This window comes from Schistocerca piceifrons, chromosome 3 (assembly GCF_021461385.2).
Source record: "Schistocerca piceifrons isolate TAMUIC-IGC-003096 chromosome 3, iqSchPice1.1, whole genome shotgun sequence".
Taxonomy (NCBI): Eukaryota; Metazoa; Arthropoda; class Insecta; order Orthoptera; family Acrididae; genus Schistocerca; species Schistocerca piceifrons.
This window is the reverse complement of record NC_060140.1, coordinates 239,194,620-239,482,977: the sequence shown is the minus strand read 5'-3', so window position 1 is coordinate 239,482,977 and position 288,358 is coordinate 239,194,620. Positions and strand designations below refer to the sequence as shown.

The window sequence follows — 288,358 nt, the reverse complement described above, 5'->3', positions numbered from 1 at the left end:
GTAAAAAATTCTGCAGAACTTATTTCAGGCTTTAGCCAGCTTTCTGTACTTATAACGATTTCAGCTTCTGTGCTTTCTATTAGCGCTTGAAGCTCAGGGACTTTCCCAGCACAACTACAACAATTTACAACTACAATTCCGACTGTTCCTTGATCCAAGCACGTCCTGTATTTGCCATGCACCCTTTGAGATTGCAGCCCACCCCGTACTTTCCCGAAGCCTTCTAACCTAAAAAAACCGCCCAGTCCACGCCACACAGCCTCCGCTACCCGTGTATCCGCCAACTGAGGGTGACGGCACAATTGTCGCACACTCTTCTTCGAATACAGGTTTCTTAAATTTATACGACATGTTTCGGGGTGAAATACGTAGTCTTTCTTTCAAGAAGTCAGATTTAAGCCCTTAAGTATTTCTATTACACTACACATATACATCGCAGGCCACTCTACATAGCTTCACAGAGGGCACATCGCACCGATATTATCGATTTTCTTTCGTGTTCAAGCCGTATTGAGCGAAGGAAAAATGACTGTCTATATATCTCTGTACGTGTCCTAATCTTTCTTGTCTTATGCTTAGCCTAAAGGATTTATTGGCGGCCAACTCCTTCAACTCCACTGATGATCTTCTAAATAGAACCAACTGATGTTTATGTGATACTAATAATATCAAATACTGTGAGTATTAGTATAATCTGACTTCTGTACAATTTCATTGCAGTGATGCAATCATTGTAAATAAGTGCTGTAAAATGATTTTTCTTTTTGATGATGCATGGCTATATATAAGCGAAGAATTGTCATTTTCGCCTCCTTCTATCATACATTTACATGTTTTGTGACAACTGACTTATTACCGTTTAAATGCAAATACGTTCAAGTTTTTTGACATATTCCTCATTTCTTGAGGAGCATGTCATTTGGGATCTGTGGAAAGTATATCAGAATATTTGTTTTTCTTTCTTAGTATTTATTCTTGTTTTTCTGACATGATCTGCGTCCTGGAGGATCTCCTCAATGTGGGGCTATTGGAACGCAAAGTACGTCTAAACTTCTAATCTAACCTCATGATCCCTATGCGAGATAATACAAGGGTGACGGCACAATTGTCGCACACTCTTCTCCGAATGCAGGTTTCTTAAACTTATACAACAGGGTTCGGCGTGAAATACGTAGTCTTTCTTTCAAGAAATCCCATTTAAGCCCTTAAGTATTTCTATTACACTTCCGTTTAGGCTAAACCGACCTGTCTCTTGTACGATGTGTGTTGTCATAGCTGCTTTGTAAGGACTTCAAAGATTGGAAAAATAGAGCTGGTTCGTACTAACATCTTCTACACTACTTTCTTTACAGATTCACTGCACTTTCGCAGAACCCTTCTAAAACATCTAAATTTTCTGTTCACATTCACTAATACTGATGTTATGTGATCATATCATTGCATATCGCTTCTTAGCGTTGCCACTGAATACGTACACGACTTGACGTGCACAAAATGCTCACTACCAATCATGTAATCAGATACTGTCCTGTCGTGTCCTGTCTTTTTGTTACAGTCATTATTTTACATTTGTTTACTTTGTAGAGAGCTTCCATTCATTGCGCCAAGTGTCAATTTCGTTCGAGTTCTACTGCTGTTCCTTACGATCGCTGAATGGCCACAGCTTTCCTGTACGCAACAGGTCAGCGAACTATCTCATAGTCCTGTCGACCCCATCAAACCAGTGCCACCTGTCTCTTATGGTTTTTTCATGTTCCTGTTATAGCTGTACTCTTTTAATTTCCATCTCGAGCATGGTCTTTCTTATAAACCATGAAAAAGGTGATAGCAGCACCATGACTGTATGTCTTTTAACTACAGTTCAGAATCGCCCGCCTGTAAAACTTCTTCAGAATGTAAAAAGTTTTCATGTCAGAAGTATCGGTCCGTTTGTTCCATTTTTATAATTTTAAATCTTTATTCATCTATGACAAAGACCAGATTCTGCCCCAATGCCATCAAACATCGGCTGTAATGTGCTACCTTAAGAGTTATGAGCAGTTGCTCATCTTCGCTACTGTGGAAACATATGCTCTACGGCACAAGTATACATTTTAGAGGTCATTTTTACGAGACAATCTTTTCATGTTTTGGTTCATACAACCACTTCCCGACACATGGACAGCAGAGGCCTCGCAGTAGGAGAGATATGTTTCGCAGTGTCGAAGATGATAGCAAGGAATGACAAGGGGTAGAATTATCGCACAATCAGCTTAACAGCCCATCCAATCAAGTTGCTGACAAGAATATATATAAAAGAATGGAAAAAAATTGACTATCTGTTGGATGACGATTAGTGTGGCTTTAAGAAATGTAAACGTACCAGAGGGGCAGTTCTAACGTTGCGATTGATAACTGAAGCAATACGGATGAAATATCAAGACATGTTCATGAGATTTGTCAATAGGGAAAAAGCGTTCGACCCTGTGAAATGGTGCCAGATATTCGAAATCCTGAGAAAAATGGGGGTAAGCTGTAGGGTAAGACGGGTAATATACAATATATATACCAGAACGAAGAGGGAACAATAAGACTGCAAGGCCAAGAACGAAGTGTTCGGATTAAAAAGGGTGTAAGACAGAGACATAGTCTTCCGCCCTGATTGTTCAATCTGTACGTCGAAGATGCAATGACGAAAGTAAAAGAAAGGTACAAAAGTGGAATTAAAATTCAAAGCGAAAGGACATCAATAATAATATTCGCCAATGACATCGCTATCAGTGAAAGTGAAGAAGAATTATACGATGTGTTGAATAGAATGACCATTGTATGAGTATAAAATACTGACAGAGTAATCTGAAGAAAGATGAAAGTAATGAGAAGCGTAGAAATGAAATCAGCGAGAAACTTAACATCGGAATTGGGGATCACAAAGCAGACAAAGTCAAGGAATTCTACTATCTGGGCAGCACAATAAGCCATGATGGACGCAGCAAGAAGGAAATAAAAAGCAGACTAGCACTGGCAAAAAGGGTATTCCTGCCCAACAGAAGTCTGCTAGTATCAAACATAGGCCGCAGTTTAAGGAAGAAATTTCTGAGCACAGCATTGTATAGTAGTGAGAAAATCGGTACAGAAAAGGATCGAAGCATTTGAGATGTGGGACTACAGACAAATGTTGAAAATTAGGTGGACTGGTAAAGTAAGGAATGGGGAGGTTCTCCGCAGAATCGTCGAGGAAGGGAATATATGGAAAACACTGACAAGAAGAAAGGACACGATAGTAAGACATCTGTTAAAATATCAGGGAATTACTTTTATGATACTACAGGGAACTGCAGAGTAGGTTACATGTTCCAGTTATAACACAGTACTTTTACAAATCTAAATCTGTGTGAAAATACATTTTTTTTTAATTTCAGGTATTACGCTACAGGAGCATCATTTCGCCAGCTCTCATTTTCATTTGGAGTTGGTAAAGTCAAGTCCCGTCTGAACTATAACCGTTGCATAGCTTAAGATCTTAGAGACGCGATCGTCGCTAAGATCTTCCGTAAGTGCCTGATAAATGTAGAAGAGTTAGATGAGAGCAGCGAAATGCGCACTACAGTCAACACTGCATTTCTTCCAGCAGCTTACTAACTAGCACCAACCTTGCAGATACACAAGGCTTACAAGATGCCGGTAAGCGAGCAAGAACGTCGCAAGCAGATTACGGTTCTCAGACACCGATTTTTAATTTTAAGTCTGTTTTTACACAACAGACACGACGGATAATAAAATGCAGTATGATTTCTCTCCTCCCTCACTCGCAAAAGTGGACATTTCCTGCCTTCATTATGCCCGACACATCCATGCGCCGCTGCGTCCGAGCACATCGTCAGTAAAAACAGACCAGCTTCCTTTTCTCTTTATGCCGAGGAACATGTAAAGCTGCTCACTCCGCTTCTAGAACGACCGCCTAATGATGCTCGTCCGTCTTGGAGAATCGAGTTTCTTCCCACAGCAAGAACTGAGGTCGTTCGAGTTACTCGGAAATATGTCCAACCCACCAAAAAACAAAGCTGCCTAGTCCGTCGAAGCGAAAGTGCTCTGTGTTTTTGTCACCGGCCTTATCGCTGTTTCTCGCGACGCGCTTAATTTTCATAAGCAATATGTATATTCATATTCGCAGTCTCTCACCCATTATCGTGACAGTCACAATTACTTCACGTCTACTGCTTCATAAAACAAGATACATCTGAAATTTTCGCTTGTACCTATAAGTCACATCCATGTTGCTGAAAAACATTTTATAAAAAGTTTCATTTCAGTTTTACATCGTTCGGCAGAAATTACCGATGTGTAGAATGGCTCTCGAGCGAGAGTGTATATTGAGGAGTAGACAATACGCACAATTTCAAGTTGAAAGAGACCGAGCCTTAAACACGCTTCTAATTTTCGACGTGAATGGAATCACAAATACTGACTATTGTTCATAAAAGAGAATTAAAGAACGATGACCAAAGATAGATACATACGGTAGCTGACACATGCACCTAGGTCTTCAGAAACGACCGAATGATGACTCAGAACCATCCAGTACGACAAGCACGCTTATTATCGAAACTGCGGTCTTATGAGATATCAAGAGAAATTTGTGGCTGGACTGAGGATTTCTTGATAGAGAGGACACAGCATGATATCATGCTTAGAGGGTCGTCGACAGATGTAGAGGTAACTTCCGGCGTGCGTCAGGGAAGTATGCTAGGACCTTTGCCGTTCATCTTGTACGAGGGTAAGTCAATTATTATCGGCAATTTAGTTATATTTTTGTTTATTTTGGTAGTACTGTCGTTTTACGTTGATGACGCTTGCTTTGTTTATTTGTCGTTATGTATTTGCAATTTTCAAGCTGCTAAGTCAGTTTCGTTATCGCTGCCGTGCTGTTAATCATGGCTGCTCTGCTGTCTATTTGCAACAACAAAGAGACACGTTCAGTGATCCGTTTTTTGTGGTCAGAAGGCGTATCAGGGGCCGAAATTCGTCGAAGACTTTCGGTACAGTACGGGAACAGAACGGAGTGTCTACGAATGGGTTGAAAAATTCGAAATGGTTGGACAAGTGCTACGCACGATGAAGGAGCCGGATGACCGTTCACAGCCACATATGAAGAAACCATTGAGCGTTCACGTGAAATGTTTTTCTTAGACAGACGATTAACTATTGACGACGTGGCACATCGTCTGCAAATTAGTCACGGTTCTGCCTACAAAATCATCCACAACAGACTTGGGTTTCATAAAGTTTGTGCAAGATGCGTCCCAAAGTAATTCACACAGTTACATGAACAAACGCGCTTGGATATCTGCAAAAAAAACATTTGGATCGCTGTGGTAACGAAGGGGATAACTTCTTAGACAGGATCATTACTGGTGACGAAACATGAATCCATCATTACGGGCTGGAGAATAAATGGCAGAGTATGCAATGGAAACATCCAAATTCGCCGTGCAAGAAAAAGTTCAAGACCCAGCCGTCCACAGGAAAACTGATGCTTACGTTTCTTTGGGACCCACAAGGTCCAGTACTGGAACATTATGGGGAAAGAGGCACAACAATAAACAGTGTACGTTACAGTGAGATGCTTACTGCCAGGTTAAAGCCTGCAATTCGAAGCAAACGCCGAGGATTGCTATCAAAAGGTGTTATGTTGTTGCACGACAATGCCCGTCCGCATACTGCTGCCCACACTGCTGAAACGCTCCATAAACTCAAATTTGAAGAACTAGATTATCCTCCGTATAGTTCCGATCTTGCCCCTTCAGACTATCACTTGTCTGGTCCACTCAAACAGGCATTAAGGGGCCTTCGATTTGCCTCGGACCAAGCAGTGAAAGAAGCAGTGCATTCCTGGCTCGCTGCGAATGTGATGCAGTTATACATAATTTTTTTCCTGTCTGTCTGCGTGCGCTTATAATCGGTACGATAACGTACTATTTGGCGTAATACATTGTACTGATTCTTTTAGTTGCTGATCTGGTAATTAGAAAAACGGAAGTGCGATTTAGGCAGAAAAACATTTGTGTATAAGTACAAATCTGACCACCCATAGACCATATGTTAACTTTTTCTTTCTCTACAAAGCGAGCCTCTTGATATATGCAGGGCATCCGTAAAGTCCCATTATCGTGTCAAAAAATCATAACTTGGAAACTGTTATGAACATAGCTTCGTGGTTTCTTGTAAAGCGTTTACCAGCTCTCTAAGTTTTTTTTTTCTTCGTTTAATACTGGAGATTTGACTGAGTGCATCCAACTGGCGGCAGAGGAGGAGAAGATACAATGTGTCATCTGGTATGCAGAATACAAATCAGTGACAGTACCGTAGAAATATCGACACAATTACAGGAAGAAACCGCCGGCAAAAACAAGAATAATAGGCGGTTGAAATGGAGACAGGCACTATCAAAAAACTTCCTCAAAGAAAGAACTTCTTTGAAGTGGACGTCCCTCTGTGACTCAAGCACGTATTGATAGAGTGGAAGCTGTACGTCAACGCAATCCCCAGACGTCATTTCGTCGTGCATCACGCGAATTGCAGGAAGCAACATTAACTGTTCACAAAGTGTTACATAGGCAGTTACACCTTTTTGCGTTCAAAGTGCAAATGGTCCCAGCATTGCAGCCAGACGATCGTCCTCTGCGCTATCCATTCACTTGTTCCATGCAAGCCTCCACAGATGGTGGCCACATTAGTACCGATCTTATTATTAATTGAAGTCTGGAAGTGAAAAACGTTCTAAGTGCCAAATCTCACAGTTTTCAGGAGGATGAAAAAACAATTTATCTCTTCTTGCACATAACCAATTTGTGCCCAAAACATTGAGAAAGTATTCTGATACCACGGCATTACGCTACCAACCTCATGACGGCAAATTGGAAAAATTAAAAAATATATAATTTATTAACAACGTTCAAAGTGCCATACCAGGAAATTAATTGGATCTAAGTGCCAATAATAAAGTGTTTGTTTCAAAGGCCATAAATACAGAGGCACTACGTTTTATTTATGATAATACAAGGACAAAAATGCGGCAGTAACATTTTAACTTATGCGAATATGGTCAAGAAACCCGTTGCACATACCTTTTAAGTTTTTTACGAAAGACTAACATAATTAAATGTTAAAAGAATCTCTCAGTATCGGCTTCTGTTTCTTACACAGCTTCATTCTTGCGGTCTGATGTTGCAACGTCTGTAATACTAAAAATAATGGTTCAAATGGCTCTGAGCACTTTGGGTACTAAACATCGGAGGTCACCGGTCCCCTAGAACTTAGAACTACCTAAACTTAACTAACCTAAGGACATCACACACATCCATGCCCGAGGCAGGATTCGAACCTGCGACCATAGCGGTGGCGCGGTTCCAAACTGAAGCGCCTAGAACCGCTCGGCCACTCCGGCCGGCTGTAATACTCCTTGTGCAGTAGCGGAAGTTATGGCAACACTGTCAACAGATCTTTCTGTTTTGGAACTGATACATATGTCTGCTCTCTCGAATGAAGTACGCCATGATATACGTTTTCTATAGTCTTCTCTCTTTTGAACGCTTTAAAATTATTTCATACTTCCGTTTCAGAGTAAGAATTTTTATACACCTGTTTGAGATGGATGGTTAGGAGACACTATGCTCATGCTACATTTGGATTTTAGGCATCTGCATTCACATTGTTTCAGCAGCAACTTCAAAATCAAAGAAGTCAATTTTATGTACTGGAATTACACTGTATGGGTTCATATATTTAGCTGATCCAACAGTCTTGTGTAAATATTGCGGGACTAAAGCCTTGTTTATCTTTATTCGTTTCTCTATAACCTCAAAATCTCTGCCATAACCCAAAGAACTGTGTGCAGTCATCAAGATACTATGTTTTATCTCTTCAGACCATCCCAGGCGAAGTGGAGTAGAACTTGACGATTTATAACTTGAACTGTACTTATATTTAAACGCATAATTCAATATGAGACACGATAATAAATGTTTACTAAATGTTTTGAATGTCATATCTTTGCAACAAATACGAACCGCATTTGAAGATGAGCATCTATGTAATGTACATTCACAAATCCACGTTACTTCGTTGTCAAAACTAGCACTATAGGAGCTGATCGGTACTAGGTACTTAACGCCTATGAGATGTCAGTACGAGTAAATAATCAATAAAATATTGGCCCACTTACATTCTCTGATACCGCAGTGATCTCGCTGCTCACCGCTCTGTCCCTGACGTGAGCGGACAACTTTACTTAGCTCATCAACTCCAGTTAAAATTAAGCACATCTTTAAAGATTACTTTCTCTGTAAGTATTTTGGTTTTTAAACAGATAGGAAAACTACACTCTTAAGTAACTCTTAAAGTCAGTTGACGATTTTGAATTACTAGATGTATATTACGAGTGTCATCCACAAAGTAAGTTCCGTTTGGTTATATAAAACAAACGTGTACAGATACAGAAAAAATACTTATTGCACAAAAATTTACAACTGTTAAACTACTTTTCTACATAGCTTCCGAAATTTTGTAGGCACTTGTCATAGCGTGGCCCAAATTTTTGTATGCCTTCTTCAGAAGGTTGCTGCCTGTGTATTAAACCATGTGGTAACATGTTCTTTCAGCTCATCATCGTTGAATTGTTGACCACCAAGCACAGATTTTAGGTGTAACAAAATATGAAAGTCGCTAGGAGCGGGATCCGGGCTGTACGGTGGACGATCAAGCGCGTCCCAGTGAAATTCCCGTAAGCGTTGTTTGGTCACATTCACCGTGCGAGGTCGGGCATTATCGTGGGAAAAAAAACTTTTGACAGTAATCCTCGGCGCTTGGCAGGCCACTGTGGCCGAGCGGTTCTAGGTGTTTCAGTCCGGAACCGCGCTGCTGCTACGGTTGCAGGTTCGAATCCGGCCTCGGGCATGGATGTGTGTGACCTCCTTAGGTTAGTTAGGTTTAAGTAGTTCTAAGTCTAGTGAACTGATGACTTCAGATGTTAAGTCCCGTAGAGCGTAGAGTCATTTGAACCATTTTCTCCTCGGTGCTTGTTCTGTATTGCCCGGCGTAACTTCTTAATGGTCTCGCAGTAACCGTGTGCATTGATTGTTTGGCCACGTGGTAAGAAATCAATCAGCAAAATGCCTTTTCTGTCCCAAAACACTGTGCACATAACTTTTAGAGGTGTCAAGATTTGCCTAGACTTAACCTTCATTGGGGATGAAGTGTGTCACCATTCCATTGATTGCCGTTTTGTTTCAGGGGTGTCGTACGATGCCCGAGTTTCATCCCCCGTGACTATCCGAGAAAGAAGCGTGTCAGAAACTGAAATGCACTGCCCATCCGTTGTTTTTTGTGTTGTTCAGTAAGAATTTTGGATACCCAACGTGAGCAAAGTTTTCGAAATTTCGATTTTTCAGTAACAATTGCATGAATTAGTGATGGTGAGATTTGCGGAACTTCCATAGCAAGGGCACTAAGTGTAAACTTACGGTTGTGCTTAATCTTCTCTTCAATTGTGTGAACCAGTTCATCAGTAACCAAGACGAGCGTCCATTTCGTTCTTCATCGTGCACTTTATCACGTCCTTCATTGAACAGTCCGACCCATCTTCTAACCATTAAATCACTCACAGCATTTTGTCCGTAAACCTCGCAGATTTTCCGATGAATTTCCTTTGGTTTAACTTGCTTTGTATTTAGAAAACGAATCAAAGATCTGATTTCAAACGCGGCGGCATTTTCAATTAGGGCTGACATTATAAAGAAGCACTACAAAGCACACGTCGGCAGCAGCGATCTGAAAATGGCGTGCATGTCTTCTCCTTGAGTCAGAGTAATTGCAGCGCATGCTCGGAACTGCGATCGTAGCGCTGCAGCGGATAGAAACAGAAACGGAACTTACTTTGTCGACGACCCTTGTATTATAAAATACGGCTGAGAACCGAGGGGCCGTACGAATGTTTGAATCGGGCCATAGGCGGCCCGTGGGCCCGCAGTTTGATGATCACTGCTCTAGCAAAAAAATGGCTCTGAGCGCTATGGGACTCAACTGCTGAGGTCATTAGTCCCCTAGAACTTAGAACTAGTTAAACCTAACTAAAATAAGGACATCACAAACATCCATACCCGAGGCAGGATTCGAACCTGCGACTGTAGCGCCTTTAACCGCACGGCCACTTCGGAGGGCCTGCTCTAGCATCTGGCAATCAACGAAGACTAGCACTATTTCCGTCGATCCTATGAGGATTAGTCCTTGGGATCGTTGCTGCCTAGGACGTACGACCGCATTAAAATGGAGCCTCGCACTGTATACCACAGCATTAACTGTAAGCCTAGGGAAGTGCAGTAATCCCACTTGGCCCACATGCCGGATAAAGCTGGAGTTACTGGACAGGCAGGAGCAGTGGTAACTAGGGTTTGTAAACTCTGAGCTCTCAGGCACGACGATTAGCGTGACAGCACACTGTGTATATCTTATATCTATCTCCAACGCCAATGAGTGTTTCTTTACTTTTTTCCTTAACAATCGTCTTATTTATTTTATAATTTCTCAACTTGAAGCATATAAAATTAAATGGTTATCTTCACTGCAGCGGAACGTTACTTTTCTTGTCATTCTGTATGGCATCGCACGAAATTTCAATATTTACGTGACTGGAATCTACATGCTCCTAAAGGTATGGAAGTAGTATATCAGGGCAGTTTCTTGCAGAGATAATGGTCTTTTCTCAAGATCTCTGATAGGATAATGAGGAACGAGGATTTCAAAAAAATGGTTCAAATGGCTCTGAGGACTATGGGACTTAACATCTGAGGTTATCAGCCCTCTAGAGTCCGGCTCCGGTAGCTGACTGGTCAGCGTGACAGACTGTCAATCGTAAGGTCCCGGGTTCGATTCCCGGCTGGGTCGGAGATTTTCTCTGCTCAGGAACTGGGTGTTGAGTTGTCCAAATCATCGTCATTTATATCCCCATCGACGCGCAGGTCGCCGAAGTGGCGTCAACTCGAAAGACCTGCACCAGGCGAACGGTCTACCAGACGGGAGGCCATAGCCACACGACATTTCGTTTTTCAGTCCCCTAGAACTTGTTGTTGTTGTTGTTGTGGTCTTCAGTCATGAGACTGGTTTGCTGCAGCTCTCCATGCTACTCTATCCTGTGCAAGCTTCTTCATCTCCCAGTACCTACTGCAACCTACATCCTTCTGTATCTGTTTAGTGTATTCATCTCTTGGTCTCCCTCTACGATTTTTACCCTCCACGCTGCCCTCCAATACTAAATTGATGATCCCTTGATGCCTCAGAACATGTCCTACCAACCGATCCCTTCTTCTGGTCAAGTTGTGCCACAACCTTCTCTTCTCCCCAATCCTATTCAATACCTCCTCATTAGTTATGTGATCTACCCATCTAATCTTCAGCATTCTTCTATAGCAGCACATTTCGAAAGCTTCTATTCTCTTCTTGTCCAAACTGTTTATCGTCCATGTTTCACTTCCATACATGGCTACACTCCATACAAATACTCTCAGAAACGACTTCCTGACACTTAAATCTATACTCGATGTTAACAAATTTCTCTTCTTCAGAAACGCTTTCCTTGCCATTGCCAGTCTACATTTTATATCCTCTCTACTTCGACCATCATCAGTTATTTTGCTCCCCAAGTAGCAAAACTCCTTGACTACTTTAAGCGTCTCATTTCCTAATCTAATACCCTCAGCATCACCCGACTTAATTCTACTACATTCCATTATCCTTGTTTTGCTTTTGTTGACGTTCATCTTATATCCTCCTTTCAAGACACTATCCATTCCATTCAACTGCTCTTCCAAGTCCTTTGCTGTCTCTGAGAGAATTACAGTGTCATCGGCGAACCTCAAAATTTTTATTTCTTCCCCATGGATTTTAATGCCTACTCCGAATTTTTCTTTTATTTCCTTTACTGCTTGCTCAATATACAGATTGAACAACATCGGGGAGAGGCTACACCCCTGTCTCACTCCCTTCCCAGCCACTGCTTCCCTTTCATGTCCCTCGACTCTTATAACTGCCATCTGGTTTCTGTACAAATTGTAAATAGCTTTTCGCTCCCTGTATTTTACCCCTGCCACCTTCAGAATTTGAAAGAGAGTATTCCAGTCAACATTGTCAAAAGCTTTCTCTAAGTCTACAAATGCTAAGAACGTAGGTTTGTCTTTCCTTAATCTAGCTTCTAAGGTAAGTCGTAGGGTCAGTATTGCCTCACGTGTTCCAATATTTCTACGGAATCCAAACTGATCTTCCCCAAGGTCGGCTTCTACTAGTTTTTCCATTCGTCTGTAAAGAATTCGTGTTAGTATTTTGCAGTTGTGACTTATTAAACTGATAGTTCTGTAATTTTCACATCTGTCAACACCTGCTTTCTTTGGAATTGGGATTATTATATTCTTCTTGAAGCCTGAGGGTATTTCGCCTGTCTCATACATCTTGCTCACCAGATGGTAGAGTTTTGTCAGGACTGGCTCTCCCAAGGCTGTCAGTAGTTCTAATGGAATGTTGTCTACTCCCGGAGATTTTTTGCGACTCAGGTCTTTCAGTGCTCTGTCAAACTCTTCACGCAGTATCATATCTCCCATTTCATCTTCATCTACATCCTCTTCCATTTCCATAATATTGTCCTCAAGAACATCGCCCTTGTATAGACCCTCTATATACTCCTTCCACCTTTCTGCTTTCCCTTCTTTGCTTCTTTGCTTTCCCTTCTTTGCTTCTTTGCGGTGAACTACTTAAACCTAACTAACCTAAGGACATCACACACATCCATGCCCGAGGCAGGATTCGAACTTGCGACCGTAGTGGTCGCGAGGTGCCGGACTGTAGCGCCTAGAACCGCTCGGCCACTCCGGCCGGCAATAAGGATTTCAGGTTAAGTGTCAGGTTACACACTTGAACGACATACGAGGGTTGGAACTTTAATAGTGGCAATTATTTATTTACAGCTCGTACAAAATATATACGTGTTTCAGTTTTACTGACCTTCAAAGTGGTCACCAATATTATGTACAACCTGTTGCCAGCAATGTCGAAGTCGAAGGATACTCTTAGCAGTGCCAGTTGTGTTGGCAGCTCGAGCGGCGCGGTCTACTGTCCGGAGAATTTGTAGCAGTTCTAAAGCGAATGCCGTGAAGCGTTTCCTTCAGGTTAGAAATCGAGCTGAACTCACGAGGCCTTAAGTTAGGGAGTGCAGTAGGTGGTAAAGCACTTAGCAGCCCCATCAGTCAAATCAGTAACAGCTTGCACTGTACGTGCTTGAGCTTTGTCCTGCAAAATGATGGTCAGGTCCTGCAGAAAGTGTCATCACTTCTGTATCTATGCTATTCATTTTCGGAAGAAAATCTACGACCATCTTAGAGACAGAAGTGATGACACTTTCTGCAGGACCTGACCATCATTTTACAGGACAATGCTCAAGCACGTATAGTGCAAGCTATTAATGATTTGTTTGACTGATGGGGCTGCTAAGTCTATACCACCTACTACACTCCCTGACTTAAGCCATCCTGAGTTCAACTCGATTTCTAAATTGGAGGAAACACTTCACGGCATTCGCTTCAGAACTACTACAAATTCGTCGGGCAATGGACCGCGCCGCTCGAACTGTCAACACAACTGGCACTGCTAAGAGTATCTACATCTACATCCATACTCCGCAAGCCACCTGACGGTGTGTGGCGGAGGGTACCCTGAGTACCTTAATCGGTTCTCCCTTCTATTCCAGGATTGTCGTTATGCCTCAGTGAGGGCTCTAATCTATTTTATCCTCATGGTCTTTTCGCGAGATATACGTAGGAGGGAGCAATATACTGTTTGACTCCTCGGTGAAGGTATGTTCTCGAAACTTTAACAAAAGCCCGTACCGAGCTACTGAGCGTCTCTCCTGCAGAGTCTTCCACTGGAGTTTATCTATCATCTCCGTAACGCTTTCGCGATTACTAAATGATCCTGTAACGAAGAGCGCTGCTCTCCGTTGGATCTTCTCTATCTCTTCTATCAACCCTATCTCGTACGGATCCCACAATGGTGAGCAGTATTCAAGCGGTATGCGAACAAGCGTATTGTAACCTACTTCCTTTGTTTTCGGATTGCATTTCCTTGGGATTCTTCCAATGAATCTCAGTCTGGCATCTGCTTTACCGACGATTTACTTTATATGATCATTCCATTTTAAATCACTCCTAATGCGTACCCCAGATAATTTATGGAATTAACTGCTTCCAGTTGCTGACCTGCTATATTCTAGCTAAATGATAAGGGATCTTTCTTTCTATGTATTCGCAGCACATTACACTTGTCTACATTGAGATTCAATCGCCATTCCCTGCACTATGCGTCAATTCGCTGCAGATCCTCCCTGCATTTCAGTACAATTTTCCATTGTTACAACCTCTCGATATACCACAGCATCATCCGCAAAAAGCCTCAGTGAACTTCCCATTTCATCCACAAGGTCATTTATGTATATTGTGAATAGCAACGGTCCTACGACACTCCCCTGCCGCACACCTGAAATCATTCTTACTTCGGAAGACTTCTCTCCATTGAGAATGACATGCTGCGTTCTGTTATCTAGGAACTCTTCAATCCAATCACACAATTGGTCTGATAGTCCATATGCTCTTACTTTGTTCATTAAACGACTGTGGGGAACTGTATCGAACGCCTTGCGGAAGTCAAGAAACACGGCATCTACCTGGGAACCCGTGGCTATGGCCCTTTGAGACTCATGGACGAATAGCGCGAGCTGGGTTTCACACGATCGTCTTTTTCGAAACCTATGCTGATTCCTACAGAGTAGATTGCTAGTCTCCAGAAAAGTCATTATACTCTAACATAATACGTGTTCCAAAATTCTGCAACTGATCGACGTTAGAGATATAGGTCTATAGTTCTGCACATCTGTTCGACGTCCCTTCTTGAAAACGGGGATGACCTGTGCCCCTTTTCCAATCCTTTGGAACGCTACGCTCTTCTAGAGACCTACGGTACACCGCTGCAAGAAGGGGTGCAAGTTCCTTCGCGTACTCTGTGTAAAATCGAACTGGTATCCCATCAGGTCCAGCGGCCTTTCCTCTTTCGAGCGCTTTTAATTGTTTCTCTATCCCTCTGTAGTCTATTTCGATATCTACCATTTTGTCATCTGTGCGACAATCTAGAGAAGGAACTACAGTGCAGTCTACGACTTCCACACTGCTGGCAACGAGTTATACACAATGCTGGTGACCACTTTGAAGATCAGTAAGACTTTGAGACACGTATCTATTTTGTACGAGCTGTACACAAATAGTTGCCCCTATTAAAGTCCCAACCCTCGTATATTTAAGACCACCACCTACTTCCCTCCCCCCTGGGGAAGCCCCAGGAATTGATCAACTATTTACAAATAAATACACAGCCACACATTCAGCCGCGCGGGATTAGCCGAGCGGTCTGAGGCGCTGCAGTCAGAGACTGTGTGGCTGATCCCGGCGGAGATTCGAGTCCTCCCACGGGCATGGGTGTGTGTGTTTGTCCTTAGGATAATTTAGGTTAAGTATTGTGTAAGCTTAGGGACTGATGATCTTAGCAGTTAAGTCCCATAAGATTTCACACACTTCCACACATTCAATCACAGTGTGAGTATGGTTCGGTACCAATCCCTTCCCCACAGATGAACCATTCGTCCTCGTGATAGGATTGCCCTGCCTTCAGCTGCAGCGCTGTATGTACTTCACCGCGCCTTGATCGAAAGATACCTGGCGCATCATGTGTGGAGGTGTGCCAGTGTCCTCGGGAAGGCATCTCCTGTAATCTTCAATTGTGAGAGCCTTTGAGGACTCACAATGCGCACCATTAGTCTGCCTCTGGCCGGCACCTGCATCTATACAGTGTGCGTACATTTGTAATATGAGATCTGTTTTGAGGAGTAACGCCAAAAGAATTATTGGCCACATTTCCAGACGTGTCGAATGTTTCGGGATTGTACCTAATTACTTCATATTGATTGCAGGCTTTCACCCAGTAGATGAAATTGTATGTACACATGTAAAGTAACTTTGGGTCGGCAATGTTTCGCTTTGCAAATTCATAGTGAAAGCCGTACATGTGGAGTTTGGAGAGATCTGAAACATACCTATCGATTTAGACAGGCTTTGTGAATTGCACTGAAACCTTGGCCATCTCCACAGCGATTAGTCCTCCATTGGAGACTGTGGCCCGTTTGAAATTTTGCCTGACGATATAATCTGCTGCGCCATAACCCATGTCCCATCAGTAAACTAAACAAATTTTGCGGTATTCTCTAACATTCTCCATAATTTTTCCAAAAACTGAATTGCTCATTAACTAGCAAAAATCTTTTTCAAAATCACACATTGCAAGTGCACTCTGTTAGATGTTAACAACAATGTACTACTTGAACCAGCAAACCTGATACTAACAAGTTCCACGCCCAAGCTGAGACATTGCTGAAGGTTTCTGTTGTGGACATTATAATGTTGTTTGTTCCCCAGCTTTGTGAAGAGCTTTGGGATGAACCAACTCATGGGGCTAGACGCTTTGGACATAGCCGCCCCGCCCCCCCCCTCCCCCTCCCCCAAGGCATATCCCTCACCTGCATCCTCAGCACTATGTTTGATATTTTCCTTCAACTTGACGACTTCCTTCTCAGGCAGCCGTCGGAACACTCCAAATGGTAGACTTTGTTGCATGGTACGCCTTTAAAGGTTGTTTCCACCCAGGTAAAGAGAGTAATTTAAATCGCCAGGTGGCCCATACTTCTCCTCACTCATTCATGGATTATTTGCCTTGGCGGACCTGTGTATACACTGGTAAAGTCTGTCACGAATCCCACTTTCCAAGAGCATTGGTCAACAGTTCAATACTGACACATTTTCCTTAACACTGCGTTCTACGAAAGCCCCATGATGAAGCAGAAGGCAGGATACAGACAGTATGTACCCAGGCATAAACTCTGGAACTTTTCGAATATGTCCGCGAACAAGTGTAGCCCTGTGTTCATGTACAACCCAGTATTTTCTCCTAAATTAGGCATGTTGAACTCCTGCCAACCATCACTGCGGTCTCATACTGCGAATCCGTTATTCCAGTACCCGCCAATTTACTGATTTTGTGGAGTCTGTCCACTGGGTCCAGGTATTCATACAGAAAGACCCCTTCTTTATCACAAGTTAGAACTTTGTATCATCGAGATATGCGACTCTGGTGGTATGCATATCTTCCTGATTCGCCATCTCAGCAATGTTCCAAAAAGGTGAATCCATATAACAAAGCAAATCCAGGAAGCGGAGCTTTATTGTTGACATGATTCTCTGTGGAAACGAAATGCACTTCATCCTGAAATCACCTAAATGTTGAACGACAAAATGGGCATAATACATGCTCAAATTGTGGAAAAACAGGTGTAAGCGCCGTAGCAGTTGGTATTTCACGTTGCATGCATTGTGAGCTGCTGCGTGGAACTTCCTCGTGAGATGACATCCCCGCTTTCTGTCCAAGAGCAGCCCACAACATCCTACTCATACAATGCATCATTCTCCTCTGAGTTGGTCATGGGGACATTGTTGTCATAAATGCGATCAACTTCCGACGTAAGTTTTTCGATCTCAATGAGCAACCATCTTGCAGGATTATCCCCACCATATGACTCAAAGTCTTAGGAACTGAAGCCATACAAGCATACAACTTAATACGATTCCACATCGGTATTGCCGCTCTATGAAGGTAGCATGGGAGGCGTGGGTCACTTCACAATGCACCATAGAAATTAGGCGCCACTTGAAGTCCGCGTAAGCAATGAAGGGACACCGTTACTGGTGGTGGGCGTTCTTAAACTCTAAGAACTTATTATCCTCAGTAGGCATATCCTCATGCACTGGTTCCTGGCTTCAGCAGTCAGTGAGTTGGCCTTCAACATCCTCGTACTTGGAAACTAATTAAGGCATCTACAGCGAGAATACGTTGCATTTTTTTTTTTTTTTTTTTTTTTTTTTTTTTTTTTTTTTTTTTTTTTTTACTTAGCTAGGAGGAAAGTAAGTGGGACATGCTTTTGATCCACGCATAGTGTTGTTTCTCACCCTCATGGAACAGCAGAAATCTGTGTGTTTGAGACACTGACCATTTAATTTGGAGATATAGAAGGGCCCAAGTTCTTTATGCTTGACTTCCTGTTCTGCGCCGGCCGCGGTGGTCTCGCGGTTCTAGGCGCTCAGTCCGGAACCGCGCGACTGCTGCGGTCGCACGTTCGAATCCTGCCTCGGGCATGGATGTGTGTGATGTCCTTAGGTTAGTTAGGTTTAAGTAGTTCTAAGATCTAGGGGACTGATGACCACAGATGTTAAGTCCCATAGTGCTCAGAGCCATTTGAACCATTTTTCCTGTTCTGCACAGAGTGCCCATGGTCATCTTCATCTACTAGCTTATCAACATCCATGGTGTAGATGTAAATTTTATCAGGGTTCTGCCTCTCGAATTTAATGCCCGCGGACATCAGATGTTTGACGTGTTCCCGAATCACATGCATTTTTAGGGTAATTTTTATCGCTACCATCCTGGTTGGAACAGCCGCCCGCAATTATACTCATATTTCTACAGTAACAGCATAATTACATTTAGTAAGATTTTTTAGTCCTACAACAGGACCGAACACACCATTAAAAACAGGCACACCGCTTCCAATAAATTGGTTCCTCGTCATCTTTTTACAAATCGCCAAAAAAACCAAAGTGTAAGAGTTGATGGTTATGTATGTAAAGAGTCACATAAAAATTAAAACACTTTAAGGATCTGCAGAAAGAAATGCAGGTTATTCACGTTGCATACATTTCGCCAGGTCCATCTCCTCTGCCAACATTTCCTCCATCCGAACCAAAAAGGCCTTGGTGTACTGATATTGTCAAAAGCTGATCAGTCACTCGGGTATCCACTAAGTTGCAGAGACAAGCGTGAACTTGCGAATTCTTGTACACTTAGCAGACTGGAAAAATAACTTTGTTGATCACTATAGTACTTCCCGCGTTCAGAAAAATGTAACATTTGCAAAACTTACCTCCTCCACAAAGGGCACACGATTCAGCTACTACACACAAGAGGGCTATGCGAGCGACTCAGATTTCGCGAGCTCCAAGTTTTAGGGACAATCATAAAGTTTTAATTATCAAGTCGAAAAAACAAGGCCATATAAGTAATTTTTTGAGTATCTGTAGAAACATGTTCGTTGTAATGGCACATATTCGAATCCTCTCTCCACAATATCATAGAGAGGAGTCAAAACAATATGCTATAGCCCACTGATAAAATGATTTATCATGCGGTAATTCGTTTCCTACAACGGGGAACAACACTTACACAATCGTTGCTGAGTTGGTGAAAGTGTACAATGACAATGTACCACCATGTGGTACTGGTTAGGTGATACCGGCGCTTGCAGAGTTACCAAATCAGGCATGCACCGCTGAAGACTGAAAATTCATTCTGGAAACCATTTCCTAAAATGTGGCTAAGGTTTTTCAACGCAATGTCTTTTCTTCCAGGAGTGCTAGTACTGCAAGGGACGTCTGAGAAATTCTGTGACGTCAGAATGCAGGAGAGAGGTACTGGTGGAAGTAAAGCTGTAAGAAGAGGGGGGCGTGCGTTGATTTGTGCTTGAATAGCTCAACCAGTGGTGCATTTTTCTTCGAAAGGCAAAAATCCCAGGATTGCATCCCGGTCCAACACATCATTTTAATCTGCCAGGTAGTTTCATTTGAATGACGCCACCTGATGACTTATGCAACTGCTCATACTCACTTAAAAAGCCCGTCTAACCAAGGCAGCAGCTGAAATGTTGAAGCTATATCAGACCAGTCCAGTAAAATTCCTTATCCGCCTGGTGACCATGATGAGTGATGAGTGTTTTCCATTATTAAAAAAAGGAGACATTGGGCACGGTGATTGTGAGCATTTTGTGGGACTGCCATTGTATGATACTAACAGTTACTAGTAAGGACCAAACCTTCATAGGTGCATGCTACCGAAATCTCGCGACAAGCTCTCAAGAAGCTCTGAAAACTAAACATCGCTGGAAGCTATCCACGAATGTTTTTGCTCCACAACAGTGTCCCTAAACATTCTCTACAGGGTATAGTTTCTTCGGACTGTTGAGTCGTGTCTCACCCTGTACATTCTTCTGACATGGCACCCTGTGACTTTTCCCTTTTTCCTCGGATGAAGAAACCATTGCGGAGCGGAAATTTCCAGAAAGACTAGGTGGTGATTCTCGAAATGTAACGTTTTCTGAACGGCCAAAATGCAGACTTTCTTGATCAAGTCTCCACCAAGTCGCTGGAGTTAGGAAAAAAATTATCGTGCTAAAGAGTGAATATATAGAGAAGGACTCACACTCAATTTTTTCGAGCTGATGACAATCTTCTGAACACGTGAAATAGTTTAAACATTGAATCTTTCCAGACAGACAGCATAAGGAGCAGAATGATTGGCTTTGTACGCAAATGCAGACATTGTCATTGGCCATTCCCTTTCCACAGAGGAAATTGCTGCCCCTGCAAGGACGCATTGCAATTACTCCTCAGATATATTTGTAAGGAGAAATACTGACGTAACTGGGAAGTCTATAAAATTTAGGAGAGGTAACAGACTCAGCAGGCATTGCGCATCTGCTTGACAACCCACTTTACGCGGATCAGGGAAGACTAGCTCATCTGCTCTGGGTTGTGTGGTGTCACCGCCAGACACCACACTTGCTAGGTGGTAGCCTTTTAAATCGGCCGCGGTTCCGCTAGTATACGACGGACCCGCGTGTCGCCACTATCAGTGATTGCAGACCGAGCGCCGCCACAGGGCAGGTCTAGAGAGACTTACTAGCACTCGCCCCAGTTGTACGGACGACTTAGCTAGCGATGCAACACTGACGAAGGCTCGTTTGTTTGCAGAGAAGATAGTTAGAATAGCCTTCAGCTAAGTCAATGGCTACGACCTAGCAAGGCGCCATAGCACTTGATAGTTATCGTATGAAGCATGTCTCATCAAGAACGATGTATACAAATGATGGATTAAAGTTAAGTATTCCAGCAGCTACGTACTTTTCTTTATAGCATTCATTCCGTATCCTGTTTCAGACGTTACGCCAGCCTGCTTGAGTTTAACGCGTGCATTTCGGCCTTCTCTAGCTATACAACAGGTTGCAAACAAATACAAGCATCCCCGAACCACTTAAAGTGGAAAAGTGGCGGATATTACACCGGCGGACGTTTGTTGCTTCGCTGAAAGTTAAGACCATGTCCCAAATGAACTTAAAATGACTGTTGCTATTAAAATCAAAATCATGTAATAATTACTCTTCTGAATACTCGTCCTTATAGACCCAGGAATGAAATGTTAATTCAGTATAAGTTTCTGCATTACTATGTAAACCTTCACTCTGTATGTTTGTCACAAAATACGGCAGAATTTTATTTCTGAGATGTGCCGAGATCTTCTTCCTAAATAAATACACAAAAATATTGCAGTTAGGCTATGTGAGATTACGATTGGCATGGATGTGTGTGATGTCCAGAGGTTAGTTAGGTTTAAGTAGTTCTAAGTCTAGGAGACTGATGACCTCAGATGTTAAGTCCCATAGTGCTTAGAGCCATTTGAACCATTTGAAGAGGCGATGGAAGCAGTGAAAGTGAATTCCAACTTTCTCCTGATTCGAAGTTTAAGTCGAAAGTGTCATCATGGCGTTTGATGACAACACGCAACAGAACATATACGATGATTATCACGTGAGAGGTTTCAATACATGTGACAAGCTCCCCAAATGATATCCTAAACTGGAGATTAGAAGCAATATTAAAAGTTTACTGGCCTATTTGGCAAAGAAAAGAGAAGGCGATACATTTTTCGAAGGACATCGTACGCTGCAGTTCAGTATCACAAGTAGCGTGTAATGCTGAAGTTTGATGAAGTGTGAGAATACGGTTATTCCATCATTGTTGGTATTTACAACATTGGGCATTGGACATAGACAGAAATCTTGGGTGTGCAAACTTTACAGTGTCACTGCCATTTATCACTAATTTGAAAAATCAGTTTAGGATTAAAATCGCGCCGCCTAACTATGCTCCAAGCACGAAAAGATAAGGACGACGAAGAAGAGATAATTCCAAGATCTCAAACATTTTCTGGTGAAGTAAACGCGCATATCACAGTAGAAAATATCTAAATAGGTTCTGTGTGGAACTGTGATCAGAGTTGAGTTCAACTATGAGCTTTCTTCCGAAAGAACGCTATCCATGAAAGTGGAGACGTTGTAATCAGTTAACAGTGCGAGACACAGCTAGACGATAGATGTTGCTTATCAATGGACGGATGATTGGCCGACAAACTCTATATGTACCTCCAAGAACCAAATGGAAAGTTTGTACCCCGTGTCAAGCGAAATAGGGAAACGGTGCCCTTAAATGCATTCGTTGGTGTAAGTGTGTGCTGTAAGATGTTGAAAGTACATTTGTAGACGTTTTTTCTGTTAATTTTGCATCCACATTTGCCGACAAAGTGACTAGTACTGTGTGGCTCTTGGTCTGGACATAAGGATGAACAAGTACTCCTGAAAGCCTCTGGAGGAGAATACATAGTTTTAAAAATCATTCCACTTAAAACTACAAAATATACGCAACCTCTGGAAGTGTATTTCTTCAGGCATTAAAAAAAATGTCAAGGGAACAACAGAACTTCTTAAACTACATTCCACGAATATACAGTGAAAATACCACGACAGATTCTTCAATATAAAATACATTCTGTCATTTACAATCAATTATCTGCGGAAGTGTATAGAACAATGCTTCGTTACGCGTGAATATTGCTTTGAGCATTTTATTGAAAGTCATCATTTGCATTTACAGATAAGATACCTGCATTGCGTTTGCCTTCTACAACGACATCTGCATTGATATGTAGAGCACGTCTGCAAAATCTTTCAGAAAAACGACACCTACCAGCACATTTAGAGGCATGTAATGGTCCTTTAAACAAAATTTCATACAGATATGTTCATTCGAACGCAAATACTTTCCTTGTAATCGTAAGCTTGAGGGTGAAAAATAAAGTGGACAACAGAGAATATCTTGAGCGAATAGAACGTGATATACAGCGTATACCGTCGACAGTTGAACTATTGTGCAAATATTTTCTGTACAATACAGATATAAAGACAGATGAGGGTAAGAAATCAAACTACATGCAATTAATCTGTAACGGGTCACTGAAATTTTCTGGGTGGAGTTCGGGTTTATCCTGCAAATTATCAACCCCAAAGTCACCTCAAGTAACGTACGTAAAGTATGAAAAATTGAATAAGATTGGATGATCTGGAATTAAAACTCCTTAACTGTCGAATATATATTCAGCATTGGAACTTTTCAGTGATTAAATGGCCTAAAAGACCTAACACCTGCCGGCCGGAGTGGCCGAGCGGTTCTAGGCGCTACAGTCTGGAACCGCGCGACTGCTACTGTCGCAGGTTCGAATCCTGCCTCAGGCATGGATGTGTGTGATGTCCTTAGGTTAGTTAGGTTTAAGTAGTTCTAAGTTCTAGGAGGCTCATGACCTCAAAAGTTAAGTCCCATAGTCCTCAGAGCCATTGGAACCATTTGAACCTAACACCTACTATCTAATTGTAATTCATCTTTACACGCCCTAAAAAGAAAAACGGATTGAGTAATCTAAAAGAAAATCGAGTTATTATATTGATTATGGAGTGATGAGGCAAGAAGATGTCAATGAGTCGGGTACAGTTAGTTGGAAATGCATAACTTCGGTATTTACAAAACACAAAAGTCGCACGCTGATTGATGTGCACCACAGTAAACAATTCGTGCCCAACGGAAGAATCTACGAAGGCAGAGCGTTGCCTGGACTGATAGAACACCGGTGTGCTAAACTTACGGATGAAAGTAACTTTTGCGTGATGTGTCCTTGCCACATAACGTACTCGTAGATCGATGAAACTTGGACTACACATAGAAAGAACTGCTATAGTATGGTACAGAAGATAACAGAAAAAATTCACAATGATACGAACAGAAATGACATTTTTAATTACGCTGAAGTCGCCGCGATTCTTGGCGGCGCCCTGGGCATTACAAAAGGCGGGAAATGTTACTTAATATGGTGGGTGATCACCACGGACGGCAACGCATGCTCTACAACGTACTCTCATGCTAGCCACAAGATAGGGCGACCCACTCTTCCACTAGCCTCGCATTCGGGAGGACGACGGTTCAATCCCGCGTCCGGCCATCCTGATTTAGGTTTTCCGTGATTTCCCTAAATCACTCCAGGCAAATGCCGGGGTGATTCCTCTGAAAGGGCACGGCCGACTTCCTTCCCCATCCTTCCCTAATCCGATGAGACCGATGACCTCGCTGTCTGGTCTATCTCCCCAAACAACCCAACCCAACCCCTCCACTAGCGCGCTTGATAGCTGCTGGATGGTCTTTGGGGCATGTGGACGTGCTCCAACACCTCTCTCCAACGCATCCCTCACGTGCTCGGTGGGATTTAAGTCGGGGAAAAGGGCAGGCCAGTTCATCCGCCGAACATGCTCTCGTTCCTAGAGCTCCTCCACCAGCGCCGTTCGATGAGGTCGTGCGTTGTCATGTACAAAAATGAAGTCACCGCTGAGAAGACGCACATGGGGAAAGAGTAAAGCGACACAATAACGTTGAGCGGTTAGTGCACCGCGTTCAAAGATTTGGAGGCCAGTACGGTCGTTATGCCTCCTCACCCCACAACACCTGGACCAACAAAACGATAATGTTCGACAGGTTCATTCCGTGTTCCTACCTCCCACCGTATGAGGGTACGTCCATAATCACTACGGTACTCAGACTGAATCTGGTCTCATCCAACAAGAGCACGCGATCTCCCTTCTCGTAAATGTCATCGAGCACGTGTGGGGCACGTTGAGGAGACGGATTGCAGCGACGTCCGTCCAGCAGTTATCAACCTTCCGATGGAGGAATAGAACTCCCTGCCACAAGAACTTCTTGCCAATCTTGTGCGAGTGCGTTACAGAGCGTGCGCTGCTCAAAAATGGTTCAAATGGCTCTGAGCACTATGGGACTTAACATCTGAGGTCATCAGTCCCCTAGACTTAGAACTACTTAAACCTAACTAACCTAAGGACATCACACACATCCTTGCCCGAGATAGGATTCGAACCTGCGACCGTAGCAGGTGGGCGGTTCCGAACCGATGCGCCTACAACCGCTCGGCCACAGTGACCGGCCATGCATTGCTGTCCGCAGTGATCATGCACCATGTTAAGGTCCATGACCCCCTTTTTTGTCACGTCCAGGAGACCATCATGAATCGTGGTCAAGTCAGTGTAATTATTGTCTTTGAATAAAAGTGTAATTTAGTTCGTCTCATTCTGTATTTCTTTCGCTTATCTTCTATATTACACTTTAGCACTTCTTTCCATTTGTTGTCCTTGTTCAACCGATTATGTTACTTGAGAGTGACACTTCATGCGAAAGTCACTTTCGTCCTTTAAGTTTAGCACACCAGTGTAGTTTCATAGGCTCTGGTGGGTTGTTTCAGTTTCCATTGTTCAACTAGAACCGTGCAGTGAAGAAGCCAATGAAAAGCAAACAGTAACCTGGTTCAGAACCGAGTTACCTCACAGCTGCAAATCTTCTACATCTACCTCTGTATTCCACAAACCACCTTACAGTATGTGGCAGAGGATATTGTGGGTACATCTGTCACTTCCCTCCTTTGCTGATCCAGCCGCGAATGAACTGCGGCAACAGCGGTCTTGGGACACCTCCGAATGAGATTTCATTTAACCTTCATTTAACCTGCTTGGGCAGCTCAGTCGGTAGAGCACTTGCCCGCGAAAGTTCGAGTCTCGGTCCGGCACGCAGTTTTAATCTGCCAGGAAGTTTCATATCAGCGCACACTCCGCTGCAGAGTGAAAATCTCATTCTTACTCGCCTTTGTTTTTGATTCGCAGCTCAATGACATGCCACGCTTCTTCCGTACAGAACATGAAGTTTACACCTACATCAACACTCCGCAAGACATCAGACGGTGTGCGGTGAAGAGTACTTGTGGTCCTTTGGTACCACTAACTGATCCCTCCTTCCTCCTTTCTCATCTTGGTCATTTCGCGAGTTGTATGTGGGAGGAAGTAATATGTTGTCCGACTCTTCCCGGAAAGTACTCTCTCGGAATATCAGTAGTCAACCTCTCAGTGACGCACAACGCCACTATCGTAGCGAGTTTGTTGAGCATCTCGGCATCGTTATCGCGCCGACTAAACGATCCCGTGACAAAGCGCTCCGTTCTTCGTTGGATCTTCTCTATCTCTTCTATCTTTCCTACCTGGCAAGTGCCCCAGACTGATGAACAATACTCAAGACCCTGTCGAACAAGAGCCTTGTAACCCACTTCTTTTGAGGATGAGCTACATTTGCTTAAGATGCTTCCTACAAATCTCAGTCTGGTATCTGCTTTTCCGCCGGCCGGAGTGGCCGTGCGGTTCTAGGCGCTACATTCTGGAGCCGAGCGACCGCTACGGTCGCAGGTTCGAATCCTGCCCCGGGCATGGATGTGTGTGATGTCCCTAGGTTAGTTAGGTTTAATTAGTTCTAAGTTCTAGGCGACTGATGACCCCAGAAGTTAAGCCGCATAGTGCTCAGAGCCATTTGAACCATCTGCTTTTCCTACTATTTATTTTACACGAGCTTTCCACCTGAGGTCGCTCTGGATAGTTATTCCTAGATATTTAACTGTAGATACTGTTTCCCGAAATTTTCATCAATACTGTAGTTGTACAGTTGTGGACTTGTTTTCCCATGTATGACCACTACACTGTAGAGTTGGAATTCATAGTTATGTTCAACAAGCTGTGAACTCTCCTGTGCGTAATCTGAAAGTGCATCATCCAAACTGCTGAGTTACACTCTACGCATATCTTTATACACCGACGTACTTCGTGGTCAAGGCATACTGTCAAAACATTATTGGAATTATAAGTCCCGTAAATTCCACAGTAATTACGCAAGGTTTCATTTAAGATTATCAAAAACATACTGTCTTCAATTGGATCGCAATGCGCCTGAATGTACATTTTTGATTGTGTGATCACATTACAAAAATACGAGGGTCGTTCAGCAAATAATGCCCCACATTTTTTTTATAATACATAGACAAATGTCCTTGTTGGTGCTTCACATTTGATTTTTGCTCTGTGCGCCAGTGAAATTTCGAACCGTTCTGGCAGATGGCAGAGCCGTAGTACCGCGTCAAAATGGCGTCTACATACGACTCACGTTACAAGCAGCGTGCTGTTACTGAATTCTTACTTGCAGAAAAAGAAACCGTGGTGAACAACCATAAAGGTTTGTGTACAATGTATGGGGATGCTGCAGTTGATAGGAGTACAGTTGGGCGATGGGCAAAGAAAGTTACAGCCTCAGGAAATGCAGAAACAGAGCTCCATGATCAACCACGCTCGGGACTTCCTGTCACAGCCTCTGGTTCAGACATGCTGAATCGTGCGGATGTCAACCGGTGCATCAAAACTCGACAATTAGCATTGGAAGTGCGTCTGCAATGATCGAGACTCTCGTATATTCAAAGATGTGCTCACGATGGGTTCCACGAATGCTCACAACGGACCTCAAAATTCAAAGAAAGGCCATTCCATCTGAATTTCTGGAGCGTTTTGACACCCACAGACAGGCCTTTCTGTCACGGTTCGTTACGGGGAACGAAATCTGGGTGCACCACTTTGCGCCGGAAACAAAACGGTACTCCATGGAGTGGCATCATCCTCATTCACCGCAATAGAAGAAATTCAAGACGACCCCCTCTGCCGAAAAAGTCATAGAGGCAGTCTTCTGGGATTATGATGGCGTCATTCTCGTGGATCTGATGCAAAGAGGGAGATAGACATTTTTCGAGAGACAGACATTTTTCGAGAGATATTTTTCGAGAAATAGGTATTTTAGGAGTGATCTATATTTACGTGCGGTCGATTTTTATCAGGGGAACAACATTTTTCGAGCGGTAGATACATTTCAAGGGATCAATATTTTTCGAGAGGACGATATTTTTCGTGAGGTTGATATTTTTCGAGACAGCGATATTAGTTCCAGCCGATAAATGTTTGCTTACTCGAGAGAAAGGCTAGCAATGTGATGTTCTGGCATTACGTTAGTAACAAAACAATTGAAAAAGACGGGAGGTTTTCTTACGTTTTTAGTACAAATTATTACTTCTCGCCGTATCTTGTGTAATGTGATTGCTACACCTAGTCTCGTGCAAAATCTTAATGTCCTAGGTCAACTGCAAGGCACTTCAAGCAGTCAGCTAAAACATGACCCGTAATATGGATTACTTGTCGATTGCATTTGTTGGTTGGTTGATTGGTTTAAAGATTAAAGGGACCAAACTGCAAAGGTCATCGGTCCCTTGTTTCATAAAAACATAGAGCACAGTGAAACTATCCACCAGTCAGGCGAAGCACTAAAATAAAAATTCCGGGGGAAGAAAAGCCCCAAGATCAATGGTAAGAGCCGGCCGAAGTGGCCGCGCGGTTCTGGCGCTGCAGTCTGGAACCGCGAGACCGCTACGGTCGCAGGTTCGAATCCTGCCTCGGGCATGGATGTGTGTGATGTCCTTAGGTTAGTTAGGTTTAACTAGTTCTAAGTTCTAGGGGACTAATGACCTCAGCAGTTGAGTCCCATAGTGCTCAGAGCCATCAATGGTAAGACAGCATGGAAAACGGAGCACAGCAACAAAAACAACGTAGAGAAGAAAGGCAGAAGGAATTGAAACTGTACAGCAGAGGACAGTGGCTGGCTGATCACGAAAATAATAGGATGAGCCAGCCACTCTGCAACACATTAAAACCTCCAGCCTAAAAGATTAGGGTGGAGTCGAATGATAACACAAAATTAAGTAAAATATACAGCACAAAAGAGGGTGACGCAATAAAATTTGAGGGACCTATAAAAGCCACTTGCTCGAATAAAACTTAAAACACAATCTGCCATAGAGACATCGTCACCACAGCGACAATGAGAGGGGTCTTCTCGACGCAGCAGATGACCATGCGTCAGCCAAGAGTGACCAATGCGGAGCCTACAGAGAATAACAGAATCCCTGCGAGAGGCCCGCATGGAGGAACCCCACACGGTCGTGGTCTCCTTTACTTGTCACAGTTTGTTGGGTACAGACAGAGTGCGCCATTCGTCTGCCCACATCCCAAAGACCCGACGGCGTAACACCGACCGGAGATCAGTTGCCGGGAGGCCGATCTCCAACGGCAGTTTGCGGGTGGCTTCTTTAGCTAACTTGTCGGCGAGTTCGTTTCCCGCTATCCCAACGTGTCCCGAGGTCCATATGAACACCACTGAACGTCCACGCTGTTCAAGAGCATGAACGGACTCCTGGATGGCAACAACAATGGGATGGCGTGGGTAGCACTGGTCAAGAGCCTGTAGACTACTGAGAGAGTCACTGCAAACGACAAAAGACTCTCCAGTGCTGGTACGAATACGCTCAAGGGCACGAAAAATGGCTGTTAGCTCTGCGGTGTAAACACTGCAGCCTTCCGGCAAGGAGCGCTGGAGGATTGTACAAAGCGTGTCCTATAAGGGCATGAAGGCACTGAAAAAGCAAATTACTTTACACAGTGACATGCTGCCACCGACTGAGTTACTGACGTCGCAACCGCCATCATTTCTGAGACGGCGAGATCGAGGTCATCAGGGGACGCAAAGAGCTCGACCTCATCCTCCGAGGCTGAGCTGACAGGAAGCGGTGGCGCAGGAACCACTGGGTCCTTAGGCTTCTTAGAGAGCTTCCTCTTCTCTCTCTTGTCTTTGGGAGGAGGGTTCGCATGCTGGGAGGGCTTTCCTGACGCATTGTCAGGAACAGAGGAAGAGTGTGAAGCCCTTCGACCAGCAGCTGGTGACTTCCTCAGCCACTGGCTAGCGTCTTGCGAGACACTGGTAAAATCCTTGGAAGGGACTCCCCCAAGGGACCCCTTCCGAACGAGTGAGGCCTGAGGAGGCTGTTGCCTCTCCGGCTGAGCAGCTGGAGGAGGCTGTTGCTTCTCCGGCTGAGGAGCCGGAAGAGGCTTTTGCCTCTCCGGCTGAGTAGCCTGAGGAGGCTGGTGCCTCTCCGGCTGAGAGGTGGGGATGGATGTCCCCAGTTGTTCGGGGTCCACTGCTCCCAAACCAGGTGTTTTGGGAGCAGTGGAAGAGAGTGTGGCCCCTACCAGCAGTGGGGCAGGCGTAACTTTACTGTTCTGTGGGCCAACTGAGAAGGGAGTCGTTACAGGAACTGGTGGCGGCAGAGTTGCAGCAGCATAACTCCTCAACATAGATGTGGGGTTGAGCCGTTCTAGCTTCTTCCTTGCCTCTTGGTAAGTTAAACGGTCCAGGGTCTTAATTTCTTGTATCTTCCGCTCTCTTTGGTAGACTGCACAGTCTGGCGAGCAGGGAGAATGATGCTCCCCACAGTTAACGCAGGTGGGAGGCGGAGCACATGGAGCATTAGGACGTGAAGGTCGTCCACAATCACGACACGTGGGGCTGGCAGTGCATCTGGAGGACATATGTCCGAACTTCCAGCACTGGAAGCATCACATAGAGGGCGGGACATAGGGCTTGACATCGCACCGGTAGATCATGATCTTGACCTTCTCAGGCAAGCAGTCACCCTCAAAGGCCAGGATGAAGGCACCGGTAGCGACCCTATTATCCTTGGGCCCCCTAAAGACACGACAGACAAAGTGCACACCTTGTCGTGCCAGGTTCTCCCATAGCTCATCATCAGACTGCAGCAGAAGATCTTTACGACAGATAATCCCCTGGACCAAATTTAAGGACTTATGGAGAGTGGCATTAACGGGGATGTCACCGAGCTTCTCCCAGGTGAGTAACGCCCGTGACTGTGCAGATGAAACTGCTTGTATCAAAATAGCCCTGCTCCTCATATTGGAAACAGATGCCACTTCCTCAAACATATCTTCAATATGGTGAACAAAGAAGAGAGGCTTAGTCCCCAAAAACGAATCCCCATCAGTTCTGCTGCACACAAGGTATCGCAGTGAATATGGCTCCTGTCTGTCCGCAGCCCTACATTCCTCCCATGGCGTGACTAGGGAAGGGAACGATTTGGGGTTATATGTTGCTTAGAGACGTTGGCGGTCGTGCGACCACTGGATTGAGACTTCACCAGCTTCATTGCGGGGCATCCGTCCCGATACCACCCACTCCGACTAGGGGCTCTCCCCACGGGCGCCACCCAGCCACAGCAAAGGCCACCTGGCAGGATGGCCGTTGCCGGTAGTCCTGATGCCCCAGAAAGACGAGCATCTACTCCTTGGCTTACGTGGGGAGGTGTCAGCTCAGGCATCGGCAGTACGATCCCTGTGTTGTCAGGGGGCTACAACCTAGAGGGTACATGATGACCCCACCACAACGGGCTGGCTACCGTGCTGGATTTTGGGTGCCATGGGTAGTCCATAGTGATCGTGGGTGCAGATGGTGACGCACTAAGGGCGTAACTTACACAAACCATCAGGTGTGTATACCCAAAATGAGGGATGGAGGGTGCAGTGACGACGCCAAGACGATAAAGAGTGCCAAGGTCCTAGGGCACAGAGGACTCATGGTGCACCACGTAAGGTGTCCTTCCCCAAAAGGCTCATACGTCTACTGATTTTGGAAAAATGGAGGTCAAACCCCAATGGGGACCATCACATTAAAGGCCGAAACAGTTGAGACTCCTTTTAGTCGCCTCTTACGACAGGCAAGAATACCGCAGGCCTATTCTAACCCCCGAACCCGCAGGGGGTGTCGATTGCGTTACCTTAGAACCTTGTATTTTCTACAGAATGAAGAAACTGGAAACCTCAGTACGTTACACAAATCTCCGGCCAATAAATGTAAACTTTAATTTTATTATCTTTAATTATTTTAATTGGTAGCTTTAACATGTTTGAGTTTATAAATTATCAGCTTTATTGTTGATTTATTATTATTTCTTTTCCTTTAGCTTTAGCTTGTTTTGCTTCTTGTTTAGCTGAAACTAACCGTACTCCTTTTGACTTTGCCAAGGGTGAATCTGAGTTAGTTTCAGGTTTTAATATTGAATATGGTGCGGGAGGATTTACTTTAATTTTTTTAGCTGAGTATATTAGAATTGTTTTTATAAGAATATTATTAGCTTTAATTTTTTTAGGTGGTGATTTTTATTCTTTTATATTTTTTATTAAGCTTGCTGTTATATCCTTTGGCTTTATTTGAGTTCAGGGTACATTACCACATTTTCGTTATGATAAATTAATATACTTAGCTTGAAAAAGTTTTTTACCATTATCTTTGAATTTTTTTATTTTCTTTGTTGGTTTAAAGATTTTATTTATCTCATTTATTTAGTGAAATTTTTTAAGAAAAGTTAATAGAAGAGTTAAACTTCTAGTTTTATGTTTTCAAAACATATGCTTTTCCTAAGCTAATTAACTTATTATTCCTTAATTAGTTTATCTCATGCATTTGCAACATAGACATTAATTAAGAAGTATGTAAAGTAGATAATTGTTAAGATTTGTCCTGTTATAATATAAGGTTCTTCAACAGGTCGTTTACCAATTCATGTTAATAAGCATACAACAACTACTATAATTCAGAATAAAATCTGATTAATAGGACAAAATTGAATACCTCAGAATGGTGTTTTATTATAAAATGGTAAAATTATTAAGATTGTAATTGATAAGAATAATGCAATAACACCTCCTAGCTTATTAGGAATTGATCGTAGAACTGCATATGCAAATAAGAAATATCATTCTGGTTAAATATGAACTGGGGTTACTAATGGGTTAGCAGGTACAAAATTATCTGGATCTCCTAGGAGGTAAGGATTAATCAAGCACGGTATAATTAATAATGATGGTATTAATACAAATGTAATAGAATTCTTGAAAGTAAAGTATGGGTGAAATGGAATTTTTTCAATATCTCCATTTAGACCTAAGGGGTTATTAAACCCTGTTTGGTGAAGAAAGAATAAATGAATTGCCGCTATAGCAGCAATAATAAATGGTAATACAAAATGGAATGTGAAAAATCGATTTAATGTTGCATTATCAACAGCAAATCCTCCTCACACTCATTGAACTAAATCCGTCCTCAATACGGAATTGCTGATAATAAATTAGTAATTACTGTTGCACCTCAAAATGATATTTGACCTCAAGGTAAAACGTATCCTATAAATGCAGTTGCTATAACTAAGAATAGAATTACTGTACCAATTATTCAGGTGTGTATGTATATGTAAGCTCCATAGAAAATTCCTTGTCCTACATGCAAATAAATACAAATGAAAAATATAGAAGCTCCATTTGCATGTAAGGTTCGAATAATTCAACCATTATTAACGTCTTGGCAGATGTGTACTACACTACTAAATGCTATTTCAATATTTGATGTATAATGTATAGCTAAAAATAGTCCAGTTACGATTTGAATTACTAAACATAACCCTAGTAGGGACCCAAAATTTCATCAAAATGAAATATTTGTCGGTGCAGGTAAATCAACTAAAGAGTTATTAATAATTTTAATTAAAGGATGTCTTAATCATAAGGGTTTATTCATTAGTCAATTATTTTATTTTACAAATAGGCCCCTGGTTAATATGAGTAATTTTAACAACTGTTAATGGTGCTAAAAATAGATAAATTATTATTATTATTGTAATAATGAATGTTGGTGTGTTATATAATTTTTCTAAACATATTGTTATTTCTTGATAATTGACTGAATTATCAATATTTATAGTTTCAGTATTCTTGAAAAAGTCTATAAATATTGTTAAGGTAATGATTATGGTAATTGATTTAGGTTGAAATATTTCGTTTGATGCAATTCTTGTAAAATAAATAAATAGGACTAATATACAACCAAGAAACGTTAAAAATAAAATATATGATAATCAATATCTTTCCATTATTGTTCCTGTTATTAGCCCAACTCAAAGAGTTTGTAGGATAGTGAAAAGCATTATTGATATTGGGTTTCTTAATTTAATAAAATTAATATTCATTACGTTTGATAGTGATATAATTGTTATTTTAATCATTTCAGGGGTTAGTTTATTTAAAATATCGGTTTTGGGGACTGATGATGGAAGCTTTTTCACTTCTGAAGTTTTAAAAGTGGGGGCTAGACTTATTTCCGGTTTAAAAGACCGGCGTTTTTTTTAACTATTAAAACTAATGTTTATATTCTCTGTCTTTACTTCTTTATTGGTTTATTTTGCTGGTGTTTATGTTTTTTCTTCAAAACGTAAGCATTTATTAATGGTTCTTTTGAGATTAGAATATATTGTTTTTCTTATTGAATTTGATTATGATTATTTTTTTCCTGTTTTTTTTTTGTTTTTTCTGTTTGTGAAGGTGCTATAGGTCTTTCTATTTTAGTTTCAATAATTCGTTCTCATGGTAATGACTTTTTTAATTCTTTTGGTTTATCCTTATGTTAAAATATTTATTTATAACTATTTTTTGAACCCTCTTTGTTTGGTTAATAATTGTTGATGGTTGGTTCATTCTTTGATGTTTCTATCGAGTTTTGTTTTTATAATTTGTGTTTATTCATATGCAGATTTGAATATAATTAGATATTATTTTCGTATTGATTATTTTTCTTTTAGTTTGATTTTCCTTAGTTTTTGAATTTGTTCTTTAATAATTACTGCTAGAGGTTCAGTTTATTTAAGTTCTTGTCATTCTAACTTTTTATCATTATGGTTTTAATTTTAATGTTTATGCTTTATTGTTCATTTCCTGGATTGAGTCTTCTTTCTTTTTATATTTTTTTTTTGAGGCTAGATTAGTTCCTACTTTACTTTTGATTTTGGGTTGAGGTTATCAGCCTGAACGTTTACAGACTGGTATTTATTTAATTTTTTATACTTTGGTTGCTAGATTACCTTTATTATTGGTTTTATTTAAGGTTTATGATTTTTCTAATACTTTATATTTTCCCCTTTTGGTTGATTTTGGTTCTTATTATTTTATATTTTATGTATTTATAATTCTTGCTTTTTTAGTTAAGATGGCAACATTTTTGGTTCATTTATGGCTTCCTAAGGCTCATGTTCAGGCCCCTATTTCAGGTAGAATGATTCTTGCTGGTGTTTTATTAAAGTTAGGTGGTTATGGTATTTCTCGTGGGTTTAAAGTTTAATAATTTTTGATTATCTTTAGGTTTATCTGGTGGGTTTATTGTTAGATTTATTTGTTTTCGTCAGGTTGATTTAGAGCCTTTAATTGCATATTCTTCTGTTGCTCATATAAGAATGGTTATTGGAGGATTAATAACTATGAATTGGTGGGGTTGTATAGGTTCTCTTTCTTTAATGGTTGGTCATGGTTTATGTTCTTCTGGTTTATTTTGTTTGTCTAATATTATTTATGAACGTTTAGGTAGATGAAGATTATTAATTAACAAGGGTATAATTAACTTGATACCAAGAATGGCTTTATGGTGATTTTTTTTAAGGTCATCAAATATAGCTGCTCCTCCTTCACTAAATTTGGTAGGTGAAGTTAGATTATTAAATAGAATTTTGTCTTGATCTTCTTTTAGATTTTTTGCTTTAATTTTTTTGTCTTTTTTTGGGCTGTTTATACGTTATATATGTATTCTTATTCTCAGCATGGTAATTATTATTCTGGTGTTTATACTTGTTCTCTTGGTTATTTTCGTGAATATCATCTTTTACTTTTACACTGATTACCTTTAAATTTTTTTCTTTAGGTTGCTTAAGTATTTTAATTAAAAATGTTGGTTTGTGGAATCAATGACATTAATTTTTTCACCATAGGTCGTGAATTTATTTTCTATTTGTTCTTTGAGTTTTTTTCTTTATTTTTTTCTACAACTATAATTTTTTGGGGTATTTATTATTTAATAATTGATTATAGAGTTTTTGTTGAATGAGAACTTCTTAATTTAAATGGTTCTATGGTTGTTATGACTTTAATTTTGGATTGAATGTCTCTTATTTTGATGTCTTTTGTTATATATATTTCTTCTTTGGTTATTTATTATAGAGAGGAATATATATCAGGAGAAAAGAATATAAATCGTTTTATTATTATTGTTTTAATATTTATTCTTTCTATAGGTTTTTTAATTATTAGTCCTAATTTGATTAGAATTTTATTAGGATGAGATGGTTTAGGTTTAGTTTCTTATTATTTAGTTATTTACTACCAAAATGTAAAATCTTATAGTGCGGGTATATTAACTGCACTTTCTAATCGTATTGGTGATGTTGCTATTTTAATTTCTATTGCTTGAATATTGAATTTTGGTGGTTGAAATCGTATTTATTATTATGATTTTATTTCTAATTCTTTTGAAATAAAGCTTATTACTATATTAATTGTGTTAGCAGCTATAACTAAAAGAGCTCAAATTCCCTTTTCTTCTTGACTTCCTGCTGCTATGGCTGCTCCTACTCCTGTTTCTGCTTCAGTTCATTCTTCTACTCTTGTTACTGCTGGAGTTTATTTATTAATTCATTTCAGACCAATATTAGATACTTATAATTGTGGTTGATTTTTACTTTTAATTGGTTGTATAACTATATTTATGGCTGGATTGGGGGCTAATTTTGAATTTGATTTGAAGAAGATTATTGCTCTTTCTACTTTAAGACTACTTGGTTTAATAATAAGAATTTTGGCTATAGGTTATCCAAAACTAGCATTTTTTCATTTATTAGTTCATGCTTTATTTAAGGCATTATTGTTTATGTGTGCAGGTTCAATAATTCATAATTTAAAGGATTCTCAGGATATTCGTTTTATAGGTTCAATTGTTAATTTTATACCTTTAACTTCAGTTTGCTTTAATGTTTCTAGTTTGTCTCTGTGTGGTATGCCTTTTTTAGCAGGGTTTTATTCAAGGGATTTAATTCTTGAAATGGTTTGTTTAAGATGGATTAATTGTTTAATTTTTTTCTTTATTTCTTTTCTACTGGTTTAACTGCTTCTTATTCTTTTCGTTTGTTTTATTATTCAATATCTGGTGATAATAATTTTTATTCTAGATTTTCTTTTGATGATAAATGTTATTATATTTCGTTTGGTATAATTTGTTTATTATTTGTTGCTGTTTTTGGTGGTAGCCTTTTGTCTTGGTTAATTTTTCCTATTCCTCATATGATTGCTTTACCTTATTATTTAAAGTTTTTAACTATTACTGTAGTTGTTGTAGGTGCTTATTTGGGTTATCTTATTCCTAATTTTGATTTTTCTCAAAATTTATTTTCTTTAAGTATCCTTTCAACTAAGTTTATTAGATATATTCCTTTAAAATTAGGTTATTATTCATCTAAATCATTTGATCATGGTTGAGGTGAATTGTTTGGTGGTCAAGGTTTATATAGACTATTTATTTATTTAATTGGTTATATCCAGGGTTGATATGATTCTAATTTTAAGATTTATCTTTTAACTTTTATTTTTTGAATATTTATTTTGGTGATATTATTTTTCGTTTACTTAAATAGCTTATAATTAGAGCGTGACACTGAAGATGTTAAGGAAGTATTTTTACTTTTAGGTATTTATAAATATAGATATATTATTTTTACAGTGAAAATGTAATGTTTTATTTAAACTATATAAATTTTAGAAATGTTAACGGAGTTTAACCGCTAATATAAAAAGTTAGCAGCTTTCATATTGGCTTTACATTTCCTTAATTGGAACTTTATAGTTCAATTATATTATTAACAGTAATATGCCTCTTCTTGGCTTCAATTAATAAGAATAAGGGTATTTTATTTACCAATCTTCCAGGTCGAAACTGACTGCAATATTTCTCTTCTTATTCTATTTAAGGTTGATTGATTATATCAATACTTTTTGAATGCAACCCAAATGTTATAGTTAACTACAACCCTTTATTATGCTCATTGTAAGGCTCCTTGATTTCATTCATGGTATAGTCGACCTAATAATACTAGGATAAAGAATATTGTTGATACTGTTCAGATTATAATGTCTGAGGTTTTGAAAATAATTACAATTGGAAGGATTAGTACAATTTCTACATCAAAAATTAAAAAAGTTACTGCGATTAAGAAGAATCACAGTGAGTATGGTATTCGTGCTGATCTTTTTGGGTCACACCCACACTCAAATGGGGATCTTTTTTCTCGATCATTATCGATCATTATCAAAATGTTGTTGCAAGGATTATAACAATTATTGGGATAATAAATCTAATAAAAATTCTTGTAGATAGAATTAGGATTGTTTTTCTTGATTTATATCAAGCTTTCTGATTGGAAATCAAATGTACTATTTATACTAGAAAAACAATTATCTACCTCAACAATAAATAGAGATGTATAGGAATAATCATACTACATCTACAAAGTGTCAGTATCATGCTGCTGCTTCGAATCCAAAGTGGTGTCTTGGTGAGAATTGGTTTATTGAGTGTTGAAGTAGGCATGTTGATAAGAAAATTGTTCCAATAATTACGTGTAGACCATGGAATCCTGTTTCAACAAAGAATGTTGATCCATAAACTGCATCTGCAATAGTGAATGGTGCTTCTCAATATTCGTATGCTTGAAGTATAGTGAAATATAGTCCTAGTAATACTGTGAATAATAATCCTTGTAATGCTTGAGTATGATTAGATTCTATTAAACTATGATGTGCTCATGTTACTGTTACCCTGAGGCCAAAAGAATAGCTGTATTAAGTAATGGAACTTGTACAGGATTAAAAGGTTGAATTCCTATTGGAGGTCATAGTATTCCTAGTTCAATAGTTGGTGCTAGTCTTCTTCTAAAAAATGCTCAGAAAAATGAAACAAAGAATAGTACTTCTGATGCAATAAATAAAATTATTCCTCATCGTAACCCAATTGATACAAATCCTGTATGTAGTCCTGGATATGTCCCTTCTCGTACTAGATCTCGTCATCATTGGATTATAGTTAGTAGGGTAATTCCGAATCCAGTTACAAATAAGTTAATGTTAAATAGGTGAAATCATTTTGCTAATCCTGATACTAGAACTATTGCTCCAATTGCTCCTCTTAATGGTCAAGATCTATAATCTACTAAGTGGAATGGGTGATTTGAGTGAGTTGCTAACATAGGTTTAGTATACTTCTCTAGAATATAAAGTTCTTAAAATTGAGAAAATATAAGCTTGAATTATTGCCACTGCTGATTCTAGACTTAATAGAAGTATTTGTCCAATAATTAATAGTGAAATTAAGTTTATTGCTATAGATGGTCCTGTATTTCCTAGTAATGTTAATAGTAAGTGTCCTGCAATTATATTTGCTGCTAGTCGTACTGGTAGTGTACCTGGTCGAATGGCATTTCTAATTGTTTCAATTAATACTATAAATGATATTAATGCAGGAGGTGTTCCTTGTGGAACAAGGTGTGTAAATATGTGATTGGTATGGTTAATTCATCCAAATAACATGAATCTTAACCATATAGGTAGAGCGATTGCAAATGTTAATGCTAAATGTCTTGTTCTAGTAAAGATGTAAGGGAATAATCCTATAAAATTATTAAATAGTATTATAATAAAAATTGAGATAAAGATGAATGTTATTCCATTAAATGATTTTGGTCCTAGTAGTGTTTTAAATTCATTGTGTAAAGTTAGGTCTAGTTTATTTCAAATAATATTAATTCGTGATGGTGTAAGTCAAAACATTGATGGGATTAATAATAGTCCTAAGAATGTTCTAGTTCAATTTAATGATAAATTGAAGATGTTTGTTGATGGGTCAAATGTTGAGAATAAGTTTGTTATCATTTTCAATTTAAGTTTTTTATCTCAATTGTTCTTTTTTCTGCTCATTTAATAAGATTTGGCTTAAATGAGAAAAAGTTTATTTGACTAAACAGAATTAATGTAGCCGAAAATATAATGAATAGGGAGAATCATATGAGAGGAGATATTTGAGGGATTTGGATTAAATTTCCCCATCAGAAGTAGTCATTAATTTGCTATTGTTTGGTTTAAGAGACCATTACTTACTTTCAGCCATCTGATATATTCAAGGTGTACTAATTGTTTAGTTATTTTAGATTGACACTCTAATGTTATATATTTTAACTAACTCCTTAGATTATTTTAGATAATCACTTGATAAATAAGTTAACTGAAGTTCTTTCAATTACAATTGGTATGAATCTGTGGTTTGCTCCACAGATTTCTGAGCATTGTCCAAAGAATAATCCAGGTCGGTTTATTGTAAATGTTCCTTGGTTTAGTCGACCTGGCGTTGCATCAATTTTAACTCCTAATGCAGGAACTGCTCATGAGTGTAGAACGTCTGATGCTCTTGTTAACACTTGTACTTCTGTATTTATTGGTAGAATTGTTCTGTTATCTACATCGAGAAGTCGAAATCCGTCGTTTTCTAGGACTTGTTCTGGTGTTATATAAGTGTCAAATTCTACGTCTATAAAGTCTAAATATTCATATCTTCAGTATCATTTTCGTCCAATGGTTTTGATTGTGATTATTGCATGTACTGAATCATTAAGTAAATATAATAGTTGTAATGATGGAAGTGCAATAAAAATTAGGGTAATTGCTGGTAATGCTGTTCAGATTGTTTCAATTAAGTGTCCATGAAGTATGTTTCGGTTTGTATAGGCAATAAATAATATATAACTTAGGGCATAACCTACAATTACTGTAATTAATAATAATATGACCATAGTATGATCATGGAAGAATGATAGTTGCTCCATTAATGGTGAAGCTCCATCTTGAAGGGATAAATTTGATCATGTTGCCATTAATAAATTTTTCTAATAAAAGGTCAAACCTTTATTTGTAGAGCTTAAATCTACTGCACTAATCTGCCATATTAAGATCTAGAAATTAATGGTAATTCTGAGTAACTGTGTTCTGCAGGTGGATTATTTTGTAGCCATTCTGTTGATCTTCTTATATTAGCTCTAAATATAATTGCTCGGTTTGTAACCATTCTTTCTCATATAATTACAATGAATGTAATGATTCCTACCATAGAAATTGTAGATCCAATTCTTGATACTACATTTCACGATGTATATGCATCTGGATAGGCTGAATATCGTCGTGGTATTCCTGCTAACCCTAAGAAGTGTTGAGGGAAGAATGTTAAGTTTACTCCGATGAATATAATTGTAAATTGGATTTTTAATCATGTATTATTTATAGTTAATTCTGTAAATAGTGGGTATCATTGAATAACACCTCCTATAATTGCGAATACTACCCCTATAGATAATACATAATGGAAGTGGGCTACTACATAATATGTATCATGTAATACAATATCAAGTGATGAATTTGCTAATACTAATCCTGTTAATCCACTAATTGTGAATAGAAAAATAAATCCTAAAGCTCATAATAATGGTGGGTTGAACTTGAATTTAGTTCCATATAGTGTAGCTAATCATCTGAATACCTTAATTCCTGTAGGTATGGCAATAATTATTGTTGCTGATGTAAAGTATGCTCATGTGTCAACATCCATTCCGACTGTGAATATGTGATGTGCTCATACAATAAATCGTATTAGTCCAATTGATAACACAACATAGATTATACCTAATGTTCCGAATGATTCAATTTTTCCTCTTTTTTGACATACAATGTGAGAGATAATCCCAAATCCGGGTAGAATTAAAATGTAAACTTCTGGGTGTCCAAAGAATCAAAATAGGTGTTGATATAAAATTGGGTCACCCCCTCCTGCAGGGTCAAAGAATGATGTATTTAAATTTCGATCTGTTAATAGTATAGTAATAGCTCCTGCTAAGATTGGAAGTGAAAGAAGGAGGAGAAGGGCTGTAATAGCTACAGATCATACAAATAAAGGTGTTTGATCTAAAGTTATACTTTCTGATCGTATATTAATTGCTGTTGTAATGAAGTTTATTGCACCAAGAATAGATGATACACCTGCTAAGTGGAGTGAGAAAATAGCTAAATCTACAGATGCACCCCCGTGTGCAATAGCTCCTGCTGGAGGGGGGTAAACTGTTCATCCTGTACCAGCACCATTATCTACTACAGAAGATGTAAGAAGAAGGGTTAATGAAGGTGGTAGTAATCAAAAACTTATATTATTTATTCGTGGGAATGTTATATCTGGTGCACCAATTATTAATGGTACAAGTCAATTACCAAATCCACCAATTATAATAGGTATTACTATAAAGAAAATTATTACAAATGCGTGGGCTGTAATAATAACATAAATTTGGTCATCTCCAATTTGAGATCCTGGTTGACCAAGTTCAGCACGAATAAGTATTCTTATTGATGTTCCTACTATTCCTGCTCATGCTCCAAATAGGAAGTATAAAGTACCAATGTCCTTATGGTTTGTTGAGAATAATCATTTTTGCAGTACGATGGCTGAATTTTAGGTGGTAGACTGTAAATCTACTTATGAGATGTTTTCTCTCTTACCATGTTTTAGGTCTTAATATTCAATTATGATTCTAGACTGCAATTCTAGAGGTGTAAAATTTTACTAAGGCCTAAAAGATTATTCTTTTAATTATAACTCTGAAGGTTATTAGTTTAATTAACTTAAGTCCTTAGTATAATGAAATTAAGGTTGATATTCAGACCAATCCAATTGTTGAAATTATTACTGTTATAGGAAGGATAATTCTTGATTTTGAGACTTTATCTTTATAGATCATGAATTTTCTGTGTATGACATAATTAGGGCTGAGAATCTAATACGTATGTAATAATAAAGTGTAATTGTAGTTAATACAACTATAATGGTTATAATAGTTGTTATGTTGTTTTCTATTAATGATTGTATTACAATTCATTTTGGTAGAAATCCAAGAAATGGTGGTAAACCACCTAGAGTTAGGAGAGATAGGAATATTATGAATTTAATTTCAGTTTTTATATTTCTGGCTGAATAAATTTGGTTTATAAAAAATAGGTTTATTTGCTTAAATAATAAAACCATGATTAATCTTAATAGTGAGTAAATAATAAAATATAGTTCTCAGATTTTTTCTCTGACTGTTAGGGATCTAATTATTCACCCTAAATGTCTATTTGAAGAGTATGCTAGAAGTTGGCATAGAGATGTTTGATTATAACCCCCTATTGCCCCAATAATAATTCTTAAAATGATAATTGTTCAAATGAAATTTCTTAGCTGAATACAATAAAATAATACCATTATTGGGGCAATTTTTTGTCATGTTATTAGTGTTAAACAATTATTTCATCTCGAAGCTCCTATTACTTCTGGAAATCAGAAATCAAAAGGTGCAGCCCCAATCTTTAATAATAATCTAGATCTGATTATTATTGATGGAATAAATTCTGTTTCCCACCCTATTGGATACTTTATTTGAATCAACAAAATTGAAAATAATAGTATTGTTGATGCTATTGCTTGGACAATAAAATATTTAATTGATGACTCATTTATTATTATATTTATATTTCTTGTTAGGAGCGGAATAAATGAAAGTAAGTAGATCTCAAGTCCTATTCAAACTCCAAATAAGGAATTTGATGAAATGGACAGGATTTTTCCTATCATCAGTGTTGATAGGAAGAGAAGTTTTGTAGAGTTGTTGGTCATTAAAAAGGAGAGGATTGAAACCTCTATAAATGGGGTATGAACCCATTAGCTTGTTTAGCTTACCTTTTTAGATTAAGGTGTATGATGCACGTTAGTTTTTGATACTAAAGGAGGTAATTTAATTCTGTCTTATGTAATTTTTATTTACTTGATTTACCCTATCAAGGTAACCCTTTAATCAGGCACTTCATTTATTTAATTTATGAATAAAAATTTTTTTTGAAATTTGTTTATGTATTATTTTGGTTATTCCTAATTAATTTATCTCGATTCGGTTAATTTGTGTGTATATATATATATATATAATAATTTATATTAATATATTACATTTAATTAAATTTAAATACTTATAGTATTATTTTATTATTATTAAGTGATTATTTTAATACATTTATTTACCTAGGATTATAGATAATTATGTTTTAGCTTAAAATAGGTTATTATATTATAATATATATAATAATATGTAATTTAATATTAAATATTATTATAATTGGATATAATAAATAAAATTAATGTTCAAATTTATTTGTAGCTCTTTTTATGAATCTGTGAAATTTAAATAATAAACTAGGATTAGATACCCTATTATTTTAAATGTTAATTATATTTACCAGGGTACTATTACTTAAGGTCTTTAAACCCAAAGAATTTGGTGGTATCTCATTCCATTCAGAGGAACCTACCCCGTGATTAATAATACACGATTTACTGTACTTAATTTATTTGTTTGTATATTTCCGTTATCAGAGAATCTTTTTAGAGTTATAATTCTCAAGATTTATAATTATAAAATATTTCAGGTCAAGGTGCAGCTTATAGTTAAGAGGAGGTTGGCTACAATAGATTCTTGTTTATAACGGATTTGATGGTGAAATACTGTTAATGAAGGTGGATTTGATAGTAATTTAATTTATTTATATTGGCTCTGAGGTGTGTACACATCGCCCATCGCTCTCATTATTGATTATTCTATTTTATTATTTTAAATTAGCTTCAACTTAGATGAGATAAGTCGTAACATAGTAGATGTACTGGAAAGTGTATCTAGGAAGAGGTTCAAGATATAACTTATTAGTAAAGTGTTTCACTTACACTGAAAATTTTTCTGTGCAAATCAGGATATCTTGATTATTTATTTTATTATATTTATTTTTTGTTTATTTAATTATTTAATATAAATAATTTTGTTGAATTTTGTCTTAGTATATTTTGTAGAATTGATTTTTTAAATTATAGTTTATTGGTAATGTAAGTGTTTTATGAAATATTATTTTAAATTTTTAAAGGTAGATTTTATTTATTGTACCTTTTGTATCAGGGTTTATCAAAATTTTGGTATTTATTTTACTTGTCTCGATTTGGGTTGATTTATAAATAATGTATAGTTAATGTATCATAATTATTATTAAATTATTTATAGAAATGAGATGTTAATCATTTCCCAAGATATCTAGTTTCTTAAGAAAAAATTTAATTTTTTGAAGTTAATTGTTTTTATTTAATTTTTTAAGTATAAATATTAACTTAAGGGATAAGCTTTGAAGTTAATAGCCTATAATTTGTTTTATAAAAATATAATGTATTTATTTATTTAATTATTTAATTATTTATTTAATTATTTAATTATTTATTTAATTATTTATTTAATTGTTTATTTAATTATTTATTTAATTATTTATTTATTTATTTAATTATTTATTTATTTATTTATTTATTTAATTATTTATTTACTTTTCGGGAGGTCGATATTTTTCGAGAGATCGATAAATTTCGTGTGATCGATATCTTTCGAGAGATCGATATTTTTCGAGAGATCTGTATCTTTCGAGATATCGATGTTTTTCGAGAGATCGACAGTTTTCGAGAGATAGATATTCTTCGGGAGATATATATTCCTCGAGAGATCGATATTTTTCGAGAGATCGATATTTTTCGAGAGATCGATATTTTTCGAGAGATCGATACTTTTCGGGAGATCGATACTTTTCGAGAGATCGTCTACCATGAATTCAGAGGCATATATTAAGACTAGGTAAACTCAAGAACCATTTCCGACGTGTTCGATCAAAATCCCACAGAATCTACCTGCAACCCGATAATGCACTTTCACACCTGGGAACACATCGTCAAATTGGGTGGGACATCATTGCACTCGGACTTTCCTTCAATTTGGGCCACCTGGGAGCGCACTTTGCTTATGACAAGAGTCAGTCATTCAGTGCAAACATGGCTGCACCTACAGGACAACAGCTTGTACTAACAGGGAATGCATGCTCCTCCACAACATTTACGGCGGTCATAGAACGTGATGGAGCCTATGTAGAAATTGAGGACATGCACAAGACATGTTGATATATACTGTCATCAAATTCTGTCACTTAACAATAACTATGTTCTGAGAAAAAAATGTGGAGCATGACTTATTGAACTACACTCGTATTTTACAGTTATTGCTGCTGATAATATCTCATGAGTGTGTATATATTTCTGCTTTAAGCAGTCACTTGCTCTTCACCAAATCTTATTCGAATACAATACTCTAAAATAAGTTACCTTAATTTTATACGTGGAATTAATTCTTACCAGTAAATGACAACGCCAGGGTATATGTACACAGAGTCATCCATCCATACGACATAACATACACCAACTGGATCTGGTGCATAGTCGGCCCCAAATCTAAAAGCAACCGGAGGATTCAACAGTGGGGCGCCTAACTTCAATATTCGAAGGTAAAGCTGCATCAGAATGACAGTATACTAACAAGCTGGTGCAAGTAGGTTTCCTTGGGTAGTTCTGTGCCAGTGACAAATGGCCTTCCTTGTTGGTGGCTCTTGAACAGCTGTAGCACACTTGGTTTTGGCGAACTCCAACACACAGAAAGCTCGACCCGCACCTGAACTCGCCATGTTTGCGACTAGCGCTGACTATCGGCAAATTACCAAACTACGCTGTGATGGTATACATGAAAAAAAAACTTTCAAGTTTTCTCTTCAAAATGACTATGTACGATATCTGTACGATGTTTGGATCTTGTGCAATAACTAATTGATAGTGTTCCTGGACTATGTACACCCTGTATGTTCATCCTTCAATGCGTCATCCTTTTCCCGATGTCAGAATACCTGCGTCCACCCCGATAGCTGAGTGGTCAGTGCGGTGGTGTGTCATGCCAAGGGGCCTGGGTTCGATTCCCGGCTGGGTCGGAGATTTTCTCCGCGTAAGCACTGGTTGTTGTGTTGTCCTCATTATCATTTCATCCATCATCAGTGGAAGGCAACAGGAAACCACCACTGGAATCACTTCCCTAGACGCTCATGCAGTGGACCTCTCTGACGAGGCTTCCCCCATGACAGGACCTGCCGTAAGGCAGAAAAAAGTTTTTTAAAAATACTTGGTGGCGACATTAGCCGTAAAAGTCAGCATTTTGACTACTCAGGGAACGTTCCGCTCCAAAATCACCAATTCCTCATTCTGCGAAGATGTCATTGGGTATCATGTCATTGAATGGTTCCATTTCGCAGGAAGCTATGTGTTTGGGGCAAAATTTGACAGACCAGAGAACCAGGTGACAAAAGACATGGATACTGATCTGCACATAGCATGGAGATAGTATCGCATACATAAGATATAAAAGGGCAGTGTATTGACATGGAATGGCAGTCATAGCTAGACACATGGAAAATTCCATTTCGCAAATCGTTACGAAATTCAATATTCCGAGACCCATAGTGTCAAGAGTGTGCCGAGAATAACAAATTTCAGGCATTACCTTGCACCAAGGACAACATATTTGCCAACGGCCTACACTTAACGACAGAGAACAGCGGCGTTCGCGTAGAATTGTCAGTGGTAACAGACAAGCAACACCTCGTGAAGTAACCGCAGAAATTAAAGCAGAATGTATGACGATCGTATCCGTTAGGGCAGTGCGGCGAAATTTGACGATAATGGGTTACGGCAGAAGACAATCTATTCGAGTGCCATAGTTAACAAGCACTACATCGCTTGCAGCTCCTCTCCTGGGGTCGTGACTATATTGGTTGGACCATGGACGACTGGAAAACCGGGGCCTGGTCAGATGAGTCCTGCTTTCAGTTGGTAAGAGCTAATGGTAGGTTTCGAGTGTGGTGCTGACCTCACGAAGCCATGGAATCAAGTAGTCGACAAGTCACTGTGTGTGATGGTGATGGCTTCATAATGGTGTGAGCTGTGTTTACATGGAATGGATTGTTTCCCCTGCATCAACTGAATCGACTGTTGAGTGGAAATGGATATGTTCGGCTACTTGCAAAGCATTTCTAGTGCAACAACGTTGGAATTTTTGTGGATGACAATGCGCCACGTCACTGGACTACAGCTGTTCACCATTGATTTGAAGAACATTCTGGACAATTCGAGCGAATTATTTGGCCACCAGATCACTGGTCATGAATTCCATTGTGCAACTTGACAAAATAAAACCCATACGCTCACCGGAAATGGCGACCCTGCCAGGATAGGTAAAACCAGAAGTAGGTACAGCAGGTCGCTATCATAGTTGGCAATTTTTTTCATATCGCAAAGAGATATTTGCAAAGATTTAGGGTTATAATAGATACCAGCAGCGAGGAAGGCAGAATTTTAGGGACAAGGTCTTGTGTTATTGTGTTATTGTGTTTGAAAATTTTGGATTTTTGCGATTTTTGAGTAGCTGTTAGGGCATATGAGTTTCAGGTGATAGGCAAAGACGCTGAGTGACACAGAGATGCAGAGTGACGCAGTATCAAATGAGTTAGAATTAAGAAATAACATTTTTTTGCCATTTGCAAGCGCACAGGTGGAGATTGGAGACTGTAACAGAGCAGACAGAACAGCCGAGAAGTCACGACGTCGTTGTTGTTGGTTCAACCAAATGATAAGTGGTCGTACAGTTTTGTATATAGGGTTGTGGTGTGCTGAAAGAACTTCCATGTTACAAAAGCACAAGCCAAAAGGTTACAGGATAGACAGCAGGTAGACAAGATGGGGAAAAATCAGATAAACAGCAAATAAACGAGCTTGTTGAGAATAGCGCAGACAGTGAACCTGAGAATCTGACAGACGGTGAATCACAGAATAGGACAGCTCAGTTAGATTGGGATAGAATTGAGACAGATCAGACAGGTGGGAATCGAAGGGACGAGAAGATCGAATTTCCAGAATACGAAATTCCGTGTAGAGCACATTCTGAGCCAGAAATAGACGGCCCACGCAGGAAATGGCAAAGATTAGCAACGAAACGAGCTAAAGAAACGCGTTTGTTTGGCGCATATCCGGAGACAGAATCGGTAGTTAGCTGACGTCCAAAGAGAAGCAGACAGTGAGGAAGAGGGGGAACATTTAGAATACGTCGAACCTCTCATACACATTCTCAATATGCCTCAGCAACAGGCACAGAATTTTGTGGAGTAACGAGCTCCACGAAAAGGTTCCGTAACAGACGCAACTATAGCTGCAAACACAAGACATACACAACAGAGAGGGCAATGGGCGGAGTTGTTTGCGCCAAGTAATGGTTCAATGACATACACAACTAGTCCTCAACACAAAGCACAACACAGGGAGAAGGGAAGACACCACTGATTGTTGCAGTTATCAAACTTAGAAACGCCACAGCATAGCCCAGTAAACGACGTAACTGATCGAGTATAAAACAGTAGAACGAGAGCACACAGTTCAGCAGAAGGCAGTGTTACAGGACAGGACGCGATCATTGACATGTTACAAAAAATGAACTATAGTATAATGAAACAATACACAGATGACGGATATTAATACACAGATGACGAAACAGAATACACAGATGGCGACACAGCATCAGCAATTGAAGCAGGATAATCAGAACTTGAGACAAGAGATAAAGACACAGATTCAACAGGTTAAAATCCAGATGGAAGAAGGGATCGCTAGAATTGATAGTCAGATCACACAGATAAACAAAGACGTAAAAGAATCTAGAGAAAGAATTCAGGTACTAGCACAAAATCAGCAGCAATTACGCACTGACGTGGACAAGGTCCAATTGGACATCGTAAACGTTGACAAAAAGGTGGAACGTTTTACGAAAAAAGTCACTCGAACAGCAATACAAATTTCGGAAGAGCAAGGTCGCAAAAGTTGCACTGAAATATATGATCAGCGGATCAATAAGACAGAACTTAAAAACAAAGATCAGTTTGAAAAGCTTCGAACAGAGTTGATACAAACCATCGAAGAAAAGACTGAGAACGATTACACCTGTAGCGAAACAACTGATACAGCAAGCATTAATTCAGTACACAAAGTCGCGCCGTCTAAGAAAGTTCAATTAGAACCAAGGCCAGACGTAACACTCGCGTAGAAATCGAAACAGAAAACCCCGATTAAAGTAATACATGACATACCACAGAACCAGGACAACATCGATTCTATAGAAGGCCCTGGCGCTACGTCATCAGTCGTTAGTGACGTCACAACATCTAGGCATACCGCATGGCATTTGATCGGGAGTGTCGGTTGTGCAGTGCCGTTCCTTTTGTGTTACGTATTGTGTTTTTTTCGACTACAGCAGTTAGAGTTTTCACCATGGTGTACAAGTGTTGTGTTCCTCGCTGTAACGGGAATTGTGTAAATGGACCTAAGGTCCATGTGTTTTCGTTTCCTAACGACGAAAACCTTCGTCGCAAGTGGATTGCCGCCATTCACAGGGATGCATTTTCACCAACCAAATATTCCAAAGTACGTAAATCCGGTAGTGTTCCATGTTTTCAGTTTTTATGGTTCTTTATTCTTTATTTATACCTTTTGAAGACCTGTACGATATTGTACCCAGGCACCACTACTGATTTTGTGTCGTCAGTCTTACGTAGTAAACGAAGTTCAGCAACTAGCATTCACACTTGAATAGACGAAATCGCGTTCTCTACATTATTTTGTATTTACTCGAAGGCACGATTTATTTGACCTGCATGTACGCAAAGACTGCTTTTCAGAGTAAAGATTATACAGTTAGCTGCGTTGTGACAAGTCGGGTTTTAGCAAAGGTTTCCATTGAAAATTATAGTACGATGTGTAGATTCTAAGTTATGATCTCTAATAAAATCGAATTAGTGTTCAACTTCAGTCATTATTTTGGAAATTATTTTCAGGTATGTAAACTACATTTTCCAAAAGAGGATGTAAGAAAATCTTTCATCTAAATAAAACTGCAGAATCCAAAACAATACCAAACATTTGGTCCAAAAATAAGAGATTTATAGTGATAAGCACGCCCAGGCGTTTCTGGCTGCAACAGACCTGGAGTTCGGCGTGCCTAGCTGACGTGGCGTCACGAACAAGCGCCGAGGCCTTCCTTTGAGTCGATGTCGACCAGGCACAGTATATAGAAAAACAGGACACATACAGTCAGCCGATACCAATAGAAAGACAGGCGACTGAACCAGTAAATCCAATGACACAATATAACAGTAGCGCAGGTACAGTGCCGCGAATTACGAGAGTAGAGACAAACGAACAACACTTTTGTTCACCAGTGTTACGATATGATGCAACTATGGGGCAGGAAACTGAGCATATGCAGACAGGCATAGATTACCAGAGAATAGGCAAGATGACACAAGCAGTGGCAGATTATTTGAGTCCATGCATCAGCCACAAACCGGATTTATGAGTAGATATGATACAGACCACTTCCTAACAGTTAGAAAATTTCAACATTTCGAGGAAGGAGAAGGTAGCTTGCATGCACGCACATTCTTAGATCAGTTCCAAGTAGGCTTACCAAATCATTGGAGCGTGGCTCACAAACTTGCCTTCATTTGTGCATTGCCTTCATTTGTGCACACGTGTCAGGAAAAATAGCGGAGGCGATGCAAAAGCTCGCTGCTACCTGTAAGTCTTACCTACAGTTCAGAACAGTATTTCTCGAAAGATATTGGCCTAAGGAGGAGCAAAACAAAATTAAATACGAGTTACATCAGATGACACCATATGAAAACTCAGGGGAGAAAAGCGTGATAAAAGTCTTTGACACAGTGGACAAAAAGAATAAATGCCTAGACAAACAATACAGTAATGGAGAGCTGATACGTCTATGTAGAATGACGTTACCGGTAAAATATCAACAGGCAACAGTAGGAAAAAATGAAAATACCGAAGAATTCAGAGAGGTCTTGAGGGAAATTGAATTCATGTTTAAAGAAGACGAGGTGAAAGAAAAAAGAAAGGAGAGGGAACAGCAAAAGGAGAGGACTAGGAACGAATATTCCGATAATAATAATCGTAAGCCTAATACCAATAATTTCAGGCAATTTAACACACCAGGACAGTGGCATAATGAAGGTAACTGGCATAGAAACGAGAACCAGAATAATTGGTACCGAAATAGGAACGGCAATGGACACTCATACAGTGGTGGATATGGGTTTAGGAATAAAAATGCCAGCGGTCAAGGGTACTTTGAAAGAGGTCACGATGTCAGAAACAGCAAATGGCGAGACCAAGGCGCGAATAACTACAGAGGAAATTATAGTCCACAGAGACAAGAACAACACAGCAAAGAGAAACCAGAAGTAGAAGTTAGGCCACCGAATACTGCAAAACGTAAAGATTAACGTGAAAAATGAGGAAGAGGTTAGGCAAACTAACATCCACGCTACCTTATACTAACCACTAAATCAAAATTAAATTAATAGATCAACTGAACAACATAATTAAAAGAAAAAAAGGGACACAAAACAGACTAACAATTTCTTGTAGCATTGAGTATCCTGCAACAAGCACACAAACAAGATATGACACACAACCCATAAAAGGATGAAGAAGTGGTAGGACATAATTAGAATAAAGAAATATATCAATCTAATAATTTTTGCATTGCATAAAATCAGAGATTTTTTGTAAATAACAATAACAAATGTATGTAAAACTAAAATTGTAAATATTTCTACGCATCAGAGGGACGTTACCACCAACATGAATCGCCAGCTCCCTCAACACCAAATGCTTCGAGATAGCGATGGAGAGGGTACAGACATGTTGAAAAAGCACTTAGGACTATGACAACAACATGAAGACCAAAGCCACACTGGAAATGCAGGTTGCAACCAGGTTGGACTTCAGAAGAACAACACGCAGCGTGGACATGTCATACGCCACGATACTGCTACTTCATGGACAAGTGTGGGGAGAATCATGATACGAGACTACAAAGAAGGTACAAGAAATAAACTCATCAACTTATATTTGGAAAGGCAGTCAGATCCTACAAATCCCATATCTCTCCTACATTAAAATTCACATATTCCTAACCCAAGAAGAACAGAAGAATGCAAGAAAGAAGAGAAGGAAAGAAGATGCAAGAAAAAGAAAGGCAGAAGACAGCAAGATACCATTCTCTCCTATCCTACAAAGAAAATTGTTACAAACGTCTTTTAATGAACTTAAAGGCATGCTAACTACACTAACCACCTCTCCAAAAATAAACCTTGAATAGTCAAACAAATACAAACGAATGGCAAACAGAATATTAAGCGGTACCAACAAACATTATCCAGAAATGGATTCAGCAAAATGAACATCATTCTCCCTACCACATCACCAAATTGCCATACCGAACCAGGTGTGGAGTACCAAGACGTCACGGCACATATATTAGGCGACGATCGTCGGTAATCACCAACTTACTACAATCATCGAACTGCCATACCACCCCAGGTGTGACAGCAAAGGAGTACCGAGACATCACTGCATACTCAATAAACACCAGTCATCATCATCGGTTAAAATTACCACTTCATGATAACATCAACAAATAAGACCCAGCGTCACATGCTAGAGTGCTTCTCACATGATTTGTGACATCCATATAAATCAGTCAAGACCTTCCAGCACTGCCATGGGGATCGTCGAACAAAGAAATGGACAGAGTAAACACAACCAGCATAGACTATAAAAATTAGATATATGCGAATAATACTTACCTTCTTATTTGTGAAAGTAATTATTTTATTAAATAGCTAAAGCCCCTAATTTATACATACCTCAAAATTTTTGAGAAAGAAACGAAATTAGGATAGTCATACAATTTCTTATTTCCTTTATATGTAGAATTAGAAAAATAATTATGTAGTATTTTCCTTCAGTAAAGAATATTCATAATACATTTTTATTGTAATCATAACATTAGTATTGAGGATAGAATTAAGAGAAAAGCTTCTTCATTCTTTAAATGGAAAAACAGTGACACATAAAAGAAATAAATAAATTAAACAAATTGACACAACAGAACTTTTGCGAACATTCACACAAAGCTTAATTAAAAAAGAGATATAACCACACTAAGACATGATACACTGTACACTAATGAGTTTAGAAAAATTAATATTGTAAACACAGCTTTTGGAAACGACAAAGAAAAACAGAGACACGTAATGGCAACGACAAAGAAAATAAACCTTTGTAAAGTCTATGTTTGCCAAACAACAAAACACAAATAGTATAATTAAAAACTAGAAACAATAGCTATTTAGAAGTAATTACAAAATACTGAAGAATAGCTGAGAAAGTTTATTGGAAAATCTAAAAGAACAATTTTTGCCTCAGCATTGACAAACCCCAGACAAAAATTTGGTCACAAGGGGGAGGGCGGAGGGGGGAAGGGGGGGCGGGGGTATGTCAGGTGGCGTGGTCGCCTTACCTTCATTTCTTACATATTCCGTCCTCACAATCGTATTCTGCACATTTAGACACTTCATTCAAACCCAAACTCGATAAGGTTGCGTCAATTTCGTATGAATTCATGTAAGCAATATACAAATCTAATAAGTAAATCGCAAGAGCGCACCGAGGTTTAAAAATTCGAGGCTGGCTTACATACCATGATGGCCACAGGAATTTTCGCTCTAAAGAGGAAACCAGCCCGCTGGGAGGTCCGTCTCTTCAGAGGGGTGGGTCAACAACACACCTACTTCCGCCGAAGCGACCGCCCAGAGAGATGACAGCTTTTGCCAGAGCAAAAGGATAATGACACTCGTCTTAAAAGCAGAATTCCTTTACATTGTGTGGGAGCACCCAGAAGACGCATTTTTTGACGGACCAAATGCGTAGTTACAAAGTTCTCATATGAGGAAAGTATACGCCTAACAAAGATGTTACGTAACTCCGCATTGGTCGACTTAAACGAAACGTCATTCTCCCCTTTAAAAGAGCAACGCTGATTGTCGGAATATTTCTGACACAAAGAGCCAGTAGAGTGGGGGAAGACCATGAATGATATAACCTTACAACTTTTCCAGAAAAAGGAGCCATTCCAACCTTAACTTTTCCCAGCGAATTGAATGTTCAAATAACTTACGGGTTTGCTGCCGGGTGACGTCGTCGACCACCGCAGATATTTTGACAGGAGCACACCCTGTCATTCTCAAGGCACAAATGCAAGGAGGACAATGTGCAAGGAAATTGAATACATCGGTTCACAGAGGAGAAACAAGGAAGATACCAGACACAGAACAAATGTCAACATCAAAAATATTGGTAGTGACTATTAATCATCAGGTGAGGTAGCACTAATTATGTCCCTCTGTTTTTTGATGAGAAACAGAGCCGGATTCCAAGCAGTGTTTAAACAAAATCCATCATTTCTGTTTATAAGGTTGCTTGATAGTTTGATTTCAACAGCTTCCTGAATAACACTATCCCAATAGCTGGACGTGCAAGCCAGAATCTCCATGTTGTTGTATTCCATAGGATGACCGGTGTCAAGGAAATGTTCTGCAATAGCGGATTTGCTCGGCTGTTCTAAGCGTGTGTGACATGTTCAATACACCGGTCTTCCACAGTCCTGATTGTCTGACCAATATATTGCATGGGGGCTTAATTAAATTGTTTGAAAATAATATTTTTTTTTTCGTAGCTGTCTGTCCGATTACGCAAGTCTCGTAAACGGTTGGCCCTGACTAGTATTATTACGCTATCTGACTGCAAAGAACAACAACAAAGAATGAAATGAAAATTTTCGTAAACACAATTAATTAATTAAGTCCCCAGCAACTATGAAACCTACGAAACCAAGCACAAGTATAACTGTTCTGTATGTGGAAGTATGACTCAACGCACATCTGGCACGGTTCTTCTTCAACAAGACAAGAATTTTTAAATACCAATTATACTGACGTGATAAAAGAAAATTAGAAATACTATAATTGCTCAAGGAAAGCAGAATTACACTCTAATACAAGAACACACGCCAGATGCTTTGTTGACTGAACCTGTAATAACGCATTATTTAGGACACTGAAATAAAAAGAAACGGAGTTTGTTACCTCATTTATATTGATGAAAATCACTCTAATCCTTACAATATATCTCCACACCGATTCTCTACTACCACATCTCAACAAGACTCTCCAATATCACATCTCAGCAAGCACTGCCTACTAGCTCATCTCAACAAACACTCTTCACTACAACATCTCAGCACAGACTACCCCGAGTCCTCAACAGGCACTGACTACTACGAGCTCTCGACAAGCACTGACTACTACGAGTTCTTCCCAAGCACTGTGGAGGCGGCTTAATAATACTCTTTGGCGCAATCTCTGGCGCTGTGGCTCAGTGTAGCCACCTTTCATATGCCCCTCCTCCACGGGCCAGAATTTGATGGTATTTTTGCCAGCATTGGTGGTGAAAATACCACCAAATTCGTCCATAAAATACAGACAAAAATAAAAAATAATATTAATACCTAAATATCACATAATTAGTTAAAATTTTGGCTTTGCACTGACCTTTCAATAACCTAATAAATAAAATACAGTAATCAATACAAATTCTTTTCATACATGTGACTTTACATAATAGTTCACACAATACACAAAAAATCAGTTTATACAAATGTTCACATAAAATGCTTTCAATGATTAGTTCCAGTAGTAGCACCCAGCGATGGTCAACAGGTGCAAACACCAACAAGTGACATCATTATAGTAAAAGCAGTTTCATCAGTGGCATCCAGTAAAGTTGAGCAGGTACACACAGCAACAAGTGACATTATTTCAGTAGAAGCAGTTCATCAGTGGCACCCAGTAAAGTTGAGCAGGTACACACAGCAACAAGTCACATTTCTCAGCAGAAGCAGTTCCATTAGTGGCACCCAGCAATGTTGAATAGGTGCAGACACCAACAAGTGACATTATCTCAGTAGAAACAGTTCCATCTGTGGCACCCAGCAATGTTGAGGAGGTGCAGACACCAACAAGTGACATCATTTCAGCAGAAGCAGTCCATCAGTTGCACTTAGCAATGATGAGCAGGTGCAGACACCAACAAATGACATTATTTCAGTAGAAGCAATCCATCAGTGGCACCCAGCAATGTTGAGTAGGTGCAGACAGCAAGAAGTAACATCATTTCAGTAGAAACAGTTCTAACAGTGGCACCCAGCAATGTTGAGTAGGTGCAGACACCAACAAGTGACATTATCTCAGTAGAAACAGTTCTATCTGTTGCACCTAGTAGTGTTGAGCAGGTACACACAGCAACAAGTCACATTATTTCAGTAGAAGCAGTTCATCAGTGGCACCCAGTAAAGTTGGGCAGGTGCAGACACCAACAAGTGACATCATTTCAGTAGAAGCAGTCCATCTGTGGCACCTAGTAAAGTTGAGCAGGTACACACAGCAACAAGTCACATTTCTCAGCAGAAGCAGTTCCATTAGTGGCACCCAGCAATGTTGAGTAGGTGCAGACACCAACAAGTGACATCATTTCAGTAGAATCAGTCCATTAGTGGCACCTAGCAATGATGAGCAGGTCCAGAGAGCAGTCTATAATATTCACTATCACTAATCACACTGTTCATCAGCAGAAACTAAACATGTCCTAGTGGCACCAATCATGCAGAAAAAGTACAAGTAACAGTCCATAATATTTACTATCACTGATCACACAGTTCATCAGCAGAAATTAAACATTTGTAAGTGTCACACATCATGTTGAAAAGTGCAGGTAACAGTCCATAATATTCACCATCACTAATCAGAGAGTTCAGGCATGAACAATAGTTTGAATACACATACAAATGCTTTTACACACTAAACATATAAATTCTAATAAACACAAAAATGATATCAGATAATTGTCGTATTAACTATTACAAATACTCAAATATCAGTAAACCTATAATATTTATGGGTGTCAGTGCAAGCCACAACAAACAAATAAAATAATATTTAGGAGATAGGTGGGTAGGATTAGGAAAGGAAAACACACAAAACACACTCACTCATCTTTCATCCACATTAAGTACTACTGTGTAATTGAATAGTGTTAACTGTGTAAATGCAATTCTGTCAAAATTTGATGTTCATCATGTGTATCAAGTAGTAGTGGCAGCAATGTATAACAGTCAATAATAGTTAAGTCAACGTCATAGTCATCATGTCAAGACCAATGTATGCCAAGCCAGATCAAATGTACTGTTGTTGAACAACTGTCAGTGAGCCAAGATATGCAATTACTTCTTCTCTCCAAAAAAAGTATATACCGCTTAGCGATTTAACAAAGTGTGTGTAGACAATCTTCCCTCCACTTTAGTATTCTAGTCTGCTATCTTCATCTTCCTTGTTCCATATAGACCAACAAAAAACAAATATGCACCTCACTTACTTTACCTCTTATACACCAAAACTCCAATAATCATCAGCATCACATAATCTCAATACTTCAATAATACCTCTTACGTCGATACATATAAATCTTATCATCAATATCATTTACCTTACCTCTTGTCCACAAAAACTCCAATAATCATCAACTTCATATAATCTCAATAATACCTCTTCAATACGTCGACACATATAAACCTTATTACCAATATCATTTCACTTCCATAACAATTCTCTCCTCTAGTCAGTCTCCTCGAACAAGTACAGATAAAATCCTAATGCAAACCTCATCATCCCATACAATCCGAAGACACATTGTCAACACACAACCTCTGTGTAATCCATCTGACCCAAATCTTCTACTCATTATGAATTATAAACAAAGAAATGCATACATGACCTCTAACAGACTTAGTTCGGATAACTCTCAGTAATTAAGTACGATAACGGAGTGTGAATGATCATAATATTTCACAGTGTGTACATCACTTCAAGAATTATGGCAGAAGCAAACATGTGGAGTATTTTTTGTGTCAAGTGTCACTTACTATTTCAATTGCTCACGAAAAATGCAGTGTAATGACTGTCAATGGTCTAAACCTAGTGATGGTATGTCATGTCGTTAGCTTCCTTCCTATTAGCATAAATTTATACAGCTTCCATAAAACCTCCAGCTCATGTGACTTCTATGAAGTTTCTTGTACTAATGTTGTTCGTCGAATTATAGCAGATCATTTTCTTATCTTAAAAATATAAGGCACTGAGCGTAAGCAAAACAAGCAATAGCGAGGAAATATACCAGTAGAGAACAGAATGTCAACAAGTGGATGCAGCACAATTCTTACAACGAGCCTCTGCCAAGCGAACAATCTATAATTAATACCATAGTGTGACCTAAACTCTATGTTTGTACACCTTATATCAGCATTTCTATATACCAAATTAAAGAGTAGTTATGACAACAAACAGAAATGTATAAATATGCAATCCATACACATAGCAGCAAACAGGTCATTAGCATCATATCAGCATAAGCAAATAAATGTTCATATGTAATCTTAATAAGTAAACATGAAGGCGCAAGCAGATAAATCACAAAGTATAACTTACATACATAATCACAGTCAGCACAATTAATCAGGTTACAATTATAATTTAAATGAATAAGCACAGCAGGCACATAATTAAAAAATATGACATCAGTGAAAAACCAGTGCAGCCAAGCGATGCATAATATACACAAGTTACAACCCACTTCATTAATAATCATTGTCAAAATCAGTTAACGTACGCAAGCACGTCGCTTCACAAGTAAATTCATAGAACATGAAATTAGCACAAAGTATGAATCACGTAATCGCGAGCAGCAAACTACGTCCAAAGTACGTACCTAAGTGGAAATATGTTACCTGAAAAATAAACTCAATTAATAGTTACCTTTTTAGTTTATTCGTTTCTTCTTGGAAATTACATTCTTCCTGAAAATTTCTCGATAGCAAGTCGTCTTAACGTCGGACACGCACAGAATTTACCTGAAGTTCTTAAATATTTTATAGAACCGTATCCTGAAAAATACTGAATGTTAATAACAGAATTCATCGAGTCATTACAGCTTTATACTGAATTTAATCGGAGAAATTAAACTGTGTATTTGTTTACGGTTGTCAGTGCATTCGCACTGAGCGCTCGATCAGCTGTAGGCGCGTGACGTAGAAAGCAATTGTTCGCGGTCAACGACTGCCTTGTGCGGCGAGCAGACTTAACTGTTGCTTTGAGTATGTGCCGCCGCCAAAATACAGCGCGGTATCCTTGTACTCTCCGCATGTGTACATGTAGCTGTTAGTTTCTCTAAAGTATGTCATTCCACAAAAATTTTTCAAAAGTATATCATTCCACAAAAATTTTGGAAACTACGAACCTCTCGTTTTGTGGTAGGAACAGCATAATTACGAATAGCGTCTAATTTCTCTGGATCAGGAAGAATACCTTCTGTAGAAATAATGTGACCGAGAAATTTCACCTGTGAACGACCAAATTCAGATTTTTCCAAGTTCACAGTAATGCCAACTCTTGCAAAGATACGTAATAATGAATCCAAAATTTTGTTGTGTTCACTCCAAGAATGTTTAGCAATAAGAATGTCGTCAACATATGAAGTAATATTGTCACGAAGATAAACAAGTAAAATTTCATTTAAGCTACGAAAGAATGCTGCTGAAGGCACAATAAGTCCAAATGGTAATTTACGAAATCACTTTTAGGTACAATTAGTCATATCAGGTTATTGTTTACTTACTCACTAGATAGATTGATAGTCGAAGAGTTGGTTTGACAGATGCAAAGAATAGTAAAAGAGTAGGCAGCGGTACAGAAAACTAAAAGAGAAATAGCACCACTACAGCTCGGGGCCCTATGCTCGCTACGGCACATATTTACTTAGAGTAGTGAATCCCCTGAGGACTTTAATAGCCGCACATAATTTCAAGTTTGTGACTTAGTGGCAAATTTGGCGGAAGTGCGTACATAAATTGATCTAACCATGAACATGGATGTATGTCATTCTTAGAGTTGCGGAAGATCTTAAATTTCCGAACAGTCAAAAAGTGTTTATAGTCAAAGTTTTCGCCTCGTGGCGACAAAGACCTACCGCGTCTGTCCCAGTCCGAATGTCGATTATTGTAAAGTTCGCGCGCCTGGCGCTCTCTTGTTGCATCCCGTAAATGAAACAAATTATTTTCTTCAAACCCTTCTAGTATCTGTGATTCTAAATTTCCTTTGCCGTCTTTTCCTACGATTTCGCCTTCAATTTGTTTGACTTGCTTTTTTAATGCCTCAAATTCCCTTTTCACGCGTTCATTAAATTTTCCCTGATTTTCAACATGCTTATTTATGTTCTGATACGCTTCGGTTTCTGCAAATGGTAATGGAGCTGTATCATCCGAATCTCTGTCCCCATGTAAACTAAGATTTGTCAATTTATCCGAAATCTCTTCAACTCTTTCCGATAAATCACCTATTTGTTCTTTCTGTTTATTTACGTCTTCCGTAAGTTTCGCGACTCGGGTTTCAGTATTGACACATTTAGTAGTTAACTGTTCATACTGTTGTGTTAGGTTATTTAATCTGTCATTTGGTACGGATTCCTCGATTCTCTCAAGTATTTCTTCCTTATCTTTTGCACGTTGGAAATTTAACTCTGAAAATTTCTGTATTATCACGCGATCTCTTTCTTCCTGTTCTCTATCCTGTTCCCTTTGTCTAATCTCTACTGCAATTAATCTATTATTGTGAGAATTCAAAATCGGTTGTACTTCTCTGATTTCTTTCTTTAATTCATCCTTCATATTTTTGAAACATGTCCCTATTCGTGAGTCTAACCGTGTTTCCAAAGTTCCAATCTCTGTTTTAAATTCAGATCCTAACCGTGTTTCCATTGTCCCCATCTCAGTTCTAATGGTTCCTATTTGTGATCCCAAATTTAAAATAGCACTCATCAACTCCTCCATATTAAATGGTTCAGAATTCTTTTCGCCCCTAACATTTCGCGCAAAACTAACTTCCTTCTGCATAGCCATAAGGCTATCTGTGTTCGATACTATTCCTGAATCTTCTGTCGTTAATCTCGGATTCTGTGAATTTTCTGATTGAGAAAAATTTTGAAATGGTTCCGGACTATTTTCCCGACTTATTACATTGTTTTCCACTTCATTATCCATCATACTGTTTTCCTCTGTTGGCGAGTTCGCCATAACAATTTCGTCATTCTCACTATCCATCATTTTTGCCTTTTTCATCGATCGCGTAATCATTTACAAAATATACAAAACTCGTCACTGTACGAAAATTATACACAATGACTCCTTATCTCCAACAATACCATTCACATGAAATGTTTCCCTCAAGCACGATTAATCGAACAATTGAAATAATTGCACTAAATTGTCAAACGCGTATACAAGACAACAAATCAAATTCTGAGAAAAAATACCATTAGAAGAATGACAATTATCAAATCTACACATGCAAAATAGACTACAATTACTAAACTCAAATTACTACAACAATACTACCGTCTACTATTTTTACAATCAGAAGAATTCCAAGGGACGATCCTGGCAGGGTTGCCACGTGCATGGGGGCTTAATTAAATTGTTTGAAAATAATATTTTTTTTTCGTAGCTGTCTGTCCGATTACGCAAGTCTCGTAAACGGTTGGCCCTGACTAGTATTATTACGCTATCTGACTGCAAAGAACAACAACAAAGAATGAAATGAAAATTTTCGTTAACACAATTAATTAATTAAGTCCCCAGCAACTATGAAACCTACGAAACCAAGCACAAGTATAACTGTTCTGTATGTGGAAGTATGACTCAACGCACATCTGGCACGGTTCTTCTTCAACAAGACAAGAATTTTTAAATACCAATTATACTGACGTGATAAAAGAAAATTAGAAATACTATAATTGCTCAAGGAAAGCAGAATTACACTCTAATACAAGAACACACGCCAGATGCTTTGTTGACTGAACCTGTAATAACGCATTATTTAGGACACTGAAATAAAAAGAAACGGAGTTTGTTACCTCATTTATATTGATGAAAATCACTCTAATCCTTACAATATATCTCCACACCGATTCTCTACTACCACATCTCAACAAGACTCTCCAATATCACATCTCAGCAAGCACTGCCTACTAGCTCATCTCAACAAACACTCTTCACTACAACATCTCAGCACAGACTACCCCGAGTCCTCGACAGGCACTGATTACTACGAGCTCTCGACAAGCACTGACTACTACTAGTTCTTCCCAAGCACTGTGGAGGCAGCTTAATAATACTCTTTGGCGCAATCTCTGGCGCTGTGGCTCAGTGTAGCCACCTTTCAATATGACATGCCACAACTGCAAGGAATACGATAGACACCAGCCTTACGCAAACCAAGATCATGTTTACGGACGCCAACAGGGCCTTAATCTTAGAACGTGGTCGAAAAACACATTTCACATCATACTTCCGCAAAATATGGCCAATCCTGTTGGAAATGCTTCCTGCGTAAAAAAAGGCCGTAGACTTAGGTGTCACTTGGTTGTTATCATCACTCACCCGTTACACAGAAGGCTGATAGCGCAACGCACGTTTGACCTGCCTCTCACTATAACCATTCTGATGAAAGGTGACTTCGAGATGTGATAGCTCAGCTGCCAAACCTTCAGGGTCTGAGATAACGTGGACCCTGTGAACCAAGGTACGAAGTACTCCTTCGCACTGAGCTGGATGGTGGCAAATATCAGCTCGCAGATACAAGTCAGTGTGAGTAGGCTTCCTATAAACAGAATGTCCCAACGTACCATCAGTCTTCTTTCCAACCAACACATCAAGGATGGGAAGGCATCAATTCTTTTCCACCTCCATAGAGAACTGAATATTCGGGTGGATTGAATTCAGGTGTTCTAAAAACCAGTTTAAATTCTCACTACCATGAGGCAATACAACAAAAGTATCGTCTACATATCTGATAAAACACGCTTGTTTCAAGGTCGCTGACTCCAATGCACGATCCTCAAAGTCCTCCATAAACAAATTGGCCACAATAGGTGACAACGGACTTTCCATTGCAGCTCCATCAGTCTGTTCGTAGTACTGACCATTGAATAAAAAGTAAGTGGAAGTCAGCACATGTCGAAATAAATTTGTTAACTCCACACCTAAATTAGCTGCCACGAATCAGAGAGAGGAACGCGAGTGAAAAGAGAAACCACATCAAAATGACTAAAATATCAGAGTCATTCAAACGCAGTTGCTGCAATCGACGTAAGAAATCTGCAGAGTTCTAAATGTGGTGTACACACCTACCTACTAGTGGGCTCACCAAACTAGCAAACTTTAGCTACACGATATGTCGGAGCACCAATATTAGAAACAATAGGCCTCAACGGGACAGCCTATTTATGGACCTTAGGTGGTACAGCTCAGTAAGAATTAAGACTCTTGATAGTCTCCTCTGACAAAGAACTTTTCTTCAGAAGGTTATTAGTCTCTCTCTCAATACTCTTAGTAGGGTCAGCACCGATTCTGCGATACGCTGAATCAGAAATTAGACACTACATCTTTTGAATGTAATCGTGCTTGTTCAACAAAACTGTGGCATTCCTCTTGTCCACAGGTAAAATAATATCAGGATCCATGCTGAGTGAACGTAAAGAAGCCGCCTCAGCTGCTGTAATGTTACACTTGGGTGGATGGGCCCCAGTCAACACACGACAAGCTTTCCTCCTAACCTCTCCCGCAGCCTCGGAAGGTAGTTTTTAAACAGCCTGTTCAATGGAACTAATAAAATCAGCGAATGGCAAACTCTTAGGCGTCAGTGCGAAATTCAAACCTTTCCCCAGCACAGACAAAGCTGCGACGTCAAACGTTTTCTCCCTGAGATTGATCACAGAACGTCGAGAATTAAAATTATAATTGGACACTGAGCCAAGGAAACGTTCAAACTTCGCCGAATGACGAGCAGTTACAGATTGAAATTCCCAGTCACAAAGCTGACAAAGAGGCACCGTTCACCCAATCCCAAAAAAATTCAGAAATATTAGACTCCATCATTAAATGAAGCTTAAATAATTCCTCAGGAATTAAATCCAATCGACGGCGAGTATAGTGGATCCTTTCACGAACAAGACCTAAACCAGCACGTTGCTTGTTGCTACTGGCGGCAGGAGAATACGATGCACAACTTTAGCAGACGTTGGAACCACACTATGATTTCGACACTTCAATAAAAACGATAATGCACATTCCAACCTTACTCTACTGCTGCGTAATTTATCCAACCTCCGCAAGCAACGATACATTTCCTCCCCGTACAGGTAAACAATGTGAGATCTTAACTTTTCCCGGCGAATTGAATGTTCAAATAACTTACGGGTTTGCTGCCGGGTGACGTCGTTGGCCACCGCCGGTATTTCAACAGGAGCACACCCTGCCATTCTCAAGGCACAAATGCAAGGGGGAAGCAATATGCAAGGAAATTTAATACCTCGGCTCACAGAGGAGAAACAAGGAAGATACCACACACAGAACAAGTGCCAACACAAACAAAGATAAGCAACATCAGAAATATCGATAGTGACTATTAATCAACAGGTGAGGTAGCACTAATTCTGTCCCCCTGTTTTTTGATGAGAGCCATAGCCAGATTCGAGGCAGCATTTAAACAAAATCCACCATCTCTGTTAATAAGGTTGCTTGATAGTTTGACTTCAACAGCTTCCTTAAAAACACTATCCCAATAGCTGGACGTGCAAGCCAGAATCTCTGTGGTGTTGTATTCCATAGGATGACCGGTGTCAAGGCAATGTTCGGCACTAGCGATTTTGCTCGGCTGTTGTAAGCGTGTATGACGTTTATGTTCAATACAGCGGTCTTCCACAGTCCTGATTGTCTGACCAATATATGACATACCACAACTGCAAAGAATACGATAGACACCAGCCTTACGCAAACCAAGATCATCTTTATGGACGCCAACTGGGCCTTAATCTTAGAACGTGGTCGGAAAACACATTTCGCATCATATTTCTGCAAAATACCGCTAATCCTGTTGGAAATGCATCCTGCGTAAGGCAAAAAGGCCGTAGAATTAGGTGCCACATCGTTGCTATCGTCACTCACCCGTTACATAACAAGCTGATAGCGCAACGCACGTTTGATCTGCCTCTCACAATAACCATTCTGACCAAAGGTGACTTCAAGATGTGATAGCTTAGTTGCCAAACTTACAGGGTCTGAGATAACGTGGACCCTGTGAACCAAGGTACGAAGTACCCCTTCGCACGAACTGGATGTGACAAGTATCAGCTCGCAGATACAAGTCAGTGTGAGAAGGCTTCCTATAAACAGAATGTCCCAACGTACCATCAGTCTTCTTTCCGACCAACACATCAAGGAAGGGAACACATCAAGGAAGGGAAGGCATCCATTCTTTTCCACCTCTATAGTGGACTGAAAATTCGGGTGGATTGAATTCAGGTGTTCCAAAAACCGGTTTAAATTCTGCGCAACCTTAGCAGACGTTGGAACCACACTATGAATTTCACACCGACGCCTAAGAGTTTGCCAGTCGCTGATTTTATTAGTTCTATTGAACAGGCTGTTTGTAAACTCCCTTCCGAGGCTGCGGAAGAGGTTAGGAGGGAAGCCTGTCGTGTGTTGACTGGGGCCCGTCCACCCAAGTGTAACATTACAGCAGCTCAGACGGTCGCTTTACGTTCACTCAGCATGGATCCTGATATTGTTATTTTACCTGTGGACAAGAGGAATGCCACGGTTTTGTTGAACAAGCACGATTACATTCAAAAAATGCAGTGTCTACTTTCTGATTCGGCGTATCGCAGAATCGGTGCTGATCCTACTAAGAGTGTTAGGAGAAAGACTAATAACCTCCTGAAGAAAAGTTCTTTGTCACAGGAGACTATCAAGAGTCTTAATTCTTACTGTGCTGTACCACCTAGATTATATGGCCTCCCTAAGGCCCATAAAGAGGCTGTCCCGCTGAGCTGTGCTCCGACATATCGTGTAGCTAAACATTTTGCAAGTTTGTAGAGCCCACTAGTAGGTAGGTGTGTACACCGCATTAAGAACTCTGCAGATTTCTTACGTCGATTGTAGAAATTGCTTTTGAATGACTCTGGTATTTTACTCAGTTTTGATGTGGTTTCTCTTTTCACTCGCTTTCCACTCTCTGATTCGTTGCAGCTAATTGAAGTTAAGTTTGGTGTCGAATTAAAAAATTTGTTTCGACATGTGCTGACTTCCACTTACTTTTTATTCAATGCTCAGTACTACGAACAGACTGATGGAGTTGCAATGGGAAGTCCGTTGTCACCTATTGTGGCCAATTTGTTATGGAGGACTTTGAGGATCGTGCATTGGAGTCAGCGACCTTGAAACCTGCGTGTTTTATCAGATATGTAGATGATACTTTGATGTATTGCCTCATGGTAGTGAGAATTTAAACCGGTTTTTGGAACACCTGAATTCAATCCACCCGAATATTCAGTTCACTATGGAGGTGAAAAAGGATGGATGCCTTCCCTTCCTTGATGTGTTGGTCGGAAAGAAGAATGATGGTACGTTGTTTATAGGAAGCCTACCCACACTGACTTGTATCTGCGAGCTGATACTTGTCACCGTCCAGCACAGCACGAAGGAGTGTTTCGTACCTTGGTTCACAGGGTCCACGTTATCTCAGACCCTGAAAGTTTGGCAACTGAGCTATCACATCTCGAAGTCACCTTTGGTCAGAATGGTTATTGTGAGAGGCAGATCAAACGTGCGTTGCACTATCAGCATTTTGTGCAACGGGTGAGTGACGATAGCAACGAAGTGGCACCTAATTCTACGGCCTTTTTGCCTTACGCAGGATGCATTTCCAACAGGATTGGCGGTATTTTGCAGAAATATGATGCGAAATGTGTTTTCCGACCACGTTCTAAGATTAAGGCCCTGTTGGCGTCCACAAATATGATCTTGGTTCGCGTAAGGCTGGTGTCTATCGTATTCCTTGCAGTTGTGGCATGTCATATATTGGTCAGACAATCAGGACTGTGAAAGACCGCTGTATTGAACATAAACGTCATACACGCTTACAATGGCCGAGCAAATTCGCTAGTGCCGAACATTGCCTTGACACCGGTCATCCTATGGAATACAACACCACAGAGATTCTGGCTTGCACGTCCAGCTATTGGGATAGTGTTTTTAAGGAAGCAACCTTATTAACAGAGATGGTGGATTTTGTTTAAATGCTGCCCCGAATCTGGCTATGGCTCTCATCAAAAAACAGGGGGACAGAATTAGTGCTACCTCACCTGTTGATTAATAGACACTATCGATATTTCTGATGTTGGTTATCTTTGCTTGTGTTGACACTTGTTCTGTGTGTGATATCTTCCTTGTTTCTCCTCTGTGAACCGAGGTATTAAATTTCCTTGTACATTGCTTCCTCCTTGCATTTGTGCCTTGAGAATGGCAGGGCGTTCTCCTGTCGAAATACCGGCGGTGGTCGACGACGTCACACGGCAGCAAACCTGTAAGTTATTTGTGGAGCCTTTCCATTGTCGCTCTTGGAGTGGGAACACGTAACGAGAACAAGTGCGTTTGTACGTCTACGCAAAGAACGAGGAACCAAGTCTCTCCTCAGTACTTCACTGGGAGAGCACCTCTGTCGTTAGCGAATCGGAGTGATACTCTATATTGAGTCGCTCACGCTTTAGTGTTGTTCACTGTGTTGGCCGCCACACTTATTGTGCGCCGGCCTGTGTGGCCGAGTGATTCTAGGCACTACAGTCTGGAACCGCGCGACCGCTACGGTCGCAGGTTCGTATCCTGCCTCGGGCATGGATGTGTGTGATGTCCTTAGGTTAGTTAGATTTAAGTAGTTCTAAGTTCTAGGCCCCCCATGAACCATGGACCTTGCCGTTGGTGGGGAGGCTTGCGTGCCTCAGCGATACAGATAGCCGTACCATAGGTACAACCACAACGGAGGGGTATCTGTTGAGAGGCCAGATAAACGTGTGGTTCCTGAAGAGGGGCAGCAGCCTTTTCAGTAGTTGCAAGGGCAACAGTCTGGATGATTGACTGATCTGGCCTTGTAACAATAACCAAAACGGCCTTGCTGTGCCGGTACTGCGAAAGGCGGAAAGCAAGGGGAGACTACGGCTGTAATTTTTCCCGAGGGCATGCAGCTTTACCGTATGGTTAAATGATGATGGCATCCTCTTGGGTAAAATATTCCGAGGGTGAAATAGTCCCCCATTCGGATCTCCGGGCGGGGACTACTCAAGAGGATGTCGTTATCAGGAGAAAGAAAACTGGCGTTCTACGGATCGGAGCGTGGAATGTCAGATCCCTTAATCGGGCAGGTAGGAAATTTGAAAAGGGAAATGGATAGGTTGAAGTTAGATATAGTGGGAATTAGTGAAGTTCGGTGGCAGGAGGAACAAGACTTCTGGTCAGGTGACTACACTGTTATAAACACAAAGTCAAATAGGGGTAATGCAGGAGTAGGTTTAATAATGAATAGGAAAATAGGAATGCGGGTAAGCTACTACAAACAGCATAGTGAACGCATTATTGTGGCCAAGATAGATACGAAGCCCACACCTACTACAGTAGTACAAGTTTATATGCCAACTAGCTCTGCAGATGACGAAGAAATTGAAGAAATGTATGATGAAATAAAAGAAATTATTCAGATAGTGAAGGGAGACGAAAATTTAATAGTCATGGGTGACTGGAATTCGAGTGTAGGAAAAGGGAGAGAAGGAAACGTAGTAGGTGAATATGGATTAGGGCTAAGAAATGAAAGAGGAAGCCGCCTGGTAGAATTTTGCACAGAGCACAACTTAATCATAGCTAACACTTGGTTTAAGAATCATGATAGAAGGTTGTATACATGGAAGAACCCTGGAGATACTAAAAGGTATCAGATAGATTATATAATGGTAAGACAGAGATTTAGGAACCAGGTTTTAAATTGTAAAACATTTCCAGGGGCAGATGTGGACTCTGACCACAATCTATTGGTTATGAACTGTAGATTAAAACTGAAGAAACTGCAAAAAGGTGGGAATTTAAGGAGATGGGACCTGGATAAACTGAAAGAACCAGAGATTGTACAGAGTTTCAGGGAGAGCATAAGGGAACAATTGACAGGAATGGGGGAAAGAAATACAGTAGAAGAAGAATGGGTAGCTTTGAGGGATGAAGTAGTGAAGGCAGCAGAGGATCAAGTAGGTAAAAAGAAAAGGGCTGGTAGAAATCCTTGGGTAACAGAAGAAATATTGAATTTAATTGATGAAAGGAGAAAATATAAAAATGCAGTAAATGAAGCAGGCAAAAAGGAATACAAACGTCTCAAAAATGAGATCGACAGGAAGTGCAAAATGGCTAAGCAGGGATGGCTAGAGGAAAAATGTAAGGATGTAGAGGCTTATCTCACTAGCAAAGAAGGGAAAGCAGAAAGGTGGAAGGAGTATATAGAGGGTCTATACAAGGGCGATGTACTTGAGGACAATATTATGGAAATGGAAGAGGATGTAGATGAAGATGAAATGGGAGATATGATACTGCGTGAAGAGTTTGACAGAGCACTGAAAGACCTGAGTCGAAACAAGACCCCCGGAGTAGACAATATTCCATTGGAACTACTGACGGCCGTGGGAGAGCCAGTCCTGACAAAACTCTACCATCTGGTGAGCAAGATGTATGAAACAGGCGAAATACCCTCAGACTTCAAGAAGAATATAATAATTCCAATCCCAAAGAAAGCAGGTGTTGACAGATGTGAAAATTACCGAACTATCAGCTTAATAAGTCACAGCTGCAAAATACTAACACGAATTCTTTACAGACGAATGGAAAAACTAGTAGAAACCAACCTCGGGGAAGATCAGTTTGGATTCCGTAGAAACACTGGAACACGTGAGGCAATACTGACCTTACGACTTATCTTAGAAGAAAGATTAAGGAAAGGCAAACCTACGTTTCTAGCATTTGTAGACTTAGAGAAAGCTTTTGACAATGTTGACTGGAATACTCTCTTTCAAATTCTAAAGGTGGCAGGGGTAAAATACAGGGAGCGAAAGGCTATTTACAATTTGTACAGAAACCAGATGGCAGTTATAAGAGTCGAGGGACATGAAAGGGAAGCAGTGGTTGGGAAGGGAGTAAGACAGGGTTGTAGCCTCTCCCCGATGTTGTTCAATCTGTATATTGAGCAAGCAGTAAAGGAAACAAAAGAAAAATTAGGAGTAGGTATTAAAATTCATGGAGAAGAAATAAAAACTTTGAGGTTCGCCGATGACATTGTAATTCTGTCAGAGACAGCAAAGGACTTGGAAGAGCAGTTGAATGGAATGGACAGTGTCTTGAAAGGAGGATATAAGATGAACATCAACAAAAGCAAAACAAGGATAATGGAATGTAGTCTAATTAAGTCGGGTGATGCTGAGGGAATTAGATTAGGAAATGAGGCACTTAAAGTAGTAAAGGAGTTTTGCTATTTGGGGAGCAAAATAACTGATGATGGTCGAAGTAGAGAGGATATAAAATGTAGGCTGGCAATGGCAAGGAAAGCGTTTCTGAAGAAGAGAAATTTGTTAACATCCAGTATTGATTTAAGTGTCAGGAAGTCATTTCTGAAAGTATTCGTATGGAGTGTAGCCATGTATGGAAGTGAAACATGGACGATAAATAGTTTGGACAAGAAGAGAATAGAAGCTTTCGAAATGTGGTGCTACAGAAGAATGCTGAATGGTTAGATGGGTAGATCACATAACTAATGAGGAAGTATTGAATAGGATTGGGGAGAAGAGAAGTTTGTGGCACAACTTGACCAGAAGAAGGGATCGGTTGGTAGGACATGTTCTGAGGCATCAAGGGATCACCAATTTAGTATTGGAGGGCAGCGTGGAGGGTAAAAATCGTAGAGGGAGACCAAGAGATGAATACACTAAGCAGATTCAGAAGGATGTAGGTTGCAGTAGGTACTGGGAGATGAAAAAGCTTGCACAGGATAGAGTAGCACGGAGAGCTGCATCAAACCAGTCTCAGGACTGAAGACCACAACAACAACAACATCTCACTAGCGGTAAGATAGATACTGGCTACAGGAAAATTAAAGAGACCTTTGGAGATAAGAGAACCACTTGTATGAACATCAAGAGCACAGATGGAAACCCAGTTCTAAGCAAAGAAGGGAAAGCAGAAAGGTGGAAGGAGTATATAGAGGGTCTATACAAGGGCGATGTACTTGAGGACAACATTATGGAAATGGAAGAGGATGTAGATGAAGATGAAATGGGAGATACGATACTGCGTGAAGAGTTTGACAGAGCACTGAAAGACCTGAGTCCAAACAAGGCCCCCGGAGTAGACAACATTCCATTGGAACTACTGACGGCCTTGGGAGAGCCAGTCCTGACAAAACTCTACCATCTGGTGAGCAAGATGTATGAAACAGGCGAAATACCCTCAGACTTCAAGAAGAATATAATAATTCCAATCCCAAAGAAAGCAGGTGTTGACAGATGTGAGAATTACCGAACTATCAGTTTAATAAGCCACAGCTGCAAAATACTAACACGAATTCTTTACAGACGAATGGAAAAACTAGTAGAAGCCGACCTCGGGGAAGATCAGTTTGGATTCCGTAGAAATACTGGAACACGTGAGGCAATACTGACCTTACGACTTATCTTAGAAGAAAGATTAAGGAAAGGCAAACCTACGTTTCTAGCATTTGTAGACTTAGAGAAAGCTTTTGACAATGTTGACTGGAATACCCTCTTTCAAATTCTAAAGGTGGCAGGGGTAAAATACAGGGAGCGAAAGGCTGTTTACAATTTGTACAGAAACCAGATGGCAGTTATAAGAGTCGAGGGACATGAAAGGGAAGCAGTGGTTGGGAAGGGAGTAAGACAGGGTTGTAGCCTCTCCCCGATGTTATTCAATCTGTATATTGAGCAAGCAGTAAAGGAAACAAAAGAAATATTCGGAGTAGGTATTAAAATCCATGGAGAAGAAATAAAAACTTTGAGGTTCGCCGATGACATTGTAATTCTGTCAGAGACAGCAAAGGACTTGGAAGAGCAGTTGAACGGAATGGATGGTGTCTTGAAGGGAGGATATAAGATGAACATCAACAAAAGCAAAACGAGGATAATGGAATGTAGTCGAATTAAGTCGGGTGATGTTGAGGGTATTAGATTAGGAAATGAGACACTTAAAGTAGTAAAGGAGTTTTGCTATTTGGGGAGCAAAATAACTGATGATGGTCGAAGTAGAGAGGATATAAAATGTAGACTGGCAATGGCAAGGAAAGCGTTGTCAGGAAGTCATTTCTGAAAGTATTTGTATGGAGTGTAGCCATGTATGGAAGTGAAACATGGACGGTAAATAGTTTGGACAAGAAGAGAATAGAAGCTTTCGAAATGTGGTGCTACAGAAGAATGCTGAAGATTAGATGGGTAGATCACATAACTAATGAGGAAGTACTGAATAGGATTGGGGAGAAGAGAAGTTTGTGGCACAACTTGACCAGAAGAAGGGATCGGTTGGTAGGACATGTTCTGAGGCATCAAGGGATCACCAATTTAGTATTGGAGGGCAGCGTGGAGGGTAAAAATCGTAGGGGGAGACCAAGAGATGAATACACTAAGCAGATTCAGAAGGATGTAGGTTCCAGTAGGTACTGGGAGATGAAGAAGCTTGCACAGGATAGAGTAGCATGGAGAGCTGCATCAAACCAGTCTCAGGACTGAAGACCACAACAACAACAACAACAACAAGTTCTAGGGGACTGATGGCCTCAGAAGTTATGTCCCATAACGCTCAGAGCCATTTGAACCATTTTTGAACTTATTGTGCGGTGTGAACACGGACAGAGTACTAGCTAAACGCCTGCGAGCGAATATTGAGTGGCATCACGGTGGACTGGTCATCTGACCGGTGTACCATGCTAATATTTAGACTAGGGACGGATAGGAGTCCTTGACTTGATCAAGGCATAGGAAGAGTTTGATTGGCGAAGGTCAATCCAGATAGAAGGAGATAGTTGTGTTATTTGTCAGCAACGAGCGACGCAGGCAGCAGTCGTCGCAGCTCACGGTATTGTGCGCTACAGCGTATGCGAGCCCCATCTGTCCTCCATAGCAGTACACTCCATAACACTTCTCACGCTACAGCCTTGACCGTAGGCGCAGCTCTCAGCCATTCTGCCGAGTAAATAAGAAAAGGGAGAAAAGAACCTTTCCATACTTTGTAAAATAAATGCATTCCTATCCATAAGAGGCAATCTACTGTTCCGAAAAGGGTTGGCTCTGAGCACTATGGGACTTAACATCTGAGGTCATGTCTGTTCCGAAAAGAACCCGGAAATTTATTATTTTATAAGAAAAAGTTTTACTTGATTTCTCAGAATTTTTTTGCAACAAATAATATTTTTCGTTCTTTAATGTTTTTCTTACAGTAACTAGCAATACTCCCGTAACCAAGTATTCCACTAGTTATGTAAGAGTATAGAATATTTTTGTGTCTTTTCCTTACAGCGGACGACTCCAGAAGATATTTTTTGCTGAATGTTTTTCAAGCAGTTCTTGTTTTTACATTAGGAGCGTCCGTCTGACGTCTGTAGAAGTGTAAGGTGGAAATTGTTTCTTGCAGGAGCCAAAGGGTACTTGTTGAATCAATCCATTGCGCAACTTCACAAAATAAAACCCACACACTCACAGTTGTATAAATCATCATGGCTGTAGAACCGGTGGGCAGTCAGAGAATGTTGCTACTGACAGAGGTACAGAATTGGGCAGTTGGTAAAAAAGGTTGACTACTCCTGATTTAAAGAAGATAACAATGAAATTCGACAACACTGATGAGGTGCGTGTAGCACCGGGAAGAAGAAAGCATCCTACCCTGGGGGAAGTTATTGACGAGGTTGCTGTTGCTGTAACTGACCATGCAACACGTGCCCCTGATAGTGTTAGTGCTCGTGCAGCGTCACAGGAATTGTCCATCCCACGGTCAACAGTACGGGAAGTTTTGCGCTCTCCTTTACATTGGTATGCGTATGAGATCCGGACAGCGCAGAAACTGAATCTCATGGTCCGTAGTAACGTTCAGTTTCTGGCACAGATCGAAGTTGATGACATGTGACCGGGCAATATTCTGTGGAATGACGAAACACTGCAGGGTGCAGTGAATACACAGGACTGCCGGATTTGGGGTACTGTTGTACAGCGTGTTGTACACGAAGAGCCATTGCACTCGCCGCATGTGACTGTGTGGTGTGGATTCACAAGCAACTTAATTTTCAGTCCGTTCTTCTTTGAAGAGAATACATCCAGAAGGCATTGTACGGTGTACCGTGACGTCTCCAGATTATCGAGATCTCCTCTTACAGGCCGACCGCGGTGGCCGAGCGGTTCTAGGCGCTGCAGTCCGGAACCGCGCGACTGCTACGGTCGCAGGGTCGAATCCCGCCTCGGGCATGGACGTGTGTGATGTTCTTAGGTTAGTTAGGTTTAAGAAGTTCTAAGTTCTAGGGGACTGATGACCCCAGATGTTAAGTCCCATAGTACTCAGAGCCATTTGAACCATTTTTCAATCCTCTTACAGCATGTGATGCCTGCTTTGGAAGAGCGCAGCTGTGTGGAAACCACCGTTTTCACGCAAGATAGGGCAACACCTAATGTCATTTGCTCAGTGCAAGATCTGCTCAATACGACCTTCCACGAACGTGTTATCTCCAGAGGTTTTCCAAATGCATGGTCTGCAAGATTACTTGATTTGAATCCATGTGACTTTTGGCTCTGAGGGATCTGAAAGAACACATTTACCAGCGACATGTTCGGTTTCTACCCGATCTGAAGGCCTACTCGAAGATAATTCTCAGATTACACCTGAACTGCTGCAAGCAACTGCTGACTAAGTCGTTTTACAGATGCAGCATCTCGTCGACGTATCTGGTGCTCCTATTGAACAAATTGTGTAAGCAACTGTTGATAATGAAATCAACATTATGCCTTTCTCACTTGTCTGATCTTTTCTCCCCATTTCCCGTTCCTAATCCACTGCATATGGAAATATTTCTACATGTCTTTCTTGCGTTCACAGAGCCCGATTTGCAGCTGGTGACCAGCATTGGAATTAATTTTCTCCAGCGTGCATTGGTTCCGCATTAACCCTTTTGCTGCTGTGGGCTATGCCAGTACCCCAGGTGCTGTGGACGTCTTTAGTGCGCCGCTTGGGTTTTCCGATCGTGTTGTGGATGTCTGTATGTGTCCTGAGTTGCCGACATCTGACTGCTGCGGACGAGTTGCTTCCATGTCCCAGCGAATTATAAAATGTCGAGTATTTTACAACATATGTTCTTCGATGTGTGCCATCACTCGAAAAAAAAACTCGTTTCGATATCTTGAATCGTTTGTGAGAATGACGACTGTTATGACCACATGATTCGCGATGCGCAAGGACGTGAAGGGGCTTGTCGCGCGCGACCGTCCATCGGTTTTGAAACCTAATAACTTGAGAACGAAACGAGACATCATTCTGCTCTCAGTTTTAAATAAAATTTCGATATCTTATTTACGTTTCATTCACTGCGATGTATCAGTTGAAATCAACCATATGCAAAGTTTACCGAATTCCTTCTTACTTCTGTAAAATATTTAAAATTTCGCGCAATGTTTTACGCACTTTGATGCAGCACAGTAACTACGACATACAATGGAAAGAAATCCAGCCCCTTATCGAGTGGATATATCAGACTATAATATGTACAAGAATCAAATTCTTTCACCCAACAGTTTTCTTAAAATGGGATCGTAAGTGTTTCACAGCAGTCGGCAAATCCGCAAGGGCAGAACTGGGCACGTCGCGCATAACCTTCGATCGGATACAAAACCCGGAAACTCGAGAAGGAAATGGCATATCATTCTGCTCTCAATTTTAAATGAAATTTCGGTATGTTATCTACATTTCATTCCTTCCAGTATATGAGCTAAAACTAACTGTACGAAAAGTTTACGCAATGCGTTTCTACTTCAGCAAAGTATTTAAAATTGGGTGCAATGTTTTAGTTAATTTTATACAGCGCAGTGGGTATGATGGATAATGAAATGATGTTAAGTTCTTTATCGAATGAAGATATCAGACTGTAAGATGTGCAAAAGTCAAAAATTTTTCAGCTAATAGTTTTCGAAAAATCGGGTTGTAGATATTTCCTATCGGCCAGAATACCGTCCTCAGCATAGGAACCAAGATTTGGCGAGCAGTACAGCCATAACAAAAGCCCCCATCCCCCTGTATAGAATGCAGAGAGCACGTCCATAGCAGCGAAAATGTTAACACATTAGAATATCTACCACGTTTCGCTGCATTACGATAATCACATCCCACACTAGACCTCTGTATGTACCAGTATTAGAATCGGAATTTAAAAGAGCTTTGGAGGACTTACGGTCAAATAAGGCAGAAGTGATAGATAACATTCCATCAGAATTTCTAAAATCACTGGGGGAAGTGGCAACAAAACGACTATTCACGTTGGTGTGTAGAATACATGAGTCCGGCGATATACCATCTGACTTTCGGAAAAGCATCATCCACACAATTGCGAAGACGGCAAGAGCTGACAAGTGCGACAATTATCGCACAATCAGCTTAACAGCTCATGCATCGAAGCTGCTTACAAGAATAATATACAGAAGAATGAAATAGAAAATTGAAAATGCGCTAGGTGACGATCAGTTTGGCTTTAGGAAAAGTAATGGGACGAGAAAGGCAATTCTGACGTTACGGCTAATAATGGAAGCAAGGCTAAAGAAAAATCAAGACACTTTCATAGGATTTGTCGACCTGGAAAAAGCGTTCGACAATATAAAATGGTGCAAGCTGTTCGAGATTCTGAAAAAAGTAGGGGTAAGCTATAGAGAGAGACGGGTCATATACAACATGTACAACAACCAAGAGGGAATAATAGGAGTGGACGATCAAGAACGAATTGCTCCTATTAAGAAGGGTGTAAGACAAGGCTGTAGCCTTTCGCCCCTACTCTTCAATCTGTACATCGAGGAAGCAATGATGGAAATAAAAGAAAGGTTCAGGAGTGGAATTAAAATACAAGGTGAAAGGATATCAATGATACGATTCGCTGATGACATTGCTATCCTGAGTGAAAGTGAAGAAGAATTAAATGATCTGCTGAACGGAATGAACAGTCTAATGAGTACACAGTATGATTTGAGAATAAATCGGAGAAAGACGACGGTAATGAGAAGTAGTAGAAATGAGAACAGCGAGAAACTTAACATCAGGATTGATGGTCACGAAGTCAATGAAGTTAAGGAATTCTGCTACCTAGGCAGTAAAATAACCAATGACGGACGGAGCAAGGAGGACATCAAAAGCAGACTCGCTACGGCAAAAAAGGCATTTCTGGCCAAGAGAAGTCTACTAATATCAAATACCGGCCTTAATTTGAGGAAGAAATTTCTGATGATGTACGTCTGGAGTACAGTGAAACATGGACTGTGGGAAAACCGGAACAGAAGAGACTCGAAGCATTTGAGATGTGGTGCTATAGACGAATGTTGAAAATTAGGTAGACTGATAAGGTAAGGAATGAGGAGGTTCTACGCAGAATCGGAAAGGAAAGGAATATGTGGAAAACACTGATAAGGAGAATGGACAGGATGATAGGACATCTGCTAAGACATGAGGGAATGACTTCCATGGTACTAGATGGAGCTGTAGAGGGCAAAAACTGTAGAGGAAGACAGAGATTGGAATACGTCAAGCAAATAATTGAGGACGTAGGTTGCAAGTGCTACTCTGAGATGAAGAGGTTAGCACAGGAAAGGAATTCGTGGCGGGCCGCATCAAAACTGTCAGTAGACTGACGACAAAAAAAAAAAAAAAAAAGTACCAAATGGCTCTGAGCACTATGGGACTTAACATCTGAGGTCATCAGTCCCCTAGACTTAGAACTACTTAAACCTGATTAACCTAAGGACATCAAACACATCCATGCCCGAGGCAGGGTTCGAACCTGCGACCGTAGCAGTCGCGCGGTTCTGGACTGAAGCGCCTAGAACCGCTCGGCCACCGCGGCTGGCCTTGTGTGTACCTGTGCTTTAATTATAACCACCTGGTATGTCCACAAACCGGTGCAAGTATGCAGCCTCGGATAGTTCTGCTATATTTTTTCCTTTCATCGGTGAACTGTATCAGCCGCGCGGGATTAGCCAGCGGTTTTGGGCGCTGCAGTCATGGACTGTGCGGCTGGTCCCGGCGGAGGTTCTAGTCCTCCCTCGGGCATGGGTGTGTGTGTTTGTCCTTAGGATAATTTACGTTAGTTAGTGAGTAAGCTTAGGGACTGATGACCTGAGCAGTTAAGTTCCATAAGATTTCACACACATTTGAACATTTTTTTAACTGTATCAATGAACCGGCAGTTGCTCAGCAGCAGTGCTTTCGTGATCTTGATGAAAACAAAATCCTTAATTATGTGAATGCGTGGGGTCTGTTGTGACTTGTCCGAAAGAACAGACCCCGTACGCACTCTGCAGCTGTAATATTATGTAAACTGAAGGTGTAGGGTTGGGTGGGGGAAGAAAGGAAAGGGAAGGGACTATTGATGTCAGCTGCTTTAGGACTTTATGCGGAACCATGTCCTTACAAGGGAACCTCCCCATCGCACCCCCCTCAGATTTAGTTACACGTTGGCACAGTGGACAGGCTTTGAAAAACTGAACAGAGATCAATCGAGAAAACAGGAAGAAGTTGCGTGGAACTATGAAAAAATAAGCAAACTATACAAACTGAGTAGTCCATGCGTAAGATAGGCAACATCAAGGAGTGTGTGAGCTCGAGAGCGCCATGGTCCCGTGGTTAGCGTGAGTAGCTGCGGAACGAGAGGTCCCTGGTTCAAGTCTCCCCTCAAGTGACTTTCTTGATTTTCGCAAAGTTATGATATGTCCGTTTGTTCATTGACGTCTCTGTTCACTGTAATAAGTTTAGTGTCTGTTTTGCGACCGCACCGCAAAACCGAGCGATTAGTAGACGAAAGGACGTGCCTCTCCAATGGGAACCGAAAACATTTGATTGCAAGGTCATAGGTCAATCGATTCCTCCACAGGAAAACACGTCTGATATATTCCATACGCCGGCCGCCGTGGCCGTGCGGTTCTAGGCGCTACGTCCGGAACCGCGGGACTGCTACGGTCGCAGGTTCAAATGCTGCCTCGGGCATGGATGTGTGTGGTGTCCTTAGGTTTAAGTAGTTCAGTGTTCTAGGGGACTGATGACCTAAGATGTTAAGTCCCATAGTGCTCAGAGCCATTTGAACCATTTTTTATTCTATACGACACTGGTGACGGCACTCTCGTCCAAAGTAGCGAACAGTCAAATGCCAGCCAGGGAGGCTCGTTAGCAGGAATACTCTTTCTTCCGTGCGCTGTAGTCCACTGACGTCGTGTGTTACGATGTTTGTTTCGGTGTAGCTTCCCCATACTACGGCGCAGTTACCTCGCATCGGACGGACAGATAATACTTGTCTGAAAGTAAAAAATTAAACTTTTCACTTTTTTTGTTCATGTTGATCGTTGTGTTCGGTCGTTGCGGACGTCGCAAGACATCCTGTTCAAGTTCGGTGGTTGATCATTCCACTCAGTTTTTTATTACAGTGGTTCACTCGAGGGAAGACTTGAACCAAGGACCTCTCGTTCCGCAGCCGCTCACGCTAACCACGGGACCACGGCGCTCCTGATGTCACACTATCCTTGATGTTGCCTGTGTTGCGCATGGACTACTATATTTTGCTTACTTTTTTGATAGTTCCACACAACTTCTTCCTGTTTCCTCAATCGATCTGTGTTCAGGTTTTCAAGGCCTATTCACTGTGCCAACTTACAACTAAATCTGAGGGGGGTGCGATGGGGATGTTCCCTTGTCAGCAGCAGTGCTTTCGTGATCTTCATGAAACCAAAATCATTAATTATGTGAATGCGTGGGGTCTGTTGTGACTTATCAGAAATAACAGACCCCATACGCAATCTGCAGCTGTAATATTATGTAAACTGAAGGTGTAGGGTGGGGTGGGGGAAGAAAGGAAAGACAAGGGACTAATGATGTCAGCTGCTTCGGGACTGTATGCGGAACCATGTCCTTAGAACAGACACCGCGCATTCATATAACTTATTCGCCTCAATGGGCAATGAATCCACCACCTTCAGTACGAATGCACAGTTACGCTCGCCCTCCTGCGGGAATCTCGAAGTAGCGAGCATGGAGGACACGGATAGGGACTGTGGACAGTTGGCGCTAGGTCGGCTGAGAGGCGTGCCGAGACAGTCTGCGCAGTTGCGATAAACACTGTGTCCGGGTAGCGAAGTGATTAACGGAACAGCCTAGTAAGGAGGAGATCCCGGGTTCGAATCCCGGTCCGGCACAAATTTTCACTTGTCGCCGCTGATTCCGCGTAAAGTCACGATGGAGCTGACATCAACAGTCTCTTCCCTTTCCTTTCCTGTCCCCCCTCCCCTCCGCCCCCACCCGTCCGGTCCACCTTCAATTTACATAAAATCGTTAGTGGCTCAGTACCTAGTGGTACGTCGCTGCATATCTGCACGTGCGCCTGGTGGCGCCCAGTCGCCGCTCGAAGTGACATTTCGCTCGGCGTGACAGGCAGCGGCTGGGCGCACAGGAAACGAGCGGCGACCTCGGCGCGCACAAGAAAGGCGGATTGTTTGCCGCGCCAGAACAAACACTCGGCGCAGGCGGCCGCCTGGCGCTGCAGCGCTGCACGCTAGTGTCCGCCACGACGCGCCTCCTCCCCGGCTCCGCTGTTATTTCGCGCGCTGAGCAAACACTCCGGCCCAGGCAGTCCACGCTACGACGCCGCCTTGTTTGCCGCACGTTACCGCCGGACAAAACTGTGTCACAAACGGAGCAGTTTTCGCTCTACTGCGCAGTACGTCGGACACAACAATGTCGAGAGCAATACCTAGAAAACTGTCATCGTTCTTTTACTGTGAGACATCTGTTATTCGCGGAGTTGACGAAAATACTGTGAAATCTGTTGGAAAATTCCGACAACCGAATACACTACTGGCCATTAATATTGCTACACCACGAAGATGACGTGCTACAGATGCGAAATTTAACCGATAGGTAGAAGATGCTGTGATATGCAAATGATTAGCTTTTCAGAGCATTCACACAAGGTTGGCGTCGTTGGCGTCACCTACAACGTGCTGACATGAGGAAGGTTTCCAACCGGTTTCTCATACACAAACAGCACTTGACCGCCGTTGCCTGGTGAAACGTTGTTGTGATGCCTCGTGTAAGAAGGAGATATGCGTACCATCTCGTTTCCGACTTTGATAAAGGTCTGATTGTAGTCTATCGCAATTGCGGTTTATCGTATCGCGACATTGCTGCTCGCGTTGCGCGAGATACAGTGACTGTTAGCAGAATATGGAATCGGTGGGTTCAGGAGGGTAATACGGAATGCCGTGCTGGATCCCAACGGCCTCGTATCACTAGCAGTCGAGATAACAGGCATCTTATCCGCATAACTGTAACGGATCGTGCAGCCACGTCTCGATCCCTGAGTCAAAGGACGGGGACGTTTGCAAGACAATAACCATCTGCACGAACAGTTCGACGACGTTTGCAGCAGCATGAACTATCAGCTCGGAGACCATGGCTGCGGTTACCCTTGACGCTGCATCACAGGCTGGAGCGCCTGCGATGGTGTACTCAACGACGAACCTGGGTGCACGAATCGGGGGGGGGGGGGGGGGGGGCTTGTTTGGGCAAGGAGGCCAGACAGAGAAGACATCGGTCACATCGGATTAGGGAAGGAAGTCGGCCGTGCCCTTTGAAAGGAACATCCCGGCATGTACCTGGAGCGGTTTAGGGAAATCACGAAAAACCTAAATCAGGATGGCTGGGTCCACGAATGGCAAAACGTCATTTTTTTCGGATGAATCCAGGTTCTGTTTACAGCATCATGATGGTCGCATCCGTGTTTGGCGACATCGCGGTGAACGCACATTGGAAGCGTGTATTCGTCATCGCCATACTGGCGTATCACCCGATGTGATGGTATGGGGTGCCATTGGTTACGCGTCTCGGTCACCTCTTGTTCGCATTGACGGCACTTTGAACAGTGGACGTTACATTTCAGATGTGTTACGACCCGTGGCTCTACCCTTCATTCGATCCCTCCGAAACCCTACATTTCAGCAGGATAATGCACGACCGCATGTTGCAGGTCCTCTACGGGCGCTGCTGGATACAGAAAATGTTCGACTGCCGCCCTGGCCAGCACATTCTCCAGATTTCTCACCAATTGAAAACGTCTGGTCAATGGTGGCCGAACAACTGGCTCGTCACAATACACCAGTCACTACTCCTGATGAACAGTGGTATCATGTTAAAGCTACATGGGCAGCTGTACCTGTACACGCCATCCAAGCTCTGTTTGACTCAATGCCCAGGCGTATCAAGGCCGTTATTCCGGCCAGAAGTGGTTGTTCTGGGTACTGCTTTCTCAGGATCTATGCATCCAAATTACGTGAAAATGTAATCACATGTCAGTTCTAGTATAATATATTTGTCCGATGAATACTCATTTATCATCTGCATTTCTTCTTGGTGTAGCAATTTTAATGGCCAGTAGTGTAGATATCTACCGAGGAGCGTTCGATAAGTAGTGCAACACAGTTTCTTTTCTCTGCCATTTTCGGTTGAAAAACTTTGGAATTTGCCGTAGGACATAATGCAACATTTCCGCTTCAGCGCCTATAGTTTCATGAAGTTCCGATAGGTATATACGTAGCCTTAAAAATGGCGCCTGTAACGGAGGTGCGTTTAAAGCAGGCAGCTGTCATTGAGTTTCTTTTGGCGGAAAACCAGAGTATAGCAGATATTCATAGGCGCTTGTAGAATGTCTATGGAGACCCGGCAGTGAACAAAAGGACGGTGAGTCGTTGGGCGAGGTGTCTGTCATCATCGCAACAAGGTCGTGCAAACCTGCCCGATCTCCCAGATGCCGGCCGTCCACACACATCTGTGACTCTTGAATGTTGGAACGTGCGGACACCCTCATTCGACGCGATCGACGGATTACAATGAAACACATCGCTCCACAACAGGACGTCTCCACTGATAGTGCTGACACACTCTTCAACCAACGGGGATACTCAAACGTATGTGTCCGCTGCTTTCCTCACCGCCTAAGAGAATGCCATAAAGGGTAACGAAAGACCATATCTGTGTATAGCTGGTTCCCGCGTTAAGAAGCTCATAGTAACAATTTTTTGTCGAACATCGTCACAGGTCATGAAACACGGGTTCATCACTTCGAGCCGAGTCCGCGGCTGGTGGTCTTGCGGTAGCGTTCTCGCTTACCGCGCACGGGGTCCCGGGTTCGATTCACGGCGGGGGTCAGGGATTTTCTCTGCCTCGAGATGACTGGGTGTTCTGTGTCTTTCATCATCCTTTCATCCTCATTCACTCGCCCCGCGAGGGGTCTCCCGGCCACCAATGCCATACGCTCATTAACTTCGAACCGAAAGCAAAACTATAATCCATCGAGTGGCGCTTCGCCACCTCTCCTCCGAAGAAAAAGTTCAAAGCCACAGCCCCAGCCACTACTTCGTGACGACGATCTTCTGGGACTCTGAAGGCGTTATTGTGTTTGATGTCCTTGCCTCATGGTGAAACATTCAACTCTTAAGTGCTATCCTCAGGATACTGAAGCAACGGTTATGGCGTATTCGTCGCCACAAAAATGCAAACTAACTTCTCCTTCTCCATGGCAACGCAAGGCACCACCCAACTCTGCGCTCCAGAGACAAACTCAGAAAACTTCATTAGACAGTTCTTCCTCACTCACCGGTCAGCCCAGATCTCAGACCTTCCGACATACATCCGTTTGGTCCAGTGAAGGATGCACTCCGCGGGAAGCAGTACGTAGATGACGGCGATGTTATTAATGCAGCAAGACGTTGGCTCCGACGTCGACCAGTAAAGCGGCACCTTGCGCGCGTACAGGCCCTCCTAGTAAATTGGCGTAAAGCAGTCGCATTGCAAGGATATTATGTTGAAAAATAGCCTTTTGTAGTCAAAAGAGAGAGGAATAGTTTGCTTTATTGGAACCCTGAATAAAATCAACCTGCATTTTAGAAAAAAGATATGTTATATTACTTGTCGATCGCCCCTCGCAACTAGTTACATGATCATTTGAGACAGAACCCAAGCTCGAGCTGTAGAACAGGCCCCATTATTTTAAAACGAACCATCCTCTCATTTGTCTGAAGCGATATGGAGAAACCAAGGAACCCATAAATACGGATGGCCAGATGAGTGATCGACCCAGGTTCCTCCCGAACGCGCATTTATTTCCGTCACCGACCCACCTCGTTCAGTACATGATCCTCATCTACATCTACATCTGTACCACGCAAGCCACCTTACGGTACGTAGCGGAGGGTACTTTATGCACCTCTGTCATTTCCCTCTTCTGCTGTTCCAGTCGCGAATGTTGCGCGCGAAGAACGATTACACAAGACCACGAAAAAATTTTTAAAAAACTTTTTTTACGTTGATAGCTGATCTTTGTAGATTTTTATGAGCTGAATCCAAATGCAGCCTTAGTTTTTTTGTATTACCGATAGTTTTCAGCGATATGCTTTTTATTATATAGTATAAAAATACTATGCTATACTGAAACATCCCCTTCGAAAAATTAATGAATTACTGTGCTGATAAACCTCTTACGTTATTTGATTTTCCAATAGCTGATCAGAACTGAACTTACTCAGACATTTCTCTCTTTACTTATTCTGATCAACACTAAACTGACACACAATATTTTTAGCGCAACGCAATCAGACTTTCAATAATCCCTACAAAAGAATGGCCCTGACTAACAATGACCTATACCTTTCATGAATCACTTACCTCACAAAAATCTTCGTTACTCGAACTACTGCAATACAGAGAGCGCCACTAATGCCAGCTAAATAAAAGATTCTAACTACTGAAGGCACTAACTACTGACAGGTACAATTAGCAAATGAAAGATTTTGATAGAGAACAGCAATGTATTTACCTTAATAGTGTTCAAAAGTCATTATATATCAGTTTATGATATCCAGTATTACAAATTTACTCTTTCTGATGCATAAACGTCCGGAACGTCTGCTCTCAAAATTCTGCCATTTCTCTCCCCACATTCACCACTGCTGGCGGCTCACCTCCAACTGCGCAACGCTACACGCTGTTCACATCCAACTGACCAACACTACAATAGCGAATATTCCAACAATGCCAACCAGCCACAGACTGCACACAGCACAGCCAGTGATTTTCATACAGACCGCTACGCGACGTTACCAACATAAAAACCTAAACAGCCTACTAACAATACAGTGAACGGGGAAATTAATGAAACGCTTTGTTACAACATAAGCATGGTTTGTGTTTACAGTAAGCTACTTAAAACAATAAAGGTTTCACTTGTCAGCTGGAATTGGTTTGTATTTTCTTTCGCTTCTTTCTTTGAAGCTTCTTATGTAGCTTTATCTACGATGAGTCGCTTGCTGAACTTCTCGGTGAAGTGGCCAACAGTGTTGGTGTTCCAGCGGCCTTGGTAGCGTTATTCCATCACTTGAATATCCTGGTGAAATCGCTCTCCTTGCTCCTCACTAACGTCTCCCATATTGTCGGAGAAGCAATCAAGGTGACTGTTTGGAAAGTGAAGTTTCAGGCTCATTAAACATCCTAAAGTTTTAAACTTTAACATTGTAGCTACAATAGAAACATATTCTGGGTCTTTTTCGTATCCTAAGAACTCTGTCACGACTTGCTTGAATGATACCCATGCTTCTTTCTCACTTAAGGTCACTGTGGATTCGAAGTTAACATCAAACATCAATTTTCTAATGTCAGGTCCGACAAAGACGCCTTCTTTTAATTCAGCATCTGAAAGGTGTGGAAACGTTTGGCAGAGATACGTAAATATGGTCCACCCTTAGGCAAAGCCTTTATAAACGGTTTCATTAGGCCTAACTTTATATGTAGAGGTGGTAGGAGTACGTTTTTTGGATCTACAAGCTTTTTGCGTAGACTGTTCTTCTCACCAGGTTTTAAAGACTCCCTCACAGGACAGTTCTTTCTGAACCAGTGTTGAGCCCTAGCCCTACTGTCCCATTCACACAAGAAACATGGAAATTTGGTAAAGCCACCTCGCTGACCAAGGAGCTTGCATGTTACTTTTAGATCGCAACATATCATCCAATCATGAGCAGAATAGCCTATTGTATTTAGCATTATTTCTAGGTTTTCATAGCTTTCTTTCGTGTGTACAGAATGTCCAACAGGTATAGATGCATACATCTTACCATTGTGTAATAAAACAGTCTTTAAACCAGTTTTATATGAATCAATAAACAGCCTGCAGTCTTCCTTTTTGTATTCAATACCAAATTCATTCACCAGAATGGGAATGTCTGAGCAGTAAATTAAATCACCTTCTCGTTGAAAAAACTTGGAAAATTCCTGCTCTCTCTTTCTGTACATGTATATGCTGGTTCCAACTGCCAATAAGTTCTTTTCTTTTACTCTAGAGACAAGCAATTCAGATTTTCTTTTGTTAAGCCCAGATCCCTAAGCAACTCGTTAAGCTCGGTCTGAGTAAACAATTTGGGCTCTAGACTTACAATGGAATTCATCATCATCTAGTTCATCTAAATCAGATTGTACATCAGAAAATACTTCTGTTGGAATAGAATTTAAATTATCTGGTGGTTCAGGAACCGGCAAATCTACACCATACCATACTGGTCGGATGGCGGACAGAAGGTTAGAGTAGCTTATTACCTTCTTGTTTTTCGAATTATGACCAGTAATATCAACACTGAAAAAGTAGCAATCAACCTAATGATTTCTTGGCTCCCTCCATATCATAAGAACAGCAAATCTAAAGGCTTTTTTCTCCTTTTTGGGCCATTTTCTTAGATCTTCAACACAGATAACATACCTCATGCGGCGCTCAAGGTTGATCTTGATCACCAAGTATTCACAAAGTCTGTAATGTTTCGTTGGTGTTTTTAAATCACAAATTCACCTCAAATATAACAAAAACTGTCAGCAGAGTTTTTACAGCCACAATTAGACACTGTACTGAGCACATGTACAGGAAATGGGAAAGTGAGGTTAGGTTGGCAGTAAACAAAACACCATCTGTTAACACAAAAACAGAATCGACCTTTTTTGCCAGGAAATGTTTTTCAGCAGTGCTACCAACGTCATCTACATTTATTACACCTTTTTAAATTATTTTAACTATATAAAAGCTGTTAAATTCTTTCAAAAAATCGCTTAACTTAATAAATTTAACTGTAAAATGTGAAGAAATGGTGGGTGATACAGTTTTTTAAGTATCATATTTGGATTTCCCATCCTAAAAAACATAAGAATAAGGTATTTTCAGCAAAAACGTTTTTCCATCGTTGGCCTGTGTTATTTGTAGGTCTCCGTGTGAGCTCCAGTCTCTCTAACTTTCGTGGGCTTTTCGCGAGTTAGAACTAAGAGAAAGCAATATAATGTTTGACTTTTCCAGGAACGTACGCTCAGCAGTGAACCGCAACATCATGCGCGACGCCTCTACCACTGGAGTTGGATATCGTTGGATATCTCCGTCACGCTTTCGCGCTCACTAAACGAATCCGTGACCGAGCGAGGTGGCGCAGAGGTTGGCACACTGGACTCGCATTCGGATGCTAATGCAGGGACGGTTCCTTTGAAAGCGGTACGGCCGACTTCGTTCCCCATCCCTTCGTAATTCGAGCATGTGCTCCGTCTCTAATAACTGCGCTGTCGACGGGAAGTTAAACTCTGGTCCTGCTTCCTTCCCTCTTTTTTAAACGAACCTGCGACGAAACGCGCTCCTCTTCTTTGGATCTTCTTTATGTTCTGGACGAATTCTGTTTGGTACGGATCCCAGACTGACGAGCAATATTCAGGTATTAGCTGGATGAGGTTTTAGTAAGCTACCCCTTGTTTACGCTGTCTGAGGATTTTACCAATGACTTTCAGCCTAGCATCAGCCTTCCCTACGATTACTTTTATGTGGTCGTTCCACTATAAATTGCTCCGTAAGCTTAATCCTAGGATATTTAATGGGTATGACTGCTTCAGGTGATTATCCGGCAGTCATTTAATCAGACAATACGTCTTGGTGGCTATTTATGAGTAATACGGCAAATCTGGTTAAGTTCAGGGCCAGTCGCCAATACCTGCACCAAGCAACAACCCTCTGCTGCTCATCCTCCAGCTCCATACAATTTTGTAGCGCTGTGACTTATCTGTATACAAGGCCATCATTAGCGAACAGAATCATGGAAGTCCCGACATTGTCTACATACAGGGTGCCTATAAATTAGGTATACAAAAGTAACATTTAATTTTGAAAAGGGTAAATAACTTACGGAAATGTTTCATGCAGCACTAAATGCCGTATATCTACAAGTTTTATTCTTACCTAACAACGTTAGTTCCCGACGTTACCGCTAGGTGTCATATGCGAATGGGTTATTCCAATAGTCATCACGGAATCGTATAACGGTGCAGAATGTGCGCAGTGTTGTTCATGATTTCATGTATCAATATCCGGTACTACAGTTCAGTGAAAACTCAGGACTAAATATCGCAGACACATCCTCAAAGAGAAACTCTTATTAATTGGTACAATCGTTTTATCGAAACTGGCTGTGCATCATCTGTAACAAGATTTATTACTCTCCGTTTCTCGCCGAGTCAACTGTAACTTGCATATCGTACCCGGACATGCTTTAACAGTATCTAATGCCTCAACTACAACGGGATATGGGCACTGAACTTATTTTCCTGCAAGATGGCACGTCACCGTACTGTCATCGAGAAGTTGTCGCATAATACGTAAGAATGCGCTGATTGGGTTGGACGTGATATCCTGGCCACCACGATCACCTGATGTAACCCTAATGGACTTCTGTGTATAGGGAATACATTAAAGACAGTGTGTTCCTCCGCTTCCGGAAACGTCAACGAGATACAAAACGAATAACACAAGCAGTTGCCACTATACATCAAGGCTTGCTTCATAGGATTTGGCAGAAACTGATTACAGGTATAACATTTGTCGTGTTACAAAAGATATCCACAGTGAACATTTGTAAATAAAACTTGAAGATACACTGCATTGAAAGATGCATCAAACTTTTCGGAAAGTTATTTCCCTTTCTAACACTTAAAGGTTATTTTTATACAACTAATTTATAAACACCATGTTTATTTTAAACACCCCCTTGGTGTACTCTCGAATTTACTCCTACGTTTAATGACATCTTTTCGTTAAGAATGACATACTTTGTTCTGTTTGCTAGGAATCTTCATTTTAGTCACAAGGCTGGCCTTATATTCCGTACGCTCGTCTTCTGTTCATAATGCGACAGTGCGGAATTGTATCGAACACCTTCCTGAAGTCAAGGAAAACGCCATCACTATTTGTTACGATGCGTGCACGTACATGTTTATGAAAAGGCGTATCGAGAAGAGCATCTAAAAAATACGAAGTTAAAGCCTGCAATGCAGCCCACAGAACTGCGCGATGTCGGCCGGCCACCGTATCACCCTTTGCCATATGGCGTCATTTGAACACAGTATGAAGGGACACGGAATTAGCACACCACTGTCCTGGCTGTTTTCAACTTTACAAACACTGGAGCCGCTATTTCTCTTTCAAGCAGTTCCTGCATTGGCAGTATGAGCCTCAGTGGATCCCGTTTTAGTCCTCCCACTAAGGAAAAATCCCCTGTAGTACCGGGAATTGAATCCGGCTCCTCCGCATCGCCATTAGACGCGTTGACGACTCAGCTACGCAGGCGATTATAAGAAATAAATTAAGTTGGAGTACATTTCTCCTGCACGGTCAGTGGAGATCAGTGCGAAGACTTAGGTCTCACTATAATCAAGGAATATATAAACTTAAAGTTTATTTATAAATTGCGAGAACCAGCAACGGAGATACATATAATACGCAAGTGTGCAAAACACAAATTTATAAATGTGGTCACACATGTCATTGCATGCTTGATAAGTACGCACGCGCAAGCGTTTCTGTGCAAGCATGCTTGACAGCGGTTAGAATAAAGCTGCGCAAGCCTCAGAACTGTACAAGGTGCTTGAAGCTTGATCGAATTTCAGTTATGCAAGCTCGTGTAATCCTGCAAGCGCGTGCATGCTTGATCTCGTGTACCAAGAATGGAAAGGCTTGTGCAAACATTCTTCAGTCGCAGTACTGTTTCCGTAACGTGTATACCACGAACGTTGAGCGATTTGAAAATGCTTCCAGCGATATACCTGTATAACGTAACATATTCGAATTATCCCATGGTCTCTGTCCTCACAATTTAGAAAATCACATGAGCGTTGGTTTGATCCACACTGATCGTGAAATAATTACGTAAAGCAGCAGATGAAAGGCTTCTTCCAGATTCATAGTAATGTGAAAAATCCTAAAGAGTCCTTAGAAAAGTCCCAAACACATTGTCAACAATGAGCTCTCTGCACAATTGGCAGCTGTCTTTTCTTTCTATGCAGTTCAAGTCACTCAGAATAGTTTTAGCATATCCATCCTGAAAGGAAAACCATTGTCTCCTACGAATACAAACGACATTTTCGTGGACTTTCAAGTTACTTGCAAAAGTCTCCTAAAAAATCTGTATTTTGCAGAATATTGGTCGATCACAATATTATTGCACCAAGGAGTGACGGCGCTTCAGTCGACTGGTCGTGAGTCAACACTGACTGTGATGCGCTTTCCTTAGTCATCTCTGAACTTGTTTAATGCAATGTCACCGCGTGTTTGTGGTAATGGCCAAATGCAATAATGAAATTACAATGAAATGAATATCCCTAGTTGGATACAGGCGTTGATATAAGTCAAAGGGACAGTTGAAAATGTGTACCCCGACCGGGACTCGAGCCCGGGACCTCCTGCTTAGATGGCAGATGCTCTATCGACCTTTTTTTTTTTTTCTTTTTGCATTTTGTTCGTTGCGTTTGGTCGTTGCGGACGTCACATGACATCCGTTCAAGTTCGCTGTTGATCCTTTCACTCAGTTTTTTATTTCAGAGGCCAACCAGCCCTCTGACCGAACACGCTGAGCCACCGTGCCGACAACCATCTGAGCCACCGAGGACACAGAGGATAGTGCGATTGCAGGGACTTATCTCTGGCACGCCTCCCGTGAGACCCACGTTCATGTGCAGTAATATCGTGGCTGAGTCGTACCTCGAACCTATACTCTGCCACTTGCGCCGAAATTTAACCCAATGAATCTATATTTTGCATCTGTAATGGCAAGTACAACCACAGTGTGCGTATGTTAGTAATTAATATAAAATGAGCTATTTGCAGCTGGAGAAACCCTAGCTCTTTCTGTATGGTTTTTATCAGTGCTGAGATCACAGTGCGGAAAATCCCGGCTCTTTGCAAAATCATCCGCTATCTTGAGCTAGTCATGTAACAACATCATCTGCGCTCGGCGTATTTCAGGTACGAAACTTGTGCTTTGCTTCGTAGACGTCATGTGACTTCAGCCATTCGCATGAGGCTGGGGAACGAGTGCTACCATGCGCACTATATCGGTTGAAGATTATCACGTCTGAGCACTCCGATAACGACACAACGGCAGTAGCGGATCTTAACCACATCATATTGGCATGTTCCAAGTGCACGACTGCACAATCAGACGTGTGTAAGAAACTGGTTGCGAGAGTTTACCCCCTCCCTACGTGTTCCTGTTTTACTCCACCGTTTTGATAAACGTAACTTGCTCACAGGCTATCTGAACACCACCGGCATCCAAATTTAATTTAAGAGTTTCCGAGGTTTTCATTTTCAAATGGTATCAGCCAGATTCGTAATCGGGTGCGTAATTTCGTGTTTTAATTTGCGTACGGACCTCTATTTGTATATTACATTTTCATTGTTGTTCTCTAGTGCAATTTATGTCATTGTTCTACTGGCACAACCGTTGGTTGTATTGTATTTGTCATTTTGGGTTTTTCTTTTATTCAAAAATGGTTCAAATGGCTCTGAGCATTATGGGACTTAACATCTATGGTCATCAGTCCCCTAGAACTTAGAACTACTTAAACCTAACTAACCTAAAGACAGCACACAACACCCAGTCATCACGAGGCAGATAATTTTTCTTTTATTTTAAGTACGTCTATCTATATGCTAAATTCTCACATTGTTATATGATGTTATTTGCAGTTCTATTCTTCAGCTATTGTTGTACTTATTACATGATGTACGTCGTTCGCCCTATAATGTGTTTTCCTATAAGAGCATATGAATGTTTGTCATAATGTTGCTGTATAGTGCTATTTGTAACTCTGCCCAATATAATTGTCATCACTGCCGTCAGCTCTCTTCTGTTTGCCTAATTACGCTTTTATTTTACTTTAAGAGTGTGTTTATATGTTAACTTGGCAATTTTGTGCTACTCTGCTCTTTTGCGATTATATTTCTTTGCCACTTTATATCCATTGTTGGTTACATGGTACTTGTAACCCGAAGCCAAAACAAAGAAATAAAAAAAATAAGAAACTGATGATTGCACAAATGTGACTAAGCCGTGTGGCGGTGTGTGGGACTTCTGCATGCTTGTGCAAAAGGTTTGACGATGTGTCCTTCTCAAGCATGCAGTTACTTATGTAGCGGTCTTTACGTCTCGAAAAGGTCGTTAGGAAAGGGTGGGGAAGGAAATGGGCCGCGTACGCTACCCGATTTGAAACATGCGCCACAGGAAACAGGGACGCCTTACCTGAGTCCCTTGGAACACTGACTACCCGCCACGCATGCGGTCGGAGATATAGCTTTGAGACTTCACGACAAATGCTCTGGGTTCACTTGCTACCAACCAATATCAATTGCAAGTTTTAGCTTCCTACAGAACGAAGCAGGGGTGGGGGGAGGGACGGCGGAGCAGCAGTTCTCTACTGTCCCTCCCTGGCTTCACCCTTGAAGACCAAATTTTATCTTCAAGAAGCGCACTGGACAATAACACGAGAAAAAGGCAATGTTCAAAGTAATACGCAGAGAAGCACTGAACACTTAATCGATATATCTAAAGCGTCAAAAGTTTCTATATATCTGATGATCCAGATTCTCGAAAGAATCACAGGACTGCAACTACTAAATGATAACCAACAGCCTAAATAAACAGTTCTACCCTATGATGTTTGTCACCTTTCTTAAGCTCCCATCAGCACTAATATTTGTATTACAAATGGTCACTAAGCACATATTTGATAATTCCAGGCCGGCCGGAGTGACCGAGCGGTTAAAGGCGCTACAGTCTGGAACCGCACGACCGCTACGGTCGCAGGTTCGAATCCTGCCTCGGGCATGGATGTGTGTGATGTCCTTGGGTTAGTTAGGTTTAAGTAGTTCTAAGTTCTAGGGGACTGATGACCTCAGAAGTTAAGTCCCATAGTAGTCAGAGCCATTTTGAACACCAATTCATACCGCCACGTTTGTTCACGCGTTTCTTACGTTTTCGAAAAGAAAACATCCTGAATGTTTCACTGACTCATCATCGCCCAGCCAAGCCCAAACCTTTGGAGAGGCTTTTGATTTTATACTGTGGGCATCGTTTAGGAAGGTATTTTTCAAAATTTCGTCCCTAACGCGGGAAATATGGGATGAAAGGTATTAACGCAATTTTTAAACTAAAACTACGAAAACCATAATCTTGTTTCTCAATCAGAAATAAAAAATACGTGTTTCAGCATTTTGGAAATTCAACCCCTAAATGGATGGAATAGTGGATGGAAGTGTCTTTTTTTTTTGCGTTAAATCGTTCTTAAAGTTACATCTATGAGAATGGTATTTGACTTCTCGGTTAGAAATAAAATATACGTGTTTCAGTGTTTTTGGAAATTCAGCTCCTGTCAGAAAAGTCACAGTTCGCAGTAATAGACGGAAAGTCATCAGTAAAACATAAGTAATATCCAGCGTTCCCCAAGGAAGTGTTGTAGGTTCTCTATTGCTCCTGATCTATATTAACGACAGACGAGACAATCTGAGTAGCCGTCTTAGATTGTTTGCAGATGATGCTGTCATTTACTGTCTTGTAAAGTCATCAGGTGATCAAAACGACTCGCAAAATGATTTAGGTAAGATATCTGTATGGTGCGAAAAGTGTCAATTAATCCTGAATAAAGAAAAGCATGAAGTTATTCACGTGAGTACTAAAAGAAATCAGCTAAATTTCGATTACGCGATAAGTCACACAAATCTGAAGGCTGTAAATTCAGCTAAATACTTAGGGATTGCAGTTACAAATAAATCAAACTGGAACGATCACAAAGATAATATTGTGGGTACAGCAAACCAAAGACTGCGATTCATTGGCAGAACACTTAGAAGGTGCAACAAGTCACTAGAGAGACTGCTTACACCACGCTTGTCCGCCCTATTCTGGAGTTTTGTTGTGCGGTGTGGGATCCGCATATGGTGGGACTGACGGATGACATCGAAAAAGTACAAAGAAGGGCAGCTAGTTTTGTATTATCGCTAAATAGGGGAGACAGTGTCACAGACATGATACGTGAATTGGATTGGCAATCATTAAAACAAAGGCGTTTTTCGTTGCGACGGGATCTTCTCATGAAATTTCAATTATCAGTTTTCTCCACCGATTGCGAAAACATTCTGCTGGCAGCCACCTACATAGGGAGAAATGATCATCACGATAAAATAAGAGAAATCAGGGCTGGGCTCGTTTTTCACGCGTGCCGTTCGAGAGTGGAACGGTAGAGAGACAGCTTGAAAGCGGTTTATTGAACCCTCTGCCAGGCACTTTATTGTGAATAGCAGAGTAATCACGTAGATGTAGATGAAGGGGGTGAACTAGGGGATGACAAGTTTCCGGAAATATTTCATTATGAAAGCAGAATCGCTTTTTGGTCAGAAGTATATTCGGAAAAGACCATGCTTCTGTGGCCTTAATTAGCGTGAAAAGTGTAGAAGGTGTTACAATTTGTGAACTAAATCAAAGAAAGCTATTTAATAGTCACCACCACAATTCCGCTTTGTCAGGACTACATAGAAAAAGAAACGGATCTTTAATACATTACTTTTTCAGTAGGCGTAATATATGTTACAAAATTATTCTTATTGTAATTGCAACGTAAACTAATCGTTACTGAAGACGAAATAGATAGCAAGTTTAAATGCGATTCCATGTACAGGGATATCCATTTGAAATGAGAGAATTCAGGACGGAGCGTAAGACGGGCGCTAATAACGATAGAACCCTTTCTTCTTTTAACTCGCTACATCAACACTTCAGTTATGCAAATACTGGCAGCCATGTAAAGGACAATCAACTCTTTTATAGTGTGTAGATCTACACATGGACATTGGGCGTAACAACACATAAGTTCAATTAAAGAAATACAGACCACACAGTCTATGAGAGCGATGCAGAGGGTACTAAGCTAGTTAAATAAAAAAAGTTGCACACCGCGTTTGCATTAGACAGCCTGTGTTCAAATCACAATTAACATCACGTGAAGGAGTTATCAACACGTACGTTGATATGCAGGCACAGCTCTTTGACAGACATGGTCCTAACGACGCAGAATTGCATTCTGTTTTTTCCTGACCTAGCAGCCATTTCCTCCTGACAGTTATTATGGGACATACAACTTAATGTTAAATCTTAATAATAGCCAGTTCAATTAAAGAAATACAGACCACACAGTCTATGAGAGCGAAGCAGAGGGTACTAAGCTAGTTAAATATAAAAAGTTGCACACCGCGTTTGCATTAGACAGCCTGTGTTCAAATCACAATTAACATCACGTGAAGGAGTTATCAACACGTACGTTGATATGCAGGCACAGCTCTTTGACAGACATGGTCCTAATGACGCAGAATTGCATTCTGTTTTTTCCTGACCTAGCAGCCATTTCCTCCTGACAGTTATTATGGGACATACAACTTAATGTTAAATCTTAATAACAAACGCAGCTAAAATATTTTCGATATAAAAAGTATTTCCGAAGACAAAAGCACTTTCGGCTGCCAGACAAAACCCTCGAGCAAAAGTTTTGTCCTCTCCCGATTATGATGCTCTATTAGATGTAACCGGTAGGCTCATGATGAGGCGAATAATGGTTAACCGCAACGCACGTCACGTTCCTGGATGCATTTGTCTAGATGGATGAACTGGCTTAGGACCGTCTCAAGTTATTCTGCCAGTTAATCCATCTCCGTTGATGTTGATGTCGACGGTAACTTTCATTCCGTTGTAATAACTGAAATTGGAGACCAAAAGTACTGAATGCCCATAAACAATCGCAATTTGCTATCCAATAGAAATTCCGACACTTCCAACGTTAGCCACTTTTATTACACGACAGAAATTTCAGTACCAAAGCTATTATTTTGTTTAACGCTGAAGATTTTCTATGAAAAATCACACATTTAACAGTCCATTGCAGGCGCACAGTGATTTCGTGCGTCACTCGAAGAAATTAATCATTTTAAAAAGCTACAAAAAATATTGTCTGAGACAGAGAAAACATTATAAAGTGTCCTCTGCGACACATTTCATCGTGCCATGTCGACTGTAAATGTAGATGACAGAAAAAAATACGTAATGAGGATCCGAAGTAATTCAAATGGTTCAAATGATTCTGAGCACTATGGGACTTAACATCTGAGGTCATCAGTGCCTTAGAACTTAGAACTACTTAAACCTAACTAACATAAGGACATCACACACATCCATGCCCGAGGCAGGATTCGAACCTGCGACCGTAGCGGTCGCGCGGTTCCAGACTGAAGCGCCGCAGTAATTATGTACAAGGAAGATTCTCAGGATACAATACTGTTAAGTCATTCTGAACTACTAATCTCCTGACAATCCGCTACAGAATTTCTTACTTACTGTTAAGTCATTGCCGTCCGGGGTGGCCGAACGGTTCTAGGCCTCGGGCATGGATGTGTGTGATGTCCTTAGGTTAGTTAGGTTTAAGTAGTTCTAAGTTCTAGGGAACTGATGACCACAGAAGTTAAGTCCCATAGTGCTCAGAGCCATTTGAACCATTTTTTCTAAGTTCTAGGGGACTTACGACCTCAGCAGGGGCGTCTGCCTGGTCGTGAAAACACTGCAACGTTGATTTTGGAAAAGCTGTTCCAGCAGCACAATCGATTTGTGCTCCCATTCAAATGCTCAACAGTATTTTGAAATGTGCTTGATTTATCATGTTCCGTATTTTTCCAAAATATCCACTAATCTGAGCGAAGTGACACTTTGCACAGCGGAGAAGAGGAAGAAATACCAGACTGAGAAAGAAGTTATACACCTCTTATACTGAACCTAACAGAAACAGCCGTCATGCTGACTAAATTGGAAACGGGATTAGCTGATTTGGAGATAGGATCACGTAAAGTGATCAGGCGTTCCGATTTTTGGAGTCTAGTCCCCTGACCCCATTGGTCTCTGTTGGGTCTCCTAAATGTTCCGTGTTTTCGAAATCAAATCAAATTCTTGATCGTATAAGGCTTCAAAATATAACTATTTATATTTGTGTAATTGCAAAGGTTATACGTTATTTCAATATCGTCTCTCTAATCTAACAAGCTTCGACGCGCCGCATTATATAAGCCATAAGGCATTCGCGCAAGACTACTTGACGATGCGCTCAAGTTCGTTGACTTCGATAATTCTTGCGCTGAAGTTGGTATTACTGAGGTAACCATAATGCTTTCGCCTGTATTCCGTTGGCGTTCGTATTGTAGGACGTATAACATACCTAATAGGTTCTTCATTCCCTTTGTTTGTAAACAATCCCGCAGCGCACGAATGTGTTGTGTCCTGTTTACTAACTTATACGGTTTAAGAGTGTTATAATTAGACGTTAACTATGAACGTGCTTATATTTTAGATTATGTTTGTTATATTATCATTTGGTGCCCGCTGTATATCTCGTTATAATGCATAACAATGTCAGTGCACTGCTGCATTCTGAGAAGTGAGAAGCTATAGAATTCGTCCTACCTTCGACTTCCAGAAATATACTCACCTTAGATCACGAGTATAAGATAAGGGAGGTCAGGGAGTATTCACGAGTGGAATACAAAAGAAATTTGATAATACCGATACAACGTACCCTCCACCATGCACTGCTCAGTGACTTGTGAGGTATATATGGTGGATCAGAACTCAATCTACAGAATTTCAGTGGTTGTTCCGAGATACTTTCTGAGTACTTTGGTACAATGGATTCACGGTCCCCGACGGCTCGTTAAAGAGTTGTTGCATTTCGTTTGGTTTCTTGCCGCAGTTCGCTTTGTATCTATGCTGCACTGGAAACAATGCACGTGTCGAAGGTTGAGCTGTGTGTGTTGCTTTCATTCGCTCACGTTATCTGCTGTTGACAACAGTAATGCCCCCTTCAACTCGTTACCCTTGGGTTTGCTTTCAGCACTTCTGCGTTCTAAGATTTTGTTTTCTGGAAGTGTTCGTTGTGCGTTAACAGTGTGATGCACCGCAATACTACGGACAGGATTACTGAGGAAGAGTTGGCCGATATGCACCTCGTGTAAGGGTTCACTAAGAGCAATGGAAGCGCGGTTGCCGCGCGGGATTAGCCGAGCGGTCTATGGTACTGCAGTCATGGACTGTGCGGCTGGTCCCGGCGGAGGTTCGAGTCTTCCCTCGGGCATGGGTGTGTGTGTTTGTCCTTAGGATAATTTAGGTTAAGTAGTGTGTAAGCTTAGGGAATGATGACCTTAGCAGTTAAGTCCCATAAGATTTCACACACATTTTTGAAGCGCGGCACGAAGACGCTATGCTGAGGTGTTCCCGCACAGATGGCGATCACATCATCATACTTTTGCATCTGAGGTCGTTGCATTCTCCGTGTTGTGTGTCGTACGGTTTGATTATGCCATGTTACAAGCTTCTTCACCGCTGTGGAGGTATTGGCAGAAAAACAAGGGTGATTAGGGCAACTAACTGAATAAATCATAATTTCAGTATTATTCTGTATCCACAGTACACTGGGTTGGTTCATAAGTTCGTAGCGTATTTCCAGAAGTTTAATAAACACAACAGAAACACATAACAGAGACTTTAGTCATCAATAATATATTCTCCTTCACTATTCACAACAGACTGCCAACGCTGCGATAACTTTTCGATTCCGCGACTCTAGAAATCACGTGGTTTTTGAGCCGAAGAATTCGTCGAGTCATGTTCAGAGCCCATTTTCATCCGGAATGGAAGTTCCTTGAAGGTTGTTCGACAGGGAACGCAAAAGATGAGAACCTGAGGGTGCAACATCAGGTGAATAACGTGAGTGCGAAATGACTCGCCAACCCAACTCCTATATAGTGTTTTTGGCGTCTAGCCGAATGCGGGCGGCCGTTATCGTGGAATAGCACCATTCCACACAATCTTCCTGGGCTTTGTTCTTGGACTGCGTCTGCAAGACGTCTCAATTGTTGACAATAAATGTCAGCAGTGATGGTTACACCTCAAGGAAGCAATTCATAGAATACCATACCATCGCTGTTCCACCAGATTTATCTTTTAGGATGCGCGCAGGTTTTCGTACGAGGAGTTGCTGATTTGTTTGGGATTAACCATTCATTTCTTTCTCTATGTTAACATGAAGACACTGTTTCTCGTCAGTACTAACGATACAGGATAGGAATGGTTGGTGTTGTTCGTGAGACAACTGATGACGAGCAAGTTGAGATGCACGTGTGGCTACCCGCTGATTTTTGTGCTTTTCGCTCATATCATACAACGATACCCACACAACCGACTTTTGGTCCTTGCCTTTGCATGCAAATGTCGCACGATGGTGAAATGATCACGTTTCAGCATATCTGCCGTTTGTAGATTATTGTGGGTTAATGCGTTTAAGCGATATTCATCCAACCCTGAAGGACTTAACGTGGAGAGTCACTAATGTCAAAACGATCCCCCTTAAAACGAGAAAATCATTTTCTTGCTGCGCTCTGTCCAGTGACATTATCCCCACACAGGGCACAAATGTTTCTGGTTGCCGCCGCTGCTGTCATCCCTCTATTGAACCGAAACAGAATATGTCAGAAATGTCAGGATTTCTCCACTTAACACTCTTTCTCCTAGCGTCGACAGCTCCACTCACTATCTCCAAATGACAATCGATAACTAAACCCGTACCACCCAGAACAGCAGCATGCAAAACAAAAACCTTACGAATTTATGCACCAACCTAATAAATCGATAAAAACTTTGTATTTTAGATTGCACGGGGGTGGGGGGCACCTATGAAGATATCCCTCAACTAAGAGTTTGTCGCTGGAGTTAGGGTTCACCCTGTATATGCAGATGTCACAGTGAGACTGCTAGGTCACTCGGTGCCACTCTTTCGTGTTGACGTGTTCGTCTGTGGCATCTACTGCGTTCCGAGAATGCAGTTTCCCTACAAGTGCACTCAGGCTCCTGACTGACTTTTAGGCGATGTATGTGAGCATCAACAAATGCAAAGAGAGGATAATGGAATGTAGTCGAGTTAACTCGGGTGATGCTGAGGGAATTAGATGAGGAAATGAGACACTTAAGGTAGTAAAGGAGTTTTGCTATTTGGGGAGCAAAATAACTGATGATGGTCGAAGTAGAAAGGATATAAAATGTAGACTGGCAATGGCAAGGAAAGCATTTCTGAAGGAAGTGTCAGGAAGTCTTTTCTGAAAGTATTTGTATGGTGTGTAGCCATGTATGGAAGTGAAGCATGGACGATAAATAGATTGGACAAGAAGAGAATAGAAGCTTTCGAAATGTGGTGCTACAGAAGAATGCCGAAGATTAGATGGGTAGATCACATAACTAATGAGGAGGTATTGAATAGAATTGGGGAGAAGAGGAGTTTGTGGCACAACTTGACTAGAAGAAGGAATCGGTTCGTAGGACATGTTCTGAGGCATCAAGGGATCACCAATTTAGTACTGGAGGGCAGGGTGAAGGGTAAAAATCGTAGAGGGAGACCAAGAGATGAATGAATACACTAAGCACATTCAGAAGGCTGTAGGCTGCAGTAGGTACTGGGAGATGAAGAAGCTTGCACAGGATAGAGTAGCATGGAGAGCTGCATCAAACCAGTCTCAGGACTGAAGACCACAACAACAACAGGGACGATGCCATTGAGGAAATATTTTGGGTACGGAGACTACGTGTCAGAGGTTCACCAAGCGGGGATAGATGAGAGGAGAGAAACAGAAAGTGAAACAGTAGCGGCGGACAAGAGCTCCCTCGCTGCACAGGCCGAGTGCAAAGCGCGGACGCGCCGGGCAGGGGGGCAGACGGGGTGTGGGGTGGGGAGAGATAGGGAGGGGCGTCCGTGACGCCAGCGGCGGCGGCGACGGCAAACACGCGAGACGAGACGACGAGACGCCGACGCGTCTGGCGCGACCGCCAGCGGGGCGGGGGGCGCGGCCGGAGGGGGGGAAGCCAGACAGAGAGCGAGCGAGAGGAGGTTGGCAGCGCCGGCGCGCCAGACAGGTTCGACGGCGCGTGGTTGGCAGCACTGCACACGGAGCAGACGGCTGCGGCCTGTGGCTGCGGCGGAGGTGGCGGCGGCGGTGGTAGCGGTGGTAGGGGAGGTGGTGGTGGTGGTGGTGGTGGTAGCAGAAGCGTGTGGCCTGCTCCGTGCGATCGTGAGCGTGCGCGCTTATGTGTGTGTGTGTGTGTACGTGTGTGTGTGTGCGCGCTCCTGTGTGCATATACGTGTGAGTGAGTGTGTATTTACGTGTGTGTCTGTGTGAGTGTCGCGCCGGTGGTAGGGCCGGCCAGCCGAGCTCGCCAGCCAGTCTGCCTGCCGCGCGGAGCGGAGTCAGTTCGATAGGCGAGCGCACCCGGGCAGCAGCCAGTCAGTCCTCCGGCGCGCTCGCCGCCGCACGCACGTCGCCGCGCGCGCGCACCCACACACACACCCGTACACACTGAGACGCACTCGCAGCGGAGCGACGGGCGCACAACCCGTCGTGCGGGCACGCGGTCAGAAAACGGAGGAGTCCGGCAGCAACCTGAGCTTGGGCGCAGCAGGCAGCAGCAGCCAGCCAGAGAGAGCCGAGCCGGACCGACGCGGGTGTCCACCGTAAAGCGAAGCGAAGCATGTGGTCCCGAGCCCGGCGCCACTGCCGAAGCTCCTCCGCGTGCGACCTCCAGAAGAGCTGCGACGCCCGCCCGCGCTGGCAGAACGGCCGCTGCCGCTGCCACTGCCACAGCCGCCGCCGGGCCCGCTGCGACCTGCTCCCGCGGCCGTCGCGGCTGCAAGCGCCCGCCGCCGCCCTCGCACTCGCCGGCTGCGCGCAATCTTAACGACAGTGTGCCGCTCTAGATAGCTCGAAATTGTTCCCTCCTGCCTCCACGCAACAACAACATCAACAAAAACAAGCGGCAACCGGACAGTAGACGGCTTTCCCCCCCTCCACTGTAGCTTCGACAGTACCGCTCAGCACACACCGAATACAGGAGCAGTTCTCCCGTGGCCGAGGCGACACTTCCCTCCCCGTACGCGCGTTGTACTTGTGCGAGTGCTAATTGTAGACTAGTTTAGTTGAATCGTAACGGAGTATTTTTCTACCTGTTAAGACTAATTTGACTGATTTTTCCCCCCTCAAGGTAACACACACGCTTCGTTGCATTTGTTCTACTGACAGCGCGGTGTCGTAAAACTTCACATTAAATCCGCGGTGTGCACACTGTTCCCGAGTGAAACGCGCTCCGACTCTGCCGTTACGGACTGTTTAGTGATAGGTGTGTATTCGCGTTATTTATCCCGTCGTTCATTTCGTACAAACTGTGCGGAACTGTTGTTGCATATTTATCATATAAACTCCCTCGTCTAGTGATAGCTATAGAAGCGACTGAGAACGTGTGCAAGTAACCGTGGTTAGGCAAGCCACAGTCCAGGCGAAGTGCCGTAACAGTCCGACGCACCGCAGCCGACGGCACGTCCGTCTTGAAGACCAATTACCACGGTAAGTACTGAGACACTTCCAGTACTATTTTTTTTCATGTATTATAAATGTGTGTGTCGGTATATGGAGGGACTGAGCTGTGAGCTGCGAACAGGCATAACCGTGTTCCTGACTCTAAGCTTGCATGCGGAGGTAGATCCATGTCCTTCCTGTCCTTGGAAAGCCAACTCTCTATCCGCCTGTACAGTGAATCGTGGTCTGCTTTCTTTTTTCCTTGCATGGTGTTTGTACTGCACAGAAAGTTTAAAAATGTGTACTGTCTAATTTCCTTTCTTAAGCATTAAAAAAAAAAGACGTCACTACAAGCTGTCAATCACGTCTTAACTTATGTACAGATGAGTGTAGAGGATATGGGCACACGGCAAGCTGGGTGGTTTCTAACAACTAGGCGCGCGCGTGTGTTGTGTATGTAGCTTTGGAATGGTGTGCGTATGCGGCTAGCCTTGCCCCGTTATGCATGCTGCGCCCGTGAGCATGTGGGCGACCTTTCCGCCGCCTGCTCCCTTATCGCGCGCTGCACTACGTACGTAGAGCGGCGGCTGGGCGTCGCGCAGTACGTGTTGCTAGCGCGCCGCCGTCCGCCGTCTGGCTCACCTCCGGTGCAGCTTTTGCCGCCGTCGCTGGCGCAGCAGTACATTTTCTCTTTCAACAACCGTCGCACGCCCGCCTGTATGTACAACTCTGCTTTACATGCGTCGCTCGTCAACCTTCTCTCTCGCATTCTCTCTTTTTTTCTTTTTAACCAGCTTATCCACGTTCTCAAATGCACACGTTGTGATAACATAGGTCCGTTGCACTTTTTTTTAAAGTCCGATTTCAAGTCGTTTTTTCAGTAGACAGCGTTACAGCACACGACTTCTTCGGCTGCACTGACAAAACCATGATTTGTTCTTTCATCCGTTTTCGCTGTGTAACTCGTTGCGTCACGCACTCTCCGTTGAGTAGTCAGCTGTACAGCTTCCAGGTCTCAGCTGAATGTTTGTTACCCTCCCTGGTGAATAGTTGCATTCGCAATATTGGACAGAGAGAGAGGGAGCGCACTATGTTTCATCACATTATATACTATAACAGTGCTGTGATACTTGCATTTCTTACGTGGATAGTCTATCAGGACGTGGCCGGTCGAATTACAAGGGCTAAATTGAAATTCATGCAAACGTACTCACTCATAGCTTTTTTATTTTTGAAATTTCACTTCCTATTGGGTTGACTTGCTTTTACACAAAGACAGTATGTAGAAAAAGTGATGCATTTTTCGTTGAACCAAACAGCCGAATCATCGTAAAAGAGAGCCAAGTGTCCAAGTGGTGCTCGCCCACTGATAACTTCTATCGTTAATGCTGACACATTTTCTCATAGACTTCTTTATCCATCCATGCATTATTGTCTTATTAATAGTGTCATCTACGTACAAGTATGGTTCTTTGACAGCTTGCAGCAGTCCAACAAGATCTGGATTTCCGAACGTTGCTTCTGCCCGTAGTCCATTATTTACCTGGAGGAATCTAAAACACACAGAGATAGATTTTCCGCAACGACGTACACGGTTTGACGATCAACTGCAACTAGTAAATACATTGTGATCCTTTCCATTTGATGTTAATCTGCTTCAGTACTAGCACCGAACGACTTCTACAGCAGTGGCAAAGTAGGTATTTAAAACTTGCCCCTGAGAACAGTAACAGAGATTGTGGTTGGTAGCTGTGGTTCACTGTACGACAGTAGAATCTTTTGGCTGGAACGAGATACTAAATGTGAAGCTTGTGAATGTCTGAAGTGTAATGTGACAGTGTGTGTGTGTGTGTGTGTGTGTGTGTGTGTGTGTGTGTGTGTAAGAGGGCGGAAAGAAGTAAGAGAGAGCTATAGCTATACATAGCAAGCTGCAGGAGTATTATACGATACTGCGTTGTCTCGAAGAGTACTAATGCAGCTCTTTATTTTTTTCATCTTTCATATATCATTTTATCTGTACGCGCGCGTGTGTGTGTGTGTCTGTCTGTAGAGAGAGAGAGAGAGAGAGAGAGAGAGAGAGAGAGAGAGAGAGAGAGAGAGAGACATATACATGTCATTAATAAATTCTGAAACCTGCAGCAGCACAAGACAGCGATCGCCGTTCCCAGTATTTGCTAAATGAAGAAGAGACAGAAAAACATTGTCAAAAAGAGATCTCTGTGAGAGACAATGGAGAAAGACAGAGAGTGAGTGAGACAGCAACAGTGAACACGAAACGGACACGAAGTGGCTAGACTAAGAGACTGGAGAGAGAATATCGAGGAGCAGTACAGCTCGCCTGAACTGTGCTTCAGCGGCGTCGATTTCTACAGTGCTCGCCTGTAAGAAGGACTGTAGAGGGCGTTCACTGGAGCCTGCGGAAACCGACAGGGGCCGTGTGCGGAGCGAGAAGAGAAGAGAACAAGCGCACGTGGGCGTCCGTGCCGCGGTGCAGCTGGCGGTGTCGGCCCGTGCGGCCCTTGGAAAGGAGGACGTTGGCCGACGCTCTCTCCTATATGTCGCCACAGTCGCTGTCCATGGAAGCACGTAAGTGTGCGTCCGCCCGGCGGCCTGTGGCCGGTGCGGCGTGCCGCCTGGTTTGGTGTGGTTTTCATTTGACTGGTCTGTCGTAGAGTTTGATGGCTTTGCTTTGGTTTTGGTGTGTGGTCTGATATGGTTTGATTGTTGCTGGTAGCTGCAAACGGTACGTCCGGGACGGTACAGAGTGCACTCGCGTCCTAACGCAGGCGACTCGTCACCTCCTTCGCTTACTTTGCGAATGCCGCCGTCGGCCGACAGAACTAGGCCGGTGTCGGCCGTGACTGCTGCACCTTGCCTTACCCCTTCCGCCGCTGCAGGCTTTCCTCCCCCGCCTCGCCTCTCCCTTCCCCGGCAAGCTTTCTCACCTCTTCCCCCTCCCTGCAGCTGGGCGCCCCCTACTGCACAGCTCAAACACGTAGAAGGCCGGCAGTCGAGAACGGGTTACTAACCTTACGTCGTTCTGTCCACCGGGGACGCTGTCACGGCAGTGTCACCCGCTCTAAAGTAAGGAGGAGTCCGATGGCTACACAGCCCATATGCTGATAAAAGCTTATTGGTCAGCATAGACAAAAATTTATGAAAAGGGCCCATCCAATCGCAAACTATTCTTATATGAACGCAGAGTCACTTCAACTGTTCTTCAATTAGTCGGTAGGCGTACAACTCAAGTGACATCGACTAGATTTTCAAAGCTAATTTTGCGAAGATCTACTGAATCACTGAAAGCCGCTTTTCTAGACGTTTAACTTTTCCTTACATATTTCGCTGTGTGTGAAGTGAGTCTCCCCGTAAGCTCCTACTAATACAGCGCTACTCACGCTACGTACAAGTATTAAATGTGTTCATTTAGTTCCGAGCTAAGATTATCATATAAACTGCAATTTTTATATCGATACCCTCGATGATTAATACGCTCCATCTGGTAAGATAAAAACGACGCAATAAGCGGTGACGCAGTTTATTTTTAAGTTTAGCGTGTTACCAAAATGTTGATGTCGATAGAATAGAAGTTTGAGCGCCCTTGTAGCAGACAGAGTGTTGTCAGAAGACGTCGACTGAGGATGACGGCTTAGAAACGGGAATCGTTCAAAAGTAATTCGAGAAAATCGAACTTTCTTATTTATGTCGTTAACAAAAGATCACGGAAAACAGTGAAGAGGCAGTATGTAAGATTCTGATGGAAGTTTAAGGGGCGAGTTTTAATTTCTTGCGGGCTAGAGCGCCCTTCTACCGTTACCATCGACATTTTAGAAGAAAAACTAAAAGTTGTTGCTGCATCATTAAGACGTCCACCATAGCGGCGGTACATTTAGAATTCACTTTTGTTTGAGGATGGGCTCTCGAGAAATAGAACTTTTGTTTCTCACATATCTAAACACCATTCAGAAGTGGTTGGCACGCGGTTGATCAACTTAACTGTCGGACTAAGGGGGTGTACGGATACCGTAGCGCAAAAGATTTCTAAAGAAATGTGGGAAAAAAATAGGATCCGTGTGTGCCTCGGTTTCGTTTCGCGGCCTATTCCGACTAGTCCTATTACCTGGGGTGCGTGGCCATTTCGTTTCTGCGTATGAAAAAATTAAGCTCTTTCCTTCCCTCATAGCGGAAGATGCATAGCCACCACACAACAACCAACATGGTCCTAATAGCTCTATACAAAACCAAGAGTGGTAACTGGCGTGCCGTGCGACATAGCTACAATGCAGATTATGAAGGGATTGTTTCAGATGGTAGTATTGTCTTTTAGTAGTTTGTCACCCACATGATTCTTACTGTGATATGAAGAAAATACTATTGGATATTAGAATACATTTTCATTAGTTAGTAGTAATCCTTTATAGTAGACTATCGACTGTTAGTAGCACTGTAGATTGCTCGTAATATCTTTGGCGTATTCTTAGATAAAAAAAAATTACAAAGTATAGTACTTGTCTTTATGTAGTTTGTGGTAATCTTTCATATGTTTGAACTAGACACTTTCTTGTAACATCAAATTACTTTTCGTGCTACTGGATATAAATTTAGACCCTAGCACGAACTAAGTGTAACACCATGGGCAAAATTTAATTACTCTGGGCATAGACTGAAGTAAATACGAAATAGCGTTCAAGTACCACCAACTGTGAATTTAAACAATTTTTATACAGAGTACTTACATTCAGCTTTACACAATAACGATGTAGTAATTTTTGTAGTCTCAGAACTGCAGGAACACAATCCCATTCCTTTCCTCAATGTGTACAGCTGTTGGCTATCATCAACGTATTTGTATATGGCAGCATTCCTTAGTGAATGTTGCTCCATGACTCCCTTGTGCCGTCACAATTTCCTAAGATAAATGCAGCCAACTTTTCCGCTTTTTTCTGTCAACACTGATTTATCGGCTTTGAGAGCAACCGCCTACTGCCTGTATTCTTTGCTACGGATACTGCTGCTTCATTCGATATAAGATATGTATTTATTGTAACTGTTTCGTCACAGGTGAAGGGCACGTATTGACTGAAAGTGAGGCACACGTGACAGCAATACTACTGGCTCGAAATATTTTTTCGGTGACGGGACAAACTTCAAGTTTCACTGTCGAAACCGCTTCTGTTAACGCTGTAGATACCTGCTGAAATAATTTTCTGTTGGATCGACCAGCTTGTCGTGAGGCGTTTCTTATACGTAGGCCCTGCTTCTTTTAACTCGACAAAAAAATAAATTTGAAGAAATTTTAAGTCAAACGTCTGCTTCAAAATTTCTATAATGGAGCTGTTACAGAATGTTCGAATGACTAAACTTTCTAACGCTATATAGCTACTGCAGTCTCAATACTCGAGTTATTTAAGCGATCCTATTCGTGGACATTGTCGAGTGTAAGCGCGTTTTCTAGATTCGGTATTTGAACTCGGCAACCAGTGTTAATGTAGCCTCCAGGAGCAAGCAGTAATCGTTTAATACCTTAGGTGACGAGGATGAAACGCTGTTAATATTATCAACAATCATAGTTTTTTTCAGGATAAGGATTCCTGTCAGCATATTAGTCCTTCATTTGAATGACAAATTTTTACATTTCGTATAGATTAGACATTTCCTTAGTACGTGACCGAATCCATCCACTTAGTAAGTTCGGTAACTTTTGTGGATTGTTGAGAATTGGTTTGTAATTTCTGAGCTAGACATCCATGAGATCCTAGATGATTTCATGACGGTTTATAACTGGCGAACTAGGAAGTCTATACAAAATCGGATTTCAGCATTATGGTCTTGAAAATCATTTTAGCCATACTGTGGGCATGCGGCGTGTTCGACGGGTGGGACCTCCGACGCTGAAGGATGCAAGTAGTCCACAGCGTTCATGGTTACCTCTATAATAACCGTGAGATCCCAGGAAAAACAATTGGAGAAACCCTGTAGCATGGTACTACGACAACTGGCCGAAGTATGTGCTGCGGAACATGTGTCCAGACTGATCATATGGATAACGGCGTATCCTGAAATGACCGTGGACATGATGCAACACGAAAGTCGTTGATGATTCAACAGCTTCCCGTGTTTTATCTTCTCATCAGGACTTTCAAGTTCCTCTGACACCTATCTATGCGGCTGGATCAGCACTGGCACTTCTTCAGGTCCTTAATTTTGCAAAACTGTGAGATGAATTGTCTGCTAAAAAGCACTTGTGGCTTTCTTGGCGTTTCCTGTGTTAGATGCGCCACGGATCCTCCCCTCTCGCTTTATAGAGCGGGCGAGCTATCGACATCCAGTTCATCGGATGAATCGCAGAGGTTCTACGTTTTGTCGCTAAACAGGATTTCACAGTTATTTGTCTGTCTTCCACAAATGCTGCTGACACCAACAAATGAACATCACGAATTCTTCACTTCTTACAAGCCAACCGTTCCCAGCCACTGGGCCCTCTGTATCCGCCTTTTATCGAAGTCGCGTACGAGTAAAGCACACCTTTCACCCATCTCTACATAATCACAGAATGGGTCCACAATATCTTCCCCGTGAGCTGGGTATGGATGTGTTTATTCTTTCCTGTTTCACTGGTGGACATACATTTTTGGAAATTACAGTGGACTCGTATTTTTAACGTATAGAGAATTACATCAAAAGGGACACAGAATATCGACGTAAGCAACACAATTTGTCAAGAGGACTAACTGTGACAACGAATTGTACGTTTTTTTCTGCACTCTTCTCTAAATTAACTGATGGTTTCTGCTGTCTATTCGTCGTCAGTGATACTAGTAGAAGAAATTTTTCTTAATAGCTAAGATGACTGACGTAAATTTTATGTTATGTATCTTTCTTCTATTCTTCTAGCGCAAAAGGCCGCTGAAAAAAATCTTTTCATTATTACCGTTGTAAGGAAACGATTAGGGGCCTGCTTCCAATTCTCTCCTTTTTTACTTCTTGGCACTTGCCACAACCCTCATCTTATACTTTAGCTACTTCCTCTTTGACGATAAGCACTACAATGAGACCCAAAATGATAATTTAATTATTCATTTGTTTTCCGTTACGCCCCTTGCACACCCTGTTTCTATCTTCTCTCTCGTGATAACATAGTGTGAAGATTTTTCATCATCTCATTTTCTCTGGAGTTTCTGGTACTATTTTTTTCATAACTAGTTCTTCATGTTGTCTTTTTATGTTTCAAAGAAAAATTTTTCATATTTTCATCACCCGTCAAGATCTACTCTCCCTTCCATCTAAATATTGAATTCGTTGACTTTTTTTGTCGGAATTCCATTTGTGCCTTGGAAGACTTAGAGAGTAAGCTTTACATTGCTGTCTCATTCCTGTCGTACAATCAAATATGGACAGTGAGTTCGTACAATCGTACATTGACATTATTTGGATATGAGTCACAGCCTACAAGTTATTTCTTCTTAGTAAGGTATCAGCTTAAAAATGATACCTTCAACTAGTTATTTGTTTCAGTCTAAATACTGTGTTTCTCTTATCAAAGCACTTTCACGTTACCGCAGCAGTTCATTACCATTTTTCTGTTGTAAGTTTTTCTAACAAATGTTGGTTGTCTGTTAAATAGGTATAGATCATGTAGATACAAAAATGTAACTGGATATGAAAGTTTTTTCACGTAATATAAACTTGCTAAGAGAGGGAAGAAATTATAAGTGGCTTTCGCCGTAAATGCGTTCTCACAAGATCAGGAAACTAAGCTTGGTTTTACCCGTGCGTTAGGCTGTACTGGTCTCCGAAACGTATTTGGAATCATATTTTACACATAAAATGAACGGTTAATCTGATACTGCGCTCGGTCACACAGACTAGCTCGTTATGTCGCAAAGATAAATTGAAATCAGAGTAGGCTTAGGCGCAAGCTTGCACTTTTTGTTTCTGTCATTTTTTCTAATTCTCATTCTTGTGTGTCTTAAATCTGTCCGATTTCTAGATCTGTATTTTCCTAATTTTTTCCCCTACGCTAATTAGCATGTGTCCTGCAGATTTTTGTTATGACGGAAGTCGTTAAGCAGTCTTCTCCAATACTGCTTTGCAGTCTCTGCACCTTTTCGATCTTTGACTTTTCTATCGATCTGTAATGTGTCTAACATTCATTTTATGTATCGCAAAATTAAAAGTTCGATTTTCAAGCCCCTTTGCCTATTGAAGTTGCACATTTTCATAGACGTTTTTTGATCTTTACAAATGTTTATAAGTGCATGTACGTAACATAATATTTTCACTCTTATAAGGTAGTTCGTTATAAATCCTTATAAACGGTCAATTGTTTGAAGAAGAAGAAGGGACTTCTTGCAGAAATGTTTGTTTTTTGTGATTTAGACTTAGTGTTGCAGAATATGAAGTACCTTTTTACGTAGTGAAAGTTACATTTAATGCATTTTTTGTGTATTAATTCACGATATTTTCATTTCACTCACTATTTTTACGCATTTATAAAATTTACCTCTTTTCCCTGTTTTTATCGTGAATACAAACGTCATATGTCAATGCGTGATGTGAACGTTGTTGCATGTACTTTTCTTACATTATTTCCCATAATATTTCGTGTACTGAATAATTTACACATTCAGTAATCTTAGTATGACACCTTTACTCACCAACTTTCTGCTGCCGTTTATATTTTATCAACTGTTTCATCTTGCAGTTTCGTACTAAGTCATTTTTCTTATGGTCGTGTACCTTGTATGGACGTGAGCCATGCTTTATAACATCGTCTACTTTACAGGGGTAAGTTATGAATTCCCTTTTTGTATCTTGCGAACTTCGTAGTTTCCCATGTCTCAAAGATCTCCTACTTCTTATAATTTGTCCTAGTGGCAATTCCCATCGTCATCCGCTTTATCGGTTAGCAGAAAGGTTTGTGGTTGGTTGGGGAAGGAGACCAGACAGCGAGGTCATCGGTCTCATCGGATTAGGGAAGGACGGGGAAGGAAGTCTGCCGTGCCCTTTGAAAGGAACCATCCCGGCATTTGCCTGGAGCGATTTAGGGAAATCACGGAAAACCTAAATCAGGATGGCCGGACGCGGGATTGAACCGTCGTCCTTCCGAATGCGAGTCCAGTGTCTAACCACTGCGCCACCTCGGGTTAGCAGAAAGTTCTGGTAAGTTTTCCCTCTTGTCCTTGCGGTCTATCTTCTTTCATCTTTAGATGGTTTTATCACCAAGTTTTTGTGTTTCATTTTCTGTGCACAGTATTCTTTCTTAACTTTTTTCAGCATTAAAAAACTTGTACTATGTTTTAATAGAGAGCTGGAACTTTATAAAAACTGGTAAGAGTATTTAAAAGTACTGGGATCATTGAAAAGTAACTGCAGCTTTCTATTTCGCTAACCTTACGTTTTCATATGAGGTCTCGAAAAATAAATTCTATGCTTGTCTTTATGAGATGTGCGGTTTAATGGTGATTTAGACAACGAGTTTTAATTTTAAACGCGTGGAACAACTGGATCTCTGCTCGCAACATAGATCCATTTCAGCATCAGAACTGCGCCTTGTAAAAGCCGACACACACACGCACACACACACACACACACACACACACAACGCGCGCGCGCGCGCGCGCGCACGCACGCACGCACGCATCCCTGCCAAAATTTTTGCCATAGTTCTCATGGCGTTCCATTTATCTCTTTCCAAGTTTTTAAGCAAAACTCAGTAATCTAAAGATACAGTCAATTAGTACAGGTAATAATTATGGCAGTCTAGCACCATGAGCAGGAAAGCGATGCGTGGAAGAAGCATTTAAGAGACACTGTAGATATTCGTGTACGCTCGATGAACTCAGCACCAATTACACAAGAACAACGGTGGGTAGCGCTGCAAAATGTGTAGATCATCGGTATCTCTCCAGGACGATTCCTGCTCCTCGTAGTCATGCATCGAGTTGGTAAGGAGTGACTGTCTGCTCAAAATCGGCTACTCATTATTGGTGCCCGTGAGGTACCTTCTTGCAAACCAGCCGCCAATCACGTCGCGAGTGGGTAGGTAATATCAGTTCAAAATCCTGAATACGCTGTGGACTGCACATGTGGGGAAACAGGGGCTTTAGCGTCATCTGCTAACATCAGAAGTTAACCTGTTCACGCCGAACTCACTCCTTCTGCAGTAATGGATTTCATGCTTTTGTGTATTCTTAATCTCTATTTTGTTGCTTGCCTTGTTTTCGCGAGACACTGCATAGGTTGCAGTGGTACTTTTTTCCTAATACTGTTCTCCCACAAGAGAGACGAAATATCTGAAAGCATAAAGGTATTTAGCTTCTACAATACCTAGACAAAGAAAAAGCCTACTGTACATAAATGAGAACATGAACAGATAAAAATTTAATGAAAATTATTTGAACAGTGCAAAGAACATATCTTTTTAACGAGAAAAATAATTTTCCGAGTTATTTTGCACCTATAAAGGAAACAAAATACGAAGAGTGAAGTAAAAAGGCGCTAATTCCCGTTTTCTAAATATTAGATGGTATCTGAAACATTTGTTGTCGTGTCTCCACAGTTGTGCGTAATATTACGTCGATAATTTGTTAGTTCCACCTAATTACAATGAATAAAACAAATTTTTCGTGCCATAGACATATCGCCTTCGTTTTTTGAAAATCGTCATCAGTGGCCTGAAATATATACAGGTTTGAGTTTATACAATTTTGTTTCACACATTAGACGTAGCACACTGAGGCTAGGAAAAAAATAGTACATATTTCAGACCACTGATGACGCCTTTCAAAAAATGAAGGTGAAACGAGTATGGCCTAAAAATATCGTGTTATCCAGTTAAAATTAAGCGGACGTATATGAAAATTTCCAACTTAATATTGTTTGACTTGTTCGTAAGTATGTATTTTCTCGAACAGATAAATGTAGATTTTTCAAAATGTGAGGACGACAAATCTTATATTCCTTACTTTCTCAAGAGTGTGTAGAATTTATCGCACGACCTTTGTCAAGAGCATCTACATTAATAAACTCTGTGCTCCCAGATGAACATGAGTGTTAGCGTGCGAATTTCGGGATACGGGGAGGCGAGCTTGACCCGATCGAATCCGCCTCGTGGATCAACGACGAGAGCTAGTGAGCCGGTCAGCCTGGAAGTGGTTTTTAGGCGTTTTCCCGCATCCCATTGGGTTAATATCCGGCTGGCACCTACGATCGGCCTCAGATACATGCTAGCAAACGTTCAGAAAATGTTTTCACACTTGAAGAGGAGATTTATTTTAGACGGACACTGATGCGGTACACAGATTCTCGAGTGTTTGGCGTGGAAGTGGAGGGGGGAAGGGGGAGCTGAATAAGAGACTGATGGATGTTTAGTCTCTTTAAACCTATAATCATTATCGGCAATAAACTGTATTATTTTTTAATCAAATGAGACTATTTCGTTCTAGAGACTTTTTCAAATCTCAAACATCTATGATGTGCACATGCAGACTGAAGTGGTGAACGAAAATTTGTACCAAGGCCGCGATTCGAATCTGGGTCTCCTGCCCACTAGCAGACGAGCTAACGACTGCGTCATCCTGGCCCAGTGGCTTTGCACAACTGCACTGACTACCGTATCACGCCTCTCTCCTCATCTGATTAAAGTGCCTATGCCTAGGTTCCAGACAGGAACACCCATCTCGTTCGATGCTGAGGTGCTATTCCAGTACAGTTAGAGAGCCGCTGCAATCACGTACGAGTTTGGCGGAGGTACCAAGTGGTCTGAGCCGTTAATGGAGTCTGGATTGAGGAGGGAGACGTGTTACTGTATCCCTTGCAGTTGTGCAAAGCCACAGTGCAGGGTGGCATAGAACCTTCGTGGCAGATTAAAACTGTGGGCCGGACCGAGACGCGAACTCGAAACCTTTGCCTTTCGCGGGCAAGTGCTCTACCAACTGAGCTACCCAAGCACGACTCACGCCCCGTCCTCACAGTTTTACTTCTGCCAGTACCTCGTCTCCTACCTTCCAAACTTTACAGAAGCTCTCCTGCGAACCTTGTAGAACTAGCATTCCTGAAAGAAAGGATATTGCGGAGACATGGCTTAGCCACAGCCTAGGGGATGTTTCCAGAATGAGATTTTCACTCTGCAGCGGAGTGTGCGCTGATATGAGGACGAGGCGTGAGTCGTGCTTGGGTAGCTCAGTTGGTAGAGCACTTGCCCGCGAAAGGCAAAGGTCCCGAGTTCGAGTCTCGGTCCGGCACACAGTGTTAATCTGCCAGGAAGTTTCATATCAGCGCACACTCCGCTGCAGAGTGAAAATCTCATTCCAGGGTGGCATAGGTTAGCGCATCTGCCTAGTGCGTAGCAACCCGGGTTCGAATCCTGGCGTTGGTGCAAATTTTCATTCATCGTTTCAGTCTACACGTCCAGTATCATAGCTTGTTCGTGCATTCTGTTACTATACGTCGACTTTTCGTAATAAGGATGGGGCCTCATAACATTTTCAACGTTCAGATGCCAATCTGCAAAGCAGACACCTCTCACAACACACGCCATTTTGGCACGCGTAAGCGAAATCGACAATTTGTGGCAGGCGAGGTTCAGTACAGGTATGAAACATCAGGAGCGCTGCAGCGGACTCGCTTGCTACGAGTGGCCGCTCGAGACGAGGATGTATCTCGTACAGAAGGGGCTTCACTGCGGTCTCGAGCGCTCGCCGATGAGCGGCTAGATGTTAACATCGCACGCAGCCGCACACGATCGCCGTGCAGAGGAAGCGTCGGCGGGGCTGGAGACTGTGCAGACAGTGCACCGCGAGATTGGCGCGGACGGCTATTTCCGGCGAGCGCCACCTAGCGACGCCGGCGGAGCGTCTAGCAACAGCGGCGCGGAGCCTCGGTGCAGCCGCGCCGGCGCTGTGCTGCCGGCGAGGTCACCGCCGCGGGCCGCAGCCGCCTCTCCCGCCAGAAATATTTCCGCTCTCTCTCTCCTCGCGACTGCCGCTGCACGGCCCTCTTATCTCTATCTGCTGCACAGCCCGTGCCGTCGCGGAAGCTCTTATCTCTCCCATTACCTCGCAGCAACAATCCCCTCACTCGCATACTAGTGGTTGTCGTTGTAGACATCACACCCGATGACGTTTCTACATCTATATCTACATACTTCACAAGCCACCGTAAGGTGCGTGGTGGAGGATACCCTGTGGCCTGCACCAGTACCAGACATTAATTTTCCTGTTCCACTCTCAAACAGAGCGATGGGAAAGCGATTGTCTGAATGTTTATGGACGAGACCTAATCTCTCTGATCCTATCGTCATGGTCCTTGCACGAAATGTACGTCGGTAGCAGTAGAATCGTTCTGCAATCAGCCTCAAAAGTCAGTTCTCTAAATTTTCTTAATACTGCTCATTTGACTTCCCAAAGCATCTCCGAAAACCTACGTATTGTTCGAATCTGCCGGTAACAAATCTAGCAGCCCTCCTCTGAACTGCTTTGATGTCTTTTTCAAGCCGACCCGGTGCGGATCCCAAACATTCGAACAGTAGTCAACAATGGGTCGCTCTAGTGTCGTACATGCTGTCTTCTTTACAGTTATACCACACTTTCCTAAAATACTCCCAATAAACCGAAGTCGACCATTCGCCTTCCCTACTACAATAGTTAGATGCTCTTTCCATTTCATATTGCTTTGCAACGTCGCATCTAGATGTTTAATCGGTGTGACCGTGTCAGGCAGCACACTACTGATGCTGTACTCGAATTGTTCTTGTGGTCTTCAGTCCAGAGACTGGTTTGATACAGCTCTCCACCGGCCACTGTGGCCGAGCGGTTCTAGGCGCTTCAGTCCGGAACCGCGCTGCTGCAACGGTCGCAGGTTCGAATCCTGCCTCGGGGATGGATGTGTGAGATGTCCTTAGGTTAGTTAGGTTTCAGTAGTTCTAAGTCTAGGGGACTGATGACCTCAGATGTTAGGTCCCATAGTGCTTAGAGCCATCTGAACCATCTGAATCTGCAGCTCTCCATGCTACTCTATCCTGTGCAAGGTTCTTCATCTCCCAGTACCTATTGTAAACTACATCCTTCTGAATCTGTTTAGTGTATTCATCTCTTGGTCTTCCTCTACGATTTTTACCCTCCAATACTAAATTGGTGATCCCTTGATGCCTCAGAATATGCCCTACCAACCGATCCCTTCTTCTAGTCAAGTTGTGCCACAAACTCCTCCCCAATTCTGTTCAATACCTCCTCATTAGTTATGTGATCTACCCATCGAATCTTCAGCATTCTTCTGTAGCACCACATTCGAAAGCTTCTATTCTCTTCTTGTCTAAACTATTTATCGTCCATGTTTCACTTCCATACATGGCTACACTCCATAAAAATACTCTCAGAAACGACTCATCTGCTCTGACTTACATTTTTCTACATTTGGAACTAGCTGTCATTCACCACAACAACTAGGAAGTCTGTCTAAATCATCTTGTATCCTCCTACAGTCACTCAACGACGATACCTTCCCATACATCACAGCATCATAAGCAAACATCCTCAGACTGCTGCTTACATTGTCCGCCAGATCATTTATGTATACAGAAAAAACTGCGATCTTCGAGCCACTCACATACCGGGCAACCTTTGACGCTAGTCTATCTTGTGCACTTATTTTAAATTAATAACCTCAGCAACCCGTAGTCTGATTTAAAATAGTTGCTACCTGAGGTTTAAGGAGCGAAGATGTGACGACGTCGTGATAAGCACTGTCTGAATACAGCCGCCACAGCGTTCCACTCTCCGTGGCGATAGAAAATCACGTCGAAGTCTCTTCCTCTGACGGAAACACATGTAAAAATTCTGATGTTCGCGGGTGTTATAGATCTCTATAGCGTGTCTAGGCACGTCAAAAATTTCTTCTTACTTCTAATTAGGGCTAGAGTTACATTAGTGAAACTGATCACATCTTACCTCTAAAACTATAGACCTCTCTGAAATATTTTATTTTTCATTTATTAGCAAAATACTCCTCTCAGCAACGGTTCTTACCAAAGCTGCACTTCACATTGCGTTATATATTAGATTTTTTTCTTTTCAATTTTGTCAATATTTAACTCGTAACAAATGTGGAATTCAATGTCAGTATCTCCTAAAATTCACTTACGGTGTACACTACATGATCTGTAGTAATAGGACACCTATTAGTGGACATTTATGGAGTGTGTCCATCCTTCGTCTTCATGACGCATTGAACTCTTCTGAATACTCTTTCAATGGAGATTCTGAATGTCCATGGAGATATGGCAGTCCGTTCTTCCTCAATAGCTGGAATCAGAGAAGGCAATGATGTTGATCGCTCGGGGCTGGAGCGAAGAGGGTGTTCTAACTCATCCCAAATATGTTCCATTGGTTTCAGGGCGCGACTCCAGGCTGGCCAGCCCATTTCAGGAACATTATTCTTCACAAACCACCACCTCACAGATGCTGCAAGAATCAATCAACATCTCCGAACTATTCTTCTACTGTACGCAATACACAATGCCGTAAAACGTATTCATATCCTTCCGCATTCAGTGTTTTCTTCAGCACAGTAAGAGCACCTCACCGTAACCACAAAAAATACCCACATACTGTAACACTACCTCCTCCGTACTTCACAATGGGTACTACGCATGATGCCAGGTAACATTCTACAGGCATTCGCCAAACCCAAACCTTACCATCGGATTGCCACAGGGTATAGCGTGATTCATCACTCGGAATCACTCATTTCGTCAGCCACTTCCCAGCTGCGTCACTCTTTACACTACCTCAAGTGTCGCTTTGCATTGACTACGGAAATGTGAGGCATATGAGGAGCTCCTCCACCATTATATCCCATTCTTTTTACCTCCATATGTACAGTCATTCTGCTAATTGGACTGCTGGTAGCTCTTTTGGAATCTACGAGCGTTTCCTTCCACTGATTTCATGCGATTTTTTACAACCACCCTCCGCAATGTTGGACGGTACCTGTCTGACAGTATATGAGGTTTGCCTGGTTTTGGTTTCGCAGTTTCTACTTCATCATCATGTCACTAACAGTCGACTTGGGCAATTTCGGAAGGACTGAAATGCCGCTGATGGATCTGTTACTCAGGAGATATCGAATGACGTCCATGTTCGAAGTCTCTGAGCTGACCTGACTGACCCATCCTGCTGTTATTGCTTTTCTAGCGACACAATACTGCCCGCCTCCTTTTCTGCTGCCGGATCTGCCTCTCGTAATATCTACTGCTCAATTTCGCACTGCACAGGGGTATCTGGATACTTTTGATCCGATAGTGTAGATATCTGCTGTGTCTTCTCCCCTACGCTCCTATTTCGCCTACTTTCATCACAGATCGTAAGGCACGTGAAGCTAAACGTTTCAAATCATTTTCTGCAACAGCTCACTGGGTACTGGCAGGCACGGTGATTTGTGTAGAGCACAGTGGGAGCCGGTAATGCCAGGTCCATACTGATGTAATGGCAGCAGTCTAGCCCGCTAGCTGTCAAATGACGATATTAAATCGGACTATCAACCATTTGGCGCTTCTTACTGTCTTCAAGAACTGGTCTTCCTCTACAACTTTTGTCCCCAACACTTCACTCCATTATCTTGTTAACTATTACTGGATGCCTCAAGAGGATTCCTTTCAACCTATTCATCATTCAGTCAAGATTTCTTCTTTCACCTAGCGAGATGACACAGTAGCAAGACACTGAATTAACCGCCGTCTGGCCATTCCGCATCAGGTTTTCCGTGGTTTCGCTAAATCGCTTAAGCCAAGTATGAGAATAATCCTTCGGAACGGGCATGACCGTCCTCTTCCCCAGCCTTCCATAATCCGAGATAAAAGACTGTAAGTCACTAATTATTTGAAATGTCGCGATTTTAAAAACAATCGTTTTTGCCACATTGATTATCATTCTTAAACCAGAAGAGATTGGCGATTCTAGGCGCTACAGTCTGGAACCGCGTGACCGCTACGGTCGCATGTTCGAATCGTGCCTCGGGCATGGATGTATGTGATGTCGTTACGTTAGTTAGGTTTAAGTAGTTCCAAGTTCTCGGGGACTGATGACCTCAGAAGTTAAGTCGCATAGTGCTCAGAGCCATTTTTGAGCCAGAAGAGATTGTATGTGTAGCTATTAAGATGCAACAGCACAAATATAGTTATTTTGACATTCTTGACAGTGAGAAAACTAGCTAACACAGTGTTATTGCCATTTTATCTTTCAATCATACTGAATTTCTATTATTAGAGTCTTGTTTCTTCATTACTGGTTCAAGCAAACCGACTAAGTGTCCGAAGTATTCTGACAAAATAAGATAAAAACGTTCACACTTTCCATATCTGTCCTATAAATTTTACCCTTCAGCAGCTCCGTCTAATACCATGGATGTTATTTCTTGATGTCTTCACACACGTCCTCTCTCCTGTCCTGTTTCCTTGTCACTGTTTCTATTCGCGGATTCTCCTCGCTGCTTGTTGTATCAGTCTACCTAATTTTCAATATACCTCTGTAACACCACATCACAAACGCTTCGATTCTCTTTTTTCTGTTCCTATAGTCAATGATTATTTCCATACAATGTTATGCTGCATGCTCAGAAATTTCTTCCTCAAGTTAACGCAGTTGCTTCACACTAGTAGTCTTATTTTGACCATGAACCTCTTCTTTGCCTGTAATAGTATGCTTCTTATGCCCTGGCTACGTCCGTCGTGTTCTTTTGCCTCCAAGATAGCAGAATTCCTTCACTTCGTTTATTTCGTTGTCCCCCATTTTGATGCTAGTTTCTCACTAATATCATTTATCCTGCTTCTCACTATTTTATTCTTTCTTCTGTTTTCCTCGATCCACAGTCTTTGTTCAGTAGACTGTTCATTCCTTTCAGTATCCTATAAGTCGTCCTTTCTTTCACTGAGGGTAGAAATGCCATGAGCGAATCTGATCATTGATATTCTATCGATCACTACAGATATGTAAATCAGTTAAAGCCTTGTTTGCCCCACATATATCTTTCTACTTTTCAGCTCCGGTGTCCCCAAATTACGGCGTTTTCTACGTTTTCCCCCACTCATATTATGATAAACAACTATGAAAGCAACACTCGCAATTTTCAGTTTCGTCTTCCATTTCTAGTAACGCGAGAGCGAAATATGGAACTTTGCTGCACACATACGAGCACTCTTCTCCATTCTGCGCTTCCCTGCGCCACACATTTGTGGGCGACGCGTCCCGTGTGGACGCCGCTTTATAGCTCGCTTTCACTCCTGCATCTAAGCTTCTGCTGCTCCTCTGTCTCTTCTACATGTCCAGAGCTGCCTCTTCCAGGGGTTAGGAAATACTATCTGAAAGAACAGCAGCTTCAGTGTACAGTAAATTCTCTGAACGCATTTCCGAACTCAAATGTATATTTATTCATTCCGGATAGATTAATCATCCTGGTACAGCATCGTTTTTGAAAGGTTCTACTGCTAGCTACATACACAGATAGCCTAGAGTTTATAAAAACTTGATAAAAAATTTTAGATGAGTGTTGGAAAATGGGAACAAAAGTTGTTGAATCGTATTTGAAATAAAATAAGACAGTAGTACATTCAAAACTTCATTAATAGTGAACAAATTAGTGTAGTATATCCGCTTTCATAACCTACAAAAATCGGAACTAATCAAGAAATGTTATTTCAGTAAGATGTGCAGTGAACAGGTCTGAAACAACAGCTCTAAGGAGAGCAAAAAGATGTCTAACGATGAGTTTTAAGTGATTGTAGACACTCCTTTGGATAAATTTGAGTTTTTCTCTAATTCTAATAGTAGGCTGCTCCATTTGGGTGGGTGAACGTTTGTATATCAAACAACATCGCAAATGGCTTACCAAGATACTGTCTTCTGCATTAGCTGAATGTATTCCATGTTAATCAGATTTGCCATACACGTGTCATGAGTCGATACTAAGTTAGGAATATGAGAAAGAAGGATATGCAAAACCTAAATAAACGACATAAAATATTTCAAAACCGAAGGAAAAAAGGAAAGTCAGAATTTTTTAAAGTAGTTCTCCGAAGCTTCGATAAAGAACGTTTTTATGTACACCGCCAAATGCTGATACAGAACTTTATTTTCATGCTGATAGTTCAGACTATTTCGTCATCTGACTGCAATAACGGGTATGTGGCATATAGCATTTCAAGTTTTAAAATTTGCCGGAAATGAAGAAACTAGTAACAGCAAAATAGATTTTTTTTAGTGTATTTAAAAATGTGTTGTTTAATGTCCGGTCGACGTCGGGTAGTTTGTCACGGACACTTTCCTGACTCTGGTAAAATCAGCTGTGACCTCGAGTGGTTTGGGGAAAATGGCAGTACTTAATCATTGTGGCTTGACAAGGCTGTGTATCTTACATCCCCCTGCACAAGAATCGTTTACCTGCTTAACCATGATCCATCTCACTCCAACTGAAATAGACGAGTTGGTTCAAATGGTTCTGAGCACTATGCGACTTAACTTCTGAGGTCGCCTAGAACTTAGAACTAATTAAACCTAACTAACCTAAGGACATCACACACATCTATGCCCGAGGCACGATTCGAACCTGCGACCGTGCCGGCCATTGTGGCCGAGCGGTTCTAGGCGCTTCAGCCTGAAACCGCGCGACGCTACGGTCGCAGGTTCGAATCCTGCCTCGGGCATGGACGTGTGTGATGTCCTTAGGTTAGTTAGGTTTAATTAGTTCTAAGTTATAGGGGACTGATGACCTCAGATGTTAAGTCCCATAGTGCTCAGAGCCATTTGAACCTGCGACCGTAACGGTCGCCCGGTTCCAGACAGTAGCGCCTGGAACCGCACGGCCACTCCGGCCGGCAACAGACGAGTTGCTCGTATGGTTTTCCACCACACTATTTCGTTTTTCCATCATACAGGAAAGGGCCGGTATTAACGTCACGGTATCCAGTAGGTAAGATATTTTCGCCATTGATCCAAACGCGATGTCAGCAAGAGAGAATATTCTGTTTTGGTAGACTGTGCAAACAGTAAAAGGTCGTGACCTGCAAATATCCCTGGCATTGGAAAGTTCTAAAGAATCTGAATCAGAGCGCAATCGAGAAATTTGTTACGCCTCCATCGTCGTGCCCTCGCTGAAGTTATGCTGTCCAACGCGGAGTCGTCGGCCGTAAGCAGACAATGCTGGGCCGGGTCTGTATGCATTACAGTTCATCTTCTATGGCTTGTCACGCCGACAAAAGGGAGAAGAGAGGGCCAGAGAAAGAGCAGCCGCCGCCGAGAATTTGGGGACTGTTCCCGAACAATGTCCATTGAACTCTGGCTCGATCGTTTCGACTCAAGGACGCTGATTTTTACGACGATGGGCCTGCATGTTTACATCTCTTGGGAGTTTAGTCGCGCTATAAACTTTTTCTCGCATAAAAACCTCTTGACACACTCTGCCCCCTCGCTGCGATTGGCGCACAGGGTGTTACGTGGTTCTGCATCTACGTTTAACGCCTTTACGTGTTTGCTAGCCCACCGCAGATTATTTGAAAAGGGCAAACACAAAAGGTATTATACATTGACGGCTTGAATTTGGCAACAGCGGTACACATTCATGAGGGCTTTTCGGGCGTAACGCTGTATCACAATTAAGTTACAGCGGCTCATGAGTTTTAAAAACAATTGAATACAGACCCATACATCCTGTGCGCAAGGTCAAAGCGCCCCGCGTCAATAATACGAATAATAGAAAAACAAACTTATTTCAAACCACAAAATATTTTGAAAAATTACACAATTTAATAACCATAACATATATTGGAAAAGGCTGCTCTGCACCTCTGCGCAAATTTTTGCTCGCACTTTTTCTGTGAAGGCTTCATGAATACGAGGCAGCGAGTGATAAGACTTGTGCCACGTGCTTGCTACAACGAGCAGAACTGTCCTTCAATTCATTCAACAAAGTTAGAAGATGAACGACTCCCAAAAAACGCACCGAACTCCAATTTCTTTATCGTGAAGAGGAATGGGATGCACCAGGGACGGTGTGCACACTCCATATTTCCCAGAACTTAAATTCTTGACTTCCCGACGAATTCTACCAACAGTCACAATGGACGACACGGATGATTGAAGAGTGCAAATCCAGATACGCCGTTATCTCGTAAAGTGCATCAGTGCGTCCTCTGGCGTGTACTTCGTGTACTACCAAAATGGTACTACGTTATCGCCAACAGATGTCGTGCGATGCGCAGCTTAAAGTTCTGTCTTGGTTGGTTCACTTCTAGGTGCAATTGTTGACCCCTAAAGGCGAGTACAATGAGTGCCAGGATCTGAACCATCGTATTATTCTGATATATCAAAGGAGGAAAGTGACTACTCATCAACCGAAAAGTTTTTATGACCGTCACACACATTTAAAGACGGAGAAAATATGTAACAGCGAGGACACCAATAGACAGTATTGCGTAAAATTACGGAAACAAGACTGGAAAAACTTCCGACTCATCACTAGAAATTCGAATCGCAGATCAGTTGGTAAGAAATCCAAACGCAAAACAACGTAAGTATTCAATCCAGAGTGTGTCACATAATCCTCCAGATGGAGCTGCGTTAGTGTGTATGGTTTATAATGCTGTTCCCTATTATGGATTTCAGTAGCTGAAATACTACGTCACCCTTGCAATCACTATGTTGCTTAGAACCGCAGCTTGCTTTAGAATTAAAAGGCGAAAAATGAAATTCGTTAAAGATCTTCAAGTAGTAAGATAAAATGAAAGAATGTGGCTTAAACAATTTTCTGGAACGTTAATGTGCGAAGCTGATTCATTCTGAAGAGAGGAAATCTTGAACTTGAAACAAAGATTTTCATTTGTGAAACCAGTATCATCATTTATTTTAATTATGACAAGTAAGTCAACATTTAAAAAGAAACCTGTTGTCCGAATATGTAACAAGCAAAACAAAAACAAACCTTGACTCTTAATATTTAAAAAAAATGTATCAGATCTTGGGAGATGATTCAAGTTTGTCATGTAATATATCAAAAAACTATTTTTCTACAACTGTTAAAGGCACTACTGAACGAAATTATTTATAAACTACCTTATTCCAGCCTTGTTACCAATTACTGCCTGAAAATGGCTCCGGCCAAATGTTGCGAAGTTTTCGTGACACACCAGCCGACGCGACTCTTCAGCAATTTTGATACCTTGAACGGTGCAATATTAGTGCTGTTAGGAACATCAGAAAAAACTTACATGGCACGATCTTATGCCTCAGTGGCACAAAACAGCTTTCTTGTTTGTATACTCACAAACAGAAAAAAAAGAGTGCGTGCTAATAACCGCATACTCTGCAATTACTTGTGGTATGTTCCCACGTGAAACCTCTACATCTTCTTCCGAGACGCAAATAACACTCCAGACATCAGACGTGATTGGTTTGCAAGTTTGGTTAGTGGCTTAGGACCGTCTACCACTATGAAACACAGTTTTATCTTCTTTTTCACCTAGCGTGACAGTTGTAAGGGTACAGATATCGATTGTTTACCTGACGGATTGAGCCTACCCTCACGTTTCGTTGCTACAGTGCAGCTGCGTCGCTGATGCGGATGCCCCGTAGTTCTAGAAGGGACACATTGGTGCCTGGAGATCGCCTGGCGCGAAGGAGAGAGCCAGTCGCGCTAGAGCCATCACCCGAGTAGGAAGCGTGTGTGTGCGAGAGAAGCGATCATGGATAAATTAGTAATTTTGAAGCTCAGGATTAACTTTGTATCGGAGGAGTTGTTATATAATGAAAAGGCGATCGTACAGTAAGGAATCGGTGATGGTAAGCTCATATAAGATAGTGATAGGTGAGTGACTGTAAATGTAGAGCGGGTGCGATCAGAACAAGCAGGGACTTACATCCGAATTTAAAATAAAATAAATTAACAGTACCGTACAAAAGTGTTCACATATTACTACCTCTTCGTTATTATTAGAATATTTTGACAGGGAATGAATTACAGAACAGTGTGAGAGAATAGACAGAGCATGCGTCGTAGGCTCACGGTCAAAACTTTTGAGTTATCGACGCATGTAGCTTGAGAGTAAGTTCGCCCTCCAAAACTGGTTACTTATGAAGTCCGACACATAATTTTCCAACAAGCCAGACTATAGCAAGTAATAATCAAACATAAATCAATGAACAGTACGGACTGAGAGTTTACTGTCGACAGCAAAATATAACCCATAGAGGGACGTTCCTTGTCTTCTACAACTCGACAATAATGTATGATCTTCTTTGAAGCCAGTGCGTTACCTTAATAGGATTTTATAGAAACTTCGTATTGATGAAAAGCTCTCATGTTATCAGGAGGGTGGCAGCGCTGAAAAGCAGCTACGCTTTGGAAGAGTGTAATATTGGTCATCTTCTGGCGAAGACAGATGAAGAACATGAGCTTCTACATTTATATAATTTGAAAGGTACCGTAACCCTTTCAGAGTGAAAGACGATAATGTATAGATATTTGAATTACCGTGTAGCCAGAAGCAACAATATGAAAAAATATTTCGCGCCGTGTCCTTTTCCAATGAGGGTTGGGATTGGACATTAGGGTTATTCATCCGTACCTCCACGAATTCAGAACACAAGTGCACAAATACTATAAGACGTGGAGAAGGAGGATATAAATCAGTGGATAGAGCATATTTCCAAGATATACCGTATTATTCCCCGCTCTTTTGGCTGCAAAACCCTATTTTTCAACATAATCTCCGTTCAGTGAGATATCCGTACGCCATATCTCTGAGAGGGCCTGTACGCCTGTATAATACCACGCCTTGTTGCATCACTAACCTGCTCATCATCCACGAACTGTTTCTCGCGGACCGCATCTTTCAAAAAAATGGCTCATATGGCTCTGAGCACTATGGGGCTCAACATCTGAGCTCATCAGTCCCCTAGAACTTAGAACTACTTAAACCTAACTAACCTAAGGACACCACACACATCCATGCCCGAGGCAGGATTCGAACCTGCGACCTTAGCGGTCGTGCGGTTCCACACTGAAGCGCCTAGAACCGCTCGGCCACACCGGCCGGCCTGCATCTTTCATTGAGCCAAACAGTGGAGGTCGGAACGCTCGAGATTCGAGCTGAAGGGTGGATGAAAGTCCAATGAAGTTTTGTGAGGTGTTCTCGGGTGCGTAGAATTTTGAGACGTATTGCTTTGTGTTGGAGGGGTTTGATTGTGATGCGTCGATCATCTCTAATGAGAGTGTTTGTACGTTGCAACATTGCAGGCGTCACAACTGTGTGCGGCGGCCTGCACGCGGAAGATTGAACAGTTTTGTGCGACCTTGTTGCGATGGCAGACGCCTCGTCCAACAACTCTCCGTGCTTTTGTTCACTTCCAGGTCTACAAAGACATTCTGCAAGCGCCCATGAATATCTGCGATGCTGTGGTTTTCCTCCAAAAGAAACTCAATTCCACCACCTATCGGAACTTCATGAAACTGTAGGGGTTGGTTGCTTGATTTGGGGGAAGGGTCTAAACGGTGAGGTCATCGACGCCATCGGATTAGGTAAGGATGGGGAAGGAAGTCCGTCGTGCCCTTTCAAAGAGTCATCCCGGCATTTGCCTGAAGCGATTTAGAGACTAATGGAAAAACTAAATCACAATGGCCGGACTCGGGTTTGAACCGTCGTCCTCCCGAAGGCGAGTCCAGTGTGCCAACCACTGCGCAACCTCAATCAGTATACTATAGGGGGCTGCAGGAGGGATATTCCACAATGCCCAACAACAAAATCCGCGATTTTTCAACTGAAATTGGCGAGAAAAAATGCGTTGCATTACTTATTGAACGCCCCTCGTAAGCGTTTGTTACCGCCTTCCGTGCAGTGCTTGCTGAGCGGTAAACGTAGTAGTTCAGGCCCGACCACTAGTGGTATCTTAAGCAGCCGTAACTCAAAACACCTCCCCCCTCCTCCCTCCCCCCTCCCCGGACCGCAGCTAAAACTGACATGGTAAACTGTCCACATAATAGTAGGATACACAGTCTGCTTACAAAACAGATTAAAAGCGCTGTCCATTTCGACCTCGGAGTTGTACAAGCACCGACGGCGACATAAAGTCAGCGCCGCCTGTAAGAGTTCCCGCGCGGCATGCACGGAGCAGACTCGTCCAGAGTACAGACGGCACTGTCGACCTTGAGAGCAAACCGGCACTCTTCAAAGGAAGCATACGTGGCTGCACCCTTAGGAGTGATGTCCGTCCCGAAACTTGTGCACCAGTCGACATAAATTTCTCGGAGTGACACTGAAGTGGTGGGAGATCAGAGGTCGGAGAATTAATAACTCGCGCGGCCTACGTAAGGAGCGGAAAGGAGCGTCGGTAACGCCGAGCGGCAATTTGCATAGGTGTGGGCAGACGCAGTGTAAGGGTAAGGAGGCGCGGCCCGGTCCGATCCGGCGCCGACCACCGCCGCCCGTCACCCGATATATCGGAATTATAATTACGCGCCGGTTGCGCAACGAGCGCGCAGACCGAGTCCTTGAAGCGGCCCGTGGGCGCAGCCTGCGATTGCCGCCGCCGCTGCAGTCGACACCTGGAGCCTGCGCGCGCCGACTTGGCAACCGTCGCTGGGCACCTCGCGAGCCCTGCCATGCATTTGTCCCTAGTCTAGCTCCTCTATCCCTTCCGTTTGCCCTCCCAGACTGCCTCCTCGTCGCGGATATACTCGTTACGACTTCTGAAATTCATAACATACTAAGGCCTTTTAAAGACCCTAGGGCTACGATCAATATATTACACTACTGGCCATAAAAATTGCAACACCAACAAGAAATGCAGATGATAAACGGGTATTCATTGGACAAATATATTATACAACAACTGACATGTGATTACATTTTCACGCAAATTTGGTGCATAGATCCCGAGAAATCAGTACCCAGAACAACCACCACAGGCCGTAATAACGGCCTTCACACGCCTGGGCCTTGAGTCAAACAGAGCTTGGATGGCGTGTACAGGTACAGCTCCCCATGCAGCTTCAACACGATACCACAGTTCATCAAGAGTAGTGACTGGTGTATTGTGACGAGCCAGTTGCTCGGCCACCATTGACCACACGTTTTCATTTGGTGAGATATCTGGAGAATGTGCTGGCCAGGACACCAGTCGAACATTTTCTGTGTCCAGAAAGGCCCGTACAGGACTTGCAACATGCGGTCGTGCGTTATCCTGCTGAAATGTAGGGTTTCGCAGGGATCGAATGAAGGATAGAGCCACGGGTCGTAACACATCTGAAATGTAAAGTCCACTGTTCAAAGTGCCGTCAGTGCGAACAAGAGGTGACCGAGACGTGTAACCAGTGGCACCCCATACCATCACGCCGGGTCATACGCCAGTATGGCGATGGCGATGATGAATACACGCTTCCAATGTGCGTGCACCGCGATGTTGCCAAACACGGATGCGACCATCGTGATGCTGTAAACAGAACCTGGATTCATCCAAAAAAACGTTTTGCCATTCGTGCACCCAGGTTCGCCGTTGAGTACACCATCGCAGGCACTCCTGTCTGCGATGCAGCGTTAAGGGTAACCGCTGCCATGGTCCTCGAGCTGACAGTCCATGCTGCTGCAAACGTCGTCGAACTGTTCGTGCAGATGGTTGTTGTCTTGCAAACGTCCCCCCCGTGGCTGCACGATCCGTTACAGCCATGGGGATAAGTTACCTGTCATCTCGACTTCTAGTGATACGAGGCCGTTGGGATCCAGCACGGTGTTCCGTATTATCCTCCTGGACCCTCCGATTCCATATTCTGCTAACAGTCATTGGATCTCGACCAACGGGAACAGCAATGTCGCGATACGATAAACCGCAATCGCGATAGGCTACAATCCGACCTTTATCAAAGTCGGAAACGTGATGGTACGCACTACTCCTCCTTACACGAGGCATCACAACAACGTGTCACAAGGGAACGCCAGTCAACTGCTATTTGTGTATGAGAAATCGGTTGGAAACTTGCCTCATGTGAGCACGTTGTAGATGTCGCCACCGGCGCCAACCTTGTGTGAATGCTCTGAAAAGCTAATCGTTTGCATATCACAGCACCTTCTTCCTGTCGGTTAAATTTCGGTCTGTAGCACGTCATCTTCGTGGTGTACTATTTTTAATGGCCAGTAGTGTATCATTAGACTGGGAGGAAATTTAGCTGGAAATAGAATCTGACAAGGACCCCATTGAGGCCAGTAACGTATTTGATGTGGAGTCCACAATTTTGCATAGGGTGTTGTGGAAGTGTCTTGTAAACAATCTCCCGTGTAGACTGGCTGCATTTTCCTAGTAAGATAGTAAAGGTATCCAATTTGATGTGTATCCCACACACTTGCAGCGATTAAGTTATGTGTCTTCTGAACAATCTCCCATGTAGACTGGCTGCATTTACATAGCAAAGAAACAAGCCCTGTGATCTGCTTTACACAGCAGAGATTTGCCTTTTGGTCCGTTCAATTTCCTTCAAAATTAATAAGCCTTCACGTCATTGATCTTCCTTACAATCTTTTGCCTCTTAGTTTATGCTGTTTTATTGTTTCACTGGTTCTTATATCTAGCACACAGTTTCTGTTTTCTTCCCGTCTTATCTGATATGTTTTATTGTGTCAGTTATGTTTTATATACTTACTTCAGCTGGAATATCACCATTTCTCTTTTTGCTCCATTAAAGTAGATCACACCACGCACATTCCTCTAAATCTACATATGCCTTTCTTTAGTTTATCTTCTGAGGTAAGTCGTAGGGTCAGTATTGCCTCGCGTGTTCCTACATTCTTCCCGAACTCACTTTCTCGAAGTCGGCTTCTACCAGTTTTTCCATTCTCCTGTAAATAACTCAGTATTATTCATACCTGTCTTCTTACTGAAGCCTGCGGGTATTTCGTCCATCTCATACGCTGACCGAAAAAAATCGCAACACCAAGAAGGAATTGTGCGACAAAGACGGAAGTTCGTAGGCGTGTTTTTACATCTGAAGATGATGACTGTTCAGATTTCGCGTCACTCGCTTAAGAGGGGCGCTAGTAGCGCCACGATGGTGATGCAAATCAGGTTTGCTTTAAATACATGCCGAACAGTAGTGAGCGTCAGTTAGCTTTGAGACCAGATATGATGAGTTGATGTTAGTCAAGAATGTCTTTAAGGCGACAAAGACGTCACTGTCAACACCTCACTGAGTTTGAACGATGTCGTGTAATAGAGCTACGAGAAGCTGAATGTTCCTTCTGCCATATTACAGGAAGACGTGGCAGGAATGTAGCCACTGTACATGACTGCTGGCAGCGGTGTTCACGTGATTGCAGGAAGACCAGGCTCCGGACGGCCACGTGGCACTACGGAGAGGAAAGGCCTTCGTGCTCGGCGTGGGGCTCTGACGCATCTACTGCATCTGCAGCAGCAATCTGAGCAGCAATTGGCACCAAAGTGACACAACGTACTGTTACAAATAGCGTTCATTCCACTGACCTCAAACAAACGCTATTTGCGACTTCAGTTGTGTCAAGCGAGAGCTCATTGGAGGGCAGGGTGGAGATCTGTTGTATTTTCTGATGGACTCTGGTTCTTACTCTGTGACAGTAATGGCCATGTGTTGGTTATAAGGAAGCTAGTTGAGGCCTACAACCAACTTGTCTGCGTGCTAGAAACACTGGATCTACACGTGGTCTAGGGTGCGATTTCGTATGACAGGAAACACTCTAGTGGTTAGCCCTTGCACACTGACTGCAAATTTGCTCTGATCACTATGGGACTTAACTTCTGAGGTCATCAGACCCCTAGAACGTAGAACTACTTAAACCGAACTAATCTAAGGACACCACACATCCTTGCCCGAGGCAGGATTCGAACCTGCGACCGTAGCGGTCGCGCGGTTCCAGACTGTAGCGCCTAGAACCGCTCGGCCACTACGGCCGGCTCATGAAGAACATTCAAGGCGGTGTTTTCCAACAGGATAACGCTGGGCCACATACCGCTGATGTAACCCAACATGCTCTACAGAGTGACGACGTATTGCCTTGACCTGTTCGATCACCAGAACTGTCTCCAATGGAGCACATGTGAGACATCATCGGACGACAACACCAGCGCCTTCCGTAACCAGTACCGTCTCTGTGTTGACCAGCCAAGTGCATCAGGCATGGAATTCTATCCTTAAAACTGACATCCGGCACCGGCACCGGCACCGGCTACCGGCACCGGTAGCAATGTACCAGTATTTCACATTTTCAATGGCTTATCTCGCGCTTACATTAACCTTTGATCTTACAGTGTCAATCACTTAAATATGTTACCTAGACAGAAATTTCATTACTCTACATTAACTATTTTTTGGTGTTCGATTTTTATCCGTCAGTGTAACTAGGTAATATTCAACTGTGTCTTCCTTGGAATCTGAATTATTACACTCTTATTTAAGCCTGAGTGTATTTCGTAGATTTCATACATCTCGCACTCCAGGTATCCCGTACGAGGACGCTACTTTACTACCAATGGCTGCAATACGTGGTCGGCGAATACGGCACGCAGGACGCTCGAGGCCTAGCCGCCCGAGCGCCTCGCCTCGCTTCGCGTTTAAACACGCCGCTGTGGCGCCCGCTAATGAGCTAATAGCGGGACAGCAGCGGCAGCGGCAGCGGCGGGCCTGGCGAAGACCTGCAGCTGCGGCCTTGCGCGGGCCGCGCACGCACGCCGGGCCCCCGTCCGTGGCTTCCACAAGGTGAAGGACATCCCGCGGCCGCCACTGCTGCCCCCGTGCAGTCCCAAAACGCCGCTCGTGCCAAACCCAAATCGCTGTATTCTCTCATGCCATCCTGGCCAGGAATCAAGCCTGTCGGGTACACGCAGTATTTCTTCACTTCCGAAAGTGAGGACGTACATTTTACCTGAGATGGAGAGTCACCGATTGCTGTACGAGGGGCGTTCAATAGGTATTGCAACGTATTTTTTCTCGGCCAGTTTCGGTTGAAAAAAATGCGGAATTTGTCGTGGGACATCTTACAACATTCCCGCTTGAGCCCTGTCGTTTCATGAAGTTGCGACAGGTAGCGGCGCTATACGCAGCCTTTAAAACGGTGTCTTTAGCGGAGGCGCGTTTCAAGTAGAGAGCTGTCACGGAGTTCCTTTTGGCATCGCAGACATTCATAAGTCCTTACAGAGTGTCTACGGAGAACTGACAATGAACAAAAGCACGGTGAGTCGTTGGTAAAGACGTCTGTCATCATCACAGCGAGGTCGGGCAAACCTGTCCAATTTCCGCATGCCGCCAGGCAGCACGCAGCAGTAACTCCTGCAATGTTGGGAACGTGCGGACGCTCTTATTCGAGGTGATCGATGGATCACAAACACGTCGCTGCACAAGCGAACGTTTCTGTTGGTAGTGATGATACACGCGTCCATCCGCTGGGTTCCTCGCTGCCTTATAGGTGACCATAAAGTGTGGAGTTGCTCGCGCGTTACGGGTATGATGGTGACAATTTTTTGTCGAACGTCAAAAATGATTCAAATGGCTCTGAGCACTATGGGACTTAACATCGGAGGCCATCAGTCCCCTAGAAGTTAGAGCTATTTAAACCTAACTAACGTAAGGACATCACACACATCCATGCCCGAGGTAGGATTCGAACCTGCGACCTTAGCAGTCGCATGGTTCCGGACTGAAGCGCCTAGAACCGATCGGCCACAGCGACTGGCTGTCGAACATCGTCACAGACGCGGTCGCGCGGTTCCAGACTGTAGCGCCTAGAACCGCTCGGGCACCCCGGTCGGCAGTGGGGAATAATATGGTCATTGGAATCTTGAATAAAACCAACCTTCTTTCACAAAAAAGTGTTGCCTTTATTATTGAACGCCCCTCGAATTTTGATCATCTTTCGCACGGTTGCAATACACAGACGCAGGGAAGACTGCTACAGTACGATGTGTTTTCGAGAAATCAGAATTACAGTTTTTCGTGTCCACTGAATACAATATGAGAACGGGAGCCTCGAGCAGCGATGTTAGCGAGGCGGCAGACGAGTGTTCTGTCCGTACTGCGTTCGAGTCACACCATTTTTCCCCTAATCTTCCAGCAGAAACTTGTATCGCTACAACAAATCATCTTCCTTCTAATAGGAATATCTGTAATAGTGATAATCATTGTGAGCCGGCCGCGGTGGCCGAGCGGTTCTAGGCGCTTCAGTCCGGGACCGCGTGACTGCTACGGTCGCAGGTTCGAATCCTGCCTCGTGCATGGATGTGTGTGATGTCCTTAGGTTTAAATAGTTCTAAGTCTAGGGGACTGATGACCTCAGTTGTTAAGTCCCACAGTGCTCAGAACCATTTGGAACATTTGATAATCATTGTGGTGTAAATTATGGAATCGAGATGAAATGATCATTTATTTATCGATACGTTAATGCACGTATCGCATTGAAGTCATTCCGGGTTACAACTGCTTTGAATAATCTGTACTATATTAGCAAACATGCATATGGATAATTATTTCAACACGTTTCTTTAATATTATTGGATTACACCTTACCACGAATGTTCCATAACGACTATCGTCGTCACTATTGTTCCTTTCTGAAGAAACATGATTATTTGTAGCACTATAAGTGTTTGGTGGAACATCAGGGAAAACAGAAATTAAATTACCTGAATCGAATGCAATACGTGCAGACTTCTAGTCTGCTGCCTTAACCGGGTGCGCTAGAAGGTTATTACACAAGAGAAACGTTCGTTAAATCTAAGCATGGATTGCAGTTGAGCCAAAGATGAGCTAAATTGATGGCCGGTTTGGTGTACCGCATGTTGCAGAGGTCATTCTAAGAGCCTAGGAGCATTTACGTTATGGAATAGAGAACATACTCGCTGTGTTACGAATGGAGTTTAAACGATGTTGGTTGCGCTACCTAAACTGTCTGGAGCGACAATGAGATTCGTACAGAACGAAATGAGGGAAAACTTGTAGACATTCTCAGTAGGGAGCACTGTAGCGAGACATGGCGCTAATTAGTCTTGTTAACAAGCTGTTTTGTTTGCTTTGTCTGTGCCGTAGATAATTCCTTAAGGCCAGCGGCGAGTGGGAGAGGCTCGCACGTTCCCGTCGTTAAAATATCACGGTCACGGCCGCTGGGAACTCGCAATTACCCGGCGTTCTCGTTGCTCTATCGTGCGCGCCTAGACGCATTCCGAGGTAGCGTTTCGGTTTTTACGAGTATGAGGCCGGCCCGCGCAGGAGCGAATGCGACGGCTACAGGAGGGCAGACAAAGCGCGATAAATTGCAGCCCCTTGTGTGCGGCCCTTCGGGCGGAGAAATGTAGCCCTGCGCTGTGACGTACTAGCCGGTTTCTTGTGACGAGTGCCGCCCACCTCCGCTGCCCTTTTAGACTGGCGTGCGGCTCCCGCACACAATACGCCCTACGCCACACTTCAGGCGCCGGGGCATGAAATCCGGGTGCACCGCATTGTGCTCGCGTGGCAGCCGAAAGGAAAAAACTCGACTCGCTGCCGCGGAGTACGGCGAGCCTGGAATTATTCTAACGCTTTTGCGGGGACATGTGTGTCTGTGCAGAACAGATATAATGTACGCTTCTCCCAATTTTAAGGTTGAGATTTACTCCGTGCAGGATTCCGGAGGGTCGAATATTTGTTGACGCAAAACGTGGCACTTTTCTCGCATAGTTCCGACGCCGTCCTTTGGTCGTAAATGTATGCTGGAAGCCACCTCATACTTACAAGAGAGTGAGGCGGCGTGGAGGTACACTTGCAGGTTTAAATACCCGGTTGATTTCCCCCCCCCCCTCGCCCTTCCCCCCCCCCCCCCCTCCCCACAGTTTTGGGTCTTCCGTGCTGTGCCTAAAGCGCCTTCAACAAAAGTGGGATGTAAAAATTTTCCTATTCCATCGTGGCAGGCTGTTAAAACCACCGGTTTAAAAGTGTGTCAGAACAAAAACAGTCTCGGTTGCGAAATTGTTTAATATCATTACATTATTTCGCAATGGAGACTGTTTTTGTTCTGAAACAAAAAGAGTTGGATGGTTTTCTTGAAAAGAAACAACCGATTACCTTCCCCATACGAAACTCTTAGTGACCAACTCGTCGTCAGCAGACGTTAAATTCTACTTTCCCCCTTTTTTACTGCAAATCACACTCAAGAGCCTCTGTTAGTCCACTCTCGAACAGCAGACGGAAGAAATGAACACCTACATATTTCCGTGCGAGCTCTGATTTCCCTTATTTCATTATGACGATCGTTTTCCCCTATGTAGGTTGGCGTCAACAAAATATTTTCGCATTCGGAGGAGGAAGCTGATGATTGAAACTTCGTGAAAAGATCCCGCCGCAACGAGAAACGCCTTTGTTTTAATTATGTCCACCCCAAATCCTGTATCATGTTTATGGAACTGCTTGACAGTCGCTAAGGAACACAGATAATTGTCGGACAGGAATAATCACAGGCAATGATGGGTACATACAGTTCATAGTTGATACATAATAGAGGCAGAGTAGTATATTTATAACGGAAAGTGGTACACATTTCACGAAACGTTCATGTTTGACACAGGTCAGACTCCCAACATAAAGGTTGATATCTGACTCTCAGTAAGGAATATGCCCTCCTCGGGCACTAATGCACATTTTGAACCTGTTATTCATGCTGGCTACCAAACTGTTGAGGAGTGATCCTCTCTCACTGGAATTTTGAGTTCTTGTACGGTTCGGGAACGAAGCATTCATACAGAAACACATCTACCAACAGTATCCCTGGCCTGTCCTATAGGCTCTAGGTCCGAGGAATACACAGGCCATTCCATACGCGCAAATGTCTTCACTTTTCATTGAGTGCAACACCTCGGCGGTCCTGTGTGGGTGGGCACTGTCGTCCACAAACAAAAATTCAGGACCTACCGCACTCCTAAACAGACGGACATGATCCAAAATAACCTCTCTGCATTACCACTGTACTGTAACGTTACCTCGCGCTATGATATGCAGCGGTGTTCAGCCACTGTGTATAACGCCTGCTCACGCCATAATGCCTTGGCCGTACCGAATATGTTCATGAACGTCTGTGGTGTGTAACGTGTTCCCCTCTCTCTCCACACTAACTGGTAGTCAGAATCACTTGCCACAATGAAGCGGGATTCGTCATAGAACATCAGTCTGGACCACTGTTGTTGACCCCAACCATTATGCATTCTACAACAACGAACGCTTTCTCGACGATGGCGAGGTTGAAGTGGGATGCATTTAATAAGCTTCCAATCCTACAAGCCAGCCCGATTTAACCGCGGTGAAATGGTTCTGGGAGAGGCACGTGGTAGCAGTTGTAAAGGAGTGGGATGTCTGTTCTTTTCGCCACTAGAGCTACACATCGATCCTCTTGCGGTCTGTTGGTTCGTCTAAGAGCACTGGAGTGCTTCCGCATGGCATTCCCACCTTCAGAGACACTCTTGCACACATCCATTACAGTGGCCACAGCAGTTATACTTCGACCGACTTCGAATCGTGCAACTTCATGTCCACGAACTTAAGCACTCATGTCGTCCCGACATGTTGCCGTACCACACGAAATGTGCTAATCGCTGCCACAGTAACCGTCGACAAACACCTTACAACACTGAATGAACTGTGGACCAACATTTCCCAGCCTCTACATTTCCTTTTAAATTTTTGTTTGTTCTGTGACACTAGGCAGTTGTTCCTTAGCAGTTTTCAAGCAGTGTAGCACCCGATACAATTCAATTATTGGCTCCACATTAGAACATCATCGAAATCCCGGAAAAAACCGCCCAGTGTGCAACTCCGAGCGAAATGGCACAAGGTAAGACACTGCTGCACTGGAATTCGGGAGGATGGCCGTTCAAATCACCGTCTGGCCATCCAGATGTAGGTTTCCCGTGATTTCCCTAAAGCGATATCGGAGAGTGTCTGGATGGTTCGTTTGAAAAGGCATGACCAATTTTTATCCCAGTCCTTCCCATAACGGAGTTTGTACTCAGTCTGTAATGACCTCGTCGTCGAAGGGACGTCAATCCCTGTCTCTCCTTATTTCCTTTCACGTATGGAAATTGGGAAAATTTGAAAGATTTCCATTTGGAGGCTATGCACTGGGTGAGTAATAAATGGAGCGTCAGAAAGGAGAATTTAATACGGCCTGAGTGATTAGTTATAATGAAAGGAGTGGAAACAGTGGGAGGAAGTAGGAGAGAGAAGAGAGGCTGATAAAACTTCATCGACAAACAAATCACTCGTATTGTTTGTCGCCTGCGAACGTTGTCTCACATGAGCAATATTTTAGGTTTCGCTCGATCTTCTTTCTTGGTTCGCTCGAAGCAATTTGTCTAATGAGCACAGCATCACTTTTATTAATTGTATTAAGAACATAATGAAATACACTCCTGGAAATGGAAAAAAGAACACATTGACACCGGTGTGTCAGACCCACCATACTTGCTCCGGACACTGCGAGAGGGCTGTACAAGCAATGATCACACGCACGGCACAGCGGACACACCAGGAACCGCGGTGTTGGCCGTTGAATGGCGCTAGCTGCGCAGCATTTGTGCACCGCCGCCGTCAGTGTCAGCCAGTTTGCCGTGGCATACGGAGCTCCATCGCAGTCTTTAACACTGGTAGCATGCCGCGACAGTGTGGACGTGAGCCGTATGTGCAGTTGACGGACTTTGAGCGAGGGCGTATAGTGGGCATGCGGGAGGCCGGGTGGACGTACCGCCGAATTGCTCAACACGTGGGGCGTGAGGTCTCCACAGTACATCGATGTTGTCGCCAGTGGTCGGCGGAAGGTGCACGTGCCCGTCGACCTGGGACCGGACCGCAGCGACGCACGGATGCACGCCAAGACCGTAGGATCCTACGCAGTGCCGTAGGGGACCGCACCGCCAATTCCCAGCAAATTAGGGACACTGTTGCTCCTGGGGTATCGGCGAGGACCATTCGCAACCGTCTCCATGAAGCTGGGCTACGGTCCCGCACACCGTTAGGCCGTCTTCCACTCACGCCCCAACATCGTGCAGCCCGCCTCCAGTGGTGTCGCGACAGGCGTGAATGGAGGGACGAATGGAGACGTGTCGTCTTCAGCGATGAGAGTCGCTTCTGCCTTGGTGCCAATGATGATCGTATGCGTGTTTGGCGCCGTGCAGGTGAGCGCCACAATCAGGACTGCATACGACCGAGGCACACAGGGCCAACACCCGGCATCATGGTGTGGGGAGCGATCTCCTACACTGGCCGTACACCACTGGTGTTCCAACAGGACAATGCACGTCCGCATGTATCCCGTGCCACCCAACGTGCTCTAGAAGGTGTAAGTCAACTACCCTGGCCAGCAAGATCTCCGGATCTGTCCCCCATTGAGCATGTTTGGGACTGGATGAAGCGTCGTCTCACGCTGGTCCAACTGAGGCGCCAGGTGGAAATGGCATGGCAAGCCGTTCCACAGGACTACATCCAGCATCTCTACGATCGTCTCCATGGGAGAATAGCAGCCTGCATTGCTGCGAAAAGTGGATATACACTGTACTAGTGCCGACATTGTGCATGCTCTGTTGCCTGTGTCTATGTGCCTGTGGTTCTGTCAGTGTGATCATGTGATGTATCTGACCCCAGGAATGTGTCAATAAAGTTTCCCCTTCCTGGGACAATGAATTCACGGTGTTCTTATTTCAATTTCTTGGAGTGTATTTGTAAATCAGTATTTTGTACACATTGGGTTCTGTGCAGTTGAAACGTTCCTTTCGTGCGCCCTCTAAAGTTCCCCGGCGTCGCGTGATTTGCTACTCACGGCTAGGGGCCGGAATGCACGCACTCTTAGCGATGTGCGGAGCGTGAGACTAATTACACTACATATTGCTTCGCAGATTTACTCGGAAACGCATATTGGCGGACCTAAATTAATCCTCTACATTCTGCGACCGTTATTCGAATTCTCGACTGGAGTTAGCAAGTGCTGAACGCATGACATGTGCCCAGTACTACGAACTCCGCTGCTGTTGAAGAAAACTTGTTCACTGAATACCTATCTTTGTTTTCGACGGTCTCGTAGAAGTCGAAATTGCGTAATTAATATCTGCAGGCTCACAGTCGCAGCTTTGCAGGATCTGGCATAACGAATTTAGTTGCCACAAACAAAACGCCGGCCTTTAATTTCAGTGATCTTCGTGATTTACTTAAGCTTCCTGTTCCGCAAATTTTTCAGAACTATGAAAGTTGCAAAAGGGCTAACATCGCGCAACACCGTAATATAAGGAAAATTTATACAAACAGTCTGTCTCTGAACACGGATTGCCACAAATCTCACTCCTATGTCCTGTGTTCCACTTGGTTCAAAGTCAATAGAACTTTCGCATTTTAACTTTTTTACGCAGGTTGCTAATAATCGCTCAAATTTACGTTAAATATTAAAACATATATATGTAATATATAGTACCTCCACTTCTTCGTGCTGATCAATAATTGCAAAGGTATAATTTAGCGTTCCTGTTTACAACATTTCAACAAATTTGTTTCTTGGTGAAGGTTGTGATAATCATAAAAAGTTATTTTTTATGTGAACATAGTTCCCACGTTTCATATATTATTTGTATGTATGTATGCATGCATGCATTAAACCGCAGACCTAGCAACGACGGAGAGGCTTCGTCCGGCCGTAGCCCTCAGTGGTTCACAACCCCACAACAGGCCACAGCAGTCGACCCACCCCACCGCCGCTCCACACCGAACCCAGGGCTATAATATATTATTTCACTGTTTAATAATCCAAATAGTCCAGGAAGCAGCGCGTCAGCGCTCTCGGCTATCCTGGCGGGTCATTCTTAATCCTAGATTACTAAACCCTGCCGGCCGGAGTGGCCGAGCCGTTCAAGGCGCTTCAGTCTGGAACCGCGCGACCGCTTCGGTCGTAGGTTCGAATCCTGCCTCGGGCATTCATGTGTGTGATGTCCTTAGGTTAGTTAGGTTTAAGTTCTATGTTCTAGGGGATTGATGACCGCACAAGTTAAAGCCCATAGTGCTCAGAGCCATTTGAACCATTTTTTACTAAACCCTCGTAAGATTTACGACTGTAGTTGGTATCAATTCGCGCTTTCCTCCAATCTGGTGCATGCGAAGGGAGTCGCTACACGCTTTCCTAGCGAAGGCGCAGCGCAGAGTGACTTTCGTTTGCACTTCCAGAACTACGCATGAGCGTGAGATGGGGGGTGGTGGGGTGGGCAGGGGGCGGTCTAGTTGACATCGGCTGAGGGGGACATTAAACTTTGCCTCGCTAGCTCTGCGTGTAACGGGGTGTGACGTTTGTGTGTGTGTGTGTGTGTGTGTGTGTGTGTGTGTGGGTGGGTGGGTGGGTGGGTGGGTTGAGTTGGGTTGTTTTGGGAAGGAGACCAGACAGCGAAGTCATCGGTCTCATCGGATTAGGGAAGGAAGCCGGCCGTGCCCTTTCAAAGGAACCATCCCGGCATTTGCCTGAAGCGATTTAGGGAAATCACGGAAAACCTAAATCAGGATGGCCGGACGCGGGATTGAACCGTCGTCCGGTGGGTGGGTGGGTTTGGGTGTTAGGCTCATTCGCGCTTACACCATTAGCCTGGAACGGGCCTTAGTTGTGCTTTCCGTACTTCGTCACTGGAAAGCCTAACAAAAGCCGAACAGGTCTCTCTCATACATATGCGGCTGAATACGATCGTGAAATACCGGACTTGTCCGGTTAAAGTCGGACACCTGGAAACCCTAGCTATGACAGATACGCCCTTAGACATTGATCAGCTCCTCATACCACCAGCGTACCTACAGCGAAATATGGCGTGACCGTACTGGATATCTGCGCGCCTGCTGTGGAAATTGCCTCCCGATGCATTGCAGTAGTGCACGATGCTACCGGTCACGACAGCAGCTATCTTACATGTAACCTTCAAATGCAAAGTGAAAAAGCACATAAATGCGACCTACAATAAGAGGAATCTGTGACCCATTGAGATGTAAAACAGGAAGACTGATAGACCCATCACCTCCGACTGGACGAAGTCCGGTTCCTTGGGATACTTGACGCCGGCTCTGGCGTCCACAGCAGCAAAGAGGACGAGCTCAAGGGCGTGGTTAGGTATGTTACACCTTAAGCAGTGCGCCAAATCTCTTGATTTTCAACCATGAAGAGAAAGCCGAGAAAAAGAGTATTAAAATAAATCAAAGTCTTTGCAACTGTAATAAGCAGGTACTCGTTAAAACCCACAAACATGCCTAAGACAGGTCTCGAACTACAACCCTTTGAAACTTCCTAGCAGATTAAAACTGTGTGCCGGATCGATACTCGAACTCGGGACCTTTGCTTTTCGTGGGCAAGTACTCTATCAACTTTTTTTTAATCTCATTTTGTTCGCTTTTGTTCGTTGCATCTGCTCGGGGCGGACGTCGTAAGACATCCTTTTAAGTTCGTTGTTGATCGATTAACTCTTTTTTTTATTATTATTACAGAGGGCAGAGGTACTGGCAGAAGTAAAGCTGTGGAGACGGGGCGTGAGTCGTGATTGGGTAGCTCAGTTGGTAGAGCACTTGCCCGCGAAAGGCAAAGGTCCCGAGTTCGAGTCTCGGTCCGGCACACAATTTTAATCTGCCGGGAAGTTTCATATCAGCGCACACTCCGCTGCAGAGTGAAAATCTCATTCTGGATACAACCCTTTGGTTACCCACAGCCGGTTACAGCGTGCTTGGGCGGCGGTGTTTGGCTCGCCCTTCCGCCATGTTTACGAAGGAACGGAGCTCGAGAAACGCGGACGAGGTCGCGGACACGCGCGGCCATTGATGGAAAAGTGCCTGTTCACGCGCAGAGCGCCGGCTTATGCACCGCCCATCCGGTCAGCATGCTAATAGCCGCGATCGGCCGCGATAGCCGGCCCTGAGTACTGCAACAGGGCCGCACCGGCGCGCTGTTTACAGGCCCGCTCCGCTGCAGTTCAGCGAGCCGCGGTACGCCGCCACCTGCACTCTGTGAGTAGCTGCTCCTTCACCACGTCTACAGCCCACGGAATCTGTTCGGGTGCGTGTACCGATACGACCTAGCCACTTTGGTTAAAACCTCGCCATATTTGCAATTTGTGTTCTAGTGTTCCGCGTTAACATTCAATGAACGACAGTGCTCGGTTTCCAGCAGCACTTACTTTACGCGGCTTCAGAGAATTGATTGTGTCTGTCACAAATGTACAGAACAACAAGCAAAGAAATTACACTGGTGCTGTTCGTAGTTAATTATTAAATTCTACTATGTAACTTAAACAGAAAATTTTTCAAAAAGAGACAATGTCTGATGGGATAACAGCAATCAGTGATTTTATAATGTTACTTATAATCCGTCTTGATTGCAAATTTTTTTATTCATATGACCGGTTTCGGTTCATTCAGATCTGTAACAATAATGATACTAATTTACTATTTCACAGAAGCAAATCTTTTTCATCCTATTTAATCAACATCAAATGTACCAGAACGTACATGATATTTCAGTTACAGGAGTAACCCGTCCAAATCCAGCAACTTTCACATGCTGCGTCACACAAAATTGGTTGGCAGAGTGCACGTCATTTATATTAATTATAACACTGTATTCAGTAGATTTTTTTATTAAAAAATACTTATTTAAAATACGTAGATGTCAAGGTTAAAATCTGTACCTATCAAAATTAAAAAACAGTAAAATTATCATTTTTATACGATCTAAAAATAATTTTACTGTTTTTTAATTTTGATAAGTACAGATTTTAACCTTGACATCTACGTATTTTAATTATTTTTTTAATAAAAAAATCTACTGAATACAGTATGTGCAAATGGAATGTAACAACTGTGCCAGACGCCACCTGTCGGTAATAGTGTTATAATTAATATAAATGATGTGCACTCTGCCAACCAATTTTATGTGACGCAGCATGTGAAAGTTGCTGGATTTGGACGGGTTACTCCTGTAACTGAAATATCAGGTACGTTCTGGTACATTTGATGTTGATTAAATAGGATGAAAAAGATTTGCTTCCGTGAAATAGTAAATTAGTATCGTTATTGTTACAGATCTGAAGATGGTTCTGAATGAACCGAAACCGGTCATACGAATAAAATAAATTGCAATCAAGACGGATTATAAGTAATATTATTAAACAGAAAAGTGTTAAAAGCTGCGTAGTGACCTCCCGCTCTACCACCCCCCCCCGACCACAGCCGTCCATTTTTCATATTTTATGTACCATATACGTAGTACACATTATACAGCAAAATACTTCGTCGGACAGTTGACTGTTGCCAAATGAAGGTTCTCTGAAATTACGTTTTAGTTTTTGAACACTAGAAAAGTGTGTTAAATACGACGAAGTGTATTAAATATGGCCGAACGTAGACGACATGCCACATTACATATCAGCCTGTTACCTTAACCTCTATTTCGCATTCGTTGGCTCCTCCCAGTAGAATTATCGCCTTCCAACCCATCCAATCCTTCGGGCGATGCTACTAATCAGTCTGCCACAACTACGATTTCAGGGGACTCGCTATCATACTATAGCTGCAGATAGTAATACAGCTGCTCTGCTTTGGCCAGTGGCGTAACCAGCACTATCTATCGATCTCTCTATTATCGACGTTGTTGTGACAGGCTGATTTGTTGCGTAGCCCAAGGTCTAGCGAATACGTTACAAAAACTAGTTATTTAAATGAAGGTAGTGGTAACGTGACTGATTTGTAGCATAGCCAGAGGTCTAGGTAAGAGAGCACCGAGGACACGAGCTAAGAGGACGACGGAGAGGGGTAGGCGAAAGGGAAAGGAGCCGTGGGAGGTAGCGACTCCTGCTGCATGTCAATATCCATTGCATGATCTGGCTTTTTTCGCGATAATACTGAATTAATACGTTTGTCTGTTTCATGGAGCAAGATGTGAATTTGTTTTGTTAGGATATTTTTCTTTCGTCGCCCCTTGCTACTCAGGTAGTTCTCTGTAGTTATGGTAGCGAGACAGGAGATAATAATTTGGCTTTGAGTTGATGAAGCTAATTGTGCCCTTGGCAGTGTTTATTTTACATGAAATACTTTCGCAGTTGCGAGTACGAACAACCGTCAGTTGCATACGGGAATGACAATGAAAATTCGTACCGAGCCGGGACTCGAACCCGCATTACCCGCAGTACCCGAGCGGGCGCCTTAACCGCATTCATTATCCGTCCATGACTCACGGCTAGACCCAATCTTCCATATGTCGTCGCTCCTGCGTCACGACATGTACTCGTGCACACAGTATGTAATTTCCGTACAGGGGAGGACTTTGTAACTGAAAATCGCTGCCCGGCATCGGCGGATAAGTACGATATTGCAGTACCTATGTTGATAAGAAAGAATATTGTATTGCTCTTCTTAACAACACAGGCACTGCAATATCGCATTTATTCTTTGTGCGCACACACTAACATCCCCACTCAAAAGTAGTACACTTGGTGGGGGCTGACCCAATTCTCCGATAGTTTTTGAATTTCTGTATTCTATGATGTCAGGATCATCACACACTTTGAAAGCGTCACTGGTCAAAGCTGACGTGCTCTATCTTATTCTTCAATAATCCTCATACCAACATACATTACTGCTATGTTTTGCAGTGTGGTGTGTGAAGAAAAAGAGAAGTTGTCCGCCCCTTATCTTGGAGAACATAATTGTGCGATGTAACAAAATTTTATCACACCATTCATCTATGGCAATGCATCTGAACGTAATAATAATAACAATAACAATAATAATATGAATTGCACCGTGGTTTGGAGTCAACGTTGAACTGGTGTATAACAGACGTGAACCGAAAACACAAATGTCTTTCTCTAGAAGAGCTGATAACTCTTCGTCGCTGTGCTGCAGTTTCGCACACTCCAGACGAAAACACAAAAAAAAAACACGTTATGTCGTATATGCAGTAAAGTTTCGTGTTTGTAACACACTTTTCTAATGTGTAAACAGTGTTTCAGTAAAGAAGACATTGAATTAATATTGTTTGCTCCATATACTAGACGTGAGCGAACTATTCAATACAAATAAAATTAGGGCAATATAAATGTACTTATTTTTCATTTTTGACAAAACGATTAAAAACAGAAAACGTTTCAGAACCTTAAAAGAATAATGTTGTTTTGGAAAAACCAATTTCTTTGTAATTTTTGTTTCAAGATTCATTAGTAATGTTTTCACCAATATTTGCAACAAATTGCAATGTTTGGAATAAATAAAAAATTTCGTACTGGGTTACACAAACCCCACCACGCTAATAATATTGAGTTAGTTGACCACAACTGCGAAGGGAGTAATAGCTTTAGAGTTTGCGTAAACAAAACACGAGCATTGCGCTGTGACAGCGTGCAGATGTTTCATTTCTAGTACGTGGTAATCGTGTATCAAGGGTACGTTAATTCACGGAAATGGTAAACGTATTAGAATGGTACTGTTCTGAGCGCAATGCATTGTGTACTTCTAAATATATTTAAGAGAATTACTAATTTCACTGATATTCCACAGAGAATTATTTATGCCACACAAACAGGAGTCAGTATATAAAGCGAAAATTCCACTGGATGGAGTATCAAGGAATAACATACCGCTGTGGCAGCTTTCGCTAGTCCCGTAAATGACGCCTGTTCATGCAAACGAAACAGGATGGACGTAAAGTTAGTTTGTTGGGACAGGACGTACGCGTAACTTGTGGAAATCTACGAAAGAGGGCATGTCACCATCATTATCAGGCACTAAGACTCTAGTGGACAATGATCATGTTTGGTTTGTGGGGGCGCTTAACTGCGCGGTCATCAGCGCCCATACAAAGTCCCAATTTTTTGCACAGTCAAATCCAGCCACTGTCACAAATGACAATGGTGGTGATGAAATGATGACATCGCAAACACCCAGTCCCCAGGCAGAGAAAATCCCCAACCCGGCCGTGAATCGAACGCGGGACCCTGTGATCCAGAGGCAGAAACGCTAGCCACTAGACCACGAGCTGCGGACTTCGAATGGGTAACAATAGCGAACTAAACCGATAATTATCATCGATCGCATGTAACGCAAATAGACCAAAATCGTAATACTAGCATTGTCCTTTAACTTTCAACCACAAAGTAAATATTGCTGTAAATATGGGCTTTTATCTGCAAAGGAATTATTACGCGGTAAAGCGTAGTGGATGCACAACGTTGTTATTGGTGCTATTGGAGTAGCCTGAACAGCGCCAGATGCATTTCACGGAGCGGTGTAGCGGTTGTGGCGCGCCGCCTGGCGGTGAAACTGTTGGCTGCTGGCCTCGGGATTGGAGCCACGTCCCGACAGAACAGGGCCACGCACGAGACCGTGCCGAAGACCGCCGAACACCGCGTCACGATTCTGCCCGCCTAGACCAGCGCGAGCACCCACGGCCTATCTCTGCCCCCTCTTTTTTGTGATTACGACTGCGGGTAGGTGAACGGAGACGGCGGGCATACCGCTGCGTGTGCGTCCGAGCCCGCCGCGGTACCGCTATCTGCAGAGCCGGACTGCCGCCGCTCCAGCACTGTTGCCAACTCATAATGTCCGCCGGCCAGCTGCAACGTGGTAATACTGCGCCGTGTGTCTTGCCGCGGCGCAGCCCAAATGGCCATCGCATTGTGCAACAGTTGTCTGCGGCGGCGCGCCTTTGGCACTCGTTGCCGTGGTTTACCTTGTAACCCGATGTGAACCGGCTACGCAGTATTTTTTCTCTGCTTGTTTATTTTTTAAATATCGCGCAGGTCCCATGTTAACGATGACAGTGTAGCTCGGCAAATATGTGACAAATGCCGAAGGCGAATTCGCGCTCTATATAAGAATGTTAAAAACCGTAATTTTCGAAAACTATGAGCGTACAGCCTACAGGGGTGTGAAACACACTCATGTTTCTAACACGTACTACCTATCGCCGCTATACGTATACAAGATTATGCATTGTAGAAATGAAGACGGTCTAAACTGCTGCTTAGAGGGAGATTATCATCGTTAATCTTATTGAGGTCACGTTATAAGGGCAGGTGCAAGTTGGCAATGTGTAAGGCCTTCTACTGAACTTCATTCGGCGGTTTCCATTTTGTTCTCAGGTTTGGGCTTCAACAACAGGAAGGGGTTGGAGCGGGCGTATGTCCCCTCCCCCTCAACATTTTTTTGAAAAGTAATTTCAATTCTTTGAGTCTGTTGACAAAAAATATCACCATCACGGTAAATGATAACAGCCAAACAGTTGCAGGGTAAAGATTTATTAAAATTCTTGACCACGGTTTCGGTATATCTAAATATACCTTCATCAGAAGTAAAATATACTAAAATCACATCCTGCACTGGAGATATATAAAACAATTGTGCCAAAGGCGTCGTTAGTAGTTAAAACATGGTCTCCATTTATACAACATAATTATGGACAGAGGGTTGATGCGAACGCAGCATAGCATCATTATCTCGCCTGTGAAGAATTTCAACAGTTGCTGTTTCAGCCATGTTTAAAATCTTGAAAAATATAACCGTTGAACGAATGCATCCAAGCTTAGCTAAATACACATACTAAAAGTTCTTGTGCAGTAGCAAATAATGATTTGCAGAATTTACTAACGTGCCAGTAAATCAAATCCACTTATTCACTAAAAAGACAATATTCTAAGCTTTAATGACTTATGTTGGTACGACTACGAGTGATGAAGGAGCGGGACAGCTAAGCACGAATATTCTTGGTTGTGTTCGGAGTTTGTAGGAGGGGTGACCAGGAGCCAGATGTCTCACAAAGGAACGCCACGCGACAACTTCCAAAGAAAAAAGGAGTTCCTAAGCGGTTGGTCCGAGAGGACGGATCCTCATGAATTTCTATCGCTTCAACTTTACAGGAAGGAATATTTTGAAATCACTGATATGCCTGTCCAAGAGCTTAGATATCGAATACTTGACGAACCTGGCATGAGAAAACAAGCTTCGTTAGAAAAAGTGTCACTGGTGAAAGAAAGGACACTATGTGGCAGCTCCATACCCGGAAATCAATGATCATTCTTTGAGTGCAGAACTTCATCTTTTTCATCTATGGTACAACGTAGAATGGCTGAAAGACACAAAAGATGTTTTGGTTTCTACGAAAAAAGAAGCCCCAGAATTATATGCTAATTTTGAAGCTTTGGTAATACGCTCGCGCGCCCAGCTTCAAGCTGCAAAGCAGAACGCAGTTTTAGTGCTCTGCGAAGACTATAGAACTATCCGCATTCAACAATGACACAGCAGAGGCTCAATCACGCAGCAGTTTGCAGACTGCACAAGTATTGGATCAATCAGACTTAAGAAATGTTGCGAGAATACTTTTATCCAGTTTCTGACAACAGGAGAAATGTATTTGGAGCAATGTACGATGAACATTTTAAGATTATTTTACCTTATGCTCCTGACATCGTATTTAATTTTAGTTTCTGACTTTTTAACTACTTACCTTTTTATGCCTACTTTTCATACTTTTCCGTTTGTGTTTTTAAATCTATTTTTATTGTTTGAAAAATAAACTAAATAAAATCGTGTACGTAATACTCTTTTCATTTACATTTCCAACAAAAATGAAACATAACTTAGTTTGAAAAACTATTCAGTTTGAAATAATTTGCACGGTTGTTTAGGATATAATAATCATACACACAATGTCGATTAATTTAAGTGTTAGTATTATGTGACTTTTTTATACTAGGTGGTAGCAAAAAAAGTTTTAATCCAGACTTAAATTGGCATGCTTTAAGAGTTTAAAGTGTCATTAAAAAATATCGTCTCAGACATCCAGAATGCTCCAGAAAGTGGTTTTAGGTCCTAATTTTTTCAATTCTTTTTTTAAAGAGGAGCTCCCGTTTAGACCCCAATTGTGATCTATACCATACCTATTGAATCCCCCCCCCCCCCCCACACACACACACAAACACAATAATTTAGTGCTGGTGCTGGTGGTCGCAGATGCGTAACCGTAGCATCGAAGACTGTTGGGAGCGCACAATGCTAGTATTGTTGTTGTCTAATTATAAGAGAAGGTCGAGGGTGCAAACCGATACTGGCCTACTGCCTACAACTCTCGAATAACACCGTCAACTGTGTCACATGGAGTCGCTCCAAGATACAAAGAGACACTAAAGAGGGATTTAGGATTTATCCCAAACACTGGCACATTGTGAGGTGTACGAGGATCTGCACTCCTTTTTTCCCAGCCGAGGAACCTCCCTTCCCAGCCAGATGCTGTGGATGAAATTTTCTTCAGCCTGCACGATTTCAGCTGGTTACTTTTTATGGTCAAGTTCCACCACAAACGCGTACTTTAGCAGAGGTGGCTAACGTCAGCTACCATGGTAACGCTGCACGCTGATAATGACGCAGCCTGTTCGAATGCATATTCCACATTGGGTTGCTAAGCCATCCAGTTTCATTCCCAGTCATCATAATATTATACGGATATGGAAGGTATCATATTTTTCGGATTCTTCAGCAGCTATTTTGTACACGCCGATAAAGTTGTTCACTGTTGAGAGTTGCCTCAGAATAAATAATTTTTCATGCGGCTCATGCAAATGCTATCAATGCTGCTGAAGCACATGTTAGGTATTGTGTTGCAGAGGTTCATTTTCGACATCACGCTGTTCACTTTATGCTTTCGAACCGTGGAGACTTATCCAGTATTGTCCTCCTCTGTGATTCTGCCCTACGGAGCCGGAACAAACTCAGCTCCTATGTTCTCACATTGAGGGTTGATGTACATCACTTTGTTTGAAGTTGTTAGGCCACTGAAACTAGATGCTAATAATGATAGCACGCGTGCGGCCGACAAACTTCGCCGTTTCCATGCTACGTTTTCCAAGCCGACGGGTTCATAATTATATGCCATTTGTACAGGTTACTTTGGTCATTATCAACCTGCTACTCTGTATTAAACAGTCTATTCCGCATCGCAACTTGTTCCACAGAACGCATATGATAATAACGACGTGGTGGCGTTGTTCAATACAACATGTTTCGGGACGAACAATAAGACTTTCACGAGGTGATAGCACAGACTAATTCGAATGAAATATCACATGTTTTTATTGATTGCAGAGATACAACTGTTCGAATGTAATCAAACACATACTCACAGAAGATGTTAAGCAAAGGCACATAATTTATGAAATGCATTCGCAAATTACGAATACGATTGTGCAACATCTGTAAGATGTACTAGTAAGTCACAAAAATTTGTGCTGGATTGGGACTGGAACCCGGATTAGCCGTTTTACGTGAGCGTTCGCTTTACACCTCAGCCATCCGAGAACGCCTGCAGGCCAGGTCCAAACTTCCATGAGTCATAGTGTCTACGTCCCAGGGTGATTGCATCAAATCGTATCATTCCCGCACAGGGAGAGACACTGTTTTGCTCGTGAGACTGACTTGCTTTAGCATGAAATACAGCAGGACAATGTCTGCATTTTACTGCATGTATGCATGTCCGACGGAACATTGCATCGAACTGTGCAGACACTGTTAAGCACAGACACTGGCTTACTGCAAATAATTAAGTTCAAAGTTATTTTTCATAAATTTCACCTCCGACTTCAGTGCAATTTCGAATTCTCTTGACAAAACAACGTTAGCTCTTCAGAGGTCGCTTTGGCGTTCTTTTATGAGGGCAGCACTATTCATGATACGCTCAATTCATCTTTTATGTTTACTTTTTCTTCGTAAGTTTCGCCTTCCAATCACCCTCACAGCCAAAAAATCTAAAGGAGTAAGGTTCGGAGACCTTGTTGGCCAAGAAAATTGACCGTTTTTGCCGATCCATCTTCAACGCAATGTTATGTACAGGCGACATGTCGCTTGACGACTAGAATGTGGAGAGGTTACCTCATGCTTTAAGAAGATACCCACGCTTGTAGCCACAGGAACTCTTTGAATAATGCCGGAAGCTCCTTGTCAAAATCTAGATAATGGGACCCCGTAAGACTATGTGGTAAAACTACAGGGCGACTTGTCCGAACGTCTATCACACCACGTAACACATTTACGGACAAACGTTCTTGAAACAAGTCTCTACAAAAGCATGTGGGTTTTCGTCGAAGCACCGGTGTGATTTGAGAGTGCTAGTAATACTTTTACGAGTTGAAGTGACTTCATGAGTAAATATTATTAATAATACTATGCGATCTACCATTAGTGTTAACGACAAAATTCCAGTCCTCTGCCTTCATATCTACCTCGGAGGTGTCGAATTCGCTGTAAATGATACGGACAGAGGCCGCGCATACGTTAAGTCCACCACATTGTTGTATGTGGAACTTCGAGACCTGTAGAACAGTGCGTGTGGTTGTTGAAGAAATACGTTCTACCAACGGAATAATATCCTCTACTTCATCCACGCTCTATTCAGTTGCATGTTCAAAAGAAATATGACCACTGGGCATTGCACAAGTCTCCGGCGTTTAGTGAAAACACGAGTAAACATTTCTTAATTTTGTACTCTGCGGTTAGGAAATCTTGTACCGTATACTCTACAAGCAGTCGCAGCGTGTCCATTAAAAAACCTGGGCACACATTCCATAACGGCACACACTACATTCACAGATAAAGTACGGCACCCTTAAACGCTGCAGTAGACTCTACATCTACATCATACTCCGGAAGCGTCCTAATGGTGTGTGGTGGAGGGTACTTCTGGTACCACTAACTGGTTTCACCCTTTCACCCCCCCCCCCCCCCTTCCTTGTTCCATTCGCGAATGGCGCGTGGGAACAATGTAACAATGTCGGTAAGCTTCTGTATTGGCTCTATTTCGTGGAATTTTCTCGTCGTGTTCATTTCGCGAGATGTATGTGGAAAGAATAATACGTTATCCTATCGGAAAACGCTCTCTTGAAATTTCATTAGTAAACATCTCCTCATGCCTAACGCCCGTCTTGCAACATCTGCTAGTGGAGACTGTTGAGCATCTCGGTAACTCCCTCACGCCGACTGAACGATTCCGCGACGAAAAGCACCGCTCATCGTTGTATCTTCGCTACCTCTTCCATTAGCCCTGCCTTCTACGGATCTCATAAATTGGAAACATATTATATGGAATATTTCATGCTGAACTGTCAGTACCACTACTCCCTTAAAATATTTACTATTCCTTCTGAAACACTCTGTGTACACACACTACAGTTCAAGCTACTGCATTTCTCACTACAATGAAAAGAGGAGTAAATACGTAATTAAATCATTTCACCGCGAAAGCAACGATTTCGCTCGAAGAAATATAGAGCAGAAAAAACGAAGAACAACGCACGTTTCGTTGGCGTTAAACGTCGCTCTGCCTATTGCCTTTCGCATTCGCGCCGACGCGTGCGCCCGGGAAAAGGACAAAGCCTTCTAAATTGCTGCGTACCTGACGATGGCGCTAGGGACGGAGAATTTGTTTGCAGAGTGGCTGCGACATTTAGCCGACCTTTACGTGCACCGGTCGCCGCACAAACTGCTTCAGTTTCCAGCCGAGTGATCCACCGATCAGCCCACGCCCCCCCGGCTCAGAAAGGCCAGCGTTATCGCTTTCGGTCCCTCTCTAGCGGAAAACACGAATCAGGGTGGCTTATGATGTCGCTGCAGCTTCTGGCACTTGTGATTCGCATCACAAGTTTTCGATGCTTCACGAACCCTGGGGGAATGTCTATCGGCCTGTTGGGTCGCCACGTGAAAGTTGACAAGATATTTTTACACTTATGTCACTTAAATGTATCTGAGTGAGGTCTGCGATTATCTAATGAATTTTATAACCTACACAAACTGCTGCTTCAGAAACGTTTAATGGTAATACACTACTGGCCATTAAGATTGCTACACCAAGAAGAAATGCAGATGATAAACGGGTATTCATTGGACAAATATATTATACTAGAACTGTCATGTGATTACATTTTCACGGAATTTGGGCGCATAGATCCTGAGAAATCAGTACCCAGAACAACCACCTCTGTCCGTAATAACGGCCTTGATACGCCTGGGCATTGAGTCAAACGGAGCTTGGATGGCGTGTACAGGTACAGCTGCACATGCAGCTTCAACACGATACCACAGTTTATCAAGAGTAGTGACTGGCGTATTGACACGAGCCAGTTGCTCGGCCACCATTGACCAGACGTTTTCATTTGGTGAGAGATCTGGAGAATGTGCTGGCCAGGGCAGCAGGCGAACATTTTCTGTATCCAGAAAGGCCCGCACAGGACCTGCAACATGCGGTCGTGCTTTAGCCTCCTGAAATGTAGGGTTTCGCAGGGATCGGATGAAGGGTAGAGCCACGGGTCGTAACACATCTGAAATGTAACGTGCACTGTTCAAAGTACCGTCAATGCGAACAAGAAGTGACAGAGACGTGTAACCAATGGCACCCCATACCATCACGTCAGGTGATACGCCAGTAAGTCGATGACGAATACACGCTTCCAATGTGCGTTCACCGCGATGTCGCCAAACACGGATGCGACCATCATGATGCTGTAAAAAGAACCTGGATTAATCCAAAAAAAAACGTTTTGCCATTCGTGCACCCAGGTTCGTCGTTGAGTACACCATCGCAGGCGCTCCTGTCTGTGATGCAGCGTCAAGGGTAACCGCAGCCATGGTCTCCGAGATGATAGTCCATGCTGCTGCAAACGTCGTCGAACTGTTCGTACAGATGGTTCTTGTCTTGCAAACGTCCCCCCCCCCCCCCCCCCCCCCCCCCCCCCGTGGCTGCACGATCCGTTACAGCCATGGGGATAAGTTACCTGTCATCTCGACTTCTAGTGATACGAGGCCGTTGGGATCCAGCATGGCGTTCCGTATTACTCTCCTGAACCCACCGATTCCATATTCTGCTAACAGTCATTGGATCTCGACAAACGCGAGCAGCAATGTCGAGATACGATAAACCGCAATCGCGATAGGCTACAATCCGACCTTTATCAAAGTCGGAAACGTGATGGTACGCATTTCTCGTCCTTACACGAGGCATCACAACAACGTTTCACCAGGCAACGCCGGTCAACTGCTGTTTGTGTATGAGAAATCGGTTGGAAACTTTCCTCGTGTCAGCGCGTTGTAGGTGTCTCCATCGACGCCAACCTTGTGTGAATGCTCTGAAAAGCTAACCATTTGCATATCACAGCATCTTCTTCCTGTCAGTTAAATTTCGCGTCTGTAGCAATATTAATGGCCAATAGTGTATTTAATTTAGTACGACGAGTTTCAACAGCATGCTGCCATGAACTACACATCTTTCCATTAAAACTATTTTGTATGGCTACATACGCCACTTATCTATTTGTTGTGTGTGAAAGTGTGGTTATGTGGCGTAATTCTGCCGAGAAATATATGGTGTGTTATAATCGAAGGGAGGGAAGATTCATTCCGATTTCCAGTTCATAGGTAACTAAACAAAAACAGTAGCTTCGCTCACCATGGCTATGTTTAAACTGGAGATAAAGGTGATTATACTGGTGAGATGATGAATGTGAACACAAATATTGATGTGCTTGAATTACACCAACAACAGAACCCTACGGACTTCATACTTACAGGATATGAATATCAGTGTCCTTCCAAAAAGAGTCTAAAAGCTCGCCTCTGAAGATTAGACTTCGAGTGTTCTGTAGGAAACATTACTAGTTTATTGACATGTTCGTCGGTCATGCTAGGGAGACCACTGTCATTGTTGCGCCGTTCGTGTAGTACCGTTGAAAGAACTTTTCCTGGGGCTACAATAGTTTTGGCTCTGAGCACTATGGGACTTAACATCTGAGGTCATCAGTCCCCTAGAACTTAGAACTACTTAAACCTAACTAACCTAAGGACATCACACACGTCCATGCCCGAGGCAGGATTCGAACCTGCGACCGTAGCGGTCGCGCGGTTCCAGACTGTAGCGCCTAGAACCGCTCGACCACTACGGCTGGCCTACAATAGTTTTGTCCACAGCTAAAACATCCTGAGAATCGCAGAAACTAATGCCGAATGTAACAATAGTCTCATCCCATTTGTTCAATGAACTAAGACTAATTAATTAAACTACAAAAATGGCACCAAGGCACCTACCAAATGCTGATGTAGTGTGTATTTATTCACATTCAGTTTTGATCAAGCGACCCTCAAGCCACGGAGAAACAGTATATCAGGTTAAAGAAAGGATCCTTGGCGTCAGACAGATAAATATTATCAAATGCAGCACCTGTCACGTACGCTATCTGGACAGAAGTATACACACACCAATTAGCGGATATTACTATCGAGTACGTCCGCTCTTCGCCTTTATGACGACTTGGCCTCTGGTGGGAACAGATGCAGTGAGGTTTGTGAATGGCTGTGGAAGAAAGGCACTCTATTCTTCGTCAAGAGCCGAAACGAGAGAACGTACTGATGTTGGACGCCGGAGTGTGGAGGAATTCGACGTTTATTTCATCCCAAAGATGTTCCACTGGGTACAGTACCGGACTCAATTTTAGGAATGTTATTTTCCACATCCCATTGTCTCACAATTGATGATTTAAGACAGGGTACATTGTCATGCTGGTACAAAGACTCATTGTCTTCGAACTGTTCCTCTCCTACGCGCTACAATGTTGTAAAATGTGTCCGTATCATTCCGCATTTAGCATTTTGTTGAGCAGAATAAGAAGATTGCACCTTAACTACGAGAAACATCCCCGTACCGTACCACCACTTCCTCCGCACTAAGCATGTTGGCAGGTACCTTTCTCCAGTCATTCGCCAAACCCAAACCCTTCCATCGAATTGCCATAGGGTATGGCGTGATTCATAACTCAAAACCACTCGTTTTCAGTCACCCACTATCCAGTGCCGTCGCTCTTTAAACCATCTTCATAAGCGTCACTTAGCATTGAGTACGAAGATATGTTGCTCATGAAGAGCTGCTGGATCATTGTAGTCCATTCTTCTTGACTTCTTACGCCCAGTAATTGTGCTAACTGGACTGGTGCAACATTTTTGGAACTCACGAATGATTCCTTCCCCTGATTTCATGCCATCTTTTACAACCACTCTCCGCAATGCTCAACGGTTCCTTCCGTCAGCATATGTCTGTCTTGTGTTGATTTGCCTATGGTTATTTCTTCTCGTTTCCACTTCACAATCGCATCACCAACAGTTGACTTGGGATTCGTTACTCAGATGACATCCAATAAATGGTCCATGTTCGAAGTCCCTCAAGCGTCCCGACCGATCCATTTTGTTGTTATTGTTTTACTACTGGAACGTAATAACCCCCCGCTTGTTTTAAACTTTACTTTGTGCCGTCCGGATACCTTTGATAAAATAATGTATATACAGGGTGATCAGGAACAGGCTGAAAATCTTATGAGGGTGTTGCAGGGTAGGTTGTGCAGATAAAATATTGTTAAGAAGAAAATTCGATACATTGCGCCGTTCGCGAGTTAATTGGCAGTGAAATTAGCCAATCAGACCGTTGTGCGCGCTGATTTAATCGGCTTGCCAGAGACGGGGTCGCAAAATGTGTTCATCCGTGGGTTTGCTAAAGTCGAACAAGAGAGCGATACAGAAATTGGACATGGGACGGTAGTAAGCACCGAACTCCAGCGACAAGCAGAACAGTATCGTGCGCTGTCATTTACGCTACGAGTACAACTCACACTAATTGTATCTGGCGGCGGCGCTTGAATTTGCGCGTGCAACGGGCCTGATTGGCTAACTCCAGTGCTAATTAACTCGAAAACGGCGCAACGTATCGAATTTCTTTCTTAACAATTACTTCTCGGCACGCCCTTTGCAGAGGAAACCCACGAACTATGAGAAGCACGTACCCACTGTAAGGTGTACACGTGATTTGAGAGAACGCTATGAAACCGTATCGCAACCACCATGCAGCAGCAGTCACAGCACGTAGCGGCCGGCCGTTTACCGGGCCAACATTTATACGTCCACTTGCATTCCGGGAACGGGTGCGGTCACTGCAAGGCGGGCGAAATATTTTTTCGCGTAGCAACTGGGAGAGGGCCAAGAGCGTCTCTGCAGCCGACGAGGGGCGGTACGGAGGGGGGAGGGGGGGGGGGGGAGGGGGGGGGGGGGAGGGCGCTCTCCCAGCCGCGTCAGCGTGCAGATATCTCGCGCAGACATCTCGCAGACTTCCGCACTGCGTACCGTTTCCTGCTGTTCCGACCAACTCCCTTCTTCTGCTGCCTGTAATCCGTCTTATTTGCTTGATTTCCAATCCGTCCAGCAAGATAGTAACGAGTTTCAGAAGTCGCCTCGACTCCGAAAGATTTGTGAAATTCGTGTGAAGTCTTGCCTTCCCGAAAACAGGCTTGCGCGTCTCGTCAAATTAATGCCCTTAAAAGTGGTGTACGTCTGCGTATCCTCGCAAAAGAACGTGGGGAAAAAAACTGGGGACTTTTAAAGATGATTACAGGTGTTTCCTACCGCGTAGGGAGAGAAATATACAAGGGGACTTCGAATAGTAAGACACACATGCCGTCCCATGGTCGACCATGGCACAACAAGAGTGGTGAACTGTCAGAAGAGAGAGGATACCCTGCAGGCACAGCTCTGGTACGGCACGGGTAACATATGCCTCACAACGTGGGACCGAAATGGCGCGGCAACTAGAAACGCAACCCGAGATTGAGGTACACGAGACAGTACGATCTTGTGGGCGAAACGTCTGAATTCCACATACACTACTGGCCATTAAAATTGCTACACCACGAAGATGACATGCTACAGACGCGAAATATAACCAACAGGAAGAATTTGCTGTGATAAGCAAATGATTAGCTTTTCAGAGCATTCACACAAGGTTGGCGCCGGTGGCGACATCTACAACGTGCTGACATGAGGAACGTTTCCAACCGATTTCTCATACACAAACAGCAGTTGACCGGCGTTGCCTGGTGAAACGTTGTTGTGATGCCTCGTGTAAGGAGAAGAAATGCGTACCATCACGTTTCCGACTTTGATAAAGGTCGGATTGTAGCCTATCGCGATTGCGGTTTATCGTATAGCGACATTGCTGCTCGCGTTCGTCGAGATCCACTGACTGTTGGCAGAATATGGAATCGGTGGGTTCAGGAGGGTAATACGGAACGCCGTGCTCGATCCCAACGGCCTCGTATCACTAGCACTAGAGATGACAGGCATCTTATCCCCCATGGCTGTAACGGATCGTGCAGCCACGTCTCGATCCCTGACTCAACAGATGGGGACGTTTGAAAGACAACAACCATCTGCACGAACAGTTCGACGACGTTTGGAGCAGCATGGACTATCATCTCGGAGACCATGGCTGCGGTTACCCTTGACGCTGCATCAGACAGGAGCGCCTGCGATGGTGCACTCAACGACGAACCTGGGTGCACGAATGACAAAACGTCATTTTTTCGGATGAATCCAGGTTCTGTTTACAGCATCATGATGGTCGCATCCGCGTTTGGCGACATCGCGGTGAACGCACATTGGAAGCGTGTATTCGTCATCGTCATACTGGCGTATCACCCGGCGTGATGGTATGGGGTGCCATTGGTTACACGTCTCGGTCACCTCTTCTTCGCATTGACGGCACTTTAAACAGTGGACGTTACGTACAGATGTGTTACGACCCGTGGCTCTACCCTTCATTCGATCCCTGCGAAACCCTACATTTCAGCAGGATAATGCACGACCGTATGTTGCAGGTCCTGTACGGGTCTTTCTGGATACAGAAAATGTTAGACTGTTGCCCTGGCCAGCACATTCTCCAGATCTCTCACCCATTGAAAACGTTTGGTCAATGGTGGCCGAGCAACTGGCTCGTCACAATACGCCAGTGGCTACTCTTGATGAACTGTGGTATTGTGTTGAAGCTGCATGGGCAGCTGTACCTGTACACGCCATCCAAGCTCTGTTTGCCTCAATGCCCAGGCGTATCAAGGCCGTTATTACGGCCAGAGGTGATTGTTCTGGGTACTGATTTCTCAGGATCTATGCACCCAAATTGCGTGTAAATGTAATCACATGACCGTTCTAGTATAATATATTTGTCCAATGAATACCCGTTTATCATCTGTATTTCTTCTTGGTGTAGCAATTTTGATGGCCAGTAGTGTAGATTCGCCGTGAAATTCTGGCGGTATATTTGCAAATACAGTGTCGCGTCCAGCCATAGCGAAATAGTGCAAACAATTTGAACAAGGCTCAAAGGCACTGGTGATGCTAATAGGGAGAGAAGGCAATCTATATCGACTACAGACAACAATGTCCAGGCAATCGAGGGACTAATTCGCGGCAGTGGCAGATTTTCCGACGATGAGAACGTTCGCACAGCGGTTCTCGAATGGCTCCGTGACCAAGAGGCGGATTTCTGTCGCTGAGAAATTGAATGGTTGGTAGAACTTTCCGACCGCTGTTTACAGATTTTGTGAGTGCGTTGAAAAGTAGTTTCATATCTCTGTATCAGCATCCAAAAAAAGTTACTCAGCCTGCCAGTGCAAAATATGGCACATCTCAGCTCTTAGGTGAAAATCGAAGTGCCAAGCGCGCACTGGTTCTTGGCGTGCGGCATCCAATAACAGCACTACATTATGAAAGCGTGGCTTACGCTTTCCGTACGATTCCTCTACACAAAATACCTGCGACAATCGCGTAAAAAATAAATGGACAGCATGGTGCCAAATTTTTCAAAATTGTGCTAAAATTGTCAAACTGACTCGTTGCACATTATAGCGAGAGGTTCACCAATGTCATCCAGGGAAACCGGAAATAACGAACTAAAAGCTTAAAAGATTTCAGTCACGCCACTCTGCGGTTTACTGTATTGCTTTAGTGTGGTAGTGGCTATGTGTCCACATACAACGAAGAAAGTGCACACAACTCTTTTGGCCACACTCAGTGAATGCTCTCTTCACTTTATGTCAGAAGGATATCATCGCTGAGATACGCATGGATGGCTGCCGCTTTGTTTAGGAGGCAACCTGGTTCAGCCACTTAATTACAGGCGAATACTGGGACCACTTGAAAGACTGCAGTAGACGACATCCATCCTCCATTATAAGGTTATTACCTGACATTGGCTTCAAAATTAGAAATGAAGTAGGGCTTATGCAGATAAGTAAATGGCAGAGGTGCATGTAACATACGCTCTGTAACTCTCCCTTTCGTGGCGTGCGGAATATTAATATACGTAGGTAAATAAAATTAATTAATGAATAAAAATACAAATAAAAAAATAAATAAAATTAATGTAATACCGACAGCTGAATTGACATTTTTAAAACCTTTTATGTTGGACGAAGGCTGCTTCCTTGTTTTCCCGTAACTAACTAGTTTCATGGGTCAAGACAGTATGTGCGCATCATGCCTAGATTCGAGATTTTTCAAGGAATTTTGGCCACCCTGCACCGGTTTCGAACATTTTATCTTCAGTTGAGTACATATCACTAACAAACAGATGTTAAAATACGTGATGGTAATATGTTATCAGGTTGTTCAGTGCCAAAGTGTTAATAGGGACGCACTCTCTCAAAACATTCGTGGTTGTGCTGATAAAAAAACACACTACAATGACAAGTGATTCAACGACGTATTTCGTGCTGCGTGGAAAGTCTGTTTTCCGAAATAACTGTGGCATTTTTGCTGGATCATGGCGCTGTAAACATACGGGAAGTGATAAATGCTTCGTCGTGTAAATACAATACAAAATAAATATGAAAAATCATCAAATTTTAGAAATCGACCATGGTAAGAAGCAAATCAAATGATCGAAAAAACGTCATTAATTTAATGGTTGGTAGCTGTTATGAAACATATTTACCATACGCCCATGCAACCCAACTGAAAAATAGCTTTGTAAATGTAGACGTCAATGCCTCGTCGATGGGACTGCCTTCCTTCCTTCATTTCTTGGAAGTCCAACAATACTCTGCGAAAAAAAAAATTAGCTCGCAGCAGGTGGATGGAGAGTCATCAACAAATGTAAAACTAACTTATAGTGTGCCCTAGGGAAGTGCGTAGGGCCCTTGCTGTTCATGCAGAGTGTTTCAAAGACTTTGGAGCAAACGTCTAGGGGCGATAGATCACGTCATGGGGAACACCATCTGTTAGAGATCAAATGTTCGGTGACGCTTTCCTAATGACGCTAAGCATCTTTTTGCTATTGTGCCCCCAAGAGGCGTGCGTATGTTGTGTGTGTTGCCTATAGCCCGATCATCTGCTCCGTGTGGAAAGCGGCTGACTGAGCAAAAGATTCGCTCCTAAAAGTAGCTTTCTCCGCTTACAGACACTCGTTCTTAAGGTGCACTTGTTGAAAATCATTTTATCAAGTTGGTAGGTTAGGTAGTGTGCAGATGCACCACACCTGTTTGGGTAGACCCTACTAGTTCGATGAAATCTCCTCGTCGCAGGGCGGATGTTGCAGGAAAGAGTCGACGAACATTTTGTCTCTAACAAAAGTTGTCCCCCATGATGTTGCTATCACCACTATATGTTTGATGTAAAGACTTTGAAACACCCTCTATATTAATGATCTTTCAGACAACATTAATGATAACGTCAGACTTTTTGCAGATGATGTGGTTGTCTATAAAAAGCAGCACAAATATTCAGTGGTATCTTAATAAGATTTTAAAGTGGTGCAAAGATTGGTAACTTTCTTTAAATGTTCAGAAATGTAAAATTGTGCACATCACAAAAAAACATAGTATCCTATGACTACAATATCAATGAGTCACAGTTTTAGTCGGGTGTCTGTAGGGATATGATAGGAACAATCACATAGGCTCAGTCGTAGGTAAAACAGGTGCCAGACTTCGGTTCATTGGTAGGGCACTTGAAAAATGCAATCAGTGTACAAAGGAGGTTGTTTATAACACACTCGTGCAACCCATACTAGAAAATTGCTTAAGCGTTTGGAACCCGTACCAAATAGGACTCACAGGGGACACTGAAAGGCAGCACTAATGCGCCCAGGTTTGTCTGACCCATGGGAGAGTGTTACGGAGATGCTGAAGAAGCTGAATTGTAAGCCACTTGAAGATAGATGCAAGCTATCCCGAGAAAGCCTGCTTACTGAGTATTAAGTGGAGAACCAGTGTTAAGTATCTACAGAGATTCTTCATAATCTTACGTAGAAATATACTACAACCCCCTGCGTATCGCTCCCATAGGTTCCCTGAAGACAAGATTAGACTCAAGTACAGCACACACTCAGGCATATAAACAGTGAACGTCCCGCGCTCCACACACGATTGTAACGAGAAGAAATTCAAACCTGTCGTTCCATGGTAAAAAATGGTTCAAATGGCTCTGAGCACTATGGGACTTAACTGCTCTGGTCAGCAGTCCCCTAGAACTTAGAACTACTTAAACCGACCTAACCTAAGGACATAACACACATCCTTGCCCGAGGCAGGATTCGAACCTGCGACCGTAGCGGTCGCGCGGATCCAGACTGTAGCGCCTAGAACCGCTCGGCCACTACGGCCGGCCGTTCCATGGTAAGTAGCCTCTGTCATGCACTTCAGAGGTTTGCAGAGTATGGACGTAGATGTAGAGCTAGCCGAAACACAATTCGCTTTTTGGCACAGTCAGTGGCCGAGACTTACACGTGTCCCAATACTTTGTATACCCTTCAGACAGAGACAGCGGTGGCGCATAGCCAAGCAGTTCGCGGAAAAAGACGCTCTTCTCTCTCTTGCAGGCATGCTTTAGAGATTGCACGGTGCCGGCCGGAGTGGCCGAGCGGTTAAAGGCGCTACAGTCTGGAACCGCACGACCGCTACGGTCGCAGGTTCGAATCCTGCCTCGGGCATGGATGTGTGTGATGTCCTTAGGTTAGTTAGGTTTAAGTAGTTCTAAGTTCTAGGGGACTTATGACCACAGCAGTTGAGTCCCATAGTGCTCAGAGCCATTTGGACCATTTGATTGCACGGCCGAAGACAGGCAAGTCAGTTATGGCTATAAAACATCAATCGGGGGAGGGATTTCCCGTAGTCACTACTCTAAGCTGACCTCGTATTTTATCCGCAACTAACGCTAAATCTGTACTTAAGTATGATTGTATGGCGATGATTTGAATAATCTAAAAAGCTTAATAACAGAAATATCTTTGCCACAATACAACCTAAGAGATTCTAAATAAAAATTCTTGTACTGACGTGAAGCTGCTTGGTTTCAAATTTACCTCTGGTGTGTCAGATATTTATCGTCTTCGGGAAAGTGATCAGGTACCTGCATTATTAATTCTTTTCCTATTTTTAATGAATCTTTGCTTCTGTTGTAGTAATGATGTGTATGTTTATTGCTTTTGTGCTTTAGCATATTTTTACGACAAATCTCATGAAAGAATACAATATTTACTGTGATGCCGTAGGAAAACTATCTAGTTCCTTAGACTGTTGATTAAATTGTGATCATGCGGGAGAATTCCATACTATTTACTGTGCACTAATATGCAATTAAAGATTAATTAAGAGTGAACTACCCCAGAGAATAATATAATAGGAAATTACTAATGAAAATAAGTAAAATTTGTTAAATTGATGTCTTGCTTTTGTCGAGTGAGTTGTGTAAGATACTTCCGAATGTAATTTTTAAGATTCATCGACGAGGAAGTCTTTAGCGACAGAGCACACGCTTAGATTGCATTCAGATGGGTTAATATACTAGATCAGCATTTTTTAATAATCCAGTAATTCATTTTGCAGATGACTACTCTCAATCCCCTTCTATTTACTCCCCTCCTCTGTTAACACAATTGTCCTAGCGGCGTTTGCACTTCGTCTTGCAGTTCAGGAAACTCTTGGAATGTCATAAAAAAATTACTCGTGACAAGTTCTCCTTAATGATGCTGAAATGACTTCCTTTGAGATCTGATTTTAATATCTGGAATAAGAAAGTCACATGGAGCAAGGCCTGAGTAGCAGCGTTACTGGGGAGGTTAGTCATCTGGTTTTCGGCACAAAAATTTCGAATAGTCAAAGTTGAATTGGTCAGTACACTAGTTGTGCAACAACCATGAGTTTCTTCTTCGAATTTTCTTGTGAAACCGTTTGAAATAGTTTCCTGTGTAATGGTGATTGACTGACCTTGAGGCAAAAATTTGAAATTCTCACTACTTACTGGCCGCGAAACAAAATATTAGCTCGCGTCAATGTTGGATAGAGATTGTCGAGCATTTTTTTGGCATTTAGATCCAATACCAAATCTCACTGATCACGTGACATTTATCTACATATTGTAACCATAGAATTATCACCCGGTCCTTGTGATGAGTCTTTGGAGGAATGTTTCGTCGTCTTATTCAGAGATTTCCTTACAAACTTTCATTCTACTTTCCCTTTGTTCTTCATTCATCAAATGTGGAACAAATTTTACTGCAACTCTATGCATATTCAGTGTTTCTGTTGAAATCTGACGACACGAAATAGTTCAGACTCCATCCTCTTTTAGAAGTTCTCTGACAACGGTCGGTTCACATTAGACCCTTAGTTTTTCTGAATGTGAACGGCACCAGTTGAGTTCGAAGGTCTTACTTGTCGAGGGCCATCTTTAATTGATTGACAAGCACTTATGGTCTTTAATTGGTTGACAAGAACTTATGAATCGGGAGGACCATTCACAATCCTACTTCAACCTAAAGCGTCTCCGTGAGACTGCTTCAAAATTTCTAATGTTTCAGTAAATATTTTTCCCGTTTCTCTCGAAACGCTGCACGCTACATCCTTGCAGCCATTTCTCAGGAATTGCGAAAAATCACCATGAAAACTCTAGTTCTTTTAACTCAAATAACAGTCGCTTCTAAACTCATAGAGACGCAACCAATATCAAACAGTGAGTTTATCGAGGGCTTCTGGCGTTTACAATGCCGCGTAATTTTTTTTTATCCGATAATTCTTTTGAACAGTCCTCAAATCATCCTGGCATTCTAGAGAATTCATCTAGAGAAGCTACAGAAAATTTTGTTGACCGGACAGGGATTCGAACTCTGTTCCTCCCGACTGCTAATCCAGTGCCTTGAACACTGCTTATTGAAATACTCATTAATATTCACACTGAAAGATTTTAAAGATGTTACCTTGCACATAGATAAATTTGTCAAGGTTGTTGTACCACTGTATGTGCAGAACTGTATGCTAAAGAAATAGATATCTCTCTGAAATACCTTAGGTACAATTTTATTTGTTGCCGTTTGTCTATTGGAATCTGCAGCAGTACTCGTGTAATCTGTAAAAAGAACTAAACCTCCTTGTTTGGAGCGATAGTGCTTCAGATGCGTAGTCACTACTACAGCACCGCAGTGGGTACAGTGACCACTAGGACGCAATTGTAACACACCACAGTTTATTTCTCAGAATTATTTTCACTGTACCCAACACTACTCTTCATTCTACGGAATTTCTCATAAGCATGTTTCTCGGAACGTTGTTTCTCTTGCATATGTCACGTGTTATACAATAAAGTTCCGTCTTGAGCTCGCTGACTACATACTTCTTAGGAGCCGAAACCCCCTTCATAATAAAATACTAATCTCTGGGCACGCAATATGCCAATATAGCACAAAAGCATACTTGAGAATTATTAACGTCCTTTTAGGTACCGGTGTGCGCTTTCGCTGATTCGACTAGCATCGTCGAAGCGTAAAATTCATGGGCTCCATTTGAACTGCAATCATTCTAAATTTAACTATCCACAGCTAAGCTTATTTCACAAATGCAATTCGGCGAATTTGAATATTGGCACAAAGCGTGAAAAAAGAAAATTGTGGTATGCGTACTGTTAAAGAAGTGGAAATTTTCTTCCGCAAAACAAATATGAACACTTTGCTTGTCGTTTCAAAAGTCTGTCCCCAGAAGGCGTACATTTTTATTAGATTTTTCTTTACATCTTCGTTCGAAAATAAAATGCTATACCAGATATTTCCAGCCACTGCTCCGTCGCCGCAATCAGATTACATCTGCGAACGGGATATTTTCTTTGACCGAAGGAGGTGGGAGGATGGCCTTGTAAAAATACGGAGACACCATGTTCGTAGTAGCATGCGAAAATCTTGTGGAATCTGTTTAAATTCTTGAGAGATTGCGGGAATAAAAAATTGACGAGGAAGCACAAATCTTTGAGTCTGTGTCATAAGAAATTCATTCGGTAGACATAGGCGTTTGTCTTTTTCGCTTTGCAAACAAGTCTGAGATTCCGTAAAAGCACTTGAGTCTGAATTGAAGCACATCTTACGCTGGTTTAGGACAAGATGGAACGCATGAACCGTTCTTATAAGCAGGGAAAGCGGGCCTCGAATAACTTCCACTTTTGATCTTCGTCTTGTTCTCTGAGCCAGCGAGTAGCGTAGTTTTAAAACAACGGACTCAGGTTTGGAGAAGTGAAGTTCAAACTCATGTGTCTGACCATACTGATTTCCATGGTTTTCCTAGATATCTTAAGGCCAATGTCGGTATAGTTCCTTAGAGAAAGATGTTGCCGAATTCCTTCTTCATCTTTGCGCTGCATTTATCAAGAAGAAAACTTCAGTGTATTTATCTTATTAGGAATGGAATTATTGCTTCTGCAATATGAGGGGAGGAGTGCTAGGAAGGTGTCAGAACTGTTCATTATAGTGTTATTTCCTGGTGTATGCAATTAACTGAAGTTGTCTGCCCTCGAGATGAAAGAAAATTTTAGAACTTTCTCTAACCTGACTTTCCAAGCATTCATTCGTGCAAAATTACTGAAGTTCGTAGATTTTCTTCTTTTTTTCTCTGCTGTTGTACGATGATAAACTCTTGTTAACACAATCCATGACCATTCAGTTTCTCATCCGTTGGTCACGTTCGTAACATTCCTACTTGCTTGGCTCACAGTAACAGCAGCTTAAGAGGTAGTTCCCCGCCCGAGAACGTGATGTGGGATTTAGGGACCCCTGCCGGATAACAGTCTTCTGCTACTGGCTGGTGAACGAGATTGCAAAATCTGATTTTTATAAACCAACTGTGGGGAATACAACACCATACCAACACGGATCTCTATAAGCAGATTTATGCGTAACAGTAAAGAAGTAGGAGAGGTAAGAAGAGAGAAAAAAGTAATCTTTACTCTCCCATGGGAGTATAATTCTTATTTTATTCCATTGAGAACATCGATGTATAGAACAGTTTCGTTATAACTAGTAAATCTGATACAATTATGGCAATTACAAATTAATCTGTAATGGTGGAGATCGTGTATTTTGCTATTAAACAACCATGCACGGCCGAGACGTTGAGTTTGTTTTAACGAGAAAGGAATTTTAAAACCCTTTGTTTCACAACTGTCCCAGTTTCAGTACTTCAACTTAAGCTTTTTACTATTTTGTGAATGTGAAGTAAAATGTTGAGTTTGCAACGGACATAATTTTCTCAGCACTATGTGTACTTCATACTAGGGTGCTACGTGGATCGTGGTAAGGATTATCAGTAAACCTCGCGAATTTTTCATTCATATCTTTTCGCGAAGTATACGTAGGAGAAAGAAGTACTTTTGGTCGACACTTCCAGAGACATACGCTCTAGGAATGTTAACAATAAGCCGCTCCGTGATGCACAACGCACTTTTAAATCACACCATGATGCACGCCGCCTACCACAACGTCTGCCAATGTTGCTGGATGAGCACATCACCTCGCTTTCACTTTTAGTAAACGAAACCATGAAGAAACGCGCTTTTTTGTAACGATCTTCCATTTTCCCTCCATCAGTCATATCTGGTAAGGCTACCAGACCGACAAGCAGTACTCAGTTATCGTTCAAACGAAGAGTTTGTACGCTGTCTCCTTATTGGGCGAGAATTCCTCCAAAAACTCTGTTTGGCATCTGCCGTTCCTAAGATTAGCTTTATGTGGTCGTTTCGCCTTTAAATCGCTCCATAAGCATAACGCCAGATATTTAATGTGTGTGACTGCTTCCAGTGATTCAGGCAATCGTATATCACCCAATAACTAGTCTTTGCGTCTATTTATAGGCAATACTTTATATTTATGTTGTGGGTCGACCGCTAATCTCTGTTCCAGTCTCCTCTAAAGATCTTAACGATACTTTGCTACATTTTTCCAGCGTTGCAAATTCCCTGTCTGTAACAGAACAATCTGACAACAGCTTCATAGCACTTCCGACGTTATCCATTTGGTCATTTATATACGACGTGAACAGTAATTGAACCTATAACGCTCCTTTGGGGTATGCCCAAGATTACTTTTACGGCCGGCCGTTGTGGCCGAGCGGTTCTAGGCGCTTCAGTCCGGAACCGCGCTAGTGCTACGGTCGCAGGTTCGAATCCTGCCTCGGCATGGATGTGTGTGCTGTCCTTAGGTTAGTTACGTTTAAGTAGTTCTAAGTCTAGTGGACTGATGACCTCAGATGTTAAGTCCCATAGTGCTCAGAGCCATTTGAACCATTTTTGAACCGTGTCCGTCAGTACAGGGTGATCAAAAAGTCAGTATAAATTCGAAAACTTAATAAACCACAGAATAATGTAGATAGGTAAAAATTGACCCACATGCTTGGAATGACATGGGGTTTTATTAGAACCAAAAAGAAACACCCCGTATTGCTAGACGCGTGAAAGATCTCTTGCGCGCGTCGTTTGCTGATGATCGTGTGCTCAGCCGCCACTTTCGTCATGCTTGGCCTCCCAGGTCCCCAGACCTCAGTCTGTGCGATTATTGGCTTTGGGGTTACCTGAAGTCGCAAGTGTATCGTGATCGACCGACATCTCTAGGGATGCGGAAAGACAACATTCGACGCCAATGCCTCACCATAACTCCGGACATGCTTTACAGTGCTGTTCACAATATTATTCCTCGACTACAGCTATTGTTGAGGAATCGTGGTGACATTGAGCATTTCCTGTAAAGAACATCATCTTTGCTTTGTCTTACTCTGTTATGCTAATTATTGCTATTCTGATCAGATGAAGCGCCATCTGTCGGACATTTTTTGAACGTCTGTATTTTTTTGGTCCTAATAAAACCCCATGTCATTCTAAGCATGTGTGTCAATTTGTACCTCTCTATCTACATTATTCCGTGATTTATTCAGTTTTCAAATTTATACTGACTTTTTGATCACCCGGTACATGAGGTCTGCGGTTGTTCCTTCGCGTTTCCACTTCACAATCACATCACCAACAGTCAACCTGAGCAGCTCTAGAATGGTAAATGTCTCTGATGGTTTTTTTACTCAGTTCACATTCAGTGAGTAGTCGACGTTCGAAGTCGTTGAGCTGACAGATCCACTCTGCTGTTACTGCTTCTCCACAGACAAACCGATACTCCCCGCCTCCTTTTATACTGGCAGGTCCGCCTCTTGTCACATCCAGTGGTCAATTCCGCATTACATAGGGGTGTCCGGTACTTTTATTCAGATAGTTTAGAATGATAGTATGCTACAGTAGTCTGTTTCAGAAAAAAATCCACAATATTCAAATTTACGCACAGCGGCGGTGGCGGAGGAGAGATGGAAATCGCAGACGACCGCTGCCATATACTTCACGAGTGTTGCCGAGATGGGAGCAGAGGAGGGTATAATGGGCACGTGTCTTATTTACTCCTCCGGTGATTTAGGAGCAGCAGCACGCACCCCGGGCCGTATAATTAAGGGTGACCCCTGGGCGTGCCGCGTTCGCGGGGATGGGCGGCGAGGCGAGGCGCGGTGCGCCGTGATGGACGGCCCGTGTTTGCACAACGCGCCGGGCGCGCCCACCATTGTCGCCGCTGCAGCCTGCCGGCTACGAGCGTTCACCCCGCGGCGGCGGCGGCAGCGGCTGCATTCGCAACGCGGCCACACCTAGGCCAGCTCGCCTGCACCGCCGCCGCCGCTACGTGCCGTGCTTTACTACCGACCGCGTCTAGGACAACAGCCGCGCACTGCCTGTCCTCTCAGAGGGCTCAGATCGCGAGGCTGGAATCTAATGTCGACGGCATACTTCCATAACAGTTGCACATGGCGAATTACTATTTTGTAGCCTAAAGCTGCTGTGCACAAAGAGATATACCCATATCATAATACACTGAAGGGAATAAGGTCATGGGATAACTACACTACTGGCCATTAAAACTGCTGCACCAAGAAGAAATGCAGATGATAAACGGGTATTCATTGGACAAATATATTATACTAGAACTGACATGTGATTACATTTTCACGCAATTTGGGTGCATAGATCCTGAGAAATCAGTACCGAGAACAACCACCTCTAGCCGGAATAACGGCCTTGATACGCCTGGGCATTGAGGCAAACAGAGCTTGGATGGCGTATACAGGTACAGCCCATGCAGCTTCAACACGATACCACAGTTCATCAAGAGTAGTGACTGGCGTATTGTGACGAGCCAGTTGCTCGCCCACCATTCACCAGACGTTTTCAATTGCTGACAGACCTGGAGACTGTGCTGGCCAGGACAGCAGTCGAACATTTTCTGTATCCAGAAAGGCCCGTACAGGACCTGCAACATGCGGTCGTGCGTTATACTGGTGAAATGTGTGGTTTCGCAGGGATCGAATGAAGGGTAGAGCCATGGGTCGTAACACATCTGAAATGTAAAATCCACTGCTCAAAGTGCCGTCAATGCGAACAAGAGGTGACCGAGACGTGTAACCATGGCACCCCATACCATCACGCCAGGTGATACGCCAGTATGGCGATGACGAATACACGCTTCCAATGTGCGTTCTCCGCGATGTCGCCAAACACGGATGCGACCATCATGATGCTGTAAACAGAACTTAGATTCATCCGAAAAAATGTTTTGGCATTCGTGCACCCAGGTTCGTCGTTGAGTACATCATCGCAGGCGCTCCTGTCTGATGCAGCGTCAAGGGCAACCGCAGCCATGGTCTCAGAGCTGATAGTCCATGCTGCTGCAAACGACGTCGAACTGTTCGTGCAGATGGTTGTTGTCTTGCAAACGTCCCCATCTGTTGAGTCAGGGATCGAGACGTGGCTGCACGATCCGTTACAGCCATGAAGATAAGATGACTGTCATCTCTAGTGCTAGTGATACGAGGCCGTTGGGATCCAGCACGGCGGTTCCGTATTACCCTCTTGAACCTACCGATTCCATATTCTGCTAACAGTCATTGGATCTTGACCAACGCGAGCAGCAATGTCGCGATACGATAAACCGCAATCGCGACAGGCTACAATCCGACCTTTATCAGAGTCGGAAACGGGATGGCACGCATTTCTCCTCCTTACACGAGGCATCACAACGTTTCACCAGGCAACGCCGGTCAACTGCTGCTTGTGTATGTGAAATCGGTTGAAAACTTTCCTCATGTTAGCACGTTGTAGGTGTCGCCACCGGCGCCAACCTTGTGTGAATGCTCTGAAAAGCTAATCATTTGCATATCACAGCATCTTCTTCCTGTCGGTAAAATTTCGCGTCTGTAGCACGTCATCTTCGTGGTGTAGTAATTTCAATGGCCAGTAGCGTTTATGCACATACACAAATGGCTGCAGCATCTCCTACACAACGCATAAGAGGGCAGTGTCTTGGCAGAGCAGTCATTTGTACTCAGGTGATTCATTTGAAATGGTTTCCCATTTGATAATGGCCGCACATGAGGCAATTAACAGACTTCAATCGTGCAGTGGTAGTTGGACCGAGCTGCATGGAACATTCCATTATGGAAATCGTTTGGAAATTCGATATTCCGAGATTCACAGTCTCAAGAGTGCCGAGAATAACAGATTTTAGGCATTACCTCTCACCACGGATAGCTCAGTGACCAACGGCCTTCACTTAACGACCGACAGCAGCGACAATTGCGTAGAGACGTCAGTGCTAACAGGCAAGCAACACTGCGTTAAATAACGACAGAAAATAATGTGGTGTGTACGACGAACGTATCCGTTAGGGTAGTGCGGCGAAATTGGGCGTTAATGGACTATGGCATCAGACGACAGACGCGAGTGCCTCTGCTAACAGCACATCGACTGCAGCGCCTCTCCTATGCTCGTGAGCATATCGATGTCGATTGATCCTAGACGACTCGAAAACCGAGTCTGGTCAGACGATTCCCAGTTTGAGTTGGTATAAACTTGTGGTAGGGTTCGAGTGCGGCGGAGACTCCATGCAACCCTGGACCCAAGTTTTGAACAAGGCACTGTGCAACCTGGCACAGTGCCTTGTTGTTGTGGCTAGAATTGGAACTAATTTCTTCTAGCGTAAATCGATTCCGCATGAACGCGTTCATCCCGCGCTGGACGTCTGTGAGTAGCTGTACTTTGATTATAACCATCCGGTACAAAGATTTGACAAATTTTCACAAACGTCCTAAATGCAAGTGCGTTAACGTAGCTGATCGGATGGCGTGATTGACTGTCGTATGGAAAGTCCAGATTCAATTTCTCGTACTGCTATGGATTTTTATTTGTTGGGAGGATTGCAGTGGGTCACCTCAACCTCGTTAGGTCAATCGAGGAGCTACTTGAACGAGAAACAGCGGTTTCGGAATCTGGGAAGGCTGTGCAAAGATGAAACCGCGTTCCTAGGTGTGTGGTTCGGGAACGAGCACCCACTACCTTGTTCACATCCGCGACTGTGCCTAAAGCATGTAATTTAGCTCCTACTACTGGCGAATTTTGACTTTTGTTTCCACAGTCACAGTGGAGTAGACAGGTATGATGATACAGGACAGAAGAAGACAGCACAGCTCTACTTTTATGTGAGTCAACTGCAGACTCAATTATCAAACTGATTCGCTGCCCCTACCGATTGGTTTTATGGAACCCCAACGCCTTCAAAACCCATGTGCTCGCTACACGCAAACAGTTAGTCCTACAAAATAAATAAATAAACAGGACCTGTTTGTAGGAAATTGAATGTATTGAAACTTTGTACTTTGCATCGGTTTTGCTGAAGGCCATCGTTGTCGAATTATTCAAGAAAAACGCTTCTGAAGGCCACTTTTGGACGTTTTTATCGAATAATTCGAAAACTGCGGCCTCTAGCAAAAACGTATTCCAGCACAAAATTTAACTTCATTAAATTTCCTACAAAAAGGTCCTGTTGATTTTTTTTTTTCAGTAGGACTAATAATTTGTGCATAGAGAGTGAGGGAATATGAAAACCTAGGGTGTGGTACTTGAAGGTGCTGCGGGGTGTATAGAACCCAAGGGTAGGGGCAGCTAGATCACTCTGTATATGTATTTACTATAAAAAATCCACAAATGCATTAATAAAGAAGTTCACACGATTGAACAATGTAAAAAGGAACTGAAATATATGGCGAAAGTGACTGTATATAGGATAGTTATTGCTGCACTGGGAGATAAATTCTCGACCAGTCAAGTAAAACCACACACATAAGTTATGAGTGGAGGCATACGAAGTGAAGAATTAAAACCCGTAACTGGGTGCGAGCGAGAGGAAGACATGGTAGTGCAACTTCGCAGATCACTTTAGATGCGACACTGAGGCGTATGTGGTCCGGCTGCGATCGCAATTACGAGTTGACATCGTAATTCTGGATGATCTGATTGTCGATCATTAACTGTTCCTATGACTAAACGGCAGTTTCTTATCGACTTCTGGTGGCTGTAGCACTCCGTTGAACTGTCTCATCATGGCTCGTAAACGGCAGGACTATGTGGTCTGGGACAGACTGTGCCAACCATGAAAACGCGTCTTGAAGGCAGAACAACTCGAGTCTCAGTGAGCCCAAGCTCTTGCTGTGATGTTTATTTAAAATCTCGAGTTATGAAGAAAACGGCTGACTGCACAGAAGGCTCTGCTTTTTATCGCCAACCTACTGTGCTCATCTGCACAGTTTGGGAGATTGCTCAGTCATGTTAGGTTGCCAGGCACTATTTTCTTCTAATGACCAGATCTGCTTCTCTGTCGCCTGTATGCTGTATTCATGCACGAACGACCGTTCAAACTTGAGACAAGGTCACCCTTAGAATGGAAGATCCCATGTTCTGAAGTAACTGCATTGATCACCAGCAAAAATTATGGACAATACCGATATACTTGTGGCATCATTACTGTCTATTAGCCATCTGTCGTCTGCCCTCTCACCACACATAAATCATGAATACTCTTATAATCAAAATTAACTTCTTCATTTAGGAATATTATAGTGAGCCTCAAATTTGATAATCTCTATTAACCTAATTCACCCCTGGAGAATGTTGCTTCGCAAGCGGACAACGGCCGGGAGAGTGGTGTGCTGACCCCATACACCTCCACACCATATCGCAATGATTCCATTGGTAGAGGCATGTTCGGTATCCCATGCTCCTCTGGGCCTGATAGCGGAGTTACTTTTTACTTTCTTTAAAAGCTATTGTTGTGGGTGGCAAGACGCTGGTTGCTGCCTCAATTCATATTGGCAGCTGATTTCTCTAGAAGATGGTAGGGAAGTGTGTGCCTTCCGGACACTATGTGAATTGCCGCGATAGGAACCCCGAGAAGATTTCTTTGCATTTTAGGCCAAGCCTTACTGTGACTTTTTCGAATAATACAAATAACGAACCAGTCTCGTCTACTGATCTGTCTTGTATGTCTTTCAAAGGATTATGCGTCCATCGCCGGATATTATTTAAATTAACAACACATACACGATGTGTACAATTCTTTTTTGGATCAATCTTATGGCTCAAAGTTATGTACATACTTTGCCTGCATAGTTAAACACTACTATAAATATACATACCAGAGGCCACAGGTTGCTTTTCAAATCACGTTTATATTAAATACGCTTTCTTAAACAGAACTAAGCAAAGATTGTGTATTACGAGTTAACGAGTGCAAAGAACATACAAAGAAATTATGCTGCCTACAGCGGCAAATGTTGTATATAATTTTTAAATTTTCATTTGGGACTTCCGTGGACTATATTTAGCTTGTGCTGTTCGGTTTCCTGACTCTTCCATTCCCAAAACCTCTTTACGTTCTCACTTCTAGACTCCCTCTGTCGGTCAGTCACGAGTACAGTAATGATATGTTGGTTTCAAAAATGATGAAAACGATGTCTCGGTTGCTGTTAACACCAGAATTATCACCGATCTAAATGATAGACATTACTTTTGGTAGGATTACGTGCCAGAACATCTCACTGGTTTGTGGAACTTTAAACTCCATGAGGTGGCAGAATGGTCCACAGACAGGCAGCTGTCCTTCATTAGGAATTCGTAAGCATACCAGGAGCTGAAACAGTAGTGAAGGACGGTTATTCGCAACTCTGGATAACCGGTCTCATCCCTTGAATTGCCAATGAGTATTGGCTTTGGCCTTAGGTTTTTCCGCAATTGATTTCATATGTCTTGACTTTGTCACTTGGAACGTTTATATATGGAGTGAGATCGTTTTATCCAAAGGCGTTTCATAGATGTAGTAACTGAAAACCGTGTCTCCCTCTCTGTTTACGCGCTTTCCTTGAATTTACCTACAGTGTGAGTGACACGCAGTTCAGTATACAGAAGATAATTATCCTCCACATCATTCCTCATTTCGAACTAGTTACATCCGTCTGTCTGCGATTGCATAGGAACACTCAGTGGCGTTCGGTATGTTGTGTGCGTCCTTTAGGATAATTAATAACAGGTCCATATGAATGGACTCCCTTTTCGCAGGGTTATGTTTTGTATCCTTATCGACAGTATAGTGAAAAGGCTAGAGGGTGCTAAAAAACGAAAGCATGGTTCAGTATGAAACTGAACGTCTCTGCACCACGTAAATGGATGTGGAACCTCTGCCTGTTATTTGAGGTATACTGCCGAATGCTTTTGCTCACTTGTTGTTGTTGGGTACATCATTCAGTACACTACCTCGGTGTTGGGCAAGCTGGGAAACACTTTGCGTTTCCAGGTCCACTCGTCGACCCGGATTCCCAACGCGACCCGGCTTTGGAACGTAGCTGTTAGCGCGCAACCGGAGAGGAATTTAAACGAGGGATTTAAAAATAGCGACCGCCGCGGATGTACATTCCGAGATAAAATAGAGAAGCATTAATTTTTAGGCGCCTCAATACCACTTCCTACGCTTCTCCGCCTCTCTCTCTCTCTCTCTCTCTCTCTCTCTCTCTCTGTGTGTGTGTGTGTGTGTGTGTGTGTGTGTGTGTGTGTGTGTGTGTGTGTGTGTTTTTCCTACCTCCCCCTCTGTTTAACCCTGTTCCAACGCTCCCACTTCTCCTAACATCAGAAAATGACGCTGAAATTACTGTAAACAACTAATTATGACAAGGAATACCAACAATGCTGACGCATACTAAACATGGAGCCTCCAGCGTGTCGGGAAATCCGATTAACAAGCACAGTTATAAACTAAAACACAGCGCCTATAAACAACTTGTCATTCAATGATGTGGTTACAGTTAGTCCTCAGCAGCAAGTTGCATCACACAAACCAAGGATCACGAAGCTCAACTTCCAGCGGTGAATTTTAAAATAATGAAAAAGCACTGTGTCAGTCTGATGAAGATTTCTAGCGTGATGGCAGGTGAGTGGTTCGTTGTCACTGCGAAGTTGTCACCAAAATGTACAACACACAACACAGGATCTTGTTTCTCGTAGGCGTCTATGTACAGATGTGACAGTGCTGCGATGTGGTTGCTGCGCTGCGGGAATAGCTTAGCGTAGCATCGTGGTGCTGCGCTTCCATTGCATTCAGTGAACCCATACACACGAGGTGGATATCAATCAATTCTTCATCACTAAAGCTATCCGTACTTCTGTGTATCAAACCGTACAACTAACGCAGGCCGGCCGCGGTGGCCGAGCGGTTCTAGGCTCTTCAGTTTGGAACCAGGGCGACTGCTACGGTCGCAGGTTCGAATCCTGCCTCGGGCATGGATGTGTGTGATGTCCTTAGGTTAGTTAGGTTTAAGTAGTTCTAGGGGACTGATGACCTCAGATGTTAAGTCCCATACTGCTCAGAGCCATTTGAACCAGAACGAACGCAGCCGGAAGAAAAACTTGACGTATAACCGAGCGGTACTGAATGTAAGCCTGAAAGTGAAGAGTATTACTCGACAGAGCGAACAGTAGACCCGCCATAGACGTGACTTTTTATTTTTATTTATTTATTTGGGTAGGAGGAGTTAACTTCGTCACGTGACCACGTACAGCTAGGTTCTAGTTCAAGGTGGTCCATGTTGTTACCTCGCACTCAAGCAAAGAAAGTGATCGCGGAAATGCCTTCGAAGGCAGCCTTACTGGCTTGCTTTTAACGTCATTAAATTTATTGTTGATGAAGAGAGGAAAGGAGTGACAGTGCAGACGGAAAAGGTGACAGAACGTGCAAGCACTGTTAAAACTGATTAATTCGATGATTTGAAATTAAGGAGGGAGGCACTCGGTTTGATATATGTGTGACTGCCTAGAAGAAGAAGACGAAGATGAAGAAAAAGCAATATGCAGACAATAAATATCATGGATAAATGTGTTATAAAGAGCAATTTCTGCGATATTTTGAGCAATACAAGGAAATAGCAAATTCGTAGAAACTACATAACTTTTGTCGCACAGAACTGGACTTTCAGACTAGCAAAGAAACTCTGAGAAATTTGTCCTCTGGACTAAATATTTCCAAAAATAAAAAAAATAATAAAGGATACACTAGATTATAATAAAAAATGAAGCATCACAAGTAAAGTGGCCAGTAGTTTAATTAGACGAAACGTGGATTCGCTGTGAATAAATTGTTGCATAAACAAAAATCCAACGATGTGAGGTCTGGCACTCCTGGTGGGCAGTTAACTGTACTAACACGACCAATCCAGAGATTCGTGTCAGTGCGGTTGAGATGTTCCGTCGCACATCTGGTAAAAATGTGAAAGGATTCGAGGTACAAGAAGTGCATTGCACTCTGCGTGGCCAAAGGAACGTTCTAAATGTGTCCAGCTAACAAATTTTCCAAAAAATGCAAGAAATTCTTTCCCGTCATCCGCTCTTCTAAGATGACTGGACCTATCAACACGGTACCGATGGTGCCGCGCCAAGCACTGATCGAAAAACTAACTGGGAAATTGGTTTCACCTGTAGGGCGTAGATTTACCTGCAACCGTCGATGATTACTACGTGTCCTTCCAATCCGTGTAAACGTGGCTTTGACGGGAAATAGTATTAACCAGTGACAAAATTTGAGTCATGTGGCATTGTCACCAGTGTGAAGATTGTGGACACACTGTATGTGATATAGGTACAGGTTTTCCGCATGTAATATTCGCCAAAGGCGCGTTCGTGGGGCATTGATACGTGTAGAAAATCGCCGTGTGCTGGTAGTAGAACCACGCAATGAGTTGCTGTTCCTGCACAAATTGTTGAACTACACATTCAGACGAAAAATGGAAACTCGAAAGAATACCTGTTTGTGTATGTGCTGAAAGAGCTGGTAAACACTCTACGATCAGGAATTCTACTTTTCGCAATGGGCCGACGATATTCTTCGACAGCAGCAGGAGCGCTACAATCGCAAAAACCGTAAACATACACAATACCTGCATATTCTTTATTAGTGTAGTCGTGCGGCATTTTAGCCAGCGCGTGTACAAGCGCAGTTAACCGATGCTACTCTCTAATACACATTCAATCCCTCACACCACTTTACTGACTGTCGACACCATGTGCAACTGTGGGTTAATGGCAGCAACACATTCCGACCAGTGAGACTGAAAGCAACGAGATTGTCTGGGCTGCAATAAAACGTCCAAGATGTTTGGTTGTAAGACACATATATGTGCGCTTCTACCCATAAACGAATGTACATTAAATGTGTTTCCATATGCCCTTATGAAGTTTTTTGCTTCAAATGAATGTTTCCGTCATACTCCTGAATACTGACCATTCCTCCTGGGATACCCTGTATATCTCTAAACAACTACAGAAATTTTGTCTGTAGAGTTCGGATTCACCGCCAATAAAAATGTTAAAACACATCTGTAAGCTCTTTTAGAAGAATACAGCTTGTGATATAGAGAATCTTCGGCAGACTGACACCATAAAAATTCCACGCAGCCACTCCGATCATTAACGATGCTGTTGGTGTAAGTTTTGTTGACAGAATCACAACCAACAACTTTGAAACGCTTTCTTCTCCGCATCGGACAGAAACGCGCACGAGATGGAAAGGAGCTGGAGGATCGCGTTGTAAATATCGCCGCTCAGCCACTTCATAAACCTCCGCGGGAACGCGTTCTCCGCACGCACCGGGCAGCTTTCGGGTGCCTTGATGGTTGAACGTCACGGAAATAGACACCAAAAGCGCTCCCGCGGCTCGCCGTCGAAAGCCGTAATCTGTATAGGTTTACACCGGTTCTCCTCGGCCGAGCGCTACTGCGTGACGGCGCCGCGGAATGTACGACCCTGGAAAATTAGGTGCGATGTCTGGAATGATAAAAATTACGTGATCGTTAGTGGGGCACTGTAACGCAGCTGCAGCTCACGGGGCTATGTTATCGCACGGGCGGCCGCTTTCGAGCCGTAGCTGTCTCGCCTGTCGCTGCTGGCTTCCCGTCACTCTTAATACACTTTTCTTCCGTCCACGAGGTACAGCTGTATAAATGATGTTTAACAGACTGCCGAAAAACGACGTGATTATAAGATCAGAGCGGAGTGAGGGGACGTAGAATCGGAAAAATTTTCTAGATAGCCCTAAGACAGACGGTGAAACGTCCCCTTAGAAAAATTAATGAATTGACTGTACTGATAAACCGCTTACATTATTTGCTTTACAAACAGCTGAGCAAAACTGAACGTACTCAGATATTACTCTCTTTACTTATTCTGATCAACACTAAACTGACACACAATAGTTTTAGCGCAACGCAATCTGACTTTTAATAATCCCTACAGAAGAATGGCCCTGACTAATAATAACCTTTCATGAATCACTTACCTCACAAAAATCTTCGTTACTCAAACTACTGCAATACAGCGAGCGCCAATACTGCCAGCTAAATAAAAAGAGTCTAACTACTGAAGAGACTAACTACTGATAGGCATAGTTAGCAAATGGAAGATTTTGATAAAGAACAAACAACGTGTTTTTCTTAATAGTGTTCAAAAGTCATAATATATATATCAGTTCATGACATCCAGTCTTACAAATTTACTGTCTCTGATGGACACACGTCCAGATCATCCGCTCTCAAAACTCTCGCCGTCTCTCTCCCCACATCCGCCACTGCTGGCGGCTCACCTCCATCTGCGCAACGCTACACCCTGTTAACATACAGCTGCCCAACACTACAATAGCAAACAACAATGCAAACCATCCACAGACTGCACACAGCACAGGCAGTGATTTTCATACAGAGCGCTACGTGGCGTTACCAATAAAAAAAAACCTAAACAGCCTACTTACAACGGAAATAAGCGTTGTGGCGTCATAAAACGACAGTCAAACTACGACGAGCAAGCGGAAATTTGTTCGGTAAGCGATCGTGTTTGGAGGTGTCTAGAAATCATTCGCAAGATGCCAGGAATTTAGAACCTTGGTGAATTTTACTCCGTAGCCATTATGCCGTGGTCCAAGGTCGATTTCCGTACCTATCGTTTCGTCTCCTAATACTGTAGAATCTTCAGACTATAAATACTCAGACAGCAGTTTCGAACTTAAACAAGCCTAGTTGTTTGCACGTACTCACGTCACGAATTCACTTCTGGATATCCTGAGCTAAGATTCTCGTGGTTCCCTAAATTACTTCAGATGAAAGCACGGGATGGTTCTTTAAGAAAGCCACGTCCGGCTTGCTTCCCCACACATTTCCATTCCGACGTTGTGCTCCGTCTCTAATGACATGATCGTCGACGGGACGCTGATCTAATCTTCTTGCCTGCTAATGAACCAGCACCGACAAAGAAAGGTCTGATTACTCTTCTGCTGGGAAAGTTTGTGCTGAGCATGCCAAACGAGGGGACGCAATGGTTCACTAGCTGGAGAAAAGGTAATCCTCCAAATCCCGCTCCAGCCGTTCTCAAGTAGGTTTCCTGTTTCCGAAAATCACCTCAAGCAAATTTTAATACAAATCCTTGATAGGGCGATTACTGTCACAAGCCTCTTCCAACTGTGTTCTAACTGTGTCTGCAATGATTAGCATGTAGATTCTAACAACCCTACCACAACAAAGGTCAAAATTTAATAATGATTGTGGTGTTGCTCACGCTGCTAAATACTGCATTTTCGGGCAATGGCAAAGTTATTATGTGGCAGGTGTTCAAAAAAATGGCTCTGAGCACTATGGGACTTAACATCTATGGTCATCAGTCCCCTAGAACTTAGAACTACTTAAACCTAACTAACCTAAGGACATCACACAACACCCAGTCATCACGAGGCAGAGAATCCGCCGGGAATCGAGCCCGGGAACCCGGGCGCGGGAAGCGAGAACGCTACCGCACGACCACGAGCTGCGGACCTGTGGCAGGTGTCATTAGAGCACAGTTAATAAAGTCATTTCATTTAATAATGAATAAACTAGGCACTCATCTTTTCGTGTTTCCCACGCTGGTCTCGTTGTAAAATCATGGCTCAATCGTCGAAAATCTAGGTGGTGATGATTCCAAGCTCGGATGCAAAGAGGCCTAGGTTTTATTCTGCGATATTCAAAAGTTTTTTAGATGCGCTTCACAAACCATTCTTGAAGATTAAACCTTTGAAAGTTAGCACAATGGTGATGTAAAAAAGTAATCAGCACTCCGAACTTAAGTTACACTTCTTTTTTATTACTTTTGCTGCAATATCACGCAACACACAAAACATTACTTCACAATACAAAACAACTTGAAAACATCGTCCTCACTGTTAAAGTTCACATTTTATAAGCTGACTGCAATATGCGTCTTTCCAACCTTACGTCCAAGACCTTCTCTAGGTTTGACTCTCTAACAAACTAATAACCGCTTAAGCGCCCACAAATCAGAGTTACAAGAACGTCAAAGATCATAGTGACAAAAGAGAGAATTCACATAAGAATAATATCATTGCAAACATAAACATATCGATGTATCAAAGTACGTCTACATTAATGAAATCAAATCTGAATGTTGTATCAGAAATATGTTAACTACTTAACAGAAACACAGTAGAATATTGCTGGTATCGAGAGGTTCAGGTGAGGTGCCGTAATGGTTACGTAATTCAAGTACCATTACAAGGTGGAATACAGAATATAACTTAATTACCTCTTCCCATATCCATACTTCGTGTTAGACTGTGAAATGCCTCATACCACAGTTTGGATTAACCGGGTGATTCTCATTAACGTTTAAAAACCCCGAAGCGACGTAAATGACGCTAAGACAAGAACTTTAATGTAAGACGCAGAGGGCCGCAGGTGTCGGGAAATACGCCAAAAATGGATGACAAGTGTTGAACATGTGACGTCACGAGATGACGTACCTCGGCGCTCGTACAGCGACTGGGCTTGTCAGTCCTACAGGGTGACAATTATTATTGAACTATATGGAATAAAATCGACATAACTTCTGAACGGTTTGCGTTAGGACGTTCAAACTTCACTTCTCATTTGGCCGCTGGGGCGGGGGGAGGGGGGGGGGGGTGATAGGAATTAGTATGCGCTGTATGGTTTGCTTTAGCGACGAAGACAACTTCCATTTGGATGGGTTCGTCAATAAGCACAATTGGCGCATTTTGGGGGGACTGAGAATCTGCATTTCACGATCGAGAAGTCTCTTCACCCTCAACGGGTGACTGTGTGGTGTGCAGCTTTCAATCATGGAATAATCAGTGCGACATTCCTTGATGGCACGATGGTTACCGAAGGGTACGTGAAGGTTTTGGAAGATGATTCCGTCCTCATTATCCAAAGTGACGCTGATTTTGAGAATATGTGGCTTATGCAAGACGGAGATTGACCCATCGAAGCAGGAGAGTGCGTGATGTCGTGGAGGAGAACTTTCAGGACGGCATTCTGGCTCTGGGTTACCTAGAGGCCAATGGCATGGGCCTCGATTGGTCGCCATATTCTCCGGATATGAACACATGCGACTCCTTTTTGTGGGGCAGTATTAAAGAGCAAGTGTAGAACAATAACCCCAAAACCATTGCTAAGCTGAATACAGCCGTTTAGGAGGTCGTCTACAGCATCGATGTTTCGACACTTCAGCATAATTTCGCTGTTCGTCTGCACCACATCACTTCAATGATGGCAAATATATCGAACATGTCATAACCTAAATCCAAATATCTGTCAGGACGTTACATGTTGAATAAAGTGTGTGCACGCCGTAGTTTGTAACTAATTTACGTTTTCTTTCATGTAGTTAATTAATTGGCCCCTGTACCTTTGCTGGTAGGGGACAGTGATTCACTTTGCAATTAACCAGCGGAGACCTCGAGACAGGTCAATAAAATAATGAATATTATGTAAATGTAAATACACAGTTATCAATGTAAACACACAGTTGTCTAACGCAAAAAAAATACTGCCTGCCAGACGCAAGACACGAACCCTGAGCCCCACGCGTTGAAGCCGAGCATGTAAACCCGGAGCCACACCGACGTGAATACTTGGCTTGGATAGGAATGATCAGTTGCGACAGACGTATAGGCTCCTTCGATGCATTTGCGGCGAGGTACGTTATCTGGTGACGTCACATGTTCAATACCTGTCGTTCACTTTTTGGGTATTTACCAACAATTGCAGCCTCATGTGTTTTATATTGAATTACTTGTCGCTGCGGTATAAGAATCACCCTGCATATTACCTTCTGTTTCACTTATCAAGGTGCAGACTATTTTTTAAGTCCAAAGTTTGTTCAAGCTAGGAACAGCTTACGTACTGATCATGACAGGGAAATCGCCCGGGACTTAAGCGATATTTCTGGTACTGATATATACATCCTCTACGAGCTCCTGTTTATCAACTTCGACTTGCAAGGTCTTTAGTGCCTACTTCAGTGAAGCCATCATTGGTGGCCTCATTTGCCTCTGCATCTGCATTTAGCAGAGGCTTATCACATTTCTGGCCGCGCTCGCTTTTCAACAGTAAAGTTCCGACGAGCCACGTGGAGATGCGGAGTCTGCTGCGTCGGCATAGACGTACTGCGCCTCGGCTGATATACCCCGACGGCGTCGTGTGACCCCGCGTCAGCGCTGGTTGGCAACGCCACCGCCTATTTTGCTGAGCTATTGTTGTGTCCCGCCTTTCTGTGTTGCGTCGCATGTTGTCCGCCTATTTATAGCAAAGTATGAGGATCTTACAACAACATTCTGGTGTACACCGCGTATCGGTGCGTTTAACGGGTATCGGCAGTGAGGCAACTCCTTGTTGGAATACCAAAGATAAACATAACTGTTGTTGAGGTTCGTCCAGCTGACGGTCTATTTCTCCGCCTTTGCACAGAGCGCGCTGTTATCAGAGTGCCGAAGCTAAATATAATTGTTTGGCGGCTGCACATACGAGAGTGTGCTGAAATCTTGAAAAAATGAAATGAGGTCCCATGCTTCTTTACAGAGCGTAGGGGAACGATGCGGGAGACCCGCACCGCCTTACTAGGCAAGGTCCTAATGGAGGTGGTTTGCCGTTGCCTTCCTCCGACCGTAATGGGGATGAATGATGATGATGAAGACGACACAACAACACCCAGTCATCTCGAGGCAGGAAAAATCCCTGACCCCGCCGGGAATCGAACCCGGGACCCCGTGCTCGGGAAGCGAGAACGCTACCGCGAGACTACGAGGGCAGACGCTTCGAATCTTAAAAACTTTTAAATAAAACGAGCGTTATTACAGTTCTGCCTCTTTATTCAGTCATGTCCACACTTTTATTTATCAACGTAATTACGAACACATTTCTCCAAATGAGAGATTGGTTTGTTGATACCATTATGTAGAATGTTTGACGTTGTTGACGGAGCCACAACCTCATCTCAGCTTGCACAGCGTCATCACAATCAAAGTAAATACTCGAAGGTGTGTTTTCTGATTGGGGAAAAAATGAAAATCGGATGGGTGCAAGTCGGGACTGTATCGAGGATGATCGCTGACAGTGAACCCAAGGCGTCGGATTGTTGCAGATCTCGCAGCGCTCGTGTGTGGTCTGGTGTTATAGTAGTGAAGGACTGTGCGCTCCATGTGTGGGCGAGCTCTTCGAATTCGAACCTCTATTGCAGCGCAGTGTCTCTCACGCACTCACATTGTTGCGTTACACACCGCCATGCCGCACATTAAAATTCGGTGCACTCTAGCGGAAGAGTGCTGCAACTATGTGGACTCGAAAGATTAAGATGTAGAATGTTAATAACGTTTGTGCTGTTTAAAAAGCTTTAATGGTTTTGACATAAGAAATTCGGAGGCATTACTTTCAGCACGCCGTCATTGGTATTTCATATCGACAGTAGAAGTTTCTGGATTCTTCCACAAACAAACCATATCATCACTTGAAGCTACAGTACTTTGTCAAAATATTGCTTAGTAACGCCCACAGAACACGGCGCTAAGACGGGAAAGTTTTCAACCTGAAAAATATGGTTCACGGCACTTTCCTCAGATTCCTGCACTTGTCCTAGGGCCAAGAAGAGACGTACACTGATACAGATTAAACTCATTAATTATTTTGTGTGTGTAACTAATTTGACACATTATCTTGTAAGAGGACAACCGCACCCATAAGCAGACATCTTGTACATATTTTATTGGAAGACAGGTTTTGTAGCTTAGAAGCCGTGTCGTCAGGTTACATATGTGGAATCATGACATTAACCCTAGAACACTAAAGGAGGGGAAAATGTGACATTGCTACTAAACCACAATAGTGTTTACTGCTCCACATCTTGTTCAAAAGAAGCCATAATTTATAGATTATGCATTATTTAATTACAATTATTAGATCTCCAGTGGTACGTCACATAACAAATTAAGAACGACGTGCCCTATTTTATACCTTACTGCATCGTAAATTTTACGAGGTTGTAGTAATCAAGGGTTAAATTTGTGACATGGAAGGTACGGAATATTCCTTGTCTATGAATAAATGAGGCAATTACCGGTTTGTCAGATAAGCAGAAAGCTTGGGTTCACGATTCTTCAAGCGTGCCATGAATCCCGAAAGGACGACAGTAGGCCGAAAATAACTGCTTAACAATTAGATCGAGGGTCACAATCCATCAGAAGTGCCATAAATACAGGGTTATTCAGAAAGATGATTTCAGATTTCAAACATTTATTGCTTCCAAACTACGAAAGATAGAAACACAATTCCAACGTTCCTGGAAAGAGAAAAGCTCAAATTTGTGTGCACTCAGTGTGGGCACCATGTATTACAGACAAATATCTAAGCAGTGGCTCACTTCCCCCGAATTCACAGCTTCAACAATGCGACGCCGCAGACTTTGAAAAGTGTCCAGGCATAGGAGGTATAAAAACGCGGTCTTTCACACCACCAGAGATGTTCATATTCTGCTCCTCTTCCAATCCAACGTCCCAGACCTCACACCTTGTGAATTTTATCTGGGGGTTACGTAATAGACCGCGTTTTTATCCCTCCCATGCCTCACACTCTTCAAAGTCTGCGACATCGCATTGCTGAAGCTGTAAATTCGATAGCGAGAGACCAGCTGCTTCGTGTGTGGCCACAGATTTGATATGAGCCGTATAACACATGGTGCTCACATTGAATTCATTAAAAAATTTGAACTTTTCTCTCGCCAGGAACGATGGAATTGTGTTTCTATTTTTTGTAGTTTGTAAGCAATAAATGTTCGAAATCTGTTCCTTCTTTTTGAATAGCTGTATACAGCAGACCACGATGTATGGAAATGCAGGCGAAAGGGTACACAGCTAGGGTCTCGTATGACTGAAATTAACTGTTCGTTCCTTCTCATGTCGCTCATCTTGATCAGCATAGTTTGTTAAGAAAAAAAGGTTCAAATGGCTCTGAGCACTATGGGACTTAACATCGGTGGTCATCACTCCCCTAGAACTTAGAACTACTTAAACCTAACTAACCAAAGGACATCACACACATCCATGCCCGAGGCAGGATTCGAACCTGCGACCTTAGCGGCGCGCGGTTCCAGACTGTAGCGCCTAGAACAGCTCGTCCACACCGGCCGGCGTTTGCAAAACTATTGACGAAATTTCTGTAATCAACCAGGCATTCAACAAAGCGATCATCTCCCCAACAGATTCCAATAGTATGTCGCACAGAGCACTGAATCTAATTCCTTTGCCTTTCGAGGGAAGTGCTGTGTTACAGGAACCTCTGGACTCTCCTTGTTGCCACACTCTCAGCCTCTAACTCGTATTCCTTTTCTCTTACGTTTTCAAACTGAGCCAAGTTCAAAAACATGTGAAGTTAAACCCCACCTGCCCATCGCTTCCGCTAAAAAATGGAACGCAAAGAAGTTCGTGCCATACCGTGTGGCCTCGGAAGCATCTCGCACGATTCTGCTTTCACACATGAATCAGTCACTTTGAACATTGATTAATCAAAGCTAAACAAGGGGAAGTAGGTGAACAGGAAGAGAGGAACCATAAGCACAACAATGTGAAGGAACCATAATCGGCTCCTTAACTGCCGTATGTTCTGTACCCAACAGGTAGACAGCAACAGAAAAAGAATATTGAGAATTGAAATGGGAGTGCGCTAGTGTTCAGTTTAAAGTTCTCATGTTACCAAGCATCAATTAAAATAAAAGTTACAAAAATATAACGAACGAAGCGCTATAAGGCTGAAAAAGCGTGAGAGAGAAATGATTAACGGTGGCCGGCCGAAGTGGCCGCGCGGTTCTGGCGCTGCAGTCTGGAACCGCGAGACCGCTACGGTCGCAGGTTCGAATCCTGCCTCGGGCATAGATGTGTGTGATGTCCTTAGGTTAGTTAGGTTTAACTAGTTCTACGTTCTAGGGGACTAATGACCTCAGCAGTTGAGTCCCGTAGTGCTCAGAGCCATTTGAACCATTTGATTAACGGCGGAGTAGGAGAGCGTGTTACGTTTCTTTGTGTTTTTCTTTCATTCACAGTGCCACATTTGCAACTGGTGGCCAAAACAGGAACTAATTTTTTTCCGGCGTATAACACTTCCACATTAACGTATTAGTTGACGTTCGTGGACTGGTAACACTCGCTCCATTCACTGCCACCACCTACCATCAAGGATGGTAAAACAAATGTTTTTGCGATCGAGACTGTCTGTGTCCATTTCTGAAGTACAGTTTGCCAGACCGCCATTCTCCTAAAGAAACGTTCTCAAAAATTATTAACGCATTAGAATATCCACTAAGTTCCGCTGCCATACGATAATTACGGCCCACACTGGACCTCTGTGAGTAGCTGCACTCTTCAATTATGTCCTCCCGGTAGACAGATAACTGAATAATCGCAATACGTCTAAGTTACCATTAATATCTTCAGAATCACGATCATTACTAAAACCTCAATCCTCAGTTAACGTGTTGAAACGTCCCGAAAAGCCGTTTGGAACGATACTGGGGGGGAGCATATCGGCTGATATCTGGCTAGCGCTAACCGATGATTGGCGCCCGCAGGGTGTGCGAGTCACTTGCGCCACTGTTCGACGCTGTGACTCCAATTTAGAACGCGTCGCGCCGTTAATTAAGCTGCCCACTTCATTAGTGCGTCCACCGCTGTTTGACTCGCATTAATTCGCGTTAACAGTAACCGGCTGGGACGCGCACGCCTGTTCCACCCCCAAGGCTGGGTCTCTCTCTCTCTCTCTCTCTCTCTCTCTCTCTCTCTCTCTCTCTCGTCCCAAAGCTGCCACTGCGGTTCCATATTTCCTGTTATCGACTAAAAGCACTGCGGCTAGGTAGAATCCTGCCACCATGGAATAACTGCTGGGAAGTGACCTACAATAGAGGAGTAAATCACACTGAATAATAATTTTCACCTTTGTTTCCAAGAGTATGTTGGAGAAATAATAGTATAAACATCTGGAGGATAGTCGTGGGAGTAATAACACAACAGTCTACATAAACATGGCTCAAAATCCACTATTCTGATGTCATAGTTTGTTCCAGAAAAAAATCAATGAGCGAGTCATTAATTGTTTTACTCTTCTTATTTTTAATGTAGGCCTACCTGTTCTAAATGCATTGCACAAATCTCAATACAAATTTCTTTTTAGCGACACACTAACCGCCTTACCTTCACCGCCATTTCGGATGCACAATGAATCCAGCTATTTTTACAAAAAAAAAAAAAGTGCAAATGCCTCTGAGCACTATGGGACTTAACTTCTGAGGTCATCAGTCCCCTAGAACTTAGAACTACTTAAACCTAACTAATCTAAGGCCATCACAAACATCCGTGCCCGAGGCAGGATTCGAACCTGCGATCTTGGCGGTTGCGCGATTCCATTTTTACAAACGTATGAGTAACCACACCTCACAGATCAACACTTTCTACTATGCCAAAAACAGCTTAATACAGTCGGAAGTATCATAATCGTATACATGACGTCTGACATGACCTGCGAACGCTTTTAATATAATAATATTTAATAGGATTATCAGCTTCGTACTATTTAGAGGTAATTTTCAGACCCATATCTAATTACTACCAATAATACTTCGTTAGCCGGTTCAGTCCTCAGTTGGTCCACTGATTTTTCTGTCACCTATCACTTCTTTCGCTTCTGGTAATGGTTCTTTTGTGTAAAAAATGCCGCACTGTACCATGGTTCGTAATGCACCTAAAATCATAGGATCCCCCTATAACAGGCTGGGTAAGTCCGTTGAAAGGTCGGACGGAGGCAAGGACATACCACCACACTAAGAGAACCATGTCTACCAAAGCACTGTGGTATTCAAACTAACCTTCAGCTTTAGCAATATGCAATATTAGAAAACTATATTTCGAAATAAATCTTATCTTTATTCCTAAATTATGCAGCTTTCCGAAGGTGAGCTTTTTATGTTCAGGGAGGATCCCGCGGAAACTATAAATATATAATATATTTTCACTCCGCAGCAGAGTGTGCGTTGATATGAAACTTCTTGGCGGATTAAAACTTTGTTTTGGATCGTGGCTCGAACCTGGGACCTTTCCTTTCGACGTGCAAGTGCTGTATAAACCAAACAGTTCTTGTACGGTTATGGATATAAACTTGTTAATTGGCATCCAGAACAAACATCGACTTTACGTCTAACACCGCTTCCCCTCCCCGCCCCCTCCCCCACCACTTTCAGACTCACAACATTTTTTTGTTTAATCTTCAACACTGTTTGGTCTGTTTATTCGTTTATTGAGATAACCATAACTTAGCAATGAAGTAGTAAGTATACATTTCTATGTTCGTTTTTGTGATACTATTCAAGACGTGGATGATCACACAGTAAAACGTTACATTGCTTGCAACAGTGAAACGATTCATTTCTCACTGTTTCTCTGCTGATCAATGTAAAGCTGCAACAAACAAAAGAAGAAACACAAAATATACCCTTCACACTTTGATTGCGTTGGCTCACTTGCCATTGAGTGGCTCCATATAGGAGCGGGAAAAGAAGTTAACAACCGTCTCTGAATCAGAGAAGAGCAGGCCATAGTGAACTGTTTTTCAATCCAGTACCCTACGAATCTTTCAAAGATTAAATTTCATAAACTCAACCCTCTTTCTATTTTAGTGCCCTTCAGTACATCCCCTTGCTCCCCCTCTTCTTCTTCTTTTCCTTTCTCTTCCTACTTCTCTCTCCCCCTTCCTATTTTCGTTTCCTCTTACTCGTCTTTTTCGTATGTCACTAAACTGTGCTTCCGTGGAAACGGTGCCAGAAACGCACGCTTCAGACGGTCATATCCTACTTACGGCATAATCACTTGCATCGCAAGTGACGGAAAAGTTTTTAAACTCAAGATATCAACAATTGTCGCGCTTAAAAGAATTCGTTGCATAGGGCGAATAAACCAAAGATACGGTTGGCCGTTGACAGGTGGATCGCAAGGGCCAAATTATGCGGCGGCATAAGAGAACAGACGGCGTAGTTACGGCTTTCACTCCCAGTCGGTGCTATCTCTAACACGCGTGCTTGTCTACCAGCAAGTGGGCTGAGTCGGCATGTGTGTACGTGCGTATGATGTCTGTTGCGACGCGGCGCGGCTGCGGCCTGCACGAGCTGATGTACCCGGCGATGTTGTCCGGCCCGTGGGCACGTAATCTGTGGCGCGGTGGCATGTTCGTGGGGAAGCGGTGCGTGAATGCATGTTAAGTGTGCCTACGTGCGTCGCCACGCGGCTCGTACGTTGCGCGCCTCAGACTTTCCAGCAAAAGAAAAAAACATCTTCTTTTGAAGACAGACTGATTTTGTGTCAGGTTAGTCTGACATCAGTTCTGGTCGTGCAATCTCTTTCCTGTTTGTGACCCCGACATACAGGATCAGCTGTTTTCACGACTTTGCAAATTTATTTTTATTTACACTACTGGCCATCAAAATTACTGCACCAAGAAGAAATGCAGATGATAAATGGGTATTCATTGGACAAATATATTATACTAGAACTGACATCTGATTACATTTTCACGCAATTTGGGTGCATAGATCCTGAGAAATCAGTACCCAGAACAACTACCTCTGGCCGTAATAACGGCCTTGATACGCCTGGGCATTGAATCAAACAGAGCTTGGATGGCGTGTACAGGTACAGCTGCCCATGCAGCTTCAACACGATACCACAGTTCATCAAGAGTAGTGACTGGCGTATTGTGACGAGCCAGTTGCTCGCCCACCATTGACCAGACATTTTCAAGTGGTGAGAGATGTAGCGAATGTACTGGCCATGGCAGCAGTCGAACATTTTCTGAATCCAGAAAGGCTCGTACAGAACCTGCAACATGCTGAAATGTAGAGTTTCGCAGGGATCGAATGAAGGGTAGAGCCACGGGTCGTAACACATCTGAAATGTAACGTCCACTGTTCAAAGTGTCGTCAGTGCGAACAAGAGGTGACCGAGACGTGTAACCAATGGCACCCCATACCGTCACGCCGGATGATATGCCAGTATGGCGATGACGAATACACGCTTCCAATGTGCGTTCACCGCGATGTCGTCAAACACGGATGCGATCATCATGATGCTGTAAACAGAACCTGGATTCATCCGAAAAAATAACGTTTTGCCATTCGTGCACCCAGGTTCGTCGTTGAGTACACCATCACAGGGCCTTCTGTGTGTGATGCAGCGTCAAGGGTAACCGCAGCCATGGTCTCCAAGCTGATAGTCCATGCTGCTGCAAACGACGTCGAACTGTTGGTGCAGATGGTTGTTGTCTTGCAAACGTCTCCATCCTTTGACTCAGCGATCGAGACGTGGCTGCACGATCCGTTACAGCCATGTGGATAAGATGCCTGTCATCTCGACTGCTAGTGATATGAGGCCTTTGGGATCCAGCACGGCGTTCCGTATTACCCTCTTGAACCTACCGATTCCATATTCTGCTAACAGTCATTGGATCTTGACCAACGCGAGCAGCAATGTCGCGATACGATAAACCGCATTCGCGATAGGCTACAATCCGACCTTTATCAAAGTCGGAAACGTGATGGTACGCATTTCTCCTCCTTACTCGAGGCATCACAACAACGATTCACTAGGCAACGCCGGTCAAGTGCTGTTTGTGTATGAGAAATCGGTTGGAAACTTTCCATATGTCAGCACGTTGTAGGTGTCTCCACCGGCGCCAACCTTGCGTGAATGCTCTGAAAAGCTAATCATTTGCATATCACAGCATCTTCTTCCTGTTGGTTATATTTCGCGTCTGTAGCATGTCATCTTCGTGGTGTAGCGATTTTAATGGCCAGTAGTGTAATTCTGTGGCCGGATGTTCTACATGTCGCCACAGTCGTAAGCTGATGTAAGACAGGAATGTAATGTGCGCCATCTATTTGTGAATAATGCAATTGTTACGAAATTAATTCGCCGATTGCGAGTTCTTTGACATCAGCTGTGTTAGGTAGAGTTTTCTGCCCATCAGGGGCACATGAATATCTGGGCCGGACCTGGACTCGAATCCGCGTGTCCCGCTTATCGTGAGCGGTCGGCTATGCGTGCAGTCATATCTCCAGGGAGTGATGCATACCTTGTGAGATGAGTTCGTACGCCGCTGGGTTGTGTAGCGCGCAGGGCAAGCTGTGGCTGACCGCGCGCGTGTCGGCTGCCGGTTGGTCTCGGTGTGGCCGCGGCGTCTGCCGCTATCTTTGGTACGCCGGCATGTGTACCCGGAATCGACGCGCTGCGTGCCTCGCCTCCCTCGCCGCCGACTACGCCGGCTCGGAGGCTCGTCCTCTCGCACGCCCGTTTTCTCCGCCTTACCCTCGGAATGCACACGTGCCGGGTCGCAGTGCAGTACGACACCGTGAGAGGCCGTGAAATTTCGCGTCTCACTGTGTAGCTCCTTCTGGCAAGTATTACACTACCTGATCGAAAGTGTCCGGATACTCCTGTTAATGCAGAAATGACCTCTAGATATCACGAAAGGCCGACCCACCAGTACAAAAGGAGGCGGGATGTATTGTGTTGTGTGTACAGAAGCAGTAGCTGCAGAATGTTTGGCCGGCCGGGGTGGCTGAGCGGTCCTAGGCGCAACAGTCTGGAACCGCGCGACCGCTACGGTCGCAGGTTCGAATCCTGCCTCGGGCATGTATGTGTGTGATGTCCTTAGGTTAGTTAGGTATAAGTAGTTCTAAGTTCTAGGGGGCAACGGCCTTGCCGCAGTGGATACACCGGTTCCCGTGAGGTCACCGAAGTTAAGTGCTGTCGGGCGTGGTCGGCACTTGGATGGGTGACCATACACGCCGCCATGCGCTGTTGCCATTTTTCGGGGTGCACTGAGCCTCGTGATGCCAATTGAGGAGCTACTCGACCGAATAGTAGCGGCTTCGGTCAAGAATACCATCTTACGACCGGGAAAGCGGTGTGCTGACTCCACGCCCCTCCTATCCGCATCCTTACCTAAGGATGACACGGCGGTCGGATGGTCCCGATGGGCCACTTGCGACCTGAAGACGGGGTGCTTTTTTTTTTAAGTTCTAGGGGACTGATGACCTCAGAAGTTAAGTCCCATAGTGCTCAGAGCCATTTTTTTGCAGAATGTTTCGGTCAAGACAGCTCAGTTACTTTGAACGTAGACTACTCATTGGATGTTACCAGAGTTGCGGACATTTTAACCTTTCTAAAGCTGCTGAAGGTTGGTGACGTTACAGTGATGTGGAAACGTGAAAGAACAACCACAGCTCAACCAAGACCGCGACGATCACCTGTAATAACGCACAGGGCACTTCAAACGTTGCGGGGCATGGTTGTAAGCGATCGCACGGAATCACCGGAAGCAACCACTCATGAGTTCCAAAGTGCTACCAGTAGTCAGCTAGCACAATCACTGTGCGTAAGGAGTTAAAAAGAATGGTCGAGCAGCTCATAAGCGACACATTCATCTAGTCAGTGCTAAGCGACGCATGAGGCGGTGAAAGAGAGACACCACTCGACAATAGATGACTGGAAACGAATGATTTGGGGTGATGAATCCGCTATACCCTTTCACAGTCTGATGAAAGGGTTTGGGTTAGGCGAATTCCTGTAAGCTTTACCTGCCATCCTGTGCAGTGCCAACACTGAAGTACGAAGGAGATGGTATTATACTGGGGGGGGGGGGGATATTTGTCGTGGTTGCGCTTCATGTAGGATATAAACACAAGAAAAATGGTTCAAATGGCTCAGAGCAGTATCGGACTTAACATATGAGTTAATCAGTCCCCTAGAGCTTAGAACTACTTAAACCAAACTAACCTAAGGACATCACACACATCCATGCCCGAGGCAGGATTCGAACCTGCGACCGTAGCAGACTGAAACGCCTAGAACCGCTCGGCCACAACGGCCAGCGATATAAACACATTTCACAGCATTATGTAATGCATATAGTAGTTTATTTCAGCATGACTACGCACCTCTCATAAAGCAGCATATTAGGGACACTGTTTTGTGACAATGACATCCCTAGGGTGGACTGGCGTGCTCGGAGTTCCGACCTGAACGCAATGGAACACATTTGGGACGAGCTAGAACGTTTACTCATCTACAGACTCCAGCGTTCATCACTACCTTCTCTGGTTGCGGCTCTTGAGAAACAATGGGCTGCCACTCTTCCACAGACATTCGGATATCTCATGGTAAGTGACCGCAGCAGAGTTCACGCCATCGTCGAAACGAACGAAAGACACACCTCATATTGATGTCCCCTAATAGATCTCCACATAGTTTTGATCAGATACTGTATGAGCTTAAGGCTGCCTGCTAAACGTCAGTGTGTAAAATTTAAAATATTGTCCATGTGGAGGTTCCCAGCTTTCTCGACCAAAAGCGGTAATAAAATTTCAGTTAAGAACATGGAGAATAGACAATATGTGCAGGTAGGGCAGTTGTGATACTAGTCTGGGACATTGAAACGGAACAACGAAATAAGATTAGAGTTTTCTCCCGTCGACGTCGAGAAGATAAAGAACAAGCTCTGAACGCGGAATGATAGAGAAGCAAATCGGCTGTGTCCTTTGCAAATGGAAGCATTCCGGCATTTGCCTTCAGCGATTTAGGAAGGTCACGGAAAACGTAGATTTGGATGGTTGGACGGGTAGTTGAATCCTCCACCCTTCCTAATGCAAGTCCAGTGTGCTAATCGCTTCATTAGGTCGCTCGGTAATTGACTCAGAGAAGATCAAGGACTGCAGTGTGTTCATTTGGAGTCACCGCGTCATTACACAACAAAAGTAGCAAGATCGCTCAGAGGAAATGTACTGTGGAGCACTGAGGAACACCACCCGTATTATTTACAAGATTATTGTTGAGAGTGCGACTGGTGATTGCTTCAGATAAGTGTTCTTAGGTGGTATGGGTTAGTTGTGAGACCTGTCTTAATCTCTTGTTGCCGTACATCCTATACGTGGACACGTATCGTGAATCGAGGAACGCTCATCATCTTCTCAATCTCTAAAGGTGGAACCTTACATCTTTGTGGAATCCAGTGACTCGTTCCGTTAACGCTAGAATTCAGGACATTTTCGACAGAAGCAGACTATCGTTCTCACTGTAAAAGCGTATACCCAGCGAGGGTAATGGGCAACAGTTGCTGTGCCGCCCTCCCCTTTCTCAAAAAAAAAAAAAAAACACTTTTTAAATAGAAATATCAGTTTGAAGAAAACTAAAACACGTTATGAATATTTGCTAGTTGCAAGTGCTCCAAGAGCCATTAGTCACGAAATCTCAAAACTACTTCGTCATTCGTGGCGTAATCAACATGATTTGCCCCTCCCCTCTCCACCTCCCAACCCTAAATTAGATCCAGGACCAGTTGTTTTCATTGCATGTAAACAGAATTTCCGTATGTGTCCTATTTCCATACTCATTTGTAACTACCCGTAGATACGAAACGTATCAATAAAATTACATAGACGAATTATTCTTTTAATAAAGCTATGATAATGAGAACGCTTAATTTTGTTAGGAATGCACACTCACGACGTTTAGTGTGTCTAAAGCAGACTACTGGTATGAACTTCTGATATAATTATTTCAGCCATGTAATTTTTTTGTCCATTAGTTTATAGTGCTATTGTTTCTTTGCTTTAAAGGATCCTCCTGTTTGGAAAGATTCCTCAGAATGTTACCTTATCTGTAGCTGTTTCGACTAACGTACTCTTTTCAACTATTCAGATTATGTATAGGATACTATACACCTATTTTAGTTCATCGAGCGAGGTGGTCTAGTGATTGACATTGAACCGTCAGTAAAACTGTGCAGGGTCCAAATCCATTTCCGACCAACATGATTTGGGTTACTTCCGGAATGTGCAGATACATTTTTTTCAACACCGCTACAACAAATTCTGTCCTACATCGCAGTTCAGCGGAGACTGTGCTACTTCTCTCCCTTCTCCGAGAGGACCTTTTTATTCCGGTTTCCTCCAGCAGTCACTATTCTTTATTATGACGACTTTCTGTGGTACGTTATCCTAAAACTGCCAATCCGAACGGGCTTCCTTCCGCTCACTTTTCTTACATGAGATATATTTCACACAATAACAATTCGGATCTCTTGGCAGAATGAACATACTACCTCCACTATGGCAGGCGGGTACTGCATGTTGTTCCCACTCTGTAGTCTTCAGGTCTACATCTTGGCGTCCAGATGTGTATACTCTGCTGTCACACATACAGAAACCCATATGCTGACATGATGGCCGGCAAACTTGCGTAATCCCTTTATAGCTGACCTGATTGACTGGCTTCTCGCTGATGTAGCTGACTGTAAAGTCGCTGACGTGATTGCCTGGACACTCAAGCTTCTGTCACTCGCGCTGAACTGTTCTTGTGATAACGTTCAATTTCGAGTTTTGATCGTATCTCAGACAATTCTTATCTCACGTCAAACATCATTTGCTCGCTGAGAAGGACAATGAAATTAATACTGGAAATTAAATCAACTGACAAATGCGTTTACCATGACCGAATGAAACAAAATAAAATTAACATCTAAGGGTAAACCTGTATTAGATACTCATAACAGTGATCTTAACAGAGAACTTTTTTCCCTTTTCGTACGGTGTGAAACGAAGTTGATACGCACGCGTAATTTGAGATCACTTGTGACTGAGTAGCAACAATACGAAGATGATGGGGTTAAAATCTAAACTGCAACATATTGAGTTCAGCCTAGTCCCCAATAACTTATGGAGCGTTGCGGTCTGAGTATCACTTTCAGAATGTAACAGAATACAAGGGTACTAGTAATAACATTACTGATAACTTCTCATTTGTATAAATGCTATTGAAAGAATCTTACTAGACTGGTTAACACAGTGTCACCTGTTAAATTTTTGTTTACCTGACTAAATTTTAAATGGGAGTATCTGAGAGTAAGATCTCTGATGAACTCTATAACTGCACCAAATAATTTGGGAGAGTCGAAACACTGGTATATCATTTTCGACATATTGTAGAGCTACTTAATGATTTCATGTCCGACTTCATCTCTAACTGATTTTGGCAAAAATATAAAATGTCGTGCTTGTTGACCGTAACCTTACTAGGTTCCTACCACCCCGTTTTCCTCTCCATTCCTGTGTCGGTGGCTTATTTCCTGCTGCCCTCTTCCACTTACGAGCAGGAAGAATCAGGACTTTTTTTCCTCTACCACCAACATATTGTTACATTAAGCAGTAATAACTAATAATTCTGCACATAGAGCTAGCAGTATTAACAGCACAGTACTTTGTTAGACTTGGATCTGGTTCAAAAATGGCTCTGAGCACTGTAGGACTCAACTGCTGAGGTCATCAGTCCCCTAGAACTTAGAACTACTTAAACCTAACTAACCTAAGGACATCACACACATCCATGCCCGAGGCAGGATTCGAACCTGCGACCGTAGTTGTCTCGCGGTTCCAGACTGTAGCGCCTAGAACCGCACGGCCACTCCGGCCGGCACTTGGATCTATTAGAACTGGTACAACCTAGTATTCTTTTTAACATTGGCCTTGTGGAAACATATATGAAGTGAGGACAGCGGAAGGGGAGAAGGAGAGGACGGGGTGGGAATACGGTGGCGGAGGCGTACTGTCAAATATGCGATCAGAACCTGTGAAATTTGCTATACACACAAAATATTGTTACAGATGAACATATTATTATATTAACCTATTTAACCTGGCAATATTAGGGCCAACATGTTTTCTCTTACACCTAACCAGGTATTCTACGTATTTTACATTACATATATTACAGTAAGTGATAAGTATCTTGTAAGCTATATCGAATACAGTGTACAGCTTTCAGAAATTAGGAGAGTGCAGGAAAACACAGAACTTACATTCGTTCATGAAAACTACAACAATAAATACACATTACAGGGAGTACAATCAAACTATGATGCCTAGCAGCAATTGACATGAGAGAAAAGATGGAGAGAGAGAGAGAGAGAGAGAGAGAGAGAGAGAGAGAGAGAGAGAGAAATGGCAGAGAAAACTCTGAGAAGCAATGAAACATCAGACTTTTGGATAATGAAGCTTTGTAACAAGCAGTTACCCTGTTTGTGTGTAGGAATAACGCCGTAGCTAGTAATGTCTCATGAGTGAGACTTTTTTTAAAAGTATTAAGTTAAAATAGTGCTTTATTGTTTACTAAATTTGTTTTGCCAGTTTTTACTGTACCTTAGTCTTTTGCAATCACTCCTCCTCCTATACGTCTGTTTCTGTGAGTAATAAAAAAATAAACCAACTACAAATAAATCGCGTTTTCTACAGTGTATACTATATTGTCCACGGTCCACGAGTGTAAACGCTCGATAGCATCGTGAACATTCTCTCTCTCTCTCTCTCTCTCTCTCTCTCTCTCTCTCTCTCTGTGTGTGTGTGTGTGTGTGTGTGTGTGTGTGTGTGTGTGTGTGTGTGTGTGTGCGGAGGGTGGGGGAGGGGTGCGAACTTTTATTGTGTGGAAGAAAGAAACTTAGTAACGCCTTTCTGTATAGAGAGATTTGGTCCATGTGAAAGTGAGGTTTTATATTCCTCCTGTCAGATCATCAGACAAGTTGTGACGTCAACTGAGAAAAATTGCTCATGTAGTAGCTATTTAGTGACTCAGCTCAGAAACACAATGCAGGAGTGGCATCTGTGCGTATGACTTTGTGTTGATGGTAGCAAATGACGTAACGTATCAGCATATGTGACGAACAGGTGAGTGCAAGTGGAGAGAGAGAGAGAGAGAGAGAGAGAGAGAGAGAGAGAGAGAGAGAGAGAGGGGGGGGAGGGGGATTTTTTTCTTTTGGGAGAAAGGTTGGGTGGAACAGTGTAATGTGGAAAGGATGAAAGGAGAGGAAGAATTGGCAAAGTTAAACCCGTGATTTTTGACATCATAGATATATCAATTACCTTTCTACAAAAAAAAAAAAAAAAAAAGTTCAAATGTGTGTGAAATCTTATGGGACTTAACTGCTAAGGTCATCAGTCCATAAGCTTACACACTACTTAACCTAAATTATCCTAAGGACAAACACACACACCCATGCCCGAGGGAGGACTCGAACCTCCGCTGGGACCAGCCGCACAGTCCATGACTGCAGCGCCGTAGACCGCACGGCTAATCCCGCGCGGCTACCTTTCTACATCACGTCATGCTGTACACTATTGGACAACGGCATGTGTCGTGAGACATTTCCTCAAATGCTCAGTTTATTCATAGTAACATACGCATCGTTTTATGTCGACGAATAGTTTTCTGCTTTTAGGACGTCCGCCAGTAATATGTGTGCTAACAACAAATTAGTTTCTAAGAAATACAACGGAGTTTTGTGTCTCTGTTAGGCCTTCTGTTCGTTCCCGGTATCAGCCTTAACACGAAATAAACATTACAGCACTGGCAGAGTTAGGGCATGTCGACAGCAGAAAGCATTCTATAACCTCTAGCAAATCGGTGACAGTGTCGCTTCTCAGAAAGTAGTCATTGACAGTCCAGAAAACAATCTGAACAGAGACTGTCTCAGCACCCACGAAGGATCGAGTGCCAAGCGCTCGCGACCTGGAAAAGGCTGGAGGCTGCGAAATGTAGGTTGCACCTTCGGCTAACTTCGGCTCTCGTCGTCGGGGCTCCGGCGATGCTGTTGCTACAGCGAACGTAGCAGCAGCATACGGCGCCGCAAGATGCAGCACAAGAAATAACTCAAGGCCTCGCCATGTAAAACAAGACGCAAATGAAGGACCGCTCATGGAAATGCCGGCCTCCGCTCCTAGTTGTCTTTCCTCCTCCGCCCTTGCACTCGATGTTCTCACTGGTCCGGCCACCGACCGTATGCACCTCTCAGGCAACTGAAGAGGCGCTACAGAATGCTTAGGTAGCATTACGACTTTATCAGTTGCTTTACAAATGCAGTTAATTTGAAAGTGTCTGCTCACTAAGTGTCAGAAATGATGCTGGCGTTGTGCTTACCGTCGTACAGTGGAAGTGGCCGGTTCGGCTCAGGGCCTTGTCGAGTCTTTGATGTAAACGCCCCGTTATCCGATACGTCGCTTACATTTCTAGAATCGACTTACAAAAATGCACACAACTGAAAAATAACGAAATTCGTCTAAACGAGGTAAATAACAAGGAGTAAAGAGATTGCTGGGACATGTGTGCTGGATCATATGATTGCTACATAGCGTAATAGTCGAATGCTAGTTCTTTAAAAATATGTTTATAGCAGTCTCATAACCCTTGGATTTATGAAGCGAATGAACGTAACCTCGGTTATTATGCGAACGGGAGAAGAAAAGATTACAATACTTTGCAAAAAATGTGCCTTCCGTCCCGTATGTCCTGACATTTTTACGCGATTAAGTAGCTATCCTTCTTTCGCATGGTGGTTTACATGTCATCGTTTCAATCTAAAGCGCATACAATAAAACACTACTACGCAGTAAGGAATGGAGGTCTCTATTTTGTGCACACCTACCACAATTTTTATCCTTCTACTGCATTCTCATGTATTTTTAAGTAAAATTGTTGTGTTACTCTACTGGAAGAACTGGTAATGGCAGAACCTAGCTTATATACTTTTTAACAGGGTATCTTTTCTTGATGGAATAAAACTTCTTTAATTTATAGCAGTGCAGTCAGCGTTCCTGATCACCACGTGGAGACCTGTTCTATTCTCGCTCCAGCCAAAAATTTTTCTTCGAGGAAGAACTGGAGTAAAGTACACTTATTCTATTGACGACAGTTGAGGAGTCAACTGAAGAAGTAACGGCCCCGATTGGCAAGGCCGAGATAAATGGTCGGAAAAGTGCTTTGTTGACCACATGCCTCTCAAAAATAGTTCAAATGGCTCTGAGCACTATGGGACTCAACTTCTGAGGTCATCAGCCCCTAGAACTTAGAACTACTTAAACCTAACTAACCTAAGGACATCACACACATCCATGTCCGAGGCTGGATTCGAACCTGCGACCGTAGCGGTCTCGCGATTCCAGACTGTAGCGCCTAGAACCGCACGGCCACTCCGGCCGGCACATGCCCCTCAGTACTGCGTTTAATAATGTGGATTAGACAACGGTCTGTCTAGATTACAAGGTTCCCTGGGTCTGATCTCAGAATCGATTTAGTAAATGCTGGTACGTGGTGTGTAGTACTGAACGTTTGTCCCTACATCCCCTTAGCAGTACTGGGTCCAACCGATGAATTCATGTTTATGAGACGTCAGGTACTGTTTGACTCGCCTCCGCAGCCGAGATCGCTGTCGACGCTCGGCAGTCCTCGTGCTATTCGGGAGGCGTCGCCTGTTTGCCGGCATTGTTTCCTTCATCCACAACACACGCACAACATTACCTCAGTGTAAGCACATCTACACGATAGAGACGCACATGTCACTTCTTAACACATCAAGGCAACTTATAAACTTGTTTTCCTCATAAACATAAGAAGTCACGAATTTTACTCAAGAGGTAATGGAACGAGCTATTAATCTTTAATCGGTTTCTTGAAACAGTATTTTTCTCTATTTTTGAAGCATAGCAATATTTTCTCGATTGCTATTCCCCAGTGCATTGCAAATGTATCCCCCAGATAATGGTGTGGTGCCAGAAAAATTTCTCACTGTTCATCTCCACATACGGATATTGAATATTGATTACGGAGGTCTATGGAGATTCGCTCTAAGGAAGAAGAAGGGACAAAAAAAAAAAAAAAAAAAAAAAAAAAGAGACACACCACGAATGAATTATTAGAATGGGACGGAAATCGGTAGATGTGATGTACATGTACAAGCAAGCAAATGATTACAGTATCACAAAAATTTGGTGATTTGTTCAAGAGAAACAGCTTTACAAACTGAGCAAGTTAGTAATGCGTTGATCCACCTGTGGCCCTCTTGCAAGCAGTTATTTGGCTTGACATTAATCGATAGAGTTGTCATCCTGTGGGATATCCTGCCAAATTCTGGCCAATGGTGCGTTAGATCGTCAAAATCGCGAGCTGGTTCGAGGGCTCTGCCCTTAATGCTCTAAACATTCTCAACTGGGGAGAGATCCGGCGACCTTGATGGCGAAGCTAGGGTTTGGCGGCCACGAAGACGAGCAGTAGAAACCCTCGCAGTGTGCGAGCGGCCGTTATTTTGCTGAAATGTAAGCCCAGGATGGCTGGCCATGAAGGGCAACAAAACTGGGCTTAGAATTCGTCGACGTACCCCTGTGCTGTAAGGGTGAAGTCCTGTTATGAAATGAAATGGTACCGCAGACCATCACTCCTGCATGTCAGGACGTATGGCGAGCGAGGCTCAGCATGATATCCAACCGCTGTCCGGAGCGTCTCAGACACCTCTTCTGTGATCATCAGGGCTCAGTTCGAAGCGGGACACGTCACTGAAGACATACTCCAGTCAATGAGATTTGAGGCCGAAGCCGTATCTGGAGACAACCCGAATAGTGGTGGGATACCAACCGGACTGTTACCTGCCACACGGCCCTATGAACAGGAGTGATGGTCTAGGGTGGTATTTCTTTTCAAAGCAGTGCCCCTTTGGTTGTCATTTGCGGCACCCTTAAAACACAGCGGAACGTCTATGATATTCTATGCCCCGTTTTGTTGCCCATCAAGGGAAGCCATCCTGGGCTTAAATGCCGGCCTGTACACGGCGAGAGTTTCTACTGCTTGACTTCGTGCTTGCCAAACCATACACTGGTCAGCAAGCTTGCGGCATTATGGGCAGGGCCCTCCAATCAGCTCAGGATTTTGACGACATAACGTGCCAGTTGGATAGAATTTGGCACTATGTACCTCAGAAGACATCCAACAACTGTATCGATCAGTGCCACGCCGAAGAACTGCTTGCTTAAGGGCCAGATGTGGACCAACGCGTTGCTGACTTAGTTTGTGAAGCTCTTTCTGTTGCAGAAGTCATCCACTTTTTATGGTAGCGTAATTTGTCTCTACCTGTACATCACATCTACCGATTTGCGACCCATTCGACTAATTCCTCCGCGGTGCTTCTTTTTTTGTGCAATTATTTCGTCAGGCGCTATTCATCAATTTTATCGTGGCATTAGTTGCGAAACGAAGGTATTCTATTCTCTTGCTACAGTACACTACCGTAAGAATCTGCTCGTTATAGGTAGCGTTCCTGTTATTACATTGGTCTTAATACGATGGCATTCATATCGTGGATTCTATAAGGCGTTAGTTAATCATCAGCATACGAAGTAGGTCTACCCAGCATTTCGAAACGTTGCGAGCTGTAGCGAACGGCAGCCCGCGGAGGGGTCGCAGAGGCGGTTCAGGAGTCGTTGGCCGAGCCGCAACCGCCGCTGCTGCCGCCACCGCCGCCGGTAACCACTTGTTGATGCTGACCGCGAGTTTTAATTTGTCGCTCGGTGGGCTGCACCGATGACGTCACCGCTGAAGGCCGTCGCAGTGGCCACTGCTCTCCGCCCATCTATCACTAAATTTCCCGCGCTTCCCGACGCACAGCGGATAGAGGAGGTTCTACGCTGAGCGATAACACCGGCTGATTCTTTAGAATATTTTTAGAACGCCATTTCTCCCCGCTATTGTCATACTCTGCCGTTTCTTTCGCAGTATTATAATTCGTTCATAGTTATAAGTCGCCTATTCACCTTCAGTTTAACTGCGCAGTATCTGTCAAAGTCACAAATCTGTAAAATTATCTGAAAAGAAGGTACATTCGGTTTTCCCACTATTTCTCTCAGTTCTGGTGTTTCGCATAGCCTTCGTGAGATAAAGCGAAAATCGGTGACAGATAGAGAGGAGTCCCAGTTTGTCGTGCGTTTTCAGATGTGTTGATACTTTCTCTTCGAAAGACGGATCAAAGGTTGTTTATTTTCTTCATTGCACTAACACGAGTCGCATCAGCTTTCACAAAAATTTTTACTTTGATATCATACGCGGCCGATTTTTTTAATGCGATATGAACATGAAGCACATTCTGTATCCAAAAGTTCAGGAATATTCGTATAGCCTTCAGTAAATGCCAAAAGACCCTCCTCTTTTCCTCGTGGAGGTCATGACAAGAAGTTGAGGTTCATGTAATCCCTTCAGTAAACTGAAGAGAACTGTGTATTTGCTTACGGTATTCATACAATTTGTTGTCCTGTATGTTACGAACAACTTAAATTACACTGCAGCGTGATATGGATGTTCAGCCTTACTCAGATATGAAATGGCTCAAGTTCAGTGGGTTATCCAACAACGGATATTTCTCAACGGCGTTAGTAGAGGGAATTAACAATAAAGACATCGCCCCGTGGTCTCAGGCGTTCTGTCACAGTTCGCGCGGCTCCTCCCGTCGGTGTTTTGAGTCCTCCCTCGGACATGGGTGTGTGTGTTGTCCTTAGCGTAAGTTAGTTTTAGATTAAGTAGTGTGTCTGGGTGGCTTAGCGGTCAGCACGTCTGCCTAGTAAGCATGTTCGAAAGAACAGACACGACACATACAGGGTGTTACAAAAAGGTACGGCCAAACTTTCAGGAAACATTCCTCGCACACAAATAAAGAAAATATGTTATGTGGACATGTGTCCGGAAACGCTTAATTTCCATGTTAGAGCTCATTTTAGTTTCGTCAGTATGTACTGTACTTCCTCGATTCACCACCAGTTGGCCCAATTGAAGGAAGGTAATGTTGACTTCGGTGCTTGTGTTGACATGCGACTCATTGCTCTACAGTACTAGCATCAAGCACAGCAGTACGTAGCATCAACAGCTTAGTGTTCATCACGAACGTGGTTTTGCAGTCAGTGCAATGTTTACAAATGCGGAGTTGGCAGATGCCCATTTGATGTATGGATTAGCAGGGGGAAATAGCCGTGGTGCGGTGCGTTTGTATCGAGACAGATTTCCAGAAGGCGTCCCGACAGGAAGACGTTCGAAGCAATTGATCGGCGTCTCAGGGAGCACGGAACATTCCAGCCTATGACTCGCGACTGGGGAAGACCTAGAACGACGAGGACACCTGCAATGGACGAGGCAATTCTTCGTGCAGTTGACGATAACCCTAATGTCAGCGTCAGAGAAGTTGCTGCTGTACAAGGTAACGTTGACCACGTCACTGTATGGAGAATGCTACGGGAGAACCAGTTGTTTCCGTACCATGTACAGCGTGTGCAGGCACTATCAGCAGCTGATTGGCCTCCACGAGTACACTTCTGCGAATGGTTCATCCAACAATGTGTCAATCCTCATTTCAGTCCAAATTTTCTCTTTACGGTTGAGGATTCATTCCAACGTGATCAAATTGTAAATTTTCACTATCAACATGTGTGGGCTGACTAGAATCCGCACGCAACTGTGCAATCACGTTATCAACACAGATTTTCTGTGAACGTTTGGGCAGGCATTGTTGGTGATGTCTTGATTGGGCCCCATGTTCTTCCGCCTACGCTCAATGGAGCACGTTATCATGATTTCATACGGGATACTCTACTTGTACTGCTAGAACATGTGCCTTTACAAGTACGACACAACATGTGGTTCATGCTCGATGGAGCTCCTGCACATTTCAGTCGAAATGTTCGTACGCTTCTCAACAACAGATTCGGTGACCGATGGATTGGTAGAGGCGGACCAATTCCATGGCTTCCACGCTCTCCTGATCTCAACCCTCTTGACTTTCATTTATGGGGGCATTTGAAAGCTCTTGTCTACGCAACCCCGTACCAAATGTAGAGACCCTTTGTGCTCGTATTGTGGACGGCTGTGATACAATACGCCATTCTCCAGGGCTGCATCAGCGCATCAGGGATTCCATGCGACGGAGGGTGGATGCATGTATCCTCGCTAACGGAGGACATTTTGAACATTTCCTGTAACAAAGTGTTTGAAGTCACTCTGGTACGTTCTGTTGCTGTGTGTTTCCATTCCATGATTAATGTGACTTGAAGAGAAGTAATAAAATGAGCTCTAACATGGAAAGTAAGTGTTTCCGGACACATGTCCACATAACATCTTTTCTTTCTTTGTGTGTGAGGAATGTTTTCTGAAAGTTTGGCCGTACCTTTTTGTAACACCCTATATATATATTAGGAGAAACAACAGTAGGAAACCTCCTACTGTGTGTTTTGTAGCGGCGAGAGTATGGGAAGGGAAGGTTCTGTATAGTAATTTATAGATTGCTTCCGGTAATGTCGACAGTCACTGGCAAGCTTGTCACGGCAAACAGCATCAACTGGATTACAACTGTATCAAAGATGCTCCTCTACTGTTGAATTTCATTCAGGATACTGCGGTCATTATGTATTGACTATTAGCTTAACTACGGCCATTTCGCAACTTTCGTCCTTGAGGTATTTAGCACAGAGCTGAAGAAGCAGGTCTCGTACGTCTGTCCTTAGCGATTCGCAGGCGCAGGGGCCGTAGATGGTGCTCTCTGGACGCTTAAGGAAACGGCTGTAGTGCCTGTAGGTGAGCAGGATTCCGCAAGAATTCTCCTGCCACGCGGTGCGAACCACCTTCATCACTCACGCTGCCACGTGGTCCAAAGCCCATTTATATGCCACCACTGTCTACCTCGCATCCACAAACCATATAATACCTAAGGTTCTTATTATGTTCCCCCGTGTCCTTTTTTATCTGGGGATAGAAATTTAGCTCACTCAACAGCATACCGTGGCATTCCATCGATACTGCTATTTAAGAATGTATTTAATGTTTATTAAAGAAAATTATGAGAAACTTGACGGGCCTGGTGACCACGGAATTCAATTCGATTTCTCTCGCAGGAATATATTATATCCCATCTCATCACTAAGGTAGAAATAAATTAACGTCATTTGATGCGCAGTCCAGAGCAAGCATTTCAGTTTGACGCAATTTCGATGAGTTGTCAAAGATAGTTGCTTTATATGCAAGAAGCTTTTAATATAGTCTCATGATGCTGAGTGGACATCATTTCAGATCGTTCCGTCCGAGAAATGTCTGAAACTGGTACTGGGAATAGAAACAAGTACATCAGGTGACAGCTGTTAACCAATTGACTCAAGAGGAGATAATTACTCGGTCAGAAAAAAAAAACATGGTTCTGTCGCTAGAGAGTCGACCTTTGCTATATAATCATGTAAACACACAGGATTTTACAGCTACAGGAGGAGCGTTTTCACTGTTAACATGTTTTTTTGAGTGTTCGATTTATGCGTTTCAAATAGATATACGTGTTAGTAAGTAACATTGCAACTGCTATACCCATCTGATTCCCTGCAGGTAAGAGCTGAAAAAACGCCGATTTTATATATGTCATTTATGACTCACGCAGCACAGAGAATCGAGTGACCGCGGTTTCAGTTTCTGATTCGGGATTAGGACACCAAATACTTGGACGATACTATGAAAAGGAAGCGTTGCAAAAAATAGTTTTTTTAAAAAAAAACACGTTATATCATTTCACTGGGGGACGAAAACTCTTCCACTACAATATACTATCGTTGATCATGTGTGATGTGCTCCAAAACCAACGCACATCACGGAAACACAAAATGAGCATGTGTTGCACTACTGACTAGAGCAGGGGTAGTGAACCTTTTTTTATCTTTTGTGTCTCTGTTAGTGATAAAATTTTCTAGCCGCGTACCGGTTCCACAGTAATTGTCATTCGTGGAGTAGGAAAGTAAATTTACATTACAATGTTTTTAAAGCAGAGTTACAGTAAGTTAAGGATATAAAAATAGTTACTTACCAAATACTTTGTCAATATTTTATGAAAACCTAATGAAAATGTTTTTAATCACCGTACCGCCCACTAAAAAATCTAGAATGCCCCCTAGTGGCCAGTAGGACCAGGTTGATTAACAATGGACTAGAATATCTAACAAAATTGTGAAGAAATACACATTTTTTTTTAAAAAAAAAGAAGGCAGTTGTAAATTTTTGTCATGAAACTCTGTTTCACATTAATCAAGACCCACAAAAATACCGCCGTTGCACATGGTGCCGAGCTGTCGCGTGGACTCGACTAATGGCAGCTGACTGGCGTGACGAGAGGCTGTACCAGACAGCGCATGGCGAAGTACGTCACCCCGTGCAGGACTCTCTCCAAACCCGTACATTGTGCTTCGAATAACGTTTAAGGCGTATTTTAGCGTTTTCTTCTCGTACGCCACGTATGACCGTCGAATGACCGCCGACCTTTGAGCCCATAGTAAGCCCGAGCATTAACTGTCTCTCCTTGACTTTTATCGGCCATTAAGAGCGTGCAAAGGGTGCGCAGCAGGTGGCAATAAACGGCTGCCCGCTTATTAAGCCGCACTTGGGGAGAACTCGCAGACGGCGGAGCAAGAACCTCGTAAGCCGCGTTCAAGCGCAAAAATAGACATCGTGCGTACTTTCTCTGTCTGCGAGACGGTTACGTAAACGTCCGTTATCTCGGCTCGCAAACTGGGGCGCACTGCACTGAGGAGCAGTCTATGCGCTCTCGCAGTTAGCCCCCGGGCTGGTACACTGGCAAGTACCTTAGCTGTCTGAACACCCTGTGCCCACACTGTCACGACAAGAAGACACGGGGCAGGAGGGAGTCGTGAAGTTTTCATCATATTTTCCAAAAACAGTCGAGCTGTGACCATACAATTTGGTGGTGGTGGTAGTTCTCCTCTACACATTCACACACGTTTCCCAAAGGCAGAGAATTTAATTCTAGAAGCGTGCTTTTTAGCTGTTCAGTGTTCCACCTCGAATAATACAAGTTGTCGATACATTAGCTCTACTACTTCAGAATTTAACACCTTTAAAACAATACTAGATATTAACGAATGGTTTTCACCATGTGATTAGATAACTCATGAGGTTTAGTTTCCTCATTCATACACACCAATATGTGCAGCTTAGTGACACGATAATGTCTAGCCGGAATCCATTTCTTTCCACGTACGATTGAAGATTACCACGCTGACATGTTCAAATGCATTGCGAATACATGTTTTCAAGTGCTGTAGGTCTCCAACCCTGGTTTGGTTCACCAGACCTTTACAAAACCCTACAAGAAGAAATCTAGTGGTGTTGCCGGTCAGCGGATCGTGGCAGCCATCAAAGTGGACCATCTCGCTCAATCCACATATTCAGAAACTTTTCATCCAGAAATTGACGGACGTTTAGGGACCAATGGGGTGGTGCCCAGTGCTGCTGGAATAATATATCAGGTTGCAGCTGTTCCAATTGTCCAAGTAAACATCATCACTGTCGGCAGACTAGATGAAAAAGAATGGATCATTGATGTAACTGTGCGTCAGTCTGCACCAGACATTAACCTTGGGACTGTCTCTTTCCATTTCAAGTATAGTATGAGGATAGTGCGATGCCAATATATGAACGGTATACCGATTCAGTTTGCGGGATACGTGAAACGCTGCCTCATCGGACAAACAAATCTCATTGTTTACGTCATTCTCGCCTAATATACCCACTGAGAACTGTCCGCGCTGAGGTTTGTATGTGGGCTTTAATGCCTGAAGCAGCTGGACCTTGTAGTGAAATAGCCGCAACCTCTTATAGTCCTACAAGACATTGTGCACTGTTGATCATCTCATCTGCAACTCTCTGGCGACCTCACGCACCGATTTTCTCTGACTCCTTGCAAACGCCTCCTGTAAATTGGCCACGTTGGCGTCCGAAGCAGATGGGCGACCCGCCATCTTTTTATGGAGAACGCTACCTGATTCCGTAAATGACATATTCCAAGCCCGAATAGTTGATCGGGGCGGTGGTTGCCTTCGATTCCATTTTCGAAAGTTTCGTTGCACTTGGATATCGGACATCATCTGTATGAACCAGGCCACGCAATGAGCTTCCTCCTGTGACATCCACATTGTATCACATTTTCGAGTTCAGTTTTTTGTCAAATTGCCTCACCTGGAAGGTAAAGCAACTTTGAGTTATGTTGTCACATTCTGAAAACCACTGGTTAATAACCAGTATTGTTTTAAAGTTATTAAAGTCATAAGTTGTAAAGATAATTCATGGATACCCTGTACATCATCATTCTTGAAAAGCCTGCCACGCAGTGGTGTCGTCATCAGAGGAAAGAGAAAGAAGTCAGGAGAATACGGAAAGTGGAGACAAATTTTATCGACCAAAGAAGCGAGTGTGTGACTGCGTCCTGTACAGACGTGGGGCGTGGTCGTGGAGCTTTCTGCGACGCTTGGTCTTCACAGCTTTCCCTAGACTCGTCAAAAGATTTCGCTAGTATGCTCCTGTGACGGTTTGCTCCCCCTAAAAGCACAATCTGTTAGAACCACACCACAGCAATGCCAAGAAACCCCCTACATCACCTTGCCATTTCGTTCTTCATCATGCAGATCTGTTTGATCACACTGGATGCGTCAGCACTACCTAATCTGTGTCACATGTTGAGACATTTTTGCCATACCTTTCCAATAATTCAGCTTGGATAGCTGCAGCTTTGTTCCCCTTCAAATGCATAAACGAATTACTGCACGATATTTGATTTTATCAATGGGCTGCGCCATTTTGATTTGGCCCATCTAGCGACGTACTGCGGAGGTGAGCCGCGAGGATTTCAATGTGTATCAGGATTGCAGACATGTACCTGCAAACAAACAAATAATTAATTATTTAACTTTACTTTTCTTTAATCAGCCCGCACACATGACGTCCGCCAGGTTACCGTACGTATTCTGTCCTTAAAGTCATACATTTTGCTTGTAATCAAATAATATTATCCATTTTCGATTATTGTTCAGCATGGGTGTTGATGTAATTGTTGGCCTGAGGACGAAGTCGTCATACACGGAGTACTATCTCAGCTGGTCGAAGAGAGGGCAACTTCATTCCTACGCTGTATGGAGATGATGGATAGGCCCTAAGGAAGAGGTGGTACTGGCGACTGAATACCTCATCTTGGAAGATGTCTTTGTCTTGCTTTAGGTTGTTTTCGATTTGAAATAACCAGTTTATTTCATTCCTTTTAGGGATCAACTAATTTCACCCCCTTGGGCATTCAAGCTACATCACAACAAATGTGTTATCCGTACACGAGGTATGTTCAGGAAGTAAGTGTACAGCGACCATAACGGGCTGCGTCTTGTGTTTTTTTTTTTTTTTTTTTTTTTTTGGGTTGGCAACACTGAGTGATAGTGGGGCTGAACAGAGCGAGCATAGCAGAAACACGGTAGAATGTAAACTCGCGTTGTAGTATGCGGTTGCGAGAATGAGGTCGGTAAGGAACCCTGCAAAGTGCTAGCCACGTGCTGTGATTCGCGGCGAAGGTGTTCTGAACGGACCGAATGCGTTTGAGTGATGTAGGAAGTTCGCTGGAGGCAGAACAAACGTTCACGACAAACAGAGGAGTGAAAGACCCTCAATTCTGACCGATGACTTGGTACAAACAATGGAGGAAACTGTTCGTGAAAACCGTCGATTGACAGTGGATGAAATGGTAGGTTAGGATTCTCTGAGCTCTATTGTGACTGGAGATGAAACGTGATCGGCTCATTACATGCCTGAGACTAAAAAGCAGTCGTTATAGTGTCGTCAAACAAATTCCCCATCTGCCCAAAAAATTCAAGACCACAATTTCGGGCAAAAAAATCATGGCCTCAGTGTTTTGGGACCGAAAAGGAGGGGAATGCTGACGAGAGCTGCTCGTTGCACGACAGCGCCCGTCTTCACACAGCCTTAGCGACCAAGGCATTCTTGGACTCATTATTAAGTTTGGATGTTTTGCACCACCCCTACGTATGCCAGCGTTATGGTCTTTTCACCCCCTCCCCTCCCCCCCCCCCCTCTCTGAAGGTACATGTGAGTGGAATTAAATTTTCGCCAGCCGGTGTGGTCGAGCGGTTCTAGGCGCTTCGGTCTGGAACCCCGCAACCGCTACGGTCGCAGGTTCGAATCCTGATGTGTGTGATGTTCTTAGGTTAGTAGTTCTAATTTCTAGGGGACTGATGACCTAAGAAGTTAAGTCCAATAGTTCTGAGAGCCATTTGAACCAATTAAATTTTCAACCGACGAGCAGGCGCAGAAAGAGGTTCTGAAGTGGAGAAAGAGCTGGCGGGAGAGTTCTTCGAGGAAGGCATAAAGAAGCTTGTGCCACGGCTCATCACATGCACTGAACGGGATGGAGATTATGTGGAAAAATGGTCAACAAGTGTGTCAACACTGTAACTTTTTTCAAATATACGTTTTGTGAAAAAATGTAACGATCTAGAACACTTACTTTCTGAACATGCTTCATATTACATCATGATCCATACAGCACTATGGAAAGAACGACATATAATAAGAATTCAGATCTACCGTAGTTGGCGTGAGCACAACCTGTTTGTACACTAACATTTAAATACAGAATTTCGTATCTATTACGTTAAGCGCTGGTGCAAAAACAGGCTGTGTTCGTACCTATTACTCGATTGTGCACGCGAAGTCTATGCCAAGTTTCATATTGATTCGTGGTGTTTCTGTGTTGCGGTGTGCTAATGGCGAGCCAAAGTAAAGAGGATTTGGGTTATAGATAGGGCAAGGATCGGCAAGAAAGTCGCTCCCGTCGTTTCAAAATACTCATTCTGACATTTTCTTGAAGTATTTTAGGAAAACCACAGTACTTACATGGGAATGGGCATACGGAAATTGTAACTTAGCTCATCCCGAAAACGAATCCAGTGCCTTAAGCAATGCGCCCTCTTGAACTGAGTTTTTTTTATTCTGCTTCGATTTATTTATTTCAAAGACTTTGAATATGTCACATATCCAGTGCAGTAGCCTTACCCAGATCTTGGACGTCAGTACGTAGCTTACGTCTTGGCCGAATGCTCTAAAATTCTGGCTAGGAAATTGCCCTAAACGTGTTCTGTGCGATGAGCTGAGGATAAGTCAATCAACATAAAGATTTCGATCACTTGGTTATGCAGTCACCCCCTGTCTCTTATAGGGAAGTACCCGAGAAAGTGTGTTCTGCGCCATGCTTTAAAATCGTTCGCAATGGCTCCTTGAAGTCGCTTATACAACATGCGTCATTTTTCTCTTTCTAGTCAGCAGACATTTACAAGTGGTGCTCAAGATAAATGTTGCAACAGACGTTTCACTCTGGCGTTTATTTATTCGGTAGAAGGATGTATGTAAGCTTATTAGCGGTTCGCAAAACTATAGAAGAAACTCGTTTCTTCCAGCATGTTACAAAGTTTTTTTCGTCGCCCCAACATATACTGCTTCAACATTTCATCGCCTTCTGCACCTGTGAAGAAAATGCAGAGCATGCAACTCCCCGCTACCATTTGCTTCTCCGGAAATACTTCCTCCGTCGTCAAATGACACGCAATATTCCGATATTTTCAGTTTTGCATGCTGTTTGTTGCCCATGTGCTCACCCCCAGAAGTAGTTCAAATGTTTAAATGTGTGTGAAATATTATGGGCCTTAACTGCTAAGGTCATCAGTCCCTAAGCTTACACACTACTTAACCTAAATTGTCCTAAGGACAAATACACACACCCATGCCCGAGGGAGGACGAACCTCCGCCGGTATCAGCCGCACAGTCCATGACTGCAGCGCCTCAGACCGCTCGGCTAATCCTGCGCGGCCCAGAAGAAGTCAACTTACGGAAGCGTTAGGCAGACACCATCAGTTTAAAGAAAATCAGACACAGACTTTCTCTAGACGTCTATTGCAAGATTCTACCGTCTTTTTGTGTTAGTTAATTTGAACACTGGTGTGTGTTATGTCTAAATGACCTACATTCCGGCTGTTTTCAGACAGATTCGAATGTCATCAGCTTCAAGAGTAACCAGAGAAAAGTATTCCTTGTTTTTTAGTCTTCTGACTTGAGGGTATCCTCACACAGATACGATACGAATTCTTTTCTACACATTACGTTTGTGCCTTCTTTTTGCTTGGAATTATTACGTTGACATTTTACAACTTATACCTAATAGCGTTAACATTCTTATAGTACTTACCGCCGCGCAGTTATCCGCACAGCTACAAATGAACAGTGTGTGTGTGTGTGTGTGTGTGTGTGTGTGTGTGTGTGTGTGTGTGACTGCACTCTGAGACGATGGCACACAGTGTGCTGCTGTGTATACAATACCGTACACGTAATTATACCTGTAATGTTCTGAGGCAGATATCGTAATTTAATTACAAATATGCATGGACAGTACATGTACACGAATACCGGCAATCTACCGTGCGCTGTGCGATGGAGGATGCACGGTATCGCCAGTATTTAGTTTTCTATACGTTTCATTTGTGCTGTATATTTATACTGTGGAGAAAACTAATTGTCTGTGTCCTATGTGTACCGTAAATTCCGTACTTGATTACTGTTGCCGTTGCAGAATATGTACGTAGGCTGGTAATCTGTTTCTGACTTCCGAAAACATTTTTTTCGTAATTTTTAATTAAAGTACATAGGGCTGGATGACGGCTTTGTTGTGTGGTCCCTCAATGAAATCTACTGAGACTATCTGTTACGGTCTCGTTCAGATCAAAGGTAGTAGTCATCAGTAGTTCATTTCCTTTTTATCCTTGGTTGCACTTTTTGCTCTGAACAGACAAGAAACGTGAAAAAAACACCTATCACTAAGGAAGATTCTCTAAGGAGACCTCTAATTCGTTGTGTTTCGTACCTAAGCTTCGCCACACAATTCTTGCTATTACCAAGCAGTATTTAAAAAGTCAGAATCCTTGCAGTTGAATTCAGTTAGTAGAAATTTTCATTTGTGACTAAAATAAATTTTACTAAAATTTCATCATACTTTCCTTCGAGGATACGATGAACTTGTCTATCTACAATTTTATGAGAATACTAGATATTCAAGTAAGAGGTATTTCACATTAATTTACAGGAATACTTGACGACATTCGTGTTTAATTGCGTTATTGACCTGAAAACGAGCAAGGTGACAAGCGAGTTTAACGTAGCTTTCGATTAGTATTCACAGCGTATTACCACCTTACCTCACAACCACCTGTATTGAGTCAGTCGAGCATGTGTTTGGACCGAAGTGTGAACCATCCACGTGAATCGTCTACGATGAAAGTGACCTATCAGAAGACGAGAGGGAAATGTCAGAAACCGCTCTTGGTGTAGCAATAGTAAGCCCGTGTAAAAAATATGACTCATTGCTGTCACTGCAATCCAATTTGTATTTAAGCAGATTTGCGAAATTCCTTCTTCCCCCACCTACGAAATAGCCTGAAAGAATGTATATAGGGACACGAATAAATGAGAAGTTGAAATGCAGGGGAGATACTTTGGAATGCAGCATTGCGAAAGTGAGAAGACATGTGAGTGGTGCGACTGACCAACGAGATGCTTGCTGAAAATTAGCAACAGCAAGAGAAGGGTAGGCGCGGCGTGGCGCGGCCGAACCCAGGCGAGCCGGTGGGCTGGCGACCGACCTCAGGCTGACCTTGAGCGCGCCCACTGGGGAAATGCACTCGACGCACTTGAATACAGATAAATGATACCGAAGCCGCGCCGCCGAGGCGAGGCGGCGCGACGGGCCGACAATAAGATAAAAACGACCAAGCCGGCGTAGGAAGGGGGCGCAGAGGAGAGGTCGGCCCGACTTGACAGACTGCTGCGTTCTGCGCGTGCGCACGCGAGCCTGTCTCAAACCGACGTCGGGTGGGGCACGTGGTGTGTGAGGGGGGGGGGGGGGGGGGAAGAGAGAGGGGGGAGGGGCAGTAGACAAGTCCGAAGGAACTGACGGTCGGGTCCCTAGCCACGACTCATCTGACCCTGGCTGGCTACGGCCGCTATCGCATCTGGGTTCGACCCAGTGGCAGCACTTGCACAACTCAATAGCGACAGAAGTCTTCTCAGAATAGGTCCTAGATAAACTACAGAATTAATGGTTGTGGAAAAGACCCGCCCATCTCTTAATGTGATATTCATATCACGAGCATTGACAGTAATCGTTGAAGCATCTCACGACAGCCTTACCTAATCAATAACCAGACGACATCATTGCAATACAAAAGGTGGATAAAAGGTTAATTCTTACAAAAATAGAGACAGCAACCAACCACTGTTAATAATGCTATTTATAAAGAACAAATAGCGCCGTCATTGACAGGCGCATGTTCACGTTTAAAATTACCTGTGGTCTATGCTGCACATGCGATGTTTGCAGTTTCTCTTTGTTGTCAAAATTCCTTGGTGTGGTGGCGTCAAACAACCGTCTGGCGAAATATTCTGTTTCAGAAAAGTGTTGAATCTTGCTTAAAATTCCGCGAAATATGAAATTCTCTAAAAGCAGCCAAAATTGCCATGAAATAAGCCAGAATTTTAGATGGTACCACAACTATCGTCACAAAAAATACAGTATAATCCAAATGTAATTTTAAAACCGAACAGCTGTCTGACGATGTCCCTTTCCGTTTCTAAACAGGTAACGACGCTATTTCTACTTAATAAACGGAGTTAGTCTAAGTACTGCTTTCACTTTTTCGTCGACATACACGGTCTCATCATGATAATTTTCGACAAAGTGGGGTAGTGGATAATGCTTGACTGTATATGTAAGCAACCACAACTGAAAATTTACTACAGCTATAGGCAAAAAACAACGAAGTGATGGTTTCATCAATAGAGAGAGAGAGAGAGAGAGAGAGAGAGAGACGCAATTAATTTACACGAATGTTATCTTCCTAAGAAGTCGTTCCCATTACTTTTGCATTCAATGTCTTGTACAAAATTCCACTTGCAATGCCTTGTAGCTCGCCTCGTTCGTCGTAAACGCAACATTAACCTAGTGTAAGTGGACAAAAGTATGAGCTCATCCCTCTCTCTACATCGTAACACAATTTAACAGTTCCTTTTAGTACGAGGGCAGTTCAATAAGTAATGCAACACATTTTTTTTTTCTGAAACAGGGGTTGTTTTATTCAGCATTGAAATACACCAGGTTATTCCCCAATCTTTTAGCTACACAACACTATGTTTCAACGTAATCTCCATTCAATGCTACGGCCTTACGCCACCTTGAAATGAGGGCCTGTATGCCTGCACGGTACCATTCCACTGGTCGATGTCGGAGCCAACGTCGTACTGCATCAATAACTTCATCATCCGCGTAGTGCCTCCCATGGATTGCGTCCTTCATTGGGCCAAACATATGGAAATCCGACGGTGCGAGATCGGGGCTGTAGGGTGCATGGGGAAGAACAGTCCACTGAAGTTTTGTGAGCTCCTCTCGGGTGCGAAGACTTGTGTGAGGTCTTGCGTTGTCATGAAGAAGGAGAAGTTCGTTCAGATTTTTGTGCCTACGAACACGCTGAAGTCGTTTCTTCAATTTCTGAAGAGTAGCACAATACACTTCAGAGTTGATCGTTTGACCATGGGGAAGGACATCGAACAGAATAACCCCTTCAGCGTCCCAGAAGACTGTAACCATGACTTTACCGGCTGAGGGTATGGCTTTAAACTTTTTCTTGGTAGGGGAGTGGGTGTGGCGCCACTCCATTGATTGCCGTTTTGTTTCAGGTTCGAACCCATGTTTCATCGCCTGTAACAATCTTTGACAAGAAATTGTCACCCTCAGCCACATGACGAGCAAGCAATTCCGCACAGATGGTTCTCCTTTGCTCTTTATGGTGTTCGGTTAGACAACGAGGGACCCAGCGGGAACAAACCTTTGAATATCCCAACTGGTGAACAATTGTGACAGCACTACCAACAGAGATGTCAAGTTGAGCACTGAGTTGTTTGATGGTGATCCGTCGATCATCTCGAACGAGTGTGTTCGCACGCTCCTCCATTGCAGGAGTCACAGCTGTGCACGGCCGGCCTGCACGCGGGAGATCATACAGTCTTGCTTGACCTTGCGGCGATGATGACACACGCTTTGCCCAACGACTCACCGTGCTTTTGTCCACTGCCAGATCACCGTAGACATTCTGCAAGCGCCTATGAATATCTGAGATGCCCTGGTTTTCCGCCAAAAGAAATTCGATCACTGCCCGTTGTTTGCAACGCACATCCGTTACAGACGCCATTTTAACAGCTCCGTACAGCGCTGCCACCTGTCGGAAGTCAATGAAACTATACGAGACGAAGCGGGAATGTTTGAAAATATTCCACAAGAAATTTCCGGATTTTTCAACCAAAATTGGCCGAGAAAAAAAATGTGTTGCATTACTTATTGAACTGCCCTCGTATATGATATGTCTTCGAAAATAGTCCTGTACTGATAATGAACAGTGGTATCGAATCTGGTCCCTACTGTCCACTAGTGGGCGTTCCAGCTTTCTTGGTGCGCATTAGTCGGTAGGACTTTTAAAAACATTTTCATTACACTGTCATAAAATTTTTACATGAAGTATTTGGTAAGTATTATTATTATTATTATTATTATTATTATGTGCTTGAACTTCCTGTAACTTTGCTTTAAAAATTTTATTAACTATAATTACTTTCCTACTTTGTAAATCACCTTTACTGTGAAAGAAGTGGACAGTTGGAAACATTTTGCTGGTAACAGGGATTTAAAATTGGGCTGTAAGCAAGAAAGATTGACTACCCCAGATGTAGCAGTTTCTCAAAGGCACCATATGGCAGTTGTTAATTGCTAATCCAAGTGGCAGATTCAAGCAGCTTTTATATCAATCCAGATTTATATCGTTTTTACAGTTCTAACCCTCAACCGATCCGCAAATGTTACCACAGTGTTGTTAAAATCAAACTCGGAGGTTCGCGAGGCAATACAGTTGTTTCAGCGATTTCCTTTCAACCTCGCGCATACCTTACCGCCATTTCACGAAGAGTGAACTCAAACAGAAATCTTAGAAATTACCCAAACAAACACTTTCCTTATCATGGTGTACATGAATAAGTTAGGGAAGGAAGGATAATCAGTCTTCAACGTCAAATCGACGATGAGGTCAACGGAGCACAAGAATAGACCTTTACAAACAAACCATCCTGGCTTTCGTGTTATCAACATAGGGGGATCACGAAGAACTTTTATCTTTATGGCCTGACGGGGATGTTTCAGAACGTATTTTTACGCCATTTTAATGACAGTATATTTCTGCGAAGAGCCGTATCGTTCCTACCAATGAGAATACTCGATAGTCTCTGAGACTACATTTATATCGAACGTGTGATAGATGATTCACATTAAGAGTACATTTTAAGTTCCACTTGTTGCTTCTTAAAATTATTCGCTATTGTAGATAAATTATTGAGCTCTGACTATAAGACGTCTTTCATCCAGCCACACATTTGGGAGAAAACACCCTTGTCACATTACTTTTACTACTAGCCTTGCCGAAAGCGGTTCAAACATTTATAAACAACTGTGCAAAAATGACAAATTTCGATGGATGGCGTACATTAAAGTAAACATAGTTCAAGCGTTACCCTTCCATATTTACTCTAATGTTTTTGTCTAGAACACGTCTGGTTGCTATCTATATCTATACTCCGCAAGCTATCTTACAGTGTGTGATGGAGGGTGCCTCATGTATCAATGTCTCTCGTCACTTTTCCTGTTGGCCTGCCGGTGTAGACGAGCGGAGCGGCGCTTCACTCTGGAACCGCGCGACTGCTACAGTTCAAATGGTTCAAATGGCTCTGAGCACTATGGGACTTAACGTCGGTGGTCATCAGTCCCCTAGAACTCAGAACTACTTAAACCTAACTAACCTAAGGACATCACACACATCCATGCCCGAGGCAGGATTCGAACCTGCGACCGTAGCGGTCACGCGGTTCCAGACTGAAGCGCCCAGAACCGCACGGCCACACCGGCCGGCTACTGCTACAGTCGCAGGTTCGAATCCTGCCTCGGGCATGGATGTGTGTGATGTCCTTAGGTTAGTTAGGTTTAAGTAGTTATAAGTTCTAGGGGACTGATGTAGTTTAAAATAGCGCTCCGGGAAAAAAGAACGCTGATAAGCCTCTGTATGAGGTCAAACCTCCCTTAATTCTATTTTCATGGTCGTTTCGCGAGATATATGGAGGAGGAAGCAATATATTTGTTAACTCTTCAAGAAAGTTCGCTTTCTGAATTTTAGCTAAATGCACTCCATATTGCACAAAGCGTCCGTGGTAGCGCCTGCCACTAGAGTTAGATTTGCGTCTCCGTGGCGCTTTCTCGCTTGCTAAGCGAACACGTGACGAAATGGACTGCTCTTCTTCGGATCTCCCCTATTTGGTGTATAAATCCGTTCGGAGACAGGTCTCTGACTGAGGAACAATACTCTGGTATCTGTCGAACTATGGTCTTGTAAGCTATGATATTATCGGTGGATTACGCTATCTGGGGATTCTTCCAACGAATCCTTGTTTTGTATATGCCATTTCAACAGTTAATTTTATGTCGTTGTTCCAGTTTAAATCGCTCTGTACCCGCACTCCCAAATATTTTGTGAATGTGTCTGTTTCCAGTGATCGTTGGCCAGTCGTGCAATGAAACTATGAGTCTTTTCGTGTATTTCTGCACACTACGCTACATTTGTTTATGCTGAGGATCAGCTGCTAATCCCTACACCATACGGCAATACTCTGTGGTCTTCCTGCAGGCCTCTACAATTTTGTAGAGTTGCGCCCTCTCTTTTAACAGCATCATCATTCGCGGAGCTTCCGACGGTATCCACTAGGCTGTTGAGCTATATAGAGCGTTTCAAAAATATTCATCCGTTTCCACGAGACTATATCTTCTGCGAGAGCGAATCAGAAAGTCTTTCTCCCCTTTTTTTGCGGTTGTACTTCGTACGAGCAACGAAGTCGGATTTGTTTTCTATGGAGCTAGGGACGAACGACCATCGAAATGAACAGGGAAATGCAGCCCACGTATGGGGAAAAGTGTGTCGCTTGAAGAAGTGTGAGGTGATGGTGTGAGTTCGTAAAAGGCCCCGAACACTTGCATGACAATGCCGCGTTCGTCGCTGTCTGACGGCATTTCCTGCGTGGATATAATAGTGAAAGCGGATCGGCGTGTTCACCTCAAGGACGTTTTCCGGGAGCTTGGCATTTCGTATAGGAGTGTTTACGACATCGTTCGCGGGTCTTACTGTACAGGAAGGTTGTACGTCGGTGGGTGGCAAAGTAGTTGGATGACATGTTGAAAGACAAGCGAATGATCACTTCACTAAATCATCTGCAACGGTATGACGAGAAGATTAACAGTTTCCTGGACCTAACTGTTACTGGTGATGAAACATGGAAGTTGCATTTCACTCCGGAATCGAAGCAACAGAGCATCGTGTGGAAATCCGGGATCACCTGTCACAGAAAAATTCCGTTCAGCGTCAACTATTGGCGAAGTGATATTGACGGTCTTTGGGATCGCCGTGGACCGCTCCTGCTGGATTTCATGCTACTAGGTGCAATCATCAATGCTGACTGTTATTGTTCCACACTGTTACGTCTGCAGTCTGCCACATGGAAGAAGCTCCGATGGATTCTCGATGTGGACAACTTGTTTTTTCTCGACGACAGTACGAGGTCACATGTGGCAGTCAGAATCGCCGACAAGCTCCGGACCTCGCCCCTAATGATTTCGACGTTTCCGGTCCGCTCAAGAAGTTCCTGGCAAGACAGCGAATCACAAGCAACGGTGAAGCCCGGACAACAGTCTGACGGTGGTTCCTCAGTCAGCTGGACGAATCGTGCCACAGGGGTACCTCAAATTTAGTGCTGCGTTGGGAAAAATGTCTGAACCAGTGTGCGGGCTATGTGGAAAAATAGTGTAAGGTACGTAGAATAAATAGTACGCATATTTATAATCGTAAGTACCTGCTTATACCTTATTTCGGCTAAAAAAAAAAAAAATAGGGGTAGAGTCTTGCTGCTTCGCCCTCGTACATGGCTGAATACAGAAACTTTGGGTGGATTTTAACTTACGCAGAGGACTACAAGGGTTTTATTCTCAAAAGTGCCGGCCAGTGTGGCCGTGCGGTTCTGGGCGCATCAGTCTGGAACCGCGTGATCGCAACGGTCGCAGGTTCGAATCCTGCCTCGGGCATGGATGTTTGTGATGTCCTTAGGTTAGTTAGGTTTAAGTAGTTCTAAGTTCTAGGGGACTGATGACCACAGATGTTAAGTCCCATAGTGCTCAGAGCCATTTGAACCATTTGAAATCACATAGGAAAATAAAGTGTAGAATCAAAACACCTTCGGCACTCAAAATTTCCGGTTGTTAATTGATTTGAGCAACCAGGTTTAGCCCTATATGACGCCATCTTCAGACCCCCTGACCGACGTGTAGGATGAATTCCAACTCTGGTCCGAGCCAGCATTCAGTAACTGGTATCTGCAGATTTTTGACGCAGCGATCCCTCGATCATCACTTGCCGACTGTTAGAAAAAAATTAGGACCTGAAGGTGGTGTAATGTAGTACAAAACTGGACGCTCAAATAAATTAACAACTGGAAATTTAGACGGCTGAAGGTGTTTTAATTCTATATTGAACAGCCGAAGTTCCCGCAACCTTCTATATAAAGATTGACTTAAAAAGAAACCACAAAGTTGTGGCCAGCATAGGCTGATGAAGAGCGTGAAGTTTCATGTAAGGAATATATAAGGAAATATAGTTATTAATACGAATGCGATGATGCAGTAATATGTCAGAAATAATATGATATATGGGGGAGAGAGAGTACCCAGTGAGAGGCAGGAGAGGGCATCACCCCCTCCCCCCCCCCCCCACCTCCCACGAGAAAAGAATCTTCGCTACTCGATTTCGCATCTTACCTCGCCAAACGCATATGCATTAATTCTGAATCAGTAAGAAGTAAGGCACAGCATGTAATGAATACTCAGTAGTAGCCATAGCACCCAGCTATTCATTGTGAAATCTCAAATTCAATGTCGTCATTCAACGCGAAAGTAATACCTACACTACAGGCCATTAAAATTGCTACACCAAGAAGAAATGCAGATGATAAACGGGTATTCATTGGACAAATATATTATACTAGAACTGACATGTGTTTACATTTTCACGCAATTTCGGTGCATACATCCTGAGAAATCGGTACCCAGAACAATCACCTCTGGCCGTAATAACGGCCTTGACACGCCTGGGCATTGAGTCAAACAGAGCTTGGATGGCGTGTACAGGTACAGCTGCCCATGCAGCTTCAACACGATACCACAGTTCATCAAGAGTAGTGACTGGCGTATTGTGACGAGCCAGATGCTCGGCCACCATTGACAAGACGTGTTCAATTGGTGAGAGATCTGGAGAATGTGCTGGCAAGGGCAGCAGTCGAACATTTTCTGTATCCAGAAAGTCCCGTACAGGACCTGGAACATGCGGTCGTGCATTATCCTGCTGAAATGTAGGGTTTCGCAGGGATCGGATGAAGGGTAGAGCCACGGGTCGTAACACATCTGAAATGTAACGTCCAATGTTCAAAGTGCCGTCAATGCGAACAAGAGGTGACCGAGACGTGGCACTCCATACCATCACGCCAGGTGATACGCCAGTATGGCGATGACTAATACACGCTTCCAATGTGCATTCAATGCGATGTCGCCAAACACGGATGCGACCATCATGATGCTGTAAACAGAACCTGGATTCGTCCGAAAAATGACCTTTTGCCATTCGTGCACCCAGGTTCGTCGTCGAGTACACCATCGCAAGCGCTCCGTCTGTGATGCAGCGTCAAGGGTAACCGCAGCCATGGTCTCCGAGCTGATACTCCATGCTGCTGCAAACGTCGTCAAACTGTTCGTGCATATGGTTGTTGTCTTGCAAACGTCTCCACCTGTTGACTCAGGAATCGAGACGTGGCTGCACGATCCGTTACAGCCATGCGGATAAGATGCCTGTCATCTCGACTGCTAGTGATACGTGGCCGTTGGGATCCAGCACGGCGTTCCGTATTACGCTCCTGAACTCGCCGATTCCATATTCTGCTAACAGTCATTGGATCTAGACCAACGCGAGCAGCAATGTCGCGATACGATAAACTGCTAATCGGGATAGGCTACAATCCGACCTTTATCAAAGTCGGAAACGTGATGGTACGCATTTCTCCTCCTTACACGAGGCATCACACAACGTTTCACCAGGCAACGCCGGTCAACTGCTGTTTGTGTATAAGAAATCGGTTGGAAACTTTCCTCATGTTAGCACGTTGTAGGTGTCGCCACCGGCGCCAACCTTGTGTGAATGCTCTGAAAAGCTAATCATTTGCATATCACTGCATCTTCTTCCTATCGGTTAAATTTCGCGTCTGTAGCACGTCATCTTCGTGGTGTAGCAATTTTAATGGCCAGTAGTGTATTATTGCTCTCCCCCCCCCTCCCCCCCCCCATCCCCCCATTTCTCGTCCCTGCCTACACACTTGCCGCCCCATAGCTTGGAGTCTACGTACGCTGTTGTGGGGAACCATGAACCTCAAGCATAAAAAGTCACTGTCGAATCCCTTTGTTCTCAGGAACAGACAGTCCGCAGGATTCCCGTCCTTTATTGCAAGAGTTTGGAAGGTGCCTGAAAGGCAAAACCCGACAGCGCCACTTGAAGACGAGCGTGGAAGACCAGACGGCGGCCAGCTGCAGGTGTCGTGCCGGTAAAAGCCAGACAGTAGCGCAGCTGCGCCGCGGGTTCAACGTCCGCGTGCAGCGAGCGGGTCCTTGCGAGCGCTGGCGGCGGCGGTGGCGGCGGCGGCGGCGGCGGCCGGGTAGGCGCGGGTCGATATCGCGTGCTCCAGACGTCTGCTCTTTGTGCCCTGTTTACCCGATTAACGCTTACAAAAGAGGCGCACAGCATCCCGGCTACCAGACCTCCGTTCCCGTGTCAGGTCGCACACTGTGTAAACTGGATCTTCACAGAGCTTTCAATTTTCAGCGAACAGAAAGCTGTTTTAGATCTGAATTTACATTTATGATCTGTGCGCCACTAGAAAAATTGGGAACTAGGATAGATGCAATGTGTTACTTTAGAGGGAGAGTCTTCGACGGATGTAAAAGTGACTTCAGGCGTGCGCCGAGGAAGTGAGGTTGGCACTTGTTGCTCGTGCTGTACTTTAATGACTTGACAGACAACATTAGTAATAAACTGTGACTGTTGTAAGGCAATGCAGTTATCTATGGTGAAGTACTGTACGAAAAAGCTGCATAAATATCCAGGCAATTCTTGAGGAGATTTCAAAGTGGTGCGAAGTCTGGCGTATTGCTTTAAACGTACAGAAATGTAAAATTCTGTTCTTCACACGAATCAGAAATGTATCGTATCTCAATAATATCGAGTAGTCACAGAATTAGTCTACTCGTACAAAGCCTGGATATTTGTACGGATAAGAAATAGAGCGGTCAGATAGCTTCAGCCGCAAGTAAAGCTGGTGACAATCTTCGGTTCAGTGGTATGAAACTGGAAAAATGCAGTCTGTCTAGAAAGGAAATTGCTTGCGCAACTATTGTGACCCATCCTAGTTTGTTGCTCAGTTATGTGGGATCCACATGAAGTGTGACTAACGGGGTATGTAGAAACATGTGCAAAGAAATGATAGGAGAATGTAGCATAAATTGAACTCACAAACGCTTGAAGATAGCAAGCTATCCCGTGAAAACCACCTTGGAAAGTCCCAAGAACGAACTTTGTACGAGAAATCTAGGAATACAGTAAAACATCCTACGTACCGCTCCAGGACAGATAGAGATAACTAATTACATGACGCACAGTGGCATATAAGCAGTTTTTCTTTTCTGCGCTCTGTAAGTGAATGGAATGGGGCGGAGTTCTAAAATATGGTATTATGAAAAGTACCTTGCACCGCGCATTTCACAGTAATTTGCAGACTATGTAGTTGTATAAGTAGACTGTGTGTGGCGGAGGATATACCGGTTACGGGTATCTCCCCCACCCCTCTTTCTCGTCTGCTCTGCTGACGCCCTAATTTGTCTAAATTTTCCCTCGTGGCCATCAAGTGAGATGTAAGCTGGAGGAAAGAATACTTTCTTGTCTTGTATTGGAGCGTGATCTCTAGGAATATTGGTCTCAAAGCTCTCCACGACACATAGCGCACGATGTATACCATAGAATTTTGTTGCGCACTTGCGCACTTCTCAGACGCAGTCATACTACTTCAATATACTCTGACAAACAGCTCAGCACTCTTCTTCCTGTTGCGTAAGTTCAACCTGGTTGGGGTTCCATACAGACCACCTACAAATCTCCCTTCTTTTTCTAGTCTGCAAGTGGCAGTTGTTCCCTGTGGAACAGTAAAAAATAAATAAAAAGATCGATAACTTATTGTGTTGTTTGAGGCACTGAGCAATCAAGGAAAGCCGTTCTGAAGTCAACTAAGTAACGAAACATTTAAAATATTATGTTTTTGAAGAGTGAGTTCTCAGCTGGGCTTGAAATCTCAGAAAACAGTTACATCCAATACTTCAGTGCGTGTCCTAGAGAAAATCGTTCATATATAAATTTAAATTTTCAAATACATTGACAGATCGAACGCCATACCGCATATTAGTCTGTCTGTATAGTTACCCATAGGCACAAAATAAATTTTGAGTGACCCCACTTTTAAGTATGTTTGTCGTATTATTGTTTATGTCATTAATATGACGTATTCGATAGTACCGGTCGCAATTTCAGACTTTTCTATGATGGTGCCGTATCTGAAAAATTACAGTGATATGCAGATAAAATATCAGCGGTGCAGACATTTTGAACTACTCAGAAATTTAAAATTGCGAGCTTCACCAGATGTAGCTAAGAAAGCAGTTGCCAGTGAATACGATATTAGTAAGTCATAAAAAATACGTCGTGTCTACAAATTCCTGGTAGTAAAATGCTAGGCAATATGAAATGACTTAAGGATATTTTCGCTGTTTCAGAGGTTAAGTTTAATGTTTCTATCATTTCGTTCCTCTGTTTCCCTACCTGTGGTATGTCTGCACACATTGTAGTTCCAATATAAATTAAACCATTACTTGATATTTCGAAAGAGATGTACTCACTGAAATACGATGGTGACATTCAAGCTTCGAAATTTTATAATCGAAAGAGAAATATTTGTCATCGTCATAACTTTGCTGTACACTGAACAGCCCCACACAGTGCCATAAAACTAGCAGAACTCGTTCGTGATAATCCATATCGCAGCGTCAGCAACTTATTACCTTTCTCCTACCGTAAAACTGACCATTTGTGGCCGTTATTCTTGTTTATTTTGAGCATATCAATCACTAGACTAGGAAAGGAAGGATGCAGAACAACTGCATAATCAAACATCCTTGTAAAATTGCTAGGAAATCCGCTCCAATAGGAGATGATGGGAACAAATGTGCGTTACGTAGAATAAATTTTACCTTGAAAACATGTATCTGAATTGCAGAGATAAAAGTAAGACTAGTCTGTCATGTGGAAATAGCGGTGATTAATTTCTAGCGAAACTAAATTCATATCGCTCTGCCCACTCTCTCCAGGAGGAAGTATGAAATTTTATGATAAGCGCCTAACTTACTGGTGGCAGGCTGCCCGCTTAGCTTGAGTGTCGCGCTGGTAGTCAGAGGGAACTTCATCGGGCGTTTTGTGGATACTGCAGACTTATCATTCTTCCGCAAGAGAAACTTTGTGTTTTGTATAACAATTCTTTTGAGGATGCTGAAGTACTTTTTTATGTAGTGTCAGGTTAGGTAATCGATGATACATCGGAGTGAGATACAGACAGAAGAATGAGATTTATCGTTCAGGACTACTTAACTTTACAATCTAAGAGGAGATGATTGGAGATAATAGATGTTTAATGTGTTATTATATTTTTAGATCTACGAAACATTAGTGTTATTAGTTTGTATCATAGATATTGAACACATTTCTCTCGACTGACCTCGTTTGAGAGAGTTTTGTCTTCCCATTTGTCTTAGCGCTCCATCACCGAAAATAATACCTCATTATGTAGACGGAGCCCTGTCGTGGCCGAAATTCTGATTCCATTCCTTCTGTTATCGCTTTTAAATTTGTATAAATGGTTCGAAAAGAGGAGCCCCACTTTACTCAAGTAATTACGTATATCGTCTGGGAAAATGAGCAAAATATCGGTAATGACTGTGACACGAAGAACCAAATATACAGCATTCTTTAGCCAACTTACTAAGATATCTTCCATATATTGTACGGAAATGAAACAAGTGAGTACTTCGTATATGCACCGAATACAGCACCGCAAGCACTTTTGAAAGAAAGAAATGGATTATCTTACGATAACTTTCAGCAGTATCCTATTTAGACACACGTTATCATCTAGCAAAAAAACTGGAAACGAAAAAAAATTACAGTTAACTTCGCCGAAGTGAGACATTAAAAGCGTAAGTATTCGAAAGTTTCAAGCACCGCCTTTATCCCGTATTTAAAACTGGTATCTGATATTCACTAAGAATTTCACTTTCCTAAAAATTCCCTCGCATTCTGAATTTCCTCGAGTTCCGTAGCTCTAAACATACAGCGTATCAGACAAAATCATTTCACGTGCAATGCCTCCATTTCTTCTTGCCACTGATGTAGTTTAGCTAAGACCTCAGAGTAGCAGAGCCTCTTTATTTCTCTTTTCTGCTTCTGGTGGGTGATACACAGTCCTCTTTAAACCCATAACTCCTTTCAGCAACTGTCACAAAACAATCTTCTCTCTACAGAAGATGTGCAGTGCGGTGATTAATGTTTGTGTCAAGGATCTCAAAAGCGCGTTCTGTTGCTGCAAGATACAGGAAAGAACTCCTTAGCAAATCCTGGTCGGCCAAACTGTGATCTGCAAGTAGTTAATTGCGAATTTTTAATTGGGTCTTCTAGTGAAGGTTTTCGTGATATTTTAGGAAATGCCAAATAGGAAAGAGTAGAATCAGCATCTTATGTAGGTAGATGTTCGTTTTCGCAATTATTCAGCGCTCCCTGCCCGTCTCGGCCTTTTTTCGGTGTGGAGGACGTTGAAACATACACATTTCTGTCCCTCCCCCTCCCCCAAGACTCCTGTACCGTCACCTTCTAGATACTTTGAGCGCTGGCGAGGCTTTTTTGTTTAACGGTTCCATTATTTCTACGATCAATGAAGGGTTTATCGTTTGTATTTCGTTCTCTTAATTTTTAGTTGCACCGCACATACTTGCACAAAAGTATCTTGAGTTTTGGCATGCTTGACTGTTTTCTTCAATCTACAGGTAAAAACCAAGTTTCCTGATCAGGCTCGATTTTCCTGTAGTGAACAGCTGCTTACTTATTTCGTCCCTAATGACGCTGTTCTTTACGGTGGACTGTTATGAAATTTCATGCGTTTGGTATTGTTGCGGCTCCATGTTCCTCGCTTGATGTAGCACTTCGTATAATCCGTCAACTTGTTTTGACTTCTATGAATCAACGGACTGAACCGAAAATAAGTCCCTGAGAAACGATCACATGAACACTTGGGGAAATCTAAACGGTCACCGCCAGACCCTGTCTGGAAGTAACATTGACATCAATTAGGAGGTAGAGCTCACGAAAGAAGTAGACAGAAAAGGTGTATTGTTAACTGTAAGTATGTTTCGTTAGCCTGAGATCTCGACTTGCATCATTCCAAGTATACAATACGCCCGATACTAAACCATGCTTAGTTAGCCCAAATCTATGAATAAGTAGTGCAGTCATTAGTGTTTCCCTAGCTGAAAGCTATGAGCTAGCAACCAGTTACATTGTGCAAAGATCCTACGCACGTCTTACAACATACTATACTATCTATGATTACAAGCAAATGTCTGCTTTCTTGGACGGATCTTCACGAAGTGAACGAGCTTGGGGCGCTCTAAACGTTCCCTCACTCTTGAACAAGGTAAAGTTGGTTCAATAGACGTCCAGCCGAGATTTGTAGCTGTCGTTCAGACTTCGATAATAGTGGACGTTTATTTGCACGCAATACACGTGCTTGGATTGTTAGAGCGCAGAGCAAGGCTGAGGTCACTTTACGTTGCCATGGGGCATAGAAGGGGTTGCTTAGGACACCAATCTTGACATGGCCGCTTCCGAGCAGCCAATGGCATTAGAAAACTTCCCAAATTTTCATGTAGCAGTGCGTAGTCTTACTTCTGGAGTGCAACTAGTAAAATGGACTTTGGTAATCCTCTCTCCCCTAGTAGAGCGCTGGGACGTGTTTCGACTCATGCTCACCGCATCACCTCTTAATCTACTCACTCCGTACTTTAATTAACGCCACTTAATCGACCTAATAGGCGTTCTCTCACAACACAACATTAAACCCCATCGTGCTTAGTTTTGCCTCCTTATTGGTAGCGTAGTAGGAGAGGTGGTGCAGTCGTTAAGTCACTGTGGACTCGTCTTCGGGAGGAGCGGGTTTTAAATCTCCAACCGACCATAAGGATGTCTGACTGGCGTTTTTGCCTTGTATTTCGCAGATTACACCTATGGCATGGCGCAGGCTGGGGTCCATGGTTCGATTCCGGTGGTTAGGGGTAGGGTGAGGATAACATTCTTTTACTGTCCCCCCACCCGTCCCACAATACAATTTGCTGTCACTCTCAAGTTTAACGTGGCACAGACACCTCGGATTTTAATAAAAATGAAACAAATAAACTGTTTAAATATAATTATAAAAATCTGTGTTCATCGGCGGTTAGTGCACTGCTTTTGCTATTTTTGGTGGTTGGAATAATGATTCCCCATCTCCACCCCCACCCCTCCCCTTGTTCGTGTGTAAGAGATATGATGCTCTATGATATTAGAACCAAAAGAGAGATATGTGCATGGGAAAGCAGAGGGGGAAAAAGGATGAAGAGGGACGGTGAAAACATGCTATTGAAAAACAAAGAAATTAATTTTAACACATAAATACACGGGTTAGACACAAATAGAGAAACACTGCGAGAAATGCATGCTTGAACATACACTATGTGATCGAAAGTACCCGAACACCCTCAAAACCTTCGTTTTTCATATTATATGAATTGTGCTGCCACCTACTGCCAGGTGCTCCATATCAGAGACCTCAGTTGTCATTAGACATCGTGAGAGAGCAGAATGGGGCGCTCCGCGGAACTCACGGACTTCGAACGTGGTCAGGTGATTGGGTGTCACGTCTGTACGTGAGATTTCCACTCTTCTAAGTATCCCTAGTGTTGTGGCGTAGAAAGACAGCCCGCCACGGAAGTAGCCGAAAGGCACGCGTTTAGCAGGCAAAAAATAGGTCTGTAACAGGATACGTAATGAATGCTATAAAGAAAAGTACGTAGCTTCTGTAATACTTAACTTTAATCCATCCTTGGTACATCGCTATTGACGATATAAGTGAGACTCCATAGATACATGCAATGTTACTAATGGCGCCTTGCTAGGTCGTAACCATGGACTTAGCTGAAGGCTATTCTAACTATCTGCTCGGCAAATGAGCGAGGCTTCGTCAGTGTAGTCGCTAGCAAAGTCGTCCGTACAACTGGGCGAGTGCTAGTCCGTATCTCGAGACTTGCCTTGTGGTGGCGCTCGGTCTGCGATCACACAGTGGCGACACGCGGGTCCGACATGTACTAATGGACCGCGGCCGATTTAAAGCTACCACCTAACAAGTGTGGTGTCTGGCGGTGACACCACACCTAGGTCCACTGTTTCCAATGTGATAGTGAAGTGGAAACGTGAAAGGACATGTACAGCATAAAGGCGTACAGGCCGATCTCGTTTGTTCACAGACAGAGACCGCCAACAGTTGAAGAGGGTCGTACTGTGTAATAGGCAGACATCTATCCACACCACCGCACAGGAATTCCAAACTGCATCAGGATCCACTGCAAGTATTATGACAGTTAGGCAGGACGTGAGAAAACTCGGATGTCATGGTCGGTTGGTTGCTCATAAGCCACACATCACGCCGGTAAATGCCAAACGACGCCACGCTTGGTGTAAGGAGCGTAAATACTGGACGATTCAACAGTGGAAAAACGTTGTGTTGAGTGACGAATTACGGTACACAATGTGGCGATCCGATGGCGGGTTGTGGGTATGACGAATGCCCGGTGAACGTCATCTGCCAGCATGTGTAGTGCCAACAGTAAAATTCGGAAGCGGTGTTGTTATGGTGTGGTCGTGTTTTTTTTTTGGGAGGGGGGGGGGGTGTACCAATTGTTTTGCGTGGCACTATCACAGAACAACCTACACTGATGTTTTAAGCATCTTCTTGCATCCCACTGTTGAAGAGCAATGCGGGGATGGCGATTGCATCTGTCAACACGATCGAGCACCTGTTCATAATGCACGGCCTGTGGTGGAGTGGTTACACGACCATAACATCCCTGTAATGGACTGGCCTGCACAGAGTCCTGACCTGAATCCTATAGAACACCTTTCGGGTGTTCTGGAACGACGACTTCGTGCCAGACCTCACCGACCGACATCGATACCTCTCCTCAGTGCAGCACTCCGTGAAGAATCGGCTGCCATTCCCCAAGAAACCTTCCAGCGCATGATTGAACGAATGCCTGCGAGAGTGGAAGCTGTCATCAAGGCTAAGGGTGGGCCAACACCATACTAAATTCCAACATTACCTATGGAGGGCGCCACAAACTTATAAGTCATTTTCAGCCAGGTGTGCGGATACTTTTGATCACATAGTGTAAATTCAGATGCGAGCTAAGCCTATAGGTTGCGCTGTTGTATCTGGCCACGAACGGCGCCTCAGCGATATAAGTACGTTTCAAGTGTCAGTCGTGGTCAGAAAGTGTTCTGTGTGGCTTGAAACGTTGGAAAATTGCTGGTGCTCGTATGGCTGGTGCTAACACAAACAAAGTATCCGAAGTGTTTGGTGTTTCAAGAGGCATCCTATCGAAGATACGTACCGTATACAGGGAAAGCGGAAGAACGTAATCCGCTAAGTCACAACGTGGACGAAAGGGCATGTTAAGGGATAGTAACAGATGGTCACTGAAGATGATTGTGATGAAAAATAAGAAGACGACAACTTCAAAATTCACTACAGAACTGAATGTTGCACTCGCGAACCCTGTCAGCACCAAAACAACACGAGTCTGGGAATTGTAGGGCGAGCTGGTACTGCAAAAACCACACACTTTTAGTGCAAATGCCCGTAACAGGAAATAATGGGTGCCAAAGCCATAAAATCCGAACTGTGGAGCGTTCAAAGGAAATCATCTTATCGAATGAGTCTTGTTGCACACTGTTTCCAACTTATGGCCGAATTTACGTCCCAAGAGTGAAACACGGCGGGTGTTCGTTGGCGATTTGGGCAGCCATATCGTGGTGTTCCATGGGCACCATGGGTACTCTGCAAAGTTGCATTTCTGCCAAGAATTATGTGACCATTTTGGCTGTTCAGGTCCATCCTATGGTGCAGTGTTTATTCCCCAGTGGTGATGCTGTGCTACACGATGCCAAGGGCCCTGTTCACACAGCTCGCATCGTCCACGGCTGGTTTTGAGAGTACAAGAAAGAATTGTCGGCATCTCTCCTGGCCACCACTCACCAGATCTCAATGTTATGGAACTTTTGTGGTCTACTTTGGAGAGAAGGGTGTGCGATCGCTATCCGCATCCATCATCTTTACCTGAACTTGCCCATAGTTTCCAGGGAGAGTGGCATAAAATTGCCGTGAAAACATACAGGAACTGAATGTAACCATTCCGAGACGATTAGAAACTGCTACGCCTTATTACGGATGGTATTCTGCAGCGGATAGGCACTTGGTGAAGGGAGTGGCAACTGACCCTTAACATAGACAAATGTAATGTATTGCGAATACATAGAAAGAAGGATCATTTATTGTATGATTATATGATAGCGGAACAAACACTGGTAGCATTTACTTCTGTGAAATATCTGGGAGTAAGCGTACGGAACGATTTGAAGTGGAATGATCATATAAAATTAATTGTTGGTAAGGCGGGTGCCAGGTTGAGATACATTGGGAGAGTCCTTAGAGAAGTAGTCCATCAACAAAGGAGGTGGCTTACAAAACACTCGTTCGATCTATACTTGAGTATTGCTCATCAGTGTGGGATCTGTAGCAGGTCGGGTTAACAGAGGAGATAGAGAAGATCCAAAGAAGAGCGGCGCGTTTCGTCACAGGGTTATCTGGTAAGCGTGATAGCGTTACGGAGATGTTTAGCAAATTCAAGTGGCAGACTCTGCAAGAGAGGCGCTCTGCATCGCGGTGTAGCTTGCTGTCCAGGTTTCGAGAGGATGCGTTTCTGGATGAGGTATCGAATATATTGCTTTCCCCTACTTATACCTTCCAAAGAGATCACGAATGTAAAACTAGAGAGATTCGAGCGCGCACGGAGGCTTTCCGGCAGTCGTTCTTCCCGCGAACCATACGCGACTGGAACAGGAAAGGGAGGCAATGACAGTGGCACGTAAAGTGCCCTCCGCCACACACCATTGGGTGGCTTGCGGAGTATAAATGTAGATGTATTTTTGGTGTCTCCGTATTTTTGCCCACCCCCTGTATAACGCTGAGTGACACATGCAAGTGCCAAATTCTTGAAAAGCTGATTAGACAGTTGGCCTAGTAATCAACTGAGAATTATTAAAAAAAAATAGCGCACAACAGTTGGCAGCGAGGTGAAAGCAGCAGTGGTTTGTGGTACTGCACAGGACAGCGCGTCCTTGGTAACTCCTGCTTAATGCAGGCGCAGGGTCAGCCACCGGGGCAGATGTCGGGCTGTGGGTGATTAGTGACGTCGAGACTGGCTCGGCCTGGCCTCACGCGCCGCTTCGGGCCTCATTGACGCAGACTCGTTAGCTGGGGCCTTATCTGTCGCCGCCACCAGACTGTTAAGCACCGCGCCAACGTCTAGTTTGGGGCCCAATTTAGATAACTGGGACGGGCCTCCGATCCGCCATACTCGCAGATGCTGTCGAACGGCCTCGTACGTGATAGGTACGCCGCATAGCCATCGTTAATTTTGGCGCAAGCTACAGTGACGTAGCGCAGTTTTATCCTGTTCTCTTCGCAATAAACATTGCAGCAATAAAGTACCAGCAACAGAGGCATGCTTCAGCTGCTAAATAAACAGTGTCCATAATTAAGTTTCCAATTTCAAAGCGCCGTAGAAAGAGAACCACTGCTCAGGCTGACGTTACATTTGAACATTATATTATTGAGGCGGGAGGGAACGCCGGGGAACAACAAAAAAAAGCGAATTAAAATAAAATGAAATTAACGAAAATTTTACCAGCAGATTTTATCTATGAGGTCGGCTACAAATGACAGCTGAATCGCAATACGACCGCTATGGTTTGAGTAGTATATTATACCATCGGTACTGTTCAATGTGCACAAGTTCGGCAGTCGACAGTTGTGGCAATGTTACGTGAGGCCATCCGCTACACCAACGTCGTACCACATCGGATGGGAAAGATCGGTTTTTAATTGTCCTAAGGCCAAAAACAGTGTAAAAAGCAAAACTACATCGGTTTCTAATTGTCACGAGACTTGCGCAAGGCACGTACAATATCCTGCCCACGGTTTTCTGCCACAATATGAAGTCGAAATGGTTCAAATGGCTCTGAGCACTATGGGACTTAACGTCTGAGGTCATCAGTCCCCTAGACCTTAGAACTACTTAAACCTAACTAACCTAAGGACATCACACACATCCATGCCCAAGGCAGGATTCGAACCTGCGACCTTAGTGGTCGCGCGGTTCCAGACTGTAGCGCCTAGAACCGCTCGGCTAGAAACGACCGGCTATGAAGTCGAGAAACAGCACATTCCACAACGGACCAGAGTGTCTACGGGATCACATTCAGAATGCGTTGCGCAGTGCGCGCCTTCGTAGATGGGTCGTTTAACACATCTTTTAGATAACCCCACAGCCAGAAGTCACACGGTTTAAGAACAACAGGTGATCTGGACGGACAGGCTATATGGAAATTATGGCCGATAATTTTAATGCCTCTGCAGCAAGAACTTCACTGGTTTCTGCAAGGCTACTGGCGCACAGTCACCGTACTTGTAAAAAAGCTTTACCAGCAGCGCGCGATCCTTCATGGAGTCAAATTTTCGTTTTTTTTTTTTCCTCCGACGTTTCCCCCTGCATCAATAACATGCTGTCCAAATTTGACGCCATTCTGAGCAGTGGTTCTCTTTTACAGCATTTAGAAACTGGAACTTTAATTATGGAGAATACAACCGACGATGAAACAAAGATAAAACCGACTGCAATGCTGAACATCATAACCTCGATTCTTATTCAACAAGTATTTACTTGAAATCGTTCGATTTAAATTTCCCGAAGTTTCCTTAAAATAGTCTGGCGTATGAAAGTTCAGACGATACTTTCAGCATAAGTACGTCAGGTTTCTTTCGCCATCCTTGTACAAATTGAATTCGTGCTTTCTCTCTCATAAGTTTTCTGAGAGATTTTCTCAAAAAATTCAGTTTTCCGAGTGGAAAGGAGAGAGCACTTATCACTCATCGTCATAGCGTTTTCCTGTCATTTATAGCGAAAAAGAACGCGATATTTCAGTTAATGTACATAATCTCTCTCTCAGTGTCAATCATGATTATTAAATGAGGAATAATTTTTAGTCTGATTTATTATTAGTTGGTTTATTACACTGTAACAGAAACCGATCCCTTCGATTTTTCAGCACCCTAACTTACTTCTCCGTTTTTTTTTGTTTTTTACTTTATTTATTTATTTATTTTTTTATAACCGTGTTTATATTATGGAACCTATAAACATCGTGCGAGCTCCGGAATATCTAGTTTTCAAACATTCGAAGAGAGAGAGATAGATAGATAGATAGATAGATAGAGAGAGAGAGAGAGAGAGAGAGAGAGAGAGAGAGAGGGGGGGGGGGAGGGAGAGGGAGAGGGAGGTACATATGCAGAGCTACTGATTTGTCCTGCATTGTTAGCTGTCTCATCGATGGTCTTTATTCCCCTGGCGCCTGACAGATTCAACTATAATGAACACACGCGATCATTAGCCTGAGCAAACAAGTACAAGTAGCAAATTTCAGTTGCGATTTGAGTGTTTCGTGACATTTACCTGTTCCCAGGCGTCTGATGAAACCATTCGCCTTTTTACTTCAGTTAAGATTATGAGTTCTTGTGAAACTTCCTGGCAGTTTAAAACTGTGTTCCGGACAATTACTCCAACCTGCGACCTTTGTGTTTCGCAGGCATGTCTTCTACCGATTGTGCTATCCAAGCACGACTGACGATCCGTCCTCGCAAATTGTTTCTGTTCAGTTCTTTGCGTTGCTATGGTTTCTAATATTTTCATTACCTTGACACATCTGTTCTAACTGAATGAGAGTAAAGGTGTGCATGCATGCCGCCGTGGGAGAGGTCGCCAATAAACCGTAGAGCACTATGCGGAAGTACTCTGTTCGAATACTAGAGGTGAAAAAAAAAGACCCTCACCAGTATTCGGCCCGCAAGGGGAGGAACGGTAGTGACGTAAAGTGTGTACTCTGCAGACTTTTCAGCAATACCGTTGGTTAAATTCCACACCTCACTCTTATGAGACATTCCGAATAAAGACGATCATCTGTTGATAAGATAGGAGAGGGGACGAGGGTAGTTGAAAGCTCGATAACTCTTCGGAGCTATTTGAAGAGAAGGAAGCTGTATGCTGGTGATCGGTTTCACCCCTCTTCTTTGATTCGATGTCTGTCCATAACAGTACAAATTGCTCTGCATGCTAACTCATCATTCATATAGACAGACGATACAGATTAAATGTCAGTGAAGACAACACCACCTCAAGAAACGTGAGATACCCCAATATTCTCAGTGCATATCGCCTGACTATGTGACTGAGAGGAGTTCATTTCAAGAATATGAAGAGAAAAAAGAGCAATTTTAAAAAATATTTTCCTGTAAATAATGCTTCCACTCATCTTCCTACATATTCAGATGGTTCAAATGGTCTGAGCACTATGGGACTTAACTTCTAGGTCATCAGTCCCCTAGAACTTAGAACTACTTAAACCTAACTAACCTAAGGACATCACACACATCCATGCCCGAGGCAGTATTCGAACCTGCGACCATAGCGGTCGCGCGGTTCCAGACTGTAGCGCCTAGAGCCGCTCGGCCACCCCGGCCAGCTCCTACATATTCATCTAATCCTTAAAATTGCGCGCGCGCGCGCGCGCGCACACACACACACACACACACACACACACACACGCCTTCTGAACGACGCCCTTAAACGATCGATGTCTCTGGGAAGACGACAAGCGGTTCTCGACCCACCTGCCTGCCGTTCGACACAAAAATATGTCTGACGTCACTCCGCCCGCGCTAGGCGCCGTCCCAGGCGGCTGCAGAACGGAGAGATAAAGTGCTGCTCCATGCATATGGCGAGGATGCCAGCCCTTAGGCGAGGAATTTCGGATTTAATTTAGTGCTCGTCAGTTTTAAAAAACAACTAAACAACAATGCCATCGAAATATGCACCGTGCTTCCGGTGGAGTATGCACACACGCTTGCATCGTATGTCATCAGTACTGCATGTCAGTTACTGCACCAAAATTTTATTCGAATAGTTACGAAATCAAATGATTCAACATAGCTCTAAACAGAATGACTTGGAGTCGGGAGGAGCCGTGTTCAAATACCTATTCCCTAAAATTACGCTATAATCATTCTGTAGGTGTTGTCACGCGAATATGAGTATCATCGTTCTGAGTGATTTAGATTTTCCGGTCTATTTACGCCGCTGTGGAGGGACGTTAAATACTAATAAAGAGAAAAGCAAACACTATCCATCGTACCTACTTTCCTTGAGTCTATGGTGCACCAATGAAACAGTGTCCTCCACTGACAATTATTTTCAGTATCATTACAACTGCTTTTGTTACCTAATTTTTCGTCTAATGGCGGATAGGAACTGAACTACGTGTAAGTCGACTTCCTCTTCATAAACATATGGATAACTGAATCGAATACATAGGCACAAAAATGGTTCAAATGGCTCTGAGCACTATGGGACTCAACTGCTGTGGTCGTAAGTCCCCTAGAACTTAGAACTACTTAAACCTAACTAACCTAAGGACATCACACACATCCATGCCCGAGGCAGGATTTGAACCTGCGACCGTAGCGGTCGTGCGGTTCCAGACTGTAGCGCCTTTAACCGCTCGGCCACTCCGGCCGGCACATAGGCACAGATATGGGATTGGTATTCTTATTAATTAAGAGATCTTAGACTGTAATCACTCACTCGCCAATGCTCATTTTAATGTTTATGTAAATTCCCGATTTAACTTTTAACGACGATGGAGGCGGCAAAGGAAAGATAAATTACAAAAAGAAACAGAAGATAAAAACGGAACATTTTATTCTCCTTCATTCTACTGACCCTACGACTTATCTTAGAAGATAGATTGAGAAAAGGCAAACCTACGTTTCTAGCATTTGTAGACTTAGAGAAGGCTTTTAACAATGTTACCTGGAATACTCTCTTTCAAATTCTGTAGGTGGCAGGGGTCAAATACAGGGAGCGAAATGCTAATTACAATTTGTACAGAAATCAGATGGCAGTTATAAGAGTCGAGGGGCATGAAAGGGAAGCAGTGGTTGGAAGGGAATAAGACAGGGTCGTATCCTACCCCGATCTTATTCAAGCTGTAAATTGAGCAAACAGTAAAGGGAACAAAAGAAAAATTCGGAGTTGGAATTAACATCCATGGAGAAGAAATAAACATTTTTGTGGTTTGCCGATGACAATGTAATTCTGTCCGAGACAGAAAAAGGACCTGGAAGAGCAATTGAACGGAATGGCGGTGTTTGGAAAGGAGGATATAAGATGAACATCAACAAAAGCAGAACGAGGATAATGGAATGTAGTTGAATTAAATCAGGTCGTGCTGAGGGTATTAGATTAGGAAATGAGACACTTAAAGTAGTAAAGGAGTTTTGCTATTTGGGGAGGAAAATAACTGATGATGGTCGAAGTAGAGAGGATATAAAATGTAGACTGGCAATGGCAAGGAAAGCGTTTCTGAAGAAGAGAAATTTGTTAACATCGAGTATAGATTTAAGTGTCAGGAAGTCGTTTCTGAAAGTATTTGTATGGAGCGTAGCCATGTATGGAAGTGAAACATGGACGATAAATAGTTTGGACAAGAAGAGAACAGAAGCTTTCGAAATGTGGTGCTACAGAAAAATGCTGAAGATTAGCTGGGTAAATCACATAACTAATGAGGTGGTACTGAATAGAATTGAAGAAAAAAGAAATTTCTGGCACAAGTTGACTAGAAGAAGGGATCGGTTCGTAGGACATGTTCTGACGCATCAACGGATCACTAATTTAGTATTGGGGGGCAGCGTGGAGAGTAAAAACCGTAGAGGGAAACCAAGAGATGAATACACTAAGCAGATTCAGAAGGATGTAGGTTGCAATAGATACTGGGAGATGATGAAGCTTGCACAGGCTAGAGTACCATGGAGAGCTGCATCAAACCAGTCTCTGGACTGAAGACCACAACAACAACAACATACTTATCTTAACTGACGAAGTTTAGGAAGCTGCTGGAAACTGCGAAAGTTTCTTTTGGAATCGATCAAAGCTTTAACAAGAGTCTACAGTTTCTAAATTATTTTATATATAGTTCATCCTATTCAGGACATATTCATGATACAGGTATCAGAATTGTTTGCGACAAAATTCTGTAATGAACTACTTCCAATTTTCTTGTTTTCATTTTTCAATTTCTAGCTTTTGAAAAAAAAAGCAAGAAATAAACAATTACGTGATTTAATTCCATCAGTGTTAATATCAACAAATTACTTGCTATATTCAGATGTTTATGGGACATAAATTAATCATTCATAATATATGTTCCTGAATTGCCTAAAATAGTTTGCCAGTGGTCGAGCAGTTTTTAGATTTAATACCTGCAGAAATTTTTGGCTTTTAAGAATCAGAAAAGACAAGTCTGAAACCCATTTTCGTCCGAAAAGAAACTTATATGAAGGTGGGTGTTGGCTATAGAGAAGAAAAAGATGAAAATTTGAGGGCACGAATTCAAGAGAATAAGAGGAGTATGGAATGACCTCCCAACCAAGATTAAGCATAGCTTTTTTCGTCGGGTTAACGGAATGGTTACGGGTGTTATCGTCCAATAGCAACGCTTGATGCAGCCGTCTTGGTCATTGCCGTTGCTCTGCGACACCAAGGCGATTCAACGGTCGGCAAGAAATGTATATAGTAATGGTTAACAGCCTCCCTCTCCCAGCATATGATTAATATTACCTTATTGATGGGCTCTGGCGTTTGTTTGGGGAGATGATTTAGTGTTAGAGCTCTTTTATTTATTTCTTTTTCCGAATGCAACACAAATGCGTCTCTTCTCGACGCCAGTTACGATATAGGATGCGAATGGTCGATGTTAATCACGAAATAACCAATGACGAGAAAGCAAAAACGCACGTATAAGCACCGATTTATATTTGTTAATTTGGATTAGAGCATCTTTGTACTATCATATCCGAATTCTGAACCTTGTCCATCGCAAGAAAATGTCTCACTTCTGTGGAACGATCATAGTTCATCAAATTTAACTATTCTTAGCCAAACTGCTCTCCACCATCATAGTTTAAAGCGATTAAACTATCTCGTCAAATCCTGGAGGCCTGACCAAATGAGAAGAGTAAGTAATTTTAATACGGCCCTTCTTGATACCAGAAAAACCATTTCCTTGCCACGCTTTCTCCAGCTGCAGCCTACCCACACGTAGTATACACTTTTGAAACTACCTTCGCTCCTCTGTTAAACGAAAACTTTTCTCAGTCGACATTTCACTCTGTATCATTTACAGCTCAGCGCCCCCCTTGCTTGTTTGGAATGGTGGCCGGCCTTTCCCCCGCTACTGGAAATCGCCGCAACGAGTCTCCCTATTTTTAATTCAAAGTTTATGATTGATTCAAACGCTGTTATGTACTTGCGTTGTAATAATCACAGCGAGAAAGACGGGAACGTATAAATAACTGTGAATTTACTCATACTAGTTTATACATCTTAATCTACACTCTGAAAACCACCGTGAAGTGCATGGGAGAGGGTACATCCCTCTGCACAGGTTATTATAGCTTCTTCCCGTTCCATTCACGTAAGGAGCGCGAGCTGTAATAAGTCTAATCTTACATGAATGCGTGTCCGACAGAAGAGACAGTACGCGAAATCAGCAGCTCTCGTATTATGTAAATTGAAGGTGGATAGGTGAGGGGGGGGGGGGGAGGAAAGGGAAGGGGTTAATGATGTCATCTGCACCGGGACTTCATGCGGAATCAGCGGCGACGAGTCAAAATGTGTGCCGGACCGGGATTTGAACAAGGGATCTCCTGCTTACTAGGTAGTTGCGTTAACCAATGTGCCACCTGGACATCCCACCTAGCGCCACATATCCGCAGGAGCAATACGCAGGATGTTGCAGTACACTCTTAGAGTCTTTACTTAAAGCTCGTTCTTGAAACTTCTAAGTATGCTTTTCCGGGATAGTCTGCGTCTATTTCTTCAGCATCTCTGTGACACTCTCCCATGGGTCATACAAAACTGCGACCATTCTTGCTGCGCCGGCCGCGGTGGTCTCGCGGTTCTAGGCGCGCAGTCCGGAACCGCGCGACTGCTACGGTCGCAGGTTCGAATCCTGCCTTGGGCATGGATGTGTGTGATGTCCTTAGGTTAGTTAGGTTTAAGTAGTTCTAAGTTCTAGGGGACTGATGACCACAGCTGTTAAGTCCCATAGTGCTCAGAGCCAGCCATTCTTGCTGCACTTCATTGTATACGTTCTTCAAAATGGTTCAAATGGATCTAAGCATTATGGGACTTAACATCTGAGGTCATGAGTCCCCTAGACTTAGAACTACTTAGACCTAACTAACCTTAGGATATCACACACATCCATGCCCGAGGCAGGATTCGAACCTGCGACCGTAGCAGCAGCGCGCTTCCGGATTGAAGCGCCTAGAACCGCTCGGCCACAACGGCCGGCTATACGTTCTTTTCTCCTAATAGTCATATTTGGTACGTGTCTCACATGCTTCAGCAACAGCTTATGATGGGCCGCACGAGTGTTTTGTAATAAATCTCCTTTGCAGACTGACTGTATTTCCCTAATGTTCTACCAATGAACTGGAATCCTCCATCTGCTGTGTCTATGATAGCGTTCCATTTCATATCCCCATGGTTATCATAGGAGCCCAGATGCGAATCCAGGGGAGGGGAGCTATGTGGTTGCAGTCTGCTCCCCCCCTCCCCCCGAAATAGACATGTTTCTTTTTAATCTCAAAAGAAGGAAAAAAATCTTTGCAGCACAGCTTTCAGACTTAACAATAGCCGGCCGGAGTGGCCAAGTGGTTCTAGGCGCTACAGTCTGAAACCGCGCGACCGCTACGGTCGCAGGTTCGAATCCTGCCTCGGGCATGGATGTGTGTGATGTCATTAGGTTAGTAAGGTTTAAGTAGTTCTAACTTCTAGGGGACTGATGACCTCAGCAGTCCCATAGTGCTCAGAGCCATTTTGAACTTAACAATATCTAAAATTTTTCGCTGTTGTAGTTGGTATATCATAATCGATTAAGAAAATACTTTCGTTTACTCTAGCTCTAGAGATGCAAAATTTCTGTGAGCTCTGACCCCCCCCCCTCCTCCCCCGTCACCAAAATCAAAGTCATGGATTAGACTCTGCTTTAGACACTATGGTTTTTCGTTTTATTTAGTACACAATTTTACATTTTTGAATATCTAAGAGAAATAGTCAATCTTGGCACCATTTTCAGATCTTATCCAGAAGTAAATGAGTATTTTATTTGTGCTCATTCTTCAGAGAGTAGCTCATTATGGATAACTACACCAGCTACGAAAAGTCTGGGGTGGGTGGTTGTAACGTCCCCTTAGAAAAATTAATGAATGACTGTGCTGATAAACCTCTTACATTATTTGATTTTCAAACAGCTGAGCAAAACTGAACGTACTCAGACATTTCTCTGTCTTCTTATTCTGATCATCACTAAACTGACACACAATATTTTTAGCGCAACACAATCTGACTTTCAATAATCCCTACAAAAGAATGGCCATGACTAACAATAACCTATACCTTTCATGAATCACTTACCTCACAAAACCCTTCGTTACTCGAACTACTGCAATACAGTGAGCGCCACTACTGCCAGCTAAATAAAAGATTCTGAACTAATGAAGGCACTAACTACTGATAGGCATAGTTAGCAAATGAAAGACTTTGATAAAGAACAAACAATGTATTTACCTTAATAGTGTTCAAAAGTCATAATATATATATCAGTTCATGACATACAGTCTTACAAATTTACTGTCTCTGTCCAGATCATCCGCTCTCAAAACTCCGCCATCTCACTTCCCACATCCACCACTGCTGGCGACCCACCTCCAACTGCGCAACGCTACGCGCTGTTAACATCCAGCTGTCCAACACTACAACAGCCAACAACAATGCAAACCAGCCACAGACTGCACACAGCACAGCCAGTGATTTTCATACAGAGCGCTACGTGGCGTTACCAATAAAAAACCTAAACAGCCTACTTACATGGTGAACTACTGTTAACATTTCACGACAAATGGTTCTCGTCACACTTGTTACTACGAGTATCCAACGCATGTTTCCAACTGTTACCGAATTGATACGTCTGTCTGGGGAGCGTGGCAGGATTCACGCTGCCCCCCCCCCCCTCCCGCCCCTCCCCCGCTCACCAATCCTTCTCTGCATCCCACTGGGTACGCCCATGCATTAGTACCTTACTGGTTAGCGGCGCGCGCGCGAGGAGATTTACAGTGGCGGGGCGTAACGAGATTCCTCGCTTGCACCGCGGCGATTACCGGTCGTAGCGATGATTATCACGCCCGCCGATCGGGTGTGTAAATCGCTAGGCGGCAGGCGTGCAGGCAGGTGCGGCGATTTTTCGTGCCGTGCGGCGAATACTTGACAGCGCGGCAGCGAGTTAAGAGCGTCAGTCGAGGGGTCGGTGCGCGGCGCGGTGCATTCGGCGAGGTGCGAGCGGCCCGGCGCACAGCGTGCGCGGGTCAAGGAACGCAGGCGGCGCGGCGCGGCGCGGCGCGGCGGCGCGCAAGGTCATTGCTCGCGCGCCAGGGTCACAGCTACACGTGGCGTGCCCGCCAGCGGCCGCCGTCTCGTCCCGCCTCGCCTCGGCTGCGCTCGGGCCCTCTCGGCCCCGCTCGTCACTGTGCACGGGCCACGCTTCGACTCTCGCTGCAGCCGGCCGATCTTCTTTCTGACAGCGACAAAGCCCGCTAAAAACTCCTTGCGCGCACCTATCTTACAACCGTATTTGTTAGTTCTCTTTCTAGACAAAACTATTTCCAAAAATAGCGCTACGGGCCGAAATAGACAGCACTTTCTCCCGAAAACTCAGTCACGAAAATATTAGGATTTGCCTTGTCACCACGATCCTAAATACTTACTTACTCACTGGTCATACCGGACTCGAGAGTCCATTACTGCAGCAACGTATTTTCGCCATCTGTCCCTGTCTCGGGCTATTTCCTTCCATTCACCTTCAATACCTAGGCTCCTCAAATCAGCCTTCACATTGTCCTCCCATCTACGCCTCGGTCTCCCCACAGGACGTTTTCCCTCTAGGTGGCCTAACAGTACTCTGCGCGCTGCCCTGCCCTCATCCATTCGAGCTACGTGACCCGCCCATCGTAGCCTACGTGATTTAATAATACTGATTATGTCAGGTCTTGAATAGAGTTCGTGAACCTCTTCATTATGCAGTTTTCGCCACTCTCCGCTAATGTCGTGCCTTTTTGCTCTGAAAATTTTCCTCAAAATTTTGTTTTTAAATACTCGAAATGGGTTTTCATTTTGCACAGTGAGAGACCAAGTCTCACACCCATACAGCATAACTGATAGATCCAGAATGAGATTTTCACCCTGCAGCGGAGTGTGCGCTGGTATGAAACTTCCAGGCACGTTAAAACTGTGTGCCGGACCGAGACTCGAACTCGGGACCTTTGCCTTTCGCGGACAAGTGCTCTACCAACTGAGCTACCCAAGCACGACTCACGCCCCGTCCTCACAGCTTTACTTCTTGCAGGGTGAAAATCTCATTCTGGAAACATCCCCCAGGCTGTGGCTAAGCCATGTCTCCGCACAATCCTTTCTTTCATGAGTGCTAGTTCTGCAAGGTTCGCAGGAGAGCTTCTGTAAAGTTTGGAAGGTAGGAGACGAGATACTGGCAGAAGTAAAGCTGTGAGGACGAGGCGTGAGTCGTGCTTGGGTAGCTCAGTTGATAGAGCACTTGCCCGCGAAAGGCAAAGGTCCCGAGTTCGAGTCTCGGTCCGGCACACAGTTTTAATCTGCCAGAAAGTTTCATAACTGATAGAATAATAGTTTTGTATATTCTAATCTTTAAATTCCTAGACAATATCCGTGATGAAAGTAATCTATTCAGTGAGAAGTAGCACGCATTTCCCGCCCGTAATCTCTTCTTCAGTTCGGATTCAATCTCATTTCTCGAAGTGATGTCCACGCCTAGATACTTAAATGTGTTCACTTTTTCAAACTGCATGTCTCCAACTCTTAACATTTCCTGATCTACTGCTGTTGGCATTCTAGTAGTAACCAGGTATTTAGTTTTGCCTTCGCTTATCCTTAGACCTACATCTTCACTAGCCTTGATTAAAGCATTCGCATTTGCTGCTACAGATTCTTTCCTGTCGCTAATGATGTTTAGATCATCTGCATACCCTAATATCTTAATATTTCCATTTAACTCCACACCCTCTGAATTATCTGCTGCCATTCGTACAATATATTCTACGACTAAAAGTAGTGGAGAGAGGGCATCTCCCTGCTTAAGTCCGTTCTTTATTACAAATTCTTCTGACTCCAATTTCCCGACGCGTACTCTACCTTTTGTGTTTTTCAAACTCGCTTCTATAAGTCTAACATACTTCTTTGGTATTCCAAGTTCCAAAAGAATTCTGTAAAATTTTGATTGCAATACTGAATCATATGCTTTTGTAAAATCCTAAATACCAGCATATTTTCACATCTTAGAAACCTAAACTGCAGTGCTCGTTCCTTAGCTCGAAAGTACTTCGCTACAGATTTGTTTCATTGAATCTCGGCGCACTTGTCACGTTAAGCTATACGGGGCAGGCAAATGAAAACGGGGTACGTGGGGAAAAAAACAGGCTAATTGCATAAAGGATTCGCGATATGTAGTTTATCCATCCAAGGAACCGAAAATCACGACGATTTTTGTCTGTTATTGGTATTGGTCCAGGGAATTCCAAGACCGCATCAAAATCTCTAATTTCTCAGACTAGCCTCGACATACAAAAAGAAGCGAGCAGGGTACTTCAGTTTATATTTCTAGAGAGAAAAGATTTATTAATAAATTTTTTATGTACTTACTAAAACATGACCACAACTTACATTTTATATTTCCTTGTGCTTTTAATAAATGAGGAATGCAATGTACGTTCAAATGGCAATTTAACCAATTTCAGATTTTTTACTTTACTTATAGTGTAAAGCCTTGTTTCTTGCCGAATTTCTATAGTTCTAGATCAACGGGAAGTCCCCATAGGTTTTGATGAGAGTGTTCGCGAGGATCAAAATACGTGACATAAATGATGGAATTTTTTGATTGCATTGAATTAGAAGCTTAATTTTTACACCGCCAAGGGAGCATAGACTTCCGTAGGTGACATAAATTTAAATTTGATACGTCAAACTGTTCCAGAGAAAAATGTCTTAATAGATGGACAGACAGACATACGGATAAAAAATTAAAATATTTTTCGTGCTATATAATTACAGATTAACAATATTTGGATTTCTTCCTTGCTTATTGTCAAATTTCATGATTCTAGGTCAACGGGAACCATCCTACAGGAGGCAGTCTTAGAGTATCAAAACATGTCACATAAATGACCTTATCTTTCGAATGAAGTGACTTAGAAGCTCCTAGGACGTAAGACTTTAATGCGTGACATAAATTTGAACTCCATACGTCCACCTGTCCATGAGAAACAGAATTCCTTAGCAGTCGGATAGAAAGACAGACAGACGGGCGGACAACAGAGCGATCCTATAGGGGTTTCGTCTTTACAGACTGTTAATTATTTCAAACGTAATCGTTATAACTGTCAATACATTCATCCCGCTATGCGGCAAGAGGATCAGTGCCTTCATGGAATAATGTCTGCGGTTGCCTAGGAACCATAGATGTACCACAGCCTGTCCATCTTAGTCCGAAGCAAATCGACGGCCGTGAATGCCTTCCTTCAGGGCTCCTAAAATATGGAAATTGCATGGGTAAAGACCAGGACTATGTGGAGATCGAAACAATCTTATCAGTACGTAGGCGGGAATTATCCTGCAACAGAATGACGCCGTCCGTCAATATTCCCGTGCGTGTGGGCTAAACACCGCGCTCCAGTTCCTTTAGTGTGTCCACGTACCGCTGTGAATTAACTGTGGCGCCGTGTTCCAGATACACTATGTGATCAAAAGTATCCGGAAACCTGGCTGAAAATGACTTTCAAGCTCGTGGCGCCCTCCATCGGTATTACTGGAACTCAATATGGTGTTGGCCCACCCTTAGCCTTGATGACAGCTTCCACTCTCGCAGGGATACGTTCAGTCTGGCGCTTGAGGCTTTCTTGGGAAATGACAGGCCATGCTTCACGGAGTGCTGCACTGAGGAGAGATATCGATGTCGATCGGTGAGGCCTGGCACGAAGTCGCCGTTCCAAAACATCCCAAAGGTGTCCTATGGAACTCAGGTCAGGACTCTGTGCAGGGCAGTCCATTACAGGTATGTTATTGTCGTGCAACCACTCCACCACAGACCGTGCATTATGAATAGGTGCTCGATCGTGTTGACAGATGCAATCACCATCCCCGCATTGCTCTTCAACAGTGGGAAGCAAGAAGGTCTTAAAATATCAGTATAGGCTGCGCTGTGATAGTGCCAAACAAAACAATTGGTGCAAGCCCCCTCTATGAAAAACACGACCACACCATAACACCACCGCCTCCGAATTTTTCTGTTGGCACTACACAAGCTGGCATATGATGTTCACCGAGTATTTGCCATACCCAAACCCTGCCATCGGATCGCCACATTGTGTACCCCGTCACTCAACACAACGTTTTTCCACTGTTGAATCGTCCAATGTTTACGCTTCTTACACCAAGCGAGGCGTCGTTTGGCATTTATCGGTATGATGTGTGGCTTGTGAGCATCCGCTCGACCATGGAATCCTAGTTTTCTCACCTCCCGCTTAACTGTCATAGAACTTGCAGTGGATCCTGAAGCAGTTTCTAATTCCTTTGTGACGGTCGGGATACATGTCTGCCTATTACACATTACGACCCTCTTCAACTGTCGGCGGTAACTGTCAGTCAATGGATGAGGTCGGCCTGTACGCCTTTGTGCTGTACGTGTCCCTTGATGCTTACCACTCATTATCACATCGGAAACAGAGGACCTAGGGATGTTTAGGAGTGTGGAAATCTCGCGCACAGACGTATGGCACAAGTGACACCCAATCACTTGACCACGTTCTGAGTCCGTGAACTCCGCGGTGCGCACCGTTCTGCTCTCTCACGATGTCTGATGACTACTGAGGTCCCTGATACGGAGTACCTGGCAGTAGGTGGCAGCACAATGCACCTAATACGAAAAATGTATGTTTTTGGGGGTGTCCTGATACTTTTGATCACATTGTGTACATGAGCGCAATGTACTCGACATGCGCATACGCGCGAGAAACCCCGGATAAAAAGCTAGTTCTCTACAAAAATCCCAGCATTCGACAATTTCCATCCTTGTCACAGTCAAGAAAACACCTATTGCCGAAGAAATAACGAAACTGCAAAGATGTAACTGATGTAGTAATCCAACTGCGACAGATATATTGGTGCCAATGATGAAACTTTACTCGCAGAGCTATTCCATAATATTATACTATTATTAAATATCAGCTGTGCTGCGGATGACAGACAGCAACATGAACAGCAGCATGTACTGTTAAGCAGTATAAAAGGATATAAATGGAACCCAGTGATGATGAAACATCACCGAAACATGTGCGGGTGAAAAAAGAAAGCATGTTTTGATCTAGGGTAAAATCTTTTAGAATCATATTTATTGTTGAAGCAAACACGGACACAAAAATTGAACTTTCATACAGAAAAGTCACCTCTAGAGAAATACGTACATTTACATTAAGTCAACAGTTTTGCTCAAAGAAAAGTTCATTGAAATTTTATACTGAATAATATGGTTTAGCAGTGAATCCTGACATGGTCAGAGGGGAGACGGCGGTTTTAATGTGGTTTATTAAATAGAATGTTTTTTATAGCAAAAACTTCCAATGCCTAGAGCGCAATTTTTCTATCACAATTGAAATTCTATAACCAATTTCGGTTGCTATCTGCAACCATCTTCAGATCGTTCAAACTGTGAAAAGGCGGTGAATAAGCACGAGCCAGGCTACTGAACGACTGTCAATTTTTGGAACCGTTGCATATACTGTTCTCACGATAATACCTGTTACACTATTGCAAGTAATGTGCTTTTGATCCAGCTTCTACTCATGCTGCTGGACAATTTCCTATATGACCGTCAACCTGCGAAATTAGCGTCTACCACCTGATTTGCTCACGGTGACGTGTTCAACTATGTACTGTTATTGTTTTCGTACTTAGGAATCCGATTGTTGCATGACTACAGCTAATCATGATTTCCAATGTTTATTCACGCCTCTTCAGATTTTAAGCAGTCTGAAGATGGTTGCAATAGCTACCGAAACTAGTTATCGAACTTTAATTGTAATAGGAAAATTGCGGTCTAGGCATTGAAAGTTTTTGCTTTTAAAATTTTTTAATGTAATAAATATGGTTTTGAAGAGGATGTCGGTCAGAAGATATTAGATATCATTTCTGCAGGACATATGTAAAATATCGTACTTATTTGGATTTAAATCCGTTACCGACTGTTTTATTGGGCCAACGTATATGCACAAGCCTATCGTCTGAGGACAATACGGCGGTCGGTCGTTACCACTTGGCCTTGTGAGGCCTGTTCGGACGGATAGTACATATCTGTCATTTCTGCGTCGATTCAGTTCGTTGCGAAATCCAGTACAACTACTGTCCATGCTCCAGGAACAACTGAGTCTAATTCCGTCTCCAGTTTAAAGAAATGTACTGGAAAATCTTCTCGAAGATTACACACAGTAAAAAAAAAGTGCTGTACACTATTTATTAATAGTGACGTCTTTGGAATCACCATAACGTGTGTCTGTCGACCTTTGGTCACATAGTGTATATGGTAAGAAATTTCATACTCTTTCTCTGCAACAGCGCTAAACACGTACCTGACTCATGATAGCTGACTGACCTTTCATCAGTGATTAATATTTTAGTATCCATCGATCAAACTGTTTTCTCAGCTAGAGACACAAGTGCAAGATTATTTCGAACACACCATCCCTGGATGGCCTACTGTTGTTGCAAGAGCTGCACCAGATAGATACTCATTATTTATCTGCTATTGCGACTACTTCTCAAAAAATGGTTCAAATGGCTCTGAGCACTATGGGACTTAACTTCTGAGTTCATCAGACTACTTAAACCTAACTAACCTAAGGACATCACACACATCCATGCCCGAGGCAGGATTCGAACCTGCGACCGTAGCGGTCCCGCGGTTCCAGACTGTAGTGCCTAGAACCGCTCGGCCACTCCGGCCGGCTGCGACTAGTTCTGACTCGCTTGATAGTGACGGGTGATGTGACCCACTCTGGCGCAAGACGACATTTGGAGCTACGTTGATCATAGAGTTCTCTGCGTGAAAGAGTATTTTCTACACCTCATTACTTATGCTGGTGTTCAAAGGAAAAAGAAATTAGTCCTGAGACCCACTGGTGACTGTGAAATTTCAGTGAAACACGTCTAGGTGGAAAACAGGAAAAGCATGTTTGCTCGAGACGGAATTGATTTGAAAGCAAACAAGGGTGTGGAAAGCGCGCTTTAACCTCAAGATGAATAGTTAACGTTCTTTGTATAGATAACAGAAGAGTAAAAGTAAGAGTAGTTTCTAATTAACAGCGCTCCTCTTCTTCTGCTGCTCCTTCTTCTTGTCTATCCATGTTTCTACTACGGGATCGGAATTCAGGCAGTGTTAGCGGTAGTTGATGAGCGGCCGGATGCTTTTCCTCACCCCACTCCCCGCGAGAGAGTGGCGTGTGTGTGTGTGTGTGGGGGGGGGGGGGGGGGGAAGAATCTGTGTGCCCCATCTATTTGCGTCTAGAGTAAACGTGTGTTCAAGTATGAGAACGTCTTCTAAATATTTGCGTAATTGTAGCTGAGGCAGAAAGTGGGGACCGGCCCGGCGTTCACCTAGATGGGTGTGGGAGACTAACCGTTAACCACATACAGGATGGGTGGCTAACCAGTCCCAGTCGTTAACACGCGAGACAGATTCGATCCAGGGAAGAAATACATCCCCGTATCCCGGAAACAGCGCTTTAACGCGCTCGGCTGTCCAGGCGGGTTAATAGACAGCACTAATTAATAATAAAAAAGAAAATTGCTCAACTATGTGACGCTAACTCCTAAATGATACAAAACTGTGCCGAGATACCGCCCCTTCGAATAACCATTATGTTGCGGAACATGTAATGATACAAAACTGTGCCGAGATACCGCCCCTTCGAATAACCATTATGTTGCGGAACATGTAGAATTAATATCAAAACAGAACAGGGCGAACGATGTCCCGAACGTCGTAAAGCAATGTGAAGAGAGGACGTGATTCTTAGCGCAGCATGCCGTATCTTAACCAGTGTCCTTTTTGACCGGCCGCCTGCCTTTTATCTGCCAGTGTATTCACTTGTAGACTCAGCGAGACGGAGTCGTTCCGGAGGCATGTTATCTTATCCCGCTATCGCATCGCTGCACCTCCGCACCTAGGGGAAGGCAATTAATGTTCGGGCAGTTCAGTGAGCGACGGGTAGCTTGTCTGTGATTGTCACGCACGTTTTGCACCAGTGAGACATCTGCGTGCCGAACGTCATAAGAGGTATCTCGAGCTAGCATTCGCGAGTTCTTGTTTGCATGTTTGTGAAGCAGTCGGTGCTGAATGTTGCCCACTCTACTAAAGGGCTATAGAGCAACCTGCGTATCCTGTCACGTAAGATGTTAATTATGCTGGCTGCTATTTAATCCCATGTAATCGGACTTTTTACCGAGTTGTCACTAACGGAAGGGTGGGTGTAGGAATCTCGAAGAAAATTTCGCTGTTACTAAAAATACGGGGCCTTCTCAGCTTCTGCTAACATCTACACCTACACTCCGCAAGCTATACCAAGTTGTGTAGCTGAGGATACTTGTGGTACCTCTGTCAGATTCTCCCTTTTCCTGTCGATTCGTTAAGGAGAACGACTGCCAGTAAACCACCGCGTGAGCTCTTATTTCCTAATCGTGGAGGTATAAGGGAGGAAGTAATATGTTGTGCAAACTTCTTGCGACGTATGCCCTCGGAATTCCCACAGTCATTTCTCCGTGGTCTATAACGCCTCTTGTCTATGCTAGTGGAGTTGTTGAGCTTCTCTGTAACGCTATCGCGTCGACTAAATGATCCCGTGACGACTGGATCTTGCGTATCTCTTCTATTACTCCCACTTGGTGAGGGCTGCATAGTGGTGAGCAAAAATCGGGATTCAAGAATCGGTCGAGCAAGTGTTTTGTAAGCCACATTTTTTCGAGGATGAATTAAATTTCCTTAATATTCTACCAATGAATCTCAGCCTGGTACCTGCTTTTCCTGAAATTTCTTGTTCCACTTTCGGTCGCTCCAGATGATTGCCGTTAAGATTTTCAACTAGTGGATCTCTTCATGTATTTATGCGTAATACATTACATTTATTTACCCTCGGGGTCAACGGCCGGTCCCTTGTCCTATAACAAATACTATTGTATGTCTATCGCTAGGTAAGTGAACTGAGGACGTTTTTCCGTACAACAAAATCTTTTGTTTGACTATAAGCGTAGATGATGCTAAGAATTCAAATTTGCTGATGCTAAGAATTCAGATTTGCTTCAGCGTTGGTTCTGTTCAGAATAGCGTACAAGCGGACTTTTTCTGTCGTTGAATGTCCTCTTTCGCTAGCTTAAGAGGATATGAAATACGTCGGTAGATATACAATATTTACTCCTATTAAAGCACCGGTGGAAAATACTGAGACCTGTTAAGTGTAGTTGCTATCAAAAAGTTACACAAGTAATGTGAGAGTTAGGCTATCTTTTGCGACTGTGTAAAGCCTTATTTGAACCAAAAGCGTTTCTCTTTATTTAAAAGTATCATGGTGGTCACTGTAACAAATGCGGTTTTGATTGCAAATTGATTTAACAAGATTACGACCAGTTCGGTTCCTTAAAATGATTTTTTACTACACACCTTTTTTACTTCTACATTGCTTCCATGTGTTTTCTTAAACACGGGCACCCATATTCACATTGCGGACATATAAAACATGAAAATATTGTACATATTGCAGCTCAGTACATTACAAATCGGACAATTCTGTACTGAACAAATGAAAATAATTTAGGAGTAAAAAATGCGTGAGTACTAAAAAAGAAATTTTAAAGCATGAAAACTATTTGTAATCTCGTTAAACTGATGTTTAAAAAAATCATGTTACAATGACTCTATTGATATATTTAAATAAATCGAAAAGCGTTCTGTTGCAAGTAATACTTTATATAGTCACAAAAGACGGAATAACTCACACATTACTTGTAAAACTGCGACTGCGCAAGACAGACCTAAAAAAGGTGAAAAGATTCATCGCAACTGCCCTTGCTATCCTCCGCCACAGTGGACAATCAGGTGTTAAAATTGGAGCTGCGCGAAGTACTTACAGCTGGTGAAACGCATGCTCGACGAACATAATTAACAAGCACAGCCAGTTGGGTGACACATCACGAGCGAACCGTTTATTGCTGACACGGTGCGGAGTTGGTTTCATTAACCCCACTGTGAGTTTACGAGCAGCAGAGTATGCAATTCAGGAGAGTAAACACTCCAGGGACACGATTCTCATTTTATTTCGTCCTTACCATACTACCTTAGCCCCCACCCCCGCAGCATTCAAGCATCAGATAGTTCTCTTCGTCCTTTGTTGGAACTCTTAATGACGTTGCTCACAAAACAGGGCCTTTGCTTGGCTGTATTATGCACAGTAATTTATGGGGCACAGGGAAATCGAGAAAGCTGTTTACTGTTCCCGACAGAGTTTTACTACGAATACAACAAAGTGCTTTAAGAATAACGACGAGTTTTAAAGTCCTTTTCTTTAGTGCAATGTGCTGTTGCACAAGCCAGGATTATAGATTTTATTTCAAGACGGGTCTTAATTTCATGTTCTAAAACAGAAGATTCTTAGTGCTCCTAACATTCGTGAACTACTGTATTACGTTCCCTTGTTATTTTAACCAAACACCGAGCGAAATGGCGCAGTACTTACGGTACTGCAGTCGTATTTATGAAGAACATTCGTTAGCCTGGCCATTGACAGTTTTAACAGCTTGTGACTGTATCATGTCAGTTGCCGCTCATTTTGGCTTGAATTCTTAAAATATATCGTACGTGGTACCAGGCCTCCATCTTCAGGTCGCGAAGTTCCTGCATACTAAGTGTAAGTTGCTACAGTCTAGAACCTGATATAACATCATGAATGTATTCGTTGTTAGGGATGAAATGAGGGAGATACTAGGACCAGTAACAAGTGAAGATCATCGCGGTATTCGTCAAGCCATCTGCAGTGTTAAACATCCAAAACGGTGTAAGGTACCATGTACAGACTGCTGCTGTTTGACTATCTAATGGCTTTCAGGTGTAACAAAAATTTTATTTTCAGTATTTCATATAATTAATGAACGAATTTAAAAATTTAAAATATAGTCATAATCTACTCATTAAGAGGTGTAATCTTGTGCTAAAGGTTTACCACATTAAGTCAAGTTTTCAAGTTAGAAACTGTGTAGGTACCTTGATGCAGAGTAACTTACGGCGACCAAACTACAGACTATATTCATGAGAGCACTTAGTGACTTCCAACGAACTTTACTCACAGTTTCAAACCTTTACGAAACCTTTTCTCGCTGACACTCCCGCAGAAAATAATAAAAGGAAAAAAGTTTCCCTTACTACGACTTCCTGGTCACGCGGCAAAATTTCAGCACTAGGCGTGATGTTTTAATTTATTAATTATTTACTACTAACTCTATTCGCAACACACTTTTCAGACAGTATCAAAATATACCACTGGATGTACCTGCAAAATTACAACATTGTGTGACACATACCTCACAGGGTATGTCATAAAAATTGAGATGTGTGAAAAAATAGCTTTTCTTAAAACGGAGCGCAAATTACCCAGAGTACACACATCCAGTATTTCGATAATCAGTGCATTTAGCGACATCCAACAAACTTTAAACATACTTTCAAACTTTTTCGGAACTTTTTCTCGCATACACTTTACAGTCGCACAAAATAATGAAAGAAAACAGTTTATCGCTTACTAAATGTTCGTTGTTCACGCGGTAAAACTTCAGCATCAGGAATGACGTTCAGTTCCTTCAAGAGTTGGGACTGGGAAGGGGACAGGGGGCGGGGTTACTCGTTGTAACACAGGTTTGGGTTTGGGACATGAACCATCGTTGTGGTGGAACAATGGAAAGGATGAAAGGGCCAGCAGAACAGGGTTGAAAGTGGTCAGCAGTAACTTAGTGCTTTCTGTCACAATGGAGTAAATGACTGTTTCCCATGGAATAATTCTGCGAGTAGCTGGCCTCATTGCGCAAATTCTTCATCTTGGAATACAGCTTACCTTGACAACCATGGACGTGACGTAATTGGGGTGTGATCTGACGAGGCAAATCGTTTCCATTATTCTAAAATGTAATAATGTTGTTCCGGGCCCACTGCAATTTTACCTAATGATATCGTCGGATCAACAAGATCACTAGTGACAGTCACCTGCTGAAGATCCCTAATTCGATCTATTTGTTACAATCAAATACATATACAATCACGAGCATTTTACACATATGTTTGTGTACTCCTATGTTAGAGAGAGAGAGAGAGAGAGAGAGAGAGAGAGAGCGCTTCTTGAATGACACCTGCACGCCTTGTTGCCAACTAATCGTTTCACCTACACTGCTGTAAGTGAACACTCGCTGAGTGTCAGCGTTTCCATGTCCTCATTCCCTGCTGCCGGGCCACCACAATCAGCCTTTTGTCGAAGTCCCGTAAGTAGGCACACTCTCCTGTTCTCTGTACACGGAGACGGCCAAATGACATACACTGTACCCCAAGCAAGTGTCACACGCCTTTCTTGCAGCATTCACGGGTCCTCCGCATGACCGAGGAATATTTGTATTCATCACTCCACCTAAGTGAGAAAAATAATTTGTGCGTTTAAACGAGCAGAAGCAACGTGGCAAGCATTTCATAACTGATGGGATGGCGGTATGGTTAGGGTGACCATACGTCCCGATTAATCGGAATTGTCCCGTTTTTTGAGGCTCAAAAATTTGTCCCAATTTTTTTTTAAACAAGCAATTTGTCCCGATTTTCAAGGATTATTTTCAGACATTTACAAAATGGTTATAATATTTTCTGAGTGTCGATTTTATAAACTATCAATTGAAACTGACATTCCGTACGTTGGTACCCCCTGATAAAGTACAGTTCAAGCACTATAATTGTTGCGTACTCTTATTTTCTTTGCTTTTGCTTGCCATTGTTGTCAGCACTCAGTATCAGTTTCGTGAAGTGCTAGCACGTCGTGGCGACGCCGAAACGAAAATCAAAGTTTTCGGAAGAGATTCAGAGGAAATTTCCTTGCTTTATTGTTACAGACAATGACTGTTCAGAAAAATGTAACGTATGTAACTGTGCTGTATCCGTGTCTCATGATGGTGCTGCAAATCTCAAGCATCATATGGAATCAGAGATACACAGGAAGAATCTTCGATCGGCAGGTTCCTCGCAAAAAATGACGAGATATTTTGTAACTTCAGATACACAGGAACAGAAAAACGTAGCTGCAGCAGAAGGAACCCTGTCATTCCATGTTGTTAAACTCCACCAAAGCTATCGTTCTAATGACTGCAGTGTTCAACTAAATAAAAAAAAAATTCTGATTCTAAGGTTGCAGGAAATGTTTCGTGTGGAAGAACAAAGTGTGAAGCAATTATCAACAATGTTATAGCTCCGCATTCCCAGAAACAGGTAATAGCTGCTGTAAACAGTGCAAAATTCTTTTCAATATCTACTGATGCTAGCAACCATGGGCATCAGAAAATTTTTCCTGTGATAGTTCAGTATTTTTCTGTAAGTGAGGGTGGACTGCAGACGAAATTGCTTGATCTTAATGAATTGCCGAACGAAAAGTCCGAAACAATTTCCAATTATCTTTCTCATGTTATGCAGTCATTCAGTATCATGTCAAAGTGTGTTGCATTTCGTGCAGACAATGCTAACTGTAATTTTGGGGGGTTAATGAAGAAAGAGGGCAATAATGTTTTCACACATCTGAGAGAAAAATTAAAAAAACTCTTACATTGTTGGCATAGGTTGTCCAGCACATGATGTTCATAACACACTTCAAAGTGCTTGTTATGTTTTACCTGTTGACATTGACTGCATTGTCATGTAGTTGTACAACCATTTTCATATTTTTTCTATTCGTGTTGCAGAACTCACTGAATTCTGTGAATTTGTTGGTGTCACTTACAAAAATTTACTTTCCTTTTCCAAAACAAGGTGGCTTTCATTGTTGCCAGCCATAGAAAGGATCTTGAAAATGTATGAACCTTTGAAATCTTACTTTTTGTCACAGCCTAACTCAAAGTGCCCTGCAATCTTAAAGAGCTTTTTCAGTGATCCTATAAATGAATGTTATTTACTTTTTGTACATTCACAAATGAGTGTTTTCCAACAATCCATTCTGAGCATTGAGAAACAGAATATTTCCATATGTGAAGTATTAGCAGTCTTAAATAAAGCTTTGACAAGTCTAAATTCAAGGAAACATGAACATTTTGTACCACTAAGTTTAAAAAAAAAAACTGCTGAATGATTGTGATGACCAGCCTGTTAAGAAATTTGACATAGCAGTAGCAACGTTTTATGATGCTTCAGTAGACCATTTATCCTCATGGTTACAGGGAATAGCTGAGTTTTCTGTATTCTCATGGATGATGCTCACAAAACCACCAGAATGATCAGTAGTTAAAAATACTTTAATGTGGCTAAATGAAAAGGGTATTCTAGTAAATGACAGCCTCTTATTTGATGAAATAATTCATATACAGTCATTTGTAAATCAACAAGTGGAAACAGACAATGAACAATGGAATCAGTTGATGGCACATGAAAAGTGGTGTAGGTTTTTCAGATCTTGCCAGTATAATGAACAGTTCAGAGAATCGCTTAATATAGCGCAGTACTTCTTTTCACTCCCTGCCCACAATGCAAATGTTGAAAGAGTTTTCAGCTTACTATCGTCACAGTGGGCAGATGAGAGGAATAGATTTACGGTGAGGAGCGTTAAGTGTATTTTACTGACCTGTTTAAACTTCAGTAAATACAGTTGCACTGACTTCTATTCATACCTATTAGGCAAACCGGAGTTTCTGAATGAAATTTCATCTTCGAAGAAATATGACTGCAGTGTAGAATCCACAAAACCATAAATTCCTTGTGTTCACTAAGAACTTCTTTTGTAGTGATTGTTACTGTATGTCTTTCTACATTCTGTGTTATAAATGTTACATTTCTTAATAAGTAAATTTCTGAAAACTTGAAATGTACTTCTTTCCATTCTTTGTTTGGTTTTGTACACACACACACACACACACACACACACACACACACACACACACACATATATATATATATATATATATATCAGTGAAGGCTATATTTGCAGAGGAAGAAGAAATGTTAGCATTAAAAGTGATATTTAACGAGAAATAAAAATTGTCCCACTTTTTGGTCAAGAAAATGTATGAAAGTCCCACTTTTGTCCGAAGAAAATATGGTCACCCTAGGTATGGTTTAAGCACGAAACTGCAAAGAAATCACTTAATGGAAACAAACAAAAGGTGGGAACGAATCTCCCCAGAATTCGCCAGATGTGAGCTTGGCCCAAGTCAGGATGATCATACTGGAAATTCAGCCTCGATAATCCCAAATACTAAACAACTATGTCACTCTGTATTTCAACAGGCTTAACAATGTGCTCTGAATAACCAATGTGGCGAGATACAATATAATACAAGCGCACATTGCGTGATGAGACAGCAGCGACGACGAAGAAGTGTGTAGAAACGTGTGCGCAAACGGTATCTTAGTCTGACGACCATGAACAACCGCTCTATTGTTGTCTAGATATTTGCAGCGGCGCATACTTCGCGATAAGAAGCCGCTTGTCGCAGCGAGCGGCTGTCCCCACTAGAGAGAGCCAGGGCCGACCAGATTTACGCCGGCATCAGCTGTCAGCTGTAGACGCTGAGTCAGCGCCGATGCGACGGCTGAGGTGCGTCTGGCGCGACCTTCGACAGATAACGCCCGCCGGTCTCTTCGCCGTCTACTGTAGGCTGCTGTATCGATACTAGGTGGTGATGGGTCCAGTGGATGCTTCCTCATATGTCAGCCTCCAAAAATTAGTTGCCCAGATTCCATCGAGACAGATTAACTGCACTGTTGGGGGAAAAAATCGCAACACCAAGAGGAGTTGTACAACATAAATGAAAGTTGGTGGGCGTGTTTCTACATCTGAAAGATTTTGTCTCTTCAAATTTTGCGCCAGTCGCTTAGGTGTAGGACTATTAGTGCCACTATGAGAATGCAAATCAGGTTTTTTTTTAAAGACACCCTGAACGATCGTTCGTGGTTATCCCACGCACCATGACAGCAAATATGTGTGTCACAATGGTGATTCGACCTGTTGTGCTGCCTTTCATCAACAGCATTCCAAGGGGAGTTTTCCAACACGACAACGCTCGCCCACATACCGCTGTTGTAACCCAACATGCTCTACCGAGTGTCTACATGTTGCCTTGGGTCTGCTCTTTCACCACATCTGTCTCCAATCGAGCATATATGGGATACCATCGGACGACAACTACCGTGTCAACCACAGACAGCATTAACCGCCTCTGTATTGACCGACCAAGTGCAACAGGCGTGGAACTCCATCCCACAAACTGACATCCGGCAGCTATACAACACAATGCATGCACGTTTGCATGCTTCAACATTCTGGCGGTTACACCTGTTACTAATGTACCAGTATTTCACGTTAGCAATGGCTTACGAGTTTCTCACGCTTACATTAACATTTGGTCTTGCAATGGTGATCACTTAAACATGATACCTAGAGAAATGTATTTCCGAAATTTCATTACTCTACTTTGTTATATTGCGATATTTTCCCGTCAATGTATTTTCTTTTCTTAGCTTTCTAAAAAGCTTAAGTTTCCGTTATCTTAATGTCGAATCATTTACATCTTCATCTTTATGCCACAAGTCGCCGTATGGTTTGTGGCGGAGGTTACTTTGCGTACCACTGTCACTTCCCCCTTTTCCAGTTACAGTCGCTTATGACTGTTGGGTAAAAAGATTACTTGTAAGCCTCTGTGTGAGTTCGAAACACTCTAATTTTACCTTCATATTCTTTTCGCTAGACACACGTAGGAGGAATCAATATATTGGGTGTCTCTTCCAGAAATATATGATCTCTGAACTTCAACAGTAAACCATATCATCATGCAGAATGCCTCTCTTACAGAGTCTGCCACTTAAGCTGGATGGGCATATCGGCGACGCTTCCTAGATAAACATGTAAAGAAATGCGCTGCTCTTCTTTGTATTTCCTCCATTCCTTTATCATACTTGTCTGGTGCGGATCTCAGACTGACATCTACATCTACGTCTATGTACATAAACCGGAAGTTACCGTACAGTGCATGGCAGAACGTACCACGAACCACTACTAGCATTTCCTTTCCTGTTCCACTCGCAAATAAAAGCGAGAGAAAAACCAGTCTATAAGCCTACAGACGATCCCCTAATTTCTCTCATCTTATCTTCGTGGTCCTTACGTGAAATGTACCTTGGTGACAGTAAAATCGATCTACAGCGGACATCAAATGCCAGTTCCCTAAATTTCCGCGGTAGTACCCCGCGAAAAGAGCCCCGTCTTCCCTCCGGGGATTCTCTTTTGAGTTCACGAAACATCTCCTTAGTAATATGGGCGCTGATCGAACCTACCGGTAACAAATCTAGCAGCAAGCCCCTGAATTGCTTCGATGACTTCCTTTGCTCCGACCTCGTGGGGATCCCAAACATTATAGTAGTACTCAAGCGTGGGTCGCACTAGCGTTCTACACGCCGTCTCCTTTATGTATGAGCTACACTTTCCCCAAATTCTCTCAATAACACTAACTCGAACATGCGCTTCTTGCAACGTTACGCCGTCGCTGTGTCAAGCAGCGCATTACCAATTTTATATTCGAATATTACAGGAGCATTTTTCCTTCTCATCCTCATTAACGTACATTTTTCTACATTTAAAGCAAGCTGCAATTCATCACAAGAAGTAGAAATACTGCATTAGTCACCTTGTATCCTTTTACAGTCACTCAGCGACGACACCTTCCCATACACTACAACGTCACCAGCAAACAGACCTTGTCCGTCAGATAATTTATGAATACAGGGAGTAAGAGCGGTCCTACCAAACTTCCCTGGGACACTCCTAACGATACCCTTCTCTCTGATGAACACTCGCCATCGGGGGAAACGTTCTGGGGTCTATTACTTAACAGGTCTTCAAGGAGTCAAATATATCTGGGAACCTAATCCGTCCGCTCGGACGTTCGTTAACAGTCTGCAGTCAGACACTGTTTCAAATGCTTTCTGACCCTTTGTGGATGGACTACATTTCCCGACGATTTTTCCAATGAATCTCAATTTGGCATCTACCTTACCTGCGATTTGTTTTATGTGGTAGTTCCTCTTTAAGTCGCTCCGCACGCATAGTAAAGGCCAATGAAATTGAAAAGTTCCTGCTTGCATGTTTTAATGGATTGGAGACCATATGCATTTCGCAGCAGCAATACTGGAAATGTTTCTCGCAGTCGTTGAAAAGTAGATGATTGCAGTGTGTCGCGCAGTCGTGTTCTTGATTCAAAGGAAAAAGGGAAGTTGGCTTAGGACTTGATATCGACATTGAGATCATGACGACACAGCATTAGGCCAGTTGGACAAGGGTAGGGGCTGGGAACTGACCTTGGTCTTGTTGAAATAATCTGGTAGTAGACTCAAGTCATTTTAGGGAAATTAAGCACAATCTAAATCTGACAGGTTATTTACGGCTTCCTGCGCGTAGTAAATGTTGATGACACACACTGGTGATGCGTCAGATGGTATCACCAAAAGTTTGTGATGTTTCGACGAAGCATCTGCTTGTCGTTTTCAGGCGATGATGTCGATTGTTGGTGAAAGTCCCCAGCAGGAACTTGCTTCATATATTCTCAGTCGAGATTCGTCGCGAAAGATGACTTACTGCTAGGCTGTCTACCAACACTCGAAATCACTTCAACATGACGAGCAGCTTTTTTAAAAAATAATCACAGCACGGTTGTTTTATGGCCACATTCGATAAGGCGCCCTATCATTAGCATCAAATCTGAACTCAGGTTTCCAATTGGATTCGAGCTCTGTTTATCAAGACACTTTAGCAGCTTGGGTCTATAAGGGAAGGAGACCTCTGTGGGGTCGGTATTGGCCACAAAAACGGGCAAAGCAGCTGCGATATTAAATGTTCTCATCTTCTGTACTACAGCGTTATTCAGCATACTGCTACGGAAGTAGTTATTCCACGGTCTGGAGGTAAGGAATCCAACAGCCGAGTTGCGGGTATCAGAGACTGTCTTTGGCAACAAAGGGGGTATGAAATACTGGCGTGCCGCTGCAAATCTCGGGAATTAATTTTCACTATCTGCTCATACTCATAAATACACACTAATATTCTGCCCGACATGCATAGAGCATCGAGCAATGCAGGTATCTTGCTTTTCTGTTCTGGGCGAGGTGTGTTATTGGATTTGGTATACTATTTCTATCCTCACAATGAGACACATGTGAACTGCACCATGTGCGGTACATTACAGTCAGAGTCCGTGCACTTTACTGTTTGACGGATATGCATAAAATGGAAGGGATGAGATTCGTATGCGCTTCTCTAAAAGAGTTGAGGGGCCGCAGAATTTGAAGTTCCGCATAAGAAGGATGGATTCACATTGACAGCATTTATGCTATTTGTAGCTGATCCCTTGATATTAGTTTTATAGTGAATATTTTTATTTTGCTAAATCCAGAAATTTCGCTTCTGGATTAAATCGGATATCTTTGACAAATTTAACAATTTGCTACCTGATTTGATAGACCTGCTTGTAGAGTGTAATGCTTATAGCGTTAGCTTAAGAGAAGAAAAGGTAAAATAGACACGCACAGAATCTTCGTGCTGAATTGTCTCCCCCCCCCCCCCCCCCCCCCTTCCGCGTGCACGAATCTTAGATTGGGTTTCTCTTCTCCGATTCATAAAGCAAAGCACACATTTACTGTGTGTCTAGATGTGGTTGCATCTTTATTGCTGTAACAAAAGATAACCCAATGCAGTGCCATGGCACGATCTCTGTGTGTTCCTTTGGTCAGGTTAAAAGTGTTTCAATGGATTGTTTTTGAAAGGAAATGTTAAGTCAGTGTGCGACACGCCTGGATTACCAGACAGTGATTGCGAATGCATATTTTATCAGCTTTCTCTGTTTACTGTGTCAGATAAGACACACAGTGTTGTGTTATCTAACGCTGGTGTCTGCTTTCACCTGCTGGTGACATTGTCTAACTGCTTCATGTTGCCCACAGAGCAGCAACGAGCATAATAGTGCATTATTAAAAACTAAACAGCTACAATATTCTAAATACAGTCGTGAATATGCAGAATTGTTCCGATTTCTATCAAAATAGAAGCCTTCCATTTTGGTTCACCAGAAGCTAGGAACTACTTGCTAACAGTTAGTATACATACGTCCCCAAAGGGGGCAAGAGCGGCGCTTGCCCCAACTGAAATCTGGTGTACAGACTTGCAACTAATTTCGCAATTCTTGTTTGCCATTGTACTGAAGAGTAGATTTAGCTCTGCCATGACGAGAATACTGTGGCTTCAGAAATCGCTACGTAACTTAGACTTGTTTGGTTGTCACACTTGACTTGCAATTATGTACGGTTGTCACACTGTTGATGAAATTATGTTGTAGCCCTTCTCCCAGTTCGGCGGTGTCTTGCAAGCAAGGCGAATACGAACTTTACAGAACATATCCGAGAAATATTTCCAAAACTTTTCTCGTCCATTTCTGCGTTCTCTACAAGAGCAGCACCGTACAACTTGCAGTTACACAGTTTCAAATTCTGCAGTCCACTCGGCAAATCCGCACAATAACGTGTCAAGCTGAGGGGACGAGCGCCGTCTTGGTTCAGACCTCTTTCCCACATCCATTTAGTCGACTGCTGACTCTAAGAAGGAAACATTACCAGCTTGACCCCATATTTTAAGGAGAAAAACGTATTGGTACAAGATATCAGCCCGAGCAATCTATCCTGTGCGAAAATTTGTGACGTAATTCTGACCTACTGAAAGCACATCTTTTGAACTCTGGCGCGCACTGCTTGCTTGTTACCTGGTCCACCCCACTGCAGCCGCCTAATACTCATGCGCGAAATTTTATACAGTCACCCCATTTACATAGGGCTCCACAAAACCGGATTTCGTAAACCGATTTCTCAATACCGCTTCTGGGTGCTCATGTAAACACTTCAAAACAGATTCTGGAAATCTGCTTCTAGTTGCCGATTTTCCGAATCCGCAATCGATTTTCGCTTCCATGTAAACGCAACCGGTTTTGAAACGTGCTTGGGTTGTCAAGTTACGTGTTGTTTACAGAATATTCGGTTAATATGGACTTATTGTGCAGTGAAGGAGAAGCAGAAATATTGCACTGAGCATGAAGCTATCTACCTGTACTATTTAAGTGAAGAGAAATAACGATTGGGTTGACTGAATCAGAAACTGGATCAGCTGTTTTCCAGACGCTATATTTAACTGGGCTAGAAAATCCGCTTCAGACTTTAACATGTAAACACGACAGCGAAAAACAGTTTCCGAAATTCCGTTTCCGTCTTTCGGAAGATGCGTCGCTTGTAAATGTAGAGAGTGTAGTGACAACCGAAGCCCTGCTATTCACAGTATGTTGAAGTTGAAGGAAGAAGAGGCAGTAGGTGGACACATCTGCCCAAAGTGTTTTGAAATCTCGTTCGAGAAAAAGTTATTTTACGCAAGAAATAATAAATAATATGAGTATGATATGTAATATGTCAACCTCACACAGAATTATGACACGGATCTTCTCTAGGGATCGATTTCTGAGGCTGATACCCAGCAAGAGTGCTTTTTTTCTCTCTAAAATATTAGGGCAAGTTGGTGATGTTTCCTTGTAAGTTACACTTATCGCACTCGCGTGTCAGTAATTTTGTTATGATGAGTGATGGTAAGTAATTAAGCTATCGTACATGAAATAACGTCATCTGCCCTAACATGTCTGCCCGTACGGAAGACGACATGCCATGGCACGCACAGTTTCGCTGCTGAGCGGTGCGTGCAGAGGGGTGTAGGAAGGAGCGCCCATCTATCTATGCACTGAGCTATTGAAACTGCTATACATTATACAACGTGTACATTACGTAACAAATTTCATACTTCTTTAACGTGGCGTATGTTCACGGATGTAAGAAGTGGTGCTCCATTCCCAACTTCACCTCCTAGGCGTCGTTTCTTCTTCTTTTTTTTTAAGAAAAAACTTACTAAAGTAACCTAAATTCTTCCCAGGGTTCAAGCTACCTCCATACCAAATTCCATCGAAATCGGTTCAGCGGTGTAGTCGTGAAAACGTAACAGAATAGGTACTTTCGCATTTATAAAATTCATATCAGTAACACAAAATTATTACTTTAAAAACATGATGATGATGCTTGTTTTGTGGGGCGCCCAGCCCAATCTCGCCACTTTCATGAATTATGATGAAATGATGAGGACAACACAAACACACACACACACACACACACACACACACACACACACACACACACAGTCATCTCGAGGCAGGCGAGAATCCCTGACCGGGAACCGAACCCTGGACCCCGAGCTCGGGAAGCGAGAACGCGACCTCGAGACCACGAGCTGCGGACAAAATGATGGAAGTCCTGAAAATACAAATGGTATCAAAATTGAATAAATTTTGTAAAGCTCATTCCCTTTTTTCACACTACATTACCTTGAAAGAGATTAATAATACAAAATTATGGACTTCATATATTCCACTGTAAACTTCATGTATTCCACTGTAAATGTGTTTATCTTTAGTCTTTAAAATAATTCAGAAATATGTGAATGGGTATCAATATACTGAGATACAGTACGTTTCGTACAAGTCACTTTCTTACCAAATCTTGTTCTTGAGTCACGACACGTCTTCAGAGTCAGTTATGTATACGAAAAATTATGATTTGAGAATCTATCCCTTCCCTCCCCTCCTGGATCAGTTTCTATAGACATCCATGTCTGCATAGTACGGGGCTACTATAAATGATTCATTCGTTTTCAAAGTTCTTTTTTTTTTCCAAAGAATCACATGTTCGAATGTGATTGGCGCATGAACAGAACCGTAAGCTCACAGAGTTTGCACTGTGCCCACCAGTTGGCGTTACGAGCGCAGTGCCTTGACAAAAGTGCAACAAAGCAAGAAAACACCTTTTGTTTATTGGAATATGCAAGATGTTTATTTGTTCTGTGCAGCGTGAATTCAGAAGGAATCATGGAAGAGAACCCCATGTAACGGAGCAGTGTGCGTTGGTATCGACAATTTTGGGGCACTGGTTGTTTTTGTGAACAGAAAAGTACTATTCGACCAAGTATGCCAGATGCAGCCGTGGGGAGGGTAAGGCCGTCCAGAAAAAGTCAACGGTCCACCCAAGCCACGAATTTGGAATACTGCAGCAAAATGTGTGGACGATTTTGAGACGGGGGTTATATTTCAGACTGTGCCGTCTTCAGCTCGTGCAGTAACAGTATGGGCGGCGCCTTCAGTATTGCAGCACTTGAACATTTCGCCTCCAAGCTGATATTCAGCGACGAAGAAACGTTCCATTTATCTGAAAAGGTTAATGGCCACAACGTAAGAGTGTGGGACACTGAACAGCATCATGAAATAGTGGCGCATGAATGAGATTCGCCTGAGAATAATGTTTTCTATGGAAGACGTATGTAAGGCTTTTCATTTTTTTGGTGCGAGGACTGACGGGTACCTCTTATCTTGCAATTGTTGTTTCCACAACTGACTGCTGATTTGGAGAATTTCATATTCTAACAAGACGAGGCGCCAGCTCATTCGAGCATCAATGTTCACTTCCTAAACGACGAACTTCCGTATCGCTGGATTGGAAGTAATAGTGAAGATGGTTAGGCTCTGTTCCTTTGGCACCAAGAACGTGTGACCCAACGCCTCGTGACTCTTTCACTGGGAGTACGTTAAGGACCGTGTTTACGTACCTCCACTGAAAAGAACGCTTGAACAGCTCAGAGACCGCATCAGTTCTGCTGTGATAATAACTGGCAAGATGTTGGTACGTGGTATGAAACTAACTTGGCTACCGTTTGGATGTGTATCGTGTGACCAAACGGGTAGTCATAGAACATCTGTGGATTGCAAAATGTAAACTTGGTGAGTTTACGGTTCTTTTCATAAATCAATCATATTTGTACATGCAGTTCTTTGGAAAACATAGAGCCTTGAAAAGGAACGAATCATTTGTAACAGCCCTGTATTTGTACTCTGTGTTGGTCTCCTGCCACCTCCATCGACAATATGCACCAAACAGCGAACTGTGGAATTTCGAAGTAGATCTTGATTCTGTTCCGAGTGCTTCGATTTGGTGAAGTGATTGTATACGTGACTTGAGATCTTTGCTTGTAAGTTTTAAATTCATATCTGATGAAGATATCGTAAATACGCAATGTATTGCAGGACTGATTAACCATCATTTTTTGCTAACGTTGTCGAAATTTAGATTTGAGCGTGTGATCTTCACGACAGAATTGTGTAACCTCGGGCAGAAATCGTGACTAATACATTTTTCAGTATTTCGCGCGGAATGTCTGTTACACCGTGAGCAACAGTATCATTAAAATATTTTTTCTCAGTTAAAAAGTATTTTACCTTTAGTGGCGCACTCACCGTTATCTGCAGCTTGAAGTTTCAATAGTTCACAAGAACATGGTCACTGACAGTCAGCTACATCCACATATATTGTACGCGTCACGCTGGTTCTAGGCAATTCCACAGCTGTTAGCATGAAAAGACAAAGGGAAATACAGTATTTGCCCTTATGCTTCTACATTAATGCCCAATGTCTGTTGGCAAAATGTTTACTTACCTTGTAGCTTGAGCTCGAAATAAATACTTTTCGTTTGAAAACAAGATTGGAAGAAGCAAACAGTAATTAAAATTTTGTAACAAATTCCATTTGAAATTGTATCGCAGAGAACACGGGGTTGACAACAGAGCAGAGAATCCAAAGATTTTTTTCTTCGCGAGTCAAAGAAACTGCAAAAAGTCATTAAGATTAAATAAAAAAGACTAGCGTCGATGTCTACTTAAAAATAATATTGTGGACTTTAGAAGAATCAAAATTTCAGGAATTGAGTGTCAGCAATTTAATTTAAAAAGAAGAACTTGAAAGCTTTTATTTCAAGTAAAATAACGTTTTGAGATGTTGGCACGCACTGTAGAGTTTAAAGTCTCCAACCATTTCAGTGAAATTGTAGTTCGGTCTAAAAACTGCGCTAATGTTTATACTGGTTAAATCGTACAACCACAACGCCCTTTCTTGTTAAGTAGTTTCACCATCAACTATACAACATTCGTACCGACACTACCCTCATTCATTTTTCTAAGCACATCACCTGCTCTAAAGCTACATTTTATAATATACGATAAACAATCAGAGCGTTCTTGTAACCCTTTATCTTGTCATTGCCACGTAGCGAAAGGTCAACCCCAAATCCTTTCCATTAATAATAAACAACAACGCTTTGTGATAACGCAAAGCGTTACTCAAATTTATCTGTATGCACAACATGGACGGTTCCACGGCATACTGGACTTTCTGTATTAACCGTATGTTTTCATAGGATACTGAAGTACTACGCCGCGAATTTAGATTAGAAGCGTTTCATTCTTCCACTGTGATGTTTCATCGCTCTGTAGACCTAAGAATGCAGCGGTAAGCATATGACACTGTAACGGTTATTCTACAGGCAGCTTCTCGATTGGGTAAACCCAGATTACACAGTGAATGCTCATAGAGCTACCAACGGATACTGAGCCAGTTGGGAGCATTTTTTGGTGGTGGTAATTGTGGAAGATTGCTGAAGAATCATAGCGAGTTTATGAATACCGGTACGGTTACCTAACTGCTTTCCGAAAGGCAGAATAACGGTCATCCTGGTAACTTTAAAAATGTAGATGTACTGTAAGTTTTCCATACTCTGCGATATCGAAAACCATCGTTTTTCGATTATGAATTATACAGTCGCTTTCTGTTTAATTGATAAAACACAATCATACAAAAGAGTAGTAAATCATACAAAACAATAGTAAGTTTATTCGTCCAAATATTATTTCACTGCGATTTGAGTAAATCATGAATAAGATGGCGAATGTACTACAGAATGTCAGATACGTAACAATTTTTAATAGCACTTGGTTGGTAAAAGTACATGCAATACATTTTCCAATAGAATATTTGTTGAGTATTTGTCTCGATTATGAACTCATTTCGAACTGGTGTGGTTTTAAGTTAATATTATATCATTTAGCATAATAATTGTCACTGCCACAACGACTACCACGCAATTATCGCAGTTGCCACTGCTGTACATGACGACTGAAACCACCCAACGGCACCCAGACCCGTGGGCAAGGGATGGCCACGCCCCTCCCCGAACGCCACTCCGCTAGCTCTCAGGTGAAAGGAACAAATCTAATGAAGCCACAACGCTTTGTGATAACGCAAAGCGTTACACAAATTTATCTGTAGGCACAACATGGACGTTTCCACGGCATACTGGACTTTCTGTATTAACCGTATGTTTTCATAGGATACTGAAGTACTACGCCGCGAATTTAGATTAGAAGCGTTTCATTCTTCCACTGTGATGTTTCATCGCTCTGTAGACCTAAGAATGCAGCGGTAAGCATATGACACTGTAACGGTTATTCTACAGGCAGCTTTCTTTCAAGAAAATAATTTAAAAGTTGGTATTACGCAGGTTTTTAACTTGGCCAGAACTGGAACTTTTTATGGCTACTTACAAGTCGCCATTCGTGGTGTTGATAGTTAATTTGTTACGTGTGGTTAACAGTCCTGCTGAACATACAATTTCTAATATTTTTATAAACTTATCGATAGGAAGAATGGACTGCAATTAGTATCGTGTGTTTTATCACCTGTTTTGAATAGCGGTTTGACAGTCTGTTGGGAACAGTTCCTTGCTGAAAGGATTCATTGACTATGTGAGAGAGTAATTTGCTGATAGTTAAACAGCAGATTTCCAGTATCGGTAGTCTAAGTGAAACATCCTCCACATCAATGTATTTTTTTTAATTCTTCGTTGATCTAATTACCCTCTCAGTTTTGTTTATTGGACCAGCAGTTACGGTATACGTAATCTGGTCTCGTTTTATCTGCACAACTTTTCTATAAGTTTCACGGCTTTCTGCAAGAATCCTTCGCAACTGATCTGATTAGCTGCTGTTAAAAGCTGGATTATTTAACGTTTTTGCAACAATGTATGCTCTTAATCTGCAACGATGATATTCGCACATCCATTCATTCTGTGAAAAACATTCCACTATACCACTGATTTTAGAGCTGCTGTCTTGGGTTTACACTCGCTCTTAAACTAACAATTATTTCGAGCGAATACTATAGTTCTTCCATTATAAAGTCACGAACGACTGGCCCCATCTACCTTCATTTATTCCCACGATGACAAGTTTCGCGTCTGTAATGACTCATAGCTTACTTATGTTCCATCCCTTGAAGTCACGCGGACCGATTGTTATTTGGTTTCGCATCGTCTACATAGTAGAAATGTTTCCGAAGTATTAGTGCCTATAGAATGAAGTGATCAACGTCGAGGAAACTGACGGCATCAAACACCAGCTAAAACGGGAGAAAAAGGCGGGGTGCCCAAGAAATGAACATTTGCAGCCTTGTGCTGTGTAGTTGCCAAAATGTACTAAATTGCGTCTACTTTGCACATCATTTTTTAATCTTCAATATTTCATCTCTACATGGAGAACAAGAGGTTAGTTAACAGCTGCTGCTGACACAATATTCAAGCAAAAAAATTGTTTCGTCGTAAGTACGAAGTTTAGTACCTCTTGTTTTATAACTTCCATATAGCGTATCATATGTTTTTATGTCAATCATTCTATGCAGAATGTATCTGTAAGACATACGATCGTACTTCTTTCGACCAGACGGATACCAAATACAGTATCACAATCAAAAAATTTGAAACCCACGAGAGCCTGAGAATAGTTCTCGGAGCTGCCGCTAGAGGCGGTAGTCACTGCATAGCAGCAGTGTTGCCAACACCGGCAGGCTACTCTCCACTGATCTCAGCTTTCATATATGCATCCTCTCCGTGGTGAGGTTTAAGTTATCGTTTAGATCAACAGTTTGATGAAATGAAATTGTGCGAAAATATGCATTCCGTCTGTAACACATTGAGCGTAGATCGTTCCTAAATTCTAATGTTGGTGCTACACATTTGATCCTATAGTTATCGTTCAATACCACGCTGCAATCACAAGTTTTGCGGATAGTTTAGTACTTAAAGTTATTGTATTTTGTGCTTTCTAGCCATTAAATTCATATTTTCATGTCCTTAACACACATCGGGTATCATTTTTCTGCGATAACGAGAGACAGTTACATGTTCATATATGGCTTTGGAAGACTTAACCGCTGCAGTAATTTCATATGTGTTGGTGAGAAATAAGAATAATATAGGTGGCAGTGTGTACACCCTTTGAGTGACAGTTTGCATAGAATATTTTGTTTGACAAGTGGAGGGGCGGGGGCGCGTACAGTGGTGTGTTGCTCGGAATTGAGAATCTGTACTTGTTATTAATGAATAAATTAACGTGTTGCTGTGAAAAGTGTCAATTATGTTATACCCAGATATGGATATGTCATACATATACACTAACGTTTGCTGAACAAAGTGCATATGATTTCTTTCTGTTATTTAAAATGTTCGAATGAAACATGCAGCTTCGGTAACGATTGTGTTTCCTGGCCCTCAGTGGTTTCAAGAGTGGCATTTGGCCAGTTTGGTGTTTTCTCGGTTAAGAAAAAAAGAAGGAAAAGAAACATGAGAAGAGATTATGTCGGCAGTGTTGTCTTCGGGTTAAAAAAAGGCAACCATTTATAGTGCAATGATTCTAATTCGGTAAGTCTTTTTTTGAACACGTTTTCGTTTATATAGCTATGTGCATTGGCAGTTATTAATAAGCGGACGCAAAGCGTCAAGGATTAATTACTACCAGAGATTAAAAGAAAGCAGATTTTTGGAAGTATCAAGTAACGCTTGAGGCAGCTCATAGTTAATGTCAGTACGTCAAAATAGTTGCGGTATATCAGCAGTAGCCTGAATACAGTGTTAAAGTCGCGACAGGAAAAATGTATAGCCGGTGCATAGCACAAATCCTGTCAAACATTCTTTATTATATTGTCAAATAGTTTACAGGAACGTTTGATTATTAAGATAGTTACAATGTGGACGTATTATCCCGGGTGTTTTGTTATGTGGCAGAAGTTTCCCAATTTTTTTAACTTTTTCCGAGCGGACCACAACTGAAAGTCTGTTGTCTTTGTCGCTATAAACAGTATGTGAATGTCAGAGAGGTCTTTGTGTGGTGTTGAAGAATCTATATATTCTTTCATTATTGACGAGAGTAAATTACACAGTTCATAAATTTCCTTCTCCTTTACCCCATTTTTTGCATTCACGTGCAATACTTGGACAACCTTCCTAACTTTATCCACACATGTATGATTGAGTCACCAACATATCACTAGACATTATTGCCAAGATTTTAGGCTATTGCCAAATATCGCCACAGTTTTCAGTTCCATATCAGACAGATATGAAGTGTCAGCCATTGAGAGTGCAGTATGCCACATTCATCTGATTGCCTGGTATACTTTCAGGTTGACATCACAGTTGAAGCAAAGTGTGTATTGCAAGAGACGATCGAACAGATGAGGTGAGCTCCACTCTTCTCTTTGGCAAATGACCATTCTCTGCTTTTTACTCTGCTTTTGGAATGGGTTGAGCTGCAGTCTCATTTTGCAATAGAGCATTTGAATTGAAGCTTTTTGATGTGCCACTTTGTAGTATCATTTTAACACCACTGTCTTGTTGTGGTGTTTATTTTCTACCTTGCGTGATATAAATCATTAAACTGTTGTGGCTGCAAGCTCATTTATCTTGTGGTAATCTTCTTGTTAAGCAGTTGAAAGAAAAAAAAGTATATGCTGGCAGTACATTGCTGTAGTTAAGTTTACTGAAGGATAGGAGGTTTTGTACTGGAGGTTTCAAAGCTGTGAATTTCTTACTATGTTAGATGATTATTCAACTCTTGATGTCATTTCACATAGAAGTAGGCAGTAAGGTTGTCAGTGAGAGCAGTTTGTTTCAGTAGAGGAAATTTTAAAAGTTTGCCTACTGTATGTTCTGTTAAACATTTGTCATCAATGATGAATGTTGAAGTTGGATCCTGTCATACTCTATTTTGATTAACGTTTGACAGTCTGTGACAAATAATCTCAAGCCAGCCATGTAATTCACAGAAAGTAATATTTACTTGCACAAACCATCCTAATTATCTTATAATTGCCTACTGTACTGTATTTTAGGGGACAACACTACACAAAAAGGCCAGGCTATGTGCATTGTATGTTGATATTGTCATTGTTATTCATACATCATGTATTTTTTTTTTCATTGACATATTTTTTAGAGTTCCTTCATTCCGAATTTAATTTTGCCATTAACTGGTAGGAACTCGTACTTTGTGTACCGGTTTGCCAATAAAAACACTGTGGTAACCTTTGTATTGTGGTTGTCATAGCACCATTATTGTCTTTTCCATATGAATTTTATTTTGGAAAAAAATTGTCACTGCCATTACTTTAAGTGGTGATATATTCTTCACAGGCCTTGCTACAGGTCTGTGGTAGCTGTATCAGCAATTAAAGTATATACAGTATTGGAAAGGGTGGGGGGGGGAGTGAGAGTGAGTGCGTGCGTGCGTGCCATTAATTTTCGTGCTCCATATTATTCTCCTTGGGAAACAAAATGCTGCTGTTACTACCATAATATTGTTAGCCCCCCTTTTAGCATTCTCTATGAATTCACTTCCTTAGCACTGTCAGTATCTGTGTATTTCTGTGCACTTGTCATTTGAACATGTAAGGCCTGTGTACTGCGATTATCTCAGCAGTTAATATTAAATAGTCTCATTTTTGCACATTTCTGGATTTATTGCTTAAAGTTTTCTTCGTTTATTGGCACATTTCTGTTGATTGCTTAAAATCTTTAGGAAAATCATGAACGGTATGAAATACAGTTAGCCCTCATAACTTTCCCTGCAACATTCATTACTACTTGCAGTGAAGTTCATCTCATTTTTGTTTCAGTATGTCAGAATTCTTCACAGTTTCATATTACTTCTGGTCTGTTCATTCCTGTTCAATTTGTTCATTGAGAATATTGTTTGCATATGAGGAATTTTTCGATTGTGTAGTTTGATGTACAGTGCATGATTATTCTTATTGAGAATTCACTGTTTTCTTTGTAGAGTGGCTTCGCAGGTGTGCAATAAAGCTTTTAACAACTTTGTTGGTGTGGCTGTTATCTGCAGCAAGTATATAAATATTCAGTTTCATAAACTGAAATGCCTTTCTCTTGATCCAGTCTGTATTTATTGATGTTCCAGACACTGCTTACCTTAAAGCATCGTCAGCAGATTTAATTGCAAAGAATATGGTTTTTTTTATATGCTGTACATATAGATTAATGATGTAAAAATTATGATGTGGAATGTTTTCTAATCTAGAAGTATTGTATATTAAAAAACTGTATTATTCCCAATTAAATACACTGAAGATCTGTTAACGTAAAGAGCGAAATGTGTCTAGAACATAAATAAATATAGGTTGCAGCAAGAAGGTGTTTCAATTTACAGAATACATAAAGCTTTTGTTTACTGACTTAAGTGATCGTTGTTACTTACAAAAAATGTGTGCTTAATATAGAAAAGATTGTACATATCCATTTGTGTATTAAAGCATGCAAATAGATCTCTCTCTGCATGTGTGTTTTGATCCACTCATCCTCCTGTAGGAATAATTTTTCGTGCAAAAATGGAGCCGCTTAGTATGGAATGTTACACTCGCAGTAAGTTAGTAAGATCTACCTGCTAATAGCAGTAAAGTTGTATGTATGTATCCAGTTAATCATAGCATGCACATGTTCTGGAGAATGTCACCATTTTGCTTTACTATTTCGAACATCATCTTGGTGCTGATGAGGTATCCATGTCTGTAGCATAATGTGCATTGAAAGAAAAAAAAAATATGGTTTAGAAATTATACAAGTATTGAAAACTTTTGACTTATTTGTTGTATATAAAAATCATCAAATACCTGGCCCTGATAAAGTTTGGTTTGAGTTCTGATACTGGTGTACATAAATTTTTAGTGTCAGTCATTAAGTTGATACTCATTTCAGTACAAGAGTCACTGTTTTTAACAAACAGGTCTTTTATATACCACTTTTGTCATCTTATTATTGAGAGACATGCAATTGTTTTAAAAATGCTTAATTGGTTTCAGCAAAATGTTCAGAGTAAACACAGAAACCCTATAGTCTGATATCCTTCATATACACTCACTTTCTTGTTTTACTTACAAAATGTAAAAAAAAAAGTGCTTCAATGTATTTTAACCACCTCGTATTCTCTTCTTCTCTTAAAGTGCCTGGGCTGGCAGTATTAGTGTTGGTTGTGGCTGTGGTGCTGGCCACTCTGGGCCTGGTGACGTGCGTCGTGAGCCACTACCGAACGACTGGCGGTGGCCTGGGGGGGCGCGCGCGCTCCTGGCACAAGAGTGAGCCACCGCCCCCCGCCCCCGCCGGCCCACCTGTACCTCCACCTGCCCCCGTAAGTATGGTAATGTACTGACTCAAACATTTATGTAGTGGCAGTATATTTATTTTGCCTTGTAAAATGTACAAAGTTCTTTCCTCCTGAAACAAGCAACTTTTGTGGTGTAAAAGGAAACAATTTTTTGTGTCCAGAAAGAGATTTTCACTCTGCAGCGGAGTGTGCACTGATATGAAGTTTCCTGGCAGATTAAAACTGTGTGCCAAACCGAGACTCGAACTTGAGACCTTTGCCTTTCGCGGGCAAGTGCTCTACCATCTGAGCTACCCAAGCACGACTCACGCCCCGTCCTCACAGCTTTACTTCTGCCAGTATCTTGTCTCCTACCTTCAAAACTTTACAGAAGCTCCCCTGCAAACTGCAGGAGAGCTTCTGTAAAGTTTGGGAGGTAGGAGACGAGATACTGGCAGAAGTAGTTGTCATTGTGGTGCAGTCTTTTCATTATTAGACACGAGAAACGTATTCCGTACAGACAGGTTGGAACATTAGTGCTTAATAGATTTATAATTCAATTTTTCCTTTCTTTTAGAAATGAGAAAACTACTTCCTTTGGTTATATGTAAATCATTCACCTTTATATGTCCAAGAAGCAGGAATAATTCTTTTTCCTGTTCATGCAGGTATTATAATTGAGTCTATTGGAGAAAATTCAACATTTGAAAATGTAAATAAAATTACCTAGAAAAATGAATAACTAGTTCTTTGCAAATGGATTGTCTTTACACATAGATAAGACACACTATATACAGTTGTTTACTGTATGCCTGACCACACCATTAGAAATAAATGAAACAATGTGCTGAATTCTCGGATTTTTATATCATTGATAAGAACCTAAACCAGTAATCACATATCACAGATCATCTACAAGATTTAAGCTGTGAAACTTTTATGCTACTGGTATCAGATATTGGAGAGGAAAACATCATCAAATTGACTTGCTTTTCCAATTGTCTTATGGTGGCAAATTTTGGGGTAATTTGTCATTGAAGGAAAAGAAGTGTTTGTTGCACCGTAGCAAGTAATAACAATAATTTATGGTGTGGACTATAGAACCTCTTTTTGGTTCTTTAAATAGTTGTGAATACTAACAACCTCCTTTACAAAGTATGCTGTCAGCACCCAACCACAGTTTTAAAATAGCAGCTACATTTATTATTATAATATTAGAAGGAGAAATAACTTCCTCAACCTTAGGGTGGTACAGAAAAGAATGATGTTTTAGCCAAAAAAATCTTTGGTCACCTACCCAGTGATGTAAAGAATGTAGTAAATAATAAAATAACCTTCAAACACAAATTAAAATTTTATCTCCTGAGCAATGTCCACACTACCATATTTTCGCTGAGGAAGTGTAAAATAATTGAAAATTTACTCATTCCACATCATAGTGAGAGGTCTGCAGAATGAGCAGCCAACTAAACGAAACTACACTAGTGAAGAATGTTATAGTGCTGGAAGCAAAACAAACTATAAATACGAGGGCTATCCACAAAGTACATTACGTTTTGGAATTAAAAATAGATAAAGTATTGGAAATTTTATTTATTATATACAGATGAAAGCCACACTTAAATACTACTTTTCTACATAGTTGCCATTTAAATTAAGGCACTTATCATAGCGATGGACGAGCTTGGAAATTCCTTTGTCGTAAAATTCGACCGCCTGCACCTTCAACCACGTGGTTACCTCTTTTGGGACAGAAAAGGTGTGATTTTTGTGGATTTCCTGGAAAGAGTCACTACAATAAACTCTCAAAGGTATTGCCAAACTCTGCACAACCTCAGAAGATCAATACAAAACAAGTGCAGGGGAAAGTTGGGCTCAAAGATCTTGCTGATTCACGACAATGCCCAGGCCCACACGGCAAATGCCACTCGTGAAGTTCTCGAATCTTTTAAGTGGGAGTTGTTTCCTCATCCGCCGTACAGTCCTGACCTGGCACAGAGCGACTTCCACTTATTCCCAGCAATGAAGAAGTGGTTGGCTATGCAGCGTTTTGATGACGACGCACAGCTTCAAGAAGAGGTAACCACGTGGTTGAAAGAATTTCCAAGCTCGTCCATCGCTATGATAAGTGCCTTAATTTAAATGGCAACTATGTAGAAAAGTAGTATTTAAGTGTGGCTTTCATCTGTATATAATAAAAAAAATTTCCAATACTTTATTAATTTTTAATTCCAAAACGTAATGTACTTTGTGGATAGCCCTCGTAATATAAGACAGTAAAATGACAGATTGCACCATGCACATCTCAGAAGCAGAAGTTTATTTTGAGTAAAGCGCTTAGTTGTAGGCGAAGAGCAGGCTGTAAAATGCTGTCATCAAGATTAGGTGGGAATAACTTGCTTTCATTACTGCAAAGCACAACACATACAGTAAATATTTTGAGGGAGGAATGCATGGGACAGTACTGCTCTGGTAGGAAGATGTTTGGATATAAATGAGGAAAAGAAAAAAATATATAAAAAAATCGTTTTCTTGAAGTGTTAGTGCAAGTTAGCAGACTGGAGCTTGCATATTAGAACACAAGACAGTGTGAAGCAGTATAGCAGAAACTGTAGTACACAAATAAAGTGGAATTGCACATATAAGTGCTAAAAAATGTACTTAGCTTTGTGGTTTGAAAAAAATCATTATTTTAGTGTCATGTTACTTTGTGTGTCATGTTGTTCGTATTTCTACAGCAGTTATTAGAATTTTTAGTTTAGTAAATAAAACTCACATGCACAGTAAAAAAACTTCTTGTCATGAGATGAATGCAGATTTTCAAAGGTGATATTAGAGTAAGCTACCTTGTTATGTGAAAACAGGTGACCCGAAGCCTCTTACTTTGTTTGATAAATGTGTTATGCTTATACTTAAAGTGAAGGATTGTCTCTCACACATCAGATGACATCAGTAAGTGAAAATTAAAAAATGGAAAGTCCAGGATGGATTAACAATAATATTCTGAAAAGTGTAGTTGCTTCTCATCCCATAGAGGCAACGTTGAGTCACAGACAGGCACAGTGAAAAGACTACTAAGCACTTAAGCTTTTGGCCAAAAAGCCTTCTTCGGAAATAGAAAGCACGCACGTATTGACACATGTACAACTTGCATGCACATGGCCATTGTCTCCGGCCACTGTGGCTGTGCGCTTTCTGTTTCCAAAGAAGACCTTTTGGTCAAAAGCGTAAATTAGTGGTCTTTTCATTGTGCCTGTCTGTGACTCGGCACCTCTTCTGTGGGGTGAGTAGCAGTCTACCCTTTTCTTAATAAGTGGTTATTAATGAGAACTTGTTTTAGTTATCAGCAAAACATCTCAGATTCACCCAGTTGTGTCTTAAATATAAAATAATGTTGCATTTGTCAAAAATTGGTAAAATTAAATATGTAAGTGATATTTAAGTAACAAAGATTGCATTGTCTTGCAGATGGTGGTGGGGATGGAACGGTTGAGCCGCGAGCTGCGGGACAGACAGGTACGCCTCCACTCGGTCAGTACAGACTTGGAATTGGGACTGCCACCAAATATTGCCTTACCAGATGGGGAGGAACTCCCTTATGGCAGTTCGACACGACTGAAAATTCGGGACCCGGAGCAGGTCAGTAGAGCAAATACTACATGCAATACGAAACCACTACATTTTATCATTGAAAATCATACATTAAAGCAATTGCTGATCTCTCTTTTTTTTTTTTTTTTTTTTTTTTTTAGCCTGTAAAGTAATCTCACTTTTCCTAATTGTATGTGTGGGTCCACAGCAGCTACAAAGTTACTGAGGAAAGTCATCCTGCATAGGTTTTCTATTTCAAAAACAAAAACATTTTATTTCATGATTTTGCACAGTTTTCAAGCTACCAGAACTGAAACAAATGGCAAAAGTTACAGCAGCTTCAAGATTAGATAGATAGTGACAAATATACATAAAAACTTTTTACACACACCTGTCACATTGAAACGCTGCAGTCACACATCTCGTCCACAAATTAGTGTGCAGAAACAGCCTTCTAATGGTATCCCTAATGAAACTAACTTGTGAATGTGATGGTAATCAGCACAACCTCCATACACATCACTAGTTGCCCAATTGACAATTTGTGACTGATCTGTATTTGTGTTGTGTTTTGGCTGGCTTCTTGCTCACTCAGACATGTAATAAGAAATTTTTACATTCCTGGGACACCATCAAAATTTTTTAAAGCTTCACCTGTCTCTGATACAGCACGTTTCACACAAGAGATTTTCTGCATAACTTTTACTTTAGGTTAGGCATATGTAGTAATTCTTTTGAGTGAATGTTTATTCCTTTTGTTTAAGCAATTTTTATACCTCTGACAACACAATCGTGCAATTAAATCTATTGACATTTGATTGTTAGTTGTTTACTACGTCGAGCAATTTTATTTGACATGTGAACTAAGAGACTTTGATGTGATTTATGCTGGCATGGCAACAAAGACCTGCATGAAGGTTGGATTTTATCATTTTACATATGGAATTCACATCTGTGAAAGTAAGTTGTAATGTCATTTGAGTTAAACAACTACAGTTTTTTTGATGTCATGGAGGCATATAATTTTTTTTTTTTTTGTGTACATTTATGAATATTTCTATTCCTGAAGCTTCTGTAACTTCTGTCATTTGTTTCACTACCAAGTAGGTTGGAAATTACTAAGGGTGCAAAATTAGCAAATAACACAAAAGCATTAAATAAAGTGTTTATTTCAAAAATAAAAACAGCATCTGCAGGACAATGACTTCCTTCAATAAATGTCAAATTTGAAATGTTTGAAGATTGTGCACTTAACATTAACTGAATAAGTTTAAGAACAGCAGTTTGCTTAAGACTGCTGGTTCCATTACAAACAGTTTAACAAGCAGAAGCATATCGGAATTTTGATTGGTGTCTTTCTGTGTGATTTGGCAGGTATCTCATTGTGACTATGGTAATTTAAGTTAATAGTGAATGACAAGTAAATATTTAAAAGGCAGTTTTATTTTTAGGTATTTTTCTAATATTTCTATTTTTGTATTTTCCTAATATTTCTATTGTTGCTGTTCTGTTTTCATTTAGTGTTATTTTTTTGCCTGTATTTTCACAGATCAGCTGAAATGTGAAATTTTACTGTGATCATAATGCAGCATATTATTTAGGTGATAACAGTTGTTGCCATGTGCTGTCAAATTTAGTCAGAAATCATGAAAATAATTGTAGTTTTGCTCAAAATGCTCATGGTTGTAGAGTTTTCCCAAGAGCCTTGTTTACATAAATATTTATAAATTCTGTATTTCTGAGGACCACTTTTACAAATGTGCTTAGTGGAAAGAGTAAATGTTAAGTTTAAAGAGTGTTAAGTTTATCAACATACTATATGCATATTAGAGTTTCAGAATAGTAACAGACAAAAATCTGGACTCTAGTTACAAATTTTTTCAAATATTTCTGAACTTTTTCTCTCTGTTGTTCATAGATTGTGTAGTACAGGTTGACTTTGTTGTACACAGATTAGTTATCTGCTTTTTCCTATACACATGATTTTAGTTCTAAGTCATGTGCTGCCATCTGTTCACTGTACACGAAAGTGTTACTGTGTCAGCAATCTCAACAAGCGTCGTCTGTCATGTTTGTCGAGACGTGTCATCTTATGAGGTCAGTAGAGCTGTGAAGTTGCACTTGACAGTGTATGTTTTTAAAATGTCAGGTAAACGGAAAGAAAGTGTGCCTATTGAGAGAAAGAAGTATGTATAAAAGCTGTATTCATTAAAAAAAGAGGTTTTGCATCACTATGGAATAGGTGACCATATTGTTGACATTCCATGTACTTTGTGAATCCACTTTGCGAATTGTTTGTGACATCGTGGAATCAGTTTGAAAATTTGCTTAATGCTTAATTGATTTGAGTGTGATTAGAGAGACCAAATCTTGGAGGTGAAGGAAAGAATGGAAAAAATATTAAGCCATTGGATTGAACACCACTACCATGTTTCTCCCTGCAGCTGGTATTCAAGTCAAAGCCAAGAGCTTACAAGCAGATTGAACAGAAGATGATGATACAGCACCTTTCTTGGCCAGTCCAGATTGATTTGATCAATTCCAGCATTGTTGGCTTTTGCAACATTAAAATGACAGGAGAGAGCGCAGCTGCGGCAGACAGATATGGAGCCGAGGAATTTAAAAAGGTGTTTAAAGAAACAGGGCAGAAAAAGGCTATACTGCAAAGGAGGTATTCAATCTTGATGAAACAGGTTTAGTTTGGAAATGAATGTCAAGCCACACCTTCGTTTCTACTGAAGAGAAAACACCTGGATCTAAGACTGCCAAAGACTGATGTACCCTTCTTTTTGGAGGAAATGCTGCAGGGAATTACAAATTAAAACCCTTTATGATATATCACTTTTAAAATCCTATGGCATTCAAGGGTTGGGTTAGGAGCAGGCTGAGATTTCATTGGATATGGAAAAATGATTTTGTGTATTACTGTGTTTTAGCATATAAATTTAGCATTTGGAGATATGGTAATGGTTATCTTTGGTAAAAGTACCAAGATACTATGCTACTTTAAAATTAATATGTTGGTAGATGAGAACTTAACCCATATTTTACATATAAAATGACTCAATTTTCATGAATCTGGTATGCACGAAAGCTCCACAGAATGTAACAATCGCAAATAACAGGATTTACCTGTACTTCTATGTAAATGAAAGCTTTTTCTCTTGTATACACCTGTTAAGTTTTCACGTATGCTGGAAATGCTAAAATTGATACCAGTGAAGAAACAAACACTATATGCCTTTTGGCTTCAGAGTTTGAATTTCTCATAGCCAAATGACACCACTTCACAAAAAAAAAAAAAAAAAAAAAAAAAAAAAAAAAAAAAAAAAAAAAAAAAGTTCCAGCAGAACACACAACTTGTGAGAACAAAAGATTTTGAATGTAATTTTTTTATACTTTGTTCTGTATAACACATTAGTTCCACAATGTGAGGTGTAAAGTTTAAGCATTTCTGTTTACAGGAGAGTGAAATCTACCAAAAGTGCATCCGGCCGCCTCCAAACCGAACAGTGTTCGATGGGGAATCGCCACCCCCTTATCGGTCAAGCTCGACAGGTCTCCTTGGAGGTGGTGGGGACTGGGCGTCTACGCATGTCGTACGATGCCATAGCTTGTCATCGGCAGGTTTGCCATGTACCACACCTGCTGTTGTGGTTCCATCCACCGCGTCTGCTGTGGCCACCCGTGCACGGCGACTTTCTGCCTTCTCAGACTCGCCCGTCCCCGTTGCTGTGTCCGATCTGACACTGGTGCCCTGCCGGACCGAAGGCCGGCGGACTCCGCCAGGGGGCCCAGCGCAGTAGTCTGCATCGACAGTGTGCTGTCATGTGTCATATGTTTCGGGATTGTGTGCAGTGTGTGAATGGGTCATCTGACACTGATGCGTGTAAAAATATATATATGTGTATGTATATGTATAGATTTAGCTATCGTTTGAGATCTCAAGGAGGATGTAATTCTGAAGGTGACCGATGTGCAAGAGTGTAATTGATGAACATGTGTAACATTGTTGAGAGTAGTAGCTGCATTTGACGATGTACTGGGATACATTACTTTGTGATAATAATATATAGTTTGTGGGCTGGTCAGCACACATTACACATGTGATTCGATAAATCGTGTGTTATTACAATGCATTTTTGTTTTTTTATTAACCTGATTATACACCATTCCCCATACAGACCTCAAAAAGTTGAAAATGCTCTGCAATATTCATCTGAGAGAAATTTCTTTTGCGGGGCTTCATACCCTAATGTACCTGTGTTTTAAGTTTAATATATATAATATATTGAATGTCAGTTCTTGCTGTAAAATGTATTTCTGAAGCAGAGCTGCTTGGAACTATAACTTTGAATA

At 42.7% G+C, this 288,358-nt stretch overlaps 1 protein-coding gene across 1 annotated transcript; it reads left to right on the top strand.

The window, feature by feature from the left end:
- Window positions 1-104,535: 104,535 nt before the first annotated feature.
- On the top strand, window positions 104,536-288,138 carry LOC124788546 (protein TMEPAI-like). Its single transcript, XM_047255817.1, has 4 exons — window positions 104,536-104,773; window positions 280,269-280,453; window positions 283,877-284,047; window positions 287,464-288,138. Exons 1-4 carry the CDS (start codon window positions 104,536-104,538, stop codon window positions 287,803-287,805), a joined length of 936 nt encoding a protein of 311 aa, XP_047111773.1. The 3' UTR covers window positions 287,806-288,138.
- The last annotated feature ends 220 nt before the right edge of the window (window positions 288,139-288,358 follow it).

What these genes read in the sequence shown, in the direction of transcription:
- LOC124788546 (XM_047255817.1), top strand. Translation starts at nt 104,536, where the DNA reads ATGCGGCTAGCCTTGCCCCGTTATGCATGCTGCGCCCGTGAGCATGTG. An exon ending in CTGTACCTCCACCTGCCCCC is followed by an intron (nt 280,454 to 283,876) that starts GTAAGTATGGTA and finishes ATTGTCTTGCAG; the next exon opens with ATGGTGGTGGGGATGGAACG. An exon ending in AAATTCGGGACCCGGAGCAG is followed by an intron (nt 284,048 to 287,463) that starts GTCAGTAGAGCA and finishes TTCTGTTTACAG; the next exon opens with GAGAGTGAAATCTACCAAAA.